This window comes from Melanerpes formicivorus, unplaced genomic scaffold, assembly GCF_026170545.1.
Source record: "Melanerpes formicivorus ecotype bairdi unplaced genomic scaffold, bMelFor1.0.p_v2 SCAF_8, whole genome shotgun sequence".
Classification (NCBI taxonomy): domain Eukaryota; kingdom Metazoa; phylum Chordata; class Aves; order Piciformes; family Picidae; genus Melanerpes; species Melanerpes formicivorus.
Genome location: NW_027142360.1, coordinates 28,170,714 through 28,410,126, shown reverse-complemented (window position 1 = coordinate 28,410,126; position 239,413 = coordinate 28,170,714). Strand labels below are relative to the sequence as shown.

The window sequence follows — 239,413 nt, the reverse complement described above, 5'->3', positions numbered from 1 at the left end:
GGTGCCCTGGTCATTTTGGGTAGTCATACTCTCTTGATAACGGGGAGGGAGCTGGTGTTTTGGTGGCTGTGAAGATAGGATCATGTGTGGAAGTCTTACAGACCTAGAATGCTGCTTTTAGGAGATAAATTATAGCTGAGGTGGCATCCATGGCTGAGGTGGAGGTGAAGCCCTGCACTCATGTACAGGTGCTTTGTGTGTGGTTTCAGGACATCCCAGTGTGGCTTCTCAGAAAGGTCACAAACTGCCTTCCAGGGATCTTCCTCTGATGCTTGAGAAACCAGTGAACCAGAGCTACCCTAGCAGTGACATAAAGACTGAGTAGTAAGGCAGATGGGGTCTTCCTAATCATGGAGTCATTCTTGGTTTGAAATGTAGGCACAGTTCTCTTGACAGGCCCTTTGTGTGGCTTCGTAGGGGGCAAGCGGACTTCTCTAGAGGAGATGTTAACAATTGCATCAATTCTGTGTTCTGGCAGCCTTGCTTGGTGTGGGCTAAGACACCCATCTGGCACTCTGAATTTCTCAAGTGCTTCCTGGACTTCATCTTTTCTGCACCAACTGGAAGATCTGCTGAACGCAGTGAACTGTTATGCCATGAGATGTCAGTGGACCCAGGCTGGAGAGCACTCAACTGTGGCGTCTTTGAGATTGCTAGAGTTCACATAGAGGGAGAGGAACAAACCAATCCTTTCTCTCAGGAAAGAGTAGTAGCTGGTTTTGGTTCAGGTGGTGTAAAGGTGGCATGGTACACTCGTAGGCTTCAGAAGCACAATGGTGAAAGGTGCTGCGGCAGGCAGTCCTCCTGAATCTCTGGCAGACAGCACAAACTCCTGGGGTGAATACTGGAAATCAAGGGGACAGCCATGTGTGGTTTGCTGAGAGGTGTTAAATTGCAGCCAGCTTTCTGATCCCAGGGGAGAGCCATCAGCCAGAGTGATTTGTAGAGATAACTGAGTTGAGTTGCCATCTTCCTCATCGTAGAAAGTGTTGGCAGGTATAGGAAAGAGGGAGAGGCATCCAATACTTGCTGTTAGGAATTCAGTGGGATGAACAACCTTTGGGGAAGTGTTTGTTTGCTTGCCCTTTAGAGAGGAGGGAGAAAAGGAAAAGAATTGAGGGGAAAATAGCTTTCTGATACTGAATGACAGCAAAGACATCAACCTCAGAGGTTACGGAGCATGTTGGCCGGAAGGGACCTCTGGAAGTCATCTAGCCCATCTCCCACTCAAAGCAGAGCTGTAGCCAAGGTTAAATGAAGTTGAGCATGACTTTGTTTAGCTGAGTCTCAGACTTCTGAAGGTAAAGGGCCCCAAGTCTTTGTGGGTGACTTACTCTGTCACTGTTATCCCCAAGTGACGAAGTTTTCCTGATGTGTGAATCTCCTGAGATGCAGTCTTGTGGCTCTTGCCCATTGTTACATCATCTGGCACTTCTCACAGGTGTTCATTGCCCAGTATTCTCCTTGTTGAGAAGCAGCTCTTCCTATGGATTTCATTTAGGGTCAGTAGAGCTCCCTGCTGCCTTTCCTACAAGTTCCCCTTGAGTTTCTGTTGCATCTTTAAGTGGGGATCAGTCCTTGGGAGACTTAGACTGAAAATACAAGGGTGATAACTGCCTTAAATTCATTCAAGCACTCTCTTTTGGTTTATCTCTTTTTCCAAACCCCAAGCTGTCAAGGTCAATTCAACAGCTAATCAGAGGATAACATCAAAGGCAATTGGATTTCAGTCTTAGGCATTAATTCAAAGCTAAGCTACAGAATGCCAGTTGGAGATTCTAAAAATCTCCATTGTGTCATGTGATAACTGCTAATGTCTTGTAAATCAAAGGCAAACTACTTAGGCCTCACCAGGACAGAGAGAGGATAACTTCTGTGTCCAGTTCTGGGCTTCCCAGTTCAAAAAGGACAGGGATCTACTGGGAAGAGTCCAGCAGAGAGCCACTAAGATGCTGAGGGGACAGAAGCATCCACCTTTTGAGGAAAGGGCCTGTTCAGCCTGGAGAACAGCAGCCTGAGAGGGGATCTGATCAATAGCTAAGGGGCCAGTGTAAGGAGGATGGGCCCAGGCCCTTCTCAGCAGTGTTCAGTGACAGGTCAAGGGGCAATGCATACAACCTGGAACCCAGAAGGTTCTATGGAAACAGGGAATAAATTCTTACCTAGCAGAGCCCTGTAGCAGGCTGACCAGAGAGGTGGGGGAGCCTCCTTCTCTGGAGCATTCCAGCCCCACCTTGGATGTGCTCTTGTGGGATTTACTCTAGGTGATCCTGCTCTACAGGGGAATTGGACTAGATCTTCAGAGCTCCTTTCCACCTCATAGCATTCTGTGATACTTCAGTTGTCCTTCTTTAGCCCTCAACTTGGTGGGTGATGCTTCCTTAAGGGACACCTCACAGACAAAACTGCTTTTGCAGAAGATACTATTGAACTATTCCTTCAGGACTCGGGGCAGGAAGGACGATGAATGCTAAGTTAGATCTTACACATACCTGGTAGAATGCTGGGCAGATGAGGAGGAGCTGCATTTAATACACTCACCAGAGGTGCTCCTACAGCATCAGATTTGATATCTGAGGTTTTGTGACTCCAGGGTAAGGTCAATGACACTTGGCCAGATCCTCTTGTTCCCAGGTCATGCTCTAAGTACAGTTCCTGTGTGCTGTGGGATAAAACACTTGCAGGCTGCATCTGTGTTCTGAGTATGCTGCTGCCATAAGAAGTGAAGTGTGTTTCTTGGTTTGGGTGGCTCAGATGTGTCAAAGCTAGAAACCTCTACTGGCAGAGTAAGAACTGGATCAATATCGGGATAGGACAGAGTGACCAGGCTAGGTGGAGTGCCATAGAACGTGCTAGAGAAGCAGGCTGAAGCTTCAGGGCTGATGGTCCCCTTGAGACAAAGGGTCTGTTGTCCTCTCCAGGTTACAGAAGAAACTCTGCTTTTCCCTTCAGCAAATGGAATGCCACTGGGCTGTGGGGTAGTCATAAGAAGCATTAACTGTAGTCATTAGTGACCACTTGGATCAGACTGCTGCATACTGTGACAGAGCAAAACATGTTCTTGATGGGAAATGTGAAGTCAGACAAAGTTGTGGCTCCTGCTGAAGCTTTTGGGAGTGGTGAAGGGAGCACTTTTGGAGAGAGGGATGCACTAGAAAGCATTTTGAGTTCTGGAAAGTGGCATTTTGCCTCATGGCTGTAATCTGACTCTTCTGATACTGACTTCCCTTCTGGCAAAAGTTGATGAAATTCTGTCCTAGAAGGAATTGTCTCTGCTGAGCTATGAGGCCATCAGTGAGAAGTGTTCACTACCCAAGTGCATGTGGGGGACTGGAAATCAGAGGAGTCTGAAGTGATGGTCTGTAGGAAACAATATACAGATACTTCTGATTTACTAGAAATAAAATCTGAGCGTGTCTCAGGCACGTGAGGCTCTGGCTGTTGTAAGAGCAGGAGCATGACAGGATCTCTAGCAGGCAGCACTCGCAGTGCAGTGGAGAGAAGCATTCTCATAGTCATCAGCAAAGACGAAAGATCTGGAAACTCGGTGCCTGCAAACACAATGGATGCTGTTGGACTAGTTGGTGTGTCCCACGCAGAGTCCATCTGTAAGGTGACCAAGCAGTCTTGACTTGCAAGGCGGATATTATTCTGCATCTTGAAACTTGCTGTCATACTTTCTTCACAAAGCAATGACAGTCTCTGAGTAGGTGACACCACAAGTTGTGTGGGTAAGTCGTTTGGCACAGTAGAGAGCAAAGACCTGGAAGCACCTCCACCAGCTGGTCTCTGTAATTCTAATTGATTTTAATGTAGGTGTTGATGTGACCATCAACTGCCTGTGCTGGTGTCTTGGAGACCCTGGTTCACAATCTCTCCTATGTATTCTCCAGCCTGCAATTTCATACCCTAGCAGCTGTGAGAGGTGGTGTTGTGTCACAGGACTCAGATGAGCTCAGAGAGCAGGGCAAGCCCTCTGTTCCTCACGGGCCAGGGGAGCGCTCGGTAGAGGCTTGCCCTGCGGTGGGCGTGCGCAGTGCCTGCAGCCAGCGCGGCTGGGCCCCGCCAGCTGGTGCCGGGTGCTCCGCAGGGGCAGCAGACAGGAGTCTGGGTGCAGGAACTTGGCTATCATGCACACGAGGTAGGGCTGCTCCTGTACTGCCAGGCCCTCGGCTCCAGCAGATAGAATTATTTTGGAAGTGATGGGAGCTTCCTCCTCTCAGCTGGTGCTGAAAGGCCAAAAGTGCATTGGCTAGGAGCGGTTTGTGCACAGCTGTTCTTGGGAAGAGATGTATTCGGTTTTAGTCTCTCACCTGATGCACGTGGCTAGAGTGACCTGCTCTGCAAGAGGGTGGCAGAGAAGCAGAGATAGAGATGGAGAATGGTGCTCCTGGGGTTTCACACGGTGTGAGTGCCAACCAGACAGAAGTCCAGGCGCAGGCACAAGAGACCCACTGATCCTAGGAGCTGTGGTGCCTTGAGTTTCATGTGGTGATAGTGTCCTGTGGTTTTAGTGGAGTGGCAGCACTGTCCAGTTCCCAGACCCTGCATTCTCCAGACTGCAGGTAGGGAAAATGCATCCTGTGTAGGGGGCTTGTTTGCTTGGCAGGTAACTGCTGTGTTGGCACTGAATGATGGCTGAGATTGTTGCCATCAGCTGTACTTATTTGTAATACATCTGAGGCACTTCTCTAGAAGATTTTTAGTGCGTTCATTTTAAATGCCAAGTGAACCTTCGTTTGCTGCAGGATTGTACCAAGAAGTGTGTTGAATGGTGTTACCTCGTCCTGAGCTGTCTTTCCCTGAAAGACAAGCACTGGCACTGGATGGGGGAATATTTCCCCCATATAGGGAAGGCTGCATCTGGGATTCTTTGCAAAATCTTTGTTTCTTTGGGTCTGTTACTTGATCCCTTGGCAACCACAGCAGATGTTTACACAGACAGATACCAGTGCAAAGAGGGACCGTGAGTAGGACTTGTGTTCCCAGCAGCAAAGGGGACTGGGAGGCAGGAAACCTGTCGAGGGTGCCTGCTGCATCGCTGCAGGCATCCATCCTCACCGGGTGGGCTGAGGGGGCTGTGTGCTGCTGGCACTGGGTGCTGCTACTTTATGGCTGGGGGGCGTGGGAAAAGCGCACAAACTAGAAACATAACAAACCCACATGTACTTCAGATCAGTCAACTTTATCTTGTGGGGAAGCAAAAAGCTGTCAAACCTGGCAAGGCTTCTCACCATATTCATTACTGCCCTGTGGGGCTCTTTGGACCACAGTGACATCTGGGGAGGGTTATGGGCTTTTGGAAAGCCTTGAGACTTACCATCTCCACTCCATTCAGCTGAAGGCTTCTCTGGGGAAAACATGTAGTGCAGTTCATGCTTTTTAACCGTTTCCTTCAGACTCTCTGTTCCTCCTGTCTCTGCTTCTGTCATGATCAAAGTCCCCTTGGAGAGGAAATGTGACACTAGGGGCTCCTTGGGGTGGGGGGGTGGGGTGCCTGGCTTAGAGGAGAGCCAGGTAAAGAGCTCAGTAACCTGCCCCTCTGTGGTCTTACGGTATAGGGGTAGCAAAGGGAAAGGCGAGTATGGCATGCAACAAATTGTGAAGGCAAAGATAGGCTAAGAGCCAATATCCTTCGCTTTGTGACATTAAGGGCTGGACTTCTGACTTGGTACACTTGAGGCCTCTTTTTCAAGAGGAGTTAAAAGCAGTAAGTAGTAAAATAGTTCCTGCAAGTGTAGGGTTCTCATAAACCTGAGTGGCTTCTAGTTTTGAGATGAGAAGAACAAACAAAGTCACAGAAGAGTAGGGCTTCACCTAAAGCAGGTCACACAGGAATGTGTCCAGGTGGTTTTTGAAAGTCTCCAGAGAGGGCTCCTTACAGCTCACAGTGCAGGATGTCACAACCACCACAGCCCTTAGCAATGGCTCTACAGACTTTATAGCCATGTGTCTAGGAATGAGGTCTCACTTTACTGGTTTTTAACAAGTATTTTCTTCCTTCTCTTTGTGTATATGCTTGCAGTGGGCTTTGTAAGTAGCTGCCAACTGTTCTGTCGTGCTCTGTTGCCCTTCATTTCTGTCTCCCTTCCAGTCCATTTCTGTCTCCCTTGCATTTCAGTAACGAGTAGAGAGCATACTTTGGGCAGAGTAAGAAACAATGTGAATTGATGCTCCTAAGTGTTTGTATCGTACATCCTGAAGCACAATGGTCTGGTGGAGTCTGCAGTGTGCCCTACTGGAAGTATACTATGAAAACAAAACATAACACCCACCCACCCCTCACCTCAAAAAAAAACAACCTAAAACAACAACAACAAAAAAAACCCAACCCACACAAAACCAATTGCTTTGCTGAGAGATGGGTGGAGTGCATTTCCCCCTCTAGTCAACACTGGTGAGACCATGCCTTGAGTACTGAGGTTGGGCCCATAGAAGGGCAATGAAGCTGGAGAAGGGTCTGGAGAACAGGGCTGGGGCGGACTGGCAGAAGGAACTGGAGTTGCTCAGCCTAGAGAAAAACAGGTTGAGTGGAGACCTCATTGCTCTCTACAGCTCCCTGAAAGGAGGTTGGAATGAGGTGAGGCTTGGTGTCTTCTCCCTGGTAACAAGTGACAGAAGGAGAGGAAATAGTCTCAGGTTGTACCAGGGGAGGTTTAGGTTGAATATTAGCAGAAACTTCTTGACTGAAAGGGTTGTCAAAGCCTGGCACAGGCTACCCAGGGAGGTGGCTGAATCCCCATCCTTGGAGTTGTTTCCAAGAGGCAGAGGTGTGGTTCTGAGGGCCTTGAGTTAGCACCAGCCTTAGTGGAGTTAATGTTTGGATGTAATGATCCTAAATGTCTTCTCCAAGCGAAACAATTCTGTGAAAGTGCTTGAAGTTGTTGGCTGCTTTTGGAGAGAGATGAATCTGTATCCAGAAAAATTTGTTTCTATTGCAACTGTTACTGGCTCCGGATAAATCAGAAGTTGTGTTTCTTTGGCTATCCTTAGTTATGCTGAGAAACAAATTGCTACGTGGAAATCTCCATTTTTCATTGTCAGTGTCTCCTGTGCTCCTTTCTTCTGCAACCTCTCAAAATATAATGGCATGTCCTTGTTTCCTGATTATGAAACTATGGAAAGAGAGAGTAGGTGGTGGGGTGGAAGCTCAAGTTGGCAATGAGAACTTTGTTTAGAGAATATAATTCCTATACAAGCAAGTGGGTGCTTAACAGCTGACTAATCTCTCCTAATGAATTTGCCTCCTGAGGGCTTAATAAATATTGCCACGTAACCATGTATGAATCAGTGTGCTGCAAAAGGCTGGGGGGGAAGGGAGGTTAGATCCCTTGGCTGCTGTGAGATGGAAGCAGTCAAAACTACTTCTAGAAATGCAACACCAGAAATGCCCCAGTTCAGGGATCCCAAGTCCCCAGAACCACTTGGCCCTTTAGAGGGGGAAATGTCAGTGAGCATTTCACCTGTTTGGATCCATCCTTAGTAACTTTGGACCAGCTTGCGTTACATTAACTTCATGCTTCTTGGACCCCCTGGCTTTGACAGCAGCAGACAGGTATTTGCTCTGTGGTGTTGGGTGAGGCAGAATATTTTCACTTTGTACAACATCTTGGTGGTTCAAAACTTCACATGGAAGTGCTAGGGAAGTGTAAAGTAGTTAGATTTTAAAAACTTCCCTGGATGTCTCCTGTAGTTTAGAGATCTTCCCGGGATCCCTAGAAAACTCAGCAAGGGCAACTCAAAAATAATATTTTTGGCTCTCTCATGCAGTCTGAGGTTTTTTTGTTTGGTTTGTTTTGAGTGTGTGAAGCTGGTGGTGCTGACAGCCCTGGAGAGCCGGCACCTTGGTAACTTGCCAGGCCGTTTCAGAATGGTTTGTGTTGACGTGACAGGAAGTCTGGTGGTAGCACGTTTTCTGCTGAACTGTTCAGTATAGGATTTTCCCACCTTTTTCCTTTCACTTCCATTACATTCCAGGAAAAGACCCTTGGTTTGGAGCTGCCTGGCAGCATATAGAGATACGCCTGCAAACTGGCTGCTGGTGTGCCGAGGCTCACGCACAGTACCAGAGGTGTCTTTGTCTGGACTCTTACAGCCAACGCTCTGAAAGGCAGAGCCCTGGTAAACGTGTGCTGGGAGACACACATGCCTGTGATGGGAGAAAGGAGCCTGTGTGTTCCTGTGTCTGCACCAATATCGCTCTTGTGTGACAGGCCAGCCAGAACTAGTACAATGCACCCTTGCTGCACAGGGCACAAGACACTAACCTCCGGGTACTCGCTGTTAAGTGGGGTAGTTTTTAGTGCTCCCTCTCTATCCAGAGGCAGAACTGTGTTAAAGGGACATGCACACTTTATTTTCTGTATGGAGGAAGCTGCTTCTGAAACCTTGTCTTTAGTTCTCCTTCTCATTCTGCTTTTCACTGGGTGTTTCCACTTCCCACCTCACTTCCCTCACAAATCGTCACGATTCCTCTAAGAAACTGTCTGCATAGGAAAGTTTAAGTATGAAAGTTAAGGTCTGAATTTATACCAGATTAAATGTGAGGTTCACTACCTACGTGAACACTCTGCTTTGCTACCAGCACTTTTCTTTTTCAAATTATGGTTATATTTCCTTCTTTAAAGCTTGCCTGGTAGCAAGCTGTTAAAACTTTCCTGGGAGATGTTGTAGTAAAAGGATTCAGGCACTTGCAGAGTTCCAGGTACACATCTGGCAGATGAAGCCTTCCTTCTCAGGCAAGCCCTCACTATTCATGCTCTCAGCTGACCTTACTCTGAGCTGTCCTTCATGGCAGATGGAGCTGCTGATTGAAACCTTTGAGAAACGTACTCCTTTGCCTCCTTTTTTTGGTCACAGGGTTTGTACAAACACTGGAGCAGGGTGGAAGCCAGTGTGCCAAGTCCCAGCCTCCTGTGATGATTTTGTTGTTGGAAAGGGGGTGTGTCCTGTACCTATCTGAGAACACAAGGTTTAGAATGGACATGCTGACAGAGCCTTATTTATGGTGCCTTCTGCTGCTCCTGGGCTCAGCTTTTGTGTTCAGCTGGTGCTGCTGGCTTCCCACAGCCGTTTTTCAAACAAGTTGCTGTAATAACCTCATAATATTTAGGGGTTTTGTCCTGCTCACTGGGCTCCCTTTAGCCTTGCTCTTAGCTGATGTGCAGTTTGGGACAGAGTTTCCTGGTTTTGGCACCAGCTCTAAATATGGCTCGAAACACTTGGTTAAACCTCTCTATGCTAGACAGTTCCTACTGCTGTGCTGGACAAAGGGAACAGACCTATCTCCCCTGATCAGATGTGGCTTTTTCTTCTCAGCAGAGCTAATTCAGCCCTTCCTGAAAGCAGTTAGAAAGGCAGAGGAGACGACCGCAGTGCTCAGGAGGCTTGCTGGGTTTAGGGTGTGCAGTTGCACCTCACTCAGCTTTAAGTGTTTTCAGAGATGTTGGAGATGGAGTACTTGGTCCGTTGGCCCTCCTGCACACCTGTTTGTTTACAGCAAGTCCTAAAGGTCTCTAGAAACCCAACATAACAGCTGAAAGCCTGCTGCCTTTCTTGTATTGCAGAGAGACTGCGGACTGATGGAGTATAGGAAATTAATTTACATATCCCTCTTACCAGTTTTTCCTCCCAGGTGTTTCTCGTTCTGTATTTGTTTTACTTTGGCAATTGCCTGAACAAATTGGTGTCTGAGCAGTGGAGCTAATGGAGTCTGGTTTCCTTCAGGTTATTCAGCAGTTTCTTTTCCTTTCTGTAATGATCTCAGTCTCATCCTCTGCCACACGATCTGTGGGGGAAGGCAGCATGGAGCAAAGCAGGGCTGGTTTTGGCTTTTCTTTCCCTCGGTGGGGACACACTTTTGGATTTCTGTCCTTTAACCAAAGTCTAGTTTAAACAAACAAACCAACAATCAAAACAAACAAAAACCTTGCCAAACAAAACTACCCCAAATTTTTCAAGATGTCTCTAAGTTCCCTCCCTTTTCAAGTGCTCTAAACTGACTAACAGTGGGGTCAGGCATTTTTGGCTGGGGAGAAGATCAGTCTCCTGGAGAGGACAAGCAGGCTGCAGTTGGGTAAGCCTCATTTCCTCACAATGCCAAGGTGGAAAATTGTACCTGGAAGCCTTCTTTTTAAAAAAAGGCTACCTGATTTCTGTGTCTCTCAGGGCTGCCTAGGTGAGCAGTTCCTGCTGTTCCTGAGAATATTCAGGCAGAATAAAAATCTGTAATCCCTGAGAGAACACTTTGGGCTGCCTTAGTTGCAAGAAACAACAAAAGGAGGTGAAAAGTATAATATCACTTTAAAAAACGGCTTTTCTCTTTAAAATAAAGGAAATCCCATGGCAGTATCAATACAACTGGTATTTATGTCCATTCTTGATTTGATGACTTTGGCTCCCTTTCAGTTGGGTTGACCCACAGTTACTTGTGAGGTGCGGTTTCTGCCTCGCTATTTTTCCGGTTTCTGACAAGCTTCTCCCTGTTTTAGGTGAAACCAAGTGAAAACTATATGGCAAGAAAAAGTGTTGTCTTGCGTGTGAAACCAGAGATTGTGGAGTTACAGAGACTCCTGCAGAGAGAGCCATGAGTCTGTTTTCGTGTCTTTGAGGACTTGTCAGTGATGAAGCCAGGACCTTTCACTGGAAATTGAATAAAATTCCTAATATTTAATATGCCAGAAGTGAAAAATAATTTGTTGGGGCTTAGACTCTCTCCCAGGTGCTGGTAAGTATATGTGTGAGTAGTGCTGAGCCTTTCTTGAGGCTTATCAGTGTGATTAAAAAGAAGGAGAAGGCAGCTCTTGAGGTTTTGAGTCAGTTTAACGCTGAGCAAGGTGACGCATCTGGAGTCCCATGTGCAGGGAATAAGTCAAGAAGTCATACTGCAGGAAAAGGGCTGTGCATACACCTTCCCCATAGGTCTGGCAGTGCACCACAGTCTTGCACGATGCCCCTAGCAGAAACTTAGCTCTCCAGTAAGGGATCTTCCCTGGACGGGAAGCACAGATTTGTGCCCATTAGCTGGTGGAGATTTTAAATATTCCTTGTGTAAGCTGAGACCAAGAAGCATTCTGTGACTCTTGCCTACCCTGTGCTCTTTTGCAAAGAGTAAGGTGCAGCACGGTAAGAATCAGCCCCAGACTATAAATTGTGTTGAACTTTTGGGGGAGGGTGGAAGAAAACCAAAACAATTGTTTGTGTAAATACCTCTTGCCTGAAACAAAATTATGCATTAAATAATGAAAAAAGTCTTTGGCTAGGCTTAGCAATTGCTCTTTTAAACAGACAGCAGCAGTCTCTGTGCAGTTGTATTTTCTAAGCCAAGGTCTTCACAGTAAGTTCTGACACTGAGGCATCAGATAAAGTAGATAAGTTCTTAGGAAAAGCTCAAGGTCTTTTCTTGCAGTCCTTGAGAGCTTCTGGACACAAAGCTATTTAAAGGCCTAGATATAGATCTGTGTGCCTTTGTTGGGGCTCTTATTGCCAATATTACTCTGGCTATTTGCCTCCCCCCCCCGCAGGCTACTGTGCTTGGATGTTTTTATTTGCATACATAATGTTTGTTCCTGCAACAGTTACTGCTCTATAAGTTTCCATGGTAACAGATTTCACTGTTGTTCTCCTTTTGAATGCAGGGGACATTAGCACCCCGACCTCCTGGCTGGCTACTGCTCCAGGAGAGCCAGGTTTCAATCCTGGCTACTTCCAGCCTCTGCCCTTGCCTGAGCTGCCCCAGGCAGGAATCAGCAAAGCATGGCAGAGATGGATTCCTCCCCCCCCCAGGTGACTGGTTTTGGGCAGCCATCCGAGCCCTGCCTGGAAACCTCTAGAATCCAAAACATTTGCCTAAAGGTTTCCTTCCACATCCACGAGCTCTCCTCACGCCTTGCTGTCCACCCGACCCAAACTCCCCTTTGCTCACATGCTGGCTGGTCTCCAGACCTTGCCAGACCTTTGTGTGGCTCCTGACACCTCTTGGAGTCTCCCTTTCCCTTCTGACCCCTGCTCTGTCTTGTGGCCTCCAGCCGGACTGGCTGGCTTTGTGGCTGTACCTTTGTTCACCTGTGTTTGAGCTGCAAGCTCAGACGTTTTGGAGGCACAGCTGTATGGAGAAAGGGGTCTGAGTGTGGTTCTTTTCTTACTGAAACTCTCAGAGGTTTTCCTTGTTTCTGTTGGTTTTGCTTACCTGTTTCCTGAGTATGCCTGGACGTGTCAAAACAATGACCAGCTTGCATTACATTAACTTCATGCTTCTTGATATCGCTGACCTTTAGCTCATTCACTGAAAGCACCTAAAAGAAAGCCACTATTACTGATCTGTCTGGTTGTTTGGATGGGGGCTGGGGGGATGTTGGGTGCATTTTTTTTTTCTTTTTCTGATTTTTTTTAAAGTTTTTTTTAACCCAGAACTTCTCAGAGTTCACCCTGCAGAACAGGACTATGGGCAGCTCTCCCGAGCTCCTCTGATCCCTTCCTTGGTGGATCAGCCTCTTTCACTGCTCTGGCCTCGGGTCTGTGAGAAGCTGAATTTGTGGGACTGGGCAACTGAAAACAGCCCACGACACAAACAGTTATCTCCAGGCTCTGCCTCCGTGTGTCTGCCAAGTGATAAGTGGGGGGAAGAGAAACCCAGCCCTCGTGATGCCCATTTGGTACATGATTGACAGATTTATGATAGGACACAGCTTCCTCCGTTTGTCTGGCAGTGAACAGCAGGGCTGTGTGATTGTGTGTCTGCCTTCTCAACAGCCAACACTTCCAGCTGGATTCAGAAGCCAGGAAATGATTTAGCAAAAGGCTTTTAGTAACAATTAGCAGAATTCCTCTGCTGATAATGGGGGGGGGGGGGGGGGAAGGTTGTCCTCTCCCTCAGAATATTTTCACTGCAAGCTTTAAGTCATTGTGGAGTGGCAGTGGAAGTGGGTGGTTACAAATGTTTGCTGAGTCTGTCATGGTGCAGCTTTTATTTCTGTTGAAAGTATGATTTCTTTAATCTACATCTCTTTAAGTATGCTGTTCGGTGACCAGAGCAACAGCATTTATTTTCTTACCAAAGGATCGTACCCCAACACCCAGCTCAACTTTGTCTTTGCACAAAGAGCTATTGTCAAAGTAACCTAAGGAAAGAGTGAGATTGTCCAAGAGTCTCCTAGCAGGGAGGATCAGGGAAGAAGTTTATGCTTATGTCAGGAGTGGAGCAACTGCATTGTAAACCACTAATTTTTGCCAGGAACAGCGAGGGGTCGAAGCCCTGGGCTCACGAGGCAATAGCAGCTTTGGAGCATCCGTGATACAATTCCCCAGCTTGCCTCGTGTGTTCCCGCACACACCGCCTCGCTTGCAGCAGGGGAAATGTGAACGTGCGTTTGCTGCCACGTGCAACTGCCTGAGTCAAAGAAAGGAAAACTGCTCTTGGATGTCCTCCCTGTGAAAAACTTACCAGCATTGTCTTCTGTGGTTACCAAGGTTGCATGTGTGTTTCTTAGAGCTTGGTGGCCTTCACACCAAAGGTTTTATTTCTCGCTGAAGGTGAAAATACAGACTGTGAAATCCTTGGTGTTGGTTCTTCTCTTAGCAGGAGAGAAGGAAAACAAAATTTTGAAGAGCTTTAGCATGCAGGAAATAATCAGCTCTGTTTTCAGTAGGTAAATTACAGTTCAGGAAATTAAATTATAGATGAGATGGATATTTGTCCTTGGGAATTTGATGCTTGTAGGAGGAAAAAAGATTTAAGCTTAAGGAGCTGCTGTAGTCTTTGTGCTGCTTGTTTCCTGTTTGAATGACAGAATGGTAGGGGTTGGAAGGGACCTTTGGAGACTGAGTCCAACCCTCCTGCCAAAGTAGCATCACCTAGGACAGGTCACACAGGAACGCGTCTGGATGAGTCTTGAAAGTCTCCAGAGAAGGAGACTCCACAGCCTCTCTGGGCAGCCTGCTCCAGGGCTCCAGCACTCTTCTCATGTTGAGGCAGAACTTTGTGCGTTCCAGCTTGTGTCTGTTGCCCCTTGTCCCTATCACTGGGCACCGCTGAAAAGAGGCTGGCCCCATCTTCTTGACAGGGACCCTTCAGGTATTTATGAACATTGATCAGTTCCCCACTCAGCTTCTCTTCTCTAGGCTAAACAGCCCTAGGTCTCTCAGGCTTTCCTCATCGAGTCCTTTTATCACCCTCATAGCCCTGAGGATTAATTTTCTCCAGCAGTGTTTGTTGCACTGTAGTCTCCAAACTGGGATTTACTAGAAAAGGGTAAAAAATAGCCCAAAGAGCATGGTGAACTGGATCAGGTTCTTCTGCTGGATTGTTCATGCTGTCAGTGACTCTCTAGTGAAATGTTCTGTGGGAAAAGTCCTTTCATTGTCTGTGCAGTGAGCAGAGTGCAAGCAAACTGCTTTTATCTGCCTTGGAGACAGCTGAAATGCTCACAGCTGAGAGCTTTTGATCTGCTGTAGCTCAGCTGGTGGCTTTGCCTGTGCAGGAGCAAGCCCAGAAACAGAGAACAGAGAGGGAAAGCTCCAGTGGTCATGGAGGATGGAAAAAGGAAAAGTGAAAACTACTCTGAGAAAGTGTAAAGAAAAATGGACAGAGACTGGAAGAGTCAAACATTGCAGTGGTACAGTAGAGGCTGTGGTCTGTAACCCATGAGGAAACTTGGGCTTCACCTAGAAGTGTTTTCTTTCTAATCATGGGATTGCTTCAGGTGGAGAAGACTTTTAAGAGCATCAAGCCTAATAATTATCTAACTCTACTAAGTATATGGTGATTCAAACACCAGCACCAAACTTGTGCTTCAGGGACAAAATGCCTTGTAAAATTAAGCTGTTCTGAACCTCAGAGATTATCTTGTAAAAATTCCCTTTAAGCTTTTCCATTAATTTCTGTGCTCTCTTTCCTTTCCCCTATCTGAGGCAGGTAAAGCAGTCTTGCTGTTTCGTTAGCTGCACTTTTGATTTTGATTGGCAAAGTGTGGTACAAGTGTAGTTATAGTTTCTTGATATGCCTTGGTGCCATCCCCGTTATGGTACCTTCTGCAGGAGGGTGTGAGCACAGCAGTTGTGCCTCACCAACATACACCACAGCATACATGTGTGAGGCCAAGAAAAGGCTCCTGCCTCTTCTGCCCAGGCATGTCTGATACGAGGACTGACCAGGACTGCAGAAGCTGAATTCAGTGGTGGGTGAATTGATGGGTACAAGCCAGTTGGAGCAGCCCAAGTATGTGCTGAGCAGAAGCACCCCTTGTTAACATTTTCCTCACCTCTCAGGACAGTTGAATTGCTCCCAGAGTTTCCCCTACCACTCTTTACACAGCTACTATTAAAGCAAACAGTGGAGTTGGTTCTATCAGGCTGTTGGGATGTAAATCTGGAGCCCTTCTACCGGACCAAACTGCTGCTGGGGAAGTGTCAAGGGCTGTAAACAGGTGCCAACTCCAGACCAAGGGCTCTGTGATCACCTGGGGATAACTGGAGGTAGAAGAGGTCTACAAATGACCATATGCAGCACGGCTAATACAGGCACTGCTCACAGGATGAAATGACTCTGAAAACAGTGCAACAGCTTGAAGTGTATCTGCTGGTGGCTGAAGGAAGGACCCTCCCTTACCCAAACCATAAGCCTCAAGCCCTGCATGGCAGAAGCCAAATCCTTCAGTCCCCTGTTTGCAGTGCTGGCTTTCAAGAGCTTGACTTGAGGAGCTGCTCTGCAGAAGGGTAACCACACTACTATGTTTCATCACCCTTTTCTTAAAGAAGGATGATGTCATGTCCTCCCTCTTGACTTGGTGCAGCTGGAAGGAGACGAGCTGGCAAAGTCAGCTGCTCTTGAAGTGCTCCAGACCTGTCTATGCATAGCCTTACTCCCAAATTCCTATGGCTTCCAGAGCACCTCAGCCAGAGTGCTGAAGAAGCTTTCTTTGTAATCTCTCAGTCCTCTATCTGTGCACTTTTCCCAGTGCAAGTAAAAGAGGTGCACCCTCCATGCTCTGTCCATGCTTGTGTAACTGTACATCCTTTGCATGTACAAGATAAATGAGAGAGAGACTAATTACAGAGAGCCACCTGAGCACAATGTCTTGGCTCTACAGCCAGCTCCTGTGGCAGAGGAGCAGGCAGGGTAGGCAAACTGGCACTGCCAGGATATCAACCATCTTTCTCCTTATTCAAACAACAACAAATGAGGTTCATCAGTCTCGGCTCCAGCTAAATTCCAGCTCAAGCATGAAGGAAGGTTTTTGTTTGACTGAGACTTGCTGGGAGTGGTGGGGGTGGGATTGCTGTGCTTTCAGAGATCCACTTTGTACATACATCTGAAATGTGTGTTTGAAATGCCACTTGCCAAGAGAAATAACTTGAGTGGTTAGGGAAGTGGGAGACTTCTTACCACAAAGTGCTTCTAGGGGATCTGCAGTGCTTAGAAACAAATGCTTTTGAACTATCATCAATAAATGATGAAAATAAAGAAGTGCCCTAGGCCAAATTATTTTCCACTCCAAGTCATATTCATTTTGCTTTTTTCCTGTCTCTGATCCAAGCCAGGACTCGTGCTGCCTCCCTCTCCTAGGTAACTGTCGTAGAAATATGACAGTTAAACTTGTTCAAGAGCAGTCGCAGCTTGCTATCCTGCCTGCCACTGGCTCTGTGCACAAATCAAGCTGTTGACTTACCCTTAGAGCTCTTGCAAAGTGTTCAGAGGCAAATTCTTTGTGGCTGTGGAAATGGTATTGCTCTGCAGGTCTGTGCTGGTGGGCTAGGATGCAAGCATTGGTGCCAGGATTGTGGCTATCGGCACTGTGAGTTTGCATCTGAGTGTGAAGGCCAAGCAATGAAGGCTTGGGGGACATCACTCGAGTTCTGTCCTTGTCTGCCTGCCTGTGAAAGTGGTCTCATGCATGCAGATTTGGGAGGACGAAGAACCACCACACTTTCATATCTGTAAGCATCAAATAATGCGGAAAAGCCTAGAGTTAGATTGACTCCTGTTTTCGAGACTGGGAACCTTCAAGCATCAGAACACTCCTTGGGGTGTGATACTAAAAAAGAGTTATCAGTCTCCTTTTGCAGTAATTACTGAGTCTGTCTTTGGGGAATTCTGGTTCAAGGCCTTTGTGGTGGTGCTACAATGCATAATTACATGACTTGAGGTGCAGTTAGATGCAAATGCTCTGGGCACACTATCTCTGTGTTTAATCAGTGATCCATTTGCCACTAGTGTACAGAAAATGCTCTGTTTCGAAAAGAGTTGAATAATGCTTGTAGTAAAAGCATCAGTGGGAACCAATGAAACGTAGCTGACCTGCTCCTGGACAAGAGTATCCAAGAGCGCCCTGCTGCAGCTCACTTTGAGCTTTATGCACTGCGTAGTTAGTTAATTCCACACACAACACAAGCCACAGATGAGTCCAAACATTCTCTCTTTATGGTCTTATTTTTAACTTACCAGAACTGTTCATGCTGCCTCCTTTATTTGCTGGCCAGTCCCCTTAATTTGAATCCTGCTTTTCATTTCTAGGGGCATCTCTTTGCTAGTGATGCTGTTGGACACTACTGATGTGCTGTTGTTTTTCTGGAAGCGAGCGTTTTGTAGTAAGTTCACAGGTTTTAGTCAGGGAACACAAATTATCCCTGTTGCAACCAGTAAACTGATATGTGAGGATGCACAGCAATTTGTCAGCAGGTGAGGCTGTGTGCCTGTGTGGGTGTCTGGGCCAGACCAGGGGGCACCGTTCCCAGATGAGCCACCTTGAGTAGCAGACCACTGAAAATGGTAAAGAGTCTTTGGTATTTCAGGAACGCTCACTCCAAAAAGGACATTGAGAGGCTGGAACGCATCCAGAGAAGGGCAACAAAGCTGGTGAAGGGTTTGGAGAACAGGGCTGGTGAGGAATGGCAGAGGGAACTGGGGGTGTTTAGCCTGGAGAGAAGGAGGCTGAGGGGAGACCTCATTGCTTCCTTATAGCTACCTGAAAGGATGCTGGAGCAATGTAGGGCTTGGGCTCTTCTCCCTAGAAACAAGTGATAGGGGAGTAAATGGCCTCCGGTTGCACTAGCGTAGGGTTAGGTTGGACATCAGAAGAAACTTCTTGACTGAAAGGGTTCTCAGAGCCTGGCACAGGCTGCCCAGGGAGGTGGCTGAATCCCCATCCCTGGAGGTGTTTTCAAGAGGCAGAGGTGTGGTGCTGAGGGTCACAGGTTAGCCCCAGCCCTGGCAGAGTTAGAGAATGAATGCGATGATGTTAAAAGTCTCTTCCAGATGAACAAATTCCATGATTCTATTTAAATATTATGATGCTGGTGGATATGAGATTGCATGCTTCAGCCTTCCCAAGGTCAGCTGTGTTATGGTCACTTTTACAAATGAGGACCATTTTTTTTCAACAAACAAACCTAAAGAAAGAAAAACTTCAGGTCCTTAGGGACAAGGCATAAACTTAATGAAGACCTTTTGTGTTATCATCTGCTTGGTGACTCATGACTTAGCACTAGTGAAAGGTCAGATATTGATGTGTGATGGAGGACAGAAGTCCCCCTTCGTACTTGTGAAGCATTCCTAAATGAAGAAGCAGTTGAGGCATTTCCATGTAGTTAGTATGCAGTCTTTTTTCCTTCTTTTTTTTTTTTACTCTTCCATGTAAATGTAGCTGTTCAGAGTTTTGTTTTGATCCACTGCGTTCTGGATCAGTAGAAATGGAGAAACTCCAGTCTGGGGATTCAAGTGTGCAGTAATGTTTTGATGATGTCCCTAATTCCATATTTTTGTATTTAATGGTTTAGCACCAGGGTTGGTAGACTCAGATCATGGTTAGACAGGCACAATGATCTCAAAGGCCTTTTCCAACTAGCAAGATTTTATGGTTGTGTAACTGCTGTGTATTAGCTATGCCATATCCGCACGGTAACCACAGCTGGTTCGATGGTATGAGCTGACTGGACCCAAAGCACGATTTCTTTGTAACTGCAGTCACTGCACTCTGAAGGTCTGCTGATTCTTCTCTCTCTTGCAGATGTGATGGTTATGACTGGGCCAGGGCAGACAAGGAGGCTTGTCTTGTTTTTTTTGCTTCTCTGGAGATGATTAATTTTTTTTCCTCTGTGTTTTCATGCTTGAACCTTCTGGAGTCTCATGACAGCCAGGAGCAAAATTCAAAGGAAGGGATGTCTCTCTCTTTGCTAGGGAAAGGCTTCATTTTTATGCAGCCAAGCAGAAAAGAAACCCCAGGAGACATTGCCTGATTAACAAGTCCGCAGGGGCTGGCAGCAAGTTCTGCAAGGTTGAAAGCAAAGCTGGTGTAACTCTTGGCACTTGTTCTACATACGAATAGTAACTTCATTTTTGTGTGCTTCCTGATGCTTGCTCTGTGGTTGTGAGCTGATAGAAGGCAGCGCTTCAACTTCCTGAATCCTCTAAATAAAGCATCCTTTCTATAGAGATGTTTGCAAAGAAAGGCACATTGTGCTTTCTGCTTTGGTCGAGTTTTCATACTTGTCTCTTTGAATGAACAGTTCTAGCTGTGAAACAGTCAGAAGGCTTGAATGTATCACAAGGAGAAGTATCTCGAGCTGCTTTCAAAAGTTTATTTACATACCCGGCGTATTGTGCCACAGTCTGAAGGACTTCCAGGTTTCCTCTTTAATTTGAACTCCTATTACTTACTTCACAAATAACTTCAGTTTTCATTATTTCCAAGTTTGTTTCTTTCAAGAGGTTATTACAGCAAACCAACAATTACTTGAGACTTAAAATAAGACTTATATTTGCTTCTTGTAACCGGATGTAGTGAGCGGCAAGTCGGACAGACCCTGTCCATGTATGAGGATTAGTGAGGATGCAAAGCTCAGACCGCGTCCTAGTGAGATCCCTAAAGGTCACTTGTGACAGCCATTCACCTTCAGGGACACCTCTAATGCTGAGGACCATGTGCTTCCTTCCAGCAGGAAGCAATTTAGAAAGCTGAGTGTTATGCATTTAGCTAGAATGCTCTGTTCCTACTAAGCCAGGTTGAATAAAGTGGGCAGACCAGCATGGAATGCTCCATATTCTGCTTTTCCCATCCTCAATCAAATAATGATACTCCTTTTTTACGATTCATTACATTCTTGTTTTATTGTGTTACTAAATCACATTGACTTCTGTCAGACCTCTTTTTCCCCAGGGTATTCTGCTGGGTTTTGTTTGGCTTTTGGTTGGTTGGGTTTTTTACCAGGTGCTTAATATTTTGCTTGACACGGATACCGACATATTGTTTGAAACAGTATCAGCCAAGAGTTAACTCCCACAAGGAGAAGCAAAGGCAAAGTGGGTCCCCACAGCTATCTATCAAGACGTGATCTAATGCTCTGTTGTTTGCTATAGGCAAAACAAACCAAAGCACTACCCGCAATAACTCAATTCTCATGTGTGGGCATTGTCCAAATAAGCTGTTCTGGTGCCATCCAATCCAACGCACAGGAACGCTGTCTTTTAGACATCCCAGTGGCTTGAAATGATTTTGTGCCCAAGGAAGATCTAGACTGTCTCAGATACTAACAGGCACAAGGTAATGGGCATCTCCAGCTTCTGTGGGAAACTTCATTAGGTGCCTTTATATGCCAGGCCTTCTTCAAGGGAGCTGTTTGGCCTGTGATGCTTGAGATAAGTATATTTAAAATACTGCAGCTGGATGTGGGATTTAAAACCAGAGCTGGATTTTAAATGTCAAAATGTCTGGAATGCTCTTATCTTTCTGCTTTGGGTCCAAACTTCCATGTATTTGTGTGATAAAGCTCTGGGGTGCCTGCTTGGGGTTTGGCCATCTATATCTACTGTAGTAAAGCAGTTAAAGGCACTCTTCTCTTTCCCCATTTCCCCTGCAGCTGGAAGCTCTGTCCTCTATTTTCAGGGAGACAAACATCAGTGCTGCCTCTTGGATAGACTAGAAATGAAAGTTAAGAAAGACTTCTCCATTTTCACCAGGTGCAGAGTAATATAAGCACTGGGGCAGTCTGTCAGCACTAACTGGTGATGTCTGGATCTGAGTCCTGTTTCATGGTGAAGCTTTGGAACAGAGGATCACTGGAGATAGCTGATGGGAAACATTTCCCAGCTATTGACTAAGCAGCCTCACCCTCACCCTGCAGCTAACTGCAAGGTAAAAAATGGTAGTAAAATTATCTACTTTTATCAACTACTTGGGTTTATTTCTGTTCCAGGTGAATGAAGCAATATTCCATTGCCATCGCTGACCATGCCTTTTTTTTTTCCTTTGTAGAACTTGTTTTGACAAAATCTTTCATTTTAATTAAATTTTTCCAGATACTATCTCATAAAACTAGCACTCAGAGAGGCACGATCATTATTTTTAATAGAAGAGGGTTAATGCTTGTTAAAAATGATAAAGGAGCATTCATCACTAAAATTTTCTGTCTGCAAGGAGAGGATCAGAAGGGTTCCTCAGATCTGCTTTCCCTGGGTGATCTTTGTACCATTTTGAGGCCTGCTCTACAAAAGTAGCTATCTTGCTTATTTCAGTGTCCCAATAATCTGGTAATTTCAACGAGGTTGCTGGGCAGCTTCACAGAGGCAGTTAAACAGCTGACTGCCTGTGGCGTTTGACCTTCCTTGTTTTCACAAAACTGCTGATTTCATACAACTCATTCCTTGTTGATAGCCATCACTGCTCAGAACCGGATCAAGCTTTGCAAGTTCCTTTCACAGATAGCACTAGAGAGTGACAAGGTGGTAACAGCTTTCAGCTGCTGCCGTGTTCCAGCCTGAACCAAAATGAACAAGCCTAGAAATGAAGGGGAATGCAGCCTGTGCCATGATTTTCTGGGCGGGGTGGGAGTGTTGATGAGACAAAGCCTGGTGCAAGTGTAGGATTCGAGCTTTGCAACAGCAAGCAAATGCTAAATATTTTCTAAAGCAACCTAAATTAACCTCCTTGTAGTGGCAAAACTGGTGGCAGGCCCCTTTCAGCTGCCCACACTCAGGCAGAGCTGTCAAAGGCATAGCAGGGCTGCTTCCCTGTCAATGACCTACAGAAACGTCTCCAGTATCAAAGGCCACTTCAGATGGCCTCAGTAACCTATGTTTAGGCAGGTTTAGTTGAACCTTCCGGGCTGTGAATGGTTCCAAATGGGGATTTGCTTCCAGGCATACAAAGGACAGGCAAACTTGCTGCTCAGCCAAGTTCTGAAGTCCATCCTCAGGAAAACTCCCACTTGTCTGAAGCATGCCAGGATTTCACTTACTGCTGGGAAACCTGAAACCTCACTGGCTCAAGTATCTTAATTAGGTCACTAAAGCCTGGCATAAAACAGCTGAAATAAATAGGGTCAGGAGGGCAGAGGATTTGTCAATGCATTGCTAAGTCTTTGCTGATCAGCCCTGAGTTCAAACTACCCAAAACCATGTTTGCATGGAATAAAACACCTGAGGCCTCAACATGGTGGCTCCTGGGAGGGACTTGGGGTTAATGTTCCTTTACTTAGTCGGTGTGTGGGCAGGGAGCCTTAGCGTCTCTCCACCTTCCGTGACCTGCGCTGCTCTGACTTTCAGTTTCCGGTGTGTTTCAATTTAGTCCAGCTTTGCGATTCAGCATGTGTGTTTTGGGCAGTTTGAAACACCTCATCTTTGGTCTTCCTGTGCAGGGACTGGTTCCAGAGCAAAGGGTCTGGCACACGTTCACTTCATATTCATTTGGCAGATATGCTTTCAGGACTGTGGTTGCGCCAGGAAGCGGAATCGACGGTTTGGTCCAGTGCCGGGCACCAGGCCTGCGTGTGCAGGTGTGCATGAGCAGAATGCAAGCCTGGGGCTTTGATCGTGGCTTTGTGTCCTGGTGGGTACAGAAAGGAGACAAATCCAAACCGGTCCCATTAAAAAAGAGGGAGCTCTAGAATGGTGTGATGGTTTTCTCAGTGTATCTAGATGGTAAAGCTTTTTTTACTTTGAAGACTCAGCATTTCTGATGTCAGGGATTTATGCTCAGAAGTGAGATAAGGCTGGAAGCTGTAGATGTGGGAAATTAAATACAAGTGTGAAACCCTGACCTTATTACTGATCTTCAGCACTCTGCACACTCCTGCAGCTAGAGTTATGTTCTCATCTTTTCCTAACTGGTATTTGATCAAGCTATTATATCTGGATGAGTTATTGGGTTTAAGTTCTGCCCCCCCCCCCCCTTTTTTTTTTTGTGTGGTTGTTTTTTGGGGTATGTTTTTGTTTGTTTTGTTTTTTAATCCAAATAATCTGTTGGAAAAATGTACTGGGTAACCAAGTACTATCACTGTTTACCTCTTGGGGAGGTAAAATATGGCCTAGGCAGGACATGTGTAGCTGCAGGGCCCTCTTCCAGTATGCTGGGCAGGGAGTGCTGCAGCCCCCCACTCTGGGATGCTGCCCTGCCCCTTCTTTCCTTGGTAGAAAAGTTTTCCAGGGTGCTCTGTAATTCGAGGGTGTATTTTTGTTAAATTATTGGCAATTTTCTTGTGGAAACATGTACTGTGGGAATTCCTGCACAGGACTGCAGCATGGTTAACTTCTAATCAAAACAAGTATTTCATAGAATGCTTTCAGCTGGAAGAAACCTTTAAAAGTCATCTAGGGCAATGCAGAGCTCATCCCAACCTGACCGTGAATGTTTCCGGAGATGTGGGACACACTATGTTTCTGGGTGGGTGTTTGTTGTTGCTGTACAGAGTGTCTTTGTTGTACAGAGTTTCTTCTTTATATCTAGTCTGTATCTCCCTCTTCTAGTTTAAAACAATTACTGCTTCCCTTGTGTTACAGTCCTGTGCTGGAGGGTGCTTGGTTATCCCTGCACTGCAGGGAATAATTCTTGATGAGTTTGGGGGGGGTGTCTCTGGAGCAAAGTTGTCCTGGCCCACAACTCCAAGGCATGGACCAACTTTGATCCAACAAGGCCAAGTGCTGGGTCCTGCACTTGGGTCACAACAACCCCATGAATGCTTGAGGCCTGAGGCAGAGTGGCTGGAAACTACCCAGCAGAGAGAGACCTGGGGGTGTTGGTTGACAGCAGCTGAATACGAGCCAGGGTGTGCCCAGGTGGCCCAAAAACCAGAAAAAATGGGGCCATCAGGAACAGGGCAGGGCTTATACCCCTGTATTCCACACTTGAGAGGCCACATCTTGAGTCTTGGGTTCTGTTTTGGGACCAACCCCTCTTCCGAGAAACAGATTGAGGAGCTGGAGCAGGTCCAGAGAAGGGCAAGGAAGCTGGGGAAGGGTCTGGAGAGCAGGGCTGGGGAGGAGCAGCTGAGGGCCCTGGGGATGTTCAGCCTGGAGAAGAGGAGGCTGAGGGAGACCTCCTTGCTCTCTGCAGCTCCCTGAGAGGAGGCTGCAGCCAGGTGGGGGTTGGGCTCTGCTCCCTAGTAACAAACGATAGGAAAAGAGGAAATGGCCTCAGATTGCACCATGGGAGGTTTAGGTTGGACATGAGAAGAAATTTCTTTCCTGAAAGACTGATTTCACAGCCTGGAACAGGTCGCCCAAGGAGGCGGTGGAATCCCCAGCCCTGGAGGTGTTTCGGGTACGGTGCTGAGGGCCACGGGTTAGCCCCAGCCACGGTACAGTTAGAGAACGGTTGGATTTCATCTGAAAAGTCTTTTCCAGCTGAAACGATTTCACGACTAGGGGATTACGACCCCTGGCCCGGGACGGCCCCGGCTGGGCGTGCGGGGCGGTGCTGGGAGGCGGGCCGGGGGCGGAGGCGCCGGAGCGGGGCCGGGCCGGGCCGTGGCGGTCCGCGGAGGGCAGCGGCGCCGTGCGGGTGTCAGGCGGCGCCCGGGTGCAGGCACCACGCTGAGCGCCCTGCCCGCGCGCCCCGCCTTGGGCGGTCTCCGGGAGCGGCTTTATTGTGTTTTGGATTATTTTATTTATTTTATTTTTTTTGAGGGGGAGAAGGTGCGAAATCCAACTGAAAATGAGCCAAAATGACTGAGAAAATGTCCAGCTTTCTGTACATCGGGGACATCGTGTCCCTCTACGCCGAGGGTTCTGTCAACGGCTTCATCAGCACGCTGGGGTGAGCGGGGCGCGGCGCGGTGCTGTGTGCGGGGGGCGGCTGCGGGGCCGTGCCACGCGGGGTCCGACCGCGGGCAGCGCAGGAAGCGGCCGGCAGCGCTACTGCCGCCTCGGCGGGGCAGGGAGCGAAAGTAGGAAGTGATGGGAGAGCGGAGGAACGAGAGCTGTGCTCACGGGCACAGGCCTGGGGCACCGGGACCCGGGCGGCGGCGGCTGGCGGCTCCTACCGGGACTGCAGCTGCGGGCCGGCCCAAACCGGAATGCCCGGCGCTTGCCCGCACCCGCGCCGGAGAGTGACCCCTCCGCTGTGCCCAAGCGCGGTAATGTCGTCATCATTTATGGCCAGCTCCTTCGGTTGGGGCATGTGTGTTTTTTGGGGGACAGAAGGCCGTAGAACAAACTTCTTCATTTCAAGAGTTCTCAACCATTGGAGCAGGCTGCCCGAGGAGGTGGTTGAATACCCATCCCCGGAGGGATTTCAAGGGTGTTTTGAGATGTGGTGCTGGGGGACGTGGTTTCACAGCAGCCTTGGTGGAGTTAGAGAATGGTTGGACTCAATAACCCTGAAGGTCCTTTCCAACCAAAATGATTCAAGGATTCAGGTATTCTGTTGCACGTCTGAGAGTTTTTGACAAGGACGTGAGGGCAAGGCTTCGCTTTCTTGCTTACGTTGTCATAATGCTCCTTAAATGTGCATTCCTTTATTTCTGTTTTGTGTTTGCCTGAAGTCCTGTCTGCAGTTGTACCTGATCAGTTATTTATAATCAGATATTTAATTTGGTGGGGATGCTTTTTCCACGACCCCTTCTTTTTACGGGATGAGGGGATGTAGTTTAGCTGTAGAGACTGCACTGAACTACTCCTGCTTGCTTTTTGTTAACCCTGACTGCTATAAATCCCCTTCAAATTCCAAAGGAGTCCGGGACAGAAAACCATAGTGAGTGATGACAGCAATACCCTGACATCTTTCTTTAAACCATTAAGAAGTTTCATTCTAATGACATGTCACCAGAGTGCAGATGATCCCTCTGGTGTTCGTAGAATAGCAGCTAAACTTGCTAAGGCTGACCCGCTCCTGATTGCCATGTGCCTGGGTCTCATTCCTGTCTGTTGTATTAGGGTGTCCTGAAGTTTTTCACTGGGGGATTGTAGGGAGAAGTAAGGGGCAGTCTTAAAATGGAAGCAGTGACTGACTGAGTTACTTTGAGTACTAAGGGTGCTTTTACTGGAGAAGAGTTTCCTCAGATGCTATCCTTGCTGCTCACTCGTTTCATCTGTTACTGAGTGTTTTTCGCTGTTGGCACTCCCATGGCACAGTCTTTAGACTATGCTGATTCTCTCCTCTTCCTTTGGAGTTAGGGCTGGGCTTTTACCCTCAGTTTTATATATGGGAAGCCAAGATCAGCATTTGCCAAAGGCAAGTGGGAGCTCTTTACCAAAAGAAATAACTGAAGTCGAGCTGATACCCCACTTGACAGGCTATGCATGCTCTCTTTTAGCCAACAACCTCAGCTCAAGAAAACTACGTATGAGACAGGGCACCTGTGTGTGTCTCTCCTTCAACAGAAGGCCAGGAGTTCAGGAATGCTGATACAGCTCTGTTAGCTTTTCAGTGCAACTGCTTCGTGCCCCACTCCTTGACATGGTAAATTTGCTCCAGAGCCAGGATGCTTGTATTTGAGTGCTGAAAGCCTTGGAGGAATTGTGAAGTCACCAGTGGCAAATTTCCCTGTCTGCTAAATGGGAATGCTGACCCCTTTGCTGGAGGTACTAGAGCTTGGATTGAAACCTAGAGTTGTGATGCTAAATTGTGTTAGCTGTGCCAGCTCTTGCAGTTAGTGCCCATGGACCAAAGACAGGAGCACAAGAGAAACAACTGCGTATTCAGGGAAAAGGTTTGTCCAGCTGCACACTGGTGATGCACCCAGTGCTAAACTCCTGCATCTCCTATGTTCTGGCAGGTTCTCTGTTTGCAAACATCTGAAAAGAGGTAGCCTTGTCTTCCAGAAGTCCCTTTTGCTGGTGAGGACAGAGTTGGGTAGAAGCAGGAACAGATGGGGGTTCTGTGGCGCTTGCCTGTATTGCTTCGGGTGCCGCTTTGCAGCATGCTGGGCCACCTAACGTGTGGCATACACTGTTGAGCCCATCGGGCAGGTCTAGCGACTGCAGCAGGCAGAGTCCTGCTTGTTTATTTTAAGCTGTCAAAGGCTAATTGTTTCTTAAACAAAGCATGAGTGAGGCCATTCTATAAATAAGTTAAAGTGCACAGCACCTCAAGGAGGGGAGGACTGTCACATCAGTGGACCTTACTCCTTGAAATATGGAGCCGGCTCAACAGATTTGTTTGGAGGGAGATTTCTAAGCCAAGGCTGTTTCATACATTTCAGAATGTTTTTTTTGTCACTTGTTAGTGCATACATTTTGATATGTTTGGTTTACCCAGAAAACTTAAAGCCAAGAGGACGGTGTGGCTGAGCTATCCAGACCAAGTGTAGGGTCAGGTTAATATCTACTATAATCTGAGTGTGCAGGTTAGGAGGTCCTGATCTCCCTGTTTAGGAGATGATGGATGTGTGCCTCTTGGCCCTGTGTCCAGGTGAGCATGTCAAGTGGTGCTAGACGAAGGCAGGGATGTCTTTCCAAAGCTATCTCTGCCCAAAAGGGTTTGAGAATTGCTGGAACAACGATGCTCTGTAAATGAGACCTAAAAGACTGGGACACTTCTTTGAGGTGGAAGAAACCTGTGCTCCTGTCCTTGTCCCTGGACTGTTTCCTTGCTAGGGATGGCTGGTGGATGTGTGAGGGCTCTGCCTTCAGATTTGATCTTTCTTAGCCAGAAGAGGAAGCTGACCCTCTCTTCTGCGGGAACTGGGGGGTAGTGCTGCAGTGTGGGATGTCGCAGGGTGGTCAGGCAGCCCAGCTCCAAATTCTTCCTCCTGTATCTTTATTTTAAATGAGAGTGGTTGTGCTCAGTTTGTGGAAGAAGTATAATCAGCTTATCTCCAGGAGGATGTTCCACACTGTGGATCCCAAGTGGAGAGGGATGTCTTGGGTTTACAGCAGAGGAGAAGGTTTTAGGGCTCTGTTGGCTACTACAGGTCTCTGGATACTTGAGATGCTGAGAGTCCAAGCAGTCCCCTGCTGTCTTTTCTGTTCTACTGAAAAAGCTGCTCTGCTGTGCTGCTGGCGTGCAATTATTTTTATTTTCTTTTCCTGCATCGAGGTTCTCTGAGCTTCCTCCTCCCCAGTTTCCTTCTTTAAAGGAGAATGCTTTTTAACGTGGATAAACAGAAAAGGAAGTGTCTGGGAAAAGTTTACATCCATGGGTAGCTTTCTGCCATTTCAGCATGTGCTTGGCATTACATTATGGGACTGTGCTAATAGTGTGGGTCTCCCCCCATTTTTGAGCTTTTAGTATGTTTCAGCTTGTGCACGGTTGGTGGCTTTATGCCCCCCAGGATGCATCTGTCAAGCTAGGCGATGGATCCAGGCATCTGAAGTTGTCCGAGACCAGTGCCTGAACCTTGAAACCGCCTTCCCCAATACTTTAGCTATAACGTTGGCAATGACGCATCCTGGGAATTAGAGCTGCTATTAATCCCCTACCAGTTCAATGAGGGGAAGAAGTACTTCTTGTTGGAGAGGTGGGAGAACATTAGCAACAGCAGCCAGCATCAACTGTTGGAAAGTGTGGGGTGGGCCTGTTAGCCACCAGCAGCAGCTGCATTCCTGCCTCACCTCCTCAGAAGCAGCTCTGTGCTACAGCAGTGAGAAACCTCGTGGAAAGTAATTCATGGAGCCTGCAGCTGGGCTTGCCTGCTGGGTGTGATGTGGCTGTGGGTGGTTGAGAGGTGCTGAGAGCTTTTTCTGATAAGCAGCAAGAAGCTTGTTGTATACTATTGCGACTCATTTTCTTGAGTTTAAGGTTGGGTTTTCTTAACAGCTACTCTTAGCTTGTAGAAGCGCTTGTCAGAACTTTCTTGTTTGACATGATTTTCAGTTTTATCTGTGCTCCTTCATTGGGCTGTTGTCTGTTAGGGATCTTACTGAAGTTGAACTTCATACACAGATTGAGTCAGTCATACTTTGTGAGTAGGTAAGATTAAGTAGAAAGCACTTATGGAACAGCACAAATCAAAATATTCCAAGTAAAACAAAGGCTAATGTGTCATCTTGGTGGCTGCAGGAGTGGTGCTAAGGGAAAAGATAAAGTCCTAGCATTGTTTCGGTTGGAAAAGACCTTTTAGCATCGTCAAGTCCAATCATTCTCTGACTCTGTTAAGGCTGGGGCTAAGCCATGGCCCTCAGCACCACAGCTCTGCCTCTCTGAAACACCTCCAGGCATGGGCATTCAGTCACCTCCCTGGGAGTCTGTTCCAGTGTTTGAGAACCCTTTCAGAGAAGAAGTTTCTTCTAATATCCAACCTAAACCTCCCCCGGTGCAACTTGAGGCCATTTCCTCTCCTTCTGTCACTTCTTACTAGGGAGAGGAGACCAACTCCCTCTGGTCTTTGCTGGGCAGTTTCCAGCCACTCTGCCTCCAGCCTGGAGCCTTCATGGGGTTGTGACCCAGTTGCAGGACCCAGTGCCTGGCCTTGTTGGATCTCATCCCGCTTGTCTCAGACCACTGACCCAGCCTGTCCAGGTCCCTCTGCAGAGCCTTCCTACCCTGCAGCAGATCAACTCACACCCAGCATCATCAGATGTAGTGACTGCTGATAGTGATGATGCTTAAAACACACCAAAGCAGTGTTTTCATCAGTGCACTTTTTTTTGGTTACGCTTGTCTCCTGTCTGGAAATGTAAGCAATGGTTAGGGAGAGTGTGTGTGCTTTAGTAGCACATTTTTCCTTCTGCCAGCTGATGAAATGTAATCAGTCAGGAAAGAAAAAGTCTCAAAAGTGAGAGTGGCACAACTAGAGTGACTCACAGTTCAATTCTCATACATACAGAATTAAATAACACTTAGGAAAGGGAAGCAGAGGTACAGGCACAGGAATCAGCTGTGCATGGTGCATACCTTGCCATTCAGTGCATGTGGCAAAGCTCATCTCTGCAGTTATCCACTCCCATAGCAATTAGGCAGCACTCCAGCTTTGCCATTCATAACAAACTTATTTCGATGCTCATTTCAGATGCTCTAACAACAGTGCTGGCTTTAAATAAACAATGAGACAAAAGCTTTCCACAAATCACCCTTGTGGGACTGCAGCAAGTTATGAGCCCTGGAGGAGCCTGCTTTGTGTCAGAGGTTTTGCTCGCACGTGGAGCACAGCCTGGGTGTGAAGGAACATAGGTTAGACTTAATTATGGTATTATGACTTATGAGACTCTGTGTTAAACTGTAATATCCTTGGTTCAACGAGCTCATTATCAGACAGAGTTTCTCCTCTGGAAAAAACCCAATTGATTCAATGTGAAAGTGAGTTCACATTTAAGCTGTGAAGCAGTAAGAGAAAATAAAGGAGAGCCTGAATTTTAAATTGAGATAAGTGGTGTGGCTGTCAGAACTTCTGTAGTCCTCAGCTGGGCTATGGCTAGTTCAGGGAGCAGTCAGGAAAGAGAGGGGAGGTTGTTCGAACTGCATGACTTCGAGTTTGATGTCACTTCCTTTTACACCACGAGATGGACTTGACAGTATTTGCATGGTTCTTAGACTGACTGCAAATCAAGGTCATCCTCTATTTTGAAGGTGCCACAGAAGAAGGGTTCAGATGAGTCTTTGACTTCCTCAGTTTGGAACATCGTCTCCTAAGAAGCACAAGGGCCTTTGCTCAGCCAGGTTTTTAGTATTTCTTCATTTAAAAAACCCACATAGAGTGAAAAAGATTACTTGCCTGGTAATGGTCTTGGCTTTGGCATCTTGGACAATTTCTGACTTTAACTGGTTCCTTTTGCTAAGGCAGACTCAATGCCAGCTGAAAGCGCTGTCCTCTTCTTGCCACCTGCCCCTCATGAGGGCGCCGGTCCGCAGACCTCATTCCTGCCCCAGACGTGAAAGTGGGGCCCGGTGAGCTCCGCCCCTCACAGAGAGCTGAAGCGTCAGGCTTAGGGGGAGAGTTTTGTGGAATGTCGTTGTTCTGAAATGAGGCTTTACATCATGATCATTGATGTGAAAATGAGGTGGGGCAATGTAATGCTTCTTGGGTTGAAGCCCAGCTTTAATGTCACAGAGGTTTCCCTATTTATGTAATATTGTATCTTGCAATATGCATGATGTGATAAATGCTTTGCACTGTAGTGCTACAGTAAGAGCAGTAAAGCTGACAGCAGTCCAAGTTTTAAATAAGATTTTCAGGTACCTTTGTAGATATCTTCACATCTCATCACTGCCATCTTGGCATGCTTTTTATAAAGAACAGTAGAACACAGGAAAAAAGTCCTCTCCTTTAAATGATACAAGTACCAAAAACCATAGTGGATTTTTGTTTTGAAGTGGTGAGGAGATAATTTGTGTCAGGCTGTAGGTGACTGCTGTTACCTCCATTCACTTGGAAAAAGTGAACTAAAAGAACAGTGGCAAAGTTTCATGACATAATTTCCTTTATAGGTAGATCCCTAGATAGATCTTCAGAAGTACTGAAAGATAAATGAGGATTTGATCATGAAACCATTGGCAGGCACCTGGCTCTTCAGAGAGGGCACTGCTGTGGACTCTGAGCAGCAGCAGGGTTTGGGTTAAGAGCTGTGCTGAGTTTGCATTAACAATAACTTCTCTTCAAAACCAAAACAAGGTCAGGGGCTGGCAGGCAATGAGTCTTGTCTCTATTAACTTCTGTAGTTGAACAGGCTTTTCTGCCACTGAATGTAAGCACCAGTTACTGCATTTCCCTTCCTGTAATGTTTAGGGTATAGTAAAACTATTACATGTAAAGTTCTGTTATAACGTCTCACTTGGAACAGTGCTGTGCCTTAGGCTGGTGGAGTCAAACTCCTGCTCTGTGCGACCATTTCGTCTGGTCCTTTTCTGTTCCACAGCAGATTAAACTGTCCACTGTGATTAGGCTGCTCTTAGTACTCTCAGACACTGGCACAGACTGTCCAGGGAGGTGGCCAAGTCCCCATCTCTGGAGGTGTTTGAAAGAGGCAGAAATGTAATGCTGAGGCATGTGGTTTAGCCCCAGCCTTGGCAGAGTTAGAGAATGGTTGGATTCAATGATCTTGAAGGTCGTTTCCAACCAGGGTGATTCTGTGATTGTCCAACAGGATCATTTTACTTGAGCAGAGCTGGAAGTGGGATGGTTCTAGTTTGGGTTTTCAACTGTGGTTCAGTGAGCTCTTTACTATGAGGGTGGTGGAACACTGGACCATTGCCCAGGGAGGTGGTAGAGACCCTATCCTTGAAGGCATTCAAGGTCAGGCTTGATGGGGCTCTGAGTGATCTGATCTAGTTGGGGATGTCCGTGCTCGCTGCAGGGGATGACTGTTAAAGTTCCCATCCAACTCGGTGTGTTCTATGATTCTGTGGATCTGAAGTAGGCTTAAAGGGCAGCATTGTAGTAAGGGATCAGACACAAGCAGTGGTGTGGCTTGCTCAAGGTTGTTGGCAAGTTGTGGATTGGTAAGATGTGGAACGTGAACCTGCAGAAGTTAAGTTGTCTTATCTCATGTAAGCCTGAGGGTAAGCCTCTCGTGACAAAATCAATGCATTGATGTTTCCAGGTGTCAAGTTTGCTTTTTTAAAAAATACATATAGCTAAAGATGCAGAATGAGGTTTGTCTTTGCAATAAGAAAAGTGTGCTGAAAGGGATTTTACACTTGCTGGCGCTATTGCCATGTTCATACACCAGCTGGAGCCTCCTGGACCCTGGGAAGTGTAATTACTGATCTTAATTTGTAATGGATGTGCAAGATAAAATCCTTCCTCCTTTATGCAACCAGACAGCTGAAGTAGCAGAAGTCACCACCCAAGGCACACAGGCTTGGTAAAGCCTGAGTAAAGCTGAGCCCTGTTACCCAAGAAGCTTCTTAGGAAGGAATCTGGCATCGGTAAGGTCAGCTGCACAGGCCTGAGCGAGTAGGGAGAGAGGGAAGGTAGGGCAAAACCCAGGCCTAGCCAGAGAGAGCCTGATGTGCTGGCTTAGGGAGCAGAAAACAGAGTGCTGCTGAGCACTGTTCTTTCTGAGATTCTGAGATGTCTCTGAAAGCTGCAACACAAACTCCTGATGTTTGATGTCTATGTCCAGGAAAATGAGAATTTATGAATTCTTTCCAGGTAAATAATCAAGAAAATGCCTCTGATGCACTCCCAGCTGAGCCACCTGAGGGCTGTAGGCATTAGCAGGGCTGTGCCTTTGCAGGCATTGGCAGGTCTCCCAATGAACTCTTGAAGATTTTATTGTCTCTGGCTTGGACAACAGGAGAGCATTTGGGGAGATAATTGGTTCTCACAGTCACCATAAAGTGTAGCATCCCCTCAGAATGGCAGGATGAGGTGTGACAGTCACACGAGGCAAGCTTAGAGTTCAGAAGTAAGACAGTTCCTAGGAAGTTCTGTTCTCTGGACCCAATTCATCACCCAATCCATCTATATTGAGAGCTCCAGACCTGCATGCCGTACTCTAGCTGAGGCTTCACCAGAGCAGAGTGAAGCAGCAGAATCACTTCTCTGGATCTGCTGGCAATGCTGCTTTGGATGCAGCCCACATCTTTGCCTCTTTGGAACACCTCCAGGGATGGGGATTCAGCCACCTCCCTGAGCAGCCTGTGCCAGGCTTTGAGAACCCTTTCAGTCAAGAAGTTTCTTCTCAGAGAGAGCCTAAAGCTGCCCTGGTGCAACTTGAAGCCATTTCCTCTTTGTTACTAGGGAGAAGAGACCAACCCCCTCCTGCCTCCTATCTCCCTTCAGGGAGTAGTAAAAAACGAGGTCTCCCCTCAGCCTCCTTTTCTCCATTCTAGACAACCCCAACATGTGTTGTAATAGTCTACTTTGCAGTGAGAAGTACATGGTCTAAAGAGACCAAGCTGCTTTCTAGACCAAAGTATAAGATTTACAGCAAGCTGGGGTGAAGGAAAGTGTTTTTTTCAGTAGCTGATTTTCATCCATTATCTCTCTTTAGCAGAAATCATAGGAGAAGTAGAGGCATTTTATCCCTTTAGTCACAAAGGACTGAAAATATCTTGTCAGATCTTCTTTCCAATCACTTCAGTCCTCCAAAGATCCTGAAGATGCTGTATTCCCAGGCTTACCTGAGTGATGGAAAGCCTTCAGGTATCCTCAGATACTGTCAGAGTGGTCTTTTGGCTGCAGGTATGGTGGAAGAGTTTTGAAATGTCTAAGTTATGGCTGGTTTTGCTCAAGAACAGGGTATTTTTATGTGATGGGAATTTGAAGGATCAGATCTGGGTGCTTGTTTGCTAAGAATTGGTAAAGGCAGTCATTACTTCTGATAAAAACAGGTGCAGTTTTCTCCCTGACTTGGGCATCCAGAAGAAATGTGGATCTTATGCTGGATCTGAAATATCTTGTACAAGTTCTCAGTCTTTCTTTAGGTGGGACTGAATTCTTCAGAGGTAGGTTATTTAGTTGGCAAGCAGCAGAAGGAGGGCAGTTTCCTTGATGCAGTGAGATATGTTAGCAGCTCTTTGTGCAGTGTCTGGTCCTGGTCTCGGGCTGTGCAGCCTGAGGTGATTCACTGCATTTCCCTGTTTCCAGCATTTCATCTCTTGTGTCAGTTGTGGAGCAGCAGGAAGGCCATTTTGTCCCTGTTGCTGAGCTCTGCTGTCCTGAAAGAGCAGTTTGTGCTGTCAGTAGCATTGTTTGCGCCACTGGCACTGCCTCTGCCACAGCACGTGCAGTTTGTGTGCTTGGTGGGGCATTGAAGGGAAAATTTGAGTAGTAAAGGGTTCACACAGCCCAAAGAGTAGAGAGCAAGTCATTATTTATCACTGAAGAGTCAATCTCATCATGCACAGTTTCTGCTTCTAGAGTGGTTTGCACGATGAAGCAAGATGCCAGTGAGCTTTGGTGTCATGCAGGCTTGCAGGATGCTCTGATCTTTGCCCATAGCAGGCATTTATCTCACCACTACCCAGTTTGTGGATTGAAGGTAGGGTCTTCTAGGATAGACAGTGCAGAGGAAGGGCTTGAGCATTGCCTAGAAGCTAGCGAGGTCTTCTATAATGGTGTGGCTGTGAATTACTTGAGATGCTTTCTGTAAAGGCTGAACTCTCCAAGGGGTGGCAATGGATAGGACTTCAACACTGCCCCAGCTGGCTAGTGGCTCTGTTTCTGGGGAGGATGGGTTTTCTTTTTGGAGGCTGGCAGGGCCAGTGGAAACCTTAACCTAATGCCTTGGAGGCCACGTGAATTTTGGCGTGGAGCAACTGCAAAGGAGTCTTGGCTGCAGGGGCTTACAGGGGAGTGCTGGGAGGTCCTATTTTACCTCTCCCACCTTTGCTGCCATGTGTTAAGAGGAGGGGCAGTGGGGTATTTGTGCCATCCCTTGCAGGTGGTGAATTTAGTGCTTGCCCATCAGATGTTTTCTGGGCACTGTGATGCCAGAGTCAGCAGAGAATCTGATCCAAATGCTAGCTGAGAGTCTGTGTTGCAGCTAGGACAAGATCTGTACAAAGTTAGCTGGCAGGAACTTGTGCTCAGCTATGGTGAGCAAAGTGCTGTGATACTTCCTTCTGATTTCAGATGACAAGCTAGATACAAACTTTTGTCTTGTATAAACACACAGCTTTATGTGCAAACAAACAGTTATTTTTGGTACTTGTTTCCTAGAAAAAAAAAAAGTAAAAATAAACAAAAACATGTTCTAAAACCTCTTCATTGGAAGACAGGCTGGACAGATGGGCAGAGTCCAAGGGCATGAGATTTAACACATCCAAGTGCCAGGTTCTACATACTGGCCACAACAACCCCATGCAGTGCTACAGGCTGGGGTCAGAGTGGCTGAGAGCAGCCAGGCAGAGAGGGACCTGGGGGTGCTGGTTGATGGTAGGATGAACATGAGCCTGCAGTGTGCCCAGGTGGCCAAGAGGGCCAATGGCATCCTGGCCTGCATCAGGAACAGTGTGGCCAGCAGGAGCAGGGAGGTCATTCTGCCCCTGTACACTGCACTGGTCAGGCCACATCTCGAGTACTGTGTCCAGTTCTGGGCTCCTCAGTGTAGGAAGGAGGTTGACTTGCTGGAACAAGTCCAGAGAAGGGCAACAAAGCTGGGGAGGGGCTTGGAACACAGCCCTGTGAGGAGAGGCTGAGGAAGCTGGGGCTGCTTAGCCTGGAGAGGAGGAGGCTCAGGGGAGACCTTCTTGCTCTCTAAAACTCCCTGAAGGGAGGTTGTAGCCAGGTGGATGTTGGTCTCTTCTCCCAGGCAACTAGCACCAGAATAAGAGGACACAGTCTCAGGCTGTGCCAGGGGAGGTTCAGGCTGGAGGTTAGGAGGAAGTTTTACAGAGAGAGTGATTGCCCATTGGAATGGGCTGCCCAGGGAGGTGGTGGAGTCACCATCCCTGGAGGTGTTCAGTATTCAGTAGGAGACTTGACAGGGTGCTTGGTGCCATGGGTTAGTTGATTAGGTGGTATTGGATGATAGGTTGGACATGATGATCTTAAAGGTCTCTTCCAACCTGGTCTATTCTCTTCTGTTCTATTAGAAGAAAGAACAGACAAAGACTCATGCTGGCTTCAATTCCCATAACTGCTGGCACAAAGCTGTGGAGCAGCCAGATGAGCAGCACGTGGCGAGGCGCAGGAACGGTCTGTACTGCTTTGAAGTTGCCAGAGCAGCACGTAGGTGCCGTGGGAGAAATCCTTGTCTGTTTCTCTGTGCCCATTCAGGTTTAACCAATATCTGTTTGTATCTTGATGGATCACAGGAGGGCAGTTCACTTGTGAGATCTTAGTTAGAGCACTGTACTGATGGAAGAATTCAGATATGAATACCCTGCGGTGTCACAGCTTACTGTGCCTTGGTGGACAGTGTTTGCAGCCACTGAGGCTGTGGAGATACATTCTGCAAGGATCAGTGGCTGCACGTCACTGTTCACCATCAAAACAGTTTATGAGAGGTCTTCTTAGCTCTCTCTAGGCAACATGAGTTCATATACTTAAACAATTTAGTAGATGATTTGTGCTAAGGGAGTTGACTGTTGCTTAGAGGCAGGCAGACTCTTGGAGGCTGTAATGTGAAATGAATGAACTAGCTCAGCATTTGCTTTTGCCCTTTCCTGCATTTGGCTCAACTTGGTGTTTTTATGGAATGTTTATGAGTCTTTTAACTTGGAGAAGTGTCAGGCATCACCTAGACACGTGTTGTTTTATTTCCATGTGTCAAATTGGAAAATAATAGAGAGTTCTGCTTCAGAGAGGTACTTGAGGAGGGAAGGCTGGCAGGTATGATTTTCAACCAGAGAGAAAGCATGAGGAGAGAATGTTTGCTTAGCAGGAGGCCAGACCATCTGCCACTCAGGCTGAAGCACCCCTATGTCCTCTTAAACGGAAGTGTTAATCAAAATATAGCAGGGTAATTGTTTATGCGAGTGGGTGAGATTATCCCAGACAATGAGGTGCTGTTTAACTCGGAGAAACAACTGTGTGGTCATACACAAAGCTGCATCACAGAGATAGTCAGATGGCTTTAATAAAATCTGGAAAGGTGATAAAAATGAAGCTGATTTTTGGGTGGGGTGCTGTGCTATCTGTTCAAATCAGATTATAGCTGAGCAGTATTGTTCACTATGCACAAATGAACAGAGAATGTGGCTAAGGCAGGGAGCAGGCTTTTAATCTTAATGTACCAGGCAGCAGGTTAATTTCTTGTGATAAGGTGTCCAAGAGGGCTGTGGAGCGATAAGGGAAAGCTTAGAATGGTTTTACTGTGCTGGATATAATTTCACAACGTTAGCTTGGCTTCATCAGGGCTTTTTAAATGGGGATTGTGCACACCAATTAGTTTAACTTGAAACTAGATGTGAACTTTGGTATGCTTTTTAGGGTCCAGCTTCACCTTTCAGGGAAACTGCAGTAGCAGGCCAGCCTTGCAGCTGCGAAGTGAGTATGGGATGGGAAGCAGGGTGGCTTGGACACAAACCTCGTCTCAGGCTTGCCTGCCATTGCATTGAAGACTGTAGGCTGGCACAGCGAGGGGGACTATACGGAGTACCCTGAAGGGTGGAGTACATTCTTCCTGGGAAGGATTCCATTAAGAAAGTAGAAAAGAACAGCCTGAGAGAGCTGGAATCTCCAGAAAGGGAGGTGTGTCTTTCTGTTGCATGTCTGCCTGGTCCCCACTGCACTGGCCCAGGGTTGGTCATGGGGGAATAATGATGACTACTTACTCCCTAATGCACCACGTTCTCACCTTGCATGTTCATCCTCAAGTCAGGTCTTGTCTTTCCTCCTGTCGCTGCTCGTGTTGGTTTTCCCCCTCCTCACTGCAGTAGGTGCAGGAGTCCTCCCTCATGCCTCATCTCACATCCCACTGCCTGCCTTTCTCACATGTCAGATTTTGCCCCTTCCCCTCACACCTGTTGGTTGAGGGCATGTGTTGGGCAGCCATGATCATTCCAAACTGCTTATTGTAGCAGGGCAAGCTGAAACCCCACCAATGCTTCCTCACAGGCTGCATTCTGGCTGTGCTCAGGGTGCAGAGGAGCAGATCCTGAGGTCCTCCCCCTGCAGTGCCTCCTGCCAGCCAGCACTGAGAAGCTGCTTGCCCTGCACTGTGACAAGTCCCGATGGTGAATGGAGAAGAGGAAATAATGTCTTTATCCACCCCCTCCATGTATACAATGAGAGGAAACACTAACAAACTGAGTGAGGTAAAACAGCTTTCCTCCCACAGCACCTTCTAACATCTCTTCGTCCTGCTTCATCTTCTCTAAGCCCCGCTCGTTGGGGCTGTCCTGTGGGGAGGGTGCCCAGCCTCCAGGCAGCCAATGTCTGCCTCTGCCAGCTGCTGGGCTCCAGACTTCCTCCAGCAGAGCAGCTTGGGCAGCCTCTGCTTGCTGCCAGCAAGGGGCTGCTGCTATGGTGCAGGAGACTGTGGTGGCTGCAGTGGAGTGGAGCATGGTGGAAAGGCTTCGGTTTCTCAGTTGGCATTGAGAGGGGCTGTGTGAAAGCCTTGCTTGGTCCTGTTGAGGGGAGTGAGGGCACCATGCCCTTTGACTTGGGCAAAAGAAGGTCTTGCCTGCCTTAGCATACTGGAGCTGGTGTGGAGCAGCACTGTGTGACTCCGGACACCGCAAAAGGAATTATAGTGTCCAGAAGTTAAATGAGAAGAAGAAGGGGGGGGAAGGGGGTAGGTGGGAGGGGTGAGCAGAGGAAATACTTGGAGATGTCTGCAGTTCTTCCTGTTTGTTTCTGAAAATTATGAGTCAGATCCCCCACAAACAAAAGAGAGGGGTTTGAAAAACCCTGAGAGTTTAAAAAAGTGCTCATCCATGCCTGTGTTCTCTTGATCTCCTGGCTTGGCCTTCAGAGCTGGAGGCCAGCCTCATGTTTCTCTGGGCAGTGGTGCTCTTTCCTTTTCAGTGAAAGCAGAGTGGGATTTCATACCTATGTTCATTCAGCATCAGGAAGTAAAACAATAGAAAAGATAGCAAAAGCCACAAAATCTGGAATAAAATCTGATACCGTTGTGGCTCTTCTAGAGCTGACTGCTTTGACTCAGACTTTTGCAACATGAGTTAAGTGTAATCCTCACACCAGTTTGCCTTTGCTTTGTGAAGGACACTTTGGCACAAGAGGGAGAAGGTGCACTGCAGGTGTCTGGGTTACGTTGGGGAATAGCAGTGCTTTCCAGTCACTGATCCAGGAGGAACCATGCTCCTTTTTCCCAAGCCACACACCATCTGCACTTTTAAAGCTCACAGATTTGGTGGGATGATAAAATGAGCATTAAAAAGTGTGTGCACAGCAGCAGCGCATGTGGAAGTGAGCATGAAATGGATACCATTCTTCCACTTGGTGCCCCTGAAGTGCAGGCTTCTCTGGAGGATGTCGTTCCTTGGCTTCTCTGCCAGCTAATTCCTGGTAAGTGTATGTAAGTGGGAAAGGACTCAGTCTCCAAACACAAGGTGCTTATTTGCAGGTGTTTACCCTCTGGTATGGTGTCAGGGTAGACTGTACAAGGAGACCTGGAAGCGTTTCCCTCAGCTGAGAAGAATGCTGCAGAACTGGAGAGCCTTCACGTCAAAGGCCGAGCTCACTGTTGTAAGGGAGCTCCTTGTAAAGGCACACCTGGCAGGTGCCACAACACTTGGGCAGCTGACAGCACAGCCTGGCCAGCAGGGTCCTTGCTCTGGTGTTGATGTTGTGATTCAAATCCTCTCCTGTCCCAGCTCAGCATGATGTTGGTACCTGGAGCACAGGTGCAAGTGCTAGGTGCAGGATGAGACCATTGTCACAGCATCTTCTGCCATGTCTGTGCTATGGAGCAAGCAAGGTGCTCACGTGTGGTCTGGGGTGCCACAGCCTGTACCACTAAATGGCTAAGGATGGTTCCTGGTGGTGTGATTTTGGAGCTAACACTGTTTCATAGTTTCATAGTTTCATTCAGGGTTGGAAGGGACCACAAGGATCATCTAGTTCCAACCCCCCTGCCACGGGCAGGGACACCCCACACTAGAGCAGCCTGGCCAGAGCTTCATCCAGCCTGCTCTTAAACACCCCCAGGGACGGGGCCTCGACCACCTCCCTGGACAACCCATTCCAGGGTTTCACCACTCTCATGGTGAAGAACCTCCTCCTCACATCTAGCCTGAATCTCCCCACCTCCAGCTTCATTCCATTCCCCCTAGTCCTATCACTACCTGATATCCTGAGAAGTCCTTCCCCAGCCTTCCTATAGGCCCCCTTCAGATACTGGAAGGCCACAATTAGGTCACCTCGGAGCCTTCTCTTCTGCAGATTGAACAGCCCCAACTCCTTCAGTCTGTCCTCATAGGAGAGGTGCTCCAGCCCTCTAATCATCCTTGTGGCCCTTCTCTGGACACGTTCCAGCACCTCCACATCCCTCTTGTAATAGGGGCTCCAGAACTGGACACAGTACTCCAGGTGGGGTCTCACCAGGGCTGAGTAGAGGGGGAGGATCACCTCCCTCGACCTACTAGCCACACTTCTCCTGATGCAGCCCAGGATCTGATTGGCTTTGCGGGCTGCAAGTGTCCCTGGACTCTGTGCATAGATGGGGCTGGAGGAGTCCCAGAAGCTCCACCAGGACTGTGCAGCCACTGTGGCTGGAGCACTGAGGTCTGCTGCGGTAGAGATGAGGTTTTCTGTGCCACACGGACCCTGGGAGCATTTCAGGGCATGTTAAGTGTGCATTGAAACCAGAGGGGGAGCACCTTCATGGAGGTCAGCCTGAGAAAGGTTTGAAGCAGGTTTGGGGCTTGAACTTGCTCGTTAAGGCATCTTCCCATCTAGCAGTGCTGGTTCTGGAAAAACACACCCAAGTAGCACAGCAGTGCACTGGCTCTCTTTCCACCTTTACTTTTGTGCCTGTAGACCCTCAGAGAAGCTGCAATTTTGCCATCTTGTGTGCAGCTGCTGTTTCCAGCTATCCTGCTTCCCAACTTCTTCCCCTGGGGAAGGAGCAATCCCAAGCATCTCCTCAGCACAGGTATGTGCGACTCTCTCAGTGAGCTTCTGTAGGTTGGGTGTAGATGTGGCAGAAGGCTCCAAGAGCTGCTCCCAGCAACTGGAAAAGCAGCTCTAAGAGAATCTTGAGCAGCTCCCCAAATAATCTCTCCCAGTAGGAAGCTGTCTGTGCTCAGTTTGAAAGCAAGTAGAGCTGCTGTTTGTTGTTTGGGAGGTGTTTTTTAACTTGCTTCAGAAGAAACAAAAAAAGTAAAGAGAATACAGAAAAATTAAAACTTGTAAACTTTTATTGGTGCAGAAAGAGAACAAAACAATCTGCCGTTGAGAGAGCTGGGGCCGCGTCCACGCGGAGCTCTCTTATCCTGCAGTAACTGCAGATTGTCGCTAGCAGCAGTGAGAGCTGCACACCTATCGAAGGGCAAGCAGTGGGACTCAGGCAATTCCTGCGAACCAAGTCATGGTCCCTGGGGCAGAAGGGAATGCTGAAGGCAGCAGCAGGCTGTGGGGAGCTGAGTTATGTGCTGGCTACAGGCATTGGTGGTGGTTCTGCCATTAAACTGAAACTGAGATGTTAGGGGGTCTGTGTTCTGCAAGCCAGAGCTGCTTTCAGAAAGCTTTCCTAATAACAGTAGTTTTATCCTTTCAAATTTTTAGCTTTAAAAGAATGTCTTAATACAAATTTCATCCAAAAAAGTCTGTTTTGCTGTGCAAGATTTTCTTCTGTTGAAGGCTTTTAGGCTATCACAACATGCTTGCATGTTAGTGTTACATTTCGTGATTCCAGGGGAAAGAACAAAAACAGAGAAGAAGGAAGAAATCAGCCATCTCCTTGGGTTTGTGGGAATGCCATTTGTTGGTCAGAGGTATTGAGACAGACTGAAGCCAAAACAAGCCGGGGAGCAGAGCACCACTGTTTTGGAGAATCATAGCAGGAGTCCGTGTGACTGGGTGGGGTGTGCTGGCACTCCTCCCATTGCCAGGTCCCAAGTGCCCTCTGACAGCAGAAAACAAGTACCCCTGCCCCCCTGAGAAGTGTCTTCTGTCTGTAGCGTTGGCGTGAGGATCTTGAAATGCCGTGCCTTTATCAGCACAAGTTGGCCTGCCCCAGCTGAGCTCAGCACCATTTTCCTTGCCTAGGAATGACTTGCCAGGAAATCTGAAAAACGGAGACTAAAATCTTAGAGGCATGCCTTGTGCCCTCTGCTGCGATCTGCCAACGCCGTTTGGTTTGGCTGTCGTCATTTACTTCATCCTTCTGATGTGCACAGTGCCTCAAAAGCGGGCATTTACAGTTTGTAATGACTGAGCTTCTGAAGCCCTTGCAGGCCAAAAGCATGACTGGGTGTAACACAAGCCAGACAATACCGGAGTGACATTGAGGAGTCATAGCTGGCTGGCTTACCTGAGCAGGTAAAATATGGTATCTCCCTGTGCTACCTTTCTGTCTCCATGGCATTTGATACCATTCCAGGTGACCTGCCCAAGCACTTGTCAGCGTGGTGAGAAGGGCTGAGTGCTCCTGAGCTGTGTGGCTGAGATAAAATGCATCCAGCCTTCTTGTTTTGTGCTGTGGGTGGTTCGTGGTGAAAGGTGCCTGCTGCTAAAGATGCTTTGAGAAGTCTGGAATGCTTTAAATACACAGAAGTTTGCTTTCCCAGAGTAGGAGTATTCATTTCATAGCTTCTGTCCGTGTTAAGCTTTGTGCTTGTAGCAATTAACGTTTGTTTGAAAAGGAAAGGGTAACATTGCTAAAGTTTGAGCCAGGAGTCAGACTTTCTAACCTCTCTCTGTGTGCTGCTGCACCTCACTGGTGTGTAACAGTTCTTTAAATGCTGTGTGCTGCCTGCCGTGCTCCCATTGATAACAGGGATTTGGGACACGGAATCTTCCTAAAGGGTACAGAGGCTTCTGCTGTTGGTACAGGGAGGAGCCTGTTTATTTTCTGGGCAAGCTAGGGTTAATAGAGGGGGCCCTGAAGGATGAAAACGCTGGCTTTGGAAAGGAGACAGGAAAAAGGGCAAATTTCCTATGGCAGAACTAAATGGTAGAGCTGTAAATCACTTGAAGCAGGGACTGATAGTCAAAAGGAGCATGAAGTCATGCTTGGGGAAGGGTGAGATGTGATGACTGTAGGGATTTGGCAGGAGACTGCTTGAAGCAAGCAAGAAGTGGGCTGACCTAGATGCCTGATAAGAGACTCAATGAAATGAAAAGTGGGTGGATTGGAGAAGAACTGGGTGGACCCTGGTTGTTCTAGTGTTTATATATTTGGTGTTTGGTCTCCAGGGCAGCAAAATGCTAATAACCTATTGTTCCTTATTGGTTGGCTCCTCTGTAACATGACTGGCACCTTCCTTCCCAAGCAGTTACAGTGTGCTGCGATGTGTGGAGCGTGGGAGAGGCTTTGGAAGTGAGAGCTGCAGTTAGGAAGGGAAGAAGTGTGCTGGGTGGAAGGTGCTCTGATAAGGAGGCTGTGTGCAAAGCAACATCTGAGGAGCAGTGGCAGGGAGGCTTTGGAGGGCTGGCTTTTTGTGTCTTTGGGATGTAACCTCAGCATGATTTGTGATACGATGTTGAACAAAGGTTCTGCTTGGCTCCACTGGCAATTGAAATGTCCAGCTCCTCTTGTCCATTTTCAACGTTACCCTGTCTGTCTGCTGCTGCCAGGCCTTGGGCTGCTCAGACAAGCAGTCAAGTGCTGAGACTGTAAAGAGGGTAAAAGTTGAGCAGTGCAGTTACATGTGAGAGACAGTCTGTTTGCTCGTGTGCTTGCTCAGGTACTGTTTTGCTTAATGATACTGGCTGTGAAAAGTGGAAGCCTGTTGGTTGGAAGAGATAAAAGGTGTTTCAGGGTGGTGGCTTTTCTAAATTGAAGGCACAAAACTGGGATAAATAGAATAGAATAAACCAGGTTGGAAGAGACCTTCAGGATCGTTGTGTCCAACCCATCATCCAACACCACCTGATCAACTAAACCATGCAACCAAGCACCCTATCAAGTCTCCTCCTGAACACCTCCAATGATGGCTGCTTTCTTGGACAATCTGGAAAGTGTCTTACATTATGAAAGATCCATAAAATTCATTAAATCTATCATCATTCTGTTTTTTCTTCCACTGGTTTTCGTTCTTTCAGAGTGCAGCTGTGTTTCAGTAGTGAACTTCAAGTGCCTCATTGTGATTTTCAAGGGCTGTTGCTAGGGTTATCCTTGGCCCTTGCACTACATCTGCAAGTTCCTAGAAACCTTTGGTGCATTTACCTTCAGAAGAGCTTGCAGGACACGCAGATTGATCCAGCATGTGTGATTCATACGTGTGCACCTGGGTGCCTCTGGCCCTTTCTGCCGACATCCCTGCCCTGTTCTTACACTGCAGCTGCCCAGCGCCGCGCCTCGCCTCAGTGCATCCTGCCTCCAGTTTGCCCAGGCACGCCGAGACCCCCCACTGATTCTTCACTGACTCCTGTTTGTATTTTCAGTGGGAGTCCCTACAAAGGCTGCTGTTCTGCTCAGGAGAGAGGTTTGGTGGGAATGACTGCAGGCTGTTTCCTTGATTCTGCCTAAGGAGCAGAGCTGTGTGGGAAGCTGGAAGTTGTTTATGTTAGCCAAGTTCTGAACACAAATGATGAATGATATGGGGAGAAAGCTGATCCTGGCCTTTTGTTGCTAAAACAACAAAAAACGAGAGGCACTCTATTTAAAGGTGCTTGTAAATGCTTTTACACAGGTATGCCTTAAACATGGAATTAATTGCTACAGATAGGATATCACTACAGAATTACAGAGTAGTGGAGGTTGGAAGTCACCTCTGGAGATCATCCAGTCCAACCCCCTGCTAGAGCAGGATCACCCAGAATAAATCCCACAGGAATATGTCCAGGTGGGTTTGGAACACTGCAGAGGAGGAGGCTCTGCAGCCTCATGTTCAGTGTGGCTTTGTACACTGGAGTGTGAGGTCCTAATGGCTTTAAGCACTTGGTGGTCTGTGAGGCTGGCTGTGTGCAGCAGCATGCTGAGGAGCTGCCCTTGCAGACAATGGACAAACTTTTGCTGGTTTCAGTGGGGAATGACTGGGCAGCTCCCACAGGTGGTCCCATCTGTGTTGTTGCTGTCACCTGAACACAAAGGGGTGTGCATGACCTCCAAGGCTGTCATTATTGTTCTGACTTCTCTGGTGATTTATGGCAGCCCCCAGGGAGCTACTGTGTAACTGTGGTACTGTATTGTATAACTCAATTACTGCAGTACAACAATTACTTAGAGGCATGAACCATCTACTTCATGTGTTCAGGGGAGATGTGGCACAAATTGAAGTCCTGTCATACATGTACAAGGAACTTCTTTATCATTTGTGTGCTGCCAGCATGTGAAAACCTGAAATGCAGTTGTGTTGGATCTGCTGGTGCTGAGCGACAGTGGAGGGCACAAAAATTGTCTGCAGTCCAGCTGAAGAACTAAGCCCTTTGAAGTTTGCCAAAGCTTCTTTGGTGATGCAGTGGCTTGAATGTTGGCATAATAATTTCAATTGGTATTTAAATAACCAGCAGATGTGATGGTGTCCTATAATATCCTGCCTTTATCAGAAAAGTCATGTCTGGTGCACTTGGGCTGCCCGTGCAAACCAGCAGGCAAGTGGTCTTACACTCCGCAGCACTGTGGTGTGGTAGAAGCTGCAGGTGCCCAGGACCTATTGTAGCTCAGCCTGTAGCTCAGTCTCACACACCTCAAATAGGTTGTTTGCAAGTGACAAGGGTTGTGAATTGCTGGTTGTTTAATGCAGCCACCTAGCAGGCTTCAGTAACAGACAGACAGCTGCCCTTCGGCTTGGGATGAAAAGCAGGATTTGAAGGTTTTGTGTGTCTGCGTTTGCAGAGCCTCTCCTGTTCCATTCTGCAGAACAGGCTGTGCCATGTGCAGCTTGCCTCCCACTGCAGTGCCATAAAAAGCACTTCCACAGTAAACAAGGAGGGGCTGAACTCCTCAGTGGCCATGCTGGGGGTACACAAGGTGATGCCATTGTATGGACATCAGGTGGATTAGAGGGTTGGAAGGCTGCTCTACAGACAAAGCAATGTTCAGTCAGATTTCTGGCCTTGTTGTTAAGGGGCTTTGTGAAAAACCAGGAGTGTCAGCAGCTGAAGCACAAAGCAAGGGCTCTTGGAGTGGTGTTTCAGGTCTGCCATGCCACTGTCCTGCCACATGACGATTAATCTTTCTCTGCTGTCATCACCTTGAAAGTCCTCAGTGAGATGCAGAACCTGCGAGCCCAGAACAGCTTGCAAGTGTAGAGCCAAGCTAACCCACAGTGCTTTAAATGTCCTTTCCCCTGTCAGATACTAATGTGCCTTCCTAATGTTTTTCTGAGGCCTTTCTCCAGTGGCTTAGAGTCTCTCTGTTGATCTTGATGAATTTTGGATTATGCCCTGGGGTAATGGCTGTGAAAATCTGAGAGCTGCAGAAAACCAAACTGTTTCTGATTCAGGGTCAATGGGCTCTTAATGGATGACAAGAATTTTACACCTACCATCAATGTACACAGTGTAACCCAAGGGACTTCAACTGTATTTAAACAAAGGGATCTGAAACATAGGCCATTATTCATTGCAGCAAAAGAAACCTTCATTCCCAAAGGAAAATGTAGAGGTTTTTTTTCTTGGTCATGCTTAGTAGCTGACTAATAGTCTCTAAGGTATTGTTTGAGTTCAGCTGGAGCCCTGGGAGCTTCTGTGCTGTGACAGGTGTGTTCCTCCACTTCTTATGCCCAATGATGCCAAGTGCACCTTTCAGTAAGTGTAACCACTTTTGTTTTTCTAGGTTAGTGGATGATCGGTGTGTGGTTCAGCCAGAGGCAGGGGACCTTGCTAACCCTCCAAAGAAGTTCAGAGGTCAGTAACTGGGGATTATTTTTCTTCATGGCTGGTGGGTGCACCTGGGCACTTGGCCTTACCAGACCCATAACTTGCCAGATGTGAACGTGCCGCCAAGGGCACGAGAGGTGGGTGGAAAACATGGGGAAAGAGACTCATTTGTAGTCCAAGAGTTGGTTGCTGTGACCAGTTCCTTGCTCCAGCCCTGCTCTTACTGTAAATGGGAAACAAGCTTGTGAAGGTTCAGAACTATTTGAGCTGCTGGTTTGTTTGTTTTTAAAGATAAGACAACATTTTAAGGGTTACCCCCAGATATTTCATCAGCTTCTTGTTTTGCTTTTGCTTAAAAAATGTATCTGATTTTTCTCAACTTCCTTAGACATGACCTTGTAGGTTTGGATAATTCTGCTGTTCTGCTTCTTGGGAGAAATAGTGCAGTGACAGCGTGCAGTTTCTGCTTCCTGAAAGCAAAAAATTACTCCTGTGGTATTAGAACTTCTGTGTATTTATAAGTAGGGAAGGAAATAAAACTTCTCAGTCTTGTCTGAACTTGCTTTAAGCCATTTGCTCTAGCTGTGCTGGAGCAGAGTCTTACTAGCTTGATCCAGACCTCTTTCATCTAGGTATTTTATGTCCAGTGTTTATTATACCATAGTATAGGCTGTGGTTGCAAAAAGAGCTGTGTTTAGAGCTCTGGGAGACTGGAGTTCTGTTTTTCCAGTGTATTCAAGACTTTTCTCTGCTGTGTATTCAGGAAACACCAGCAGTTGGTTCCACTTCCAGCTGTGAGCATTCATCACATTGGGAAATGTTGGAGACTGAGAAAGTGAGGATGTACACTTAGAAACCAACAGGAATAAATGTCGGTCACTGGCATGATGGCACAGAGTAACTGTGGAAGCAATGGTGAGAGCATCAGGTTCTCCAGTGTGGCTTTCAGGCTGCCTAACCGTGACCTCATCTTCTCACTGCTTGCAAATACATTTTTAATTCACAGCTTTCAGGTGGCACAACGTTTCAGGTGGAGATTCTTTGGATACCTTTTCTGTCACTTCACCACCCCAGTTGTGTTCCCAAAGTAGGAGCATATCCAGGTTTCTGGATGAGATGGGGGACATCAGAAAAGATTTGCATGTGCTGGTGTAATTGCAGAGTGCATTCAGATACCTTCCAGCCAAGGAGCAGAATAGAGGTCAGAAAGACAACCCTTAAGTTTCATTGTCTCTCACGTCTGAGGACTTGATGTTATACCTTGACTACAGCAGAGTTCTTTTGTTGCAATTGTGATGTTCTTTCTTAACTTGCAAAGTCAAAGAGGAAAAAAGTTGGTGGTTTGTTAAAAAGCAAACCAGAGCAACCACAAAGGTGATTTCAGGAACATCAAAAGGGTCGGGGCGCTTTGATCCAGGTTGTGACATTTTTGACCTCTCAATGCCAAGAGCATGGCATCAGTGGAGGCAGTGGCACTGGTATATGGAGAGCAAGTGGCAGAAGGGGATGAGACACAGACAAGATGTACAGCTCTTGTCTGCTGCTGAGGGAACGCGAGGACTGTGCTCCTGATTCACATCCCAGCTTCTGCAGGGGAATGTTTTCTCTTAGTCGTGGACAGATTGGGCTCTGCTCCCTGTTGCAGCCTCTCTCTCTAGCTTGCACATCCTTTTTTCTCTGGTTGCCTCGGCTCCTTCTTCCCCACAGCTTCAAACCTTTCCTATGACTCAAATTCTGCACTTCTTGGGGATCCCCTCTTCTACCTTTCTGTCCCTGCCACAAAATTTCTTACTAGATACTTTCCTCCTCCTCATGCTGCCTCTTAGCTCCCTTTGGCTCCAGCAGCCTCTCTTCCAGTCACACCATAAATCTTTCTGGTTTAGGATGCAACCATATCTGACTTGATTTTGAAGTGACTTACTTGGCTGTCGTTAGCATTGTGGTAGCATGCAAATCTCGATGAGCTACAACGTCCGTAGGAGGAGCTGAATTAGTGAAAAAGTGAGTTTTGTCACCTTAGGGGATGACTCACCATGCTATAACATCATGGCTGTGTTGGTGAGTGCCACATCCACTGGCATTTTCCTGCTGCTTCAGCTATGTGTAATCAAGTGGTATGCAGGAGAGTGGCTGCAGTGAAGATGAAGGCATCATGTGGCGCTTTTCTCTTTCAATTTGCAGGCCATGTTCTAAGTGTGGGACTAGCAGGGGTTTTGCTGAGACCACAACAGAAATTGCTCTCTAATTGGGATTTTGTGCCCGGTGCCACAGAGGTGTCTGTGTTCTGAGAGCAACCAAAAGCACATCTCTGGCATGCGTTGTTCAAGTTGTTAGCTCTGCTCAAGAGCACTGAGGCAGAAGAGTTGCTAAATCTTGTTCTTATAAAGAAGAAACTTAAGCAAAACTTATACTGCCCCCCCGTCCTGCCCAAGAATCTTCTGGGAAATAGGATGGTTTAAAACATGAAAGTTAATAAAACAAACAAAATCTGCTTTAAGTAGGTTCTTGACATAACAAGAAGACTTAGGCACGAGTGATTAACTGAATGGTTAGATATAAGCACCTAAATATAGCATCTCACAGCAGGAAGAGTAGGGCCTCTTTAGTAACAGGAGCTGCTGTCGGCGTGGTTGCAGCGTTCTTATCACTGGTGACTGAACTGGTGTTGGTTCGAGGTTAGAGCATGACCTGAGAGTCAAGTAAGTATGAGAAAGGCATGTTTCTGACAAGATGTTTAGATTCCAGGGGCTGACTCTGGAAATTAACATCAGAGGAGTACTTTGCTCTTTTTCCCTGTAGAAAACCCCCTAAACCCAGCAGCAATCCAGAAGGACTGTGGTTTCTTAACTGCTTGTATTGCTCCTACAGCCTTCACTCAGATCCAATTCAGGTATTGAGGTGCTGGCCTGAACTGCGAGCCTGCATAGGGAGATGTCCCAGGACAGCAGTGTCTGGCTTAGGTGTTTCCTTTGTTTTGTTTTTTTGAGTGGAAGGGAGCTATTCTACTGATTTCAGGACATCCTGCAAATGGAGCATTGTTAGGCCAAGGGAGGCTGTGGCCGTGTTCCATTTTGCGTCAAAGAAGCTGTGGCTCCACTCTGGAATGGCCCTAGGGTAGCTCATCCATGCACATCCAGAGTGGCAGCAGCCCAAGCGAGGTCCCACCTGTGTTTCCTGCAGTCTGTTGAGATGCCCCCAGAATGAGAACTCAAGGGCTGATCAAGCCAGGTGCTTCATGTGCTGGGTCTAATTGGAGCACTTGGTGCCTGCTGGAAACACTTGCCCCTCTGCGGGGCCAGGCCACAGACAGTGGGCAGGGCAGTGTGCGCCAGAGCAGCCATCCTGCAACAGAACTGCAATTTGCTTTAGTCTGGGACCTTTAACATGCTGCAGCTCCATGCTGTGATCGCCAGTGGGGAACCCTTTCAGCTTCCAAGGGGGAAAATAACACAAATAAGAGCTGCTTGTTGGTCAAATTCAGCAACTCTCAATATTAAATGACTTTAAATATTAAATGACCCAAGTTCCTAAATTGATTTAAACTGCTTACACGTAATAACCCTTTCATTGAGGCATCTGTAGTGAAAGTTTGAGTTCCTAGATGTCTCCCTCTTGCCTTTTTTAGTGTGTTCCAAGCTTTTTCTGCCATTGTTCTTTCCTCCTCTTTCCCTTCCCTTATGTTCCTATGTCCTGTCTCCTTTCATCCGCCCCTTTCTTCTGCCATTTTCCTTTTCTTTGTTGCCTTCTCCTACATGATTTGGGTTTGTCCTTATCTTTTCTTCTTGTTTCTCTCAGGTCTGCCATTTTTCATTTACTTAGAATCCTGATAGTTTTTTCTGTTATTGTTCTCAGGACTCCTCATTGCCCTACTGCTTGCTCACTCACATTCCTCCATTTCCATTCTCACTTCATCTCTCTTTTAACTTTCTGTATTTTCTTGAAGCACTTAGATTTGTATACACTGTGATTTACCAGCCCTGTCACTTCTGCTTACCCCTTTGTCAGCTTGCTGTTTTAAGTCAAGTCATGTGATAATTTCATTTGTTCAGCAAATTAGGATGAGAGGAAATGGCCTCAGGTTGCACTGGGGGAGGTTTAGGTTGAACATGAGAAGAAACTTTTTGACTGAAAGGGTGCTCAGAGCCTGGCCCAGGCTGCCCAGGGAGGTGGCTGAATCCCCATGCCTGGAGGAGGTGCTTCAGAGAGGCAGAGATGTGGTGCTGAGGGTCGTGGGTTATCCCCAGCCCTGGCAGAGTTAGAGAGTGGTTGGACTTGATGATGCTGAAGGTCTTTTCCAACTGAAACAATTCTATATCATGGAAATCTTCCGTGGTGGCCGAGAGTTGAATTTCTAACACGTAGGATTGCAATTGTGGTTGATATGTGTCTCAGCAGTGATAATTTGTCCTATTTTGTTACCTTCTAATAAGCCAAGGCCTGGAGTGTGTCTAGGGAGAGCTTTCCCTTTTTTCCCCCTTTTGTCAAGAAAGCGTGAACACATGTTCATTGTTTTAGAAATGCCTGGAGTGTGCAGTGTTTCTCCTTTCCTCCATCTTCACTTTGTGCACAGTGACTTTGTGAGAAAATGCATTAAAGTTTAGTGACTGACACTGGCTGATACTTTTAAGCTATTTACTTTAAAGCCATTTGTTTACCTTGAATAATGCCTGCTTCATTTGTGCCCTCGGGAAGAGACACACTTGTGCAAAATTCCATGGAGTAATGAGTTAAGAACCAGGACTATCCAGGAGGGTCTGGCGAGGTTAGGTGAGATGGTCTGGCTCAGGAACGGGTCACTAGACCGCCTGGAGGGCTGAGCTTTTCGTCTGCTGTGTTTGCTGGGAAGTTGCTTTATCATCTTAGGCCTCAGTTTCTCTTTTGTCCTGTTTATTTAAACTACAGCTTCTCTAGGGGCAGGCAGTGCTTTTCCCCTCCCCTGATGTTTAGGGCCACAATGCTTGAATTTGTGTGGTACCCTGTTGTTACTCTAACCAAGGTCAGTGGGAGGAAATCAGCAAAATGTAATGAAATGACCTGTTTATAATCACAGAATCACAGAGTGGTGGGGCTTGGAAGAGGCCTCCTGACGTCATCTAGTCCAACCCCACTGCTAAAGCAGGTTCACCTAGATCAGGTTGCTCAGGATCACAATGTCCAGATGGATTTTGGAAGTCTCCAGAGAAGGAAACTGCACAACCTCTGGTCAGTCTGCTGCAGGGCTCCAGAATCATCACAGGAAAGAAGTTTATCCTTAAGTTCAAGTGAAACGCCCTGTGTTCTAGTTTGTGCTCATTGCCCCTTCTTCTGTCACTGACAACCTCAGAAAAGAGCCCAGCCCCAATTTCTTGACTTCAACCCTTTAGGTATTGATCAGCATTAGCAAGATCCCCTCTCTGTCTTCTTCAGGCTACACAGCCCCAGGTCTCTCAGCCTTTCCTCACAACATCAATGTTCCAGTCCCCTCAGCATCCTAGTGGCTCTCTGCTGGACTCTTCAGTGCTTCTTTGTCCTTCTTGCAGTGGGGAGCCTAGAACTGGATGCAGTATTCCAGATGAGACCTGACCAGGGCAGAACAGAACCTCCCTCATGCAGCAGGCAGTTGTGCACATGGGAGGGTTCACAGACTGAGACTCATGAGGCTTGCAGAGGTTGCACGAAGTTGACACGTTGGGTACTGAAAGCTTCACACTCAACTCAGTTGTTCTGCCACCCTGTTTATTGGCAGAAAACCACACTGTTGGGTGATTGTGTTTTAAGCAGAGGGTATTCAGGCATAAGTGTCTCTGAGAGCATCTCTGTCACTATTCTGCAGACTGCCTGTTCAAGGTGTGCCCTATGAACCGTTACTCAGCCCAGAAGCAGTACTGGAAGGCCAAGCAAGCCAAACAAGGAAACCATACAGAAGCAGCACTGCTGAAGAAACTTCAAGTAAGAGACATCTGTATTTGTAATCTTATCTCAATCTGCAGGCTGTAGAGCTACAGTAGAATCAGAAAGAATAATAAGTGCCTTGGGAACCACCACCATGAGTGTTGCTATGCCAGCTTTATGTTCTCCCTAGCTCTCTTGCCTTCTGACTGGCATTTGTTGTCCTGATCTGTGTCTGTCTTTGTGCTGGGAGCTATCAGCAAAATACTGCTTTCAGAAATGATATCACGTAAAAATGGAGTTGTTAACACCAGGAGTGGTCTGTAGGTTAAGTCATGGTATTATTTTAGAAGTCCTTTCCCAGAGTTAGGTAGAGGGGTGGACAAAGAGATGTTTTCTGTAGCTTTTGCCTGGAGATTGCTCAGGTTTGTAGTTGTCTTTGCTTTTAGTCTGAGTGGTTCTTACCTGAATCACCAGGCAGATTTTTTATTTTGGCATCCAGTACAGTGTGGATGGAGCACCTCCTTTGTGTCTGGAACAGAGCTAGCCTAATGTTACAACTGAATGCATAGGGATAAGTGAAGGCGAGGTCCTGTCCAAGCTGGTTGATACTTTGACATGCAGTGGAGGGGCTGCCAGTGCCAGTCACAGTAAGGAAGGCCCATGGTGTGTGGCCACAGCAGGGTGCATAGCAGCTAGAGCCAGAAGCTGACAGTTGGTTCTGTGGCTGCATTTGATGCAGACTGTTGTGCTCGGCCTTGACTGTGTGTGGCCTGCCAGAGCTCTTTTGGTATGAGTCAGGTCTGCGTGTCCCTGCTCAGGGGAGAACAGGATGAGCGGGAGGAACGGTGACAGGGTGAACCTGGGCACAGGCCCTGCCTTTTCTGGTCTCAGGATCATACAGAATCATAGAATGCACTTGGGTGGAAGGGACCTTTGAAGGTCATCTGGTCCAACCCCCTGCAGTAAGCCAGTAGCTCAGGTTGCTCAGAGCCCCATAACATCTGACTTTGAATGTCTCCAGGGATGGGGCTTCCACCACTTCCCTCAGCAACCTGTTCCAGTGTCTCACTATCCTCACTGTAAAGAATTTCTTCCTAATGTCCAACCTGAATCTCTCCATTTCCAGCTCAGACCCCTTGCCCCTCGTCCTGTCACTACAAACCCTTGTAAAAAGTCCCTTCCCACCTCTCCTATAGCCCAACTTCATGTACTCTTCTCCAGGCTGAGCAGCCCCAGCTCCCCCAGCCTGCCTTCATAGGATAGGTGCTTCAGCCCTCTCATCATTTTTATGGCCCACTTCTGGACTCTGTCCAACAGATTCATGTCTGTCTTGTGTTGAGGGCCCTAGAGCTGGGCACAGTAATCCAGCTGAGGTCTCACCAGAACAGAGTGGCAATAGGATCAAGGATGAAATCAAGCACCTGGAGTTACTTTTTGTGCATCTCAGGTGTGATCCATAGGTTGTGATGAGGCAATTAAAGACCAGAGTCAGCAGGGAGGTGATGGTAGTTCAGAAGAGGATGCAGCAGCAGGACATGGGTGCTAATCCTTTCGGTGCAGTAATGCTTGCAGGTTGGAGGAAGCGTTTCACCTGTGGTGCCGTTCCTTTTCGGCACTCTCTGTTGTGGTAGCCAAAGACAGGTGTGGGGTTTACAGATTCAGAGCAGTAATCCTTCTCTTGCAGCATGCAGCAGAGCTGGAACAGAAGCAGAACGAAAGTGAGAACAGGAAGCTGCTGGGTGAGATTGTCAAATACAGCAATGTCATCCAGGTAAGGCCACTGACATCCACCTGCCTTCCCTTGGGCGTGCTAAGGGAGCAGCTCTTCCACCTCAGGGCACAGTGAAAATGAAGCCAGCCTCTGTGGTCTGGACTGGCAAGGGTCAGGTCAACAGCACTTGGTGAAGTTTACAATGTTGTGTTTCTCTGTTTTAAAGCCTACCAGAAGTGCTGCATGTCCATCTTTAAATAGTATGTCAGAATGTAAATTCCATGTGTAATTTGGTTAAATAAAGAGAGTGTTCTGAAGTGCAGGACAGCTTTCCTGTGCTGGAGAGATTCCTGAGGGTGACACTGTTCATGGGCCTTCCCCTGCCCGTGTGGCACGAGCTGTACATTGGTCACTGACACCTTTCCCTCGAGCTGAGATACAGCTCCTGTGCTCCTCAGCTGCAGCATGCTTGAGAGCTCTCCTCCAGGTTTGCTTTGGCTTTAAGAGGATTATCACAGATCCCCATGATGTGTGAGACCCTGCACCTCCTCTTTGGACTGAAGGCAGACAAAGCAGCAGCCACACTGATGGCTGACAATGCCACTGTTTGCAGCTGCTGCACATCAAGAGTAACAAGTACCTGACAGTCAACAAGAGGCTGCCTGCTCTGCTGGAGAAGAATGCCATGAGGGTGTCTCTGGATGCTGCAGGCAACGAGGGATCTTGGTTCTACATCCAGCCCTTCTGGAAACTGAGGAGTGAAGGTGACAATGTAAGTGGAGATACTGAATGTGTAAGTGGCAGAAGGGAGAAAGTTTCAGAATTCACAAGATGTCTCTGGGCATAAATCATTACATTTAGAGAAGAAGTCCTACTTGAAACAGTGCTTGGCACTAGAAGTTCTGTGTGTAACTAGAAAGTGTTACCAAATGATACGGTCTGGACTTTGAAATATTGCCACATTTGTGCCACATTTGCACCCCCAGAAGTTTGCAGATGACACCAAGCTGGGAGGGAGTTGATCTGCTGGAGAGTATGACGACTGGGACCTGGCCAGGCTGGATCCATGGGCTGAGGCCAGTGGGATGAAATCCCACAAGGCCAAATGCTGGGTCCTGAACCTGAGGCACAACCACCCCATGAACATTCCAGGCTGGGGGCAGAGTGGCTGGAAACAGCCCAGCAGCAAAGACCCTGGGGGTGCTGGGTGCCAGCAACTGAACAGGAGCCAGCAGTGCCCAGGTGGCCAAGAAGGCCACCAGCAGCCTGGCCTGGAGCAACAATGGTGTGGCCAGCAGGGCAGGCAGGGCTTGTGCCCTTGGACTCAGTACTGGAGAGGCCACACCTTGAGTGCTGGGTTCTGTTTTGGGCTCCTCACTCCCAGAAGGACATTGAGGAGCTGGAGCTGGTCCAGAGAAGGGCATAGCAGCTGGGGAAGGGTCTGGAGAACAGGGCTGGGAAGGAGCTGCTGAGGGACCTGGGGTTGTTCAAACTGGACAAAAGGAAGCTGAGGAGAGACCTTCTGGCCCTGTTCAACTCCATGAAAGGAGGTTGGAGCCAGGTGTGGGTTGGTCTCTTCTCCCTTGTAACAAGTGACAGGAGGAAAGGAAATGGCCGTAAGTAGCAGGAGGGAAGGATTAGGTTAGACATGAGAAGAAACTTCTCTGACTGTAAGAGTTTTCAATGTCTGAAATAGCCTGCTCAGGGAGGTGGCTGAATCCCCATCCCTGAAGGTGTTTCAGAGAGGCAGAGCTGTGGTGCTGAGAGCCACAGCTTAGCCCCAGCCCTGGCAGAGTTGGAGAATGGTTGGGCTGGATGATTTTAAAGGTCTTTTCCAACTCAAATGAGTCTGTGATTCACCTGAGCCCTTGCTGACTTGTGTAGAGGCATCTTTGCCAAGTCCACCTGTCGTGTGCAGATTCACAAAGGGGACAACTCATGGTTTAAGCTAGAGTAAAAGCTTTGTTGAAGTTGTTTCTGTGATAATACTCTGGCAAGGGTTTTTGTGAAAATATTTCTGGGTTTTGTGGCAATATTCCAGGCACCCTTGTTTTCAAGAGGTCAGCAGAGAATGTGTCTGGGAAATACATCCAATTTCTTTACATCTGTACCCGCCTCAACATGAGAATGGCCCCCATGCTTGGGACTGGCTTGGGTGGTCTGGGGAGTCTATTCTGGGTTGGTTTCAGCAGGTTTCTGGTGTGTGCCAAGAGGAGCGTGTAGGGAAAGCTCCATGCTGCGGCTGCGAGAGTTGTGCCATGAGATCAAAACTCTGTTCAGCTGGCTGTGGCTTGGTTTAGTGCCCACTGTGGAAAATTCAGATCAGCCTCTGGGGAGACCACGTGATGAACTGGCGTGCTTGTGGATGGTAGACCTGGCTGGGCATGCTGAGCCCCTCTGCCATGTGAAGTAAGCAGCCAAAGAGCCCCCTCAGGAGCTGAGAACGAAGCACCGCCACTTGAGTATTTTCTCTCTTTCACTTTGTGGTTACCCAGCTCCTGGGATACTCTCCAGGAGGAATGTGGTTGCTTGCAGCTCCTTTAGCCACTCTTTTGTGGGAAGGGGAGGGACTCCATTACCAGCTCCTGGTCAGGAGTCCCTAAAGATAGTCTTTCCTGCTCCATGCAGCCATCTGAAGGGTGTGTGAGAGCCTCTTCTTTTCCTCAGGCCTGCCGCAGAGAAAAGTGGCAAACATGAGTAGTCCTCTGGGCCACCTTTGCTTGGCTTCTTAGCAGGGGAAAGTAGGTGTTGTGGATCCAACATGAACCTGGTATTCTTTGGAAAGAATAAAGAGAGGTGCTTACTGCCTTTAGATTTGGGCTTGAGTTCTTAGAATAACATTAGTTCAACAGCTTCTTAATTTGTCATGCCCTAATGCTTGGGAAGTAAGTGCCTCTCCTGCTCTCCAGAGAGAGGAGCTGGAGTGCCTGGACTGTGATCTGCAAAGCCATCAGGAGTCCCGAGTCCTGAGAGCAGCAGATTGAACTTAGGCCTTCTATGCCATTCTCAGTACTATGGAACCTTTGACTTATGCTGATGTGGAGCAATAGGAGTTTGGAAGTGGTTTTGCGGGTCTGAAGAGTCTGCAGACCGTGGCAGGGATCCCTGTAGTGTCCCACTCTGTGGACCTCTCCCCTGGTTTGCTCCCTGTGGGACTGTATTTGATGGGCTCTGGCCTGTGTCGGAAACTGGCAGTTTTACTCCTAACTTAATGGCCTCCTTAGGAACCTGCCTGCTGCTCAATTTCTGTGACCAAGTGTTGCCTTCCAGAGCTGGGAGCTTGCTGTTGCATTTTACGGGGGGAAATCTCCAGATCCAAGTTTTTCCTCCTTTTGATTGGGCTCCAACAGATTTGATAATTTGCTGCACAAACTTCTGGTGCTAAGCATTAGCCCTTTGGCAGCTTTCCTGTAACTGCTCTGAGAGGAGACCTCGTCACCCTCAACAGCTACCTCAGAGGAGGGTGGAGCAAGGTGGTGAAGGTCTCTTCTCAGATGCAACAAGTGACAGGATGAGGAAATGGCCTCAAGGGAAGTTCAAGTTGGATGTTAGGAAAAATTTCTTCACAGAAAGGGTTCTCAGGCATTGAAACAGGCTGCCCAGGGCAGTGGTGGAGTCACCACCCCTGGAGGCATTTAAAAGAGGCAGAGATGTGGTTCTGAGGGACGTGGGTTAGTCCCAGCCTTGGCAGTAAGAGACTGGCTGGGCATGAGCTGAAAGGGCTTTTTCAGTTGAAACAATTCTGAGATGCTGAGTGATTGAAAGTAATGACCAAAAAAAACCTATGGCCAAAATCTTACAATAACCTGGTGTGGCTGCAATATTTTATGCTGGCTTTTGCTCCACATACAGCAGCTCTCCCGCAGTGCAAGTTGTGACTGAGGAAGGCGAGAGCTGTTACACAGCAACACCTGCACTGATAGCTGAGGTCAGCATTTTCAGCCTCCTGCCATTCTAGTGATCTGAAAGGTTGATCTTGCAGCATGCCCTGAGGGGTGGTCTCCGACTTGGGGAGTGCCCAGCCAGCTGTGGGAAAGTTCTGTTCATCTGATCTTTAAAGTCTTGTCAGCAATGCCACTGGCAGATGTGATTATAACATCAAAGCAGTGGAGACTCAGTGGCACTGCCATCAGTGCCCCTGTGGACCTGCTGAGATAGTTAGCCCAAGCAGTAGTCATTGCTACGGCATCTTCACACCTACTGCAACCCTTTGTAACTGCCAGCTTTGTGATCTGCTACACCTCTACTAGAGTATTTGCTCCTGCTTTGTGGTTGTGGGGTAGGTGTGGTGGTCGGGGGGCTGACTGGGTTTGAGAGTGGCAGGATCGCTCTGTGTGATGCCAGCACTGGGCTTCCACCCAGAAGAGAGAATGCAGTCAGTGGCTTTTCCCACTGCCCATGGACCCCCTCCAGCAAGAAGTGAACCAGAGGTGTTGCATGGATTTAAAACTTACCTTATGTGGGAAGAACTCCACTGCATCCAGGACTGAAGGATCTTGTAGGTTTATCTTGAATTCAAAAGCTGGTTTCTGATTGGCTTCACTATGAGTGTAATCATTGGAAGTTCTCACCTAGAACAGAAAGGAGTTTTGTCAAAGAAGCCAGGAGTTATCCTCAAAAGCTGCTCGTCTGATGCAACTTTAACAAATTCATGTCTACATGTAAGGAAGAAGTCCCAGGGACCTGTCAAACTATTGCCCATTGCTGGTCTGCAGCATAGTGTGGCAGGATGTGCTCATGGGGTACTAAGGGAAGAGGAGAAGGAGCTGATGATGCCAGATTTGATGTTACAGAGCAAACCCTTGGGAATCAATTGCTCTGTCTTCTACACTCCATACACTTCTACAGGCAGAAACTGGGGCATCTGGGCATGCAAGTGCTCAGCCTCCGGTGTTTTAGGCATGCTGGGGCATTATTTTGAACCAGAAACCAACTGGGTAGGAGATGGGAGGCAGTCAGAAGAGCAGACCTGCAGCTTGCCCAAGGCAGTCAGGTGTCAGGGAACAGGATTCCTTCTTCACTTTGCTTTTGTTTGCTGCAGAGGTGCACAGGAAACCTGTGAAATGGGCTCTGTCCCTTCCCAACCACACGTGGAGAATGGAAGCAAGAAACAGAAAGAAGGAAGAGAACATAGCACATCTCAAGACCTCTGTGGCAGCTGGAGAGCTGGCCAGCATTGAGAGCAGGTTACTGGTGTGAACTTGGAGCAGGATAGGAGACTAAGACAGGAACTGTCATGGCACTTAATGGTTCTTCATAAGATAGGTGCTTTACAGGGGAGCTCCTGTGCACGTCTCCTTTTGGTACTGCCATGGTAGTCACAGGCTTATTCCCAAGAGCCCTTCCCCCTGCCCTTTTCACTCTTCAATAAGATGCTCAATCATGTGCTGTCTTGCTGATTACATTGTTGCAGTCCTGCTGCGATGCTGAAGTCCTGATTCGCCTTTGCAGGATGCCAGCCTGATGATTTTTTGATTAACGAGTTGTCTGGTCATAACTTCTGTATATGGACTGTAAGTAATGTCTGTGTGAAGCATGGCATGCAGGAATGTGTTGCATAAGAGATGTGTATGAAAGGCATCTTGTCATTATTTGGGCTCCATTAGTGACCTTTTCTCATGACTTGGATCCTGTTGGATCTCCTGTGTACGCCGAGCATGGTGATGCTGCCTTTGGCTGCTGTGTTGGTAAAGAGCAGGCAACGTTCTCCTTCACCTCTGCTGTGAGTGGGCCGCATCCACATGAGGCTCAACTGGGCTCTGCTCTTTCATAGGAGACCTGCTGGTGCAGAAAGTGGTTTTGTTTCTTCATTCTGCAAAAGAAAGCATGGCTTGTGCAGCATTTCACGGTGCAGAAATCACACGTAGCCACTTGTCTGCCTGTGTGTGTGCTTAAAACTGCTGTGGACCACAGAAGCAAAGCAGAACTCAATGCAACCAATCTATGTGGATTGATTAATTAAAAATAAAAATTAAAAATAATTGGTTTTCCCCCTCCAGGTATGAATTGAATTCTCCATATGCATGTCTCAGGCACTTTGTAGGTCAAACATTTTCATATATTGTTTCGCCCTGTCTTTGCAGGTGAAGAGTTGCATAGGTATCAAAATGTGTTTGCAGGGTGTCAGCTAGGAATACCTCATGCATAGAGAAGGTGTCTCAGCTGAGGTACTTGCTTCTGTGCTGACCTCCAGACGCTGCTTAAGGACTGACAGCAGAGGGGATGAGTGTGCTCACCTCCCCCTGAGTTTCCAGCACTTTATTTCCTTTCCAGATTGCAGTCATAAAGACTGCAGAGCTCCTGAGCCTGTCACGGCGTTTGCCAGATGGTCCACAGACCTGGGGAGTTACTGGGCTAAAGAAGTCTTCTCACAGGCAAGATTTTAAGGCTTTTGTGAAAGACACATTGAGGGCTGAAGGTTTTGCTGACAGCAAAGAAGGGAAAGAAGTCTTGCTCCCTGACTACATCTGAGCTTTCTTTGCCTTTTGGCTGGCAGTGTCTGTGGGATAAAGTGTAGCTAAGGTAACTTCTAGATGAACTGGAGTCACCATCATTGGAAGTGTTCAGGATGAGGCTTGATAGGGTGCTTGGTTGCATGGTTTAGTTGATCAGGTGGTGTTGGATGATGGGTTGGACATGATGATCTTGAAGGTCTCTTCCAGCCTGGTTTATTCTATTCTATAGTTTAGCCTGGAGAAGAGGAGGCTCAAAGGAGACCTTCTTGCTCTCTACAACTACCTGAAGGGAGGTTGTAGCCAGGTGGGGGTTGGCAGGCAACCAGCACCAGAATAAAATGACACAGTCTCAAGCTGTGCCAGGGGAGGTTTAGGCTGGCTGTTAGGAAGAAGTTCTTCATAGAAGGAGTGATTGGCCATTGGAATGTGCTGCTCAAGGAGGTGGTGGAGTCACTGTCACTGGGGATGTTTAGGAAGAGACTTGATAGGGTGCTTGGTACCATGGTTTAGTTGATCAGATGGTGTTGGGTGATAGGTTGGACTGGATGATGTCAAAGGTCTCTTCCAACCTGGTCTGGTCTATTCTATTCTATTCTCTGACTGACCCACTCTTGTAATTTGCAGGTTGGTGTCTATTTCATGATCACGAGTATCTGCTGACTTTGGTGAGAAGTTTACTAAGAACCATTCATTAGTGCGAAATCTGGAGCCCAGGCAATAGCAGAGGGACAGGGAAACAGAGCCCATATGTGAATTACCTGCAGATAACTTCACTGAGTGCCATTCCTAGAGCATGCATTTGAGTCATCTTCTGAAAAGGTTAAATTACTTCATTTGTTGGATAACTATATAGGTCTAAATTACATTTTATTTCTGACTTCTAGGTTGTTGTGGGAGATAAAGTTGTTCTCATGCCAGTCAATGCAGGGCAGCCTCTACATGCCAGCAACATTGAGCTTCTAGATAACCCTGGCTGCAAAGAGGTGAGTTCAGTGAGGGGAGGAGGGGTAATTGCTGATCTGAGATATATTATTCATTGTTCTCTAGTGGTAACTAGAGCCCACTATCAGCCCATCATGGGCTAGATGCCATAGTTAAATGTTGGTTCCAGCGTGGCCTCAAAACACCAAGGTGAAATATTCTTGGCACACTGCTGGCTCATGTTTAGGCAGCTGTCAATCAGCACCCCCAAGTCCCTTTCTGTTTGGCAGCTCTCCAGCCACTCTGACCCCAGCCTGTAGCTCTGCATGGGGTTGCTGTGGCCAAAGTGCAGCACCCGGCATTTGGACTTGTTGAATGCCATCCTGTTGGCCTCTGCCCATCTGTCCAGTCCGTCGAGGTCCCTCTGCAGAGCCCTTCCACCCTCTAACTGACCAACATCTGCTCCCAGCTTGGTGTCATCTGCAAATTTGCTGATGGCTGACTCAATCCCCTCATCCAGATCATCAATGAAGATATTGAACAGGATGGGACCCAGCACTGGTCCCTGGGGGACACCACTAGTGACTGGCTGCCAGCTGGATGTGGCACCATTCACCACCACTCTCTGGGCTTGGCCCTCCAGCCAGTTCCTAACCCAGCACAGATGTGATATCTGAGAAAACCAGAATATCTCAGGAAGAAGAGAGCATACCCCAAGACTGTCACTGTGGTTTGTTTGCTTTCCCCCAAAGGTAAATGCTGTCAACTGTAACACAAGCTGGAAAATCACTTTGTTCATGAAGTTCAGTAGTTATCGAGATGATGTGCTGAAAGGAGTAAGTATGGATCGGTTCCTTTAAACTTGTTTTCTTAATCTGAAAAGCCATGCTGTATTGGATGCCAAAGAGACCTCACACGGTGAGTAGCAGAGGAAATGAAGATCCCTCACTACTGTCCTTTGACAGACAGAATATATTTCCTTTGTGTTACTGTCTTGCCGAGCGAAACCGTCTGGATTGTGCTAGCTTCCAGCCCCTCTCAGAGAGAGCTGAGGATTCATGAGAAGAGGTGAAGTTCAAGTGCAAGGTGATGAGGGGTCTGTGCCACTTCCATTTGTGCCAAGAAGCCACAAGAAGGTGTAGCAAGCGTACAGAAAATGGAAGATGACAACAGCTGCAATAAGAGAGAGTAACTTTAAATGCTGAGAGATTGCACAGCTGTGTGCTTCCAGATCACTTCCTGAGATAAATTCAATTTTCATTTTAAAGAAATACATTTCATTTGTTCTCACTTGGACCTTAAGTCACTATCAGCTGGCTATTTTCAGCAGGTCTCATGGGTTTTGAGAAAGAATTTGAAAGGGAAAATAGTCTATCTGTGTAGGCCTGTTTGGGGATGGTGTTTCAAACCTTGGGGAGAGGCAGAAAGAAGCAGAACTTGTACCAGCAAAAGAAATAGAGAGGGCCTTGGGTTTGGTTGCAGAGTGAAAGAGATGAAGTAATGTGACGTTAGAAAAATCAGATCGCTTTCTCTAAATCCTAAGGGAGATTAGAAATAAAGAATCCATTTAGCAAAGTTAGCTAGAATGAAAAGTCACCTTAGGTTGGTTGTTGCCCACTGTCCACTGCAGTGCTCTGAATCAAGTTGTGTTTTCACCCTGGTGTGTGGGCCTGCTGCAGGACTGAGTCCTCTCGTCACCTTTCCAGACTCAGTGCCTGGGCTTCCTGCTCTGCCCTGGCAGCTGCCTCAGCGATAGCAGACTGAGCATTTTGTTGAGCTGCTCAGAGGCAGGATGAGGCTCCTGGCTTTGCTTGCCAGCTGATAATGCTGCCTTACCACCTTTAGGGAGATGTTGTCAGGCTGTTCCACGCAGAGCAAGAGAAGTTTCTGACCTGTGACGAGTATGAGAAGAAGCAACATATCTTCCTTCGTACTACGCTGCGCCAGTCAGCCACTTCTGCAACGAGCTCTAAAGCGCTGTGGGAAGTAGAGGTATCTCTTTGCTCTCTATAAATATTGTAGGACCCAAAGGCCAAGGTTCAGTGAAAATGCTTTGCCACAACATGAATCATTCATAGCCTCTTGATATCACCGTGCACTGCCCCATGGCTGTGATTCCTTTAGGAAGTGCTTGGTGTGGGATTAGTGCTGCAGAGATGCTTTGCTGCTGCATGCCTGTGGAGGGGACATTTGCCTACTGCATCTGCTTGTGTTAAAGTCACAGTCAGACTCAGACGGGATGTGAACGGCGTGATTTTGTCATAGCCAGTCCAGTGACACTCACGTGACCCCTGAGGGCTTGTATTTGCCTTCATGTGCAGTACAGGAAACAGGAATTCACAACTGACAGGAGCTCTCACAGATGCGATTGAACCCATTCTTCTGCTGCAGGGCACATCAACAGCTGCTTACAGTTAGCCTGGATATTTTGAGAAGATGACTAGCAAATCTATTTTTTAACTGAGGCACATTAGAAACTTGCTATTACAGTAATGCAAGTCCCATAGCCAGAAGTTCTCATGAGCTGAACAAGCAGCTCCTTGCTCAGCCAAAGGGTTGATCTTTGTCTGAGGAAGGACTGTATGGAAGAGAGTACATTGCACTTGTAGCTGCCTGAGATCGCTCCTTAAGAGAGACAAGCACTGCTAGGCTCAAAGGTACCAAATGACCTACAGCTGAGCCAAAGGGAAAAAGAAAGAACCTCAGATATTACAAATGATGTGGGGCAACTCTATCACTTCAGTGAAATTCTGTCAGAAGCCTCTGGTGTTGTCACAGAGCCTGCTGTAAGTGCTGAAACAATGTAAGAGGGTGTCAGCTTTCCTTTCACGCAGCGCCTGTGGAAGTGCAGAGCACCTCTGCTGTTTTCCAGAGCTCGAGATTCACACCAGGTCAATCAAAGCAAAATGTGGCTCACTGTATTTGCAGGGGGCAGATTAATGAACACCTGGACAGTTGTAGGAGGCATATTTCTGGCACCTGACAAAACAGTGATGAGTGGTCGTTGTCTATGGTGGGCCTAGTGTGAGCACAGAATTCCTCTCTCTGCTAGACAGTTTATAATTAGGTAGTTTTCATATTTTTATTCTGAATGAACTGTAAGAAATGCTAATGATCTAAGCATGATCTTGAGGAGCACAACTGAAATCCATACTTCTTTTAGGTTGTCCATCATGACCCTTGCCGAGGAGGGGCAGGACAGTGGAACAGCTTGTTTAGATTTAAACATTTGGCAACTGGAAACTACTTAGCTGCAGAGGTAAGAATGCCAGTTGAACAACTGGTGCTGTGCTGCCTCTCCAGGCATTCTGTGTGTCCTGCCAGTTCAGAAATGCCGTAGTAGGTAGGTCCACGATGGAAGCCTCTGAAAAGATCTTACATCGGGTCTGTCTGGGGAGACCTGGGTGTGCACTCCTATGTCACATGCTGTGCTCCTGCAGCAAAACGTTGCAAGGGAAAATTTTGTGAGCTACAGCCCACTAGGAGGTGACTTGTAGATGGCATCTAACCTTAAGTTCAGCTGTGCTGTTGAATCTTGGCTGTGCTGTTGTCATGGCAGCCAGGGCAAAACACATTGTTAAATATCTACCATATCCACACCGAAAATCCTTAGATTCCTTTATCTCTGTGCTCTTATTTGCCCTTGATTTTTATAGTAGTGTTGTGATCAGTCAAATATTCTTTGCTGGCTCAGGCAGCCATATCCATAAAGCTTTCAGTGCTGAACTGAATGCAAGGTAATCTTTGAGCTCAATCACAGGCATCTGAGTGCAGGCACTGAAGTGGACGCTCTGAACTGCTCTAATTCAGGAGTTGTCATTCCTCCTTTTCCTGCAAGCACTAGACTCCTTGACAAAATGTTTCCTTGGTGCTGATTTCAGTGTATTGATCTCTGCCAGCCAGCACATTGTCCAAAACACCTCTGTGTTCTGCAGCAACTTGATGAGGGACAAACTTGCGTGTTGGTGTCAATCTACTGCAAGCCCCAGGAGGGCTTGTTTTCGCCCCAAACACCTGAGCCAGGTCCTTAGTGGGAGATTTAGACTCTAAGACACCAGCTGAGATCCAGGCTGCTGAGTTTTGCTCTCATCTTCACAGTTAGCAGTCGCTTAGAAAAAGTTCTGCAGAAGATTCTTTTTTTAGCCCCAGTTACAGCAGAAAGACCCAAGTTATTCTGAGGTTTTATATTTATAAAGAGAGCCTGTAAGGTTAGGTGAAAATTGAATGCTTCAAAGTAGCAAAGATGTTTCTAGTATTTTTTTTAAAGTCTTTTCAGTGCTGTGGCACATATAAAACACACCCAATGTGTCTGTGTGTGGGAGCCAGCTGCAATTTACTTGGACAGCTTTCAAAGGCTGCAGGTTGGGACCATACAGCTGTGCCTTTCTCATGAGCACACCTCACCTTCTCAATATTCTAATCACTAGGATAAAAGTCTCTTTGAACTGAATGTCAGCTTATTGATTGTGCTGAACCCAAACCTGCACCTTTGGTACTGTTCTCCAGCCGTATGGCAGCTCCAGTTCTGTGATTTCTAAGCTGGTTGCTTTGTACTGAAACTCTTAACACTCATCATGTAAGGATGTTACACAGAAACATGTGTGTCCCTGGAGCACAGGAGAGGCCACACCTTGAGTCCTGCATTCAGTTTTTGGGCTCTCAATCCAAGAAGTACTTTGGGGGGCTGGAGTGTGTCCAGAGAAGGGCAAAGAAGCTGGGGAAGGGTCTGGGGAACAGGTCTGGGGAGGAGCAGCTGAGGGACCTGGGGGTGTTTCAAGTGGATAAGAGGAGGCTGAGGGAGACCTCATTGCTCGCTACAACTCCTGGGAAGCAGGTTGAAGCCAGGTGTGGGTTGGTCTCTTCTCCCTGGTACCAAGTGGTAGGAGGGGAGGAAACGGCCTCAAGATGCACCAGGGGAGGTTTAGTTTGGACATCAGGAAAAAATTCTTGACTGAAAGGGTTCTCAAAGCCTGGCACAGGCTGCCCAGGGAGGTGGCTGAATCCTCATCCCTGGAAGTGTTTCGGAGAGGCAGAGACGTGGTGCTGGGGGCCATGGCTTAGCCCCAGCCTTGGGAGAGTTAGGGAATGGTTGGGCTGGGTGACCTGAAAGGGCTTTTCTAACTGAAATGGTTCCATGATTCTATATAGGCACTAAGAAGAAATGCAGAGTTAAGTCCCTCTAAGCCTCTGAGGTGAGATGGCTATTGCTAAAATAATCTCATTCTGTCTGCAAATACCAGATCAGAGGCTAGCCTCAGATGCTGCAGACAGTACTAGAGGCAGGGTCCATTGCTTGTGAAGCACCATGAACACACATAACCAGAGTGTAGAGGGTGTGAGGAAATCCTTGTGTTTCTGCTCTGTTGGTCAGACTGAGCTGGGGTGACCAGGTGCCTGGGGCAAGGTGGGCAGCACACCTGCTAGGGTAACTGCTAAGATAAATCAGGGAAGAAGGTAGGCTTCATCTTTACCTTCTGAGAGTCTGTGTAACTGGGGCCAGAAGCAAGCCTGTGGATTCTCCCTGTCCCTTCCAGGCAGTGCATGCAGTACTGTTGTTGCTGCAGAAGGTTGGCTGTGCCCTGAAGGTCTTCTCCATGCAGGAGTGAGAACAGCCTGGCCAATGCAGCAGGTTGAAGCAATGAGCTCAGAGGTAATGGCAGAACCAAACTTGTTTCTTCTGACTCGTAGTGTGCTTTGCTCTTCGAAGCAAATTGCTGCTCAGGGCAAGCCTCTTGTTCAGCAAGGCTCCCGGGAACAGCCTTGTCTCTGGTGCCAGTGGAATGCGAGCATTTTGGCTAAGGGTGGATGGGTCTGGACTTCTTCCAACGGTTTTTTCTCTTGTGCAGCCATCCCCCCTGCACTTCTTAGACCATTGTAGGACTGAAGCCTCTATAACAGCTACTTCTGACTTCTACATGTGACATCAATGGCTTGTACAGGATAGTTTCTTTCTAGAGAAACTTAGGAACCTTGTTCTCTTTAAATTGAGAGCTGCTGTTGATCTTGGTTTACATTCTTTTAAATGGATTTCTGTTATGTCTTGGTATTAAAAATACTCACCTGCCTTATATGCTTTTATGTGAGTAGGCAGAGCCGTACTGTTCATAATAAATGTAATCCTGTTGTAATCACTGGAGTTGGATCACGGTGAGATGGCGGAGTGCATGTTCAAGTCAACATTGACAGAAAGCAATCCTCTCCTGCTTCCTCAAGAGGACACAGTAAAGAAGTGGGGGCTGGCTGCCACAAGAATAGAAAACAAAGCATTTCATGAGGTTTGAATGAAAACTGCAGGTTTATGAGAGCAATAGTATCCTCAGATTTAGGTCAGATTAAAAGAAATGTGAAAGAGAAATGAGTTCTTAAACTTGAAGCTCTAAAGCAGGATTAACCCCTTGGAGCCCTGGAGAAGTTTTCTCTGGACTTCTATGTACTTCTTTTTCACTTGCGTAAACTGCTGTGGAGACTCAAGTGCAGCACAGGATGTTTTGTTGAGGCAGTTGAATGCTTGAAGGTCGCAGTTTGAAGCCCTTCCATATCCAGTTTTTGATTACTGACTGTGAACTTTTGTGTTCAGCAAGCAAAGAGGGATCAGTGTAATTAGTTAGGGTCACATGGAAGCAAGCCTTTGTGGAACGATTTATTAACCTACTGATCATATAGCTCATGCAGAGGAGGAAAGCAGCGTGGTGAACGCTCGGTGGTGGCAGAGAGCTCGGTAAAGATGGCCTCGCTTGACTGGGACATGCTTTGCTCCAGGACACCAATTTGCAATGGGCGAAGGGCCCAGCAGATGGCAGCATTCACCCGGAGCGTCGCTCGCTCCTGGGCTCCTTGTGATGCTGCTGGACCCCCCTACCTGCAGCCTGCTTCGGAATCTTCCGAGTGCTGCTTTCCCAGCCACTCCTGGAAATGCTAACACAGCATTCGGATTAGTTTGTCTGTTGGGCTTGGTGATTACAGGTTCTTGCAAGAAATAGGCCTTGCCAAGGTGGCAGGGTGAACTGGGCACCATAAGCTCTACTTCTGTTCTTTTGTCTCCTAGAAGTGTGGGTTTGTTTAAAGCACTGTGAGGAGTGAAAGCTGGTTTACAGCTACATGTGAAGATGTGGAAGAGGTCCAGAGAGTGGAGGAGGAGTGTGGGTTACTGATTTACAGAGCCAGTCTGACTGGTTCCATAGACCTAAATGTGTTGCTTCAGAGTGAGAGCATTTACTGTCTATTTAGCAAAATCCAGAGCTAGATTCTCCAGGGGTTTTAAGAACCTTGGTACTGCAGCTCAGGTTCTTGGCCTGCCTTGTTTTGGCTTGAGTGGTAGTTAGGAACTGCATTGGCATGCATCTGCCTGCAAATACCTCCAGAGATCTTGGCAGAAGGACGGTGTCCCACAGCCAGCCGGTTTGCAGCAGTGCTCTGTGCTCGGCTTGGCTTTTCCAGTCCTGCCTGCATTTGGGTCCTGTTTGTGTGCACAGGAGCTTTAGAGGAGGGGAAGTGTGGAGCCACTGCTGCAGCAGTCGCTCTCTTTAGGTCATCATAAGGCCTGCTTCTGTTATTAAACATCCATAATCTGCTGGTACTGCACTTTGGTGTGGTTCAAAGCAGCCCATACAGATGTGTGCTCTGATCTTTAGTGCATTGGATTTTTGCTTTAGTATTTCTAGATTACTTAAGCTTCTATTCAGTTATATTTGTGCCTCTGTATTTTTGGGTGGAGGTTTAGGAGGCTTCCCCCTGTTTTTGTTTTGAGTTGGGGATTTTTATGCTGTGGGGGTTGTTGGTTTGGTGGCTTCACTGCTGTTGTTTTGGTTTTCTTACGGCAAGGGCAAATACCTGGGGCAGGAAGGTGTCAGAGCTGCTGCTCCTCGCTGGTTTTGGCTAACAGGTGGCTCTGTTACTGAACAGGGCAAGAAAAGTCCCTCAGCCCAGCGAGGTGCTGGGAAGCAGCCTCTCTGTATTTCTGCGCTGGACACTTTTGGGATCGCTCCACCCGAATGAGCCAAAGCCAGCAAGGCTCAGTCCATGTCTGCTTGCGTCTCAGTCATCATTATCACTGCTCTGGTACATTCATGTTGCCTCATGGAATTCCTTACATAGGTAAACTCCTGTATCTGTGCCCATTATGTACTGTGGGGGTCCCCTGTTGGTTTGGGCCATACTCCCTGTGGCCTTTAGATGCGCTTCTTTGTGCATGTTCTTTAGGCTGTCTGACACGGCTGAAGAGACAAGCTGAACCAGTTTGCTGCTCCTAACTTCTTTCTCAAGCTCACAGGTACAACCTCTTATTATTTACACAGTTGATAATTCTTGGTGTACACAATGGACACACTTTGTGAGGATTCCAGATCCCTAAATGCTCCTGGGTTAGTCTGGTATCAGTTCCTCCCAGGCAGGGCTTGCTGTCCCTGTGCCCTTACGCTGCCTGTCATCAGCACCATTCATCAGCAAAACAGCAGCAAAAGGCAATCCTGAGCTGAAGGGCCTTTGAAGATTTTTAAACTTCCCTCCAGTGATGCTGGTCAGGAGCCTTGTGCTGGTGCTGACTGGAGTGTGCTAAGGGGAGTCCGAGCCAGCCTTTCTCTGGCAGGGTAATAAAACGGCAAAAGTTCTGTGGATGCCACTGCAGTCTTTGAAATTGTGCCAAAGCCCTTTGGATTTAGTGAAAGCTAATCGGTAGGATATTAGCAAAGAAAGCCCAGTGAAGATGAAAGATTTGAGAAATGGATTTTTTTCTTTTTTACACTGGCTTTTTAATCCTGAAGCACTTGCCCTTGTTGATGGGGTAAGGTGTTACCAGGCTGGTTATCCAGGGAGGGGCTGGAGTCGCCAACCCTGGATGTGTTTAGAGGTCATTTGGATGTGGTGCTTGGGGCTATGGTTTAGGGGTGAACCTTGCAGAGTAGGGTCATGGGTTGGACTTGGTGATCCTGAGGGTCTTTTCCAACCTGAATGTTTCTGTGATTATCAGATTAGATAGAAACTGGTTACATGTATTGAATCAGATCCTTTTAGTCTTTTGGCTGCCAGGGTTCCCTTCATAAATGCAGGTTTTAACCAAGGCATTAAAATGCTCACTTAGCTGAAATTTTGCAGTCTAGTTCTTTCCCTGACAAGTTGTTTTAAATATCCTTTACCTAGTGAACAAAATTTGATTAAGATCAACATGAGTGTTTCTTTCTCCAAACTGCTCGCTCTCTCTCTCCTCCTTAAGTGTCCAAAAATATCCTGCTTGTGTACTTTCTGTGAGTTCCTCTGTACAGGAAAGCAGCATTCAATATGAAGATGAAATGCCAGGCTGCCCAGAGTATGGACTGAGGTTCAGAATTCAGGTGTTGGATGGTAGAGGATATCTTGCCACGGGAAAATGCCTAAGAATAGAATTAAAGCCAGTTATATCTTAAGGGTCTCAGTATGTTAGGCTTGAGCATGGGTGAATCTCCTGAGGAGAATGTCTTGAGCAGAAACTTCTCACAATTAGCATCATAGTCTTACTTTCTAAACATCTGCAAAGAATTCTACTTGATTTCATTAGCAACAAGGAAAAAAACTTAATGCTGTTATTTTCAATGATTCTTTTGTTTTGGAGTCCTGTTGAAGAAGGTGGAAGTGATCTTGCATAAATCAGGAAGAGCCTTAGATTTTGGAGTGGTAAGACTGTCACTTAGCTCATCCTGCCATACTTGGATGTTGAAAGGGGCTCCAGACAGGTCTGATACGACATACAGCCCTGTGTGATTTATGCCTCTACCTGGAGAATACAGTGTGGGATAACAGCTAACAGTCTGACTTTCAGAGATGCTCAGCACCAACCACCTCAGCTGAAATCAAAGCTGAAGCAGCAGCTGCTCAGCACAGCTGAAAATGGGGCCATGAGCATCAGCCCTAAACCAGCATCGCATCATGTTTGTGACTTAAGGTCAGCATCTCCACTCTTTCTCTGAACATCTTTTTGGGTTTATTATTTCTGTTAGAGTGGGACAAGAAGAAACATTAGGGATGTGCTTAAAGTTTTCATGTGAGCCTTCTGTCTCCCTTGGCCTCAGTCTGAACTTTTTTGGAGATGCGAGGACATCTGTTAGCCATTGTAACGTGGGCAAGCAGTGTCGCAGGAGAGACCTTTTCTTAGTTTCACCTGTTGATGCTGTATGTTCTTTAAAAGCATCATCGAAGTGGAAGCAAGCAGCTGAAGAACAACACAATTCAAGGTCAAATTCTTGCAGGGTAGACACCTGCCTTCACTCAGGCCCTTTGAGCATTGTAGCTTTGTTTGTGTGCAGACCGAGTCCTCAGTGCTGTCTGGTAGCAAACCTGAGGTGACCCAGATCTCCTCCCGATTGCTCACAGCCCACAGAATCTGAAGGCAGGGTAGAATTTAGCCTTTCTGCACCTTCTCTGCCTCTGAGCTGGAAGACTGCTGTGTCTGGCTGGGACTAAGGAGAGCTGCCTGATGATTTTCTCTGTTCTTGATGGAGGACCAAAGGTAGAGAGCTCAGTGTGGCTGTTAGGGTGGGCAACTGGAATTGCTTTAAGGTGTCAGGTGAACAAATTCCATGCTGAAAGAGATGTGAGAACTTAGAAAGAGCCCAAAGCTGTATGGAGAGTTGCACGTGTACCTTCCAGCTGCCTGCTCTTAGGTGTTCATCTCCCATCGCTGCTGTTGTGTAACAGAAAGAGGCAGGAGTTGGAGCTGGGAGACTCTGAGAATGCCATGGAGGAGCAAAATGCAGCATTTGGGATGAGTCCTAATGCAGGGAGGAAAGCAGGCTCTCAGAGTTAGGTTTGTGAGGGTAGCCCAGTGGCTAAACACTGAAGACAGGAGAATTAACTGTTGGTCATTTCTGTGTTAGCACACCAAGGCATGACAGAGGAAAGGGATTTTCAGCTACTTTAGAAATACCAAAATGGTTTTCTCCTTTCCTCAGGGCGATGGTGTGGAGAGGAGCTGGCTTTTCTCCAGTAAAGGGGCAGAAATGACACAGTGTTAATGAAAACCTTATCTGTGTAGGAAAAGTTCTTCACAGTAGTTGCCTGTGTGATGTTAGGCGTATGATGATGTGATACTGAAAGGTTCTGCTGGGATTGGTTCAGCGTGCCCCATGCAGTTCAGTTCTGGCTTTTCCACAGTGCCAAATTCCAGCCAGGAAGGTGACTGTGCCTGCCTGGAGATGCACACGTGCTGTCGCTGCCTCAGGAGCTCGATTACCTTACATAACTAATAACCACAGTTCAGCATTTGCGGTGCTGGGCTGGCATATCCTGTGTCAGGGAGCACGGTAAATACTGAGGCAAAGCTGTTTCATTATGTAAGCCGAATCTTGGAAGGTTTCATGTGCAGCCAGGGTGTGGGTGTTTGTGTTTATTTGAGTATCTCTGCCTACATAATCCCTCATCCTCTAGTCTACACATTTCTCTTGTCTGAAGTGAAATCACATTAAACACTGTTAAATAGTAATGCTTTGCACTTGTTAGTGTGTACTGTCTTTAATCCAAGATTCTCATGCCGCTTTAGTCATTAATTAATGCTTGATGCTCTGGGTATGGCACAGAAAATATTGTCCCCATTAATAATGGTCAAAGGCATCAGAAGGTAGTTCAAGACTTGTCTCTAGTGGCGGTGTTTCAGAGGTGTGTTTACTCTGAGTTCACTGCCTTCCTGTAAGACCTCAGCAGACATAAAGCCAAGATAGTTGTTGCTTCACTGTACCTGCCCAAGGTCGGTCCTGGAAGTGGTTGTGTGTGTGTGCATGTGGGTGTCTGTTAGCAACTGTCTGTGCTTTTTTCATCACTCTTTTTGGGTTTGGTTATTTGAGACCAAGCCTGATTGTAAGACACTTTTTTAAAGTGACTTAACCAGTTAAGTTAGTGAGAAACTGAATCAGGAATTCTTGTACCCTCATTCTCATACTGCTTCTAAATGCTTCACTTCTGCTTCCTCAGTTCTGAAATGTCTAAAACCTGTCGAGATAGTATTTGACCTCTTTTCTTTTCCAGCTTAACCCATGCTATCCAGAGAGTAATTATGAAGGGAAGGCTTTGGTAAGTGGATTCACATTTCACGTAATCTGGGAGATGCTGTATCCTTAACCCAATAGAGCCCAATGCAGAATCACAGAAATGTTTTGGTTGGAAGAGACCTTCAAGATCACTGAGTCCAACCATTCTCTAGCTCTACCAAGGCTGTGGCTAAACCATGTCCCTCAACACCACAGCTCTCCCTCTTTGAGACACCTCCCTGGGCAAGCCCGTTCCAGTGGCTGAGAAACCTTTCAGTGAAGAAGCCTCTACTAACATCCAACCTAAACCTCTCCTGGTGCAGCTTGAGGCCATTTCCTTACCCTGTCACTTGTTCTTCAGGCAGCTCTAACATGGCATCTTCACAAGGCTCTGAGTTGCCCGGTCTGCAGTGTGGGTAGGTTGGACCAAGGCTTTATGCCCTTTGCCTAGGAGGCAAAAAAAAAGCATGCTGGCTGATTCTGACTAATGAGGCAAGGCCAGAGATGCTGGAGTTCATAGCATGTGAAGCAAGGGGAATTCAAACCCTGGGGGAAGCTTACTGTAACTGAGGCAAATCACCCGAACAAGAGTCGTTCCTCTCTCAGATGAAGGAGACTGCAAATTCTCAGACCTTCTTGGAGGAAATTCAGTTCCACTTCTTTCCGTTTGCCTTCTGGCTTTTGTTCTTTTAGAGGACATGTTTCCCAATTTGTCTCTGAATGGGGAAGAAGTTTTTGTCCCTGGTGAAAGGAAAGCCAAGTTTGTTACATAATCGCCTGCCTTCAGCACTGAGATTTCAGTAAGTGGAGACTTGTGCAGGAGTTGGCAGCAGTGGTTTTCCATCCTGCCTGGTGTTTAGTGCTGAAGGTAACGGAGCAGTGCCAGCTGAGCTGTGCAGAGAAATGAGCATTCTCTCTTGGGAAGGTACAGAGGTGCCACCATATGTTTCTCTTTTGCGTTGGAATAGCCCTAGAGGCGGTTTGAGCTTTTGAATAAGGACTGAGATAAATTCTGGAATATTCCAGTGAACAGAGTGCTTGTCTGGCAGTGCTGGGGCTCTGGCTCTTGCTCTTGCATCCATGCTTCTGGATCGACACTGTAGGGCAGGTGATGGTGGCACTTCTCAGTCAAATCTCCACACCATTCACTATTTAGGAGATTTCAGTTCAGTCTGTAGCACAGTCTTGTAAACTTGTGCCCTGTTGAATGAAAGTGAAAAGATGCACACCCCCCAGTAGCTACTGTGGTGGCCCAGCCAATGGCCCTAACCCTACACCAGGCAAATCAGATCAGGGAAATACTTCCACTGAAAATTTAATCAGAACTGACTGATGATCAAACCTGGTGTCATGGTGGAAGTGCTGGTTTGTTGCAGTGAGAAATGCTCTGTGCGGGACCCCCTGACACTGCCTGGTAATACCTTCATGTAAATCCAAGCCTGCAGGTACTTTTAGCATGGTAGAAACCCCTCTGGGTCCTTTGTCCTTACCTATTCTTGCTGGAAACAGCATGAGTCAGCAATGGCTGTTTCAAGCCTTCATTCTGGCCTTGAGCAACCCAGGAAAACAGCTTCACATCCCTGTGCAGGAATTTCTGTTGCCGTGATGCAGTGTTTTGAGTTCTCCCTCACAAGTACAAGAATCTCACAACATTTGGAGTTCTCTGTCAGTCTGGCATCCAAGGCACACACAACCTGGAGCACACAGGCTTTGCATTATGGAGTTTATCTCCTGTTCCTTCTGTCAGCTGGCTGCCTGACTGCAACAGTTCCTTCTGCAGTACTGCCTGTGAAGGAAACCTGCACTAGAGATGGGCCTGGAAGTGCGCCTACCCCAGCAAAATTTGAAGCCTGGGTAGCAGGGCAATGGGATCTTGAGTCCTTTCAACTGAAGGAGAAAGCTGAGCCTGCATCCTGTGGTTTGCTCTTCTCTGCTGGTCTGTTGGCTAAAATGCAGTGGGGTTTGGAAGGCAGCACAGCCCTCTGTGCATATCATGCCAGCCCTCACCTCCTGAACGTGTGCTGGGGCTTCTCCTGCACGCTCACTGCTTGGGTTACCAGCCCAGAGCACAGTTGCTTAGGCAACTGAATCTTGGGCAACAGAGCTGGAGTGGGATTTTCCGTGTTGCAGCAGTGGGCATGGGCACCTGGGTTCTGCCTATGTCCCTCTTTTCTGCCTTGCTTCAAGTGACTGGAAAGTCTGACAAGCTTTTGGCTCCAGGGACCGTAAATATTTCTGGATGTCACTTGGAGCTTTGTTCCCAAACGTTAAGCTGTGTTTGGACTGCAGCTCGTTGCACATTTAAGGGCTGCTGCTTGAGATTGCAGCCAGACCGTCTGGTGAAACGCTGCTCTGAGTTCTGGTAAAGTTTGTCCTTACAATGAGGTGATTCATGTTCTCCTGGCTTTGTTTTTTCCCTTCTCGCTTCTAAACTCCAGAAGGTTGGTTGGTTGGTTGATTTATTTATTGTTGGGAAGACCTTTCTGTGGTTTAAAGGCCTTATCAAGAAAGAAAAAGCTGCTTCACCTCTTGAAGCTGAGGAGATCTTGGAATCATTTTGGCTGGAAAAGACCTTTAAGGTCATCAGGTCCAATCATTATCTAACTCTACCAAGGTTGGTTCTACCATGCTGGGCATCATAATGCAGTGCTCTGTATTACAGCTCCCATTAAATCAAAGATTGGTGTATTTTGTGCTGGAAAGTAGTTTATTGTTTCTAATCACAGAAATGTCCAGCATTCAGAAGGGTGCTGTAAGCCCTGGCAAGGGGCAGGAGCAGCTGGGAATCTGCCATTTGTAATCCCCTTTGTGTCAGAGGGCTGTCTCTGGGTAGGTACCTTGATCCCATTTGTCTGCCTTTCCATCAGGGTGCTAACCCTATCGCTTCCAAACAGGGCTGTGTTGGTGAGGTTTTTCTTAGCATTGAGCAAGGCATACCAGGTACGTCTGCAAGGTGCAGAAGGTGGAACCCTTATTTTCCTTGTAAAGAAGTTGGACAGTTACAGAATCACAAAATCTCAGACTGGGGGGTTGGAAGGGACCTCTGTAGATCACGCAGTCCAAGCCCCTGCTGAAGCAGGTTTGCCTAGAGCAGGTTGCACGTCTGGGTGGGTTTGGAAGCTCTCCAGAGAAGGAGACTCTGCAGCCTGCTCCAGGGCTTCAGCACCCTCACACCAAAGGTATTTTTTTTCTTTATGTTTAAATGAAACCTTCTGGGTTGCCCCTTGTCCTGCCACTAGACATCACTGAAAAGAGTCTGGCTGCATCCTCTTGCCCCCCACCCTTTAGCTATTGATCAGCATTGATCATATACCCTCTGGGGCTGCCCTTCTCCAGGCTAAGCAGCCTTATGTCTCAGCCTCTCCTCGTATGAGAGATGCTCTTGAACTGGAGGGTCCAGAACTGGAGACAGTACCCCAGGTGTGGGCTCACTGGGGCAGAACAGAGGTGGAGGAGAACCTCCCTTGACCATAGACTGCTACAGTTTGATGTATCTCCCTTGACTTCTGTTTATCTATACTTATGAATTCCAAACCAGTCTACAGTTCAGAGTTTTCTGTCTTGCTTCCAATCCAGGTGATTCTATTTTTTTTTTTTCTGATAAACACTGTAAATCAAATGTTTTCTAAATGTTATTTTACCTTCCAGCAATGAAGTTTAATTCAAATGTTATAATGTGAGACACAGGTGATGCAGTTTAAATAAGCTGAATAATCTTGGGATATTTATTGTGGAGTTTTAAAAAGCCTTGGTTAGGAATTAACCTGGCAATATACAGTCTGAATAATGACAGGAATGGCCTTGAAGTGGCAGAGCCTCTGCTTCTGTGAAGCCAGCAGTCAGAGCAGTGGGGAGGCTGTGGGGATCAGGGGGCCACAGATGCCAGCACAGGAACATCAGCCTGCTGTGCACACAGCTCTGAATCAGCTCTGCGAGCGCCGTGCCTCCTTCCTTGCGGATCGTCTGGCTCCTGACAGCAGAGCTGCAACGTGATGTCTGTGCTGGAAACAGGGTGACTCACAAGTGAGTCAAGGTGCTGGAGGAGGCTAACTGCTGTGCTGGCTGCCAGGGCTTGTCACCAGCAGGAGCAGGCCTGGCCATTCAGGTATGCCACTTTATTTTCAAGGAGGATTTTAAAATCACCTAACCTATGGAGTTCTGCTCACATTACCACTCTGTGCAAGCCTCCTAAACTGGGTTAGCATTGAGATACCACATTGCAGTGGATTTAACAGGCATTTTCAGGACTCTGGCTGCTATTAAATGTAATTTCTGCTGAAATCTGTAGTGCAGCTTAATGCATTCATTCAGGAGCATGGCGTTATCCATGCCTGTCTGTGCCACAAGAGGTGTCTACCAACTGCAATTGTAGATAGGGCTTCTAAAAGGAAAAGGAATTTCAGCTCTGTCATGTTTCTGTATTGCATTTTGCAGTTGAGAGGAATGCCCCTCCTTAAGCCAAACTGCATGGAAATCTCCTGAATTAGAGCGTGGTGCCCAGCTGGGGTGGATAGTGGGGGTTTGGGAGAGGTCATGTTACTAGCACGTTGTGCTACAACCTGTGAGAAGGGTTGTCACCTGCTGGACTACAAGTCCCCAAGAGGACCAGTCTGCCTGTACCTGAAGATTTCGTCTGGCATTGCAAGACGGGAGTTGCCTCCCCTTGCATTTGCCCTTCACACTGCAAACACTGCATGCTGGCTGTGCTGGGCTCTTAAACTTCTTTGACTCGATGGGATGCACTGCAGTGCTGCTGGCCCAGGATGATGGACTTTGCTGTGAGTCTGGGTCAGTATTTCTCTGCTCACCAAAAGGGCTGTTTGTTTGCACTGGCTCTGACTCCTGCCTTCACCTCTCAGCCTTTGCTTTCCCAGGCAAGTGGCTCCATGGCAGGGGTATCTTCAGGTTTCTGGTGAATGGTGAACTTTGCTGCTGCAGAGTGAGGGGCTAGCAGCCCTCTGGCTGGGCAGACACTTATAATCTGTTAAGCAGAAGGGGCTGAGTCTGCTCTGTGTTCTACCTGGAATTTGGAATAGGTCATTCTTTTGGAAGGTGCAGGTCTGGCTCCTGCCAGGCAGAAGTGGAGCTGAATGTGAGCTTCATTGTTGGGAGTGATTTTAACTTGGGCACAACAAAGCGAGGTGGTTCCACCTTCTGCACCTTGCAGATGTACCTGGTGTGACTTGCTCAGCCTGTCGCTGCTGTGCTTTCCTTTCTTGGTGACTTTACTGTTTGCTAATATAGTTTTAGTCGCAGTTCTTGCACTGCCCTGTGCTCTGAGCATGCAGTTCACCCACTTCAAAAAAGTGCCAAGAGTTCACTCCTTGGCTGTCACTGGCCATGTCACCAACAGTTCTGAAACCATTCACTGACTTCCTTTTCATGTTGCTTTAGGAATTGCCTTCTATCTACATTTGAGTCCCTTTCCAGTCCTGATCCTCCCTTCTGTTCATTTGATCTGTTTTTGCTGGCTCCGTCTGCTCATATGCCAGTTTCTTACCTGAGCAAATGCCACCTTGTTTTCATCTGCCATGGAATGCAGTGCTCCTCCTGACCTGATCACGTCACCCCAATTCACTGGAGGTAGTGGAAGTTCACTTCTTTCTGCATACTCCTCTGCACTCATCTGCTGATTCAGTAATGGCTTAGGTGAAGTGCATTCTGGTGCCTGTTGCTGACTTCTATGCATCAGAAGAAGCTTTCCATGTGCATGTGTGTCTGTTCTCTCTCTCACAGACCTTGCACCTGCACTAAGACAGAAATTCAGACAGTGGTCCATGTCTGGCCATATGCAGTGACACCATTGCTCTCTCTTGGGTAGGTTATTTCAGAGCTGTCAAGTTGAGGGTTGTTCTTTAGTGCTTAACACCTATAATCCAGGTTGAGATCCTAAAATAACATTGCTGGGAGCCCTCTGAAGTTTGTGCTGGAGTCTGGTGTGGAATTCTTGCACAGCTCTTGTGCAGGTCTGATTTTGCTCAGCTGAGCTTTGCCTTGCAGTTAGCAGTGTTGCAGACACTGCCTCGCCCTCTGTTGAAGGGGACTTTCTTTTTAGAGTAAAAATCAGCTCCTAGGTCTGATTTGACAGATGCTAAGACTGGTTGGCAGGAGTTTGGACTAACAAGCCAAGTTGCTCCAGTGCATCTGTGCAGTTGCTGGGGAGACTGGTGAGAGGGTGGAGACTGCCTCAGACTGCAGGCTGAACAACGTGGTCATGGACTACTGAAGCACAGGAGACTTTGCCTTTGCCTCCCACCACAGAACCCTGCAGGTGCTCACAGTGACCCCTTGGGGGTGGTCAGGCACTTCGAGTGAGGATGTTTCATGACACAAAATAGAATACAGCCTCATATTTCGGTCTGTATTTTTCCCAGAGTCCTGGGGGGGAACCAAAAGGCATAAAATTATGAAGTGTCCTGAAAAGCCATAGCTGGATTTGAATGTAAGTGATAAGAAATACCCAGAAGTGTGCATCCTGGCTTAACCTATCCTGTGCTCCTCAGCCCTTCACAGACTTCTTGACCTGTAAGCTGGTTTTCCAGTTTTCTATTTAATTTGAAAGTGTAGGAAGTAGATTTTCGTTTGGTGTTAGACTCTGGCTAACACCTACTTAGCTCTTAAAAAGATTCTCTTACAGTTTGCTTGCCTTCCAGTGTGGGTCTCATCCTGACTATATGAACCAGAGTGTGTATGGAAATCACTTTAAAATCTGCCATTTCTCCATCTTTGCATACAGGTTAAGTTTTTTTGGGGCAATTTTGTTTAATATTTTGGGGGTTTAGGTGGGCTGTGGTTGTGCGTGAGGGCTGCGGGATGAGCTTACTTCTGAGTGAGACACAGGAGATGCTTGACCCTTGTTTCAGCAAGCTTCCACTCAAAAGCTAGTGCCAACACTCTGACGAGTAGATGAGCCTAAGAAACTTCGGGGAGGATTGCCCAGGGAGGTGGCTAGGGACCCCTTCCCTGCAGGTGTTTCAAGGACACACACGTAGTGTTGAAGGCCATGGTCCAGCCACAGCCTTGGCAGAGTTAGAGAACACTTGGACTGGGTGATTTTAAAGGTCTTTTCCAGCCCAAACGATTCTGTGATTATTTTTAAGACGTGAAGGATTCCAGAGGTGCCTGGAAATGAGCTGATAACCAGCTGCTGCTCCTGTAGTTTCACTCATCCTTGATTTTGTTGCTGGATCTCAATTGGCAATATGAATAATCAAAGCTTTGCCCTTGATTACCCGTCACAGTTTGGTTTTAATCAAGTCACTAATGTAACCCAAGCCTCTTTACATTGCTTTGTGCTTCTCTTCCTGGGGGTGTGTTGTAAATCATTATAAAATATTCCAGGTTTCCAGGGGTTGGTTTTTCTCCTTTGGCTTTCTTCATTCCTCTTTTCCTGTTCTTGTGTGATCTGTGGTGTATGTGTGTGTGAAGGGCCCTAGGCTGGCAGCTGCTTAATTGATTCTTAGCCTTTTGTAATTTGTGTAACACCACCCTGGAGGAAGAGCTTTCCCTTGTGCTGGTGATTCTGTTGGTTGCCATGTGGTTGCGGGCACCCACTGTGAATTACTCCTTCAAGCAAAGATGGATGCTTAGGTAAGGCAGCAATTGGAGGCTCTGAAGGCTGAAGCATGTAGGTAACTAATGATGAAGATGGCTGCTCAGTGGTGCTGGAACTCCAAATTCCCATGGATTTTCAGCAGATGGTGGGAGGAGAATGGTCACCCTAGATTCCCACATCTCTTTTGAGCCACCCACACAACTTTGTACATGTCAGCTGAAGGCTTCTTGAAGGGAACAACCTTCTCCAGTTGCTGTGGGCAAGTTCCAACCTGTATTGGATCCAGCCTGCAATGCATGGTCAGCCTTTTGCTATAGTTTCTGAGAATCTACCTGGTGCTTTGTGTCCCCCCTTCCAATCACAGTTCAGTGGAGTCAATATTCTGTCTCTTGCTGTTTGGCGAGTGTGCTATTGGGATTCTGACCACATGGGAGGGAGAAAATCAAACAACAGTGCATGTAGGCAAATGGCCTTACTTTCTTAGTCCCCTCCCTCTTATCAAAACATCCAGTTTTTGTTAACTCTTTTATCTTTGCTGTGTTGCAAACCAGCCCTGTGTAGCTACATCTGTTGGGAGTGCAGGGTGTGCAGCTCCTGCAGGCTGTTTGAAGCTGTATGTGTACAGTCCTGCAGGCTCTCCGCAGCCTCTGTAATGACTGCCTGAGACCCTGCGTGCCTGGGGCAAAGTGCACCCTCTGCGTTCCTACGTGAATGTAAGGAAGAAAGGTACAGTTCCGATGTGTTACTTGTCCGAGAGGTAACTGCAGAATTTATAGCAGGCCCTGATGCAAGCAAATAACCCTTGTGCCTACCCAGCAGAGAGACGGCGACCTTCCTGCTTCAAAGAAGAAGTGCCAGGCAGGGGAGAAGATTATGTACACTTTGGTCTCTGTGCCGCACGGAAATGACATCGCTTCTCTCTTTGAACTGGATGCCACCACTCTTCAGAGAGCTGATTGCCTGGTTCCAAGGTAAAAAAAGAAAGAAAAAAGGGCAGAAAAAATAGTGCTGCATTGGCAAGGTTTCCTCCTAGCACTATGCTAGTGAGCAAGGCAGGGGAGAAATCAAACAGAAACAAGAAGCTTCCTTTGGTGAAAATGTGAGGAGCGTTCACAGGTAAAGAAGGGATGTATAAAACATGAGAGTGCTGCTGTGGCTGGGTAAAACAATTATAAGGCTGAACCAAGTGGTGCTTGAAGAGAGTCTGTGAAGAGAAAATGGGCTGAATACTGCAAAGATCTGTGAGGACAGAACTGACCCTGCTCACTGGTTGGAAAAAAAACCCACCACTGACAGATCTAACTGGAGTTGTTCCCTGGAGAATAAAGGTGTGGTGAACTGGGCTGATGTGTCTCTGACAGACCACTATGCCACTGTGCACATTTCTTAGTCAAATGAATTCAGCAAGTGGCTTCTGGCTTTTAATAGTGAATATTTGATGTTTCAGCTGTGCAGTTTAGCTGAGATTGGCTGGAGAAGTCCCTCAATGTTGGTTGTGACTAAGTGGGCGTGCAGACAGTGGGGCAGGTTGTGATGGGGCTGGGTTTTAGAGCTGGGCATCTGTAAATACTGATGTGTGCAGCTTGGAAGTGTATTTGCTACGTGAAGCTTTGCCAGGTAATTTGCTTGCTTGAATACTCCAAGCCCATCAGCATGAAAGGGAAAGTGTGAAGGAAGACCACAGTGAATCTATTTCAAAAGCAGAATTCAGAGTAAAAATTGTAGCTGGTTTCTCAGCTCTGCTTTTTGATAATGCCACAAATTATCATATGGAAAGAAAGTAGAAAGAATCTCCTGTCTGCTCTTTGTTCACTTGCTTTTCAGTTGAGAACTGGTACTGTAAATGCTTGCTCCCTGGAGCAGTCACAATGGTGTAGCTGTGAAACCATGGCCAATTTTACTTTCTGGCTTTTGTCTGGGATAGCTCAAAGGGGTATATTACTCTGCAGAAAAAAAAATAAAGGATTTTTCATTAAATGGATCCCTGTTCAGATGGGATAACACCTTCCTTTTACATTCTTTTAGGAATATTTTGTGCCTGGGCTTATATGAATACTTAAACCCAGCATTCTGCATAATCCCAGGATGCTGTTTGTTCTACTGCATCTCTCCTCTGGATGACGAAGAAGGAGGCAAGGGGAAAGGGCTCTGCAGTACCATTTAGGTCTCTGATCAGTGGCCAGTGTGACTCATGCCCTCGAGTCTCGTGCCATGCTCATGTGCTGCCCTGCATCCCACTTTGCCCACTCCAGGTCAGGAGTGATCCATCTCACCTGTCATTTACTCTCCTGTAGGAACTCCTACGTCCGGCTGAGGCATTTGTGCACCAACACCTGGGTGACCAGCACCAGCATTCCAATAGACACTGATGAGGAGAGGCCTGTCATGCTGAAGGTAAACATCTGCAGGAGTTTCACCTCTCCAGCTCCCTCCTGAAGCTCTGCACTGGGGATCTCACTTCTAGTACATAAAATATCTGTAATAGCTAGGATAAAGGGAAGAGGATTTCTCACCTGCATTAAACTCTTGCAGATTGGGACGTGCCAAACAAAAGAGGACAAGGAAGCTTTTGCCATTGTCTCGGTTCCTCTGTCTGAGGTCAGAGACTTGGACTTTGCCAATGATGCAAACAAGGTTCTAGCATCAACTGTTAAAAAGCTGGAGAATGGGACGATAACCCAGAACGAGAGGAGGTCAGTGAGTTTGATTTCTGTGCCCTCCTAAACTGATGTTTGCCTACTCAAGACCTGCTGCTCTTCCAGCCGGTATGGATTTTGGATTTCTGAGTGCTCTGCATCCTGCATTTTTCTCCCTTTTTCCCCTCTGGTTTTTGTTCAATGCCTTGGTAAACATCTGTGTGATGGATTCAAGGCTCTGTGAACCAAGGTCTGGAATCCTTAAGTGCATGTCAATCTTAACTGCACTGTGACTGGGGTTCCGTGGCACCAGACACAGCTTGCTCTGCGTGGTGCATCCAGCAGGTGCAGAGTGGCTGCAGGTAACACTGATTTCTGTTGGCCCAGGTTCATAACCAAGCTGCTGGAAGATCTTATTTTCTTTATTGCTGATGTGCCCAACAACGGGCAGGAGGTTCTGGATGTGGTTGTGACCAGGCCAAACCGGGAACGGCAGAAGCTAATGAGGGAACAGAATATATTGGCTCAGGTACAGCCTACTGCATTAATCACTTGATTCTTGTTACAGATTGTAGGAGTGATTGAAAAAAAACATTAGTTTTGGCTAACTTGCTTTATGCCATGCTGGATTTGTCTGGGTGGATTGCACAGGCAGACATGACTTAGGCAAGGCTCACGCCTTGGTTTGTGAATCAGAAGGAGGCACAAGGGGTAGCATGTAGTGGCTGTTAGTTTCCTGTGATTCTTATGCCTTTTAAGACTGTATTTGGTAGTTGATGAAGTCCGAACCGAGCTTGCAACGTGGTCCCAATCCTGTAAGTATTCCCTGTGTAGGGAAAATTCTAATGCATTTATGGATCCCTGGCGTTCCTCACATGAGGGCAAACTTCCACATAAATGAAAATTAATAACCACTTTAAGTAGCCTGCTGAAATTTAAACATGCAAAAAAGGGTGAGGTTGGGCACCAGCCACCACTGTCTTCCTTTTTCATTCTTGATTTAGCCAAAACTAAGGTGCTGAAGTGGCATTGTTTAAACCTGGGGATAGCAGTAAAGAGGAAGCAGTATCAGCCAAGTGGATGGGAAATGTAAAACTGAAGGCATAAAGGCTGTGATGTCTGAGGCTGTGGTCCCACGTGTGTTTGCTCACACGTAACTGGGTTCAGGGACTCACTTCAGATCTTGTGCTGTTCCTCTCAGAGGACATCTCCATTGCCTGCTGAAAGCTAGTCAACTTGAGATTGTTTTTCATGCTCAGTGGTTTTGATTTTGAACAGATCTTCGGCATTCTCAAAGCTCCTTTTAAGGACCAAGGGGAAGGATCGATGCTGAGGCTTGAAGACCTGGGTGACCAGAGATATGCCCCATACAAATACATGTTAAGGCTGTGTTACAGAGTTCTCAGACACTCCCAGCAGGACTATAGGAAGAACCAGGTCAGTGGTAATCAAGACAATTATCCTCCTGATTTCCATAACTGTCAATGCTGGGTTGGACATCACTGCCTGCACTTACAGGTGGGATTCTGTGGTAGTGGTCAAAGGACTGGGCTTTCTGTAGGCTGCTGGTAAAAAGTCACTGTCCTGTTCTGCCTCATGCTGAGAAACAGTGGCTTTGCTTTGTAGGCGTTTCTGTAAGAACTGAGTGGTCAGCAGTGAGTACCACTGGTTCCCCTTGCACTTCCACAGGCTCAGACTGAGCTGAGTCCACTGCTTCGTTCAGCTTTCTGCTTTTAAAATGATGCTCTTGGACTCTGGGTTATCAAATGGGAAGTCTGAAAAACCAATCTATTTCCATTGCTCAGATACTTGTAGGGGGATGGCAGGGAATCAGACCAGAGATTATTCTGTCACATAGCCTGAGATGTCCCACTGCTGGGGACTCCCTGTGAGCAAGAAGTGTTTCAGAAGATGGTGCTGAGTGCTTGGCACATTGCAGCGAGGAAAACTGCGCTCGCGTGGTAGGACTAAAGGGACTATCCATAAAAGATGGAACTGCCCTGTGTGGCCTCTTTGCTTTCCTTCTAAAGCTTTGTGGGAGTATTTCTGTCTTAGAAAGGGAGGAGGAAGGGCTCAGGAACGCTTCTTGAACAGGATAGATCCAAGAAATTATCATCCCTAGTATTGAGCCTGCTTCTTGGGGTGCGTGTTTCAGGTGTGCAGGTGTTGCTTTGTGGAAGCCAGTTCTGAGGGGGGCTGTGATTGCTGAGTGAGCTGGATGCTCCTGGCTCTGAATGAGCAACTGCTTTAACAGGTCATTGTGGGAATGTTCTTGTTCTTTTTCAGGAATACATTGCTAAGAACTTCTGTGTCATGCAGTCCCAGATTGGTTATGATATTCTGGCAGAAGACACCATCACAGCTTTGTTGCACAACAACAGAAAGCTGCTGGAGAAACACATCACAGCTAAGGAGATCGAGACGTTCGTGAATTTACTCAGGAGAAATCGAGAGCCAAGGTTTGAAGTGGCCCACACCAGGCTCCTGCTCTGTTGACAGCCTTTGTTCCCTGCAGTAGCTGTGCATCTGCCTGCTACTTACTGCTTTGTGTCATGCAGGATTACCTGGGGTTCTTGGGACCTGACTGTGTCTGCATTTCAGAGCTGGAGCTTTTACAGTTCTAACAATTTGGTTCTATGTCTGATAAGGACAAATTGTATCACAGAATGGTGAGGGTTGGAAAGGACCTCTGGAGATCATTGAGCTCAATCCCTTGGTTAAAGCAGGTTTGCCCAGGTCAGATTGCTCAGGATCTCATCCAGGTGGGTTTTGAAAGTCTCCAGAGAAGGAGAGTCCACAACCTCTCTGGGCAGCCTGCTGCAGTGTTCCAGCACCCTCAAATTGAAGAATTTTTCCTTATGATTAAGTGAAACCTCCTGGGTTCCAGTTTGTACCTGTTGCCCCTTGTCCTATCACTGGACACCACTGGAAAGAGCCCAGCCCCATCCTCTTGACCTCCACCCTTTTGATATTGATCTGCTCTGAGAAGATCTTCACTCAGCCTGCTATTTTCTAGGCCAAACAGCCCCAGGTCTCAGCCTCTCCTTGTCATAGAGATGCTCTAGTCCCCTCATCATCTTTGTGGTCCTGTGTTGGGCTCTCTCCAGTAGATCCCTGACTCTCTTCAACTGGGGAGCTTAGAACTGGACACAATACCCCAGGTTTGGCCTCAGCAGGACAGAGTAGAGGGTGGGGAGAACCTCCCTCAACCTGCTAACCTCCTGGCCACACTCTTCTTAATGCACCCCAGGAGGCCTCTGGCTTTCTTGACCACAGGAGCACCTGGTGAACTTGTCCACCGGCACTGCCAGGTCCTACTCCACAGAGCTGCTTCCCAGCAGCTGACCCCTCAGCTGTAGGGGCTGTTCCTCCCCAGGGGCAGGACTCTGCACTTGCTTCTTGTGAACTTCATGAGGTTCCCTCCGACCAACTGTTCAGCCTGGTCAGGTCTCACTGGATGGTAGCACAGCCTGATGGGGTGCCAGCCACCCCTCCCAAGCTTGTCCCATCAGCAGACTGGCTGAGAACACTGTCCCATCACCTAGGTTGTTGAAGATGTTGAGCAAGGCTGGACCCAGTACTGACCCCTGGGGAACACCACTAGCCACAGGCCTCCAAGCCAGGATGAAATGTCAGTCTCTCTTAACTCTGCAGTTCATCTTTCTAAGCTTTGGTTATGAATTTTCCTGCAGGTTGTGGTTTCAGGTCAGGCCTGATGAAAGTGCAGATGCCAGTGAACATCTGTTGGCTGTGTCACTTCAAAGATCTTTAAGTGCATCTTTAACAGGTTGAGGTGTAGGCTTCTGCAGTGTGGAGAGTGTGGAGTTCTGCAGTGCAGAGCTGCCTCCTGCACAAGTAACATCCCTGTGGTGCTTGGGTTAAGGGAACAGCTGTTAGCTGATGGGGAGAATAGCGACTCTTGCTTTTGGTTCCTGACAGGGATGAGGACCTTCAGTGGAGTTCCTCTGCCTGACAAACTTAAAACAGCCTCAGTCTTAAGTTCTGGCACAACCCTCTGGCCTTTGATGTGCTGGGAAGTGGCACACTTGGGATGTTTTTCTCTTCTCCTGTCTGATTGTTTAACACCACTGAGGGTGGCCCTTGCAGCTCTTACTCTTCTTTACCTGCTGTGAGCCTGCAAAGGTCGTGTGCTGATAAATCTCGTGATCGATGCTCCCTTGAGTTCCTTAGTGATGGATGCTGGAGGTTCCTGCTGCAGTGTGTCTGTGTGGAGGTTTAAATCTCATGTTATGTTGCACCTGTGGTTTTCTGACTGCAGATTCTTGGATTACCTGTCAGACCTGTGTGTATCTAACACCACAGCCATACCAGTAACTCAGGAACTCATCTGCAAGTTTATGCTGAGTCCAGGGAACGCTGACATTCTCATCCAGACCAAGTGAGCATCCATAAGCAGAAGATGCTGTTTTGTAATCTCTGCTGTGCTGTTTGCAGTGCTTTGCTAGTGGCTCCCTTGTGACTAGTTTGTGATTTCAGGCTGGTTTCAACACAAATGGACAACCTTTTGGAATGCCCTGTCATCTCGGATGACATTGATGAGGAGGAAGTGTGGCTCTACTGGATTGACAGCAACAAGGAGCCTCATGGCAAAGCTATCAGGCATCTGGCTCAGGAGGCGAAGGAGGGCACAAAGGCTGACTTAGAAGTTCTTACCTACTACAGGTAAAGCTGCTCATTTCAGTGCATGAAAAGGCTTGCAGAAGATTCTGGTGCTGTTCTTACCCGGTTGCTTTGCCAATATCAAAAAAGGTCATGTCAGAAACAGGGATGAAAAGTTTGTTTCCAGTTTTGCCTGTAGGAAGCATCACAATCTTTGCTGTTACAGACAAACCTTGAGCTTCCTTTGCTCATGACAGCTCTTGTGTTTCTCCTTAGCATTTTGCCTTTTTATTTGTTGAGCTTTATTTGAAGTTCTTCTGCCTTGGGATCATGGCATACTCTGAGGATTAGAGAGGAAAGGGCACCACAGAACAGTGTCCTACACTGCTTGAAAACAGACAGTCCAGACTTCCCCCTTCCTCTGAGTTTCAGAGGGAGCCCAGTCCTCATGTGAGCATTTCTAAGGGCAAGCTGACCCTCACTTAGCAGAGCTGCTTTGGGTTTTAGGGTTTGTATCAGCAGGACGAGCATCAGGCCCTGTTCTGAGGTGCACGGTTTCGCTCCCAGCTGCCTTCTGTGAGTTCCTCACCCTGCTGCCTTTTTAAGGTACCAGCTGAACCTCTTTGCACGGATGTGCCTGGACCGCCAGTACCTTGCCATCAACCAGATCTCCGCGCAGCTGTCGGTGGACCTGATCCTGCGCTGCATGTCCGACGAGAGCCTCCCCTACGACCTCCGCGCTTCCTTCTGCCGCCTGATGCTGCACATGCATGTGGACAGAGACCCCCAGGAGTCTGTGGTGCCTGTCAGATATGCCAGGCTGTGGACTGAAATTCCTACAAAGATCACAATTCATGAGTGAGTTGGAAGTGTTTCAAGTGAGAGCACTAAAAATTTGGGGGACTTCATCTCGGTTGTAGATGTCTGCTCTTGACAACAAGTGTGTGTGGGAGTGCTGTGTTGTGAGCGCAGAGCTGCACCTTATGGTTGCTTTTGGGTAGCTTTGCATGGAAAGATTTGAGTTTCATTTTTCACTGTGTTCCTGTAGGGAGCAGATGCAATGGCCTTTCCTCAGACCAACTGACCTGGGATTTTGTCTTAACATCACAGGTTTGCTAGGGTGGAACTTGGTTTTATACTTCAAGCTGAACCGAAAGACAGAAGTTTGCAGTTAGGTACAGCTGTTGCCCCAGAAATGGTTCACAGAGGCTTTGGCCTCCATCCAGCAAAGTACTTCAGTGTGTGTTGAATTTAAGTATGGGAGAAGGGACCCTTAACTTCAGTGGAAACCCTCTCTGACCTAATTGATTAGATGGAGCAGTGCCACTGGGCTAGATCTAGACAGGGAGTATCTGGCTGAAGAGACAAAGAGGAACAAGTTCATCAGTACAGCAGACAGGATTGCTTCTGCTAGTGAGAGGCAGGATTAAAATAGAATAGAATTAACCAGGTTGGAAGAGACCTTTGAGGTCATCCAGTCCAACCTATCACCCAACACCATCTGATCAACTATACCGTGGCACCAAGTGCCTCATCCAGGCTCTTCCTAAACACCTCCAGTGATGGTGACTCCACCACCTCCCTGGGCAGTACATTCCAATAGCCAATCTCTCTTTCTGGGAAGAACTTTCTCCTCACCTCCAGCCTGAACCTCCCCTGGCACAGCCTGAGACTGTGTCCTCTTGTTCTGGTGCTGGGTGCCTGGGAAAAGAGACCAACCCCCACCTGTCTACAACCTCCCTTCAGGTAGCTGTAGAGAGCAATAAGGTCTCCCCTGAGCCTCCTCTTCTCCAGGCTAAGCAACCCCAGCTCCCTCAGCCTCTCCTCACAGGGCTGTGCTCCATACCCCTCCCCAGCTTTGTTGCCCTTCTCTGGACACTTTCCAGCATCTCAACATCTTTCCTAAACTGAGGAGCCCAGAACTGGACACAGGACTCAAGGTGTGGCCTGACCAGTGCAGTGTACAGGGGCAGAATCACTTCCCTGCTCCTGCTGGCCACACTGTTCCTGATGCAGGCCAGGATGCCATTGGCCCTCCTGGCTGCCTGGGCACACTGCAGGCTCATGTTCATCCTACCATCAACCAGCACCCCCAGGTTCCTCTCTGCCTGGCTGCTCTCAGCCACTCTGACCCCAGCCTGTAGCTCTGCATGGGGTTGTTGTGGCCAGTGTGTAGAACCTGGCACTTGGATGTGTTCAGTCTCCTGCCCTTGGACTCTGCCCATCTTCCCAGCATGTCGAGGTCCCTCTGCAGAGCTCTCCTAAGCTCTAACAGCTCAACTCCTGCCCCCAGCTTGGTGTCATCTGCAAATTTACTGATGATGGACTCAATGCCCTCATCCAGATCATCAGTGAAGATACTGAACAGGATGGGGCCCAGCACTGATCCCTGGGGCACACCACTGGTGCCTGGCTGCCAGCTGGCTGTGGCACCATTCACCACCACTCTCTGGGCTCGGCCATCCAGCCAGTTCCTAACCCAGCTCAGAGAGCTGCTGTCCAAGCCACGAACTGACAGCTTGGCCAGGAGTTTGCTGTGGGGGACAGTGTCAAAGGCCTTGCTGCAGTCCAGGCAGACTACATCCACAGCCTGCCTCACATCCACCAGGCAGTCACATGGGCATAGAAGGAGATCAGGTTGGTGAGGCAGGACCTGCCCTTCCTAAATCCATGCTGGCTGGGCCTGATCCCTTGGCCATCCTGTAAGTGCTGTGTGATTGCACTCAGGATGACCTGTTCCATGATCTTGCCTGGCACTGAGGTCAGTCTGAAAGGCCTGGAATTCCCTGACTCATCCAACCGGCCCTGCCTGTTGATAGGCATCACGTTGGCAGCTTCCACTCAGCTGGGACCTCTCCAGTGAGCCAGGACTGTTGATTCTTCTTCCAAAACATCAGCCCTGGGTGGTGGTGCAGAGGAAGAAACTGACTGCCCAGTGCTGCTGTGTTCCTCCTAAAAACAGCAGCTGGCCAGCTGAGACTGAGCACCTTATGGAGCTGCCACACTATGATCCCAGAGTGCTCTCTGCCACAACTGTGGTGTTTCCCTCTCTGTGTAACTGCTGTTCTCTGCAGCCCTTGTTGGAGGGGAGGTTTGTGCCTCTCGCTGAAGCATCAGCTGGCCTCTCCCCCTTCCCCACACAGAGAGCCGAGTGTCAGTTCATGGCATCGGCACCGTTTGGGTTTTCTTTAGTGGCAGCTGATCCTGCTATTAAAGATGTTTAATTTTCCTTCCTTCTGTGCCTTGTGTTGCAGGTATGACTCTTTCACAGACTCTTCAAGGAATGAAATGAAGAGGAAGTTTGCTCTAACTATGGAATTTGTAGAAGAGTACTTGAAAGAAGTTGTCAATCAGCCCTTTCCTTTTGGAGACAAAGAGAAAAATAAACTTACGTTTGAGGTACTTCTCAGCTACCTGCATCCCAGGTGCAATCCTATCCTTTCAAACCTTCCTAAACCTCAGGTTGGTTTCTGCTCTCTGTTGAAATTTAACTGACCAATTCTTTGTCTAACTCTGAAAATCATGCAGCGTCGCTGGCCTTTGTGCAAGGCCTGTGTTTACGTCAGTGAGCTGTGCTAACCTGAGTGCTCTCTGGATCTGAGTCTGTGAGAGCTGCAGTGTGCCTTGCACAGCTCAGTGCCACAAGGGTTGCCAAGACTTCCTTCATTTTTCATCCTCTTTCTCATAGGTGGTGCACCTGGCTCGAAACCTCATCTACTTTGGCTTCTACAGCTTCAGCGAGCTGCTGAGGCTGACCCGGACGCTGCTGGCGATCCTGGACATCGTTCAGGTCCCTATCTCCTCATACTTCGAGCGGCTGAGCAAGTTTCAGGATGGAGGTGGGAGAAGCAGCCACGGTCGATGTTCCCATGTGCAATTCACTATTTCAGTTGGAAATAACATGTAGAATGTCTCTTGATCTGTCAGGGTTCTTGATTCACACATAAGCCTTTCACTAGGTGCAGTTTGGTCTTCTAGATAGCTGATTTTAGTTGAACGTGCAGCTGCAGCCTAAGTCAGGCCTGAAAGATGAAATGACACAGTGGCATTTGCAGGCAAGCTGCAGAGTTGCCATGCTGCTTAGAGCTATTTAGTTAATGTTCCTTGGGAATGGGAATGGTGGCTGCAAGGGAACACATCCTTGAATTTACACTGCACGTGTCTTGGTGTTTTTGGATGCAACTCGAGTGCTGCACATCAGTCTGACAAAGCCCTTGTTGAGCAGGTGGCTCAAGTCCCTGGTCAACCTGGCTTTCAACACCTCCAGGCTTGGAGCCTCCACAGCTTCTCTGGGCAGCCCACTGCAGCTCCTCACCACCCTCATGGGCAAGAGTTTCTTCCTAATGTCTAATGTAAATCCAGCTTCCTCCAGTCCGAAGCCGTCACCTTTCATCCTTCACTCCCCACCTTTGTACCCGGTCGCTCCCCAGCTCTCCTGTAGCCCCACTTCAGATACTGAAGGCTGCTCTAAGGTCTCCCCAGTTTTCTTTTCTCCAGGCTGAACAACTCCAACTCTCTCAGGCTGTCCCCACAGCAAAGGTCCTCCAGACTCTGATCATCTTTTTAACTCTCAGGTTTTCTTTCTGCCTTTTCCTATTACTTCGGCAACATTCAGAGTCAGCCTGTAGCTGCAACTGGTGTCCTGAGGTTGTGAGGTGGATCATGAGAAGTCTGACCTGTGTCATGCTGCAAGCTTGGCTGCTTTGTTGTACTGTAACCCGGAGGATTTGACCTTGGCAGGTGTCAGGAGCCCTCATTTCCTGCTGTGGGCTCCTCTCTCTCTGCTTGTACGTCAGTGTCAGGGGAGTCCCCCAGGTTCTGTCCCTCTGGTCACATCCTGGCAATCCACTTAGTCCCTCAGCTTCCTCTGAGCCAGAAGATGGGTGGTGTTGTGTTCCAGCCCTCTGCATGGCAACCAGAGGTGCATACTGCTTAGAAGCAGATGAGACTAGAATGGAGCTGAGAACAAGGCTGCACCTGCTGTTTCTGTTGTGTCTGTGGCTCCTCTGGCCAAGAAGAACCAGGTTCATTGAGATTGGCCATGACTGCCATTGCTCAGCCTCACATCTCTCTCTGCTAGCTGATCTCCTGTCTCGTTACCAAACTGGAACACCTTCTTGAGGCACCCTTTGATTAGCAGAGCTGAAGAAGCAGTGGCTGCCTGGCAGGCTGTAACCCTTGGCACAGCTGTGTCAGTCACAGATCTGCAGAATACTGTCAGGCCAAAGGGGCAGGACAGTCTGAGAGTTTGATTCTCCAACATGGACCATTTCTCCTTCCTCCCTATTCTTTCCCTCGAGACCTGTGCATTGCTGTGATTCCAGAGGCTGCCACTCTTCCAGGAATCAATGTCCATTTCAGAGGTGTAACTCATTGAGGATTCCCAGGATGCTTCTTACCTTCAAGGCCAGTGTGCTGATGTGTGGAATTTTTCCCCTCATCTAATGTCTGTGGCAGGAAAGCTGCTCTGTGGTTTTGGGGATAGGGAACATCAAGAGAACCTGCAGAATGTCAGGAGAAGGTGATGCTTGGTGTAGTTTCTCCATGGCTGGCAGCAGTGAGCTGGTGTGCAGAGCAGGAGGGCTGGTGGCTGTGCTGTAGGTAAGTGGAGGGGAGGGTGGCTGCATTCACCAAGTGAATGGGTGGCAGATCTGTGTTGTGGGCACTGTGGGCTTTTGGGGTTGTTTCTCCTCATTGGTTCTGAGGGCTGTATAAAATGTAGAAGTGATCTCACCTGCTGCCCTTAATGTCATGCATTAAGTTTTCTGTGAGGCTTACCTGAGGTCAGCTAGTTACTGAGCACTGAAAAATGGCTTAATGAAGAAATAAAGTGTGGCTCTTGGCCTGTTTATGGTAGCTTCTGCAGCCTTTACGAGCAAATTCTGTAGAGAACCTGTAAAAATTCATACCTCTTTCACAAACAGAGCTGTAAGGCTTAGTGCCTGTGGCAAATAATAGATGGCTCTACAGGGTTTGAAAGGAAATGTGTTCCTTTAGGCACTGAAGGGTTGTTATATGTCTTAAAAATGGCTGTAACTTCTCAGGCAGACAAATGAAACTGCGTGAAGCAGTGAAACTAAATCAACAAAAGCAGGGAGATGTAGAGCCCCAGGACAACGATTCCCTGCCGCAGGATCCCCAGGGACTGCCACTGTTGCATCCAGAGAGGGCACTGACACTTGAAGAAGCCTGTGGTGGAGCAGCGGTGTGGTTCTCCTTGGAATCCACAAAGTCAAAGCACTTTGGAGTCCAGGTTCCCATTCAAGCAGACATCTGGAAACTGTCTGGTGTTAACTGCTGCCTTAAAACCTGGCTGAGTGCACTTACACTGAGGCAAGGTCAGTTTTGATTAGTTCCCTCAGCTGCTCCTCCCCAGCCCTGTTCTCCAGACCCTTCCCCAGCTTCCTTGCCCTTCCCTGGACCTGCTCCAGCCTCTCAATGTCCTTCTTGTAGTGAGGGCCCCAAAACAGAACCCAGCACTCAAGGTGTGGCCTCTTCCAGTCCTGAGTCCAAAGGCACAATCCCTGCCTGCCCTGCTGGCCACACCACTGCTGCTCCAGGCCAGGCTGCTGGTGGCCTTCTTGGCCACCTGGGCACTGCTGGCTCCTGTTCAGCTGCTGGCACCCAGCACCCCAGGTCCTTTGCTGCTGGGCAGTTTCCAGCCACTCTGCCCCCAGCCTGGAGTGTTCATGGGGTGGTTGTGCCCCAGGTTCAGGACCCAGCACTTGGTCATGTGGGATTTCATGCCACTGGCCTCAGCCCATGGATCCAGCCTGGCCAGGTCCCTCTGCAGAGCCTTGCTGCTCTCCAGCAGATGAGCTCCCACCCAGCTTGGTGTCACCTTCAGACTGAGGGAGCCTCAATCCCCTCATCCAGCTCATTGATGAATATGTATTGATAACATTCTCTGGTGTCTTGAGAATATCTGTGGCATAGAGGGCAACTGGCTGTGAGGGTATCTGCCAACCTTGGAGGATGTCCATTGTGCATGGTCCTTGGCCCTGGGCACTGGAGAGCAAGCTGAGGACACTGGGTAGGAGGAACAGTCTGAAGGAAATGGATGAATTGTGAGTTGCCTTTGCAGTTGCTTTTCTTCCTGAGCGTGGTGTCCTGTCAGTCACCATCCAGTCTGTGTTCCATAGCAGATTCCTGTTGGCTTTTGTCTTCATTCTGCTCTTAGAGTTTTTGCAGCTAGTAAATGGCCTAGCAAGAGAATGTGTTTGTGTAGAAAATGAAGTCTCAGATTATCCCCTGCTTCCACAACTTGGATGGTTGTTATTTCCCCTGCTTAATTGACTCCTGTGAGCAGTCTTTACTTCCCAGAGAGGCTGCTGTGCTGTCTGTCTTGCCAAATTGTATGGGATTGTGTACTGGAGTTCTGTGACAGAAACTGATACTCATTAGGAAGTTGTGATCACTGTAATAAAGCCATGGAAGGAGATGCACAGTTGTCTTTTCAAACCATGACAAGCATTCTCCTCTTTGCTCTTCCTGCAGCTCCTTTAAATTACCACTTGTGCAGGCATGCCCTGATTGCACTTCCACTGGCCAACCTTGTGAGGCATGGGGCACTTCTGGTGGCTCCACTGCTATGGCAGGTTCTTGGCACCTGACCTGTATTGGCAGATTGAGAAGCAGAGAGGAAGAACTGGGGAGAGAAAGGGAAAATGGGGAAAATGGAAGAGGATTCGTGGGTGTTGCCTCGTGCTCTCCTCTGCTGGTCAGCCATAGCTCTGCTTGCTGCCTGCCCTGTGTAGCTCAGCTAACTTGCTGAGGCAGCAAGTTCATTTTCCCTTGGCCATTGCTATTCAGGAAGCACTTTAGAGCTGCAGCTAAGATCAGAGCCCTGTTACTTTAGTCGTGTGCATATGTACTAAGAGCTGGAATCTCTTTTATTGAGCTGCTGGGGTTTGTCTTGCGTTGTAGGCTTAGCTGACGCGAAGGCAGCTGCAGTTTAAGCCACAGTAACCTTTCTGCTTGCCTTGCTTCAAGGACTCGTCCCCTTTCCTGCTGAGACAACTCTGTTAAAGCCAAGAGAACACAAAATCATAGCAAGAAAAAGCAACTTTACTACTGGGCCCTGATGCTTGTGAGTGACAGATTTAAATCCATGCTTAATGTGGTCTAGACTTCCAAGGCTGGACAGATAACCCTGAGCACCTCGAGTGCAGGTTACCTGGGGATCTTCTGGAAAAGAAGCTACTGCCCACTCTTTACGTACCTGAATGATCCTTGAGGCTCCTTATGGAGAACCTCCCAGTCATGAGATGCAGTTAGCTGTGCTGGGGGACTGCTGTCTAACCCTCAGAGATGGCTACATTCCATCAGCTCCCTACAAAAAGCCTTCCATGAAAAGAATGCCAAAGTGCTGTGCCTGCTGGGTTATTTTCACTCTGGGAATGTTCTCCCCAAGCCTGTTCTGCATTAAGTGAAAACAACAGTCACCATCAGGCAGCTGCTTAAAAAGTCACAAAGTGCACCAGGGGAGGTTCCACCTCAACATGAGGAGACACTTCTTCACTGTGAGGCTGCCGGAGGCTGCCCAGAGAGGTTGTGGAGTCTTCTGCTCTGGAGGCTTTGCAGACCCTCCTGGATGTGTTCCTGGGTGCCCTGCCCTGGGTGATCCTGCTCTGGCAGGGGGCTGGACCAGGTGGTCTTCAGAGGTCCCTTCCAACCCCTACCATTCTGTGATTTTTCCAAGATGGATTTGCCAAGACACCTTGTCTTTCTGCAGCTGTTGACAGCAGTCATGCAGTGTTGAGCCACTTCCCACCCCAGCAGTGAATCCTAGGCTGGATTCAGCAGAATGTTCTCTCACTGAGATCCTTTCCTGTGCGTTCATGTGGTGCTGTCTGAATCCTTGTGCAGAATACATTACCTTTTTGGTTAACTTTACATCAACTGAACTTCAGTCCTAAGAGCCGGGCAGGAACTTCTCAAGATGAAGTGGAGTTCCTGTTCCTTATCTGGGACAAACTGCAGTTGTGTCTAGTTTTGAGAAGAGTATCTCCTGGGCTGGTCTTGAACTTGAGTGGTTTCGCTGTCAGTGGTAACCCCAGGGACTCAAGCTGTTTTATCAAGAATTCCTGAGCTTCACAGAGGGCAGTGCCTCAGTTTATAGTCTGCAGCTGAGTGGAAGGCATTTTGAAAACATGCTGAGAGAGAGGCTGGTGACTTCTCAGCTGAGATGTAGAGCAGGAGTATCACCGGCCACAAAGCAGCTGCAAAGCCTTGAGGTCTTGCTGGGGCCTTATCCATCAGTGTTAAGGCCAGGCTGATATGAGAGAAGTAATTTATTTCATGGTTTGAGGATGTAGAAGATGCAAAAAGTCACTTTAACTGAAACCACTTTAAGGGCTGAATGTGTGTGTACTGGACTGTGGTCAGTGCACACTGGGAGAAGGAGGTGCCCATGCTGCATTATTCCCCAGCTGTTTGGTGTGATTTGAAAGGAAAATAAACTGCTTTCCATTTGCAGCAGGAAGGGCATTTGAAATTACTTTATTTGTGTTATGCTGGTGTAAACAGTGAGGGGAGCTCTCTGTGCCTGCCTGATACAAGGATCCAGCCCCTGGTTTGACTTCTGGCTTTCTATCCCTAGCATTGTGTAAAGTCAGAAATAGTTTTTCTCCTTCTGTGCAGGGACCTGAGGAGTTATTTTCGGCAGCCCAGTTCAGAGTGATTGCAGAGCAGAGCAGATGCCAGATGGGCTTGGTTTTCAGTGTACCTGTTAGGGCTGTAAAGGGGTTTGCCAACGTGCCTCTGTGTGATGCACAGCTTTGCAAGCAAGCTTTGCTCACAGCCAGCACACATCTGTTTGTTTCATGCACAGGGAACAACGTTATGAGGACCATCCACGGTGTAGGAGAGATGATGACCCAAATGGTGCTGAGCAGAGGATCTGTGTTTCCCATCAGTACCCCAGATGTACAGCCAAGCCTTCACCCAAGCAAGCAAGCCAGCACCTCAGACAGTGAAGATGTGATTGTGATGGACACCAAACTGAAAATCATTGAGATCTTGCAGGTAGCAATGGTTGGTGGATGTCACAGCACAGCCATTTCATGGCGCTTTGCTTATCCACAGGGGCCAGTTCTGTTACCTGCCTGCTTACTGTTCCCTGGGCTGGTTGTGAAAACAGCACTTTGCTGTGAGGAAGGATACTCCTCTGTGTGCACAACGGTCCAGCTGTGGCCCTCTCTGTCACACCTGCTTTGCTTCTGCAGGAGGAGATTCTGTAGACACTCTGCTGTTGTAACCTGTCCTGCCAGCTGAATCTCTAAGGTTTTTTGGATAGTGTCTGTTTCCAGTCTCAGGAGCCCTCCTCTCACGCCAGGGTAGCTTGCTTGACTCTTCTGCTACAGCAGTTTGATGAAGGGCAGAAGTGACCTAGACCCACAGAATGACAGAAGGGTGGGGGTTGGGAGGGACCTCTGTGGTGGGCAACCTCTGAAGATCATCCAGTCCAACCTCCACTGCTAGAGCAGGGTCACCCAAGCATTGCATGCTCTTGGAGTTCGTATCAGGTTTGTGCCATGAAGAAAGAAATCACAGGGGACTGATGACTGTAATGGATTCTAGTTCCATAGTGGACACATTTACTTGAAATAATTGACCTACTAATCAAAATAATAACATCCCCCTGGATGACCCAGCACAGGAAAGTCCCAACTCCTCTTACCAGACAGCAGAGGAAAGCCTTGATCTAAAGCTGCCTTTTCCTTCCAGTTCATCCTCAGCGTGAGGCTGGACTACCGAATATCCTACCTGCTGTCCATCTACAAGAGGGAGTTTGGGGAAAGCAGTGGCACTGTGGACTGCTCTGCAGCATCCCCACCTGACACACCAGGGGCTGCCTCAGGTGGGTGTCACTGTTGTGTGGCAGTGCAGAGTGCTTCTGTGCAGGCTGCAGCAAACGGGGAGCTCGGTCAGCCCTGGAAGGTGCAGGCTGCCTGAAGCTGGAAAGCTGAAGTGGAGAAATGAAACTTCTCAGGAATCCCAGAAAGCCAGGAGTTTTACTGGCCTGGCCTTCTCCAGCACAAACAGGATTCCTGATCATTTACTCCTCCCAAAACACTGCACAGTGACAGAGGGGAGGGTAGATCATGAACAAGTGGTAGAGGATGGGTGAGGACAGATTGAAGTCAGGTGAATGTGGTGTGGGAATGGAGCTGCTTTCCTGGGAGCATTCCTCTGCACACAGAAGCACTCCACAGGCTGGCTGATGTCTGTGTGGCCACCTGCAAGAAGGGCAGAGGTGCTGTGTATCAGAGGGACAGCTAAGGTTTGCTGAAGCTATTCCAGAGCACAGTGCGGTGACTTATCTGGGTGATGATAAATCTTCTCAAATCCACCTGTCTGCTTTGTGGGGAGTGGCAGATCTAGCACAAAATGCACAAGTTTCATGCTCTGTGTCCTTTGTGGGTCAGGAGTGGGGGTTTGTGCAGCTCCAGGCACCATGAGGCCCTGGTTTGTCACTACATTTTGGGTGTTCTCAGTGATAGTAATGCACAAGCTAGCTCTGCTCCATGTCCTGGTTCTTCCCTCCTGCTCTTGCAGAGAGTGACTTTCACCTGGCTGAGGAATGAGTGGTTGGACCTTGGCTTGCTAATAGCTGCTTGAAAGGCAAGCAGAGCTCTGCTCTGCTGTGCTGATTAAACACTGAGCACTGCCTTGCTTTTGAAACTTGAATTTGTGTTTTTTTTTCCAGCAACTGTTCCTGACATAGATGAAATTGCAGCTCAGGCTGAAACCATGTTTGCTGGCAGGTACATGCTTTGAAGTTCTGCCTCTCTCTATATTTATCTGTTGGTTCACCTTTATATTTCTCATGGACAATCTCTGTTTGTTCTGTGCTTATGTTCACCTCCCTTTCTCTTCCTCACTTCCTACATGACCCACGCCTGGATGGAAAAGTGCCAGGAAAGACCTGGATTTCAAACAAGCAGACAGCCCTGTTGGTAGGGATCACTGAATCCTTCCAGCTGGAAAAGCCCTTTCAGATCATCCAGTCCAACCATTCTCTGACTCTACTGTTTTTGAGCTTAATTTATCTTAAATAAAATGTTAATAGCAGCTGAAGAGGGAAGGAGTGAAAAGGGCCAAATTAATCTCTGATGAAGTGTTGTTTCCTTGAATTGATTTGGATTGGGGATGAGCTTGGTACCATTTCTAGGAGGCATAAATGGGTTTTGTAGTGTGCATTTCAATCACAGTGCCTGACAGCTCCATACACACATGCATTTCCAGGTGCCTTCCAACCCCTAAGCCTGTGTGAACCTCCGATGTCCATTCTGCTACAAGGTTGCTGCAGCACCACAGGGCTGTGGGACTGAAGTACTTAGAAACTACGTGAAAGTGGTGTTCGGAGCTTCCGTCCTGCAGCATCCTTGACTTGGTTTTAGGAGCTGTGCCAAACGAGGATTGTGTGTGGAAGCACATTCATGTCAAAAGCCTCTTTGTACTTGATTTGATCCTTCTTTCCCATTTCTGTTGCAGGAAGGAGAAGAATGCAGTTCAGCTGGATGATGAAGGGGGCAGAACTTTCTTACGAGTCCTCATTCACCTCATCATGCATGACTACCCCCCTTTGCTCTCGGGAGCTCTGCACCTGCTGTTTAAGCACTTCAGCCAGAGGGCAGAAGTTCTGCAAGCATTCAAACAGGTATGGATGAGCAGTGTCATGGCAGGCAAAGGCTTCCCAGAGGCTGCTTTGCTTACCACAGTTGCTGTGTGTAGCATGGCAGTGTTCTTCCTTAGAGGTTTGTTTGTTTCCTTGGCTGAACACGTGTGCCAGTGTGTATGGCAGCTGTGCACCCAGAAAGGCTTCTCTCTGGCACTGCATCCATACAAGGAGGGTCTGTGGTGACAGATGGCTCACACCCATCTCCCAGCAAGGTGTGCTGTGGTGATCCCTCAGAGACACAGCTGTTGGCAGCCCATGTTCTGCAGTGTCAGCAGGAAGACATCCCAGCCTTTCAGGACTCCTGAGGCTAGGCATAGAGTTCTCTTGTTATTCATGTGGTGTTTCTGGTTTCAATTCATGTCTCTGCATTGTACTCTGCTGCCTGATACAGATATGGCCAAAGAACAGGAAGGCAGGAACAGAGCCAAGCCTGTTATCAGCTTGTTTTCTCTCTGCCTGATGCTGGTGCATGTGCAGGCTCCATGTGTCAGTGGATTAGGATGGGAAGAGCTGAGTGACAGAGACCTCTCAGTTATGTAACCTGGGGTAGCATATGCTGGTAAGAGCATCTGATGCTCACCTCAGGAGTTTGATTGCTGCTTGTCTCGTTGTTACATAAGATCTGGATGTTTCTCTTGTTTAAAAACAGTTGAGTGATAAAGACCTGGAAACCTTCGTTCAGTGGTGTTGCAGAGCAGCATCGTGGCCTCCCACCAGAGTGTTGGTGTTAGGCCATGCTGGGTGGCTGCACACCCAGTTGCTGTTCCCAGACAGGCATGGACTCAGTAGCTGAACATCTCTTTGTGAAGGGTGGAAAAGGTTCATTACTGAATAAACAAAAAAAGGCTGTAGAGAACGTGGGCTGTGAATGTCTCCGTGTTCTTGTCTGCCATGGGAAGAGGCAGAGATGTGGTTTAGCACCAGCCTTGGGAGAGTTAGGGAATGGCTGGACATAAGCCATGGTCTTTTCCAACCAAACCAGCTCTGTTACTCTTTGTGACTGTCACCTTTTACGTAAGTGTCATTTCTTAACAGTGCTCATGGCTGTGCTGCAGACTGTTGTTAGGGGTTTTGGAATATTACCTTCATTAATTGCCTTGGTAGAGCAAAGAGCATTGCAAAGATTGGAAATGTGTGGAGCATGCTAGATCAAGAACTGCAAGCAGCAGTGGAAAAACCCAGCAAATAATGTTAGCAGTACAAAAAAGTGAGGGTAATCTTAGTAAGAGGCAGCAGGTCAGATGGTGAGAGACGTTGTGAAGCCAGGAGTTGGTTGGTGAGCTGTATTCAAACACACTTTTCCCAGCTGGCCTAGCAGTGTTTCAGTCTGTTACTGTGCAGTGTGTGAGGTGATGCAGGTGAGCATCAACGCTGCAGCCACCTGACTTCTGCTGCCCTGATTCCTTCTCCTATCATCCTTTTGTTTTCTTGGAAGCACTGTGGCAGTGGGAGGACCTGTTTCCAACTGTTCTGCTTTCATACCACATAACTAACTGTGCTGGCTTGATACTATGAGGGTCCCAACTGGTGCACAGAGCTCAAGAGCTTGGAAAGCTGTGCCAGCGCAGGAGAAGTTTCACTGTGTACTGGAGCAGGAGAGATAATATGGAAATTGTAACTGTCCTGTTTGGGGCAGCTACAGCCTCCATCTCTGTTAAAGGTTCTTTTGATGAATGGGGACTGAAAAGGCTGCATGTAAGATGGTTCAGTTTCACAGAGAAGGTGACATAAACCCCTTGGGAAGGGCTCAGAATGGAAACTGTGAAGCAAATTCCCAGGCATAAGTGCTGGTGCTACTGCTGTAAGAGGTTTACACTGTTCTCTGTTTCCAGGTCCAGTTGCTGGTGTCTAATCAAGATGTTGATAACTACAAGCAAATCAAGGCTGATCTTGATCAGCTACGTCTGACTGTAGAAAAATCAGAACTGTGGGTTGAGAAGAGCAGCAGTTATGAGAGTGGAGAGGTGGGTGACAATCAAACCAAAGGGGGAGAAGAGCCAATAGAGGTGAGTTTAAAACCTTTGCTCTTAGCACTGCTTCAGGATTGACTGGTAGTTTAATGAACAGCTGCAAGTTGGTGGTCAGGTCAATCAAAGCAGCAAAGCAAGAACATGCAGTGTTCCAGCTGAGCTTCAGGAAGAGAGTAGGAAATGCAACATCTTTTATCAATGTATTCAATGTCCCAACTGCCTGCCTGTGTCACGGAGCTGCCTGCCTGGCTAGGTGCAAGGCACCGTGTTTGGCACAGCTTCATGGCCAGGGATGTGACCTAGGGAACACAAGCTGCCAGTTGTGCTGACTTGCTGGAAGAAAGGAGCAGACAGTATCTGTTCCTGCAGCTAAGGGAGAGGAGCACAGTCAAACATCACAAGGAACTGCACTGTCCACAAAACATAAGACTGACAGAAGGACCCTGGGGATTTCTGAGCCTTGCTATACCACATACATATCCTGCCATACATTGTGGTTTCAGAACTTGTAACTTGGATCTGGAACCATGGAAGCCTGATTATAAAATAAAAACTAAGAAAGTGAATTTTGGTTTTCAGTGACAGTTGAGGCCTTTAAGTAATTCCCCAACTCTAGTACAAGTCTATGAAAATGCAAGAGTTGCTTTGGCTGAGGTTTGCACCGTAACAGTAGATAGGTTTTCCCACCAATATTTAGTTCCACTTTTCCTTTTTCATCAGAGGAAAGGGGGAGAGGTGAACAACTGTGACTTCTGACACAGCACTTTCCTTATTCTGTTCCTTGGTGGCAAGAAACTGGGCAAGGAAGTCATGGGGGGAAACTTAGTAGGAAGCCAGTTGGAGATTGTGCAGCATTGTGAAGCCAATGCACTGAGGAGAAGAAACAGGATGTTTGCAGGTGTCTGTGGCACACACTTGGCCTTTCAGATGAGAAAGCAGATTTTAGGTGGCTTTATATGGCAGAAAATCCAATGCTTCAAGAGAGATTCCCTATTCCTTGGGACAGTGTAGGTCCTACTCTAACTCATCTGAATTTAGTGGTGTCAGCTCTGAGGAGGAGTCTGGACTTTGTGACCTTGGGTATGTGGGATTTCCTCAAGCGTAGCTCAAGTAGGAGAGAAAATGTTCCTTTCTGTATGTAGTGAATGGAAAAGGAAATGGGGAAGCAGGACATGGAATTGCTGCTGGATGTTCAGAGGGCTTTTTACCTCTTACACATTTTAAAGTGTAGAGAGGTCCTTTGCATCTCTACTGATAGCACCGATGGCAGAGAACCTCCATGAGGAGGGGAGAAAGCGATGTGCTAGGAACAGAAGCATCTCTGAGCAGGGTGTTGTCAGTGTTCTGCTCCTGTGAGGCAGCCCTGTGCCTGCAGGGATTAGTAGTGCAGGACACCATCTCTAGCAGATCGAGAGAGTCTTCTCTCAGAACAATTGCCTGCAATCTGCACAACTGCTTGCAGCATCTGGTGGTGATTCCCTCAGAGCTGTGCCAGGTTACAGTAGCTCAGAATCTTTCCAGTATTTTTTCCACTGTTACATTAATCTTTTACACTCAGGAAGTGTAAAAGTCTTACCTGGCAAAGCCACTTTAGATAGTGAATATTCTCTTTGAGATCTTCAGTCGACCATGGAGGTGAGCTGAGGGCCAGAACTTGCACTATGAGAAGCAGGTGGCTATCTTCAAGCAGATAAACATCCCTGTGAGATCTCCTGCTTTCTTGGCATGGATGCTGGCTGTTCAGCAGTGAGCTGGATCAACCTCTAGGTCTTTAGGGAATATGCTTCATTTGCAGTCATGTGACTCCAGAAATGGAATTTATAGAAAAAAAGGCCATGTTCTTCTAGATAAAATATCCAGAGTTCTCCAGAGGGAAACCAACAAGTCTTACAGCCATGCAGGATCATCTTGACAGGAAAGAGTGCCTGGAGTTAGGTCAGACCTAAATTAGACACCATACAGGATAAAGAAGAGATGGGAAAATTGGTCTGGCATACCTGAGCCTTGCTTGAGAAGGGAGAAGCAGATGAAGCCTGTTTGTTTGGGTATCTCTAGCAAGGGAGTTACGAGACTCTTTCTGTGCCACTGCCCATGGAGAGTGTGGTGTTTCTTCTCATGTCTCTGGAGAATGCATTGGTGGTGTAGCACCAGCAGTGGATCTGAGGAGAAGTAGTCTTAGTGGAAGGACTCTCAGCTGAGGCTGGAATGCAGTGGCATGTCTGGAGCTTCTCATCTTCACCATCCACCTGGAAAGGTCAGAGAGGATTCAATGGGTATAAACCTTCAGCACCCTGAAGCATGTGGTGTTCCCTTGCTCCCCTCCTTAGCTGGTCTGTGGCACCTTGCTTTTGCTCTGGAAATGTTTAAACAGACACCTCCTTGATGGTTTGAGAAGGTGAACTGGAACTTCTGAGAGGACCCCTTATGCCCCTGGGTAAGGAAATGCAGCCTGAGGAGGGCAAAACTGTGCCAGCATGGCACTGACTCGCGCCTTGCACAGCTGAGGTGAGGCAGACCATTTCAGCAGCAGGAGCAGCGTGGGCTGAATGCTGCAATCTGGGCATCCATGTATTTTTTTGTTTTGGACATCCAGAAAACACTGTTCCCTGAAGGTGGGGTGGTGAGGTGAAAACCTTTCTCCTTGTCATCTCCGTGACTCCTGCCCCCTATGGAAGTGTCTGACCTGGAGCATAATGAGGCAAGACATGCAGCTGAGTGCCTCTGGTCTGCCGGTGGTGTGATTACCTCTTGATGACCACATCCCTGGCATACTCTATGGATTCAGTAAAGAAGGCTTTGCTTTGTTAAGAGAAGGGATAGATTCAGCAGTTTAATGCTGATCAGCACTTACAAGACATATGGTTCATGTGGATTATAAAACTACTTTGATTGGGGAAGAATGCTGATAGAAGTAACAGGTAAATTAATCTTGGTTAACCCACAGTCCCAGAACAAAAGAGAGAGGTTAGTTATAGCAAAGAGCCTGAAATATCTTCCAAAGTATTGATTCCAGCAGCCAGAGGGAAGGCAGCGTGCATGCTAACAGCCTGCACAAGGAAACAGCCTCTGCTGTTGCTCCGATCACTGCTGAGCAGCGGTGCCGACGCTCTCACAAACAGCTCCTGTGGCCAAGCTGCTCCACTGGGTTTTCAGGCCAGATGGAATTTGCAGAGCTTCTCTTCTCCATCAGCTAGCAAAGTTCAGAGAGGTTTCAGGAGGCACAAATGTTCAGACTGGCCTGCGCTTGGTGCTTTAGCGCAGTCCGCTGAACCTGCCCTGTGCAAGAGCACAATGGCACCCAGAGCACACCTGTCTGCTTCTTTTTCACACTGGTGTGCATCCTTGTGCTTACACTGTGAGGCATCTCCAGGTCTGCTGCAGTTTTTCTATGTGCTTGATAATTTCAGTATCCAAAGCCCAGCCCTTCAATTCATTGTGTTTCCAGTCAAGAAAGCCTTACCCTAGCAGGCTGCAGAAGCAACCCAGCACTGTCAACATGTTTGTGTGGAATGTTCTCCCTTGTTTTGACTGAGATACCATGGAAAGGTGTGGAGGTGTGGCAGTTACACTTTATTCATCATGCCCAGCTGGGGCTTTCCATGGGCCAGGGCCCAGAGCATGCAGAGTCCAGACTGATGCAGCAGTTCAAAGGAAAGTTCCCATTTGTGTTTAAATCCTTTCCTGCATCATCCAGAGACAAGGACAGAAGTGTCCTCTGTGTGGGGGCGGAACATCTCTGTTGTCCTTGTGCTCCTTGTTGCTGTACAGCTGAGAACTCCACCTTACTTCTCTCAGCTACAGAGGTCACCTTAAGCTATTTCTCCAGACCTTTGAAATGTTCCCACGAACTGTGTCATCTTTCCAGCTGCATTAGAGATCTCTGGATCGAGTGTTGGCTGCTGGAGTTCACTTATGGTCCCTATGCTCATTGTATCTCAATTCTTGTCTGTGATCTAGGGACCTGGTCTCTTTTTGGGAGATCAGAGGCATGCAGACCTTGAGCAGTTGCCTCCAATCATGCTGGAAATGTGAAACAAAGGAAGGAGTTGAATGTGGCTGTTCAGACTCACTGGATGGCTGCACAAAGAACAAATGAGTCTCTGTTATCTGTGTTATGTCTGTTCCCTAAGATACAGTTCGTGTTCAGGCAATTGCAATAGATCTCCACCTGTTGTGTGTTCCTTGTTACAGGAGTCCAATATTCTGAGTCCTATACAGGATGGGATCAAAAAGCCACAGATAGACAGCAACAAAAGCAATAACTACAACATCGTGAAGGAGGTCGGTACGGCTGCCAGGGAGCCTGCCTGACGGGAGGGCTGGCTGGCTGAGTAGATGTAGTAATCACTTTGAAAGGAATGTTTGTGTGGCTCTGTGTGACAGCACTGGTTCCTTGCCTTCTTGCAGCTTTGTTTATTTGTTCATTTATTTATAGATTTTGATTCGACTCAGCAAACTTTGTGTTCAGAATAAAAAGTGTCGGAATCAACAGCAGCGACTGCTGAAAAATATGGGCGCCCACCTGGTGGTCTTGGACCTTCTGCAGATACCCTATGAAAAGGTTGGTCTCCTCGTTGCAGCAGTAAGGTGGATGGGCTCAATAAGGGGAAAGGCCTCCAGAGCCTCGGGAATCAGTGTGATGTGTTTTAACAGCTGAATTCGGTCAGCTCTGGCATGGGGTGAAGAAGCTGTGTGCCTAGGCATGCCCAGCTGACTTGGTTTGTGCTCCTGCAGAGTGATGAGAAGATGAACGAAGTCATGAGTCTGGCCCACACTTTCCTTCAGAATTTCTGTCGAGGAAATCCTCAGAATCAAGTTCTCCTCCACAAAAATCTCAACTTGTTCTTAACTCCCGGGGTAAGAAGTGCATTTCAGGGAGGGTGTTAGAACGGGCAGTAAATTGGGACTTGCTGACAGATGATTGTGCTGAATAAATGACTTAATTAAGCTATGCCTGCCCTGTCTTTTCTCCCTCACTGTCTTCCCTCTCCTGTCTTTTCTCCTTTATCATTGCTCTTTGTGTCATTGTTTTCGATGCTGCCATTTAAAAAGTAGGACACCTGGGTGTTCTCTTTGTTGTTAATGGATTTGTTCAAACCTGTTCTGCTGAGTTCTGGCTGGCCTTTTGCCTTTCTGACATTCTATCCGCGTGACCTAACTAGATCCCTGTACTCTTCTGGAGTTGCCAGCCCCTCTTTCCAAAGGTGGTCAGCTCTCCTTCTATTCCTGAGCCCCTGCAATAGCTCCCTGTTCAGCCAGGAAGGGCATATTCCCTGAGTCTTTGTTTTACAACACATGGGGACAGCCTGCCCATGTGTCTGTAAGGCTTCCTTCTTGAAGAAGTTTTCCTGGACCCCTTTGCCCTTCAGGACTGTCTCCCAAGGGAAACTCTTCACCAGTGTCCTGAACATTCTGAAGTCTGGCCTACAGAATTCCCTGGTAGAGGTTTTACTGACCCCACTCCTTGCTTTGCCAAGAGTCAGCTAACAGAAAGATATACTTGAGGAGCACAACAGGCCCTTGTGAGCCTGGTGTCCAAGGGACCAAACTAGAGCAAGTTTGAAGCCAGAGCACCAAGAATGCATCAAGTCTGGATGCTGGGTCCTCAGCAACATCCCCTTCTTGCTGCAGATCTGTTTCTCTGATACTGTGCTGCTCTCTGTAAGCAACATAGCCTTAGGTTCCCTCTGCAGTTACTGTGGCAGGAGATGGTCCCTCGCAGTGATCAGACTGCACATGATAACCTCTGCCTCCTGGAATCACAGAGTGAGCCAGAGGTAGCTACTCATCTTACTTGGCTGCCTCTCGGCAAATCTGCTGGCGAGTGGGATGAATGCGGTCTCCTTTGCCTTGTATACCAAAGTTCCTGCAGCGTGCTCTAGCAGCATAGTGTGTGCGTGTCTGTGCATATGTCTTCACCCTCCCCAGGGGCACAGATTTTGTCCATGCCCACTTCAGGACCACTTTGTACTCACAGGAAAGTGTGGAGAAATCCCATCATAAATGAAAGCTGTGCCCTAAGGTCACTGCTTAATTGCTGGGCTGCTGCACACTGGACTATCCCAACATGCCCTCCTCTAGTCTTGTCAATCTGTCAGTCTCAAACCATCTGCTCTTCTCAAAACACCTGCTCAGGGGAGACCTCATTACTCTCTAAAGCTCCCTGAAAGGAAGCTGGAGCCAGGTGGGTGTTGGTTTCTTCTCCCTGGTAACAAGTGACAGGAGGAGAGGAAATGGAGGGAGGTTTTGGTTGGACATTAGAAGAAACTTTTTGACTGAAAGGGTTCTCAGAGCCTGGCACAGGCCGCCCAGGGAGGTGGCTGAATGCCCATGCCTGGAGGTGGTTCAGAGAGACAGAGATGTGGTGCTGAGGGCCATGGGTTAGCCCCAGCCTTGGTACAGTTAGGGAATGGTTGGGCTGGGTGAGCTGAAAGGCCTTTTCCAGCCACTTTTTAATGTGTGTAGCTCCTGGAAGCTGAAACCATGCGGCACATCTTCACCAACAACTACCTGCTGTGCAACGAGCTGAGCGACAGAGTGGTGCAGCACTTCGTGCACTGCATCGAGACCCACGGCCGCCACGTGGAGTACCTGCGCTTCCTGCAGACCATCGTGAAGGCGGACGGCAAGTACGTGAAGAAGTGCCAGGACATGGTCATGACGGAGGTGAGCGAAGGGCTCGGGTGCCAGCCGCTCGCCTGCTGGCTGCTCGGCGCAGGAGGCTGCTCTTGGTGCCGCTGGGATGCACGACGTCAGCATGCCAGGGCTGGGTGGTATCACAAGTTAGGAATGTTAGCAGAGGTTTGGGGGAGTTTCATTTTGTAAGGCCATCTGCAGAACTGCTAGAGAGGAAGCAGGAGTGTTAGTGTGGTGCTGGGGAGATAGCTGTTTGTGGATAGTGTGGCATGGAAATAGCGGAGTTGCATAAACCTTCAGTTCCCTCTGCTGTAATTCAGGAGCCCATTTATGCAGCATTCTTGCCACGCTGTGCCATGGTTTTGACACGTAACAGACTCTCACCTCTATGGATTTGTCTAAATGGGGCTGCAGACTCTTGAGCCCTATAAAGCTGACAGAAAAATACCTTATTGGCTTCTCTACCTTTAGGATTTGATACACAGAGTGCATAAATGAAGTCCTCAGCTTGCATTTAACTGTAATTGTATTAACAGCTCGGTGAGATTAATAAGTGGGTAGAGTTGAATATGGTGAGAAGTTCAGATGGGATCCAAGTCCAGGGAACACTTTGCTCTGCTTTGCTGTATGCATTTGTTTGTTTTAGAGACATCTGCACAAAGAAAACACAGATAAAGCTCCAGTTGTGGTCTGAACAGAACTAAACCTTGCTGAAGTTTTGCTCCACAGCAACAAAGAATAAAAACTTCTAATTAAGAAAATAAAGCTTCAGCCTACATGGATAACCTTTAATGGAATCCACCTCAACCTTTTCAGTTTGATTGAAGTGTTTTAACATGCAGCGTCAATTACAAGTCTTTGATTTACATGATTCAAACAGTTCTTTTATCTTTGTGCTTTTACATTTCCCCCCCTTCCACCACAGCCTCTCGAAGGCTTTTACTTTCTCACCAAACAAACTGCTTAGACTTTTCTCGATTTAAATATTGTTACTGACCTACAAACAGCACAAATACAGTGTTACGTTTCTGAGCTGGCTACATGATGACAATTGAAGTGAACTCAGGTTTGACATCACGACTCCTGCAGGAATTTGCAGGGGGAAGGGAGTGCCTCTGAACGACAGGGGTAGGATGCTGCTCCTTTTCAAAAGCTGTAGGAGGTGACAGGCAAGTGAGAAAGGCAGCGGAATGGCAGTCCAGTGTGAAGGGCACAGTGTAGCCAAATGGTTGGGACTCGCAGGGAGTCAGGATAGTTTCTCAGCAGCCAGCTGAGATGTGCTTGGTGTCCTTCAACCAGGGGTGTAACTTTGTGCCGGAGGCTCGTTGGGTGCTGAGGGGTGCTGGTGTCTTGCAGCTTATCGCCGGGGGTGAGGACGTGCTGGTGTTCTACAACGACCGCGCCTCCTTCCCGCTGCTGCTGCAGATGATGTGCTCGGAGCGCGACCGCGCCGACGGCTGCGGGGCCCTGGCCTACCACATCACGCTGGTGGAGCTGCTGGCGGCCTGCACCGAGGGCAAGAATGTCTACACCGAGATCAAGTGCAACTCCCTCCTGCCCCTGGACGACATCGTCAGAGTGGTGACCCACGACGACTGCATTCCCGAGGTGAGGCCCTTGGGCCGCAGACCTGGCGTGCTCAGCAGCTCAGGAGAGGCTTTGCTGTTCCTAGCCTGCTGGCCAGTCAAATACAAGTGGGCAGCAGTGTGCCCTTGTGGTAAAGAATGCCAATGGCTGCCTGGGGTGCATCACGAGTAGTGTGGCCAGCAGAGTGAGGGAGGGTCTCCTGCCCCTCTACCCTGCTCTGCTGAGGCCTCCTCGGGAGTACAGTTCTTGTCCCAGGTCAGGAGGGACAAGGAAGTTCTGCAGAGTCTGACAGGCACGAAGATGCTGAGGGGACTGACAAGGAGAGGCTGGGAGCCCTGGGACTGTTTAGCCTAGAGGAGAGCAGCCCAAGAGGGGATCTGCTCAATGCTGATCAATAACTAAAGGGTGGAGGGCAGGAGGATGGAGTTGGGATCTTTCCATTTGTGCCCAGTGATAGGACAAGGGGCCACAGGCCCTCCACTTTCTCCAGTAGTTCCTTGTCTCTTCAGCTGGGGAGAATTTGTTGCTGTACTCCTCAACTCTTCAAAAGTGGACACATGGATGATTGCTGGGTTTATTGTGTGTTTGTGCTTAGAGGATCATTTTTATTGTTCAGTATTTTTGCAGACAGAAAACATCACATCAGTGATTGTTGCTGTTCCATTCCATATTGGTTGCTTTTACTGTTCCTGCAGGTGAAGATTGCCTACGTTAATTTTGTTAACCACTGTTATGTGGACACTGAAGTGGAAATGAAAGAGATCTATGCCAGTAACCATATCTGGAAGTTATTTGAGAACTTCCTCATTGATATGGCAAGGGTAAGCTTCATGAGACATTAAATATTCCAGCAGACTAATTGATATAGAATAGAATAGACCAGGTTGCAAGCTGATGGGCAACAGTTAGGACTGTAGGCACTGTTTCTGTGGACCCTGGGGAGATTTGTGCTGTCATTACTTGTTGAATTAAATTTCAAGTCAGAAGTTGAATTGCACACCTATTCCCTGATATTTTGGAGGCAGAAAATGAGGGAAGTCATAGGACTTGCAGAACCACGAGGAGAAGGCAGTGTGGCATAATGATTACTGCTTACATCATATGCCCTGTTCCAGGAGGTTACTGCTGCTTGGAAGAGCCTGATGCTGAGAGCAGCTAATGGAGTTGCGCTTCCTGCTTGAGAGGTGGAACAGTAGGATTTTGGTGGGTGGTGGACTGTGTTTGATCCTTGACGCTGCAAAGTCTTTTGGAGGTGTTCCAGACCTGTGTTGGTAGCACGTGCCTAGCTTTTCCCAGCCCACAGCCCCTTACAGAATCATTTTGGTTGGTAAAGACCATTAAGATCACTGAGTCCAGCCATCAACCTAGCACTGCTGGGGCAGATGCCTAATTAATCCTCTGAATTTCCAGGATAACAGCAAAAAGCAGTACAGAGGTGCTGTGGCCTGGCCTGCCCTTCAGCCAGCTCCCTGTGGGCAGCCCTTGCTGCCAGCCTATTGAGTGTATTTGCTCAGAATTGGTTTTCGGGGCCCAGGCAGAGCCCCTGTGTTACACTTGTTGAGAGGCAGTGGTGTTGTGGAGCTCTCGAGACAAGTTAGGTGGCTGTCAGCCTCACAAAAGGTGTTACAACAGCTTTCAGAGCAGTGAGGGAAAGAGCCCTTTGATCCTATGTGTCCCAGGGAGCTGCAAGGGATGCTTTGGCTGGGGGAAGGGGAAATGTTTTGCCTTTGCTCCAAGTGCCAGTCAGTGGAGGGCTTGTGAGCTCTTGCCGAGCAGCACTAGGGGGGCAGAGTGTTCTCCTCAAGGCAGGATCCCTTCCCTTTTCATAACAAGAAGCCAAAAAGGCATCTTATTTGTCACCCTCTGTGTATTGAGGAAGGAAGCAGTCCCCAGCTGTCTGTTCTTCAGCATGCTGCAGAGCAGGCGTGGGCCAGGCTGCTGCAGCAGGCCAGGCTGCCAAGGCAGGTGTGCTGTCAAAGACACCCTGGGCCTGCAGCTTCTGCCAGCTGCTGCTCCTGCAGGTCCTTGCAGCAGTGCACTAAGCAAAGGGCTGCTGCTGCAGGAAAGGCTTCTCTGTGCTGTGTGTGGCCCAGCCTGGGAGTCAGCGGCTGTAGTCTGAGCAGGATTAAAGAGAGAGCCAGGGTCTGACAGCTGCAAAAGTCATCCTGGCTTTCTCTGCAGAATTTTTGAAGCATTATTCATGTGAGTTTTGTCCCCAAAGCCTCTAAAGGGGTTTTTAAACACTGCTTTCTCAATCCTCATCTCCATTTCATGCATTTCAGGTTTTTTCTTCCACATCTTTTAGTCCCCAAAGAGCAGAGGGATAAAAACAAATGAGAGGATTTCCAAATTCCTTCTGTGCTGGGAACTTTTCAGGCTGGAGTGGGAGCAGAGTGGCACCCCCCATATGGCTCTGCCTTTCAGACCAGCGAAGGGGAGAGCTTTAAAGCCTTTGGGAATTTAGTTTTGGTGATTTCTGAATTTACCATGCTAGCAGTGCACAGCTCCCTGGCTTCCCATTGGGATCACAAGGGCTGAGCTTCAGAGCTACTGGTTCCAGCCAAAACTGGCATACAGATTAATTAAAGGCAGGAAAACTTCAAGAGGGTTTTATTTCTGTGATTATTAAAAACCCCCAAACAAACAACCAACAAACAAACAAACAATCAAAACCAAAGAAGAAGAGATGGGGGTGGAGGTGGTGTCAGACTGCTCCCAGAACTGAAGGGCTGAGGAGTTTGCTATTTCAGTTTAGCCACTGTTCTCTGGTCAGTATCTCCTTTCCTGGAGGGATGGAAAATGCACTGTGTGGGGGCATGACTTGTTTGTCTGACACACTTTAGCAAAGCTCCTCAAGATGCCTCATTTCTGGAGGTCTCACGTTCTCTCAGTTTCTACCTCTGCCTGCTGCATGTCAATGCTTTTGTGTTCAACTCCAAATGCCTTTGTGTTGCCCTGAACAGGAGTGCTTTTGGATGGCACGTCAGTAACCCACCTTGAAACTCTGCTGGTGAGCTTTCTGTCTCACAGTGTCCAAGGGTGACAGCAGCAGTGTGTAACTGCAGAGCAGTTTGCTCTCTGTCAGACTCAGGATGATCATTTTGATCCTGTCACCCACCTCTCTCTGTGATGCTGAGCAATTCACTCAGCTTCTCAGGACCTCTCCCCATCCAGAGTGTGATGCAGTGGTGAGTAGGTACCCCCCAGGTTCATGAATGTGTTTAATGCTCAGAGGCAACGAGAAGGCTACCCCAGAGCTGTGTGCACAAAATAATTCTGCTTTTGCATAGATTCACTAGAAGGCTGCAGCAGTCTGTGGCCTGCAGGGGTGAAAGAACAACTCTGCCTTCCATCCTTGTGAGCATGGCTGCAGCTGCCTGGTTGAGGCTGCTGAAGGTGGAACGTGGCTCAGCGTGTGCTCCCTGTGGGTCCAGTCCTGCCTTTCTGGCCAGGCGTGGCCCTTTGCAGAGTCTTTTCTCTAGAGCTTACACTGCCCTGGGCACAGTCAGCAGGGCTGCAGCTGTTCACTGCTGCTGAAAAGAAATCAAAGACGTACTGAAGGACGCCACCCACACTGCTGCTCTTTTCCTTTCTTCATGGAATCTTCATGCAGCAACAAACTTTGTGTTGTACCAAAGGGGTCTTCAGGGGTCTTTGGTACAAATCTTCCCCCATCTTCCCACCTTCTAGTCATCCTCCTGTGCTCCAGAGCTGTCCCAGTACCATCCATTCTCTTCTTTCACTGTTTTTACCTTGTCTTTCACATTTTTCCCATGTGGCTCTCCTGCTCTACAGCTTGCAACCCTGAAGGCTGTTGGTGTCAACTCTGCTATCTCCTTTTCCTTCCCTTTTTTAGGAGCAGCTTTCCTGCAAATGAGTTTTGCCTTTGCCACTCATTTGTGGTGATTGATTGCAGGGAGAAGTTAAACTTTATTTGAAGTGTTTCTGTCTCATGTGCCTCTCCCAACCAGCCCCACAATGGGAGGCGAGGCCAATCTTGAACTGTCAAAAGCTGTAAGTGGCAGCAATGTGCTGACCGGGTGGCGAAGAACAGCCAGGCAGAGAGAGCTGCTTCAGATGAGAAGGTGCTCAAAAGACACTGTGGGAGGAAGACACACAGGGAGGAAGATATGCTGATGGATTTTGTGTACAAGTGATCTGGGGTTGCATGAAGAAGTGTTCCTGTGTTGTAATAAATGCAGGAGGCTGGCACCTTCGAAGGAGCTGAACCTCACTGCTCCCTCCCTCCCTGCAGGTCTGCAACACGACCACGGATCGCAAGCATGCAGACACCTCTCTGGAGAAATATGTCACAGAGCCTGTGATGAGTATTGTGAGTGGCTTCTTCAGCTCCCCATTCTCAGACAACAGCACCAGCCTGCAGGTAAGGAAAAGACACACGAACCATGAATGAGACTCCTGCTACCCAGACAGCAATGCTGTGTCTTCACATCCTCCTCCAATTTCTCTGCCCCCTCACATGCCACTGGCTTGCAGGCTGATTCCTCCTTTGCAACACATAATGTTTATCACCCACAGCTCTGAGCCCATAGATAACTCCGTATGGTCAGATTTACTCCTGACTCTTGGGAACTCACTGGAGGAGGTATCCTTGCAGAACAATTGTGTGAGGTAACTGCTGTGTCCTATGACAAAAGGGACACAGACCTGAGAACTGGAAAGACTCAGCAGTCCTTCTGCTCTCTGCTGTTTGCTGGCTGTCAGTGGTGATGTGAGGAACAATTGCACGCTTTGGCCTTTGTAGAGGTGCAGCACCGATTCCTGTTCCCTCCAGTCCAGAGAGCAAAGAGAATGTCATGGAGCTGTAACTTGAGTCAGCAAGCCATGTGGTTTGCACTGTGTCAAACCCTGGGGCAGTTGTGGGGAGATTCCAGAGGGTAAAATCCCATCTTTCTCTTCTGGTTTTCAGACACACCAGCCTGTTTTCATTCAGCTCCTGCAGTCTGCTTTCAGAATTTACAACTGTACCTGGCCCAATCCAACGCAGAAAGCCTCAGTGGAGTCCTGCATCAAGACTTTGGCTGAAGTGGGTAGGTGCCAGGTTTTGCTTTCATTATTCTTCTCTGTGGTTTAACATTGGAATTACACAAGGTGTAACAGTGTTTAGTTTAATCCTGCCACCCTGAAACTGTGACAGTGAGGATGTCAGAAATCCCACTTTCTGGGGCTAAATTCTTCCTCCTTTTAGAGTTTATTCCAATCTGCCTATTCAAATGGAGCTGTTGGGTGAAACCTCTGGGTCAGAGAGACCTTTGCTAAGTGAGCCATGCTTGAACTTCACCTTAAGCCAGTGATGATGTTAAAATGTAGCACATGTTGTGCCAGGAGACGAGCCTGTGCATTTCTAGGTGTGCAGGGCTGGTGGTCTGTGGTAGGTGTCCACTGTGTGCCTTCTGCTCCTGGGGAAGTCAAGGCCTGAATGGAAGGCAAGGCTGACGTCTGGAGTTCTCTCTGTGACTTTGTTCCCTCTGTGCTCAATTTAATTTCTGCCTCTGCTTTTTGTCTTCTTCTTTTCTTTCATTCATTTTCCTGGGTTTTGGAGGAGGGTTGCAGTTGGGGTTCTCAGTGAGGATGCTCTTGTGCTGTTGTAGGCATCCAACCTTTTTGCTACTCTGGCTTCCCACTGACGGGACCCCAGCCGTGCCTCAGGCACTCTCAGCTGTGGCAAAGTGAAGGGCATCGCCCCCTATCCTTTTCTGGGAGTTTTCTGCAGTGGCAGCAGGCACCTAGGGGTGCCATGAGCCTGCTAGCCTCATGGCTGTCCCCTGAGAGCAGGTGCTAGCAGAGTCATTAAGGCTGGCACAGCCCTCTGAGGTCCTCAGGTGCAGCCCTCACCCATGTCATGGGAGCTGCTCAAGAGCTTCCCGAAGTGGGGACTGGAGTGGGGGAAGTTGTGTTGTGTCAGTAAACTGCCACATGGTCTCTTTAGGGGTCTGGGAGGGTGAGGGACAAGGTGAGGGGGATGTCCCCAAAGAGCAAAGCAGAGGGGGAGCACAGTTTCCATCAGACTCCTGTGCAAAGACTCCTGTGGCTGCGGTGCAGGCCCCTGCCCCGCTCTGCAGGGGCACACACTGTGGTGCATCTCCTTGGGCACCAGTGTCTGTTCCTCTGTGGCACAGCCAGGCAGGGTTTGGCTCTTTGGGTTTTGGATACCCATCTGTGAGCACCCTTCTGCCTTTTTTTTCGTTCAACTTGAGAGTCTGACAGCTTTAATGTTAGGGCCTTCATGTTTCACAGCAGGGATTAAAAAACAGACTTCTAGAAAGAGTCTCTCTGTATCAGAGAGAGAGAGGATTGGGCAGATTTACAGCAGGGACCAAAGACTTTTTGGGGGATAATAAATGCAGTGTGGAGTTGAAAGAGCAAACGTGATTTTGTACTTTATTTTTTGTGTGCACGGGAGCCCTGGATCTAGGCACAAACCTCAGGAGGAAGGAAGATCATAGACAGATTTCCCAGGGTATCAAAGATCCATATAACAATGCACTTCTAAAATACCTCTCTCAGAGCAGGTTTAAGCAACATACATTCTGCTCAGTGCTTACTGGTTTGTTGCTGGCTGGGGGACGCGAGGCTTGCCTCAAGAGCTGGAGCTCATTACATCTGTCTTATGAGCGCTGAAGAGTGGGCATTGTCTTCCAGGTCAGCGAAAGGGTCTGTTGCAGAAGCTAATTTCATGTAACCTTAGTACTCCAGCTGCACTCAGCCACTAGGGAAAAGCTTGATAAGCTTTTCAGGCTTCACTTGCTGCTGTGTCTGCAGGCAGTTGTCTGCCTGCAGCTGGGTGAGAAGCATCGAGGCTGCTTTTCTTCAGCAGGCCCCTCTGTGGCTCTAGGAGATTTGGAGCACACAAACGCCCAAGTGCATCAGGCTTCCGTTGTCCTGCAAATATTGGGCTTGCTGCAATGAGCAGAAACAGGCAGGAAACAATAAATATTTACTGGACTATGTCTGATTCAGGGGCAGATTGCCAGGGTGATAGACAAATATACTCTCCCTTGCCTGTGCTGTGACACTGGACTGAGCCTTTGCCTGTAAATAGAGGCCAAGAAATGGATGATAAAACAGCTTTCATCTCACTGGGAAGATAGCTACAAGTGAAAAATGTTTTAAAGGTTCCTTGAGTTTTGTGAAAACAGAGGAACTAAGATGTCTTAACAGTTTAATTTATTTCCAATTAATTAATTATCAAAGGCCTTTTAGTTCCAGCCCTGCACAATCTTCCTAAGATTGAGAAGGCTGGAGACTAGTCTCAAAGCTTGGATGTTAAACCATCTGCTGTCTTTCCACACAGGAGAATTGGGGAGTATCATCTGTGCTCAAAACTAAAGCACTAGATTGTGTGTCTTAAATCACATCCTAGAGTCATTCTTGTTGGAAAAGCCCTTGCAGATCATCCACTCCAACCATTCCCTAACTCTGCCAGGGCTGGGGCTAACCCATGGGCCCTCAGCACCACATCTCTGCCGCTCTGAAACATCTCTAGGCATGGGCATTCAGCCACCTCCCTGTGCCAGGCTTTGAGAACCCTTTCAGTCAAGAACTTCCTTCTAATGTCCAACCTAAACCTCCCCTGGTGCAACTTGAGGCCATTTCCTCTCCTCCTGTCACCTGTTACTGAAACAGACACAGAGGAAGTTGTAGTGTGATGGTCAGGGGAAGGGAGAAGTGGATTGTAACAAACTACAGGAGCCCCACAGCCTGTGCTGTTGCTCTTTGAAAAGGACTTAGGTAAACAAATAGTCACAAAGAAGAGACATTTAAGATGAAGGACAGTGCCCACTCACAGTCAACCAGACATAAATTACTCTAGGTTGTAAATAACCTAAATAAATGTTGTTTGTAAATCAGAGGTTTGGATCCAGCTTTGGAAGTATGTTCTTGGTCAGTGGGCCTGGAGAAAATGGAGGGAGGAGGGCTGGCAGGAAAGCTGGCTTTGTATGAAATGGGGCTCAGTGCATCTTTCAAGAGATCTTGAAGGCTGGCTCAGCAGGGAGCAGACAGTCTGAAGGAGCAGGGAAGTGCTTTCTGGCTGCACATTTATTGCTCAGGTACAGCTCACCAACAGCCCTTTGGCCAGAACCCAAAGCGCTCTCTTGTGCTACTCCTTGACCACCCTGTGCTGTCCTCTGGAGCCCTGTCCCTGATCAGGCACCACAGGACTCATTACCCAGCAAATGTGGGCTGCATTTGATTGCTGCTTTGGAGTTATTGTGCCTATTTTAACTTTTCTGTAACAACCTTTTCAGCCCTGGAGATACTTTTATTTCATTTCCCATTTGAGTTTTAAATCCTTTTTTCCCTGCTCTATAAAGAGCTAGGCCTTCATTTTCACTTTCTAGTTCAAATACAATAATTATCCTGTTGTTACTTCTTTGACAGCAGGAAGAATACGTTTCAGATGAAGCACATGTTTTATTCTATTTTAACTGTTTGTGTTTCCCTAATTGCAAGGAAAATTGAGTGATGATCTTTTTACAGGCTGATAAATATTTTAGTGTAGATTTTGTGCTGGGAAGAAGCCTTGCAAGTGAAGGGTGGCAGATTGGCACAAAGCTTTCCTTTGCCTGAGCAGCCTGACTGCTGCCAGCCTTTGCATCTCCCCATCCAAAGGCATTTGTTCAGCAGTCAGGAAATGATTAAGGAGCTGGAGGGGCTGATTTGTGGAGCAAAATTAATTGGACTAAATATGCATCGCTCCATGAAGCGACAGCTGGGACGGGTGGGGGAACACCACAGAGCTGTCTGCAGCCATCCAGGGGTGGCAACAGGGAAGGGCTGCAGGGGCAGGTGGGTGCTGGCTTTGTGTGTCCCCCCATTGCCCACCACACCCCTACAGGAGGGGCTGTCTCTCAGTGCTGAAACACCTGCATGTCCCCCGGGGAAACACACACCAGGGCTGGCCTAAGGCACTGCAGCATGTGCTGGGGGTGCTGGGTGACAGCAGCTGAAGATGAGCCAGGAGGGTACCCAGGTGGCCAAGAAGGCCACCAGCAACCTAGCCTGGAGCAGCAATGGTGTGGCCAGCAGGAGCAGGGCAGGGATTGTGCCCCTGGACTCAGCCCTGTTTGAAGTCATGTCTTGTGTTCTGAGTTCAGTTTTGGGCCCCTCACTCCAAGAAGGACATTGAGGGGCTGGAGCAGGTCCAGGGAAGGGCAGGGAAGCTGGAACAGTCTGGTGAGGAGCAGGTGAGGGAGCTGAGGTTGTTTAGTCTGGAGGGAAGGAGGCTGAGGGCAGACCTCACTGAATCCCCATCCCTGAAGGTGTTTCAGAGGCAGATGTGGTGCTGAGGGCCATAGTTTAGCAGCAGCCTTGGTAAAGTCAGAGAATGGTTGGACTGGATGATCTGAAAGGGCTTTTCCAGCTGGAAGGATTCAGTGATCCCTACCAACAGGGCTGTCTGCTTGTTTGAAATCCAGGTCTTTCCTGGCACTTTTCCATCCAGGCGTGGGTCATGTAGGAAGTGAGAAAGAGAAAGGGAGGTGAACATAAGCTTCAGCAAGCGTTCCTGAAACAGGGCCTTTCCCTTCCAGTTTGCCTCTGTAAAGAGAGCTGCATGCAAGTAATGCAACAACCCTCCCGAGCCCATCCCAGGCCTTCTGTGGGCAGCTGGTCTGTGCTACTGGGGCTTTGGTGGAGTCCAGCCCTGTCACACAGAGTGTCAGGTTGTGAGTTCATTCTTGGCACTCCTGTTCCCCTTTCCTTGTGAGTCCCCATCTCAGAGAACTTTTGGGTAGTTTAATCAGTGAAGGAAGCTGCTGCTGCCCTGGATACAGATGGAGCTGTCCAGCCCAGAGCAGGTTTGCTGTGACCTGGCTGGATGTGTGGCTCTGCCTTGCTGGCCATTGGCTCATGTGGTTTGCTCAGCCATGGCTGTTCTGATGGCACAGCTGTGAGCAGCAAGCTGGGGGCTGCTGGTGCAGAGCGTTGCCTGGTTAATCCCCTCTCCTCTGACCCTGCCAAAGCAGTGCAGTGTCCTCAGGCTGTGATGGCCCTGGGCAGGCTGTCCTGGGCAGGAGCTGGGCAGGAGATCATCCTGGGCTACGCCTTCCACTGCAAGGCAGAATACACCTCAGCTGAAGGCACAGAGTCACAGAATGGTGGGGAAGGCACCTCTGGAGACCATCCAGTCCAACCCCCTGCCAGAGCAGAAGCACTTAGAGTAAATCCCACAGGAACACAGCCAGGTGGGATTGGAATGTGCCAGAGAAGGGTCCACAGCCTCTCTGGGCAGCCTGCTCCAAGGCTCTGCCACCCTCCTTTTGCTTCCATGGAACCTCCTGTGCCCCTTGTCCTGTCACTGGACACCACTGAGAAGAGCCTGGCTCCATCCTCCTGACACTGCCCCTTGAGCTATCGATCAGCATTGATCAGATCCCTCAGTCTCCTCCAGGCTGAACAGCCCCAGCAATCTCAGCCTCTCTGAGGTGGGCCTGGAGACACATTCTAGTCCAGCCTGGTCAGTGTCCTGCTGGGTACTTCTGGTGCCATGCAGACACCTAGCAGGCTTCTGTCCCATTTCACCAGGCCAGATGAAAGACAGACTTTTACCCCCTCCTGACTCCTTTGTCTCCCAGCTCTAGCCCTGCTTGGCAAGTTTGAGTGCTGTCCAAAAGTATTTCTAAGTGGAACAAAACCAAACATGCTCTTAAATATTTTATGTTTGTACTTTAAGGGAGATTGGCACAGTTTGAAGAGGAAAGCAGCCTACAACACCTAAATTAAAAATAAATATTGATGTTCACATTTGTTCATCAGCTTTCCTGAAGGCAGAAATGTGTTTCATGTTGTTTTAAATAATGAAATGTGAAACAAATGAAAGATAAACTTTCTACAAGCTGCAGAGGAAATCAGAAGACAAAGGCTTTGTTTATAGCTTAGACTTCAACAGTGCCCTTTGACAACCAATACAAATCTTAATTACAAATGGAATTATACATGTAAGGACTCTTCAAAACAAGGCAGGATCTCTCTCTGGTTTCCTTTGTGATAGTTTTAATTAGCTGCAGCTCTTTGAATAGTCATGGTCCTTGACTGCTGCTCAGACACTGATGGAAGCTGTTCACTTCGGATGGCACCTGCAGGCCTGCCGCAGGCTGGGCTCCCCTCTGAACCCCACACTCCCTAGTGCTGAAGTCATTCCAGGGTGTCTCAGGACTCTGCATACACATCACTTACCGAGAGGTGAGCACTGCCCAGTAGCATCCCAGTGACTGACAGTAGGGCACAATCAATTGGATTAATGGGCTGCAGCAGCCTGCAGAGCTGGCAGAACTTTCATGAACTGCTGCAGCAAAGGGAGCAGCCACAGGGCAAATGTGTTGGGAAAAATAGCCCAGGTGATGCGGGCAAGCAGTCACTGGAGGTGATGGCTGCCCAGACGTGGTCTTCTCATGGCAATCGGGAGCCTGGCCTTCAAAATTGATGGAGACTGGAAAGGAAGAGCTGCCAGCAAGGAAGTGGTGAGGCCACACCTTGAGTCCTGGGTTCACTGTTGGGGCCCTCACCACAAGAAAGATGTTGAGGTCCTAAAATGGGTCCAGGGAAGGGCAACGCAGCTGGGGAAGGGTCTGGAGAACAGGGCTGGGGAGGAGCAGCTGAAGGAGCTGAGGTTGTTTAGTCTGGAGAAGAAGAGGCTGAGGGAGACCTCGTTGCTCTCTGCAGCTCCCTGAGAGGAGGCTGCAGTGAGGTGGGGGTTGGGCTCTTCTAGTCTCAGGTGATAGGAGGAGAGGAAATGGCCTGAAATTATGCCAGGGGAGGGTTAGGTTGGAGATTTGGGAAAGCTTCCTGACTGAAAGGGTTCTCAAAGCCTGGCACAGGCTGCCCAGGAAGGTAGTAGAGCTGTTTAAGAAATGTGTGGCCATGGCACTTGGGGACAGGGTCCATGGCCATGGTGGTGCTGGGTTGATGGTTGGACTAGATGACTGTAGAGAGCTTTTTCATACTCTGTGACAGTACAATTCTTGATGGTTGTGGGGAAATGTGTGTTCCCATCCTGACCCATGAAATATTACTGTTTTCCAGTTCCCTGTGGCAGGCTGTTTCAAAGCAAGTGCCCACAGAAACAGAATGAGACCTCTCTCACTTCCATCCCACTTAGACAGCTTCACCTGCAGGTGGAGGCTCTGGTTCTGCATGGGGGTTTTCAGCCCCGCAGTGGGAAGAGGGGAAGGTCCCCTTCACCTGTGGGAGCTATGAAAGGACCCTATGACTGGGGCTGAGGTGTCACAGCTACCTTTAGCTTTCTAACAACTGCTGCCATTACAATGCAGAGCTGGTGGCAGGGAAAGCTTCAGCCTGGGACCTGTGACTCACTGTGCTTGGCAGCAGCCCAGCCCTCATCCATCAGAGCTGGGCTCCTGACGTTGTGCATGGCTGTGCTGCTGTGGGGGTTGATGCCTAGGATGTCTGGGAAGGAAGGGCACCTGCTGCCTGCTCAGCTTCAGCACTGAAAGCTGTGCACGTCTGAAGAAGTGAGAAGGGGTGGAACAGTTTTGATCCCTTCCATTGCTGGCAGTGCAGAGTGGCAGGGCACTGCCTCAGCCCCATGCTGTGAGGGACTGTGGAATGTGGTCTGATACTGGTTTCAGAAGTTTCACCACGGAAAACTGCAGAGTTGGTTGTGATTAGTCATTGCCACACGGGAACTGGAACTGTTCTCCACTTCTGAGGTTTTATTAAGCACAAGCTGTGCCATGGAAATTCAGGGGAATGACTCAGGATGCAAACCTGATCACTCCAGTGGGACCTCATCCTTCAAACAGATGCTGCTGCATGCACCTCTTGTCTGTTTGCAGACGACTCGTGCTGAGCCATAGGAGAACATCACTCTGATCTCCGGTGGGATGGAGGGGTGCAAAGGTTGTTGTGGAGGAGAAGGCAGATGCCTCCCAACATTCTTTCCAACTTCCTTTCCAAGAGGCAATAGCAGTTTAGAAATGGATGCCCTGGAAGACTTCATGCATGTCTTTCCTCAGGCTTTTTTTCCTCTGTTGCTCTCTCTTCTGTCACTTCCTGCCCCTGAAGTCTGAACAAACATTAAGATAAAAAAGGCCTTTTTTGAAGTGCTGGTTGCATCTGTGTGACTGCCAGTTACCTAGCCAGGCTCCTCAGCTAGCCGGGAGCCCTGTGAGCGAACAACCCCGAAGTGAGGGAGCAGCCAGCCTTTGCCAGGTTCCATTTGTATGCACTTGGGTTCTCAAGGTCCTCGGAGGAGAAACACACAGAAAAGCAGCACACAGCACTTGGGCTAAATGAGCAAATGTCCACTGGAAGGAGCAATTGCTTTTAGTGCTGAGCAGGCAGGCTGGCTGCTGAAGGAATATTGCATGCACTTTGTGACTCGTTAGTATCTCTGGAGCAGATTTAGGGTGGTTTTGAGTTAGTGAAATGTTCTAAAAGCATTGTGCAGATGGTACAGATAGTGGCAATGATCCTTCTCTCCTTTAAGATAGCGCAGCTGTCTGTAGCTAGGTTGTGGCTGATTTCTCCCACCTTGGATTTTTGGTCCTCATTTTCAGAGCCTGTTGGTGTGAGACCCCTCTGCCTCTTAGCCCCAGCAGCCCCAGCACCTGGCATGCCATCATCTTCACAAGATTTCCAGGATGTTGCCCCTGTCAATGTCTTCTCTGTTTTCCCTTCCCATGGCAGCCAAGAACCGTGGGATTGCCATCCCAGTGGATCTGGACAGCCAGGTCAACACCTTGTTCATGAAGAGCCACTCCAACATGGTGCAGAGGGCTGCCATGGGCTGGAGAATGTCAGCCCGCACCGGACCCCGCTTCAAAGAAGCCCTTGGAGGGCCTGCCTGGGATTACAGGAACATCATAGAGAAGCTCCAGGTATGAAAACAGGAAAGGTTTGGGCCGTGGTAGTGGCAGAGATTTTGTGTGCCAGCCGTGGAGAACCCAGAGGCAGACTCATGGCACTTTTACTGCTGGCTTGCAGTGACCTTGGCACTTCAGGTGGCAGGAGCAGAGGTTCTCACCTCTGCTCTGGTACATGTTCAAGCCAGCATGCAGGGCCTTTTGTTTCCTGATCTGACTTTGGCTGCTGCAGAAGTCAGCAGAGTAGGGTAGGATGTTCTTTAGCTCAAAGTGTTCTGCAGAACAGGATCTCCTTCCTGCCTTCTGATGGACACGTGCCCCACTTTGGCTGCAGAGGGGCTACTGCAAGGTTTAGAAGCCAAGTTTGTGCCACTGGAGATCACCTGTAAGGTGGAGATCACCATGTGCACATAGTGGGTAGACAACATCAGGACTTCATGAGCTAAGAGCAGGCCCCAGACAAAAGGAGGGTCCCTGAGCACCAAGGAAGCACAACATCTCAGATGATGCCCCAGTACCGTGCTGACAAGCAGGGTGTTTCCAGCCCACTAGCATCCAGACTGCTGCTGAGTGTTCTGTTAGCATTGCTGCAGAGCAGACAGAAATGGGCACCTCTTTCCTCTTGCCCTGCTTGAAGAGTGAAGAAAGGCTGGATGTTGCCTTGCCTTAGCCTGGGCTAGCCAGGGCTCTTGCAGCTGGCCACCAGGTAGTCCTGCCCACGGCGCTGTGCAGCTCTGCAGCACTGCTGTTCTGGGGACCTTGGCGCTGTGGATGTTCTGGAGGTCATTCTTCTCTCTTCTTTCCTAGGATGTGGTGTCCTCCTTGGAGCACCAGTTCACTCCCATGATGCAAGCAGAGTTCTCAGTGCTGGTTGATGTGCTGCATAGCCCAGAGCTGCTCTTCCCCGAGGGGAGCGACGCCAGGATACGATGCAGTGCTTTCATGTCCAAGTAAGTGCGGGGGGAGAGACCTGATTGCTGCTTTGGAGAAGGTAACAGGGAGCTAACATCTGCAGCACTTCCCTATGCTTGTCAGCAGTGACTTAAGCAGTGTCTGAGCTCAGGTTGAAAGCTTAAACTCAGGTCTCTTGTTTGATGTTTCTCAGCAGTTTAGAAGTCTGGAGAGGAGCAGAGAGAGATGCTGCTGTCCAGCAGTGGGACATTAGTTGCTTGTCAACTGTGGCAGGCTCACCCTGCTGTGCTTCTCTTAATGGGCTGGTCTGGCCATGAAGTTTGTCCAAACCTCCATCAGAAACTAAAGACTTTGCAGAATTCATTATGAGGTGGTGTGCTCAGGCCCAGTGTTTTGTGGGGTTTGTTTTCAGTTTTAAAATGCCAAAAGCTCTTCTAAAAATACATTTCATGACACCCCTGCTTGGTCTTGAATGATCTGATGCCTTATTTGCAGGCTGTGTACCAGATGATGCCCTGACAGCTCTCCCAGCCCTGGTTTTGGTGGCTGTGATTTGGGGCAGTTACTGGTGTAAAGTGTTGGCCACAGTGCCTGTGCTGTATGCCCTCAGATTTCTCTCCCTCTTGTGTCCTCTCAAACATTCCTCCAGCAGTGTGTGAAGCAGTGCAAGGACCTGCTCTGCACAGGGACCTGTTTGAGCTGACTGAAACCCAAAGGCCCGTCACAGAGCTTGCTGGAGTCAGGAATGTGCCTTGTTTTCTGGCTTGGAACATTCCTGTGAGGCTGCTGTGCCAGCGTGAGCCATGGTTAAGGTCCACCCAAATGTCTGCACTTGGGAGCACTCCCATGTGAGGGCTTTGGGAGTCCTTTTGGCTGGGTACTGTTTGCTAACTGTCAGAAATATGTATAGGCTGCAGCTTGAAAGTTTGCAAGATGCATGGTGAACACTGGTTACCTTTAAATAAAGGTTAAAGTAAGTTATCCTTAATAAAGGAGGGATTAAATGGCAACTTTGGATTTTCATCTCACAGCACCTTGAAAGCTCCCTTTCCTTTTTAATTATGATTTCTCTTGTCTGCTTTTATTGCCTTTCCTTGAGGAGAAACACAGTGACAGGCAGTTTTTGCATGAAGAAGTTGTAGCATGTCTTAGCAGCGATGTGCAATGGTCTTTAAGGTTTAATATTTTACTTTAAGGTTGATTAATCACACAAAGAAGCTAATGGAGAAAGAAGAAAAGCTCTGCATTAAAATTCTTCAGACGTTACGGGAAATGCTCGACAAGAAAACTAACTTTGCGGAAGAGGTACTGCTCCCCCCTGTCCTGCACAGCCTCTGGGCATGCCCCAAGGGCCAGGTGCTGCCTCAGCAGCAATGCAGCCAGGTAGGAGCTCAGACTGACAGAAGAAACCACCTGCCTTACACAGATGGTTTTGTACCAGGGACTTGAAAAGAGTCCAGGCAGGGAAGGTGGAAGCAATTAGCAGCAGCCCCGATGTGTGGGGTGGTTCTGTCTTGGGCACCTTGTACTTCTGGAGACAAGTCTCCTTGTGCCACCCCTGCCTGTATAGATCATGAAATCACCTGGAAATGGAGGTGCTTTAGTTGCCAGTGTACAGCTTTTTCCTGCTGCCTCTGGTGCCCGACGTTTGCACACCATTTACTTTTCAATGCTTGGAAATGCGTGATGGGAGTACGCAATCCGCAGGCAGAGCTGCCAGCCTTGGGGAGAAGTGGCGTAGTTTGTACCCTACAAGTGTCTAAGTACTGCTTGCACACCCTCTCTCCCCTTACTGCCCACTCTCCTCCACAAAACAAAGTTTTTCAAATGCCTCTTGCCTGAGCCTTGGGGTATCAGCAGCTAGGTGCAGACTGACATCAGCTGTCCCTTCTTTTTGAGTCTGGTCCTTGTGCCTTTTGTGTGATTTCCTCTCCACCCAGAATCCCAGTGTGGTGAGGTGACCATCCAGTCCAAGCCCCCTGCCAGAGCAGGGCCACCCAGAGTCAGTTCCACAGGGACACAGCCAGGTGGCTTTGGAATGCTCCAGAGAAGGCTCCACAGCCTCCCTGGGCAGCCTGCTGCAGGACTCTGCCTCCCTCACAGGGAAGAATTTTTCCCTTATGTTCTCTGGGAGCCTCCTGGGTGCCAGTCCGTGTCCACTGCCCCTTGGCCTGCCCCTGGGCACCACTGGGCAGAGCCTGGTCCCATCCTCCTGGCACTGCCCCTTTAGCTCTATTAATCAGCATTCATCAGATACCCCTCAGGCTGCTCTTTGGCAAGCTGCACAGCCTCATCTCTCAGCCTCTCCTCACAGAATGGATGATCCAGGCAGACTCAATCTTAACCCCAACCTGACCTTCAGAAGGAGAAGGTCTGTGATGATGTCCAGACCTACTGCTGGTTATTTGAGATTTTAAAGCTAAAAGTTTTTCTCCAGTTGTACAACCTGGTAAGAACCAACACTTTCTGTTCTCTTATGGTAGAGGAGCCCTGTGCTAGAAATAAGAAATATTCACAGTGTCTTTGTTCTGTGTTGCTTGTTTTGATTGCCACATATGGACATGGGAACATACTGCCCAGGCTTCTGAGCAACCTGCTAGACAGGATGAAAAAAACTCTCAAGGCAGAGAAGTGAGATGAAGACAAAGGCAGCAAGAGCAGAGCATCAGCTCTCCTGCTCTGTGCAGATACAAGCAGCACAGGCAGGGAAACCCAACTCTCTTCCTGAGCAGTGTAGTGAGATCCCCCCTCGGGATGCTCTTGTCCCGGCTGCACAGCCCCAGCTCGTAGCCTCTCCTTGTAGCATGGATGCTCCAGTCCCCTCAGAATCTTAGTGGCTCTCTGCTGGACTCTTTCTAGCAGTTTCCTCTCCCTCTTGAACCAAGGAGCCCAGAGCTGGACACAATACTCCAGGTCTGGCATCACCAGGGCAGAGCAGAGAGGAAGGAGAGCCTCCCTCAGCCTGCTGGCCACACTCCTCTTCATGCAGCCCAGGATGCCAGTGGCCTTCATGGCTGCGAGGCCTCATGCTGACTCGTGTGTGAAGGACAGGTAGGAGGCATCGTTTCTGATCTCTTCTGGAGAGGGACCTCCTGATTTGGTGTCAGAGGAGCACCTGGGAGTGGAACACAGCCTAACTCCTCTGCAGGACCAGCTACATTCAGGATCCTGCCCTCTCTTGATGATGTGTGATTGGCAGCTGTCACTGTGATCCAAGTACCCCTTCAGCTAAGGTGAGTGAGCAGTGGTGTGCATTGCTCGCTGGCCCTTCCCTTCTTTGTGTCAAAACCTTGATTTAGAATAGAATAGAATAGACCAGGTTGGAAGAGACCTTCAAGATCACCATGTCCAACGTATCATCCAACACCACCTAATCAACTAACCCAAGCACCCTATCCAGTCTCCTCCTGAACACCTCCAGTGATGGTGACTCCACCACCTCCCCAGGCAGCCCATTCCAATGGGCAATCACTCTCTCTGTGCAGAACCTCTTCCTAACCTCTAGCCTGAACCTCCCCTGGTGCAGCCTGAGACTGTGTCCTCTTGTTCTGGTGCTGGCTGCCTGGGAGAAGAGACCAATTTGTTTTCTTTGTTCTCCGAGTCATAAACATATCCAGTGGCAGGCTGGTTGTAAGCACATCTTTCCTAGAGACTGTAATCTCAGCAGCTTCTTTTCATCACATTTTCAGAGTGTTCTCCCCCAGATCTGCTGCAGAAATATGAAGCCCCAACTCCTGATTGATAAATTGCTTTGGAACCTGTATCACCTGCCCTTCTCACACATAACATCTTTCCTCTGAAGAAGCATCTGATGCTGTGGAATGCTGCTTCTGTTGGTACTGATTTAGACAGCATCAGCCAAAACTGTAACAACCTGGAGTAGCTCTGAACTTGCCAGCAACTGATTTCTGCTCTGGCATTTCCTCTTTATAGAGTGTGGCATGAGGATGCTCCTTAACTTCCCAAGCTTTTTTCATAGCAGTTCCTTTCTATGGATTTGGTCTTAAGAGCAGCAAAGTAGCAGGGAGATGGTAACTGCCTGCAGACTTAGGCATCCTGCTCCATTGGCATTACTTTTAGTTACAAACAAAAGGCAAAGTGCAAGGCAAAGGAGCTGTGTAACAAAGGGACCCTTCGCGCAGCTGGAGTGTTTCCTCTCTCCCTCCTCAGGTACAAAGCCCATGGCACTGAGCAGCATCCTTTGTGTGAAAAGCAGCAGCTGGATTTTATTTTGGTGTTGATTTGAGTGCAAGTGGGGTGGATTTCACTGAAGAGCTCAGCTCATCTAGAAGTTCAAATCCATGCTCACTGTAGCTATTTGAATCAAATTCTACAGCGCAGAGGTATCAGGGTCGAGGTTTCCTTGTTGTCAGGTTTTATTTATGTCTTCTAAGTAATGAATAAAGCAACTGAAGATTTTGGTTTTTAGGACTTGAGTAGAAGGTTCTGGCAGATTCTAGACTGGCAAGGGGCTGGGTGACTGCCCAAAGATATGTTGCAGGTTAATGTGTAAAATGAGTCAGCAGTTTCTTGGTTCAGGTCTCCAGCTGTGTTGAATTTTTCCTGAGGATATATCCATATGCATAAATATTTATTTCAGATTAGGTATTCCTATTCCATCTCTCTTCCTAATGAGCAGCAGATTACCTCCATGGTGGAATCCTTTAGAAGATGAATATTTGAATGTACATTCTGTGTCCTGCCACTGTATGGTTTGGGTTGTAATGGAGTAGATGCTTAGAACATCAAGTGTCTGAGAGACATTAATGCTCCTAGAGTCACTTAAAGAGAGGACAAACATCATTCCCGTGGGCACCCTAACTGTAGTGGTGCTTGTTTCAGGTATCCAGCTGACATCCCAAAAGGTTAGCTGGCTACGCAGAAGTGGGAAGGGGAGTTCAAAGGAATCTGTGATTGCCGAGTCTAGAGAGAGAAACAAGCTGCAGGTATGCTGAAGTTTGGGATGGTTGCAGCTGTTCTGGGGAGTGTGGAAAAGAAAACTGCATAAAGCTGTTCCTGGCTCAGGCTGGAGAATGCTGCTCCTCCCACTCCCTCTTCAGGGAGCCCGATTTCTGAGCAGGTTCTGTGTCACTGCTGGGTAAGATTTGTCTTTGCTGGTGAGCCTGGGGGACTGCTGCAGTACCACAGACACCACTGTGTGGCAACTGTGGACTTCTGTCTGCTGCCCTTGGGAGCAGGTCAGCTGCTGCTGCTCCTGCACAGCTCCATTCGCCCAGCACCAGACGTCTGCAGTTGTGGAGGGGGGCAAGAGAAAATGTCTCCTTCGGTTTGGAATTTCCCTGTAAGGGGAGAAGGCTTCTTGTGTTTCCTGGGGGTGTTTTCTGTTGTTTTGGTTGGGTTTGGGGTGCTGTTGGCTGCCACAGATTTGCTGTTGCTTTGGTTAATGTGTGAGCAGTGAGGCCCAGGAGAGCACTGAGCAGAATGCAATGAGTTGTGTTAGGGAGGGCCAATTAATATTTATGTCAGACCCGGGAGCCAGTCGTGAAAATGAAAGCAGCCTGATGCCACCAGACCCAAATCTTTGATCTCTGTCTTAAGAGCAAACAGAACAAAGCAGGGGCTAATGGACTCATTGGGATGGATGGTCGGTGACAGCTTGGTAGGGGCGCTGTGAACAGGGGGTTACAGACACTGCTGGAGTCTGGGATGGGGATTCAGAAAGGGGCTTCAGCAGCTGAACTCCTTCAGAAAGGCTCCATGGCTGGAGGTGTTCTGGCTGGGTCAGTCCACACACAAAGACCTGCAGGTGTCTGTCTGGGATAGCAGCATGGGCTGCGCTCTCGCCTTGCTTCCGAAGGGAAGGGAAGGAAAGGAATGAGAGCTGGCCAAGCCCTTCCACCCAGCCTCTCCATGCTTTTGCTCTTCATCTGTCACCCTGTGAGCAAGTAGGGAGGGTTGAGCATTGGAGGAGGGTGGAAATTACATCCCAGTCCTTGACCAGGCAGTCTTGCCAGACACCAGATGTGAGGGGATGCTTGGAGGGAAGGCTTCCAGTTTTGTGTCATGCAGGGGGATGCAAGGGTTGTGGCTGCAGATGCATTCCCCACCTTGGAGCCACCTATCTCTATCAGGAGCAGGGAGAACCTACTGCAGTGTGCTGGAAGAGCTTGGGGGAAGCCTACTGAAGGAGACAGTATCTGACAGGGAGCAGGAGTGAGCAAGGTCTTTGCTTTTGAATGGCTGCAATTACTTGCTTACCCCTGCCACAAGAAGCGAGAGGCAGAGCAGGCTTGATTCCAGGCCACAGATGAAAGCTGATCTGGAAGTCTTTGTCTCGCCAGACATGAGGAGGAAATGGAACCCACCCTTCTCAGATTGGTTTCATACTGATGTCATTTCTAAGGACTTCATCACCAATGACATCTGGCCAGGTCCTAGTCTGTGGTGTGGTCCTGTCCCCCCTTTCCAGGAAAAAGAGAATTTGTTATCTTGGGCCTCACAAACAGCTCTTGAGCAGCCACAGCCTCTGGCAGCGCTGGATGAGCTTCCCTGTCCGATGAGGATTTCACTCAGCCTGTTTGGCCTTGGGTAGTGCCTGGATGGCATTGCCAGCTGGAATTGTCAGAGCTGCTTTGTCCTCTGTCCCAGGCAAAGAGGAGCCTGCCGGGCAGGCACTCTGGCTCTTATTTCACATCCCTGCTTAGTCAGAGCTGCCAGCCCTGGGCACTGAAAACCCTGAGTCAGGCCACAAACGAATCACAAGGTCTGGCTTGGAAATCATGAGATTTTTTAATTACAAGTAGTTAATTTGGGATTTCTTTGGGGTCGTTGCAGTGTTTGTTCTTCCAATTTTATTCTACAAGTCCCAGAGCCTGAATTATGCTTTGGTGAATTCTGCATGTGTTTGTTTACTGAAGTGAGAGCCAGGTTCACTTACGGTTACCTGACCTCTGGAGCTGGCAGGGAGCAGACCAGAGTATCTAAAAGATCTGCACTGACCAGGCTGCTCAATGAGGAGCCTGTTCTGCAGCTGCTGATTGCCCTAAGGAGCTTAATTATCTCTGTGTTGCTTTGACCCCTTAGGCTTATTGCAGAGAGCTGTTTCTCCCGGGCACAGCCTGAAAGTGTTCTTTCAGCTGGTGGCAAAGGACACTTTGTGCAGGTTGTGCCTTGTTTACCTTGCAGCAGCTTTCCACGGGCAGCACGTGGCACCTTGCCAAGGAGGCCCTGAGGCACCACTGCAGTTCTGCTACGCTGGGCTCTGGCTGGGCGCCCGCACGTGCCACAGCTTCATACCCAACACGGCCCCGGGAGGACATGGCCCAGGGGCTGTGCTGGCTGCTCAGCTGCCTCTCAGCTGACTCTGGGCTGGGAGACACGGAAACATGCTGGGGAGGCTGGGACTGGTGTGGGTAATTCCAGGTGCAGAGCTGTCACCTGGGGTTGGCACTTTGGAAATCCCTCTTGGCAGCTGCTCAAAATGTGTCGTCCCTGAGCCCCCGGCAGCCATGCCAGCCACATCCCCTCAGATGCCTGTTTCCTCCAAGTCTTGCATTCCCCTCCCCTTTGAGTTTTCAGTGCCTTCCTCCTCTCTCATGCAGAACACCTGACTTCTGGGACTCCCCAGCTGTGTGTGGCAGCATTTGTGTCACATCAGCCCCATACCCGGTAGGGCTGGGTGCCAGTTTCTCTCAGGTGCCCCCAGAACGTAGACTCTCAGGTTTTCTAGTGTGAAGAATTCTTGGTGACTCCAAGGCAGGGAGTCTTGCACCTTGTAGGAAGTTCTTTCTCTGCTCCTCATCAGGGGAATGTTGCTGGCCAATGGACTGTGGGGCCTGGCTTGTCCTGGCTCTGTGAGCAGACCCACATTACCCAGGCTGCTCTTGGGAGGCAGAAGAAATACCAGTGGAGGCTGACTGCTAGCGGTGCAGTGGGTGATGGTCAGTCAGTGCACCCTGGATGGCACCAAGGGATGTTCTGGTTGGTTGTCACATTTGCCCTGCTTGATGCTTTGTGGGGCTGGCTGTAGGGCTTTGCTCTGCAGTCACCTGGCTGAATGCAGCTGTTTCTGTGCCCCACTGATTTCCATCCCCAGGACACTGCAGGAGCTCCTTTTAGCTGGGCAGCAGGTCCTAGCCTGCCAGCAAACCCAAATACGTGTCTTTCACTGCCTTTCTTTTTCCTTGAAATAAAAAGTCAGGGAGTCACCTAGCTGATAGAGACCTTGATTCAACAGCATTTATCCTGATTTTTAAACTCTAAACAGTTTGCAGCTGGAACAGTTCTCTTGACTTTTTAAACCATCTCTATCCTCCCTACGGTTTGCACGTGGTTTTATCTTCTTCTCTGTGTTCTGTTCTGAATTTAGCTGAAGAAAGACCATTTGGGAAGTGTTTCTGTGAAGAAGTTTTCTTTTGAACTAGCCAACAGTTTATGGCTTCTGCGTCTCCAGTACTTTGTTCTCTCTCTGTGTTTTGCTCCTCAGCCCTGCACAGTGAGATTTCACTGGTGAGCCAGCTGGGGCTCTGCCACTCATGAGAGCTGTGAGGTAATGAAATCAGAGTCAATTAGAAGTGTTTTCTCAAGCCCTCTGCACGGTTCTGAGCTATTAATTTCCCACTGCAGCTCTGCCAGCTGAAAAGTAGCTGCTTTATTGCCCCGGACTACAGTGTGCACGTACAGCTCCATCTTCAGCAGGGGCCTCCGGCGCCACAGGAGGTGGCACAGCAGTGGCAGGACAGCTGCAGCAGGGCACAAAGCAGCTCTTTCAGACACAGTCTGGCCAGGAGGGCACATGTGCAGCTAAGACTAGTCCCAGGGCCCATCTGACTGGAGCAGGAGCTGCCCTGGGGAGGCGGCAGTTGGGGCAGTGCTTGTGTCTGACTTGGTGACTGGCGTGGTGGGGCCAGCACTTTGCTCATTCTAGATCTCCTTGCTGTTCTGAAGGGATGCAGAGGGACAAGGGAAAGAGGGGAACTGATCTCCCCTGTGATGGGCCACTCAGATATAGCATCACCTTGGAACACCTGGGCAGCCTGTTCCAGTGCCTTACTACTCTTGCAGCAAAGACTTAGCCCTGCCCTGGTGCATTTGAAGCCATACTTGAGGTACTGCTGCTGTGGGCACGTGTCAGTGCAGCAGTGTTGTAAGGTACTATGAGCTAACTCCAGCTTTGGGCTCCTTTCCAGAGGACCAAGTGACTCAGCTTCAAAGGAGGTCGCTCTGAAGGTGGAAGCAGGGCTTTGCATGTGAGAGTGCAGAGCCTGGCAGCTGGCAGGGTGCCCAATTCTCCTCCTTGAGCCAAGTAAGCAGGGTGCCCCTCCTGGGCTTCGTGATTGAAAGCTTTGCTGCAAAGCATGGTATGAAGTCTTCACAATCACTGATTCAGTAGGCTTGGCTTTGGGTTATCTGCACAAATTCCTCCTCTGACGTTGGCTTCTCCTGGGAAAAAGCATGCTTTTCAAAGAGTCCCTTCTGGAGCGGTACAGAGACAATGCCTGCTGTGCTGGCCAGCCTGGCACAGTGCTCGTTCTCCTGAAGGAAGAATTGTTGGGGAAGGTGGCTCTGAGGATCTGCAGCCCAAGAGGATGGTCCCAGACAAGAGAAAGCAGTGACCTGCGTGTAGCACCCTCCCCTACAGACCTCCCTGGGCAGTGTTTGTGGAGGGGGTACCAGCTGCCAAGCCAGTGAGCTGGACGTGGGGCTGAGACCAGCACAAGCTGGGCTGTGGTAACCCCACCCTGCCCTCAGCACTCCGCTGTCAGCTCTGTGTGCTGGGATAGGTGGGATGGAGGCTGGGCATGGCTGCAGGTGGGACACACAGGAGTGACCCAGCCTCTGGCAGCCTTCAGGGCAGGAGGGCTGGGGGCAGCCAGCTAGCCTGGGGCTTGCTGGGTGCCAGACAGCTGCAGCAAGCAGGAGGTACCCGTGGTGTGTGGGTGGCTGCTCCCTGGCAGGGCAGCAGGCTGTGGGCTGCCATTCCCTGGAAGCCTGACTTAGTGTTGGTGGGAGAGCTCCGGGTGCAGAGCTCTGCTTTGGATGTTCTGCATCTCCTGGGGCCTCCTGGGCCTTGCCCAGCTGCTTGCCGAGCTGTTGTGGCCGGTAGTGGGGGCCATGCTCGCGGGGCTGGGTGCTCTGGGGCCATGTGCCGGTGCCCGGGAGCGGGGCTGAGTGCCCGGGGCCATGTGCCGGTGCCCGGGGCCATGTGCCGGTGCCTGGGGCCATGTGCCGGTGCCCGGGAGCGGGGCTGGCGGCGGTGCCCGCGGTTATGTAATGCCCGCAGCGCCTGGCAGCCCGGCGGGGCCCCACGTGTGCCGCGGAGCTGCCGGCCCCAGATTCAATTAAGGCTGCTGCCAGCGGACGTGAGCCCGCATGAGCCGAGTGCTGCTGCCCGGGCCCCGGGAAGCCAAGGGGCTGATTAGCGGCACACCGATTGATGAACGGCTGCTGCAACGCCGGTGGGGGCTGGCGGATCCCTCGCCGCGCCGCCGAGCGGGGCTGGCATTAGGCGTTATGTAACCCGTCTCGGGCAGCAGCCGCGGCGAAAGGAAACAAACAACCACCTCGCCCTGCCTGCCCCTCTGCCCTCCCCCTGCCAGGACATCACCGAGCAGTGTCTGCTCGGGTTTGCGGGGGGCTGTGCTCCTCTCTGGCTCTGCCCTCTGCTTCCAGCAGCAGTCTTGGGGCAGGGCAGCAAAGCTGGCTGCGGGGTGGGGGTGGTTGGCAGGTCAGGCATTACAGGGCTGACAGTTTGGGCAGGGGATGCAGGTTTGCAGGTGCTGGGGTTGATGTGTGCAGGTGGCCTGCAGCATCAGGCAGGGATTGTCCGTACGAAGCTGCAAACATTCTTGCTATCAACCTCTTGTTTTTACCCAGCCCTCTGCCACAAGAAGGTCCTGTGGCTGCAGGGGTAAAGCACAACCCAACCCAAATACACATGGAGGAACAGGGACTGCATCAAACCTACACAACCATTTGTATTAACGACAGGCTGAGGAGTAAAGTGACATTAGAGAGTTGGAGGGCTCCATCCCCACCCTGCAACCTTCACCCCATCTTTTCTCCAAAGTACATTTTGGAATCCATCCTTCCTCCTCTGACAGAGGCTGATGTTCATTGTCTCACCCTTGAAAAGAGAATGCTGCTGCCCAGAAGCCCTGAAGAAAGCAAACCCTCTGCAGTTCTGAGCTGCATTCTCTGCTGCTGAAGGGCTCGGGTGCACTGTTTGCAGGCAGGCTGACTGCATGGCACTCCAAACATTTGCTTCTTAAACATGTCCCCTGCTGCCACTGAGGAAATGGCCACTGGTAAAGCTGTGCTGCACTGAGAGCCAGTGGTGGTTGACACACTCAGGCTTGCTGGCTGTGCATTTGGGGAGTATTCAGCAAGCAATAGCACTTTCCAGTGATGTTATTCCATGCTGCTAGCCTGGACTGATAACATTCCCAAGAGGAAGCTGTTGCTGGAGTTGGTTTTTTTATTATTAGGCATCCAAAAAACCCCAAAAACCTTTTTTTTCCTTGGTGTTTAGAGATTTTTCTCTTCCCATTTCTCTTGCTCTTTCTTGTACACCATCCCTCCATACACAGTTGCCACAGTGATGTTTGCATGCCCATTGTGCTGGGCAGTTGCACAACTCTGCCTTGCAAAGTGCTGACAAATGAGCCCTGCCTTTATCTTGGGCTCTGTTTTCAGCATGAGTTTCTGTGTGTAACTTAGCACTGTTAGCAGGCAGAGGGAGGCGTGCTGCAGCTGCCCAGGGATTGCTTTCCACAAGTCAGGACAGAGTAATAGAGCTTCTAGCCAGCCAACACCTTGTGCCCCCTTGCTGCCCGAGCCTGAGCCCTGGCTGTGTGGCTGTGCCTGCTAACGAGTGGATGCTGTTAGTTTAACGAGGCTGCAGCCAGGGGCTGCTCATTATCATCACAGGAATTAACCTGCTGCAGCAGCTCAGAAATAAATGAGTCCAGCTTAGATTGGGCTGTGCTGGGAGCCAAACCAGGGCTGTTCCTCTCTACAGCTTTAGCAGTCCTTGCTTTCTTCCACTTCATATGAACCATTCTGAGCTGTATGGAGGAGCCTTATACCATCCCTTGCTAATCCATCCAAGGGAGGGTGAGGAAGTGGTCCCAATTCCTGCCTCTCATCAACAGAGGCAGCACCCAAAGAGCTAGGCAGAAGCAGAGGTCTTGACAGCTGGAGAGCAATAACATGCTCCCTCTCAGAACAAATGACCATCCTTCCCCCAGACTGTGGTGAGAGAATATTAGGACTCTGGCTATCATCTAATCATAGAGTCACTAAGGTTGGAAAAGACCTCTAAGACCCACAAGTCCAACTGTCAGCTTAACTTCACCATGGCCACTAATCTATGTCCCAGAGTGCCTACAGGTTTTTTGAACACCTCCAGGGATGGGGACTCTAACAGGCACTGTGGGAGAATAAGAAGCCCTAAAGGTGTGGAAAGCTCTAGGTACAACTTGAGCAGGTCAGGTGGCTTGCAAACAAGAGAAAGGCAGGAGCCCTGCTCTGGTGTCAGACTGGCCACATGAAAACATCTTGCTCAGCTACCACTATGGAAAGAACAGAATGAAAATCTCCCCATTTTGATGGTTTTTGTAGAGCTTTATTGCTTAGGTACCAAGGTGCCCCCAGAGTTGGGGTTTAGTAGATACTGTGGGAGTACCATACAGCAAAACTGATTTCACTTTGGAGCTGGCAGAAAAGCAGTGTCCCTCTGGCTGAGGGTGTAAATCCAGCAGAAGAGGTTTGGTTTGCACTTTGAAACGAAAGGTTTCTGCCTTACAACGTGCAGTTAAAGAGAAATGGTTGATCTTCACACCTCACCTCACCCCCACCCCCCGCTGCAGAGCTTTGCAGCCTGGTTCTGACTGCCTGTGCTTTGCTGCTGTGGCACAGTTTTCACACAGTCCTGGCACTCAGAATGATACTTTCAACGGTGTAGGGTTTGGGAAATGTTCACCTGTTGGCTTGGGGCTTTTTAAAGCTAACCTACAAAGAGTTTTAAAAATAGACCAAGTCCTTCTGGAATTCAGTTACAGATGCCTGCCAGCTGCCTCCCCTGCCTGGCACCTGCATTTCTAGCTTCTCTGTTCCTCTGGATGTTTCTTGCATCCTAGATGGCACCAGTGATGAACAGAGGTTGGAGGCAGAGGTGCTGGGGTGCAGGCTGCACTGCCCTGCCATGCCCCCATCCCCCTGCTGCTGGGGCTGCCCTGTCGTGGGCACGATGCAAGCTGTGCAGGCGCTGCGTGCTCTGGTGCCAGCTGTGTGCCTGCTGCCAGGGCTGGCACTTTGTTCTCAGGCCATGTGCAGTGACTGTGAGAGTAGGTCTTGACTTAGGCCCTGCAGCACTGCATCCTGCAGCATTGTAAGAGTGCACTCTCTCAGCCCTCTGGCCGAGTTCACAGGCACGCACTGCATCCCCCGTCTGCTGGAACACCGAAGCCCAAACCCTGAGCACAACTGCAGAAAATCCCTGCAGGTTGAAGTAGATTTGCCACAGATGCAGACCCTGGGTTCTGCCTCACATAGACCTTTCCTTAAGGGATTACTTCCAGAGCTGCCCTGCAGGGTCAGAAGAAAGCCAAAGAGCTCTGTGCCTGTTCTGGTGCATGTGCCTGTGGTGTGTCATCCTCTTGGGCCTGCTTGCAGATGATTCATTTGTCTGCTTCCAGGGGAGTGTTCTTCCAGACATGTCTCTGGGCTGTGATCATTTCTGCTGCTGTCCTGTTGCACCCTGTGGGCTCTCTGGGCCTGTGTGCCCATCTGCGTGTGGCTGTGGCAGCAGCTTTCCACCCAGCTTGGCTGGCTGCAGGATCTCGCCGGTTCTGTGCTGCCCTGCTCTCTTGGGGATCGTTTTACTCTTTGATTGGGAAGAATATGGTTGGAGGGTTTGTAGCAGAAATTCATTTACTAATTCATAGGGGAGGGAAGTGGGGCAGGGAAGTAATTCTTTGGTACAGAACAACAATCCTCCAAGGACGTAGTTGCAGCATTTCTTGTTAAAGTGCAGAGTGTTTGTTTTCAAACCCTGGGGAAAATGCAGCAGCTCTGTGGCTCAGGCTGCTGCATTCTGAACACACAGCAATGGTGCTGGGGCAGATATGGCTGGTGCTGGGCTGAGCAGTTCCCTGCCCCATGGCTGGTGCCACTGATTTCAGGGGAAGATGCTTAGCCATTAGGCATGATGTCGCTGCCTGACAGCTGGAGCCGTGGAGTTGAGAGCTGTGTTGGAGTGAAGGTTTCTCAGAGACTGTTAAAGTCAGTGCTGGGATAGCAGCGTTTGATGAGGAGCCTGATCCATAGCTCTTAGGTTGGGCTGTGGGAGGTGCCTGCTTACAGCCTGCAGTGCTGCCCTGCAGTAGGGCTCTCCAGGCAGGATTATCCACAGTAACTCTTTAGCTAACTTCACCAGCAGGGTTGTGCAGCTTCCTTCTCTGCTGCTGTCGTGTGTTCCTCTCCCTGTTGTTGCTTGGCTGCACCTGCAGGAACTGAGCCCAGATCTGAGTTGAACTTGAGCAGTTTTTTGCTGTTTGATATGTAGATGTTTTTTCCTTCATAAGATTTTAAGTTAGGTAAAAGGTTGATGCTTCCAAATCATTTGCTTTGGAAGGAGCCCATTCCCTGTGTGATGAGTGTGGTGAAGCTGGAGTCTGAGAAGCAGGAGTGCGGAGTGCCCTGGAGCTGGTGGGTTTCAGAGGGCTGTAGCTGGGTGTGTAAGCCAGCGGCTCGGGGGTTGATGCACTGCTGCTTGGGGACTGCATGTGCAAGGGCTGCATGCTGCCAGACAGCAACCCGCCCTCAGCAGCACTGCCACCTGCAGCAGGCTGGCAGCCCGGGGGAGTGGGGCTCTGTCTGTGGAAAACACCAAGGGGGTTGTGTCTTGCTGTAGATCTACTTGAGCTCTGCGTTAGAAGTGCAAGGGGCGGCAGCAGCCCTCAGCTGGCACTGCAGGCCAGTGAAGTGCTCTAACCATGCTGTCTTTGGAGGGAAGCTGCAGCACTGGCAGGGCCCAGAGCAATCAGGGGCACTGCTCACAGCTCACATGAGGCTGCTGATGCTTTGTCTGTGTGGTTCTGGTGCAGCTGAGGCTTTAAGGTGCGCGTTCGGCTCCTTGTTTCCCTCTTTCTGGGGCTCAGATAAACATTGTAGTAATTACAGCTCTGGCCCCTTACAGACTCATTTTGAATTAGTTGTTTGCTGAAGAGACCCTGGAACATTGTTAGAGGGCAAATGCCAGTGAAAAGCTATATTTGGTTCTTCACTGTGGCAGTACATAGAGAATCAAACTGACGTATGACTACCAAGGGTGCTTGTGTGTGGTGTTGTGGGGGTTGTGTTCTTCACAAGTGCAGACCTGCAAGCCTCCTTGGGATTTGGTTGTTTTGCTGTGCTGATAGGAGCAACAGGTCAGGAAAAGGCAAGGTGGTTTCTTTTGCCCCTGATCCAAATCCCAGCAAAGCCAGTGAGAAGATTTCTGATAGCAGAGCCGTGATGGGGTCGCTCCAGCCATGTGTGCTGCCAGCGCTGCCTGCTCCGTGTGCGTGGGGTCTGGGTTCCCCTCTGGTGCTAACTGAGCTCCAGAAAAGGATCAGACAGACAACTGGAAGTTTTCCAGCCCTGCCCACCAAGAAACTGGTCTTTACTGGTGTAGAGGCTTCGTGGTGATTCCACCTGCTCCTCACTGCTACAAAGCTAATGCAGCTGCAGTTCAGAACTGAGGACTGTTTGTGGCCATAGCTCTGACTGTGTAGGGACACCTGAGCACCCACGCTGCTCTCAGGAGGTACGGGGGCCCTTGGCACCATGTTGTTCTCCCATCTGCCTGCAGTTTGCAGATGGCATCAGATCCTTTGGCAGTTATGTGACCTGTGTTACACCTTCTTGTCATTATGGGCACGAAGAGAGGCTGGACAGAGCTCCAAGCAACCTGATTTAGTTGAAGATGTCCTTGCTCACTGCAGGTGGCTTGGACTTAGGTGACCTTTAAAGATCCCTTCCAACCCAGCTCATTCCATGATGCTGTGGGATTCATGCAGGGAGTGCTGCCTCTGAGGAGCTGAATGCACCTGGCTGCTGCACCTGGCTGCATTTGAGAGAGAGAATCATAAGGGCTGGAAGAGTCCTCTAGGATCATCAAGTCCAAACATCAGCCCAACACCAGCATGGCCACTAAGCCGTGTCCCGCAGTGCCATGTCTCTGCTTATTTATAGCTTGTACCTGGCAGCTCCTGCAGCACCTTGTTGTTGGTGGCTGTGCCCTGGGGCAGGGTTTGCTCACTGCAGCTTTGTGATAACTCATCCAGGATCTTGTTGTAGGAGCATCTGTGTTGGTGCCATGAGAGCCAGCTGTGTGTGCTGTGTTGGCTCCATGTGAGCTCCTGGTTCTGGAAGGGTTTATGCTGCCATCAGTCTTCCTGAGATGGGCTTTCCATCCCCTGACACAGCACTAGCCTCACGTGCACCTGGGCTACTTTCTCTGTCATTTAATATCAAAAGCAGAAGAAAGTGTCCCAAGTGATTCCCTGAGAACCTTTGCTCTGGGTGAAGGAGGAGACAGCTGCATTCACTGGGTGGTGGTTGCTTGGTGGATCAATCATCAGAGGTTTAGCGGACAGGGGCAATATCCTCTGCCACTTAGGCAGCAGTGTGAAGCTGACTTGCTGTTTCTGTGGAGGGAGGCTGACTGCCAGGAGGTTGTTTGGGCAAAGCGCTGGGCCTGTGGTCATAGAATCACAGTCATTTTGGGTGGAAAAGACCAACCCCTTTCTAAGTCATGAGCCAGGCTCCTCCAGCTGAGACATCTGTGGCACCTCTCAATTGCTACAGGCCTTCAGGAGGTGCACAGGCAGGTTTAACAGCTCCCCACAACGACCCAGTGATCTGTGAAGGATCTGGAAATGAGGAGCAGCATTTTCTGTGAAATAGGTGTCCTGTAATGCAGCCAGCATGAGCCACGGGCGCTGTGGCAGCTGTGTGCAGAGAGCTCTGCTGTTGCAGGGACACGCTAGAAGGCACAGGGCTTGTGATCAGTGATGGAGTCGGTTTAACTCTGCCTGCATCCCCTTCTGCCTGTCTTGTGTTGGCTCCAGCCTGGACCCTCATTTAGGCAGAAAGTGAGGCAGGAGGACAGCCCTCTGAGACAGGCTGCCCAGCTGCAGGTCTCATTAGCATCAGTGCAAGCCTGGGAGACTGCAGCATCTCTCAGGAGCAGACTCTCTGGAGAGCCCTGCCAGCCCTGGCTACTTGTTCTGAGTCCTGCTCTTGTCTTTTGCCCTATGGCACAGAATTGGTGTTCACATGTCAGGAAGCAGACCACAGCCATTATCTCAGGATTGGTTGTTGTTTGGCACTGGCTTTATGAGGCCAGTGGCTCCGTGCTGCAGTTGTTTGTGATGTTAAGCTCCTACACCTAAAGCAGTGAGGTATCCATGGCAACTGTACCCCAGGCTGCCTTTGCACACAGGTCAGAGCATGCACATTCTGCCTGCCCTTGGGCTGCCTCAGCCACCAGGGATTTTTACAAAGACCCTGGCACTGACTGGTTCCTAACAGAATTTTGTCTTTAATTAGCTGTTGAGGCCTCTGCAGTGGAGGCAGCACAAAGCCTTTGCCACTGCAAATGAGGCTGTTGGCCAGACCTGTTTGCATGGAACCCGAGCCCGGCACTGAAAGTGTTGAGAGAGAGCTTTGCAGCAAGGAGACTCCAAATTCAAGTCTCTACTACAGCACCCAAGACCCACCCTGATGGGAAGTTTCTAACAGCACAGTTCCACCCAGGTCACCAGGAGCCACAGCTTCTGCAGAGCTGGACACCAGCTTGGAGCTTACTCTGCCTGCCAGGCTGCATCCATCCTGAGCTTGCCCTGTCCCTTGTTTGGACAGAATTTTGCTTCATCTTGGTTTGTTGTGTCAGTTGCAAAGCTTTTGCTGCAGGGAAACATCAGGTGTGTTTCTTCTGAGTGTTCAGGTTAGGAATTTGAGTGTGGAGGAGGAGGACCAGGATCTGCCTTTAGCCTCATGCTGCTTTCCCAGATACTCCCCTGCCCTGTTGCAGTCTCCTCCAGAGCTGTGCCACCAGGCACAGGGACACAGTAACCAGAGTTACCGAGGGGAAAAGCTGCAAATCAGGTGTCCCATGGATTATAACATGTCCTTGGGACAGCCAGGGGACAGGCAGGGAGAAGGGAAATTCAGAGGGGACAAGGAGGCTGGTGAGGTCCCCATCCCTGGAGGTATTTAAAGAACAGGTGGACAGTAGACATGGCACTTGGGGGCATGGTTTAGAGGGCATGGTGGTGTTGGGTTGATGGTTGGACTCAATGATCTTGGAGAGGCCTTCCAACCTTAATTGATTCTGTGATTCTAAGAAAAAAGATGGAAAGACAGCAAAGCAGGAGAGACAAAACCCAGATCCTCTCCCAGTGTTCTTCATCATCCCTCTACCACTGTACAAATCTGTCAGGCTTTTGGCTGAACCCAGGCAGTTTGGAAGCCACAGCTCCAGCACTAAGGCCTGTCCCTGCATCTAGTGACCTGGGGGCCAGCAAAGGACACTGAGTATGGAGGTGGGAGCACCTGTGTGACACTCAGTCCTCAGCAGGCAAAAAGCCATTGCATTGTGGTGTAGACTCACAGGGGGACAGAAAGGCCTTCAATGTGCACAGGAAACAGCTGTGGAACAAAGTCATTGCAACGTGGTCATTAATCAAAGGAGCTAAATAATGGTGACATTCTGGGCAGTGTTATTTAGGGCTAAATGAAGGCTCTGGTGTTCAGAGGCTGTCATCAGAACTGGGGAGCCTGACGCTGTGGCTGCCTCTGCCTCGCAAAGGCATTCTCGGGTGTCTCGGAGGATGAGGCGGTTTGGACTTTGTTAGGGCAGGAGCAGAAAAGTCACCTGTGGGAGGCAGAAGGGCAAGACTGGAGTTACCTGGCTAAGGGAAGGGGGTGCTCAGCTCAGCAGCAGTGTCTGGCTGGAGAAGGGAGGCAGGAGCTTCTCTCTGTTGTTCACAGGCTGAGGTGCCTCTGCCCAGCCCTCTGCTGCTTTGCTCAGCACAGTGTAAGAAGGGTGGCAGACCCTGCTCAGGTTGCACACAGGCATTTTGTTACACCAGTTCTGCTTTTGGTCTGCTGAAGTCAGGGTTCCAGCTGACATTTTGGGTCACTTAATGTTCTGCTCTGGCTGTCTCCTCATTGGAGATTTTGTAGAACCAGTTTAGCTCTTGAGCTGACATCACAGCGCACTGGGCCGTGGATCCAGCACAGACAGCCTTGGCACGCTCCTTGCTCTCTTCTGAACACATCTGGGTTGCCAGAGGAGGAGACCAGAGCACTGAGTGCTGTCTCTCTGTGTGGCCATCACCAGATGCTTCAGAAGGTCTAAAAATCCCCACTGTAGGCAGAGCTGAAGTTTTCTATTCTTCCCAAAGTCTTGGGATAATCCTTAACAGTGAGATCATAAATCTGTGGCCCCTGAAGCTGCAGACTTTGGCTTCTTTCCCATAGCTGCTTTGGTTTTCCTAACATTTGCTATTGCAGCTGGCTTCTCTTGTTGTCCATGGAAGTGCCCAAACCCCCCTGGAGTCTTGCCAAATTTGGCCTTAACGACTTCCCACGGTGGTGTTTTGCCACCTAATGATGTGTGGCTTACCAAGTATTTCTTTATCACTTCTTCACTGACCATTTTCTCTTCCACTCAAGGGCCCCTCTTGAGTGTGGGAGGAAAGAATTCCTGCCCTCTGCCTCTCCTCACCACTCACTCCTCTGTGCTGCTGTCACCTCCGCTCACCTCTTTCCACAGCGAGCAATCTCAGGCCGCAGTTTCCCACACCTCTGTGTGCTCTTGGCACTCCTCTCAGCCTTCTGAGAGATGGCAGCCTGTAGGAAACACAACTTGAGGTGAAACTGTGCTGTTGGCCTAGCTTGGGGCACTACAGGAACTACAGGGGCAGGCTGTGCCAATGTGCTGGAAGATGAGCCGCGGGGCAGATGGCCAGCCTGGATGGGCAATGAACTTCTAAAAGAACTAAGGGAAAAAAAGAAGGTGTATCATCTTTGGAAGAAAGGTGAGGCAACCCATGGAAAGTTTGAGGATGTTGCTAGGTCTTGTAGGAAGAAAATTAGGGAGGCAAAAGCACATTTGGAGCTTAGACTGGCCTCTGCTGTGAAGGACAGCAAAAAGTCCTTCTATAAATACATTAATAGCAAGAGGAAGGGCAAGGACAACCTTCACTCCTTGGTGGACACGGAGGGGAACGTTGTGACAAAGGATGAGGAAAAGGCAGAGGTACTTAACACCTTCTTTGCCTCAATTTTTACTAGCAGGACAGAATGTATTCCAGACAGCTGGCCTGCAGAGCTGGCAGAAGGAGCCAGGGAGCTGCACAGTTTCCCTATGTTCCAGAATGGGGTAGTTGGTGATCTGTACCAGAACAAGAGGACACAGTCTCAGGCTGCGCCAGGGGAGGTTCAGGCTGGAGGTCAGGAGGAAGTTTTACACAGAGAGAGTGATTGCCCATTGGAATGGGCTGCCCGGGGAGGTGGTGGAGTCGCTGTCACTGGAGGTGTTCAGGAGGAGACTTGATGGGGTGCTTGGTTGCATGGTTTAGTTGGTTGGGGGGTGTTGGATGATAGGTTGGACACAATGATCTTGAAGGTCTCTTCCAACCTGGTTTATTCTATTCTATTCTACCTTTGGTTGGACTTGATGATCTTAGAGGTCTTTTCCAACCTAAATGAGTCTATGATTGTAACGTTGTCTTTGCTGCTTCCTACCCTGCTCATCCTTTACCAAGGTTTTCACAGAGATGCGGTACAGAAGAGGGTTTTACTAATAACCAGAATAGCCTGAGCTGGGAATTGTGCAGCCCCTAAGACTCTTGGTGGGGTTTGTTTCATAGCCATGCTGAGCACAGGCTGGCTGCCGAGCCTCTGCAGGGCTGGAACTGTGCAGTTCATCTTGGTGCCTTTGACCCCTAACATGGGGTTGCTGCATGGCATTTACCCGAGAGATGTCCTTAGTGGGGACATCAGGACTGCTGAGACAGCAGGAAGAGGCTGCAGTCAGGCAGAGGACCTCCAGAGCAGGTTTTCTGCAGGCTCACTGTCAATCCAGGCTGTACTTTGCAGCTCTGAGGAAGCATCTAGCATTGCATTCCTGTAGCTGCATGCTGCATGTGCAGCAGCTTTCCAGGGACAGCATTTTCTCCTTGGAAGCAATTGAAATGTGGGCATGGTGATGGCAACAGCTTCATCCTAAATGTGCCCCAAAACAGTGTGGTGGACCAGCCAGGGCTCATGCAGCAGCTCTCTCAGGAACAGAGAGACCTCAGCAGTTCTAGCAGAGGTTGAATACAGAGGGGCAGCTTGATGTCCTGGTGAGCAGCTTGCAGGTTGGGCCTTATATAGACATCAGTTTCAGGAGGGGGAACTTGAGCAGCTAAGACAGCCTCATTAAAACATGTAATCAGCTGCTCAGAGGCAGGGGAATCCATTGTAAGCAAACAGTGATTTCTCCAAGCAGTCCAAGGGTGGCTTCAGTTTCTTGTGGGGTTTTGTGTTTGTTGGTTGTTGGTTTTTTTGTCTCCAGCCTAGAAGAGAACTTTTCCTTGATCTTGTGAAACTTAGCATGCAGAAGTTGCTGCTGCTCCTGAAGTCAGATGACAGCTAAGCAGCTATGGAGCTCTGGACGTGACAGCTAATACACCTCCAGAAGTGATTAAAACCATTCCCCTTGCATTCAGCAGCTCTGGCTGAGAGAAGTGGTTTATGAAACCTCTGCTGCAGCGTTATGCAAAGGCAGGGTCATTTCCATGGCACTCTGCAAAGGACATGATGAGGTTTATGTGTTTGCTCTGATGAAATCTTTGACTCCAAGAGCAGAAAGCTAACATTGGCTTCCTTTGAAAGGGAGGGCTGAGAACTGCTCTGGAAACAGAGAGGGTTTTCCTGGTCAAGGATGCCTTTAGAGTCCAGAACCTCTGATTGTCACCTAGGGGAATCCTGCAGTCATTCTGCTGTGAGAAGCCCTTTCAGATCAGCAGGTCCAGCCATTCTCTACCTCTACCTTTGTCTGGGTCACTGAGAGCCACAGATGTAAACATCTTCTCTTTGGACCCCACAATGAATGTTGGACACCTGACAATATTTTATGGGCCAGCAAAGCAATCTGATACTCCACCAAATCAAACTCTGTTTTTCAAATGCTTTCTTCTCAGCCCAAGTGTGGATGCTGAGGTTTTTCACTAAGCTCCAAACAGTTTTTCTCTCCTGCTGCATTCATAGCAGAGGCACTTTAGAGGTGATGCCAAAAAAATCCTTTATTCGAATATGGTACTTCCCTGAGTTGCTGCAGGCTGCAGACCTGGGAAGTTACCAGGCAGAACCTGGGGTCCTTGCAGTGTGCTCAGTGCTCCTGTCCCTGCCTATACTGAAAATGGACAGGCAGGAGTGTTTGCTTTGCAATGTTTTGGCCCTTTGGCTTCCAGCTTCTACGGAACCTGGAGCTGCAAAGGAAAGAAGAACCGGAAGAGTGCTAAAGCATCCCAGTAGCTGCTGCCTGAGCTGGGTGTTAGGGAAGGCTGTGCTGATAGCTCTTTGTTTTGTCTGAACCTGTCAGGGAGTCTTTGCAGCAGCTCCAGGCTCAGGTTTATCACTCAGCTGCTGTGCTGTGGGTAGCCTGTGTGAAGAGGAGTGGGGCTGGTGCCAGACTTGTGCGGGGCTGAACAATGGCACATTTCAAATGGGGGTGCCTCTGCCTAATGAGAGACAGCTGAGAGGTGTGGGTGGCCAGTTCTGCTCTCCTAGGAGAGCTGTCTGATGAAGCATGGTGCATATTTTGGGTTGCTGGTGGTTTTTTTTCTTTTTGGAGCTGTATGAAGACTTTTGCCAGGCAGAGTACGTGTCTGCTCCTCCTCCTGCTGGAGCTGCTGGCAAGCCTCCCCTTGATGTTAGTGGAAGCAGAGCTGGACACCAGCTGGACCCAGCCTCACACCGAGAAGTGCTTTTCCCTGGGGTGAATGAACTCCCTACTGTGCAGAGGGCTCTGCTACTGGGTGTCAGATTTTGTGGGTGAAAATGTATCAGTTCCAGCTATCAACTGCCCGTGAAGACATCTTGTGGCAAAAAGATTAAAGCCAGCAAAGAGCTCCCTCTGTGTGAAAACAAGCAGCCAGCCCCCCAAAACAAACAGCCTCCCGCAGCCCACAGCCTTCTGGAGGCTGCTGGCACCGTGCAGGCAGAAGCATTCCACTGTGGACGTGGTAGGATCAAGGCTCTGGGGCCCTTTTCTGAGCTTGTGCTTTTGCAGTCCATCTGCACGGTGGCTCTGTGCCTCAGCTATGAGAGATGAGGTCTGTGCCATCTTGCTCTTTAAGAGCAGGTGAGTCACAAGTTAAAGGGTTAGATGCTTCCATCTGTGGTATCTCCACAGCAGCCACTTGCACCAAACTGCTGCTTCTACCATATTTTGTCTCCAAGGGAAACAAAGGAACAAAATGGTTTGAAAATGGGTGAAAGACAGCCACCAAGAGAATGCTCCTGAAGCAGAGCCTCGGCCCAAGGAGTGAGAATGTCATTCCTGGATCAGCAGAGGCAATGTATAGGCATAGGTGCCCTAGGGACAGCCTTCAGAGAAAGCCAGGCTTCTAGCCTCACCTCTGTTTACTACAGGAAAAGGTGGCATGATGTCTTCCTAGATGATGTGAAGTGACATATTTTTGTGACCCAGTGTGTTCTTCTCCTGCAGACCACAAGATCTTCAAATAGTTCCTAAGAAGCCACCCAGTGATGATTTAGTAGCTGCCAGCAGCAGACCATCACAGCTCTTTTCAGGCTGTTCCAGGAGCTGAATGCCATCAGTGTTTTAGATCATAAAAGCAAAATTCATGATCCACAAACCAAACAGCCCAGCTGCCTCTGCCTCTCCTCTGGCTGAATGTCTCTGTCTTCAGCTTCTCACCAGGGGTCTTACACCTTTACCCTGTAGACTGAAGCCACCCGTTACCAGGTTTCCCTGTAGATAGTCAGAAAAAGGGTTCAGGTGGTTCATGCTTAGACCAAGCAGCTCGGGGGACTGAAAGCCTTGGATTTCTGCTGAGAAGCCCTGTTCTGTCCTCTGGTCACTCTCACAGAGCTTCTCCAAACCTGATCCAACTTGTCACCCTTCTTCCTGAATTGTGGACATCTGCCTGAGATGCCCAGCGCAGCAAGTGCAGAGATGTGCTCCAGAGTCCTGTGCTGCAGCTTTCGTTGCCTTTTCCGTGACCCTGGCATCTGGGGAGCTGCTCTTCCACCATTGTTCCATTTTTCCTCCAGGACCTTCCATTCTTACCCAGGATGGCCTCCTGGAAAAGGTTCCTCCACTTCTTGGTGTGCTGCATTTTATGGTTCCTCTGTCTGTGCCTGGATGTGCAGAGCTGTGCACATCGTGAGGCGCACAGGGTTTGCTTCTGGGCAGTTCAGTACCTGACACCTAAGTTGTTACTGGTGGCTTGACCTCATCCCCTTTTCTCTGGGGCTTTCTTGAGTGCTCTCTTCATAGAACCAAAGAAGTGCCAGGTCCTGCACTTGCACTGGGTGTGTGCTCAGGTGGCCAAGAAGGCATCAGCAGTGGTGTGGCCAGCAGGAGCAGGGCAGGGACTGTCTGCCTGGACTCAGCACTGGTGAGGACATGGCTTGATACAGTTTTGGGGCCCTTACTCCAAGAAAGACATTGAGGGCATTGAACAGGTCCAGAGAAGGGCAACAAAGGTGAGGAAGGGTTTGGAGAACGGGGCTGGGGAGGAGCAGCTGGGGGAGCTGGGGGTGTTCAGCCTGGAGAAGGGGAGGCTGAGGGAGACCTCATTGCTCTCTGCAGCTCCCTGAGAGGAGGCTGCAGTGAGCTGGGGGTTGGGCTCTGCTCCCCAGACTCAGGGGATAGAAGAAAAAATTACCTGAAACTGTGCCAGGGGAGGGTTAGGCTGGAGATTTGGAAAAGCTTCTCAAAGCCTGGCACAGGTTGCCCAGGGAGGCAGGGGAGTCACCATCCCCAGGGGTGTTCAGAAACCACATTGACACAGCTCTTTGGGACATGGTTCAGTGGCCGTAGTGGTGTTGGTTTGATGGTTGGACTGGATGATCTTGGAGGGCTTTTCCAACCTGTAGGATTCTGTGATCATGTTCAGCATGCTGAACACTGTAACTGCCATCCCAGCTCCCTAGGATGTGAGCAGAGCTCTGTGAGACAGGACAGGTTTGTTGTGAACACCCAGGGTGGGGCTGCTGCTGGTGCCTGTCCCAGCCACAGCTCCCCCAAGCAGGACACTACAGCCTCCTGTGGGACCAGCCCCTGGCCAGCTTGGGGAAGGGAACCTTGAAACCATTGCAGTAGCTGCAGAACCCAGCTGGTCTGATGGCATATGGGCTGGCAAACTTCACTTGTTTGCCTCCACACTTTCCTGCTGGAATCACCTCCCCGTTGCAAACTCCTGTCCCTCCTGCCTAGGTGTTTAACACTGCACCACCAATGACCAGTTGTGACCAGTTTTTGCCTCCTTGTGTCCTCAGGCTTCACCCTAGCTGTTGCTGGGGACAATGCAGTGGCATTCACAGGCAACAATGACACTGTTGTGTTCCCTTGTGGGGGCTTTCAGGGCTGTACAATGTCCTAGCCATTGGAGAGGGACTGCAGTCAGCTGAGGGATGTTTACAGCCACCTCCTTACCCTGAACCAGAGGAATAAAGAAAGTGTTGGAGGCAGCAGGGGAGAGGTTCAGCTTGGAAGGTCAGGACTTCTGCCATGTGTGCAGGGAAGTGATCGTGCCCCCTGGACTCAGTGCTGGTGAGGCCATACCTTAAGTCCTGGGTTCAGGCTTGGGGCCCTCCCTGCAAGAAAGACACTGAGGAGCTGGAGCAGGTCCAGAGAAGGGCAGAAAAGCTGGGGAAGGGTCTGGAGAACAGGGCTGGGGAGGAGCAGCTGAGGGAGCTGGGGGTGTTCAGTGTGGAGTAAGAGGAGGCTGAGGGAGACCTCATTGATCTCTACTGCTTCCTGAAAGGAGGCTGGAGCCAGGTGTGGGTTGGGCTCTGCTCCCTAGTCACAAATGACAAAACAAAAGGAAATGTTCTTGAGTTGCATCAGGGGAGGTTTAGGTTGGAGATGAGGAACAATTTATACAGAGAGAGTGATTGCCCATTGGCACAGGCTGCCCAGGGAGGTGGTGGAGTCCCCATCCCTGGAGGGGTTCATAAAACACGCAGCCATGGCACCTGGGGACAGGGTTTAGTGGGCATGGTGGCATTGGGTGAACAGTTAGACTTGAGAGGTTTATTCCATCTGCAGTGATTCCATGATACCACGTGTAGAAAGCTATCCAGGGAAGCCAGCACTGCTGCCTGGTGCTGGTAGTTTTGGCCTCTCATAGTCTGTCAGTAACAGCTGCTGCAGGCTGCTCACTGATGCTGTTGCCTGGCCTTGAATCTGGAGCCATATTCACTGTGTGGCTAAGTGAGGAAACCCTTCAGGAGGACATCAGTGCTGTCCCCCCTGCCCTGGCAGCGATTTGTCTACCTCTGTGAGGGGGCTGCCCTTGAGCACTGCCTTTGGCATTGCCACCCAAGCAGACTCCAGCCACCGGCTAGCAGGGTCAGTGCTCTTCAGGGAGCAGTGTGCTGGAGGTGGTGGGGTGGCAGTGGTGCTCCAGGTCACACTGCTGGGCTCCTCTGCTCTTTGCAAGGGCACCTAATGTGACAAGGCTTTCCTTGTGGCTGCCCAAGGTCATCACAAAGGGGATGAAGATTCTTGCTTGTGAAATACAATGTCCCTGACTGCTGACACCTGGGCTTCTGAGAACTGTGGTACCTGGATTCCTGGGAGGCTGAGAGAGGGAGTGAGGCAGAGCAGGGATCCTGACATTCAAGCCTTGCTTTTTGGGACAAGCAGTGAAGTTCATGCCTCAGCCTGGATCTGGATGGAGCAGGATTCCCCTTTCCCTAGCCAGCAGAAGGAACATCTCTGCATCACTGCTCCTCCCAATGCCTTTGAAGGTAGCAAGGCAGGAAGAAGATCTGAGATGTGCCAACAGTTCCTTGCTTCAGGGTGGTGCAGCTGAGATCAGACACAGGGAGCTGTGCTGCTCCGCTGCATGCAGCAGGCAGAAGGAGCTGGCAGGGCACAGACACTGACTGCAGAGCATGGCTCTGGTAGAACTTGCAGACCAGGGTGGCCATCTCCAGCTGCTGGTGTCCAGCACCCCCAGGACTTTCTCTGCTGGACAGTTTCCAGACCCCAGCCTGGAGCCTTCATGGGGTTGTTGTGACTCAAATGCAGCACCCAGCACTTGGCCTTGTTGAACCTCATCCCATTGGCCTCAGCCAGGTCCCTCCACAGGGCCTTCAGCAGGGAGACCTTCTGTGTTTTATTTTGAAGAGATTCCAAAGCAAGGTCATACCACAGTGTGTTAGAGTTCCTTCCCTGGGCTTTGCTGGCTAAGGCCAGACGTTTGCTTTCTGGACACCCTGGCTCTGTGTGCTTGCTAACTGTGATGGAAAGGCCTGAGAAATGGTGGGTCTGAGTTAAAGAGCTGGCTGCTCAAGCCAAGGCAAGTGGCCACCACTCCTAATTTCTTCTCTTTTAATCTTTTAAAGGGCAACACTTTAAGGAAAATCCTCCTGCATCGCTACTTTAAAGGAGAATATGGTGGTGTGAATGGGCCTCTGTCTGCCAGCTACAGCAGAACTGCACCAGTGGGAGGTAACTCAGTGTGGAGCGTGCACAGAGCTCAGAAACCCAGCACTGGTTTCTCTAACAGGCACTTTGGAAGTGCTCCAGAGCTTCAGATAGCGTGTTCTGTAGGCAGGTCAAGGAGAGGTGCATCAGACCTGCCCTGAGCAGCACAGCTGTCTGGCAGGGCTGCTGTGCCTCTGGTGGTTCCAGAGCAGGGCCCTGCCCTGTGCCCCACACTCAGGCATTCAGTTCAGGGCCAGCTGGTAACACCTTTTTCATTTGCCAGCAAATCCACCTCCAGAAATTCAGCAAAGCACAAACCATTGGAACAAAGGTGCTGCTGTTGCTGGAAATTAAAAACACCCTAGAATCAAATTAAATCCCAGATCCTTTCTTGATACATGATAAAAATAGGAGGAGAAACTTCTCCCCAGGATCATGGCTAGGCAGTGGGACAGACTGTCCCAAGAGGCAGCAGAATGTGTCAGCTCTATGCTGTCAGCAGGAAGGAGGAGTTCCTGGTCCCTGCAGGTGCCTTAAAGCCTATTTTTTTTTAGTGGTGCTGTTACAGAAGCCATGGGAGGCTACAGGGTGGCTTCTGGACAGCACATTTTGCTCCTTAACAACCAGTGGAGTAAAAATGTGCTCTGAGTTGGAGTTCCATCCTTAAAAGGTGTGTGCAGCTTGGGAGGTGTGCATGGCTTCCTTGCACAGAAAGTCTGAGCCCTTGTCATCAGCTTGAGCTGATGTCCCTGCCAGGGACACCTCTCAGCTAGACTCAGCTGCTCAAGGCCTCATCCAGCCTGGCCTTCAACACCCCCAGGCAGGAGGCAGCCACAGCCTCCCTGGGCAGCCTGTGCCTCACTACCCTCCTGCTGAGGAACTTCCTCAGCTCCAGTCTGAAAATCAGGACAGAAGGAGGATTCAGGAGGTTGGTTTCTTTCCACTCCTGGAGCCCCACACTGCAGTCTCACAGAGCAGCAGTTTGTGTGGAGAGGAGTTCTGCCTGGGACAGGACTCCAGGAGGAAGTTTGTACATTGCTCCTGTGTGCAGAAGGCACAGCTGTCACACAGACCTGTGACACAGTGCTGTGGCTTTGTCTGGTCTGCAGGTGGATTCTCAGGGCAAGACTCGGACAAGTCTGGGGTGACCATGTTTGACATCCAGTGCCTTCTGGACAAGGAAGGGGCATCGGAGCTGGTCATAGATGTCATTGTCAGCACCAAGAACGACAGGATCTTCTCAGAAGGCATTTTGCTGGGCATTGCCCTGCTGGAAGGTGGAAACACCCAGACACAGGTATCCTTCTCTGCCTTGCTCACACTGACTTCCAGGTGCCAGAGCTGCCCTGTTTGCCCTGAGCTCTGTGAAGAGCTGCTGGCCGTGGGGCGTGTGGCAGGCGCATGGATGGAGTGTGTGGAGGGGGCACGTGGGGGGCACAGGACGGGGCATTCAGCGGGCACACGGATGGAGTGTTCCAGGCTTCCTCTTGCTATGTGCCAACTATCACTTCTCACCTACTTGTTGCTGGAATATTATAGCTCCACAATGCCTGGAGAAATGGAGAGTGTCACAAAGAGATCCATCTGTACTCTTGTGACACAGATTGCAAATAGTGTTCACCATTTTATCCCAGTGTAAAACAGTTCCAGCAGTCTTTGATCCCAGCCTTCTGTCTCTGAGAGCTGGCCAGGCAGGAGCCAACCCATTTTCTGTCTGAGGGCAGTAATTGTTCATCATCTGTTTCACCACAGCTGGTATGCTTTGGTCCTTTCCCTACAACACTGATAGCTAAGGAGTGCCTTTCTTGCAGTACTCCACATACCAGCAGCTGAGGGAGCAGAAGAAGTCAGAGAAGTTCTTTAAAGTCCTGTACGACCGCATGAGGGCTGCGCAGCAGGAGATCCGCTCCACCGTGACAGTGAGCACTCTTGACCTGGGCAGCAAGAAGAAGGATGAGGACAGTGACCTGACCACATCTGCTCCCAAAAGGAAAGGTAAGGAGCACCCATGTCCGAGTGGGGAGGTCTTGTGCTCCAGCAGCGCCCCCTGCATCAGCACGCTGCGCTGGGCACTCAGCCTTCGTATCCTCATCCCCCGCCTGCTCGTCTCTGCGCCGGAGACCATCTCCTGAGCTGCCTGCCAGGAGTCCGGGGAAGCTGTGGCAGCAGAAGGTACACGACCATGTGTTTAGAGCAGCAGCAGCAGAGGCTGCTGCTAATGGGGCTGTTTCACAAGAGCAAGCCCAGGAACCCATTCCCCACCCTGTGGTCCCTCCATTGTTCTCATCATTTATTGTATGTGGGAGAGAACTTGCAGAGCTTTTTGTCTTGGTGTTCTGTTTCACTCTGGTTTGTGGTTGGTTTGGAACATGCTATCCCTGCATGAGGCTTGCTTTGATACTCTTTGCAAGTTGCCTAGAGGTCTTTGAAGAGCTCGGCAGCAGCAAAGAGAGAAAGAGCTGCACTCATTGTTATTGTGTGGTTATTGTTTCATCAGCCAGGGGAAAGAGTTTCCACAATTAAGGAAAATTATCATCTTTTCAGTAAAGGATTCAACCCTGCATCTGAAAGAGGGTATGAAAGGACAGTTAACAGAAGCATCCTCTGCAACCTCCAAGGCTTACTCTGTGTACAGGAGAGAAATGGACACAGAAATAGATCTCATGGGCTCAGGAGCAGAGGCTGCAAATGCAGAAGAGAAGTCTGCAGAAGAAGCAGTTATGAGCCCTGCCATTGCCATCATGCAGCCAATACTGAGATTCCTTCAGCTGCTGTGTGAGAACCACAACCGAGAGCTCCAGGTAAAGGGTTTGCTGAGCTGAGCTCCAGAGGAGTGCCTGAGGAGCTGGAGCTCCATAGGGGAAGGAAAACACAGCCCTGCCTGGCTCCTGTTACAGAACAGGGCTGTCTGAAAGGAGCTGCTTCTCTTAGCCCAGGGCACGGAGTAGCCCTCTTCAAGAGCAGCTTGTATGCTCTGGGATACCTCCTGGTTTATCCTCAGAGCTGCATGGAGACACAGCATGGCCAGATGGAATCAGGAGATGTGGGCACAGATCCTGTGCATGCCTGGTGGGTCACTCATACAGGCCTGGAGACCATGGGAGGTTTCTGGCAAAGTTTTGGTACTTCTCTTTTCCCTGGGCATTATGGTTGAAGGCTTGAAGATGCTACAAGGTGTCCCTGCTATGAGTTGCTTTGGTAGGAACTGCTGTCCCCATAGCAACCCTGGCAAGGTGAGCTGTAAGCTGTCCCCTTCCACCTATGCATGGGGGAGGGCTGTGTCTGACTTGACTCCAGCAGTCGTTGTCTTTGGTGGTTTTTTGATGTTCCTTTTCTCCATCCACCAGAATTTTTTAAGGCACCAGAACAACAAAACAAATTACAACCTTGTTTGTGAGACCCTGCAGTTCTTGGACTGCATCTGTGGCAGCACCACGGGCGGGCTGGGCTTGCTGGGGCTTTACATCAACGAGAGGAACGTGGCACTGGTGAACCAGACGCTGGAGAGCCTGACCGAGTACTGCCAGGGCCCGTGCCATGAAAACCAGGTATGGCTCAAGGGACTCCTGGCTGCTCCAGGGCCTGCCTGGGCATCTCTGCGTGCTTGTAGGGAGCCCTTCAGGGTTCCTAATGGCAGAGATTCGCTTGGGACTGCTGCGACTGGGCTTGGCATGTTTCACCTGAGCAATGCTTCCAGTCAGAACTCAAAGCAGACTCTTCCTGTGGTCTGCCTGCTTCTGCAGAAGCTTTCCAGGCCTCTTGGAGGCAGTTTCATGTCTTATGTCAGTGGGTCTGTGGCTTAAACCTCACATTGAAAGACTGGGCTTAGACTCACAGCTGTAGAAGAACACTGTGAACACAATTTTGTGTCCTTCCTTCTCATAAATTCTGCTTTTGCTGGTGTTGGTTGCTAAGATTACTTCCCTTGATTCACAATGCTGAACTTACTACCCCTCTTACACTGCCTAGCAGCATCTTTAGTTGTGGTGTCAGCAGTGATACGGATGGAGACCAAGGACATGCTTGTCATCTCCTGTGCCTTGCTTGATGCAGGCTCTCCAAGTCCTGTGGCTGGGACTGGGGAGATGTCTCTTCAGTGCCTGCTGAGGCGGCACAGGAAGATAGAGAATGTGGCTACCTGCTGCTGTGTCTGATCCAAAGGGAGCTGAAGTAAAGTTGTCACAGTGGATGAAACTGCACAGTTTTTGCTGTGGATTGGTAATGGGGAAATTGTGGTGTGTGACATTACAGTGGCAGCCTGTTCTGGGCACTGGAAATCGCTGAAGAAGCACAGCAGTGTGAATGCTGCTGCCTGCAGCTGCACCAGTGGAGTGTGAGTGCTGTTGCCATCGCTGGCAGTCAGCTGCCTTCACCTGGCACTTTGAAAGCAGACAAAAATGCTCCAGTGGGCAGAAGGCTAAACAGTTACATTTGATCCACTAATGAATGGGGAAAGCATCTGGGAAAGAAAAGCATAATTACAGGACTAGAGGTTAAAAAGGTAAATGAATGTGTGCTTCAAGCTAGTGTGTTCTCCAGAAGCTACCCTGAGCCGCACTGGAGGAACTTACACTTTGTTCCTTAGGCCTGCCTGCTGGGGAGCCATTGGAGTTCTGTGCTGTACAGCAAGCTGCAGCTGTGGGTCAGAGACAGATGCACCATGCTGCTGTTTGCATTTTCCCCTCTGTCTTTCTGGAAAGAGTTGTCAGGCACTGCCCAGGGAGGTGGTGGAGTCCCCATCCCTGGAGGGGTTCCAGAAACCTGTGGCCATGGCACTTGGGGCCATGGTGGTGTTGGGTTGCTGGTTGGACTGGATGATCTCAGAGAGCTTTTCCCACCCCAACAGTTCTGTGATTCTACATTCAAGCATCTTTACTGTTTCTGCATGAATGTTCATCTGCACCTGGCAGTACTGCTGTGCACTGCTGGCTGTGGCTTGTGCCACTTGGTGCCAGGCCCTGCAGGCATGGTGTATCTTGTACCACCTCTTTTCCAGCTGTGTCCTCTGGCAGTGCTCTGTACGAGGCCAGTCTCCCTCAGTACCTCTGGTGGCACATTGTGAGGCTGCTCTGCTCTAGCTGGGAAGTTTGCTGCTGTTACCAGGGCTTTCAAGCTCTGGGTCCTTGTTTTGGAGGCTTGCTTGCATGCATATTCCCTCCTGCCCTCCTTCTGTGTGTCCCTTCTGCTTTTCTTTTCCCCTCCTGCCCTCTTCTCACTCCCCTCCCTTCTCTTCTCTTCCAGACTTGCATAGCCACCCATGAGTCTAATGGGATTGATATTATTATTGCACTCATCTTGAATGACATCAACCCTCTTGGCAAATACTGCATGGAGCTGGTGCTTCAGCTGAAGGTACAGAGGCTGTGAGTCTGTGTATTTACACTGCAGCAGTAGCAGAAGGCAAACCTGAGCAAGAGCTGTAGGCAGCCTGACATTTACTCAGTCTCACCCAGAGCAGAACATCCGCAGCAGCCTTTGCAAACAAACATTGCAAGGAGTTCACCTCAGCTGCTGAATCCTTATCAGCCCTTCCACCAGAGGCTGGATGGGCTCCTGGATGAGCTTCTCCAGTGTGTGCTACTGCATGCAGAGGGGAGCTCTGCAGCTGTGCTGCCTGCCAAGCAGGTAGAGCTTGTCCAGGAGCAGCCTTGGCTTCCTGCCTTCTCTTGCCCTCTGAAGGAAGTACGGAGAACAGGAGAAGCAGCACCCTGAGTGTGTGCTCCGGGTGCGAGGCAGCAGCAGTGCAGGCAACTTGTCCTCTAGGACGAAAGTCCAAAGCTTTCTGAGCTAGCTGGGTTGTCCCAGGCAGACAAAAGAGCATTCTGTGTGAAGTAAGTGGACCACAGGTCCAGGGAAAATCTGGGATGAAATCTGACTGCTTAAAAGGAAATGTTGCTGAAGAAGGCAGAAAGTAGCTACTTGATAGTGTGCATGGCCAAGCACCTTCTACAGAGAGCAAAGGAGCACCGGGAGGATGTTCAGCACAGGGGGCAGGTGGAGCCAGGTGCAACCCCAGCATTACCTGCTGCAAGGGTGATAGCCATTGTGGCTCCCTTCACAGGAGGCTTCCTCCTTCACCTTGCTCTTGCTTAACTGGCAGCAGTTGTGGTGAGTGATACCAGAAGTTCACCCTGTGGAAATGATTCTGATTTTACACAACCACAGGGTCATTCGGATTAGACACTGTGGCCTACTTCCAAGGGTTCACACAGCTCCCTCTGCAGCAGGGGATGCTGTGGCAGGTGAAGCAGAGCAGCTACACTGTGCCAGAAGGGACTCAGACCTCCAAAGCCACTCTTCCTCTCCTCAGATTGAACTGGAAGCCAGACAGGTCTCCAACTGCTGGAGTTACTGCTGCTGAAGCTGCGCTGTTTCATCTTGGGAGAAGTGTCAGTGAAAAGCATCCAGCTCACAAAATTCCCCCAGGATCATTTTGTACTGAAACAAAACTCCAGGGATGTATGAAAGCAGTATTGGGTTTAACACTGTATTACTTAAGTAAGGACCACTCAGTCTTCATGAAAAGCAAAAGGGGAAGGAAACCTGCCTGCAAGTTGAGACCTCTTTGGGGCTGTTGAGTATTGCTCTAGCAGAAAGCTGTGGCAAAAGCTGCTAGGTGGGCAGTAAGGAAGGGAAATGGGATTCACTGGCTTGTGCTGCCTGCTTCTCAGTGCTTAGGATGCTCCTTCCAGCAGTGTGCAGGGTTGGTTCACTGCACAGAGTGCTGAAAGCCCTCTGGAGCACATCAGGGAAAGTAGTTTAATACCTTACCTGCTGAAAACGTGGCTGCCAGCATCTCAGCTAAAACAGATGCAAAGGTTGCCCATCGTGGAGGAGGGAGCAGCTGGCACTAACTCGGGTTTGTGTCTGCAGAACAATGCCTCCAAGCTCCTGCTGGCCATCATGGAGAGCAGGCAGGACAGCGAGAACGCGGAAAGGATCCTCTTCAACATGAGGCCGAGGGAGCTGGTGAGAGAGCTGCTGAATATTCATAAATCTTGGGGCTGACAAAAAGTACAACTCTGTGGTTCAAACATTTTCAAATGCTGTGCATCTGAGCTGAGAGGCACTGGCAGCCTGCGGTGGCTCAGAGCATCAGGACAGCTCTAATGCACACAGGCACTGGCACAGGATCCAGCCTGCACACTTCCAGGCCTTACAGCTTGGCTGTTCTCAGCCTTTCCCAGCACTTCCTTCTCACTGTTTCTCTAACTTCTGCTAAGAAGGCTCTGATAGACTGCCTCCAAGTGCTCTCTGCCAGGGACTGGACAGGTCAGCCTGTGCAGCTGCAGCAGTGCCAGCAGGAGGTGTCCCCTGAGCTCTGTGCTCTGGAGCAGCTGTGATGCCTCTCTAGGTTCCCAGGAACTGTAAGTAGGTTGGAAATCTGGAGAAGTGGTTTCCAGTCCAATTGGCTGTGTAGCAGCAGGGACTGAAGAGCTCTCTTGTGGGAAGATCTTTGGGCATCATCCCTGCCCTTAGGCACAGCTCAGTGGCCTGCTGGTTTGGGGGCATCACTGTTCAGGGAGCTTACCAGCACATGGAGGGGAACAGAGAACCTCCCCACCTTGGTGCTGAGAAAGGCTTTTGGATGTCCTGGGCTTTCTCTAGCACCCTGCCCTGATCTGTGTCTTCCTCTCCTCTTTGGCTGAGTTATTTTTTTTCTGTTAAAGGGGTGGAGGAGGCTGAGTGATGTTTCAGCCTGCTCTAGCCAGGAGGAGACTGTGGATGCTCAGCACCACCTGCCCTGTCTGCAGGTCTGTCCTCAGAAGCACTTCTGGGAATACCTGCCCACAAAAGCTGGATGTTGCTGCTCCCTTCTCATGATTGCAGTTTTGCTGCTGAGAAGTGTGGCACTTTGGAGCTCCATAAACACTTCAAGGTTGTCTCTGTTAAGTGTTTCTCTGATTGCTCACACTTCTTGCAGAGCCATAGGGCACCCATCCAGGCATGAGTGTGTTCAAACTGTACTTGTTCCTCAAGAGTGACACTGATGGATTTCATCTCTGCCCGGCTGGGCTCTCTTGCAGGTGGATGTGATGAAGAATGCCTACAACCAAGGCCTGGAATGTGACCAGGAGGAGGAAAACGGAGACGATGGCATCTCCCCAAAGGATGTTGGCCATAACATCTATATCCTGGCACACCAGGTAGGCTCTGTTTGGGGTGTGGTTGGTTGCTTTGGGGTGTGATTGGTTGCTTTGGGGTGTGATTGGTTGCTTTGCTGTGTGGCTGCTTCCACCAAAGTGTTGCAAGATTCAGCCCCACACAGAACCTGTCTGATCAAAACTGGGAGCTTTCCCTTGTGGTTTCTGGCTCACACTTGCGTGCATCATGGCTTTGTCTGGGGAGCTGCCGAGAGCAGGCCCAGCCAGCGGTCTCTGGGCAGGCACAGGCACTCTGCTGGGCTTGGGGGGGCTCTGTTTGTGTCAAGTGAGAGCACAGGGCAGCTGATGTCCCCTTGGCTCATTTGTGTCAGTCAGTTCGTCAGTGACCTTATGGGGGTAGCCTCAGTAGTGATCCCAGGTGAGCTCCAGCTGAGAGGATCCCTCTGGTTCAATTTGTGTTGGTTACCCAGCAAGAGGAGCTCGACCTTTTCACTCTTTTCTGCTTTCAGATTGTGTTGTGCTGCCCTGCTCTTGAGCCTTTTCTGGTCACTTTGCCTCTCCACTGGTGAAAGGCTGGAGGTTTTTGTTGGAGAGATGAATTCCCAAGAGCAGCTGGTCTCGGGAGTGTCCAGAGTAGTGTCAGTACTTTTAAATGAGAAGAGTAAAGACTTCTGGATCCTACCATAAATGCCAGCAGCTGGAATTTCATGAGGGCCCAGTCTTCAGAAGATGTTCTTACTAAATCAGAAGAAATAAACAGATGGGGACAGGGAGTGTCCTGCATTCGTTATGCTAATTAAATGTTGTTAGGACTTGAATGCCCAGTGGGAAGGATGTCCTTGCACTGGTGTTGGGCAATGTTTCTTTGAAGCCGGGAACGCAGAAACAGCTACTGAGCTCTGCCCTTCCAGCACACTTCACTAGGTCTGGTTCTTGGAGTGTTTTTGGGGTGACCCTTAGCTTTTCCTGCAGCCAGTGGGGCTCTTCAGTCCCTCTCCTGACACTGGTGACTACTTGCTCTCCTTACAGCTGTTTGGTCCCCCTGTGATAGCAGAGTGAAGACCAGGGGTTCCTCTTCCTGCTGCTGCAGCCTTCAAGCACAGAGAGTTTATTTTGGGGAGCTCAGACTTTCAGTTTTTGTCGTTGAGCTCCTCAGGCTGATGCTGGCTTCTGCATTTTGTCACCACTTCATCCTTCCTTGCCCTTCCTGTGGCTGACTTTTACCAGAAGTAAAAGGCATTAATGTAAATGATTGACTCACAGTGCATGGAAAGTTATAAATGTCACAAGCAAGGCTGAGATTTCTGGCACCACATCTCCTTCACAGCCTCCCACCCCCTGCCTCAGAGGCAGCACAGAGCATGTGAGTGTCAGTGCACACTGTGCATCACAGCTGTGTGAGCACCTGGGGCATGAGGGCAAACCCTGACTGCTGAATGTGCCTGGGCATGGCAGCTGTCTCGCCTCTGCCAGGTGCTTCTCTGTCCTCTCTACCCCTCCCTTTATTTCTCACCTAGCTCCAGTGCCAGTGCTGTGCTCAGGCAGCTCCAGCAGCTCTGCTGCCCTTCCTTTGGAGCCTGGGTGACAATAAATGGATGTGCTGCTTGTATTGCTGCAGTTCAAGCAGAGCCTTCATCTTGTGTCTGTGCAGCAATTACAAAAGCCTTTGGCATCTTAGGCCCCAGAAGTTCCATATTTACTCACTACCTACATGCAGCAGCACTGCTGCAGAAGAATCAAGTTCTTAAGTGGTTTCCCCAAAGAGAACTCATGAAAGGCTTTGCAGGTGACCACAGCAGCTTGCTGCCTGTTAGTTCTGACAAAGAGTTGCAGCAGATTGTTCCTGGAGCCAGCAGTGTTTGTCTCAGCTTCCTGACCTTGTGCACTTGCTCTGAAGACTGCAGCCAGGGGCTCCTGCGATGCCCAGGGCTGTGTTTGCTACTCTGAGTTGCAGGGCACCTCTGGCATTCCCAGCTGGAGGCAAGAGTGTCTCAGTCAGGCACAAAGCCCAGGCTGATGCACTGGACCTGTCAGCAGGGGCTTCACTGGGGTGGCTCAGAGGAACATGAACCAACCTTGCACAGCTGCTGGCCCGCCTGTAGCCTGGGAAGGGTGCATCTTGGGGAGCTGTGGAGGCTTCTCCTCGATCCAGAAGGATGTGAGTGGGCACAGAGCAGGGAAGCAAACTCTAATACTGTAACCTTTCCAGTTTGCAGTGCTTTGGGAATTCCTCCATCTGGCTCCCAAAACTATGCAGGAGCGTGGGGGTACTGACCCCTTCGGGGGGGGGGGGGGGGGGGGGCATTTTCTGTGCTCAGCTGCTCTACCTTGCATGGATGCTGACATTCCTTGCTGGAGAGGGAGCACAGGGCTTGGAATTCCACAATACCTTTGTAATCTCCAAACAAATAGAAGGGATGCTTTGGGGGTTTTATGAGGTTAAGTTATAATCTCCTTTAAATCCCAACAGAGTCCCAAAACTACCTGTACTTAAATCATTTCCTGATGGCACCAAGACTTAGAGAAGTCACTTCCTGTGCCCCTCAGGTTAGAACTTCACACTGCTTGGCAGCAGTGCAGGTGCACAGCATAAACAGCACAAGTACAGAAAGGTTAGAGCTTGTCTGGTCCCAGAGCCACTGATTCCACTGAGTGAAGGCACAGGTCAGTCACATTTGGAGCAACAGTGCTCATGCCCACGCTCAGCAGCTGCTGTGAGCAGCTGGCAGCTGGGGGTTGTCTGCCCCAGCACCTGGTGGCAAGTGGAGAAAGGTGCTGTAAAAATGACCAGGGCAGGCTTCTGAGAGCAGAGGGTGGCCACATCCATCCTGTAGCATAAACCTGGCTTTCAGGATGAGTAGCTGTGAGTTGTGCAGTAAGGGTGCTCCCTTTCTGCAGGAGGGGCAGAGTGTTTTGAGCTGAAAGGTGCCATTGTTTGCAAGGCTTTGCTGAGGTTTGCAGGATTGGGGGTGGTTATTTGCTTTGTTTGTTTCTCCTTAACAGAGAAGCTCTGGCTGGTAGCAGTGCCAAAAGAGCTAATGGGGACCAGTCCTAAGCACTGTGACTGTCAGGGGACTCGTATCCTTGGCTGCCAGACCTGCAACTTCTGTCTCCTAGCACTTTGATGCTCCACATGTTGTTTAGCAGCTATCACCCTGGTGAGACAGGCTGTGGCATGGGAGTGACACTGGCTAATTAAATGTCAGCAGAGGCAGAAGCTGTTGCAAGGCTTTTGCACTGAGAGTGCCAGGACTGAACCAGAAGCACATCAGCCTCCTTGCAGCTCATTAGGATGGTAGAGAACAGTGTGGAGGCTGCCACAGGCCCTGAGCACTAATGAGCACCTGAAGCATTAAACAAATGTCTCTGGCTGTTGTTAGGTCTCAAGTTCAAACCTTGGCAACTTGTCCTTCCATGTTTTCTTTTTCTCCCCTTCTCCTCAGAAGCATTCACCTCACAACCCTGTCGTGGGAACCTCTTTTGTCCCTCTGCTGTCCTGTTGGGCTGCTGAGAGCTAGGATTCAGGCTAGAGCTTGTTCCAGTAGGCTGGCCACAAAGGCTTCAGCTGGTTTTCATTTGTCTGGTCCTACTTCTCTAGAGTAGATCTCAGATCCAAGCTGAGGGGAGACTTCATTTCTCTCCACAGCTGCCCGAGAGGAGGCTGCAGAGAGGTGGGGGTTGGGCTCTTCTAGCAGCCCCATCCCTGGAGCTTTTTAAGGCCAGGCTAAATTCTTGTGCACCCCCAGCTGGTGGGGTGGGATGAGGAGCAGAAAGGCATTGGCTCCACGTCAGCTCTGCTCAGCAGTAACTAAAACAGCCCAGGCTGAGCAAGGCTGTTACCAGCATGAATCCAAAGCAGCCCCACACCAGCTCCTGTGGGGGAAATCAGGTGGCCAAGAAGAGGTGTGCTCTATGGGTGGCACATGTGGCCAAGGTGTGCTCTGTGGGTGGCACAAAGAATGGAATTGGTAGAGGTTTGTAGAGACACAGGTTAGTGGGTACATGTGTGCCAGGAGTGTCTCCTGTGCCAGTGAAGGGGATACATGTGCCCACCAGTGCAGCCTGGCTGCCTCTGAACTAGTCATGGACCGTGTCTTGGCAGCCCTAAATGCCAGCCTCCAGCATGCTGAGGAGCAGCCTAGCCCTTTCGACATGCTGAGGAAATCTGCAGTGCAGCTCCATAGCCAAAGGTGTGCAAGGTTTGTGCCTACCTTTGAGTGAAGAGAAACCTTTGGTGGGACTGGGTGATCTCAGAAGTCCTTGCCAGCTGGAGCCACGCTGTGATTCAGTCTCAGTTCTTTGGCATTGGCAGAAGCCCTCCACAAGCAGGCTGCAGGCGAAGCTGCCTCTCATAAATCTCAGCTGAGGCCTCGCTGCTGACTTCTGAAGTCTAAATTATTTCCATTGTTCTCAAGTCATTACATTCTTCTTGTTATCTGTGGAAAGAGCCCCACTGGGCTGAGCATGTAAGTACAGGGGGCTGGGGGAGGAGGGTTTGTGTTGGTTAAGTGGAGATGATGAAGCTGAAACCATCGCAGCAGGACCTCCAGCAGTCACGGGTTTCTTTTTCTAGTTGGCTCGTCACAACAAAACACTGCAGCAGATGCTGAAGCCAGGGTCAGACCCAGAGGAAGGAGATGAAGCCTTGGGGTATTATGCCAACCACACAGCACAGATAGAGGTAAGGGATTGCTCACCAGATCAGTTTGCTTCAGTGCGTGGTGCATCAGCTCTTGGTAACAGCAGAGCTTCCTCAGGAGGTGCAGGAGGTTTGTGAGAACAGCATTAACAGCAACCACACCACCAGCACCACCATGCTGCTGGCTGTAGGACCATAGGAGTGCACCTGTGTTGAGAGTGGCTCCAGCTAATCATTTTGCAGTGCATTGCTTATGTGTTCCCAAGGATGCTTTGGTAGTGAAACAGGGGCTGTGGACAGTAGCTGTGTCGTGGAGTCCAGAACAGTCTTGTATGGTACATCACTCAAACCACCTTGAAGTACAAAGCCAGTGGTGATAACTGATCCAACCAAAAGTCTGGCTGGAGTGCAGAGAGGTTCTGAAGTGGTGCAGACATTCAGTATGGCTTTTGTTTAAAACCCAAGGCTTGACCTGGTTTTCAAGTCTGAACTTCACCCCTGCCATGGACTGGATTTAGCTCAAGATCCACTCTGGTATCAGTTCCTCTTACAGCTTTCATGGGTTTCCAGGCATCAAGAACTGTATCACCTGCAGCCCTTAGTGGCTGTGTAAGGAGCAGAATTGCTTGGGTGCAGAGGCAGCTGCTGTGAGAGGCTGCAGGAGGAAAGGGGCATCTGGATCCTCTTGGAAATGCTGTGTGCAGTCCAAAACTGCTGTGTGGTTGCCCAGCCCTAACCTGAATCAGAGCCAATAATTCCAGTGTCAGTGGCCTGCCAGTCTCCACCAGTGTAGGACTTGTGTGCATGGGACAGTTTTGACCCAAGCACCTCAGGTCCATCTTGTCCTAGCTGCCACCAAGACTTTTCTGTTTCCCACCATCCTTTTTGCCTCGTACTGATCACCAGAAAACAGATGGAAGCTCTGTGGCTGTCCAGAGAGCTGCTCAGTGTTCCTCTTAACCCATTTTGATATTTCAGATGCTCCTGAGGTATCTTTTAGCAACTGCCAGCTGAGTTTCTGGGTGGGCTGCAGATTCAAACCTTAAAGAAGCTCTGTGGTCTGTGGCTTCTGAAATGCCCCAGTGTCTGGTGGCTGCAAAGCCTGCTCCTTGAGCAGGTCAGAGGCTTTGTAGATGCCATTCTGCAGAGCAGCACTGCAGCCTAGCTCTTTGTTTGAGACACTGAGAGAGCTGAGGATGTGCTGTTGGCTTCCTTGACTCCCCCTGCCATGTTAGCTGCTCGTCACAGGGTCTGGCCTGAGACAAAACTCCTGGGGCACTTCCAAACTGCCTGTTCAAGTGTCACATAATGCCCATGGGCAGGCAGGAGCATAATGATCCTCTGTCTCACACACAGATGTGCTTGGCTGTGTTACTCCTGAAAATTAATTAAGACAATTTCTAATTACGTTCACATAATGAACAGGAATTAACAGAGGGGAGGGAGGGCTCTTGCCAGCAGGAGCGTGGCTGGCCCAGGGAAGCTGAGCTGTGTCAGATGGGTGTTTGCTCTGAGAGCAGGGCTGGACCTTTCAGATGCAGCCCCTCTGTGTCAGGGGATCCCATCTGTGTGACTGCAAAGTCAGAGTGGGGCTCTTGGCACTGTGGCTGTGCAGAGACATAGCTCTGGGAACGAAGGGAATGCTCTGCCCTGTGTTTCAGTAGTGCAGAGTCCCTGATCAGAGCCCATGCTGAGGGCAGTGTGGTGGGGTGGAGCCAGCTGCAGCTCACTCACTGGTCACTGGGTAGGCTCTGAAACAAACTGTGCAAAACCTTGGGGGGGCTGCTGAATAAGGAGGTGAAGGCTGACAAGGCAGGAGTGCTGTCTGGGAACAAGGGGCTGGCTTTGCTTGCTCCCCTTCACAGCTTGTCTCGTACAAATAGACTCGAGGTGAGAAAAGAATTTCATCAGCAGCTCAGAAAGCCCCTGAAAGTCTGCACTGCTTGTGGGAGAGATTTGTCTCGCTGCCTTGCAAAATGGAAGCTTTCAGAAGAACTTTTCTGTTCTGGGGAGGAGTTTGGAGCTAGGTTTTCCTCGAAGCACATTTGCCATCTTAGTTTCAGGCAGGACTTTCAAGGTAGAGGAGCACTTCTGCCTTGCTTTAGGGTGGGTGGGCTCAGCTCCGTTGGGTGGTCACATCACTTGTGCATCAAGTGGTGACAAAGGGGAGCTGGGAACAGGAAGGAGGGGAGAGGTGCTGGGGGTGTGCTGTCACCTGCAGATCGTGCGGCATGACAGGAGCATGGAGCAGATCGTGTTCCCCGTGCCCAACATCTGCGAGTTCCTGACGCGCGAGTCCCGGAGCCGCGTGCTCAGCACCACCGAGAGGGACGAGCAGGGCAGCAAGGTCAACGACTTCTTCCAGCAGGCAGAGCACCTGTACAACGAGATGAAGTGGCAGAAGAAAATCAGGAGTAAGTACTGCAGTTCTTTGTGCTGGCAGGCCAGGTGAGGCCTTCTGATGGTCTGCTTTCCATAGCACCCTGCTCTCTGCTCACCCCGAGGCTGCGCAGGCAAAGCTGTTTAGGGCGTGAGGTCGAAAGGCTGGGGGGCAGCTGGGATGCTTGCATGCCACCATGAAAGAGCCACAGTCTGGAGCAGTCACAGCAGTAGCAGTAATGTGTTCAAGATGAGGTCTTGGACTCCAGAAGTCAAGCTGAGGGATGGAGGAGCTGGGCGTAGTGCTGAACTCAATGGAGTTGCACTTAACTAAGCCAAGGCCCTTAATATTTAACACAAACATGTGCAGTGCATAGCTGAGGCTTGCAGATTCCTAAAAGGTCATTAAAAAGCTTGTAAATGTCAGCCACTTAAAAACATCTCTCACCAGAACTTCAGCTGCTTCAAATCTGCCTGGCTGCCATGGAGTCCTGCCAGTTGACATCAGCCTTGCTCGACTGGGCTGCAGTAGGTGCCAGCCCATACGGGTGCACGTCCCAGGGCACTGGGTGAGGCACGTGCACCGTGGTCAGCTGCTTCCAGGTCTGACAGGCATGATCAAGAGACCCAAGCAGGGACCCTGAGAGAAGGTGCAGTGAAGCTAAGCCATGCATCCCCGGTTTCTCACTGAGTCCACTGGCAGCCAACTCAGCCACTTCTCCTCTCCCACAGTGGGGCTGCTGGAGATGTCCCAGGGACAGGAAGCTCCTGCCAGCTGACCTTCTGTCAGCTCTGCCCTTTGCTTTTGGAGCAGAGAATCAAGGCTGCAGACTAAGTATGCATCTACAGTTATCCTTAAGGGATCAGGAAGGGTCTGGAGAACAGGGCTGGTGAGGAGCAGCTGGGGGTGTTTAGTGTGGAGAAGAGGAGGCTGAGGAAGACCTCATTGTTCTCTCCAGCTCCTTGGAGCTATGTGGGGCTTGGTCTCTTCTCCCTGGTAACAAGTGATAGAAGGAGGGGAAATGGCCTCAAGTTGTACTGGGCAGGATGCTCTCTGTGTACAGAAATACAGAGGAGTGATCAGTTCATTCACTGCCCAAGGGTAGGTGCTGGGGTGGCTCACATCAGCTGCTCAGAGCTGCTTCATTGATTAGGAAGGAAGAGTAGGACCCATGGTCAGAGCAGCAGGGGGGTTGGATAGTCAAAGCAAAAGGATTTAGTGCAGCATCCTTCGTGTGTTGGAAACGTGAGTGTTGGTTGTGTCAGTTCCCAAGCTATAATTTCCAGAGGCAGGAGTAAGTCTTCAGTGTGAACCTCTCAGCCCAGGGCCACTTCCCTTGGTAACACTCTAAGAACTTGTCTGTGCTGACAAAATGACCAGACCAGAAGCTGAGAAATAAATTATCCCAGAACAAGTCCCTGTCTGCACAGCCTGTTTGGGGCTAAAAAGTATAGCAGAGGAAAATGGCTTTGGTAACAAAATCAGATCTGTAGGGTTTGCTTACGAAAGACAAATAAAAGAGCCCAACTCTCCTGAGAGAGACCAGAGCTGCCTAATGCTATAAGCAGAGAAAATTGGTTTATTTTTATTCAGATCAGAATTTCCCCAATCCCTTTCATCAGTGGAATGGCTCACAAGGCTTCCTGGTGGCTTTTTCTGGTTTGGAAAGATAATAAAGATGGAGGCTGGGTTCATTCTTTAGCCAGGTGTCTGTTAGCATGATGCAGGCTGTGGTGCTGCAGTTGACAGAAGGCTTTTGCAGTGGCTCCAAAGGCTTCCAGCTCAGCAGCATGAGGTTATCACAGTGAAATCTGAATATTTGCCTAATCACAATTAAACTCTGGTTAGGCTAAAGCCTGAGACAGGCAGCAGCTACAGCTGGGGGAGGTTGCTGGATGCAGGTAAGTCTGGAATATGCTCTGCTTGCTTGCAGGAGGTCCGTGGCACACTGGAACCTCCCTAGCACCACGTTTGGGTCTGGCTGCAGATTCTTTGTACACTGCACACAGAGGTTTCACTGGAGTGGGATCCTTGGGCTAAAAGCTCTGCTTGAAGCTATGTGATGGCAAGCCTAGGTGTGATGCTTATCCATCTCAATTAAAGACTTAGAATCATAGAATCAGTCAGGTTGGAAGAGACCTCCAAGATCATCCAGTCCAACTCATCCCCCAGCCCTATCCAACCACCTAGACCATGGCACTGAGTGCCTCATCCAGGCTTTCTTGAAGATCTTCAGTGATGGTGATTCCACCACCTCCCTGGGCAGCACATCCCAGTGGCCAATCTCTCTTTCTGGGAAGAACTGCTTCCTAACATCCAGCCTGAACCTCCTCCTGCACAGCTTGAGACTGTGTCCCCTCATTCTGGTGCTGGTTGCCCGGGAGAACAGACTGACCCCCACCTGGCATTGCTTCATTAATCTGTGGTTTTTACTTCCTTGAGGCCATCACTGATTGATTTCCTGCCTACCTTCATTTCACTGACTGCTGCTCTTCTCCCCTTTCTAGATAACCCAGCCCTGTTTTGGTTCTCCAGACACATCTCTCTCTGGGGGAGCATTTCCTTCAACCTTGCTGTCTTCATCAATTTGGCAGTTGCTCTGTTCTACCCCTTTGGAGATGATGGAGATGAAGGCAAGTGGAGTTTGGTTTTATTTTCCCTTTTGCATTGTAGATGCTTTGGGTTCTGAGACAGCATTTACACAGCACTGCACTTCAGCTGTGCTCCTGTCTGCACAAGTCAGGTAGCATCTCCTAAGTAGGTGCCAGATGTTGTCTGACCTGTGGGGGCTGTCTTCTGGGTGTCTCATGGCTCCTGCAATGTGGAGTAAAATGGGCCAAAGACAGCTGCTGAGATGAAGGTTACCTAGTTGAGCTCAGCTGGGTTTTTATACTGCCACACTGCAGTGCACTCCTGCACACACTCAGTTACAGCTTCTGAGCCGAAGAAGGACTCCTGGCACCAGATGGGTAGAGATGCCTTAAAACTGACCAAGTGGAACGACTTGCATTCCTAAAAACATATGGAATAGGATGATCTGGAAATGAGCTGGTTGGTTTTTGGTGTGTTGTTTGCTGGGATACAAGGAGGTGACTGCTGCAGAGGAGAAGTGCATCAGAGAACAGTGTGACAGAACTTGGGGCTCTGCTTCAGCATGGGGCACAGGAAACACAGCCAGTCACAATGGCACTAAATGAAGGCAGCAGACTAGCAGGAGGCCTTTCTTGGAATCCAAAAGACGCTTAACTGATATAAAGGAGACTAAATAGTTCAGTGCACTGGGAGTGGGAGTGGAGCCATTCACCTCTGGGTCTTCGATTCATGTCCAGGCAGTAATGTGACTGCACGTCCCCTGGCTCTGGTGGCATGTGAACCTGGCTGAGGGAGGCAGTCCAGCTTCTGGTAGCTACATGTGCTGTTCACAAACACCAGGCTGGCACCAGCAAACATTCTGCTGGCTAAGCAGAGAGGCAGAAGATTAGAATGCACTGGCCCAGGGAGCAGGTTACCCTTCCAGCCCGTGGGGCGGTCTGCGTGGGTCCTGGCTGCAGGGCTGCAGACCTCTGCCATTGTTACCTGTACCCAGCACCACTCTGATGCTGGCAGCCCGGGCTGCACGGGGGGCAGGCTCTGGCCAGCAGCCATGGTGCAGGACTCACTTTCTGTTGGCTGCACTGTCAAAGGGAAGGGATCCTTGGCTCTATTCTTGGTGCAAGTAGAGCTCCAGAGCTGCCTGTCTCACGCCTGCCCCTCTCCTCCCCACAGGCACTCTCTCTCCACTGATTTCAGCCCTGCTGTGGGTAGCAGTGGCCTTCTGCACAGCAATGCTCTTCTTCATCTCCAACCCCGTGGGCATTCGGCCCTTCCTGGTGTCTGTTATTCTCAGGTCCATTTATACCATGGGGCTGGGTCCCACCTTGATACTCCTTGGTGCTGCTAATGTGAGTACTTCAAAAGCATCTGGAATTTCCCTTTCAGAGAAGCAGAGATTGTAAGAGACTTCTGTTTGAAAAAAACAAAACCCAAACAAAACCTTTGGAGAGAGAACTTCCCTTTCTGGTTCACTGGTTAAGCCAAAAAAAAATAAGTCCTTTCCAGTCATCCTGAAACAGCAGCATCAGCAGGCTGGGGAGCTGAGGAAAGAGCTGCTTTGGGTTTGTGCTGCACAAGGGCCATCAGGCTGACAGTGCTGGTGGTGAAAGAAGAATTTTCTCTACTGATACACTCAGCAATCTTGACCTAAATTAGTGATTTGTTTCTGTGAGCTTAAACACATTTGTGAGAAGCAAACTGTTTGCCAAATGAAAAGCTCTCAGCCCTTTGCCATCTCTCCTAACCCAGCCCTGAGCACCTTTGCCTGCTGCCTGAGCTTGGTGGGACAGTTGTGCTCAGAAGGCACCTGCCCGGGTGGCTGCCTGAGCGTGCAGCACTGATTGCCCTCAGCACAGGGTACTGGGCTGTTTGCCACCAGCTTGGGGGGAGCTTACCCTCTGACCCTGCCAGAGGCAGGTGAGCAGAGCTGTGCACACACAGCGTGTGAAAGGAGAAGGCTTGCAGCGTCCTCCCTGCTCCTGCTGGGCTGCCAAACAGCTGGGGTTAGCTTCTTCCCTGCTGGTTTCTGGACTGCTCTGCACCTGCAGGCAGAGCTCAGCAGCAATGGGCAATGTGCTGAAGCTGACTAAATGCTGCACTTCAGAAACGGCCACAGTAGTGGCCTTTTAGGGATCTTATGTTGAAAACCATGACCTGGAGGAAACAGGCCTTGTGCACAGCCCACAGGCTTCCTGCTGTGTTAGCACTGTGCCCTCTGGAGCAGCTGCTCCTACACAGGCTTGAGTCTAAACTCACAAGTGTTAGGAGTTCACTCCCAGTGTGGTTTCTGATGCCTTGTGACATTAATCCTGCCCCACTCCCTGACTGCAGAAGTAAATCACCATGCAGTGAGGCAGGGTGCAGTGTTCAGGGCTGAGGTCCTTCCACCCACCCTCACTCCCTGGATTTCTCTCATCTCCCTGCCACTCCCCCAAAGCTGAGTTCTTCAGTCAGAGCAGCCCAGCTACAGCAGTGCAAACAGCAGAGTAGGATTTTGCTGAGGGAGTAAACCTGGCCTGTTTTCACCCCACAGCTCTGCAACAAGATAGTGTTTCTGGTGAGCTTTGTGGGGAACCGTGGAACCTTCACCCGTGGCTACCGAGCGGTCATCATGGACATGGCTTTCCTCTACCACGTGGCCTATGTCCTGGTCTGCATGCTGGGCCTCTGTGTGCATGAGTTCTTCTACAGCTTCCTGGTGAGTGTGTGCTCCTGGGGAGGGGAAAGCCTGCACAAACAGAAAATGCCCTTGCCCAGGCAGCTGCCTTCCACTTCTCCCTGCCAAGCAAGCCAAGTTGAGGGTTTTTAGCAGGCTGTCGTGCTGCTGCCCCTCAGGAGCTGCTGTTCTCCTTACAACCTTTTTCTGTTAGGAACTTATTTTGTCTCTTGTAGAGGTGCAAGTTTGCCCCTTCCTTTTCAGGCAATCATCGTACAGCCCACTCCTTCCTCCCACCCTTCCCCAGTGCCCATTGTTCCTCTGTCTTGTCCCTTGGTGTGCATGTCATGCGTGTGCCCATCCCTCACTTCATCCTGCAGCCCTAATCAAGTCATAAAAAGAATGCCTGGTGAATGGGGATGGCTCTGGTGCAGCAGGTTGATCACTTCAAATGATCCCAGTCCACTTTCCTTGGCTGCCACTACCCAGAGGGAATGCCTTTTGGGAATGTGACACAGATGCAATGAAAGTGAATCGTGCAGAGTGTGCTCAGCTCAGCTGAGTGCTCCCTGCATGCTGAGCAGCAGCAAGAGGAGCTTCACTGGCCTCGTTTTCTAGGCCTTTTGCTCCCTGCTGGCACTTGGGGCCCTGCTTTGGTGGCCATGGTGGTGCTGGGTTGATGGTTGGACTCGATAGCCTCACAGGGCTTCTCCAGCTGAAGGCATTCTGTGACTCCATGTGTGGAACTTGCAGGGACTGGCTGGCCTGTGGTCATTTGCATGGCTCCACTTTCCTCTGGTGTTTTTCTGAGCTTCCTGAGTGGTGTTGACCTCCCAGCATCTCACACTGAAGCACACTAAAACATTTAGAGGCTTAGTCCTTCCTTTGGCAGAACTCCTCTTAAAGGCAGCCTTTCCAGATCTTGACCTTGCAGTGAGCTTCAAAGTTTGGGCAGATTTCAAGGAGCCAAGATTCTGTGGCTGTAGCTGCAGGACCCTTTTCCAGGGGCAGTAACTCTGCAGTTTAAGAAGTGCAAAGGAAGGAAGTGTGCAGACCTGCAAGCACTTGCATGTCTGAGTGCTCTGCTGTGGCTGTCTAGAGCTCTGTGATATGAAGGCAGTGGCTTCAGTTTTAATCCACCCTACTCTTGAGCGTGGGGAGCCCATGGATCCTGGTGGTGTCTGTCACTGGTGAGGGCCAGGCTCTGTCACTGGTGTGGGCCAGGCTCTGTCACTGGTGTGGGCCAGGCTCACCTATAGTTTGTGACTTTGGATTTTGCTATAACCTGCCTTAGACTTCCAAGTTCTGCCTTAGGCTTCATTCTCCTCCAGTTCCCACTGAAGTCAGCCTGCATCCTGTGTTTGTGGGGCTGAGCTCAGGCCATGGCTCAGTGTTTCAGGGGCTGACATTGCTTCCATGTATTGCCTTGTCGGTGTTCATATGTGCTGCTCTCCTCAGCTGTTTGACCTGGTGTACAGAGAGGAGACCCTGCTCAACGTGATCAAGAGCGTGACCCGCAACGGCCGCTCCATTATCCTCACTGCTGTGCTGGCCCTCATCCTGGTTTATCTCTTCTCCATCATTGGCTTCCTCTTCTTGAAAGATGACTTCATCATGGAGGTCGACAGGCTGAAAGTCAGGAGCCCTGCTGCAGGTATTGTTTGTTCTGGTAGAACTTCCTGCACACAGCTTTGCAGTCTGCCCAACCTGGGGTTCCTCCAGGGATGCTCTGTGAGAGCAGAACCAACTCTGTGCAGCTCAGAACTCCAGCCTGGGTTAAACTCCCTGTGGATAGAGGGGGTTTAGGCCAGCCTTAGCTGGTGCACTGATGAAAGCTAACACATTTATTATGTTTGCTTTTCAAACTCTTGCTAAACTATATAAAACTGAATTCTGTATTTCCCAAGTATTTGGAAGACTGCTGCCAGTGGATTCTCCTTGCTGCCATCCCACCCTGAAAGCAGCTCAGAGTGTTCTCAGGGTAGTGTATCAGATGTGCTCTTAGCCTCTTCTCAGTGGACAGAATTTGTAATTCCTTACAAAATCCACACTTTTACTGATAGGAGGTTTCCTGGATCTCTTGAGGTCAGTGTGCATTCACAAGCATCCCCATGAGTGTTCAGGCCTGGCTCCACTAACATCACTTGGAGGCTTCTAACCAGTTTGCCCAAGGCCAGGATTTCAGCTTCTGGAATGAGAGATTTTTTGCCCATGGGAACAGGGAGTTACAAACCTCCCAGGCCTGGTCTGCTGAGACCTTTGTAAGTGCTGCCAACCACCCTGCTGGGAGCATGGGCAGAGGGGTACCTGCCTTGCACAGACATCCATGAGAAGAGCTGGTTGAGGTTCCTGAGGGCTGAGTTTACCCAAACACTGAGCTAAGGACAGAGTGAGAAGGATCCACCATGGGCTGTGTGCAGCCCTTCCTGCCTTGGTCACTTCAGGGTCTCTCAGGCACATGAGCAAGGCAAAGGTCCCTGGGGATTTGTGGGGACAGTGCACTCAGGTAGCTGTTTTGAGTCCATAGCATTCCTTGGCCATCTGAAAAGAGCTACCTTGGCCTATATTTGTCTTGCCATTAATTTCTGGGGCACAACTTGTGATGTGAAAGGTAGCTGGGACAGCTTTAGGCTGCACACAGCAGTGGCCTGGTCCAGTGCAGTGAGTCCTGGTGCTTGTGGCTCTCCTGTTGGGTTCTTAGCAGGTGTTTGTGGGGTGGGTGTGTTCTGGCTGGCTTTAGCCATTGCCATTCCTGATCAAAAACCCATCCAGAAGCTGTGCTGGCTCTGCACTGAGGGACCATGCTGCACCCCCAGACAAATGCTTTGCATTTCTGTCTGTATGGGGTCCCAGAGAGAGGAAGCCAGAGCAGGTCTGTTCCGTGCTGCACAGATCGTCTTAGGCTGTTACTGCTGTGGTAGAATTTTGCCTTCAGTGTTTTTCCTCCTTAAGCCTTTTTGTACCTCTGGTTTGAAGTGCAGGAATTGTTGAAGATGCACAGGCTAGAACTGGTTTGATGAACTCAAGCTGTACACATTTCCCCACGGTGGGAATGCTAGATTAGTGTTTTACACAAGCCCATAGATATTTACAAATGAGCACCAAACCGTGCTGGAGCCCTTGGAAACTCTCAAATATTCTACATTCAGGGGAGCTCAGCATCAGCCTGGTGTCCTTCGTGTCAGCTTTGGTGAATAATTTATCTAATGGCTTTAAAACTGACATTATTTTCATATCTGACAGTTGCTTCCTGCTTTGAATGTATTTTGTTCTAACCAGAAGCAGCAGCATTTGATGTAGCTTCATTAATTTCAGGAGATGAAATGGGAATGGCTGTGAACTACAGGAAGTGCAGAGCTGTGGGCTTGTCCCTGCGATTGCTTTGAGCTGCTGAGGCAGCCTGCTCAGGGGAGGAGAAGCTGCTGGTGTCATTTACTCTGCTTTGGCTCCTCAACCTCCAGCTTTGGGAAAGAATGATTTAGGACTTGGTGTCACTGCAGGATCTGCCTTTTTTTAAGGCCCCACTTTTTCCCACAGGTACTGGTGAAGTCCCCACCACAACCCTGACATCAATGATGGGAGCCTGTGCAAAGGAGAACTGTTCCACAAGCATTCCAGCTGTGAATCCAGGTTAGGACAGAAGCTCCCCCAACCTGGTGATCATTAGAGCTGTGCTGCCAGCCAGGCCTGGCCAGGCTGCAGAGCCAGATGGGGAGGAACCTGGTGAAGTTCAGCAAGAGCAAGGGCAGAGTCCTGCCTCCTGGGGAGGAGCAGTCCCTGCAGCAGTACAGCTGAGGGGTCAGCTGCTGGGAAGCAGCTCTGTGGGGTAGGATCTGCCAGTGCTGGTGGACAACAGACTGCCAGCCAGCAATGTGCCCTCTGTCCAGCAGCTCCCTGTCCCTCTTGAACTGGGGAGCCCAGAACTGGACACGATACTCCAGGTGAGTCATCGCTAGGGCAGTGTGGAGGGGCAGGAGAACCTCCCTCACCCTACTGGCCACACTCCTCTTCATGGCCCCTGGATGCCATTGACCTTCTGGGCTATGAGGGCACATTGCTGGCTGGCGGTCTGTTGTCCACCAGCACTGGCAGATCCTACCCCACAGAGCTGCTCCCCAGCAGCTGACCACTCAGCTGTACTGCTGCAGAGGCTGTTCCTCCCCAGGGGCAGGACTCTGCACTTGCCCTGGTTGAACTTCATGAGGGTCCCTCTGCCCAGCCCTGCAGCCTGGCCAGGCCTGGCTGGCTGGCAGCACAGCCTGAGGGGTGCCAGCCACCCCTCCCAGCTTGTGCCATCATTTAGTTGTTGGATGCTGTGATTCCTAAGGCTGCTGCTCCCCTGTTTGCAGGTGAGGAGGAGGAGGATAGACTGGAAAGGAGCTGTGACACGCTGCTGATGTGCATCGTGACTGTGCTGAACCAAGGCCTGCGCAACGGCGGAGGGGTGGGAGATGTGCTCAGGAAGCCCTCCAAGGACGTAAGTGGTGGCTCTGCTCCTCCCAGGGCTGAGCTGTCTGTGGAGTTCTCACTTCCCAGATGGAATGGCCAATGGGCAAAGCTAAGCTCAGTATGGTGTCCGCTCTAAGCCAGCTTGCAGCTGCTGGCAGGCTGCTGAAACCTGTCCCATCAAGGGTGACAGGAGGCCCAGAGGGACAGGAGCACAGGAAGCCAAACAGATCTGTGCTTGGTCACAGTGGTGGTCCCCCCCTGCTTCTGTGAGTGAGGCTGGCAGGATTGGGCTGGGGAGAAGGCAGAGGCTCTGCCTTGCCTGAGCTAAGTGGAGCTGTTGCTGAGTGTTTCAGCTGTGTGCTGGGTTTGCATCTGACTTCACCCTTGTTGCTGCTGCAGGAGCCCCTCTTTGCTGCAAGGGTCGTTTATGATCTACTCTTTTACTTCATTGTCATCATTATTGTTCTAAACCTGATCTTTGGAGTCATCATTGACACATTTGCTGACCTCAGGAGTGAAAAGCAGAAAAAGGAGGAGATACTGAAGACAACCTGCTTCATCTGTGGTAGGTGTTGCTGAGCTGGGAAGACTCTGGGTGGGGAGAGGAGCTGAGGGAACTCTTGCTCAGAAAATGAAGAGTAGACCTAAGGGTGGTGACCTGCTGCAGAAGCATCCACATTTATTCCCTCTCAGTGAGAAACAAATTTGCTTTAGGAGTCAAAAGCTGGCTTTGCCCAGAGGTGGGGGTGGGTAGGCTGGGGTCAGTGTTGCTTCCATGGTTGTCTGAAAGGGGTCAACATGGTGCAGAGCATGGCAGCTTCGGTGTCTGTGGAAGACTCCACAAGAGAGCAGGGGGAAAGCTGTGATGTGGAAGCAAAGATTTGTGACTCCTGCCCTTCCTCACCACGGTGTTCACCTTTAGAGGTCAGAAGTGGCTGCAGCCCTGGGGAGCATTGTGAGTGCAGAGCTGCAGAGTGCTGTGCACACAGTCCCAGCAGAGCTGGAGTGGTGCTGTGCAAGTGCCTGCTGCTAGCCCTGTGCATGGCCAGGGCCTGGGCTGCACACCTAGAGAGAAGCAGAGGCAAGGCTCACGAAGCCCTCCCTAGCCCTCAGCACAGAAGGTGCTGCCAAGCTGCAAGGTGCTTGGGTGGCGGTGGTGTTACTGAGAGGAGATACCACACAGGGGGTGAGCACTGCACTGGGAGAGTCTTGTCAGCAAGGCCTTCTGGCCTGCTCTTTCTTGCCTGGCAGTCCCTGCGTGCAGCTTTCCAGGTAAGGTCCTCACAGCTCCTCCAGATGAAGTCAGGGTCCTCCCTCCAGCCAGCCTCTCAGGTCTGGGCTCTCTGTGGGCTGGTTCTCATTCTGCCCACATCTCGTTGCAGGGCTGGAGAGAGACAAGTTTGATAACAAGACTGTGTCATTTGAGGAGCACATCAAGGCAGAGCACAACATGTGGCACTATTTGTACTTCATAGTCCTTGTCAAAGTCAAAGACCCAACGGAGTACACTGGCCCCGAGAGCTACGTGGCGCAGATGATCGCGGTGAGTGAGTCCCGGTGGGCACAGGGTGAGCCCCGGTAGGCACTGTTACTGCAGCCAGAGCAGCGAGTCTCCTTCTTTCTCCCCCCCCTTCGAACAACAGGAGGCATTGATCTGTCATTGAAAGCTCTTCCCACGTGCTTTAGTCTGCCACAAAGCCCAGGCTTAAACCTAATGAACAAGATGAAGGCAGAGGCCACAGTCTCCCCGTCGGTGTTCATGCTCTGTGGGCTCTGCTGCCTCATTAGCCAGAGCAGGGGCCGAGGAGCACACATCAAAACAGCTGCTGCTGCTCCAGCTTTCTCCAGCACCTCTGGGCTGCTGTCCAGAGAAATCACATCTCCTGCTGGACACTGAAAAGCAGGGTGAGTGCAGAGCTTTTCTGCCATGGCTGTTCCAAACAAGCTGTTGAGCAGCCCAGGAAGAGCTGCTGCAGGGGTTTGAAGAGCTGCAGAACCTGCCCTGTGAAGCAGTGAGAGGATGGCTTGGATTCAAGAGACAGCAATTTGGTGCCAGCAGTGCAGAGAGACGTTCCACTGCATTTCATTTCCAGCCTGCTATCAAGGGGGTTCCTTCTGGTGCCAGAGGGATGGATTTGTCAAGACTGCCCCATGGGGCTTCACTTTGCAGGAGTTCTTCCTGCTCCCTGATTTCTTTGTGTGGTTTCAGTCCCCCAGTTTAGGGGACAGAGCAGCTCTCTTGGGGCCCAGAGCAGCCTGAGGGGATCTCATCAGTGCTGACCAATAGGTACAGGGTGGCTGGCAGGAGGATGGGACCAGGCTTTGGTCACTGGTGCCCAGTGACTGGACAAGAGGTAAGGGCACAAACTGGATTGTCAGAACATTTGAACATGGGGAGGAACTCCTCTGGGGGTGGCAGAGCACTGGAGCAGGCTGCCCAGAGAGGTGGTGGAGTCTTCATCTCTGGAGTCATTGCAAACCCAGCTGGAGGCCATGAGAGGGGACAGTTTAATGATAACTGGAGCAGGGGAGGTCACTGTCCACACGTGGAGAGTTCTCTTCTCAGAGGTGCAATCTGTAGATGCAGAATTTCCCTCAGCTTTGGTAGCTGCAAATAGATAAATGGGGACAAAAAAAGCAGATGATTAGCTGCTGGGTTTTTTGCAGCAAAAGAGAGAGATATGGATTAGCCCATGGTTTGTGTCTCCATTCATTTGCAAAAATAAAAGGCTGCTGGCATAGTAATTAAATTAATTACTTTGCCCATTGGAGGAATGAAAGACTTTAGCCCTGCAAGTTCTGTTCTCCTGGGCCCTGTCCACAGTTCTCAGCAAGTTTCATAATGGATTCTATCAGCATTAGTGCTACCTGTCATAACTACATAATTACAGCACCTAATTATATTATGACTTATTTACTCTAATTATGTAATTGGCTGTAATTGGTGCAATTACATAACTCCTCAGCCAGCTGAACGCTGCTCTGAGCCCAGGCCGTGTTCAAGTGAAGGCTACTGCCATGTGTCAGGCCAAAGGAAAGGTTCTGCTCTGCCACTGCTGCCTTTTGTCCTGGCAGCTTCTTCAGCTGTTCCTTTGTACCTCCATTTCTCTGTAAGTCTCCCTCCTGCAGGGCAAATTCCTCATCCTCAGGCTGCTTGGGGTCCAGACACCTGCCCTGAAAGCAGAATTCCCACGAGTGCCATGAGGGTGCAGTGGAGGAGGCTGAGCAGCACCAGCCTGGGATTCTGAGCAGTGCTTTTGGGTGGCAGCAGTCACCTGTCAGCGCTGGAGGGACAAGATGCTGTCTGCTTTGAGAGATTGTTCTGCCTTCTTTCTTGGAATTATGAATTAAGAGAAGTGTGTACCCCATGTCCCAGACATCCCCCTGCCAGGAGGGCAAACCCTTCCATCATTTGGAGCAGTCCTGGCTTGGGTGAGCTTTTTAGAAACACTGAAGCCTGCACACTCTGCCTGGGCATGGTGCTGCCCTGAGCTGCTGCTGCTGCCTAGGTGAGCCTGTGTCAGCAGGGAAGTTGTGCTGGGTGAGCTCCAGAGCTCCCTTCCAACCCACACTGTGCTCTCTGCCCCTGTAGCTGAGAGCAGCAGCCAAGTGCAGCCTGCAGAGCCACAGCTGTGGCTCCAGAGCCTGCCTGCCCCTGCCGTCACACCCTGTCCCAGGGTCAGGCAGTGAACCTGAAGCCAATTCACTGACACCAGCCCCTGGCCTGCTGCACCCTGAGCCTGAGCATGCCTGGGGAGGTTCTGGAAGGGGGCAGGTGCAGATGGAATGCAGAGAGGAGCGGTGAGGAGGAGCAGGGTCTGTGGAACAAGCTGTGCCTGCCTGCTGTTGAACTTTGTCAAGGAACATAGCAAAAATAACATCAGCTGAGAGGCCTGGTGACCTCAGCTCCTAGAATAGAACTTCTTCAGAGACAAAACCCTTCTGACATCCAGGGGTTTTCTAAGCCTTTAGCTCTCATCTTTCTGAGCTGTGAAGGCCAAAGTTCTCGCTCTTGGTTTTTCTGTCTAGCCTGCAATGCTCTCAGCACCACCAGGGCTGCTGTGCACTGCACAGGTGCAGAGATGGCTCCAGCCAGAGCAGTGTCAGCCCAGGGTCACCTGAGTGCTGCAGGAGGACCATGGGTTGTCAGGAGGACACTCTGGGTGCTTTCCACATGTACTGCAGTGATTCATCTGGGACCAGATCAGGAGTTTCCTCTCCCGGATGTCCTCCATACACTTCTGTTGCAATTAACCACAGGAGCAGCAGAGGGGAGGACAAGGGACGTGAGCTCCTGAGCCTCTGGAGTTCCCAGCCCAGAGCACTAATGGGAGAAGTGGAGGCCATTGGAGCCATGCCAGTCTCACCTGCACTGCTTGAGGAGAGGACACAGTGCCCACTCTGCTGCCTCTTTGCAGGTGGGATAACACCTGCAGGGGCACACAGCTGGTAGGGTGACCCCTTCAGCTGCCACAGCTCAATCATGGAAGCAGAGAACCCTTTTGATTCCAAGTGTGCCAAGGGAGGGGGAGCTGAGGTTCTTCAGCTGGCTCACTGTAACCAAAGTATTCCTCACGGTCAGGAATTGTGGTTCAGCACCAGGATTCTGCTCTGGCAGCCCCGAGTGTGCTGGCAGGACTTGTGCACACACATGCTCTGCTGCAATGGGGCTCTGGAACGTTTGGGAAGCCAGTAATGTTCCGTTGGCAGGACTGACTGAGCCTTCTTTCCACAAGTGGCCTTCCTCCAGCCCCTGGCCAAGCTTGCCAAGCTGAGGTGTGTGGATAGAGCATGGAGCTGTGCAGCTTCTCTGTGGGTACTTTGCAGAGTGGATCTGATTCCTCTTCAGGAATGATGACATGAGCTGGAGTGGGATTGGTATCAGCAGCAAGTGCTGCAGCACAGGCAGATGTGTGATGAGCTCGTGGGGAGAACCTCATGCCCCTAGAGCTGGCTTGGTGAGGAAATGGCCCTGCCAATGGTGCCCTTGTCTCTGCTGCCCCTGTGCTCAGCCCCTCATGTTCTTGTGAGCTCCTAAAGGGACAAGTCCAAGCACCAGCACATCTCTCTCTCTTTGCCTCCTTTCTTTGAACCCAGAGCTGTAATGCAATTGCAGGTACCAGAGCAGAGCCCAAGCCTCCCCAGAAGTATTCAAGATTTGGGGGGGTTCCCCCTGCTGTGGTCTGGGAGCAGTGGTTTGATGCCACCCAGTGCAGTCTTTTTGGAGCCTGTGGTGCTGTGGCTCTGTTGTAAGCTTAGCTTGCTTTGCTATTTGGAGGATTTGGCCACCTCTGCTGACCAGCAGTCAGGCTTTGGAGGCCGATGTTGCTCTGAGGATGAGTTCTGCCTTGGGTGGTCACAGCCTCCTTGTCCTTCTTCCAACTTCATTCCATTTGCAAATTCGAATGAATGAGCTGAGTCAGGTTCCTGTTGGTTTGTTTGCTGGAGCCCCTGAAGCCTGGAGGAGGGGCCTGGCCATGAGGCTGTGTTCCTTGAGGCTGGCAGGTCCCCAGGAGGATGCGGTGGAGGTGTTCCAGCTGGCCAGCCGCAGGCCGAGCAGCGCTGCTGGCAGCACGCAGGCTGCGGTTCCCTGCTGGAGCCTGCTCCTGCCTCCACCTGCCAGCGACTGCAGCTGGGAACGTGCCAGGCAGGCTGCAAAAGCCATCTTTTGTCCCTTGGTGAGGGAAGCATGTGGCCTGAGATGGAGCTGTGTGTGGGCAGACCTGGATTCTGTGGTTTCCAGCGATGGGAAGGCTCTCCAGCGCCCTGGATAGGCACCCACTGTGGAACTTGGATCCTGCTGGGAGCAGAGCCTTGTTCTTCTGGGGCTGGCTCTGCATGGCTTTGCCTGATGGAAAGTGACCCTGCCTGGGGTCACAGGCAGAGGTAAGAAGCTCAGCCTCAGAGGAACAAAGCGATGAGCAGATCCTGAAGCGTGTCGATGGCATCCGTCTGCTTTTGCCCTATGGGCGAAGCAACAAACACCAAACTCTGATACTGTTTGAGAACCTCATTGCAATGTGTGAGAACAGCTCTTGGGCTTTGCATCACAGTGGGACTGAGCTGCTGGCTGCTTGCAAGGGGAAAGAGACTCCAAGTGTGTCCACGGCCAAGGCTGGTAACTGCAGATGCTGAGTAGAGGGAGGGCTGCAGGCTTGCCCAGAGGCGTTGGGAGGGTTAGTAAAGGAACAGGGAGATGAGTTTGAGGTTGGTGCCTAAGCAAAGACAGTGTAGGTTGGACTCAAAATTGTAGCAGTGAGGTTCTGCAAGGAGAACAGGGTAGGGCTACAAAAATGTAGTTCTGCTTGGAGCCAGGTGATAGGAGGAGAGGAAATGGCCTCAGGTTGCACCAGGGTGGGGCTCAAGTTGGACATTAGAGGAAACTTCTTTACTGAAGGTTCTCAGAGCCTGGAACAGGCTGCCCAGGGAGGTGGCTGAATCCCCACCCCTGGAGGTGTTTCAGAGAGGCAGAGCTGTGGTTAGAGAATGGTTGGACTGGATGATCCGAAAGGGCTTTTCCAAGCCAGACCTTTCTGTGGGTTTATGACTCTGAATTCTCACAGTGCAGAGACAGCAAGGTCTGGGGAGCTGGCTGCTCTCACACAGTGCCAGAGATGTGGTGAAGCTTCCTCTTCCCTGTGTCTGTCAGGAGGGAAGTCCATCAGCCAGTGTTAGTCTGCAGGGATCAGTGTCTGCCTGTGTGGGACCTGGGTCCTGTCATGCCTCTGGGGACCATCTGGTTGGTTGTGTCAGCCCTTTGCTGTTGGGTGCAGAGCCTCCTTCGTGCAATCATCTCCCTTTGGAGGGTGCTGGATGTGTGTATGATAAAAGACAAGGACTGCATCATCTTTAATAACAAAGGTGATGTATAGCCCAAAGAAATCAGATTAGTTGTAGAGAAACAAATCAATCAGGCTGGCCAATTGTATCTGTGGGACAGAGTGCAGAATATTTGGTTCATGAAGTATTTATTGAACAAATTTGTTGAGAAGATGGTTAAAAATGCTCTGCAGGGGAAAGAAAATGAACCCTTTTGTTCCATTTAAATGGCATTGATGTATTTCTTACATCATGAAATCTTGCAGTGTCACCACCAGCAAGCCCTGACCAAGTGCTTTACCATTGCCTCCCAGGGCACTTGGAGAGGGAGGAATCTGTTGGAGGCTGTGATGTGGCTGCATCCGATAGACGCAGGCTGGACGCAGCTGCAGCCGCCCTGCAGAACCCGGCAGGTCGGCACTCACATTGCACTCCTGTGAGCCTGGGGCACCAGGAGCCTTGCAGAGCCTCCAAAACAAGCAGGCAGCTTAATTGCTCTTCAGTGAAGCCATGGGATTCAAATGCTTCGTCTCTGCTTCTTCTGCAGCCTGCAGCTCCAGGTTTCTGCAAGGGAGAGAAGCTGCATTGTGACTGAGCACAGCCAGCCTCAGGTAAATGCTGGGCTCCAAACACAAAGCAGGTCTGCACAGAGGGTCCTCGTCAGTGTGTCCCCAGCCCTTCCAGCAGGAGCCCTGCAGGAAAATGTAGCCCAGGCAGGTAAAGGTTCACAAAGGACCCTGCTGGCTTTGTAGTGATCACTGGTTGCAGCCTCTGGGAACACCAACCCTCAGGGATTTCATCTTACACCTCGGGGGCCCAGTGTTGCTGGTTCCCACCCACTGTGCAGAGGGAGCAGAACCACAGAATGCTTTGGGTTGGAAAAGACCTTGAAGGTCACCAAATCCAACCACTCTCCAGCTCTGCTGAGGCTGGGGCTCACCCACATCCCTCAAGACTGCTCCCATGCACATGACAGTGAAGATCTTTCCCAGCCCAAACCATTCTGTGCATGGTAGGTGTGTGAGCACAGCCTTACTGACACCCCAGTGCTGCAGAGCCCCTGGGGACAGGAGATCATTCTGCTGCATTTTAAGAGAAAAGGAGAAAATGTTGTTCTTGAAACTGTCCTTTCTTAGCACACCACACACATGATAGATCAAAGTCAAGAAGGGCCCAAAGCAGGGACATTCAGCTCGGGATTCAGAAGCCTCAGCTCTGGCCCAGCATCCTGAGCCAGAACAATGGCTCGGCAATCAGGGAGGCTCTGCCTGTGCCGGCTGAGAAGGAGGTCAAGTCCTGAGCCTCTGAAAAAGGGGTCTCCTGCTGAGCCTTTGTGTTTCCCACAGATTCTGTTGCACCAAATTGAAGCTAAAGCCTTGCAAAATGCAAGGTGGCAGAACTGGAGAATTAAAGCTAAATGTGAAACCAGGATGGTGTGGGAAGAGATGGGAAGCAGAGGTCGTGGTTTGAGGATGGAGTTAGACCCTGACCCACTGGGCCAGAGCAGCACTTCCAGAAGTTAAAGAGGGGCAGGATGTGGTGTCCATAGCAGTGGGTGGCACAGAGGTCTGCAAGGAGCTGACATGCCCTGTCCCCAGCAGGGACAGGACACTGCAGGGCAGCAGGATGGGTGTCGGTGGCTGCTGCCTGGCTTGCAGCACCTGGAGCAGGCTGTCAGCAGGTTTGGCAGGAGAACAGGAGGGTAGCTCCAGCTCGTTAGTGCAAGCAGCATGGCAGGAATTGTAGGGCCCGAGGGAGCATCACTGTCCTGGGCCCTTGAAGCACAGATAAAGGGAGCAGGAACACCACTGCCACCCAGCCAGGCATGTGCCAGCCCAGGCAAAGGGAGCAGGGAACCTGCTCAGGGGTGCTGGGAGCAGCAGGGGAAGGAGAAGGAGACAGAAGTCAGAGTTAGAGGCATTTTGTGGGCAGTGGTGGGGCTGTGTGAGCAGCTCAGCCCTTCTCCCATTCCAGGACTGCCCTGTGCAGTGCAGCAGGAGGAGGGGATGTATGCCCTGCATGTCACCATATCGAAAGCAGCCCCAGGTGAATCGTCGGCAGGGCAGTGATTCATTGCTGCTTCAGATCTCTCTCTGGCCACAGTAAATTGCTGCCCGGCAGTGACAGGCTGTGTCCACATGCAGGCTGTGATTTACAGCTCTGCCTTTTGTATCAACAACATCTGCTTAACAAAAGAGAAAGAGAAAGGCCAAGAACACTTGCTGTCTGATCTCTGCAGCAGATGTTTCGGTATGCACAGATCCAGGGATTATATCAGAAATAATCCAAATCTTTTGAATGAGTAACCTGAACTGCTTCTCCTCAAGCACGTCCTGTAACCACTAACAACACAAAAACACAGGAAGGTGGAAAAATAGCCTCATGTTTTGCACACATCTAGAACGAGATCTGGTTTAAGGGCACAAATACTGAGCACCAAATCCTTGCTTCAAAAGGCACCGCTGGGATTCTTGCAGCTTCGCAGCTCTGGGTGATGGCAGAGGTAAGGTGGCAGGGAGCAGCTGCAAGAGCAGAAGAAACCCACAGCTGAGAAAGGAACGTGAGGACTGGCTGATCTGGGAGGGCTTTTCCAGGCAGCCACATCCTGCTTCCAGCCCCAGTTGTTCAGAAAGAAAGTTTCTGTACACCTTAACAACTAAAGCTGTGCCCAGGCAGCTGCTTCATTTTCAAGTGTCCCATCTACAAACCTCACCCTCTGTGAGATCTTTTATGCCCAAGCCATGGCAACTTGTGCTAGGCTGGTGGCTGTTGGCCGAGTCCTGGGGCAGCTGTTTGCACAAGCTTTGCCCTGCTCCCTGCCTGCAGCCCTCTCACTTCTAAGCAGGGTTCAGGCTGCCTGTGTGATGTTCCCTGGGCAGCATGGTTGGGTCTCTGAGAGCAGCAGCCAAGGCAGGACAGCTGGCAGCCTGCAGTCTCTTCCACAGCAGCCAGGCAGGGAGCAGCAGGGTCACCTGCAGTAGCATAGGCAGGTTCCAGCTCCAGCATCTGTGAGCTGCTGGACACTGGGGTCCCAGAGCCAATGTTTGGGGCTGTGCTAAGGTGTTAACTACCCCCAGTTAATTGGCAGGCGATTACCCTGAAGGCAGAAGAGCTCCCCTGGGGCTGAGCACTCACAGGGTGCCTCTGTGTCCCCCTGAGCATGTTCAGCAGAGGGGGGTAGGCTCCATGAGCTCCAGGGGTGCCTTCCAGCTTCTCCCACTCTGTGATCCTGTGAAAGCTGTTTCCTCCTGAGCTGCTGAGTGTTGAACCTCTGTGATGCTGTGCATGAAGAAGATGCAGAGATGGGCTGGATGTCATTGGATGCAGACACTGCAAGGTCCTGCACCCAGCACAGTGCTTGGGGCTGCCACAGCTGCTCTCACCTGTTGCCTCTGTGCTGCCAGGAGAAGCTACAGAAGTCAGCAGCATCTTTTCACAGTCTCTGGTCTGTATAAAGCCACCAACATCTTAGACTTTAGATCGAGTCTTTGCTGGTCTCTCCCAACATTTTGGCCCCACATGCCCAGCTCTTGGTCTGTAGCTAAAGCGCAGCCAGGCTTCTTTATGGGAGAGGCTATCCCAGCACTGCTGGGAAGGCAAAACTGGGTGGAATCTGTCATGGAGCTCCTGTGACTCTGGGGCTCCTGGTGGCCAAGGTGAGCCAGCAGCTGGTTCAGGAGGGCTGCCATCAGCACCGCAGAGTCCTGTGGCAGCGGGTGAAGTGCAGTGTGCCCTGTCCCTGTCTTCACCTCTTCCCAGGAAGGAGACTGTTGTGTCAAGAGCAGGGCAGCAGGAGACAGTGGGAGCCTCAGGAGAGGCAAGCCCACTGAGCTGGCATGACACAGCACAGGGCTGTGTGCTGGTCCTCTGGATGCTGCAGGGCCAGGGAGAAGCTTTCCAGGACAGCTGGTGGTCTCTGCCTTGCATCCTGGAGGAGTGAGGGAGTGGCAGATTGCAATCAACACCAGCAAAATGCCAGTCACAGTCTTGGCAGCAGCACTTGGCCAGCACAAGGACCACAGCAATGGAGTGCCAGGGTGCTCTCCTGGGCAGCCTGGCCTAGGCACTTTGGTGTGAGGTGAGCCTGCTCCCTCAGCTGGCCCCCATGGCCCTGCACTTGGCATCTTCAGGTGCTTCAGGCCAGAGAAGCTGTGCTAGGTGCAGACTCCAGAGCTTTCCAGGAAACGCTCAGGCACAAGAGCAGCTCTGTTCACTGCAGCCCCTTGGAACTGACTCTCTGTGCCTGCAGGGCCAGACAGATTTGCTGGCAAATGTGTTGCAGTAAAGAAAGGCATTGATGCAGGAAGGCCCTGTGCACAGAGCAGGCTTGGTGTGGGGGAGCACACCTGTGCTGACCACTGGGCACATGGGGAGGGCTCTGCTAGAGCCCAGCCAACACAAATGCAAAGGAAATGTGGAGCACACGGGGGAGAGGTGAACACTGGGCTTGTGAGAGCAGTGGGCACGGGAGCAGGAGCCCTGCCTGTGCCCCTTCCCCATGCCCTGGCAGGCTCTGATGGGGATGAATTGTGACCCTCTGCAGAGGGCATCAGGCACGGCCACAGCACATTGGCATAATGAGGTCAGGAGGCCCAGCAAGGAGGTGGCAGGAGGAGGGAGGCCTCATTGCACCAGCCTGGCCAGCTGACTGAGCCCTGGGCTGCCAGGTGCAGCAGAGGAGCACACTGACCCCCAAGCAGCTTCTCACTGGAGCAGCAGCGCAGGGCAGCAACAGCTTGGTAGAGTTTTGAGCTCTAAAGCAGCCCAGATTCTAATGGCTTTGCTTTCTGTCCTGTCCTGGGTAACAGGCAGCAGCCAGCAGTGGGCAAACATCCTCCTTCCCTCCCCCCTTTCCCTCCTTTCCTTCCCTCCTCTCTCTTTTTGCTGCAGTGCTATTCAGAGCACAGCAGATGGGCAGAAACTGTTCAGCTGGTTCTGGCTCTCCTGAAGGTGCCACATGCCCGTGCCCACTGAAGCCTGTTGCAAAACTCCATGCATATGCCCCAGCCACATCCTGCCACTGCCCAAGGTGCAGGCAGGCTGTGTTGATGCAAGCACTGCCAGCTACAAGACCATTTGCCTTTGTCTCATGCCTTAAGCCAAACTGGGTGGCTTGCCCCTGGTGCCACTCCTCCTGGCTCACACACAAGGGCCTGCTCTGGCTGTTCCACCTTGCACACAGGTATCTGTGCCCCCAGGCCACGGAGGCAGCTCAGGCTGGTGCTGCCAGCAGCACCTTCTGCCTCACAGCATCACTGTGCAGTGTTGCTGTGATGGTTAAGATCACAGCCTGAGGCCACAGAACACCCAGCTCAGTGCTGCTCTGTGTAGGGCTTGGTTCTTGGCCGTAGATTGTGCTTGCAGTTAGCTAAGAATCTCAACAGCACACTGAAGCCTGAGCCACTCCCAGCACCCCAAACCTTCTGCTGTGGGCAGCTGGATCCAAGGGCCTGCTTCTCTTGGAGCCATAGAACTGTTTTGATTGGAAAAGACCTTTAGGATCAAGTCCATGGTCCCTCTTGTGCTGCAGTATCACAGTGCAGGCCAGTCTGGAGAGGACCTTGGCTTGTCCTGCTTTGCTGATGTTGGCTCCCTGGCATTGCCAGAGGGACGGCAGGGTGGAGGCCAGCCAGGGGCAGAGGCAGAGGGGAGCTGTGTCCCTGCATGCCCTTGAGAGCAAAGTGCAGGCAGCACTCAGGCTCTGCTGCTGGGGGCCAGGGGAGTGCCCCAGAGCTGACCCAGCTTCTGCATGCCAGAGCCACAGCTGACTGTGCCAGCACTGCCCATGCTGCAGCTGTGGGCAACCAAGGTTTCCCAGCTGCTGCCTTCTTTCTGGCTGAGCAGCACCAAGAACAGAAATGCTTGTGGAGAATGCTTGCAGAATTTACTGCTCCTGAGGCTCATCTGCTGCGTGTCAGCCACTGGAAGGCTGAGTTTCCACTGCCCAGCCTCAGCCTGCAGCGCTGTGTAGGCCCCTGGTAAGCATCACTCCTGTTCTCTAATCCCCACGCAGGAGAAGAATCTGGACTGGTTCCCTCGGATGAGAGCCATGTCCCTGGTCAGCAACGATGGTGACAGTGAGCAGAACGAGATCAGGAACCTTCAGGAGAGGCTGGAGTCGACCATGGCCCTTGTGAAGCAGCTTTCCAGTCAGCTTGCTGAGCTCAAGGAGCAGGTGAGCACCCTGCAGCGGCTGGGTGGATGCGCTGGCTGCCAGCCAGGCACAGCAGGACAGGGTTACAGGAGAGACTCTGTCCTGGAAAGGCTCCCGTGAGCTTCTGAGCAGATACACCCAGGAGGGTCGGGGTGAAACTGGCCTCTGACAGTGACAGCAGGAGACAGGGGAGGAGGGAAGCCAAAGGCCTTAGCTGGGAAGTTGTCCAGAGGATAGGGGGGAATCCAGAGCAGCACTGGGGGGATTGCTCCTGCAGGTGCTGTGGCACCAGCAGTGAACAAGATGCAGTCTCAGCTCTAGTGCCTGCTGATGGAGTCAGGGAGGCCTGCAGCACCCTGCATGTGCTGCACCCAGCCTGCTCTGCAGCCTGTGTGTGTGCTGCACCCTGCATGTGCTGCACCCAGCCTGTGGGGCCTGGTGGGCTTTTTTCATGCCTCTCTGGCCCAGTCTGTGCTCTCCTGGTGTACTCATGGGGATGCAGTGCCCACAGGGAACAGATCCCTGCTCCAGAGGCTCCTCTCACTTGTGGTGTTCAGTGCTGAAGGAGAGAATTCCACTCCCTCCTGTTTGGCTCCTGCCTGCCCTGCTCTGACTGCTAAATGAGAGTGAAAAGGGGGGGAGAACAAACATCTCAACCCTCTCTCTCTCTCTCTCTCTCTCTGCCTTGCCACCTTAGATGACAGAACAAAGGAAGAACAAGCAGAGGCTGGGCTTCCTGGGATCAAACACAGCCCATGTGAACCATCACATGCCCCCACCCTGATGCCACCCCCCTGATGCCACGGGGAGAAGCTGTGCCTGGCCTTCCCTCAGCATCCCTGCCGCACTGCGAGCGAGGGCAGCCGAACAGTGCCTATTGTTACACAGCTACAAACAACCCAGCGCCAGGACCTGAAGTGCTGCGGCTCTGGGAACAATTCGTAGCTGTTTGTCATGGCTGAACAGGGACCACAGCCTCCAGTGCCAGGGCTAGGGGGGAGCTGGTTTGTGCTCCTTCTCGGCTGCCCTGGCGCCATGGCCCCAGACGGCTGCCCTCAGGTCTTGGGCTGCACCCTCAGAGCTGCTTCAGACCCCTCCCCAGAGCGCTGGCACCACCAGGATGGGCAGGAGGAGGAATGCTGTACTGGTGCAGGCACAGCAGCCTGGGTCAGAGTCAAGGGAGGTCGTTTCTGGCTTTGCCAAATAGCAACATTAGTCACACTCGCTTGGCACCTGCTCTTTGTTAATTGCCTTGGATCTGTCAGCTGCCTCAAGTAACTTCTGCTAGGAGGGAAAGGGGAGAAACCTCTAAAGACTGGGAAAACAAAGGGAAAGAAAGGGCAAAATGTGGAAAAAGGGTTGCAAAGAGAAACATGAAGGCTTTGGAATTGTAGCTGTCACCATGCAATGCCTTATTTATACCACAGAGCACAGTGCAGCTACAGCTGTGGAACACTGACAACAGAACTGGAAGTGATTTCTTTCTCCTGGCCTCAGATCTTCTCCACTAATGTGACCCTGAAATCTCACATCCTGAGGAGTTAGTTAAACTGTGTTTTATCTTCAGGTTCCAGGGGAGAGCTCAGGAAACAAAACTCATCCTCTCTGTAGCTTGCAGCATGCCTGGGATTTAATTCTACTCCAAAAGCTCACCAGTGTCTGTCTGTGTGGAGCTGTGATGGTGTCATTACCTTCCATAAACTCCTCCTCAGCAGGAGTTGCCTTGTAAACAAGCCCCATCCTCTGCCAGCTCCCTTCTGAGGGAAGAGCATGGCCCTGTGCTTCGCCTGCCTCTCCTGCTGCCAGGGGCTGGCAGGGCTGGCCTGGCTGGGGGGGACAAGTTGTCTGTCCAGCCTCCGGCTCTCCTGGAGGCCAAGTCAACTGTGCAGGTTTCTGCCGTGTCCTGCACTCCTTGTGATGGCTACAAGGAAAGTGGCAGGGTCCCCACAGAGCCCAGGAGGGCTCGTCTCTCGTGGGAGGAAATCTGGGGGTGCAAGTGGGAGCTGTGGTCCTCATTCACTTCCATTTTGAGTGGGCTTTGGTCACTTCATTGTCCTGGGTGCACCAGACCTCTGCTCCATGGAGTCACTTTTTGCACCACCATGTTTTGGCAATTACTTCCCCCTGTGACATTTAATTTTGTTATGAAACCCATGCTGACCAAAGCTGAGAATATTATTAATGAATGTGATTGGCTTCACCATGGCTGCTGCCTCCCTGAGGAAACCTTGTCTTATGTAAGGCACAGTTCAGATCGGCAGTCCCAGGGGAAAGGGAAGGAAGGGACGTTTCTGTCTCTTCATCCCAAGTTCAAACCTGTCCTTGGAAGCTGTCAGCTCCCATTTCTTGTGCCTGGGAGGTGGCTGAGATACAAATAACATCGACTAGGGGCTGGATCTTCTGCCCTGAAAACATTTCCCATGGGCTTCAGCTGTGTCCTTCACAAACACCGTGAGGGAAGCAGAGCTTTGGGTGGTTTGTGGAAAGAAAAGTCTCTTTTGCTTGCCTTGCCTTCAGTCTGCAGAGTAGCCTGGCTGTGAGAGGTGCTAGCCACTGCCAGCTTTAGGGGCTGCTTCTCCTGTAAGTCCTCCCAGGTCCAGCCAGCACTCTGCCTCCACGTTCTGAGGTGGTTACCAGGAATGGCACAAGGCCAAGGTATGTGGTTGGAGACTAAACTTTCTGCAGCCCCTCTGTGTTGGGCTCACAACCTCACCACAGCTGGAGGCAAGAGCAGTGGGAGCTGGGCTGAGTTGGGCAACAACTGCTTTGTTTCCATGGCTGGAGGTACCTTTTCTTCTCCAAAGGCCAGAGAGATGCCTGCTCCCCAGCTTGGGAAGCTGCAGAGTCACAGCAGAGAGCAGAGGAGCAGTGGTCTGCAGGGATCAGCTGAAGTGCTCTGGAGCAGGTTGGGGCTGTGCCTCTGGTTCACACTCACTGCCTGTGAGATTCTGGTGCCACTGCTCCAGCATTACCAGCCCCTTCCACAGCCTCACCTGGCACTGAGGTGGGGGCTTTGTGCACCAGCTGGTTGTACCAAATGTGCCAGGTAGTGTCCAGCACCAGGAGACTGACAGTGAATTGAGTTTGGGAGTTTCCATCAGCCCCTCACCACACAGCAACCGCTGTAAGTAAAGCCAGAGCTGCCCCTGGCTAGACCTGTGGCACATCAGCAAGCCAAAGATGTTGCATGCCAAACCAAGTCCTAAGCTGGTGGAGATGCAGCCCCTGCAGCTGTGTTAATGCAGACTGGTTTCACAGCTTCTTTTCCAACAGCAAGCTGCCTCTTTCCCAGGCTGAGGAGCACAAAGCAGAGTTGCTGATCAGGTAAATCAGTGGTGGCTGCTTGCTGAGGGGTGGGCATCTGACTGATCCTGCAGGTGGCTGGTACCTCTCTGCACTCACAAAAAACACATCAAGGGAAGTTTCTGCCAGGGGTGGGGGCTGAGAAAACCTGGAACTCCATGCAGCTGTGCCCTGAGCTCAGGCCTGCAGCTAATATTTTCTCTGTCTGGCATCCCAGTGTCCCCAAATGCTGTTCTGTGGAAGGGGCAGCTACAGTGTCAAAAGCAAAGAGGTGACAGATGCCAGTCAGCCTTTGCCTTGATGCCTTTCTGCTGCTGATAGCTCCTGAGAGAGCCCTCCACAGTCTGTGGCAGCAGGGGATGCCACCTAACCAAGCCTTAAAGACTCTGAAGGAGCCCCAGCAGCGAGTTTACAGCAGAACCCAGGGGCTGTGTTTGTCTGTGTGTAATGCAACTGGGGCAGGCAGCATCTACCCTACCTGTTGGACCCACTGCAAAGAAGCTGCAACACCCCAGAGCTTGTCATGCCTCAGAGACATCCCCACTGAGGAGCTCCTGGCGGCTGCAGTCTCCATAGGTAACTGAGCCCCCTAGCTGCTGGTGTTGCTGTCAATAAAGCCTGCCCTTTTACACACCCCTGCTTCACTGCTTCTTGGTGCTGAGGGGCAAGGGGGGCTGCTGCCGACCTGGAGACTGCTGGGAAGCACAGGCTGGTGGCAGGGGGGTAGGGCTGGATAATCTGCAGAGGTGCCTTGCAGTCCCTGCCATGCTGTGATTCTGGGCCGTGCAGCTCTCAGGTGGTGCCCATGCAGCGGCTGAAGCGTGCAGGGCTGCTGTGACTCCTGCTGTTTGCCTTTGTGCCTGAGAGTTTGTTGCTGGATTCATTTTCTGTTTCTCTGTAGCTTCTTCAGGTAGCACTGTGAGAGAGAGACCAGGGCCTCTGCCCTGTCTCTGAGGTGCACGGGTTGAGGAGGACAGGCAGCCCAAGGCTGCTGTCTCTCAGCTGACAGAAGTCCATGGTCTGCTGGAAAAGGAAGCGCCCCACAAAGCTGTGACAGGAGAAGTCCAGCAGCCCAGAGCTTTTGGGCTATTTCCCAGTGGTGTGTAGTGCACAGTCAGGAGTTGGGAGGAAAAGAGACCTTTCTTAGGAGTTTTCTTATTGATTAATATTTCATTGTTGTTTCTCACTGTTAAGCAGCTCATGCTGCTGCTCCTGTGCACTGCTTAGAGCAGCTTGCTGAGGGCTGCAGTAGAATTCACTTTCCTTTCTAATCTCCCTGTGGCTTTAAGGTTAAAAGGAGTTTGTTTGCTACTGGGTTTCTAAGATCGTTCTGAAAAGCATTTCTTGAGCCCCTCCAGGGGTGGGGACTCCACCACCTCCTGGGCAGCCTCTGCCAATCCCTGACCACTCCTGCAGCAAAGAGATTTCTTCTAATCGCCAACCTAACCCTCCCCTGGTGCAATGTGAGGCCACTTCCTCTCATCCTGTCACTTGGGAGAAGAGAGCAGCCCCCACCTCAGGACATTCAGAAGGTGTTCCAGGGAGCAGACATCTGCCTGAGCTGCTCAGGCAGCAGCAGGCTCCTGCCCCTGTGTCCTTCAAGCCGGTTTGACTTCCCTGCTTCCACCATGGCTGCTGCTGTGACAAAAGCATCTGCAGGCAGGGATGTTGCCTTTGGAAGGAGGTGCTTTCTCCTGGGGAGGGCTGCCAGGGTTATTTTTAAGTGGACAGCGCTGAGATTGGAGGCTGCCAGCCCCTGCTGTCCCAGGCTGCCTGCAGGAGCAGCTGACGGTGTGGCTCTGTGTTTGCAGGCAGCTGCACTGCAGGTCCCCTCTGTGCACAGAACATCCCAGGGGACCCCAGCTCCAGGGGTCCTGCACTGCAGCACTGGGTTGCACGGGTTCACACTGGTTCATGCTGGTTCACACTGGTTCACACTGGTTCACACTTGCTGTTTCTGAGCCGAAGCAGGCAGCTGCACAAGGCCAATGCTGTGCTCTCTCTGCAAGCAGGCAGCAGTTCCCTTTTGGGTGTATTTACATCAGTGCCTTGCGCCATGGATCCCATCTCTTGCCCTGTGTTTGCTGTTGCCAAGGTGGGGTCAGTGCTGGGCACATGCAGGACCATGGAGCCTGAGAAGCCAAAGCAGTGAGTCTGTAGGAGCATGATCACACTGCCAGGGCTGTGTCCTTCGGGCTAGGATAGCTGTGTTTAGAGGCCATGCTGCCATCTAACACACTCAGCATCTGACTGGGTGTGGGGTTATGGCTGGGCTGGATGATCTTAGAGGTCTTTTCCAGCCTTCGTGATTCTGTGGTTCTCTGGCACTGGTTTGCCACGTGACCTGTGGGCTCTGGCACGTTGTCACTGGTTTGTGTAGTGACCTTCAACAGCCTGAAGTCCTCAGTCCTCCTTAGGAGCAATTGCTGTCCCCAACCATGGCGCTGTGCCTCCACCCAGGAGCTGTGTGAGCTCGGACAGCGCTGCAGAGACCCACAGCTGTGTCCAGCAGAGCACGGGGTCATCTCCAAACAGGGCTCACAAACCCATTTTCAGTCTTGAGCCGGTGTTGGAAGAGGGCAGCTGGCTCCATTTGCTGGGCTCTGTCAGGTCAGCTTTTGTTGGCTTTGAGCTGGGGTCAGGCCCATTTGCAGCCCAGCAGGGAGCTGGAGCAGCTCCGCCTGGTACAGGTTTCACCCTAATTGGATAGCGGCGGCAGGATGCTTGGTGCCTCCAGGCAAAGCCTCCTGAGCCTTCATCTGCCTCTGCTGTGAGCCCAGGGTACGTGCTCCGTGTGAGTGGCTTGCTCACAGGCAGCCTGGCCTGGGGGTGACTGGCAGCACTGGCATGCAGCAGGAAGGGCAGACTGGCTGCAGCCCTGGGCAAAGCACAGAGCACCCCATGGGCAATTCAGACCCCTTGCCCGTGGCAGGGCTTTGCTGCAAAGGAGGAGTCAGGAGAGGAGAGCTCAGTCCCTGGAGCCCTCATGCTCATCCCATGCAGGAGTAAACATCTGCCCAAGTCCCTGGATGCTCAGCTGGGAGGCTGCCCATGCCAAGCTGAGACTCAGAGCTGCAAATGCAAGGAGTCACAGACACAGCTCCCATGCAGAAAACCAAAGGGAGGGAAGGAAGGGAGGTTCAAGGGAAGGTCTCCAGGGTACAGAGAAATGTTCTCAGGAATGGTGGTTCTACTGCTGGGGTTTACCAGCAGTTTGCTTCGAGTTACTGTGAAGAGTTGCTGTTATCACAGGGTGGCTGCCCACGGCTTTGTCACCCTTGGGTCTCTTCAGAAGACTCAGCCAGGAGCTACCAGCCCAGGGAAGGGCTCAGGGTCCTTGGTCTCTGCAGTCTGGGGGGTTTAGACAGTTTGTCCACAGCACCTCGCTGGGAATGAGTGCAGCAGACTTGGCACAAGTCTAAATAACTACAGAAATACAAACTGGACTGGAAAGTTACTGAGTACAAACTGTCCTGCAGAGCTGCCTGTGTTTGCTGGCTGGGGCTGGGCTGGAAATGCCACAAAACCAGCTTCTGTGGAGAGCTGAGGCTGCTGCCTCGGGCCCAGCTGAGAGCAGGGGCTGCAGGCGTGGGCAGGAGGGGGAAAGAAAAGCAAACGATAATCAAACTCTTCCCTAACTTGTCAGTGTGGAACTCCATCGTGGCCAGCCACTGGCACACCTGCTATGCTGCATGCCTTAGAGTTTTAGCCCTCTGCTTCTCTCTGAGCTGTGGCAGAGAGCTGGCAAAGGCAGAGCTAAGCTGCCTTGGAAGTCTTCTAGTGAGCAGGACGTGGGCTGTGCCTGCTGGCTGGCTCCAGCCCCAGCCCAAGTGCTGCAGTCAGCTCAAACCTGGCTGCCCATGGGCCGAGCTGGCTCCCACCTCCCCAGGAGAGGAGACTCCAGTTTGCTGCACTCTCTGCATGTGAAGCTTCTGCAGCTCAGGCATCGTGGCAGCAGGCCACCTCCCCAGGCACCTGGCCTCGCCTGCTGCTTTCAGCTTTTGGCCCCAAGCCTGTGCAGGCAGCCCTGTGCCTACCCCCCAGCCCATCGCCTCCCAGCTGCACGAAGTTGTGTCCTGGGCTGAATGTGGCCCAGCTGCACTGACACCGAGTCTGGTGCTGGCGTGGTCCCAGACCTTTCTGGAGATGTCTTTCATTTCACCTGGTTTTACTGGTGGCAGCTCCCTTTCCAGCAGCCTTCCCCCTGCTGGAGGTCCGCAGCTACAGCCCCCCAGCCAAGGGTGAGTTATCTTCTGGGGTGCCTGCAGATTCTCCCATTTGGACAAGCCTTTGGAGACAGAAGTTGTGGCAGCTGCAGTGGCACGAAGGGAACAAGGCACCATCACTGCTGGTGATGGGGATCCACAGCAGCAGGCAGAGCCCTAGGAGAAGGTGGTTGGGCAGTCAGGATGCCAGGCAGCTCCTCTGCCCTGTGCCTCCAGCACAGCAATTCACCTTCCTCGGGGTGAAACAGGGTCGTGGATCCCACCTGCCTTTGTCACCACTCACACAGGAGCCTTCAGCAAGCCTTTTGGAAGGAAGGAGTGAAGATCTGTGTCCTCAGGACTGCCCAAGTCCTGCACACCCCTCCTGCCTTTGCCAGCAAACAACCTTCAGCTAAGGCTGCCCAGGGCTGTTCTGGATCTGGTGATCTGCATTTAGAAACAGCCTTGGTATTTTTAAATGTTGCCTGCAGCCATCTGCTCCACACTTCCCTTTGTGCTTTCCTTCTCACCTAGAGGTGCAAGCCTGGAGGGAAGCAAGGAGCCCAGACCTGAAACCTCTGAAAGCCTTTCCCTGGCTTCCAAAGGCTTTGGGGCTGGCACCCCCACCAAGGGAGCCTGAAGGGATGCAGCTCTGCAGGGCGGGCACTGCACACTGCCTTGGCCAGAGCCAGGCCTGCCCCTGACTGCTGCTGGGAGCCAGCTCCTCGTGGCCACTCCGAGGCACAAGGAGGTCACCTGCTCTGTTCAGGCCACCAGGGCAGAAGCAACTGACTGCTGTGTGCCACTGCAGGGCTCTAAGGAAGCTGCAAACTGCAGCTGTGGCTGTCTGGCAGAGGTGCTGCCCACCTGCCCCCTGTGGCTCTGGAGGAGCTCATTGGTGCCTGGGAACTCGTGGCAGGCTGGGGAAAGTCATTTGGTTGATGAATTCTCTTTGCTCCCCAGGTGCACAGCAAATTATTTCCACCTTTTCTGCCTGACTCCATGCAGAGCCCTGGGCTGTAGCCCCAGAGGTGTCACCTCCTCTTAGAAGCAGGACTGGTTTGTACTGCCTCAGCTCACACCAGCTGGGTTCCTAAAGGCATCAACGAAGTCATGCTCGCCCATTGGCAGCCCCAGCAGGGCAGGATGGCCCCAGATGGGCATGGTGCCCTGGTGGACCCCAGTGCACCCCAGGCTGAGAGTGACACCTCACAGGACAGATGTCCCACATCAGGCTCAAACCCACCTGCACAGTCCAGCAGTGAGGCTCCACCTCCTCCATGGTGCATCATGAACCAGCCTGGTGCTGAGGGGTGACCCAGCAAAGGTCCCCAGCACCTGGAACGATGGCTACGCTGTGCTGGGAAATGAGCTGCTGCCAGCTGGTGACATCTCAGATAGCTTACTCTGGTGCCATCCTGGCCCTGGCAACCATCTGAAACCCAGAATTATTGACCTGTGGGAGATGGCTTCTGATTTTCTCCTGCCAGTTGTGCTGGGTTTGGAAAGCAGCCATGGGACCGGTGAGTGCCAAAGAGCAGGAGGGCTGCAGGTCCCCAGGCCAGGCTGCTGTGGCTCCTCAGCATGCTCTTGGCAGGGGCAGTGGTGGTCACTTGCTCCACTGCCATAAGAATCTGTCCCGTTTGCAGTGCAGGAAACCACCCAAGGTCCCCAAGCCAGGAGTTGGTTTGCATTTTCATGCGGACATCACTGAGCAGGCTCGGGGAGCCCAGCAGGGAGTCACAGGCTGCCAGAGAAGAGCTGCTGCTCAGCACTGAAACAAGCAGCCCAGCCCAGCTGGTATTGATTGGCACTTTCGTTGGTGGTGGATGAAGTGTAGAGGAGACAATGGGGCCTGGGCTGGTTTCTGGTGCCTGGAGTTGATCCCCAGCACTGAGACCAAAGCCCACGGAGAGCACGGAAGGGAGAAGCTGCAGTAGGCACAGCCCTGCTCAGAGAAGACTTGGATCAGATCACTCAGCCCAACCATTCCTTAAGTGCCAAGGCTGGTGCCAAACCATGGCCCTCAGCACTGCATCTCTGCCTCACTGAAAAACCTCCAGGGGTGGGGATTCAGCCAGCTCTCTGGGCAGCCTGTGCCAGGCTCTGAGAACCCTTTCAGGGAAGAGGTGACTTGGTCACCAGAGTTCCAGCCTTGTTGAGTTAGAGAATGGTTGGACTCAATGATCCTGGAGGTCTTTTCTGCCCCAAACAGTTCTGTTCCTGTGTCATTTCTGGGCTGCATGGCAGCAGGGTTTGTGTGGCCAAGAGCAGGAATTCCATCAGCCCCAGGCTGCTGGCGAGAAGCAAATTCCTTACCTCAGACTTAGCCACTGCAGCTTAGAGGCACCATTCCCTTTGGAACATTAGGAGCAAGTTCAGCTGGGGAAGGGAAGCCTCATCCCTGCTCTCCAACAAGTGCACCACACTCACAAGTGCCCTGAGCTTGCTCTGCACTGAGGCTTTGAGCTGGTTGTGTTGGAGCAGCATCCCAGCAGTGCCCTCTGAACTGCTGTGTTTAGGTTCTCCAGAAGCTAAGAGACTTTCTCAATCTTTTCATGAGGCACAAGCCAAGGAAATGCAGTGATGCTCTTCTTGTTTGTCCCCTGGAACAGCAACACTCAGCTGAGGCTTTGGTCCTTTTTCCTTCAGCACAAACAGGAGAAGCAGCTGAAGGACTTGGAAGCCACAAGGCTGAAGTGCAGTTTCTGGGCAGTAACTGAAGGGAGCTGAGGGAAAACAGCTGCAAGCTGGACATCAGCAGATGTATCCAACCCTGTCCCTGGGGAGCGGTGGGGAGGGGTGGTCCTTCACCCTGGGAGGCCTTCAGCCTCACTGGTGCCAGGGGACTGCCTCCCTCCACCCCTTCAGCACAGGTCATCATAGCCGTGAGCTTCTTGCTGCAGCTGGAGAAGTTGTTCCCTTGAGAGGAGAGGAGCTCAGCAGCCCATGGGGCTTCACCAGCTCACAGCCTGCCAGTGCCAGAGCCTCCAGCCACAGCTACCAATAGCTGGTACAGCAAAGGGCAGCCAGGTAAGGGCACAGCCACAGATTCACAGACTGCTGGGGCCAGAAGGGACCTCTGGAGATCATCCAGTCCAACACCCTTGCTAACACAGCCTCACCTAAAGCAGCTTGCCAGGGTCACAATGTCCGGGGTGGGGGTGGGGGGGGTTTGAAAGCTCTCCAAAGAAGGAGACTCCACAACCTCCCTGGGCAGCCTGCTCCAGGGCTCCAGCACCCTCACACCAAGAGAGTTTTCCCTTGTGTCCAAGTGAAACCTTCTGGGTTCCAGTTTGTGCCTTGGTGCTGAGGGAGCTGTGCCCAGCATGGCTTCTCAGAGCTCTGCTGGCCACGGCCTGCTGCAGCATAATTAAGCTGCTTATTAGGATCTGACAGCCATGGTTTGCATGGCTTGCACCCTAATCCCCACGTGCACAGCCAGCCCCCGTGAGCTACCACGGGGGATATCCAGGCCTGGCTGCCCCTCCACCCATGTGCTGCTCTGCAGGGCAGCAGAGATGTGGGCACCCCTGACCAGCAGGGACACAGCCTCATGTCTGGGCAGGTGAAGGTCTGTGGTGGGTGGTGTGACGTGGAGGGGAGGTTAGTGCAGACTGGGCTGCCCTGAGGCCTGTCCTGGTTTCATCACCCAGCACAGGGATGTGGTCCCCCTGGCCCCGCTGCTCCTGTGCCCTCAGGGCACTGGCAGGGGCAGGTCCAGCCTGGTTTCCGAAGCAGCTACTGGTTTGGCTGCTGGCACTCACACAGAGCCACCAAAACATGGTCCTGGAGGAGCTGCTGTGCTGGTGCAGCCTGTGCTGGTGCAGCCTGTGCTGATGCAGCCTGTGCTGGAGGCACAGCTATAAATGTGTGTTTAAAAAAATACATCCTAGTGCAAAAGGAGTCAGAGGAGGGCTGCCACCATGGCATCCCCATCCCTGGAGGTGTCCATGGCACCTGGGGACACAGCTCAGTGGCCATGGTGGTGTTGGGTTGATGGTTGGACTGGATATGCTTAGAGGGCTCTTCCAACCTTCCTGATTCTGTGATCGTTAAAGGACAAACAAGTCCCCAGCTCCCAGCCCCCTCAGCCACGTGTGAAGCTTGAATGAGTCTTTTGACTGCTTGCTTGGACAGCAGCACGGGAATCAGGTACCAAGGGAGAGATGCACCCCAACCTCTCTAGCTGCAGTTGTTGTTTGTGGGTTTTGACTATGGAGACAACTGAGCAGAGCATAAATGCTACCAGTGAGTGATTGCAGGAGGCAGCAGTGGAGCAGAACGCAACAGTCCCTGGTAGGAGGAACTGCAGACGCCTGACACCAGCGAGCACTGAAATGCATCTCGCAGCCCTTGCCCGAGGCGCCACAGTCCGTGCACGGCCACCTGAAAGTGAGCTCAGGACGATGCCAGCTGCGGGTACGGTGCAGCTCGGCAGAGGGCTTCGCCCGAGCTCAGAAAGCCCCAGCCCTGCCTGGGGGGTGACGCTACAGGCTGCCAGCGGGACTGCCCGCGCCCCAGGGGTGAGTACCCACGGCTGCCGTGCCACCCAGTGCCTGAAGGAGGCTGGTAGCAGAGCGCTCAGTGCTGAGCTGCCGCCGTTCCTCTGCACTTCCCTTGAGCCCCCCCCAAGCCAACACCCTTCAGCTGAGACCAAAAAGCATTTTGCAGCGGCAGGCTGCGTGGGTGGGGAGCAGGGCACCATGAGCCCTTCAGGGGACGCCTGGCAGCCTGGGCTGCTAAATATAGAGGAGCGCTCGGCTCGCCCGCAGCCTGCGGTCTGTTTCCAGAGCCCGCAGCGAGTGTGGCGCTGGCTGTGCCGGGAAGGGAACGGGGAGGGGGGGCAGGGAAGCTGGGTGCTGCGAGCTGCCTGCAGCCCGCAGCTGCTGCTCCAGCTGGGTGCCAGGGCTGAGCTCCCTGCGGTGCCCACGCAGCGCCGGGCTGGCCGCCGCGCGGAAGGCCGTCACGTGCAGGGGGTGCTGGGACGAGCGGGTTGGTGGCAGCCTCAGCACGGGGCTGGGACCTGGTGGCACTTCCCCTTCTCCCCCTGCCCCCCCAGTGCGGCAGGCGCTGCTTGCCGCCTCGGTGCCCGTGACGCTCTGGCTCCGTGCGAGGGCTGCGTCTCGGTTCCCTTTCCGCCCCTCGTCTAGCACAGCACCAAAGAGCCTCAGGCAGAGTCACAGCCCCGCAGCAGACCCCGTTAGAGAGGCTGGAGCAGCCCGCAGAAAGGATCTCCTCTGCATTACATTCGCTAGGGCTCGAGTTCTCATGCGCCCAAAGGGTCCCCGCAGCTGTGTGAAACGGCCACGAAGCAGGTGTGAAAACGACTGAGGTGGTCCTTGCAGCCCCTTCCCTCTGGGAAAGAAGTGCACAGTGCCCAGGGTGCAAATGAGAGTCACACCTGGGCATCTGGCACTAAGTCACACCCAGCCCCTCACAGGCTCTGATCCACACAGGTTTCATCTTGCCCCTTTCTGCAGCAGTCACCCAGAGAATACATTTCCAGGATTAAAAAAACAAAAGGTGGTGTTTTCCCCCAAGACCTCCCTTCTGAGCCTTTCAGTCCCAGCCTGCCTCCTGGGGCAGTCTGTGTGGCCTCTGACAGCAGCAAAAGGCTGAGAGCTGAGTATGCTGTGCTAGGTGCAAAGCCTTTAATTAGCGCTTCCCCAAAGGCCCGAGCTGAGGAGAATGGATGTTGTGAAACCATGCCCAGGAGCAAACTGGCTCCAAACCCTACCGTGTCCATTCCCCCAGCTCTCCTGTTGTGATTTCGTGCTCTTGAGATAGGCAAAGAGGAAATGCAGAGTCGGTCTTTGCTGGGTCCAGCTGCTCTGTGTTTATTCATTAACCATTCAGACACCAACAGAACCCACGAGGAACGCTGCTCTCTCCCAGAAGCAAAGGGTTAAGCTGCCAGAAGGGGATGAGTGGACTGAGCCCAGCGCTGGCTGGCTCCCAGGTGAAGGCTGCCCTGTTATGGAGGTGCACAGCTTGCCAACCAGGAGGTTGTCCCTTCTGCTGTCACCACTGAGGGCATTTGCAGCACCTCTGTGATCATCACCACCCCGTCCTTCGTGCTCTGGCAGACTGAAGCCCAGGGGTGCGTAGGCAGAGGCCAGGCAACAGGAGCCCAGCCCCATCTAACTAGGGAGGCTCTGGGAGACCAGTGTCTGGGGGGTGATGTGAGACAGGGAGAACAAACATGTGGGTGAGACAGAGGCCACAGGGTCAAGGAGACAAAAGCCCAGGCGTGGTGGAAATGTCATTGTGCTGGGGACAGCCAGCCAGGCTCCCCCCACAGCTCTGCTGCCAGCCCGCATGCAGCACAGCCGAGGCTGCAGGGCTGCAGACAAGGATTGTCTGAGGACATTTGGGAAAGGGCAGGGTGGGAGCATGCCCTGCTCTCCAGCAGAGCTTTCCTCTTGCTCTGCCAGCCACGGGGTGCAGCACCTGGTGGCAAAGGCAGGAGGAATGCCCAAAGCTCAGGTGGCACTCAGCCTCCCCCCAGTCCCTTTCCCACTTCTTGTTCTTTGCAGAAAGGATGTCCCATGCTGTTGGCCAGAGGGAGGAAGGAGTGCAGTAAGGCTGCCGTAGGTGGGAGGAAGGTGAACAGAATCAATCACAGAACCAGAGTCATTTGGCTTGGAAAAGCCATCCAAGCTCGTCCGGTCTGATCCAGCACAACCATGGCCCCAGGTGCCACGGCCCCAGGTTTCTGGAACACTTCCAGGGATGGGGACTCCACCCCCTTCCTGGGCAGCCTCTGCCAGTCCCTGACTACTGTTGCAGGAAGGAAATTTTTCCTCATCTCCAACCAAACCCTCCCCTGGTGCAACTTGAGGCCACTTGCTCTGCCCTATGCTTCCCCAGAGAGCACAGCTGGAGCTGTGCAGGGGAGGGCACCAACATCTGAGCACAAGAGAGAGACCCCTCCGTATCCACCTCAGCAGGAGGCTGGCCCTGGCACACACCCATGAGCTCTGCTGGAGTTAGGGGAGGCAGGCCCCTTCCCACTGCCCACGGATGGCACCACCCTTCCAATCACCATGTCTTCTACCAGCAACCCACCCCCACTGCTGTCCCAGCTCCTCCAGCATGCCTGGGAGCCGGGCTTAAGGCTTTGGATGGGTGGCAACATGTAAGGAGCAAATGTGCAGCCTTGCAAACGTGTCCTGCAGCCAGGCCTCCTGGCATATGGGTGCACAAAAAGGGACATTTGGAAGCTGGGCTCAAAACCTTTGGTTTTCTGACACTCTTCACTTGGCAGCTTGGCAGGAAGCACCTTGGGGATGCTGTGCCTGCTCTGGAGTCACCTTCCATGACCCCAAGTCCTGCTCTAGGCGACCACAGGAGACTTAACTGGGCTGTGACCTTCTGACTGGAGGTGTGCTTTGCTGGCCCTGGGGTGATGCATGACCACCTCGTGGAAGGCAGTTCTGGGGCAGCATGAGAACTCCACCAGCTTTTGTCAGAGGATTTTTACTTCCTGTTAGATATTTTTAGTGCAGAAACAGAAAGTTTTTGCTTCTTTGAAGCCCTACAGACATTTTATTTGCTTCCTCCATGCTAATGATTCTGTCAGAGCTCTTCTGGCATGTGGCTGCTGCACCCTAGCTCAGAGACAGCCCTGCTCTGGCTGGGCTGGGAAATCCCTGGTGGTGGCAGGGTGTGAGCTCCAGCTGCCCTGCCCTTGCACAGGGAGTGGCTGGCAGGCAGCACCAACTGCTGCTGATTCCACACTGCTGCTGCCCTTGCAAGTCCCTGCTGTGCAAGTGCAGGTGGCAGCTCAGGGGACAGACTGACAGACTTGGCCTGGGATAAGGCTGATGAGATGCAGAGCACTTCCAGAGCAGCACCTGCAGGGTGAGAGAGCTCTGTCTGAAGGCACTTTGTTAACCTCCTGAGGGGAGGAGGACTCCTGAGCCCTCCCTCACCACCACAGGTGACAGCTTCGGGAGCCTGGCAGCCTCCTCTTGCTTCCCTCCCTGCACCCCACTCTAAAAGCACTCATGGGTGCAGGTCTGCTGGCCCAGCTCCACTAGCTGGGGTGTAAGGCTGATTGGGGTCAAAAATGGCACCAAAACTGCATTTGGCCTTTTGTGCTTGGAGTATAATTGGTGGAACTGGCTGGACAGCAGGCTGGGAGCCTGCACTCCAGCAGTGCCAACAGAGACTGCAACCTGGCTGATGATTTAGGGTCCTGCACTCCAGCAGCAGAACTCAAGGCTTCTCCAGCTGAGCTCTTCTCACAAAGTGCCAAGCACTCCTACTTCAGAATCTGCCTGGGGTCTCAAGCAGGACCCACCAGCCACTCTCAGTCAACCTGCTCCTCCTGCTGCTCATTGGTAATTGGATTTTAGGTGACCTCTGTCTTTTGTCACTCTGAAAGGCTGGGGTTGGTCAGCCTGGAGAAGAGGAGGCTGAAGAAAGACCTTATGGGTCTCTACACCTCCCTGAAAGGAGGCTGGAGCCAGGTGTGGGTTGGTCTCTTCTGCCTTGTTACAGGTGATAGGAAAAGAGGAAATGGTCTCAAGCTGCACCAGGGGAGGTTTAGGTTGGACAGCAAATAAATTTCTTGACTGAAAGGGTTCTCAGAGACTGGCACAGGCTGCCCAGGGAGCAGGCTGAATCCCCACCCCTGGAGGTGTTTCAGAGAGGCAGAGATGTGGTGCTGAGGGCCATGAGTTAGCCCCAGCCTTGGCAGAGTCAGAGAATGGTTGGAGTGGCTCTTGAAGGTCTTTTCCAAATGAAAGGATTCCAGGATTCTCTCAGTCTTATCCGTATTTCATGTGGCAGTCACCAGTAGAGTCACTTTGCTGTGGTCTCAACCTGCATTCAAAGAGGTCTTGACCTCCCTTATTACCTTCCCATGTGGCAAACCCCAGCAGGTTAGTGTGGATTGCACCCAGCAGACAACACATTCCCTACGCATGACCAGCACAACTGTAATGAAGCAGCCAGGAGCAGATCCTGGTCTGGCAGCTCCTCTGAGGGCAAGGACAGACCTCTGCTAGTGAGGGAAGCAGGCCCTAGGTTTCAGTGGCTGCAGGCTGCAGATGAGTCCCCAGAGCTCTCATTTTGTCTGTGGCTATTCAGGATCCTCCCTGTGAGTATTTGTGCAGCTGCATCTTTAGGCTTTGTGACCTCTGCCTCGTCTCACAGGAGCAACCACATGAAGTGCTCTTCATTGAAAGTGAGAATGCTTTCTCCTGTCAGAGCCCTTACCAGCACCCATCCCTTGGTGGTGTGTGTGGTGGCAGCCCTGCAGACATCTCCCCATGCCTGGCTGCAGCCCCCCCAGCCCATCCCAGCCCCTATGCTTTCTGCTGCTGGCCCTCGGCAGCAGCCAGGGGGTGGAACCGAACACCCACGTAGAAGACCTGGTACCTGTGCTTCCACACCACAAAGCAGGCTGCCAGGCACACCAGGGCTGCTGCCAGGTTGAGGCCCATCTGCAGCAGCAAGTAGAGGCTGAGCATGCTGGTGAGGCTGCCGCAGTCAGCAGCGTCCTGGTAGACGAAGGTCCTCCCAAGAGGGTCTTCCGTGTCCAGCTTGCAGTGGCAGGACTCGAGGAGGCTGTCACAGGTGAATTTGGTCATCTGCACATAGTGGTGTGTGGCAAAAGCCACGGCCAAAACACAGGCAACCAGAGCCAGGGCACTCAGGATGAAGTACATCAGCTGAAAGACAGCAAAACAGAGAAAATCAAGAGCAAACCTCACTCTTACCCAGCCACGGGAAGGAGGAGGAGGAGCACGGGACAAAGGCTGCAGTGTCCTGCTCAGGGAGAGTGCTCTGTGTCCTGTCTGCACATGCAGGGCTTCAGGACAGCTGTGCAGGTCCTGGTGCTGAGCTCTGCAGCTCTGCCCTGCACATTTTACACGTGACTCTCAGACCTGATGAGAGCACCGAGAGACCTGTGTCTGTGTGTTGGTCTCCTATGCATCCTCAGCCAGAAGCTTTAAGAGAGGGAGAGAGGGAAGGACAAGCGTCTGCTTGTCACCCGCTGCTCTTCACAAAGCTTGAGAACAGGGTGGACTTCATCACAGGTTGCTGTGCAGAGTCGTGTGTGTCCCCAGGCACAGGAGAACCAGCAGCAGCTCAGAGCCTTTGCTGCTCCAAGGTGCACCTGAGACCTGTGGCCACCAGCAGCTGTGGGCTCAGCACTCTCAAAGGTGTTTACAGAGCAATCTCCCTGCCAGCTGCAGGCACGGTTCCAAACATCTGATGCCTGTGGGGGAGCACAGGATCCCATCAGCAGATCTGTCACATGCCAGACCTGGAGGCAGCTTCAACGTCACAAATACAGCCACGTGGTGAGCTCTGCCCAGGGACCACAGCTGGCCATGGAAAACTGACAGCCTCAGAGCGATGGGCACCGTGACTGCTGCCTAAAGAGGAGGAGAAGGGGAAGTGGGCAGTGCCAGCATGTGATGAGGGCAGAGCAGGGCAGCTCAGCCTCCCACGGCTTCCCCTTCTGAGCAAGAAACATTTCTGCAGTATTTCCCAGCAGCAGCTTTGCTCCGTGCCAAAAAGACAAGTAACTGCCCAAGGATGGAGCTCCTGGTGGGGAAGGCCCCAGGCCATTGCCAGAGGTGCTGCTGGCTCGGCCGCCAGCCCCTGCAGGCAGCGGCTGTGCTGTGCGCCGCGGCTGGGCCCAGGCAGGGCTGGAGGCTGCCGTGCAGCTGCAGGAGATGCTGTGATGAGAAGCATGGGGAGTGACCTGTCAGCTATCAGCAGATAGCCCAGGAAGGCCACAGGGGATCTCAAGACTTCCTTCTGTGGTCTCACTATGTTTTTTTTGCCAAGGAAGGACAATCTCCCTCTGTAAATAGCCAGGCACCAGCTGGGCATGCTGCTTTGCCATGCTGCTTTGCCATGCTGCTTTGCCATGCTGCAGGGCACTCCCTGCAGACACAGAGGTGGGACGGGGCAGGAATTCAGCCTGGGACTGGCTGTTCAAGCCCCAAAGGGCAAAGCTACTGTCCCTTCAGGTGGGGTGTCCCTTCCTCACTGGCACACTAGGTGCTGTGGGTACCTGAGGCAAGCTCAGGAAGGGGCTCTGCTGGCAGCAGCTCTGGCACCTCCTTCATCAGCAGGGGCCAGGGCTCAGGCAGATATGAAATGAAAGCAGCAGCTGTTGAGAGGGAGCAAGGCAGAGAGGACTGCACAGGTCCCCTCCCATTTCCCACCCCATGAGAGTGGGTTAACTCACTGTCACTCACAGTGGCCACAGGGTCACCTCCAGGGCTGACTAAAGCCCCCAGGGCTCTGTGTGTGGTCCTCCTCCCAGAGCGGGACTTAGGCTGTGCAAGGAATCCTGGGCTGCTTACTGCACTGCAGGGAAGCTGAGCTGCCATTTCTTTGTGGCTATGTGGCACCAGCCACCAGCCTGAGAGCAGGGCATGGGCATCTGCACTCAGTGCCCTCCAGAGGTGCCCTCCAACCCCTGCCACTCTGAGATTTCACACCCCCTAGGGACACTTTGTAAGTTTGGTTTCTTGTGTGAGCCATGGCTCACCTTCCTCACTGTCTGGGTGGGTGGGTGGTGGAGACCTCTGAGTTGTCCAGCCCAACATGCCCTCCCAGCACCAGGGACGACTCCCTTCCTGCCTGGAGGCCAAGTTCAATCTGATGCTGCAGTGCAGGCCATAAAAAGCCTGGCAGGGCAGCCACCGCCCAGCCCAACAGCTCCCTGGGCAGCCCTGGCATTTGCTGGAGGGTGTAAAGGTGACAGGGAAAGAAAGAGAAGGCACTCAGAGGGCAGCAGCTATTGTTCTCCTGCCTTTCCTTGTGTGAGGGTGGGGACAGCTTGAGAGACTTCCGAGACCCACCTGGATGTGTTCCTGTGTGCCCTGCCCTGGGTGACCCTGCTCTGGCGGAGGTCCCTTCCAACCCCTTCCACTCTGTGGTTCTGTGAACCAATGTCCCCAGTCTTTGTTTGCCAGTTTCTCACCATGAATGAAGCACAGCTCTGGGGACCCTGGTGAGCCATGAGGGGTGGGTTCTGCCCCTCTCTTGCCATGCTGGCATAGGAAGTTGTCTCGTGGAAGAAGGTTTGTGCCCATGGTTTGCTTCCCCATGTTTGCTGATGCCCAGCATTGACAGGAGGCACCAGGCACTGAGCCCTGGCTGCCTGCTGAGGTGCAGCCTCTCCTTCCTCAACCTTGAGGGCAGGCACCTGGAGATTTCCAGGCACCCTTTGAGGCTTGCCTTACTCCTGCACTTCCTCATTCTGCAGTGAGCTGCACAGCTGCTGGGAGGATGCTGAGATGCTGCTCAGACCACCCCACAATCGACCCCTGTTTAAGTGCCCCCCCGCATGTCCCCCCATGTCTTGCCCAGCTCTCTATGAATTCCCAGGCTTTCCCTGAACACCTCCCCAGTTGTTTCAGCTTCTCTGACCTGAACCTCATTGATAATCCTAAAATATGGCAAACATAAAGTTCCCTGGCTCTGGTTTGAGATATTTGTTACTGAGACTTTCTTCCTTAGCTGCCTGGAAAATGCCAGAAAACCATTCCTGCATTTCAGGGTCATTTTCACTGCTTTTCATGTGCCCTTCCAAACATCCCCAAAGCTTCCTGAGTGGTTTTCATGGCAGGAGAGGAAAAATAAATAAACCAAAAGCACTGCAGGTACCTTGACTGTGAACTGCAGGCATGTCTTCTCCTCAGGCTGGTAGGAAGTACAAAGCATCACAAATCCCACCAAGGACACCACACAGACCTGCAGGGGCAGGAGAAGCAAAATGTAAAGTTCAAAAATCCTACCCAAAAAAAACCCAAAACCTTTTATTTTTTAAGCCAGAAGACTCTTCTGTGTCAGCAGGAGCACAGCTGCAGGTGCAGTGTGTAAGTCAACTCCTTTGAGCAGAGGCATGCAAGCACCTCCTGTGTGTAGAGGCACTTGTGAGGAGAGAAGAGCTTTAGCACAGAGCCATGGAGTCATTCAGGTCTGGGACTGGGAGAGGAAAGGTCTCTCCACGGAGACCTTAGAGCAGCCTTCAGTATCTGAAGTGGGGCTACAGGAGAGCTGGGGAGCGACCGGGTACAAAGGTGGGGAGTGAAGGATGAAAGGTGACGGCTTCGGACTGGAGGAAGCTGGATTTACATTAGACATTAGGAAGAAACTCTTGCCCATGAGGGTGGTGAGGAGCTGCAGTGGGCTGCCCAGAGAAGCTGTGGAGGCTCCAAGCCTGGAGGTGTTGAAAGCCATTGGGTCCCCTCCTGCTCTCGGCACACCAGGCAGTGCTGCTCACAGCCAGGCTTCCAGCTCTGCAGGGATGCTGTAGCCACACTGCGGAGCTGCCTGGCTGCGCTTGAGGCAGCAGCATTGAGCCCTGGGATTTGATCATAAACCCCCAAATTCTTCTTTGCATCCACATGGTTGGTGTAAGGCAGCAGGCAGCATCCTGTGAAGGAGCAGTGCCTCTCCATGTACAGCCAGCCAGGGCTCTCAGGAGCCTGCGAGGCTGCTGGCACTCTCCTCATCAGGTTTCACCCTGTGCCACTGCAGCAGGGCACGGGAGGGAAGCATCGCCTGAGAGCACTGCTGAGGGAGGGTCAGGGTTATTTACTCCTTTCCCTGTCATGGGTATTTATAATCTGGTCCCATGACTTAACACAACCTCCCATCTGTTTGTTTTCTTTGTTTTACTGCTGATGGCCATAGCTGACAGGGCTGTCAGGGGGAAAAACAACCTTTCTTGTCAAAGGTCCTTCAGTGCTGGGCTGGGCTGGTTGTGCCCCACGGTACTGCTCTGCACTCGAGCATGGTTGGTTTCTCAGGATTAATGGCCAGAGTCCTTGGTCCCCTGCACTGTGTATTAATCTTTTAATTCAATTAACAAGCCCACAGAACTTAAGGAGCTGATATTTCCAGCAGCACCCAAGTGCCTGGCAGCAGCAGCTGCTGAAGGGAAGGGCTTGCAGCAAGCCCTGCAGGAGGACATCCACAGACACGTGCGGAGCGCTGCGTCCCCGGGCTCCTGTGGGACCAAAGTGCTGCTGGTGTCACAGCTGGACCCCAGTGTGCTCAGCACCTGCTGCTGAGGGATCTTGTGAGCAATCAACTGCCTTGCAGGGCCTGCACTTGTGGGCGGTCACACTCGTGTGCCCCAGGCTCAGATGTGCCTCCAGGTTACTGCTGTGAGACATCATGGGACCCTGCCTGCTCTCCAGCCCTCTTCCTGCTTCCCAAGAAAGCCAGCAGAGCTGCATTCATGGCTGAGGGCAGAGCCAGGCACTGATGGTGCCATCTTCCCTCTACCATCGAGTGCCTCACACGACCCTTGCGAAAGCCCTGCTGGCCTGCGCGCAGCACGGTCAGCCCTGCCCCTCCAGACAGCTTCCCATGCAAGAGGCTGAGGGACCTCCCTTCCTGCATGCACTCCACACAGGTCCTCTGGGGTTCAAATCACCCACTTAGAGCTATGTGAAGAGGCACATTTGACTCCCCACTGCACTGCACTGCATGCAGCTGAGCCTGCTCCAGCACCTGCTTGCTATGAATCTGTTCTACACATCAAGCAGGTCCTGCAGGAGCTGCAGAAGGGCATGGATTGGATCAGCTCCCGTGGCTGCTGTCTGGAAATCCAGGACTGTGCCTTCCTCTGCTGAGCAAATCTCAACTCAGGCTTGTGTCAAGGAGCTGTTTGCAAACTCTGCAGAGGCCCAGCACAGGCTCTGCTGTGAGAGGTTACCCAAGGGAAGGATTTAAATTTAGGAAAGCCCCAAATGCAGCTCAGATGTATGCAGGGTTCAGATTAAACTCTGGCTGAGGCGTGCCCTGTGGAGCCCTCCTGCTCACAGCTGGCTACTGGAGCAGCCTGGGGAAGCTCAAGGTTTGTGCTGCACAAGAGTTCAGTGCTGGGAATGTTTAGCAGGACATGGTTGATGTTCCTTGCATTAGGCAAGAGCGTCTCAGGGTTGAAAAGTGACCTTTTTTGGTGGTTTTCTTTAAACCACAATTAAAATGGGAGTAGGCATTTTCTGGGTCACCCCCACTCCAAGGAGGGCTTGATCCTGCTGGGGTGAGAACTGGATTAAGAACCTATAGATTTCAGCAGGCACAGGACCAAGAGCATTTAGCAGTGGGTCCCAGCTGGTGGGGGGGGTGCTCATCCTGTGCCAGATCTTTTGAGACACTTTTTGCACTAGAATAAATAGCAGCTGGCTGCTGCCTGGATCTGCTCCTGAAAGAGAGGGTTCTTTTGTAAGGCTGTTTTAAAGCCCAGGTTTGCATCCATCCACCACACAGGAGGGTTTCAGACAACAGAAGCCATGACCACCCTGGGCAATCACTGCTGATGAGCACCTCTGCAACTTCCCTCACCGCCAGAGTCCTGCAAACCCAGCTGGAAGGGAGCCTGCCTGGCACAGCTCTGATGCTGCCTGCTTTTGATTATAGTGGAAATGATCCCAGAGCAGATTTTTCAAGGAGAAATGCATCATTTCTTCCTCTGAGTGTCAGAAGGCCACAAGCTAATGGCAGAGAATAACAAGGGTGCCATCACTACCCACTGCAACACTTCTCATCCACAGATCCCAAAGCAAGGCTGCCAGGCAGCCACCATAACCCCACTTAGCAGAGGAGATCACAAGGCCTTAGCAGGGGTAAGAAACCTGCCCAAAGCTGTGCAGAGGAAATAAAACCCTGCAGGCCTGAGTGGGGTTGTGAAGAGTTCATACAAGACCTTCAAAGCAGCAAGAAGAAAGAGGCTGCTGGGGTGGTGGAATGGGAGTGGCTGTGGTCCAGGGAAAATCTGGGATGAAATCTGACTGCTTAAAAGGCAATGTTGCTGAAGAAGGCAGAAAGTAGCTACTTGATAGTGTGCATGGCCAAGCACCTTCTACAGAGAGCAAAGGAGCACCTGGAAGATGTTCAGCACAGGGGGCAGGTGGAGCCAGGTGCAACCCCAGCAGTCTTCAGGGGGCACTAACTGCTGCAAGGATGAGAGCATGGTGAGAGCATGGGAAGGGAGGGCTGGGTCCTGGCTGGACTCGAGGATCCTGAAGGTCTTTTCCAACTGAAAGGGTTCTATGATTCCAGCCTGGAGTTTCAGGTCCTTGGGACAGGTCTCATGGGGGAGCTGGGCAGCTTCTGCAGAGCCAGACAGCTTGGCTGTAACCAGCCATAGGCTGGGGAAACAGCAGCCACCCTCAGCACTTGTGATGGCATTTGTCTGCCTGTGCCCAGGCAACGTGGTAGAGGCACTAGAGGGAAGAGGCTGCTGAGGCAGTAGTGGTGAATCATGTAGGCTCCATGGTTTCTGCCCACCAACCTTCCCCTCGGGTCTGACTCAGGCCCCGTGGATTTCAGCTGAGATGCATCTCAGACCAGAAGGTGTCAGCAGGAGCTGCAGGAGGGCAGGGCTGGTGTCAGACACCTTTCGGGGGGGGACCCTTTGGTGATGGGGGCCACCTCTGCTCCTGCTCAGCAGATTACTGGCCACACTTACTCCACAGGCTGATGAACCCAGTCCTGGCCTGTGCCATCCTCAGAGCCCTGGGCAGTCACCTGCTGGTCTGACTCAGACTAGCTTGCATGGGCTCCTGGCAGCTCCTGGCTCAGCTTCTCCTCTGAGGTCTCTTTCCTGCACTGTAACACACTCAGGCACGTGGCTTTCAGCATGGTGCCCCCCTTCTGCCCTAACACAGAAGGGAAAAAAGAACCTCACAGGCACCCAGGGCCTGTTGAACACATCAGCAATTCCCCATTTTGCTGCCACCCTGCCCCAAGAGCTGTGGGGACAGATCCAGCCCTGGTATCATCCCCAACAAGTAACAGCAGCCATGAGCTTCCCCATTCTCTCTGGTGTTGCTCCAAAGGTCTCCATCAGAGATCTTTTTGAAGTTGTCATTCTGAATGCTAATCAAGTCCTTGGGAGAGAGCACTTGAGTGGGATGCTGCTCAAACCAATCTGCTCTGGTATTTTGCTTCACATCTCACTCTGCTGCTCATTTCTGTGCCAATAAACGAGTGTGGGGAAGTCACTTTCTGCTGTGTGGTTTGTTCTCAAGCAACATGTGGATGTCCATCCCTTGCCTCCTTGCAGCCTCCCACAGCAGCCCAAGAGGCATCCCAGAGGATGCCCAGCCACACATACAACACCCTAGCCAGGGGTCCTCCTTCATGGACCAGTTCGCCCCCAGTCCTTGGCATGCTCCCTGCCACAGCTCCCCAGCAGCTCCCTGTGAACCACACACCCAGGAACTTATCTGAGCAGCTCCTAGTTGCCCCTGCCCAGTGTCCCAGTGGGCACCAAGTACTTCCTCAGAGGGACAGCATAGCACAGGAGCAGTGACTGCAGCATCGTGTGGCACCTCCTGCATTGTGCCCCTCATGTCTGCTCTGTTCTCCTGAGGTGCCACCAGCCATGGCCAGTGCTGCACATGCCCTGTCGTGCTGGGAGGCTCTGGGGCTGCACCACCACATCTCCCTCTCCTTTCCAGCGCTACTTTCCCAGCTCTGGGCACCACCCTGCCAGCCGCCTCCTACAGCCTGGCAGCACCCTGCCCCTTTACCTCCTCCCCACCAGCCTGCACGGTGGGGCTGGCAGGTCCCTCTGAATCGTGCGTGACGTGGTGTGAGCCACGGGTGAGCCTGGGGTGGGCTCCCTTTCCCTGCCACGTTCCCCATCCGCCAGCACCGCCCCCCTCCCCACAGCCATTGGTGGGGGAGAAGCTGGGGAGCGGCGGGCACCAAGGGGTTAAATCATGCGAGTTCCTCCACCCAGCAGAGACGAAGCTCCACAGGCAGCCATTGCTCTGCTCAGCGTCCGGGCAAAAGTTGTGAGCCGCAGACTCGCTCTGGCTTCCCAACCCCGACGGCTGCGGCTGGGGGGCAGCAGGGGAAGGCAGGGAAGGACCCCGGGGGGGTGTGTGTCGGAGCGCCAGGCAGCAGGGAACAGGCTGGTACAAGGCACACCAGCCCTGACTCTTGCTCCAGCTCTGCTGGGTGTGCCAGGGCAGAAGAGGGAAGCTTGTCTTACCCTGCGGGAGCAGCTTCCTCGGGAAGAGTGCGGCCAGCCGCTGAATCCCGGGAATGTTCACAGTTAGCATAGCTCAGCTGGGCTGTGCATGCAGCGGGTTAGTCCCGGGTGGAGCGGCATGCAGCTTGCATTAATGCTGGCACAGGCACCGGGCGGAGGAGCAGACTTTATGCTTACAAGGATCCCAGCCCAGTACGGAGTGTCTCTGACTGGCAGAGAGGAGCTGATGCCTGCCATCAGGAAGCCCAGCACCGTGACAGCGGTGCCCAATGCCAGCTGCAAGAAAGCAAACAGCAGCGGGAACCGGCAGCCACAACAAGTGTGGGATTCCTCCTCCGGGCCGCATTTGGGCTCCCCTTTGCTTTTCTTCTGCTTCTGCTTCCTCATGGCCGCCCGCTGCGCCCCGCCGGCTCGGTGCTGTCCCGGGCGCTGCCCTCCGGCGTGTCGGTGCCGAGGGACCCCGCGGCTCCGGGCGTCCTGCGCTCACGGCGGGCCAGGCTCTGCCCCCGGGGCTCCGCCGTGTGCTGCCTGCCTCCTCCTGCTACGGGAATCGAGGAGGCTGAACAAATATGGAAAACATTTGGAGCAGATTGTCAGAGCTTGGGAATGCCACAGAGAGCCCGGGGAAGGGGGGATCCGAGGGGGGTAGCCAACTGCCAACGCGCGGGCGCTGGGCATGGGGCCGTGGGGGGAGCTGAGTGTGGTGCCATGCAGGGTGGGCACACCTGAGCAGGCAGAGAGAGCTCAGCGCTTCAGGGCTTGTGGTGATAGGATGAGAGGGGAGGGACTGAAGCTGAGAGGGGGCAGACTGAGACTGGAGATGAGGAAGGAATTCTGCACAGTGAGGGTGGTGAGGCACTGGCACAGGTTGCCCAGGGACTGTGAAGTGTTCAGCTCCCTCCGTCCCAGCGGCAGCGTTCCAAAAGGCTGCTGACCCTGGGATGCCCTCGGGGCTGCCGGCACAGCAACGGCTGCGGCTGGGATGGAGCCAAATGTGCCACAGCCAGGAGAGGCTCAGCCACCTGCCAAGTCAGCCTGGGCTGTGGAGAAACCCAGCCCCTGCCTCATGCTCCCCTGGCCCCCTAGCAAGGCATGGACCAAAGTCAGAGCGAGCAGCACCCACACAGTGCCAGGTAGCCAAAGCTGCCAGGGGGTTCTCCATTAACAAAAGGGCAAAAGAGCCTCCCTGGAGGCAGAGGTCTGGAGCCAGCCTGTGCTTGCTGAGGACTGCTGCCTGCTGACAGCAGATAATCACCACAGCCAGCTCCTGAAAGCCCAGTGACACCAAAGACCTGGCCAAGGAGAAATGGCTCTGACAGCCACCCAGGCTGCCCTCTGACATGGCCATTTCTACAGCCTGGGTCATGTGGAGGTGAAGCTTGTTCCCCACAGCCTCTTCTGAGGCCATTCACTGGGCTTGTGTGTCTGTGGGCTCCGCTGAATGCTGGATCCTGAAAGGTGCTGAGTGCTGGAACCTGAAAGGTGCTGAGTGCTGGAGCCTCCTCCTCAAGAGGCACAGGCTGAAGAGTGGCTGTGAGTTGGGGCAGCGCTCCCAGGAGCTGTAGGGAGGTTGCTTCCTGCCAGGGCTCAGGGCTCTCTGTGGTGCTTTCAGGCTTGCTGGCATTAGCAGACACCTGGGGCTTTGTTCCTGAAGCTGGCTCAGGGTCTCATGCTGGCACCTGGGCAGGCTCACTGCTCAGGGATGAGGTACTCACAGGTGCTGCAGCTGGTTAAAATACACAACTGGGCCCTCTGGAAGGCACCAGCTGGAACTTGCTGAAGAGCTCTCAGTCTTTCAAAGGCAGACCCTTGCCAGCCTCCAGCCAGGCCTCGCATAAGTGCTGACTTTTCTCAGAGCCTCCAGAGCCCTGCAGCACTGCAGAGCTGCAGCTAACATCTGCAGCCCTGCTGAAGTTTGCTGCTGTCCTCGGTGTGGCAAAGATTTGTCTTGGCTGTTTGAAACCAGAGCTCCTGGCCTTCCTGGGAGCCATGAGACCTGAGTGGATCAGGGCTCACTTCTTCCAGTGTTCTTCCCAGTCCTCCTGAGTTTGTCTTAGTACCTACAGAATCACAGCATCATCAAAGTACAGAATCATTAAGGTTGCTAGAGCCCTCCAGGTTCACTATGTCCAAGCATCAACTCAACCCCACCATGGCCACCAAACCCTGGCCCCAGCTGCCATGGCCACAGGTTCCTTGAATCCCTCCAGGGCTGGAGACTCCACCACCTCCCTGGGCAGCCTCTGCCAGTCCCTGACCACTCTTGCAGCAAAGGAACTTTCCCTCTTCTCCAACCTAAGCCTCCCCTGGTGCAGCCTGAGTCCATTGTGTCCTCCATTTCCTCAGACCAGTGACCTGTCATGGGAAAGGATTCTTGAGGACAAGAGGCCTCGGGTGCTGCCAGAGCTCCCACATGTGCTCCAGCAGATGGTGAAGAACATTCCTCTCTGGCTGCCCTGGGTGTTGTGTTCTCTTGGCTTAGCATTGGCTCCTCTGGCTCTTTTGCAAGGTCTCTGAGGGACCACAGCAGCTTTGCAAGCACAGGCTGGGTCCCTACGGACTGGCACCACCTCCCCTCCTAGGACAGCCTCAGCCAGCCCTGGAGACAGGTGAGACACAGCAGGATGGAGGCTGGCAGTGAGCTGTGCTGGAGCTGGACGGCAGCTGCTGGGGAATGGTCTGAGGGCTGCCTGGGGACTGCCTTGGGTTAACAATGGCCTGTGACAGAGAGGGAGGAGTGCATGGGGACACTTCCTGGTGACACAGACAGCGGGGGCTGCTCAGCCAGGGGCCCTGGCCTCGCAAACAGGAAGAGCTGCCTGGCCCTGAGGATGGGAACAATGGGAATAGGATGGATCCCAGTTGTGCCAGATGCAAGGTTCGGCACGCAGGGCTGAAGGGGGATGAGGTGATTTGGCTGCTGACAGGGTTGCTGTGAATGGTGGAGAGAGGCTGCTCCAAGCATCACCTGAGGCGTTCGTCAGTACTTGGTACCATTGCTACTGAAGAGGAGCAGGGGTGCACCCTGTGGAGAGGCTGCCTGCAGCTTTATCCACCTCCGCTCCAGAAAGACAAACTGACTGCAGCAAGCATGAGGGAGTGTTGGCAGGGGGCTGGCAGGGGGCTGGAGACCTCAGCTGCCAACAGGAACCCCAGAGTGACTGCCTTGCTCAGGCTTGCAGCAGTAAGGGTTAGAGAGGACACCACAGGTCTACAAATATCTCCTGTTAAATCTAAAACAATGTTGGCAGAAGGACAAATGGCCACAGACAGCCATGGGTGCAGCTCGCCTGGGAAGCAGAGGAGGGTTTCTGACCATGGGAGCTGCAAGAGCCACAGCTGGCTGTGGGGACACTGCCCTGCCAAGGTGTGAGTCACACTGTGTGCCATGGAGGTGCCTCCCCTCCCAGAGCCCCACGGTGGGCAAGCTTTCTGCTCCCTCCTGCTCCTACTAGTGCCCAGCAGCCACAGGAGGGGGCCAGGCTGCCCACCCCTGCCCACTGCTTTGGGGCTTGGCACAGACTGGCTCCTTCACTTGTTAATGGCACTTCTTTGGATTGCACAACTGGAGGCCTGCATCAGGAAGCAGCTTTGGGAGGTCTGGGATTTGGTGGTGGTGTTTGGGGGGTTTGGGGTTTTTTGTAGGTATTCTTTGTACTTCTGTAGCACCCTGCATCTTCCCAAGTGCTTCACACACATCCATGACTGAGGTCTCCCCTCAGACCTGGGCAATCATCCTGATGCTCAGCTTACAAGTGGGGAAAGCAAACTGCAGAAGAACAAGTCCTTGCTGCTAGGCTCAGCCCATCAGGGCTGATGCAGCTTTGTGGCTCTAGAAGACAAGGAGAGGTTACAGGATGTGCACAAGGGTCAACAAGCGACTCAGTGGCAGAGCCATGCTGGGAACTCTTCTGGCTACCCTCTTGCTGCAAAGAGGGGGAGAGAGGGGAGCTGCAGGGAGACTGTGTCTGCCCAGCAGAGCAGGAGCCTGGGAAACACCACACTTGAGGTCCAGCATCCATTCTGCCACTGGTTTGGTGGTTGGCATTGCACAGGGGTAGCAGCTTCATTTCAGCAGCCAGTGCCCAGAGTGGGAGGCACAAGAGCAGGCTGCTGGTTTTGACAGAAACTGCCTCCTCTGGGGGCTCTTCAGCAAGAGCTCTCTGCCCAGCCCTTTAGGACAGCAGTGCTGTTTGTAAGGGAATCCTCTGTGCATCCTTCTCCTGGCAAAGCAGCTTGTGCCCAGAGCAGCCTCTGTGCTCTTCTGGGTTGGTCAGTCTGTGGCAGAATTGCCTTTGGGGAGAAGGGGGAAGAGGACCTGAATTTGGTTGGTTTTCCTGCAGCACAATTCTGTCCTGCTACTGCTAGCAGTAATTCCTAGAGCAGTAACATGACTCAGGCTCCTCAATTTCATGGACATTTTGATATGCTAAATGGTGCCAAGGGAGCTCAGTGGAGAATTAAGAGTTCAAATCCCCATGGAACATGGAGTCTGCAGTTAAAATGGTGCTGCTAGATATTAGCAATTAGCAAAAATGATTTTGAAGCAGAGCATTTTAATTAGCTGTGACTGCTGCTCCCTTGGCATCTGTGTGAGCCCCTGCGAGAGCTGAGCTCCTCACCTGCACAGAGCAGCACCTGTGAGACCCAGGGGGCTGTGCAGGGAGCAGAAGGGAAATGCTACTGACAGGGCAAGGCTGAGAGCAGGACCCTCTGAAGAGCACAGTAGCCAAAGGTGGAGGTGTTGTGATTGTCTTGTGCCACCCCCTCTGCCCAAGTCCCTCTGCAAGATGGGGGGAAATCTGTTGTGCAAGGGTGGGCCAGGGGGTGGGAGGGGGGTGGATGAAGCTGGCACTGACTGACATGCAGAGAGCAAAGCCCTCGAGAGGCTGCAGCAAGGAAGCCCAGGTGAGGATCCAGCAGAAGGTGTGGGCATGCCTGGGGTGAATTTAAAGGTGAGCAGGGAAGGGCCAGAGGAGCAAGGGCTGTGGTCAGCACTGCATCCAGGACTGGGATCCACTGCCACAGGAGATGGCTGAGACCAAGGGCTCAGGAGTCTGATAGCAATGGGGGCGGGGGGGACACACACACATTTCTGAGGGCTGGGGCTGTCCCTGGGGCTGTCTCAGCTGAGAGAGTCATGCAGAGGGAGATAAACCTCCCAAGGGCAGTAGTGGAGTCCCCGATGGTGGGCAGCTTCAACACTCAGCTTGGGCAGGCTGCTGGCCTCTCAGCTGCACCAGCACCTAGCAAGGTTGGAGCAGATGGTCCTTGGGGTCCCTTCCCACCTGGCACCCTGGGGTTCTGTGAAACCAGAGCTCTCCCTGGGACACACCAAGTGTTAAATGTTTAGGGGTAGGAAAATACTTCCCTGTAGGCAAGTTTTGTGTTTCTCCTTCTTCCAGCCTTGCAGCACCTGGCAGCTGGGTGCCTCCAGAGACCAGAGAGGGGAGCAGACCAACTGGGAGCCCAGCTGAAGGCAGCAGTCCCGCTGGGGAGAAGGCATGTGAGGAATTCTAATTCCCTGTGGACATGTGACCCAAATTGCAGCGGGAATTTGCATTCCTGCCTCTGTTTCACATCTTCCCCCATGCATGGTTAACACCTGCACGGGGGCTGGGAAGCCTTGCCGAGAGCAGCAGCTCTGCCACCTTCTCAGAGGAAAGCAGAGGAGGAGTTACAAAGCAAACAGAAAAGTTGAGGGCAGTCAGAAAGGTGTCAGGACAAGGGGAAAGCTCAGCCAGACAAACCCAACCTGCCCACAGAGCAATCAGCTGCCTTTGACATCCGAGCTGGAGCCTCTCCAAGCGCAGCCCTTCAGCAGAGCTTGAGGAGGAACAAAGGGGGATGGACACAGACTGGAACCCAGGAGGCTCCATGTGAACATGAGGGGAAAAAATTCTTCCCTGTGAGGGAGGCAGGGTCTTGGAGCAGGCTGCCCAGAGAGGCTGTGGAGCCTTCTCTGGAGCGTTCCAAACCCACCTGGCTGTGTCCCTGTGGGACTGACCCTGGGTGGCCCTGCTCTGGCAGGGATGGTCTCCAGAGCTGCCTCCCAAGCCCTGCCCTGCTGGGATTCTGTGAACAGCGTGGGGCCAATGTGAGCAGCAGCAAAGCTGTCTGCCACTGGCACACCTGCTGCAGTCCCAGCTGCAGCACCAAGCACGTGGCCGTGTGCGGCCCCTGGGTGCTGCAGAGGGCTTGCAGGTCTGTGAGGTGCCTGCTGCCAGGGCAGGGGCCAAGCAAACCCTCACTAGCAGCAGGCAGGGGCCAGGGCTCCATCAGCCCCAGGGGCATTCACCCAGGACCAAAGCCTCTCTACAATGGGGAACAAGTCACTTTCACCTCTTCTGCACAAGACAACCAGGACAAAAATGCCACAGCTGCAATCCCTGCCTCGGTGGAGCACCGGCAGCTCCGGTGCCCAGCCCTGCCTGGCAGTGCAGCTCCCCTGCAGCCACAGTGTCCAGCGCCTGCAGCTGGCTCAGTGCAGCTGTGCCCAGGATCCCTGCTTGGAGCACCCTGCCTCCAGGATGAGGTGCTGGGTGGCTGTGGGCCTGGAGAGTGACCCCAGAGGTGGCTTCTGCCCTCACGCAGGCTGCCTGGCTGCCAGCGCACACAGCCCCGATTGCGACACGGCCGGGCCCTGGCAGTGGCTGCTTTTATTCATCCTCCTCAAAGGCTTAAATAAACAAGAAACAGGTTAAAAACAAAATCCTGGCTCCAGCCCCTTCCTGAGCTGGCTGCTCCACCATGGCTTCCTCCCTGTGCATCAGCTCTCCCCTCCAGAGGAAGGAGGCACCGTCCTGCAGCTGCCCTGTGCCTGGCTCTGGTGTGAGGGCCAGGCCACCACCACTGCCCTCCCGGCACCATCCTCAGCACTCCACCTCGGGTGGGAGCTCTGCTGTGCCACTGGGAGCTGGGGCACCTTTGCCTGCCCAGGCCACGAGGACACAGGGAGGCTCTCTGTCAGCTGGGCAGCAGCTCCACAGAGAGGCATTTCCGAGGGCATGGATCCCACACAGCTCTGCAGAGCCCTCACCTGCAGGGGCTGATTCTATCCCACCTGCAACCTGCCATCAGCACCAGACCACAGAGTGGAGGCTGGGAAAGCCCTCCAAGGGCATCAGTCTGACCACCACTCCCACACCATGTCCCAGAGTGCCATGCCCACACCTGTCCTGAGTGTCTGCAGGGATGGGGACTCCACCACCTCCCTGGACAGCCTGTGCCACGCACCCCCACCCAGCTCAGCTCCCGGGGCAGGTCTGGGTGGCACCTCACGGTGCCTCTGCCCTCCAGGGAGCACTGTCGGTGCCAGGGCTTCATTGCCTTGCTGGAGACTCCAGCACATTAGTGGCTTTGCAGAGAGGCTTGTGCCATACAGCAATGCCCACGAGCAAGACCTCCCCACGCAGCCCTGGAGTACTGTGCAGGGCTCTGTGGGCTGAGCTGTGGCCATGGGGACCAGAAGGTTTGGGTGTTTTTATTCCTTCCCCATTTTGCAGACTGCCATCATAACTGGGTGGGGGCATGGCAAAGGGTGGCCTTGGTGCTGGTGATGTCATGCCCTGCTCTTTGCCAAGGCCACCAGCAGCCATGAGAGGTCTGTGTGTGGGGCCTGGGCTGCTGGGTGTTTTGAGAGGGTGATGTGGACCTTCAGGGGTGTGGGGAATGATGCAGCTGCAGTCTCAGCAGTGCCTGCCTGGGAGCCAGGAGTGCCTGCTGACCAGGCTGCCCCCTGGCAGGGCACCCATGCCTGGCCATGCTGCCAGGGACAGTGGGTGCCAGCATGCCCAGCAGTGGGCCGTGTGGGTGGCCCAGCAGTGTCCCCATGGTTGCCAACCCACCTTGAGCTCTCCTTCTGGCATCCCCCTACTTTCTTCCCAGTAAGAAGGGCTCCTCCCCACCAGTGCCACCAGTGCCATGGCCACTGCTGCCCTCCAGGGCAAGACACTGCCTCTGAGGAGGATCCTAGGTGGCTGCTGCCCTCTCAACATGGGAGGTTGGGGCCAGGGTGGGCTGGGTGGGCAGGGGCTCATTGTCAGGATGTGCCTGGGGCACAGTGCTGTGCCCAGCCCTGCTTTCTGACCACAGAAAGAAAACATTTGCCCAGCCACAGCCCAGCCCCTCGCCACGCTGGAGGCCTGGCTGCCAACAGCACCAGGGGCTGTGCCAGGCCTCCCTGGCAGCACGCAGGGGACAAGGCTGAGAGGCAGCTAGATGAAGCTGGCTCTTGGAGCCTCCTGAAATCCGCCCTCCCAGAGGCAGCTGTCTGGAGCACTGCTCAGCTGAGGGCAGCAGAGCCTCCCTGGGCAGGGCTGGGCTGCCCACCACGGCTGCCCACATGCAGCTGGGCACCATGCACAGCTGGGGCCAGGTCTGGGCTGCAGCAGCTGCCTGGTAAAGCAAAGGGCAGAGGAGTAACAGGTGGGGAAATGACCTCTGCCTAGCAGGGTCTGCAAGAGCTTCAGTGTCAGCTGCAGCCTAGGGCAGCTCCCCGTGGCCCTGCACATGCCAGGGAGCACTGCCAGCACAGGTGACCATCCCTGCCCCCAGCTCCAGGAGCAAAGGGCACACAAGCACCATGGCTGAGGGGGCATTTCCCTTGGTGCTAGGGCCAGAGCTATCCTGGATACTGGATAACAGTGCCCACCAGCCATGCTTGTCCTCTTCCTGGAGTGCCTGTGCCTAGCTCTGTCCTGTTCTGCTTGTGACCTGGGGCTGGACTGCAGCTGGTCCCCCCTTAGGTCAGCATGGGACAGCTCAGCTCCCTGCCCAGTGCCATCTGCTTCTGTGCACCATGCAGGAGGCTTCCCTGTGTCTGCACACTCCGGTAGCTCTGGGGTGGTGACAGAAGCAGTTAGGCACCAACAGATCCTCTGACCTCTCTCCCCTTGTCCTTCCAGCTGGAGAGCTCAACCCCCCCAGCTGCAGGCCCTTGTGCACCCCTGTGGTGTGGCCTGAGCACAGCTTCAAGCAGGTGGTCTGCAATGAAACAGAAAACTCCACTTCTGCCACTAAAGGTCAACCAAACTGATGATGAACTCAGAGGCTCTCTTGCTGGAGTCCTCATTCATAAAGCCTCTGGATCTTCTTCCCTGGACCCAGGAGCACTCAGCTGACAGGAGCCTGGGTCTCTGCTCAGAGACAGCCTGCCCCAAGTACCACTTGTACCCCAAACCGCTCACTGGGCTTTCCCCTGCCTTCTCCCCTCCCTGCCCGTGCCTGCTCACACCCAAGGGTCTGGGGTGGGATGGTTGCTGTTTCACAGAGGAAGGTGATTGTCCTGCCTGTCCTGCACCCCTGGAGTTAGGAGAACCTCCCCCACACACACTTGCCCTCTCAGCCACCTCCTTTCTCCTGAGGGAGCTCAAACTGTCAAGGCTGTAATAGAGCCAGCAGGCAGAGAAGGAGGGGAAGTCTTTCAAGCAGTGATGAATGACACATTCCAACTCACCTGTAATTCCAGAGAGGCATTGTCCTGTCTCCAAACATTTGTGCTCCTCTTGCTCACAGCCTTCTGCTCCTTGCTTCCCTTTCAGGCACACACTGAGTGCTCCCAGGGTGCCCTCAGGTGTGCCTGCAGCCTGCTGCAAACCTCTGGAGCTAGCAGTGGGGCTGGAGGAGTTGTGCTTCAATTTGTCCCTAAGGTTTGTGCTCCCCTGGGTGTTCTTCCCCAGCACATTTCCCAATGGGCCTCAGGACAGGGTGGGATTTTGTGCCAGGACCCTACTGTACTCTGTGTGCCACCAGAAACATCCAAGCCAGCCCTGGGTGCCCTGACACAGAGGGTCCTGCAGGGCTGCTCTGGGGTCACCCTAAAGCTTCTCACTCTGTTCTTTCTGCAAAATACCCCAGACTGGCACTAAAAGCAACAAAAGAAGTACTTCTGTGCCTGATCCCAGACTCTCTCCTCCCAGCCTCCACAGAAGGGCACAGTGGAGTCCTTAAGTTTTCACCACAACGGTGAGGAAGAGCTTTGCTGCTCCTGAGACCCCCAAGAGGCCTGGAACAGGCTGGGTGTTGCCGCCTGATGCAGTCCCAAGGAGCAAACCAGCTGAGTGGAAGAGTCTGCACAAAGCCCTTCAGGCTGTGGTCACATGGAGATGGTTTAGGGCTCCCAACCACCTCACAGATCTGCTGGAATGCTCTGGGCTCAGTGTCTCTCCCTTGAGCTTTGTGCAATCCTCCCATACCTCCTAGGACTTGGAAGGAGAGGACGTCTCTCACTTGGCCATCTGGCACTGGTGTGCCAGCAGCTGAGCCCCAGGGTGCTGCGTGCAAGTCTGCAGCTCCCAGGCTCTGCAGCTCCCAGGCTCTGCAGCTCCCAGGCTCTGCTTCAGACAGACTCAAGCACAGGAGGCAGTGCAGCCCCTCGATGAAGGGCCTCTGTTTCCCTTGAAGCACATCCTCAAAGGGAAGGTCCAAACGGAAGGGGGTAAGCACAGCTCCTGATGTTTCTCTCCCAGCTGCACCCAGGGGCATGAGGACAACATCACACCCAGCTTCGTGCTCCAGGGCCCTGTTTCACCCAGCTGACTTTGCCAGCTGAGGCAGTGTCTCCACACTCCTGTCCTCATGTCAAGCTGAGGAGCTAAGCCACCATCAGCCCAAGTGCCAGTCTAGCTTGGCTGACCATCTCTGTTCTTATCACACGTTGCACGTGGCTGAGGAGTGCCTCTGTGACCAATGTCACCCTTCCACGGGGTCTGTAACAGGCCCTGCATAAAACTGTGGCCCTGGCTCTGCCCCCATTTCCCCATTCTGCAACCCTGCAAAGGCTGCAGCACACCACATGCCATGCCCTGGCCCCACCACCTTCCCCAGCAGCTCCCTTGGTTCCTACTTCTGGCCTTGGCTGGATTTTGCATGCTGCTGTCCCCCTCCTTTGACACCCAGCAGGTGTCTGTGGCACTCCCTGAGATGCAGCTTCTCTCTTCCCCCCACGTCAGCCACAGGGACTCCTGGTGACCCAGGAGCTTCTCACCAGTGTCTGCTTCCTGGCCAAATGCTCTGCTGAAGCCCATGGCTGAAGCTACTTGGCAAACCCCTCTGCCCCTCACAGAGGTTTTGGCTTCCCATTAAACAGAGAGAAATAGTTGCTGGCTCAGGAGGCCTCTGCACCAGAGGCCACCAGGACCTGGGAGTCTGGCCAGGAGAGTTTTTGTTACGTGCATGCTCTGTTCATGCTCCTCCTGCTGGGCTCCAGGACAGCTGGACCTTGTTTCTGACCCAGCTCAGGTTTTCATGTGCGCTCATTTCATCTCTGGCCCTGGTCTCAGCTTGGCCCTCCCATGACTAGAAGTCTGTTAGCAGGTCAATGGCCAAGCTGTGCTGGGAGGCTGCAGTAACATCCTGTACTCAATCAAAACCATCCAGACCCTTCAGTTGAGTCCTCCTCACCAGTGGCCAGCTCTCTGACACTTGGCTCTGGTCACACAGCCAGCCCAGAGGATTCACTCTGCTCTCTCTGGAAGCAAGCACTCACTGCCAGAAGAGCTGAACCCCCTGAGCTGGCTCCCAGGCACCTGCTTCAGAGCCACTCCCCTGGTTAAGGACTGAGCTGAGCTGAGCAAACCTCCCAGCGGTGTTGTGCTCACAGACCCCAGCTCCTGCACCGCCTCCTCTAGGGCAAACGGCCTGATCCCAACCTCCTGCAGGCTGCAGATCCTGGGGAGCTGGTCTTCTGGCTGGGGGTGGTGTTCTGCCTGGAGCTGGTGTTGTGGCTGGTCCTTGTCTGTAGCAGGAGGCTGGTTTCCTCCTGCAGTGAGCTGCAGACCTTGGATGTCCTTTCCTGAGTGATTTCTCTTGGTTTCTTAACTCTTTGCTGTGGTTCACCCTGGCTGACAAACTGCCCAGTGCCTGTCTTGTGCCTCTGGACTTCTGCAAAACTTCTTTTCCATTACAGCCACTCTGCTGATCAGCTCTTTGGTTTTAAACTGGGAGTCTTCCAGGAGGCTTTCCACCCTCTCTGTGGACACTGAGGCCTTTTACCCTTGTCTGCAGGTGACCTCTTGTAAACTTCTCTTAGAAGCTTCCAGATGTGGCTGGAACTCCTTTTGCAGTCTCCAGCTGTCTCAGCTCATGTTTTGCATCTTTTGGTCATCTTCAATTTCCGTTCCCACTTGGTTCCAGAGGAATCCCAGGATCAGGACTTCTCCTAGAAGCTGACTCCAGACATTGTTTCCATGATTTGAAGATTTGCATGTTGACCCCAAGAGGATGAAACTGGCAAAATGCTCCAGCAATGCTCCAGGTGCTGCACACAGGAGGTGCTCCAGCAATGCTCCCACCCCAAATATAGCCACAGAAACCATGCAGAGCCCTGCCTGCCTTCCTGCCCACAGGAGGAATCAGCTGGAGGAAGCTGCCTGCTCTCTGGGAGTCCAGGCTCTCTGAGCCAGCACTCCTCCAAAAGGTCCCCATCGGCTTCACCACAGGGTTAAGCTTCTCCTTTTATCTGAGCTGTGCCTCCAGTTTTCTGGATGGTTTCTCAAAGAGCAGGCCAGTCAGGAGGAGGGGAATTTGTCTCTCTTAACTGACTAGCAAGACATAGTGTAGCTCCATCCTAGATGTCCAACATGGATGTCTGAGAGCAACCAGTGCCCATGCTGCATGGCTAACTACTGCTGGCACACAGAGTCATTTGGGTTGGCAAAGCCCTTTCAGCTCACCCAGCCCAACCATTCCCTAACTCCTCCAGGGCTGGGGCTAAACCATGGACCTCAGCACCACAGCTCTGCCTCTCTGAAGCACCTCCAGGCATGGGCATTCAGCCACCTCCCTGGGCAGCCTGTGCCAGGCTCTGAGAACCCTTTCAGTCAAGAAGTTTCTTTGCTGTCCAACCTAAACCTCCCCCAGTGCAACTTGAAGCCATTTCCTCCCCTTCTATCACTTGTTCCTTGGGACACCAGGGGAGGTTTAGGTTGGACATGGAAAGAAACTTCTTGACTGAAAGGGTTCTCAGAGCCTGGCACAGGCTGCCCAGGGAGGTGGCTGAATGCCCACCCCTGGAGGTGTTTCAGAGGGGCAGAGCTGTGGTGCTGAGGGCCATGGCTTAGCCCCAGCCCTGGAGGAGTTAGGGAACGGTTGGGCTGGGTGAGCTGAAAGGGCTTTTCTAACCAAACGATTCTCTGACTCTGCTCCATGGCTGTGTGGGGCTTGCCTCTCTCCTCCGGGGGGGCTACTCGCTCTTTTCCGGGCACCCCACCCCCCCAAAACCCCTCCGCTGCTGCGGGAGACTGGAACTGTTCCCCAGGAATCGGAGGGGCCATGCAGCTCCGAAGAGTCGGCGCTGCGAGCAGGAGCAGAGGCAGGGCCGGGAGGGGGACACAAACACATCCCCGTGGATCGCCTCTGCTGCTGCTTCCCTCCGGGAACACCGGGAGAGAAACCTCCTGCCTGGCCCCGGGTGGGGGTCTGGAGCGGGCGGCTGCTCTCCTCTATCCCCTCGGCACGGGTGTCCGGGGGCCCTGCACACACGCCACACATCCCCCCCATTTCCCTACCCCCCTCCATTTCCCTGCACCCCCCAATTTCACTGCAGCTCCCCCCCCCCCCCCATTTTCCCGCGCACCCTCACGTTGCAGGGCTGCAGATGCCCACGGGCAGAGACAGGGACACGCAGGGACACGGAGAGAAACAAACACCCCATTTTCTCAAGGGGAGGGAGGGGAGCATCACTCCCCCCCCCCTCTATTTGCTGGCCTGGAGGGTTGCCCATCAAGGGGTACCCCCCTTGTACCCTGTACCTCCCAGACCAAAGGGTGCCCGGTGCCTGCCGGTGCCACCGGGTGCCAGTTCCTGTTCCCGAGGCGGGGGGGACAAGGCCCTCCCCGGTGCTGCCGGCGGCAGTGATGTGGCAGCAGGTCCGGGTCACGTTGCCAGCCCTGTGCTCGTACCAGCGTGAGACAGGATTACGGAGGGGGCTGGCGGGGGCGGGGGGGCGGCAAATCCTGCCCCAATGTCACCCTCCCCACATTAAGGGACAGCAGCAGAGACACCCCCCCCCCACCCCATCCCCCGCCCATCAGCAAAGGCAGAGGAGCTACCGTTTGCGGATGGGGGTGGGGGGAGGTCCCCGCTGCCCATCCCGTTAAGCCACCCCTCCCTCCGCTCGGTCCTTCCCCCCCCCCCCCCTCCCGGTTCCGCCCCCGGTGCGCACCGCACGTGAGGAGGGTGCGGGGCTGGCGGCGTCGGCTTTGCGGGGCGAGAAGAGCGGCGGAGACAAGAGGTGGTTTTTTTTTTTGGGGGGGGTTGGGGCTGGGGGGGTGGGAGGGTGGGGGGGACACAGACGCGGCTGCATGTGCGGCAACGTCGGATCTCCCCAAGAACGAGCTGAGCATCCCGGTGAAGCTGAAGCAGGCGACGGCAAAAGAGCGGAGATGGATGAAGGAATCTCCCGTCTGCCCGAGAGGCAGCTGCTGGAGCACAGGGATTTTATAGGGTAAGGAGAAAAGGGACCGAAGCGTCTCCGTCTCGGTGGATTTTTTGCTTTTCTGGATAAAAAAAGTGTTGCCAGACGGCCCTCCGGTGATGCGCGGGGCTCGCCCCCCGTGCCTGGATCTTCCTCCTGTTTGACCACCGGAGGACATGCCAGCTCAGCTCTCGTTCTTTTATACCGATCCTGGAGCTTTTGCGTTGTATTTTTCCCCTCCAGGCTGGATTATCCTTCCCTCTACATGTGCAAACCCAAAAGAGGCGTGAAGAGGGACGAGAGCAAGGTAGGAGTAAGTGTTTGGGGCTGTCCTGGCTTCACTGGGGTTCGCTGATTTTTTTCGCTCCCAAAAACATCCCGAGGAGGGGGGTTGGGGTGGTGGGGTGCGCTTTAACCCCCCCGAGTTTCAAGCGGGTCTAGGAGAGGGTGCCCGGGCGGTACCGAGCGGCGTGCGTCCGGCACGGCGTCTGTTTGGCTTCGCTCCCGCGCCCGGGGACTCGAGTCTAACGCCCGGCCTCCCCCCGGCGCTCGCCAGGAAACGTACAAACTGCCCCACCGGCTGATAGAGAAGAAACGGCGGGACCGGATCAACGAGTGCATCGCCCAGCTGAAGGACCTGCTGCCCGAGCACCTCAAGCTGACGGTGGGTGAGGGTCAGCGGCTGTGCGGGGCTGGGCGACCGGGGCTAGCATCGGACCTGGCGGAGTCATGTCAGGGCTGGACTCGATGGTCCGAAAGGGCTTTTCCAGCCCGAATGGTTCCTCTGTACATGCGCAGGCAGTCCGCCCGCTTCACGGCCCCCGGGGTGGCGGGGACGCGGGACGCCAGCCTGCCTTGCCCCACGGCTGGCAATGGCACGCCCCGGGGACCCCTTTCCCCGGAGTTACGGCGCTTGGTGGGGGCCAGAAATGGTGCCGAGCCGCCCCCTTCGCTACCGTTGCAGACGCTGGGACACCTGGAGAAAGCGGTGGTGCTGGAGCTGACTCTGAAGCACTTGAAAGCGCTCACGGCCTTAACGGAGCAGCAGCACCAGAAGATCATCGCTCTGCAGAACGGTGAGCGGGGCCGGGGGAGGGGAGCCGCCGCGGGAACGCACCGGGGGCCGGGGGAGGCGCGGAACCCCGCAGCGGAGCCGCAGGCAAACGCCGCCCGCTCTGGTCCGACCCCGCAGGGGAGCGCTCCATGAAGTCTCCGGTGCAGGCCGACCTGGACGCCTTCCACTCGGGCTTCCAGACCTGCGCCAAGGAGGTGCTGCAGTACCTGTCCCGCTGCGAGAGCGGCGCCCCCCGCGAGCAGCGCTGCGCCCAGCTCCTCGGCCACCTGCACTCCGTGTCCGCGCAGCTGCTCCCCGGCCCGCCGCTGCTGGCCCCGCCGGGCCCGCTCAGCAAGGCATCGTCCTGCTCCCCGCCCTGCGCGCCGGGACACCGGCCCGAGGGCCAGGCCAACTGCGTGCCCGTCATCCAGCGGACTCACGCCGAGCCCAGCGCCGAGACCGACACGGACACGGACAGCGGCTACGGCGGCGAGGCCGAAGCGCGGCCCGAGCGCGGCGCCGCGGCGGCCGGGGGCGCGCTGCCCGCCCTCAGCATCAAGCAAGAGCCGTCGGCGGACGAGGTCCCCCCCGCTCCCAAACGGCTGAAGCTGGACCGCGGCGGCAGTCCCCTGCCCGGTGTCCCGGGGCTGACGGCGCGGGGGGCCGAAGCGGCGGCGGCGGCGGCTCTGGTGAGACCAGACGCGGCGCTGCTGGGCTCGCTGATGGCTCTGGGGGCGGGCGGCGGAGGCCCCTTCGGACAGCCGGCCGCCCCTTTCTGTCTGCCCTTTTACTTCATCTCGCCCTCGGCCGCCGCCTACATGCAGCCGCTGCTGGATAAAGGCGGCCTGGAGAAGTACCTGTACCCTGCCGCCCCCATCCCGCTGCTCTACCCCAGCATCCCGGCACAGGCAGCCGCCGCCGCCGCTGCTGCCGCCGCCGCCGCCTCCTTCCCTTGCCTCTCTTCCGTGCTCGGCCCCGCCGACAAGGCGGCCGCCGCCGGGCTGCCCCCAGCGCCCCACCTCCCGCACCCCTTCGCCACCGCCGCCGAGCCCGCCGAGGAGCCCGAGCCCTCCGCCGCCGAGCAGCCCGGTGCCGAAGGCCCGTGAGCTGCCGCCGGCCGGGAGCCTCCGTGGGGTTCCCCGCTGCCGCTGTTCTCCGCAACCTCGGACTTGGCCGCCCCGCCGCGGGGCGGGGAGAAGCCGTCGGGGCCGGTACCGGTGCTCCCGGCTTTCCGCGGGGGGCAAGGCGGCATCTGCGATGGCTCAATGGGAGCTGGCGGCATCCGAGAGGGCTCGCCGGGAGCCGGCGCTGGTCCCGGCGCGGCCCCGGACCGGCACGGATGAAATTTGCTACTCAGTATTTTGTTTAATATTGGGCTTTCTGAACGCGTCGGTGTGTTGCGGAGGAAGATAAAAGGAGCAAGGACGCTTCTCGTTGCGCCCCACAAGGTACCGGAGATGTCGCACCTTACTGGGAGGGGGATCGCACAGGGTGCCCGAGTCCCTGCACTTGTTCGGGGGGCTCAGGGTGCGGGCAGGGGCGAGGCGAGGGAGGAGGCAGAGCCCAACACCTCTGCGAGCACTTTACCGGGAACCTAGCCCGGAGCCATGCCCTGAGTCCGGAGCCTGCAGTGCCTTGAGCCCCGGGGGTGGTCTGGGGGCGCAGGGGGGGTCAGGTCCGTGGGGTCGCTTTCTGTCGCTGTGGCCATTTCTGGGTGCCTGGGGCGACGCGGCGCGGCTGTGGTGAGCGTGGTTGTTCCCACGCTGCTTCGTTCAGTCGGGGCCCCAGAGGTGCCCCCCAACCTTGCTGTGTGAAATGAATGTTTCTGCACTGATGCAGCAGAGACCCCCAGCTCCCTTGAGAAAGCACAGAGCAGCTCGCCAGCCTCAGCTCCTGGTTTTATCCCGAATTCCGAGTGACCCGAGCGGGGGCCGTGGGTAACCCCCCAACCCTGCAATCAGAGTCGAGCAGGTCGGGTCGGGGCAAGCCCCCAGGCGGGTCCTCCCCTCACGCCGTGCTCAGAGCCCCGCGATTTCCCTTTTCTAGAGACAACCCAGCCGCCAGATAATCACACGGATACGGCTTCTCTAACGGGGCTGACGAGCAAGGCCTTGCCTGGGTATTTTTAGTTTGTTGCCAAGGTAGCACTGTGAGGGATCTCACTTGAATGTTATGTAAGAGGTGAGACACCAGCGCCTGGCGTCCATCCCCGCTGGTGCCTCTGCTGCTGCTGCTGCTGCTGCTGCTGCTGCTGCTGCTGTTCGCCTCACCCCCGGCCCCGCGGCCCGCGGAGGGCTGGGTGTACAGAGCTGTTATTAACACATCCGATTAACGATGTCCGACATGCTATTTTTGTAGGGAGAAAATACCTGTTCTGATATTTGGAGTTAAATATCCTTGGGGAGGGTTTGCTGAAGAAGTTGCACTTTTGTTACGATGCTTATGCTTGATACAAGCTTATGCTGTCTTAAATTATTAAAAAGAATAAATCCTGTCTGCAAGAAACCAGCTGGTTTAGAACAGTTTAGTATCTGATATATTAGAAATCAACCTTTATATCCAGTATTTTCCAGCACTCCATGAATTCTATTATCTAAATATTTCCACACTATTTTGTGATTAAAAAAAAATAATAAATTCTTACTAAGGAATAAAAACTTTAATACACAAAATGGGGTTGTCTACTACTTACCAATCCTAGGCTAACACATCACCACGAGCAGAGCAAAGCAATTCTACGAGTCTGCAGTGGGCGTGTGGGGCCTCAACGTGCGTGGCTGTGTGGCTGACACAACGAATTTAATGACTCTGCGTGTTTCCAACCCAGGTTTGAGTTTGCTTGGCCACCGTTAGCTCACCTCAGCAAACCCTGGCTGAAGACAACACACTGCAAACAAGCCTGTGGAACACGCCTGTTCCTCCCTCACGTCTGCTCCTTCCCTCTTCTTTGGGCCAAGTCTGACTCCTTGCAGTGAACGTTTCCCAGCCCCGGTCTGCTGTCTGCTGTCAGGGAGCCAGCCCCATGCTCTGCCTGGCAGTCCGATGCCATCTGATAACTCTGGAGGAACGGTGTCTGTCCCAGCTTGGAAACCCTCCGAGGAAAACGCGCATTTTGGGGGTGGGGGAGGCAGGAGTGGTGGAAACAAACAAATAATTCATAGCATGGAAATGCAGCTCCCTGAAGACTGCCGCGGACCGGACCCGGGAGCCGCGGATCCCCTTCCCTGTGCAAGCCCAAAGGCAGAGCTCGGGTTAGGCACCCCCAGAGTTTATATAAGAGGAACACCCGCGAGGCGCCGGGGCGCCCTCTGCTGGCGGCCAGTACCGGGCACTGCGGCTGCCCGGCACGGAACGGCGCCGGAGCACAGATGCGCTGCAGAACTCTCCGAGACTGGAGGGCCAGCAGCGTCCCAGGACGCAGGAGGAGCTGTGCGCTGCGTGAGAAACAAACGCCCCTCTTCAGCTGTCCGTGGGACTGCTGACAGGCAGGCACAGGGCTTCCCACACGTGAAACTGGTTCCAGTGAGACACAGGGAGGCTACCTGTGCGAACACCAGTGGGCACAGAGGTGTTTCTTCCACAAAGCCATGACAGAGGCCCCAAGGCTGCTACACTGCACCAGTACCCCCACTGAGGTCACTCATCTGTGGGCTGAAATCAAAGGCAACAGAAAAAGCCATGTCTGCCCTGGGCTGTCTGGGTCCTGCCTGGTGGCTGGGTTATCACGGCAACACAACCTTAACCCTTCAGCCCTTCACCACTTCACTGTCACCTGCACACCTAAACTCCTACCGCTTGGAACACGGCCAGAGTCACATCAGACAAACCTGTTCACGTGCTCCAGCTAGTGACAAGTGAGAGGAGAGGAGATGGCCTCAAGCTGCAGCAAGGGATGTTCAGGTGGGACATCAGAAGAAACTTCTTCCATGAAAGGGTTTTCAAAGCCCAGCACAGCCTGCCCAGGGAGGTGGCTGAATGCCCATCTCTGGAGGTGTTTCAGAGCTAGAGATGTGCTGAGGGCCCCGAGCTAGCCCCAGCCTTGGTAGAGTTAAGAGAATGCTTGGACTGGACCTTGAAGGTCTTTCCCAATGAGAAGGGGCTGTGACTCTGATTTACTCCCTTGGGATGCACTGCAGGCTGTGAGGAGCCGGTGGCTCACCTGTCACCAGCAGCAGCCGAGCGAACCCTGGCCATGTGCAGGCTGGCCGTGAGGCTGAGCTGGCACTGGCACTTCCCTCTCTGCAGCCTTCCCCTGGCTGCAGCGTGCCAGTCCCTAGGGCTGCCACCGTCACGAGCACTAACCTCATCCCAGACGCAATCCTGGGCAGCGCTGCGGGCTGCATGGAGCTGCCCTGGCACAGGCCCAGCAGCAGAAGCTGTTCTGCCTCACTCATAGGTGCCCAGCAGTAGGGCCCTGCTACTGCCAGCGCTGCCCCTGCCTGGGGTGCCAACCTGGCCCTCACTGCCTGGCACTGCCGTTTGTGCTCAGGGGTTGCACCTGGCACAGGCAGGGAGCTGTCGCCTTGTGTTTCACACAGCAGGGGCTGGGATCCCAGGGGCATGGGTCTGGGCAGTTTTTCCTGCCTCCAGAACGGGCCACGGGTTTTCTTATTTTACTTAACTTCTATGTCTTTTCAAAGCTGTTTCCCCATCCCCATTCGTCCCATTTCAGTTTCAGGGCAAGCGCACCGATTTTCACCACTCTTTACAAAGTGTTTTACCTCACCTGGGATCTTCTGGGATCAGACCAGCAAAGGAGCTTCTCACTGGAAGCACATTCACACTCCCTTCCCCCTCGGAGTTTATCTCAGACAGAAACTACGGGATAGGAACCAGTGCAAATCCGAGGAAGACTCTGGGACGGAGCCTCCAAATCGGCAGTTCCTGGGCATCGCTGCAGCCAGCGCAGGGCAGCAGCTCCTACGAGCGCTGTGCTTGGGGGGCGCAGGGGGCGCGGGGCTCGGCCGCACTCCCGCAGACGGCAGGGGAGCCGCGGCACGCCGCTCCGGGTGCACGGCTGCCTGCGCATCGCCCCTGGCTCTAACGGCAGCGCCGGTTACAGACCTGTGAGCGCCGGTTACAGACCTGTGAGCGCCGCGGGGCGGCAGCGCCGGGGGGGACCCCGCAGCCAGAGCCGCCTGCCCCTGGCGCTGCGGCGGCTCCGGCCCGCAGCCGCCCCTCACGCGCGCCACCACGTGACAGCCCCCCCGCGCACGCTGCCCGGCACGTGCCCGCACGGGAGGTGGGAGGAGGGGCGGGACCGCGGCGGCCTCCTGGCAACCGCGCGGGCTGTGGCTCCGCCCCTCCCGCTGCAACCCCGCCCCCTCCGTCAAACGCGCCCCCCGCTCCGCCCCTCCCGCTGTAGCCACGCCCTTATCACCGCCCTTTCCTGCCCCCCCGCTGGCGGGACGGACGTGTCTGCCGCGGTTCCGTGTCGCTGTCAAACCCCCTGCCCTGTGATGGCTCCTAGCTGGCAGAGCCGGGCTCAGGCCCACGCTGTACTAAGTGCCCTTTGCCACACGAGCAGCATGCGGTGCGGTGCCCAGGCCTTCCCCGCACACAGGCAGCCGGAGGGGATGAGCCGACACTGCCTGCAGCTCGCAGCTGCCTGCGCCACAGGATGAGGAGAGCTGGCGCAAGGTCGGGCACAGGACAGCGTCAGAGCTGGGAAACCGAACAGGCGCCTCCCGGCCCCGGGCAGACGCCGGGCACAGGACAGCCTCTCAGCTGGAACGTGCCACCCCGTAGCTCCACAGATCTCAGCAAGCTGTCAGGTCTGAGCCTTCCTTCGTGAATGGCAGGAATCGCAGCCTTTGCGCATCAGCCCCACGCGGGCCGCGAGCAGGACGCGCCTCTTCGCGGCATTGTGGTGCCCTTGCGGAAGAACACGGCTGAGGCCGGCGTGCTGCGGCACGCGGCTCCGGGCGTCCAGCGGCTCCGGGCGTCCAGCGGCTCCGGGCGTCCAGCCGCCCGCGCAGCTCCCCGCATCCAGCGCCCGCTGGCGCCCTCTCGCGTGGGCCTGCCTGTAACTGCAGGGCTGCGACACCAGCTGCGGGGACCCCGAGTCCGGTGCCGAGCTCACACCAGCCCCGCGCCTCACCGAGGCTGCCACCTTTCCCACTGCCTCCTTCA

At 51.4% G+C, this 239,413-nt stretch overlaps 3 protein-coding genes across 9 annotated transcripts; 2 read left to right on the top strand and 1 right to left on the bottom strand.

The window, feature by feature from the left end:
- The first annotated feature begins 24,508 nt into the window (after nucleotides 1–24,508).
- Nucleotides 24,509–196,241, top strand: ITPR2 (inositol 1,4,5-trisphosphate receptor type 2). Of its 6 annotated transcripts, none has more exons than XM_068142876.1 (57): nucleotides 24,513–25,022; nucleotides 47,384–47,454; nucleotides 53,240–53,355; nucleotides 54,983–55,069; nucleotides 55,623–55,781; nucleotides 62,349–62,447; nucleotides 63,138–63,221; nucleotides 64,231–64,377; nucleotides 65,549–65,644; nucleotides 74,374–74,418; nucleotides 82,747–82,901; nucleotides 84,225–84,324; nucleotides 84,463–84,623; nucleotides 84,954–85,095; nucleotides 85,845–86,003; nucleotides 86,853–87,025; nucleotides 88,846–88,965; nucleotides 89,064–89,249; nucleotides 89,793–90,044; nucleotides 92,441–92,585; nucleotides 92,875–93,025; nucleotides 99,019–99,212; nucleotides 99,915–100,047; nucleotides 100,897–100,954; nucleotides 101,685–101,850; nucleotides 103,704–103,877; nucleotides 108,033–108,122; nucleotides 108,277–108,402; nucleotides 108,576–108,698; nucleotides 110,307–110,507; nucleotides 111,834–112,085; nucleotides 112,760–112,885; nucleotides 116,320–116,448; nucleotides 116,995–117,115; nucleotides 125,736–125,926; nucleotides 126,719–126,861; nucleotides 128,020–128,128; nucleotides 154,430–154,535; nucleotides 155,621–155,808; nucleotides 156,323–156,506; nucleotides 157,056–157,312; nucleotides 157,859–158,059; nucleotides 159,753–159,863; nucleotides 161,385–161,480; nucleotides 162,539–162,658; nucleotides 167,190–167,297; nucleotides 169,477–169,669; nucleotides 172,143–172,268; nucleotides 173,401–173,576; nucleotides 174,761–174,925; nucleotides 176,342–176,537; nucleotides 178,421–178,513; nucleotides 179,233–179,360; nucleotides 179,732–179,897; nucleotides 180,715–180,875; nucleotides 186,699–186,762; nucleotides 192,165–192,248. In XM_068142876.1, exons 1-56 carry the CDS (start codon nucleotides 24,931–24,933, stop codon nucleotides 186,744–186,746), a joined length of 7,899 nt encoding a protein of 2,632 aa, XP_067998977.1. In that variant the 5' UTR covers nucleotides 24,513–24,930; the 3' UTR covers nucleotides 186,747–186,762; nucleotides 192,165–192,248. The 6 variants fall into 6 exon arrangements, with proteins under 6 accessions (XP_067998981.1, XP_067998977.1, XP_067998975.1 ...); XM_068142874.1 differs by lacking the exon at nucleotides 186,699–186,762 and adding an exon at nucleotides 193,003–196,241 and having other exon boundaries at nucleotides 24,516–25,022; nucleotides 192,165–192,326; XM_068142875.1 differs by lacking the exons at nucleotides 74,374–74,418; nucleotides 186,699–186,762 and adding an exon at nucleotides 193,003–196,241 and having other exon boundaries at nucleotides 24,516–25,022; nucleotides 192,165–192,326.
- Nucleotides 196,242–205,628: 9,387 nt separating this feature from the next.
- Nucleotides 205,629–218,282, bottom strand: SSPN (sarcospan). Of its 2 annotated transcripts, none has more exons than XM_068142872.1 (3): nucleotides 217,989–218,282; nucleotides 212,459–212,545; nucleotides 205,629–209,496 (listed from the first exon to the last, which is right to left on the bottom strand). In XM_068142872.1, the coding sequence occupies exons 1-3, from the start codon at nucleotides 218,196–218,198 to the stop codon at nucleotides 209,131–209,133; spliced, it is 663 nt and encodes a 220-aa protein (XP_067998973.1). In that variant the 5' UTR covers nucleotides 218,199–218,282; the 3' UTR covers nucleotides 205,629–209,130. The 2 variants fall into 2 exon arrangements, with proteins under 2 accessions (XP_067998973.1, XP_067998974.1); XM_068142873.1 differs by lacking the exon at nucleotides 217,989–218,282 and adding an exon at nucleotides 217,812–217,928.
- A 13,809-nt stretch (nucleotides 218,283–232,091) lies between these two features.
- BHLHE41 (basic helix-loop-helix family member e41) lies at nucleotides 232,092–235,953 on the top strand. The gene is made up of 5 exons (XM_068142871.1): nucleotides 232,092–232,257; nucleotides 232,471–232,534; nucleotides 232,784–232,891; nucleotides 233,192–233,303; nucleotides 233,420–235,953. The coding sequence occupies exons 1-5, from the start codon at nucleotides 232,115–232,117 to the stop codon at nucleotides 234,385–234,387; spliced, it is 1,395 nt and encodes a 464-aa protein (XP_067998972.1). The 5' UTR covers nucleotides 232,092–232,114; the 3' UTR covers nucleotides 234,388–235,953.
- Nucleotides 235,954–239,413: the final 3,460 nt, after the last annotated feature.

What these genes read in the sequence shown, in the direction of transcription:
- ITPR2 (XM_068142874.1), top strand. Translation starts at nt 24,931, where the DNA reads ATGACTGAGAAAATGTCCAGCTTTCTGTACATCGGGGACATCGTGTCC. An exon ending in GAGCAAGTTTCAGGATGGAG is followed by an intron (nt 93,026 to 99,018) that starts GTGGGAGAAGCA and finishes TTTCATGCACAG; the next exon opens with GGAACAACGTTATGAGGACC. An exon ending in CATTCCAGCTGTGAATCCAG is followed by an intron (nt 178,514 to 179,232) that starts GTTAGGACAGAA and finishes CCCTGTTTGCAG; the next exon opens with GTGAGGAGGAGGAGGATAGA.
- SSPN (XM_068142872.1), bottom strand. Translation starts at nt 218,198, where the DNA reads ATGAGGAAGCAGAAGCAGAAGAAAAGCAAAGGGGAGCCCAAATGCGGC. An exon ending in CGTACTGGGCTGGGATCCTT is followed by an intron (nt 212,546 to 217,988) that starts GTAAGCATAAAG and finishes CTGCCCCTGCAG; the next exon opens with GTCTGTGTGGTGTCCTTGGT. An exon ending in GCCTGCAGTTCACAGTCAAG is followed by an intron (nt 209,497 to 212,458) that starts GTACCTGCAGTG and finishes GCTGTCTTTCAG; the next exon opens with CTGATGTACTTCATCCTGAG.
- BHLHE41 (XM_068142871.1), top strand. Translation starts at nt 232,115, where the DNA reads ATGTGCGGCAACGTCGGATCTCCCCAAGAACGAGCTGAGCATCCCGGT. An exon ending in GAGCACAGGGATTTTATAGG is followed by an intron (nt 232,258 to 232,470) that starts GTAAGGAGAAAA and finishes TTTCCCCTCCAG; the next exon opens with GCTGGATTATCCTTCCCTCT. An exon ending in TGAAGAGGGACGAGAGCAAG is followed by an intron (nt 232,535 to 232,783) that starts GTAGGAGTAAGT and finishes GGCGCTCGCCAG; the next exon opens with GAAACGTACAAACTGCCCCA.